The 288,358-nt window shown below is 36.0% G+C and overlaps 17 protein-coding genes and 1 long non-coding RNA gene across 27 annotated transcripts in view; 12 read left to right on the top strand and 6 right to left on the bottom strand.

Moving 5' to 3' along the window:
- LOC135688391 (uncharacterized) overlaps nucleotides 1-5,398 on the top strand; it is an 11,930-nt gene extending 6,532 nt beyond the window's left edge. The window contains exons 2-3 of the mRNA XM_065205233.2: nucleotides 1,603-2,031; nucleotides 3,131-5,398. Coding sequence (XP_065061305.1) covers nucleotides 1,641-2,031; nucleotides 3,131-3,807 — 1,068 coding nt within the window. The 5' untranslated portion in view covers nucleotides 1,603-1,640 and the 3' untranslated portion in view covers nucleotides 3,808-5,398. The remainder of the gene's footprint in view (nucleotides 1-1,602; nucleotides 2,032-3,130) is intronic.
- Nucleotides 5,399-5,541: 143 nt separating this feature from the next.
- Nucleotides 5,542-28,721, top strand: LOC135688385 (uncharacterized). The gene is made up of 9 exons (XM_065205220.2): nucleotides 5,542-6,784; nucleotides 9,390-9,503; nucleotides 10,682-10,937; nucleotides 12,156-12,304; nucleotides 18,118-18,388; nucleotides 19,116-19,279; nucleotides 20,949-21,302; nucleotides 21,707-21,994; nucleotides 26,250-28,721. Exons 2-9 carry the CDS (start codon nucleotides 9,410-9,412, stop codon nucleotides 26,564-26,566), a joined length of 1,893 nt encoding a protein of 630 aa, XP_065061292.2. The 5' UTR covers nucleotides 5,542-6,784; nucleotides 9,390-9,409; the 3' UTR covers nucleotides 26,567-28,721.
- Nucleotides 28,722-28,942: 221 nt separating this feature from the next.
- Nucleotides 28,943-39,916, top strand: LOC135687786 (sorting nexin-6). Its single transcript, XM_065204442.2, has 16 exons — nucleotides 28,943-29,082; nucleotides 29,889-29,942; nucleotides 31,779-31,883; nucleotides 32,613-32,723; nucleotides 33,264-33,330; nucleotides 34,009-34,063; nucleotides 34,282-34,405; nucleotides 35,203-35,301; nucleotides 35,410-35,465; nucleotides 35,612-35,737; nucleotides 36,130-36,169; nucleotides 36,828-37,010; nucleotides 37,377-37,440; nucleotides 38,387-38,436; nucleotides 38,878-38,913; nucleotides 39,335-39,916. The coding sequence occupies exons 1-16, from the start codon at nucleotides 29,077-29,079 to the stop codon at nucleotides 39,386-39,388; spliced, it is 1,230 nt and encodes a 409-aa protein (XP_065060514.1). The 5' UTR covers nucleotides 28,943-29,076; the 3' UTR covers nucleotides 39,389-39,916.
- A 4,064-nt stretch (nucleotides 39,917-43,980) lies between these two features.
- On the top strand, nucleotides 43,981-48,253 carry LOC135687779 (amino acid transporter heavy chain SLC3A1). Its single transcript, XM_065204431.2, has 3 exons — nucleotides 43,981-44,922; nucleotides 45,146-45,589; nucleotides 46,153-48,253. Exons 1-3 carry the CDS (start codon nucleotides 44,091-44,093, stop codon nucleotides 46,542-46,544), a joined length of 1,668 nt encoding a protein of 555 aa, XP_065060503.2. The 5' UTR covers nucleotides 43,981-44,090; the 3' UTR covers nucleotides 46,545-48,253.
- A 1,143-nt stretch (nucleotides 48,254-49,396) lies between these two features.
- On the top strand, nucleotides 49,397-60,658 carry LOC135690365 (transcription factor IIIB 90 kDa subunit). Of its 3 annotated transcripts, none has more exons than XM_065207903.2 (15): nucleotides 49,397-49,576; nucleotides 51,138-51,336; nucleotides 51,924-52,001; nucleotides 52,174-52,347; nucleotides 52,680-52,711; nucleotides 52,920-52,992; nucleotides 53,906-54,055; nucleotides 54,487-55,218; nucleotides 56,597-56,655; nucleotides 57,020-57,101; nucleotides 57,477-57,526; nucleotides 58,148-58,425; nucleotides 59,419-59,464; nucleotides 59,666-59,948; nucleotides 60,525-60,658. In XM_065207903.2, exons 2-15 carry the CDS (start codon nucleotides 51,156-51,158, stop codon nucleotides 60,569-60,571), a joined length of 2,265 nt encoding a protein of 754 aa, XP_065063975.2. In that variant the 5' UTR covers nucleotides 49,397-49,576; nucleotides 51,138-51,155; the 3' UTR covers nucleotides 60,572-60,658. The 3 variants fall into 3 exon arrangements, with proteins under 3 accessions (XP_065063975.2, XP_065063983.2, XP_065063967.2); XM_065207911.2 differs by having other exon boundaries at nucleotides 49,400-49,532; XM_065207895.2 differs by having other exon boundaries at nucleotides 49,401-49,556.
- Nucleotides 60,659-81,381: 20,723 nt separating this feature from the next.
- LOC135686325 (E3 ubiquitin-protein ligase FANCL) lies at nucleotides 81,382-121,625 on the bottom strand. Of its 5 annotated transcripts, none has more exons than XM_089110503.1 (17): nucleotides 121,520-121,625; nucleotides 120,245-120,370; nucleotides 119,034-119,092; nucleotides 118,348-118,408; nucleotides 117,518-117,574; nucleotides 116,616-116,725; nucleotides 114,892-114,939; nucleotides 113,874-113,922; nucleotides 113,397-113,465; nucleotides 112,121-112,159; nucleotides 111,398-111,512; nucleotides 110,769-110,852; nucleotides 109,735-109,780; nucleotides 108,499-108,580; nucleotides 83,345-83,461; nucleotides 82,725-82,796; nucleotides 81,382-82,265 (listed from the first exon to the last, which is right to left on the bottom strand). In XM_089110503.1, exons 2-17 carry the CDS (start codon nucleotides 120,323-120,325, stop codon nucleotides 82,230-82,232), a joined length of 1,125 nt encoding a protein of 374 aa, XP_088966629.1. In that variant the 5' UTR covers nucleotides 120,326-120,370; nucleotides 121,520-121,625; the 3' UTR covers nucleotides 81,382-82,229. The 5 variants fall into 5 exon arrangements, with proteins under 5 accessions (XP_088966629.1, XP_088966628.1, XP_088966627.1 ...); XM_089110502.1 differs by having other exon boundaries at nucleotides 120,245-120,375; nucleotides 121,519-121,577; XM_089110501.1 differs by having other exon boundaries at nucleotides 120,245-120,375; nucleotides 121,406-121,576.
- Nucleotides 100,524-107,881, top strand: LOC148959253 (uncharacterized). Its single transcript, XM_089110500.1, has 2 exons — nucleotides 100,524-104,352; nucleotides 105,308-107,881. The coding sequence occupies exon 1, from the start codon at nucleotides 103,094-103,096 to the stop codon at nucleotides 104,294-104,296; it is 1,203 nt and encodes a 400-aa protein (XP_088966626.1). The 5' UTR covers nucleotides 100,524-103,093; the 3' UTR covers nucleotides 104,297-104,352; nucleotides 105,308-107,881.
- Nucleotides 121,626-123,174: 1,549 nt separating the features above from the next.
- LOC135686311 (uncharacterized) lies at nucleotides 123,175-136,665 on the top strand. The gene is made up of 8 exons (XM_065202524.2): nucleotides 123,175-123,568; nucleotides 124,191-124,414; nucleotides 126,834-130,797; nucleotides 131,091-131,497; nucleotides 132,484-133,056; nucleotides 133,493-133,780; nucleotides 134,112-134,924; nucleotides 135,794-136,665. Exons 2-8 carry the CDS (start codon nucleotides 124,204-124,206, stop codon nucleotides 135,823-135,825), a joined length of 6,288 nt encoding a protein of 2,095 aa, XP_065058596.2. The 5' UTR covers nucleotides 123,175-123,568; nucleotides 124,191-124,203; the 3' UTR covers nucleotides 135,826-136,665.
- A 708-nt stretch (nucleotides 136,666-137,373) lies between these two features.
- LOC135686352 (carnosine N-methyltransferase 2) lies at nucleotides 137,374-138,486 on the top strand. Its single transcript, XM_065202570.2, has one exon. It carries the CDS (start codon nucleotides 137,451-137,453, stop codon nucleotides 138,345-138,347), a length of 897 nt encoding a protein of 298 aa, XP_065058642.1. The 5' UTR covers nucleotides 137,374-137,450; the 3' UTR covers nucleotides 138,348-138,486.
- Nucleotides 138,487-148,929: 10,443 nt separating this feature from the next.
- Nucleotides 148,930-176,964, bottom strand: LOC135684845 (splicing factor 3B subunit 2). The gene is made up of 23 exons (XM_065200533.2): nucleotides 176,901-176,964; nucleotides 172,491-172,594; nucleotides 164,561-164,641; nucleotides 162,652-162,777; nucleotides 161,602-161,658; nucleotides 161,193-161,252; nucleotides 160,595-160,669; nucleotides 159,834-159,908; nucleotides 158,277-158,336; nucleotides 157,679-157,729; nucleotides 157,268-157,309; nucleotides 156,753-156,791; nucleotides 156,223-156,284; nucleotides 155,788-155,836; nucleotides 154,472-154,561; nucleotides 153,550-153,657; nucleotides 153,169-153,354; nucleotides 152,635-152,687; nucleotides 151,473-151,677; nucleotides 150,803-150,817; nucleotides 150,090-150,166; nucleotides 149,588-149,672; nucleotides 148,930-149,101 (listed from the first exon to the last, which is right to left on the bottom strand). Exons 1-23 carry the CDS (start codon nucleotides 176,923-176,925, stop codon nucleotides 149,039-149,041), a joined length of 1,788 nt encoding a protein of 595 aa, XP_065056605.2. The 5' UTR covers nucleotides 176,926-176,964; the 3' UTR covers nucleotides 148,930-149,038.
- On the top strand, nucleotides 172,590-180,850 carry LOC135684908 (uncharacterized). Its single transcript, XM_065200611.2, has 6 exons — nucleotides 172,590-177,090; nucleotides 177,335-177,449; nucleotides 177,572-177,820; nucleotides 178,261-178,391; nucleotides 178,529-178,673; nucleotides 179,062-180,850. The coding sequence occupies exons 1-6, from the start codon at nucleotides 177,064-177,066 to the stop codon at nucleotides 179,244-179,246; spliced, it is 852 nt and encodes a 283-aa protein (XP_065056683.2). The 5' UTR covers nucleotides 172,590-177,063; the 3' UTR covers nucleotides 179,247-180,850.
- LOC135684809 (calpain-9) lies at nucleotides 180,626-193,403 on the bottom strand. Its single transcript, XM_065200469.2, has 19 exons — nucleotides 193,299-193,403; nucleotides 192,735-193,142; nucleotides 190,482-190,804; nucleotides 189,794-190,046; nucleotides 188,977-189,077; nucleotides 188,136-188,213; nucleotides 187,423-187,611; nucleotides 186,974-187,109; nucleotides 186,341-186,567; nucleotides 185,719-185,761; nucleotides 185,278-185,346; nucleotides 184,591-184,648; nucleotides 184,331-184,370; nucleotides 183,388-183,409; nucleotides 182,972-183,040; nucleotides 182,322-182,400; nucleotides 181,965-182,081; nucleotides 181,556-181,599; nucleotides 180,626-181,007 (listed from the first exon to the last, which is right to left on the bottom strand). The coding sequence occupies exons 2-19, from the start codon at nucleotides 193,140-193,142 to the stop codon at nucleotides 180,981-180,983; spliced, it is 2,283 nt and encodes a 760-aa protein (XP_065056541.2). The 5' UTR covers nucleotides 193,299-193,403; the 3' UTR covers nucleotides 180,626-180,980.
- Nucleotides 193,404-196,619: 3,216 nt separating this feature from the next.
- Nucleotides 196,620-212,064, bottom strand: LOC135684815 (calpain-B). 4 transcript variants are annotated; one of them, XM_065200491.2, is made up of 20 exons: nucleotides 211,924-212,064; nucleotides 210,872-211,157; nucleotides 209,993-210,315; nucleotides 207,136-207,385; nucleotides 206,564-206,652; nucleotides 206,223-206,300; nucleotides 205,253-205,441; nucleotides 204,713-204,848; nucleotides 204,112-204,338; nucleotides 203,447-203,489; nucleotides 202,604-202,654; nucleotides 201,848-201,916; nucleotides 201,600-201,657; nucleotides 200,962-201,001; nucleotides 200,294-200,315; nucleotides 199,811-199,879; nucleotides 199,212-199,290; nucleotides 198,204-198,320; nucleotides 197,727-197,770; nucleotides 196,620-197,206 (listed from the first exon to the last, which is right to left on the bottom strand). In XM_065200491.2, exons 2-20 carry the CDS (start codon nucleotides 211,154-211,156, stop codon nucleotides 197,180-197,182), a joined length of 2,196 nt encoding a protein of 731 aa, XP_065056563.2. In that variant the 5' UTR covers nucleotide 211,157; nucleotides 211,924-212,064; the 3' UTR covers nucleotides 196,620-197,179. The 4 variants fall into 4 exon arrangements, with proteins under 4 accessions (XP_065056563.2, XP_065056554.2, XP_065056572.2 ...); XM_065200482.2 differs by having other exon boundaries at nucleotides 211,882-212,030; XM_065200500.2 differs by lacking the exon at nucleotides 211,924-212,064 and adding an exon at nucleotides 211,795-211,920.
- LOC148959252 (uncharacterized) lies at nucleotides 210,249-211,158 on the top strand. The gene is made up of 2 exons (XR_016144149.1): nucleotides 210,249-210,384; nucleotides 210,501-211,158. It is a non-coding gene; the product is annotated as an uncharacterized LOC148959252 (long non-coding RNA).
- Nucleotides 212,065-222,615: 10,551 nt separating the features above from the next.
- Nucleotides 222,616-229,685, bottom strand: LOC135689398 (calcineurin subunit B type 1). Its single transcript, XM_065206603.2, has 6 exons — nucleotides 229,530-229,685; nucleotides 227,863-227,902; nucleotides 226,472-226,648; nucleotides 225,925-225,984; nucleotides 224,602-224,786; nucleotides 222,616-223,547 (listed from the first exon to the last, which is right to left on the bottom strand). Exons 1-6 carry the CDS (start codon nucleotides 229,530-229,532, stop codon nucleotides 223,500-223,502), a joined length of 513 nt encoding a protein of 170 aa, XP_065062675.1. The 5' UTR covers nucleotides 229,533-229,685; the 3' UTR covers nucleotides 222,616-223,499.
- A 2,262-nt stretch (nucleotides 229,686-231,947) lies between these two features.
- LOC135689390 (uncharacterized) lies at nucleotides 231,948-237,015 on the top strand. Its single transcript, XM_065206592.2, has 3 exons — nucleotides 231,948-233,659; nucleotides 233,787-233,948; nucleotides 235,543-237,015. The coding sequence occupies exons 1-3, from the start codon at nucleotides 232,024-232,026 to the stop codon at nucleotides 236,454-236,456; spliced, it is 2,712 nt and encodes a 903-aa protein (XP_065062664.2). The 5' UTR covers nucleotides 231,948-232,023; the 3' UTR covers nucleotides 236,457-237,015.
- Nucleotides 237,016-242,349: 5,334 nt separating this feature from the next.
- On the top strand, nucleotides 242,350-282,214 carry LOC135684893 (abscission/NoCut checkpoint regulator). The gene is made up of 11 exons (XM_065200591.2): nucleotides 242,350-242,505; nucleotides 243,060-243,223; nucleotides 243,770-243,918; nucleotides 250,235-250,317; nucleotides 250,581-250,749; nucleotides 251,254-251,330; nucleotides 254,449-254,497; nucleotides 254,777-254,820; nucleotides 256,045-256,214; nucleotides 265,220-265,290; nucleotides 281,969-282,214. The coding sequence occupies exons 1-10, from the start codon at nucleotides 242,455-242,457 to the stop codon at nucleotides 265,287-265,289; spliced, it is 1,026 nt and encodes a 341-aa protein (XP_065056663.2). The 5' UTR covers nucleotides 242,350-242,454; the 3' UTR covers nucleotide 265,290; nucleotides 281,969-282,214.
- Nucleotides 267,583-269,863, bottom strand: LOC135684884 (rhodopsin-like). The gene has a single exon (XM_065200578.2). It carries the CDS (start codon nucleotides 268,991-268,993, stop codon nucleotides 267,935-267,937), a length of 1,059 nt encoding a protein of 352 aa, XP_065056650.2. The 5' UTR covers nucleotides 268,994-269,863; the 3' UTR covers nucleotides 267,583-267,934.
- Nucleotides 282,215-288,358: the final 6,144 nt, after the last annotated feature.

Here is a 288,358-nt window from a genome sequence, read left to right as displayed (position 1 = left end):
TTCCTCTCCAGTGATCCACCTGTAAAGGAAAAAACCGTATATGTACCCTGTGGCCCATAAGTTAAAAGGATTCAAAATAAAATGTTTTCCTTTTTCCCTTGTCAACAAAACAAAGTTACTGTAGGTATGAGGTCATACTGTGTGGTTCCAAATCTTGTTTTTATTTCAAGTTGCATACTTCTATGTTATTCATGTCATAATTCTGTTTTATGAGTGATGATAAGAGGGGACAAACCATGATGCATGTTTGTGATTTGGCTGTATTTAATCTGTAACTGAATACCATGTCCTTTAGTTATCCCCCAGGGGGGGGGGGGGTGCTTATGAATATTTGTAGTTATTGGATCAGGGATAATTTGTTAGGGTGGGAGTTAGAGGAATCATCTGACTGACAAAACAAATTTTCTAAGTTTACTTTGAGAAATGAAACATTCTGCAAGTTAATGTTGAGCAGAAACTTGTGAAAATGATGAGTTAATATTAGTTTATCATTTTTCTGTTGAATATCTGCTTTCCCATGGACATAGATAATTAATTGTAGAAATTGACCCTTTTTAATGGTTTGCACCACCATGGCAGCTTTTATGAAGATGAGTCAATTCATGGACTTATAGTGCACATCAATAGTTCAATAGAAAAACTTTAATAGGGTTTATTCCAAATTGTTGATGACTTTGATTTTCCCAGGGCTGGCTCAAGATTTGAAATTAAATCTTGATTTTGTTGAAATGAAAAGTATTCATGTTATTGGCAGCATGTTTATGATATATAAATGCTCTTTTATTCTCAAAATTCTTAAATATTTTGTTCTAAATATTTATTATGCTTCAATCACAAAGTTAACACACCCAAAGTTTATTGGGGGTTCAAGGCATGTCCATTGCCAAAAATTTAATTTGATGATAATCATACATTGAATGAATCAAGAAAAACAATGACGACAGTTATGGGGGGGGGGCTAAGTGAAACTCTCCCCCTTCTTCCAATTTTTATGTTATTTGATATTTTGGTCAAGGACATTGGAATGCAGCCTCGTTTTGAAAGGCACTTGAAACTTCTTTGTTGAAAATGGATTAAGAACATTTTGATTGCTTTTGGAAGGGTTTGAAATACAGGTCTGCAATAGATGTCTTAAAATGAGCCAGAACTTCCGGACCATTCTAAAGAAGGGATAAGCCCTTTGGCATTAATCAATACCATTTTATCACACTATTGTTATTGTGACTTAAGTTTCGTAGAGGGGGTGGACGTAACTCAGATGAAAGGGTGTTTCATACTTGGGCATGGCTTTCCATGCTCGCAAAAAAGTTAGCTACTGTAAAGGCAAAGTAGGCCTTAAACATGTTATTTTTTATGTTTGAAGTATATTTGAAGCTCTCTGCCCTGATTTGAGAGAAATATCTAAATAAGTGCGAATAAAGATTTTGGTGCTGCTGAAAAAGCGCTACAATTTCCGACAGGATCTTGTTAGTTGGCTTTAAAGCCCCTAGCCCCCACGCGATTCCCCTATATCACTACGAACGGCTAATTAGCTGTAGCTTGGATTAACTGACATTTGCAGAGGAATAATTCTATCACTTACTTTAATCTTTCGTTTTTTAGGTATCTTAGTTAAAACGGTGAAAGATAAAAACCGAAAAATGCCGTTGACTGTGGAAGAGCAGGAAAAGGCATTTTGCTGGGAGGCAGACCCGCTTTACTTCAATTTCCACAATGAAATTCCCGGTAAGGTACGAATGCATACAAGAAAAATGGAGTGGAAAGACTGGATTAAAATTGACAAAACATATCCTGCACAAATGAAACTTCGAGGGGAGCTTCTTGAGTCCACTAGAGACACTGTTTTTGTCACCAATCACGAGGAATCTACAAAGCTTGCCAAACAGGAATTGCTGGAGAAAATTATTGATTATTTGCCCTCGCGCTTTCCAGACAAATTTGAGAAAAGAGATGGTGGGATTTACAACAAGATTCTTGATGAAACTGTTTCAGCAGATTGTAATGATTCTATCGATCCTCTTATTCGTGCTGGTATGTAGTTTTCTATCCTTAACATATCCCTTCATAATCATGAAAATAATCACGCAATATAAATAATGGAGAACTTTCATTTCCATTGGAATCAAAAACTACACTTACAAATCTGGGTTTACAAGATGAAATTAAATAACAAACGTAATTCACATATAGTTGTGTATGTATTTAAAAGGGGGGTATAGTTCAAGGTCAGTCCATGTTTTGAATTTACAACAAAAGATGGGTACGAATGGATATTGTAGAAAACTTGGAAATGAGATAGGAAAGGAGAGCGACATATTTCAAGGAATGAGCAGCATGAGTCACTGAAGATGCCAAGAGAGCTAATGGAGAGGTTTACAAATATGACAGATGACATCTGAGACAAAACGAGCATATTTTAAACGTTTCATTTCTGCATTGCAGTTAAGGTTGGTTTCAGATCCTATCGTTAGTTCCCAAACATAAAATGTATTCCTTGTTCTGCAAAAGTAGATCTGGGCGAGGAGAAGCCAGGAACATCGGCAAATGGAGATGATCCCTCTATTGCTTGCAAGGAGATGACAAGGCAATAAAGCGCAGAATTATGCCATCAGGTATAACAACCTTGTTCAAGATAGACTTTGCAGCCTGCAGCGAAATGGAGTTAAATTTCAGGAAGAAGGCAGAATTCGCAATCAGATACTTAATCAGAGGCTCCAAATGTTTAAATTTTTGCGAGTAGGGAGAATATTGTTAAGGTATGTGATGGTAAAATTGAAGATGTTAGTAGGTAGGTTGCTCTGCACAATAGACCAGAGACCATTTGAGAGATGCGTCCAACAGAAATGAAAGAATAGCGCCCTGGGATGGTAATCTGTGTGCCAATCGGTCTTTACTGTCTGATTTCACTAATAATGATAATCATCATACCTTCATAATCAATGCCAACTTCAACGCCAGTCGTGAGCACAATTTTTTGGTAGATTTTTTTTACCGTAGACCAATATGACTGTATTGCTGGAAATAGTAAAGACTTTGCTGTAAGTACAGTTGGTCTTTGTGGATTTCATTTGTTTAATTTCTATCTGTTATTATCAAATCTTATACATATGACACCTTGATTTAATTTTAGGCAGACTAACCCAAGAGGACTGGGTGATACTTGAATGGGATGAAGATTTAGACAGCTATAAGCTAACTGCAGGCATTGTTTACTTTCCGATGAGGTGGTCCTTGAATGATAAGTGGAACAAAGGTATGCCAGGCATTCATAAGCCAGTCAAAGGTTTCATGAAACACTTATTAAAAAATGTCCAAAGTTTATTCAAGGCAATGACCCCGGCTGCCCCAGTATGGCGGGCAAACTGGGCTGTGTTCAATGATGTTGCCGGACCATTGGATCTATACACACCGACTGGTCACCGTGATCGTAACAAGACTAATCAAGTCACTGTATATGAAGGCGAGGCTACTGGAAAGAAGCTGATGTATCGTGCTGAATACCAAACACTTGTAAAGCTCCCAAAAAGCAAAGCAATTGTTTTCAGCATTCGTACTTATCAAAGATATTTGTCCGATTTTAGAGACTACCCAGTGCGTGATGCAGTGGCTTTGATACAAGCAATCGAAACTCTAGACCAAGATTTTTATGTTTACAAGGGCACCGAATTTTGGAAAGATGCCGCCATCAAGTATCTCAAATTAGTTAAAAAGGAGAAGGAAGGGAAAAATTGGTCACCATATTTCCTGGCTGGTGCTGCGATTGTTTGCGGGGTAGCCCTTGGTGTAGCTTTTAAACGTTCCAGATAAATGCCTTCTTCTATTTGGACTTTAATGAAATTTACTTGGGGGCTTATTAAGCTTTGATACTAAAAACATATTTTCTATATAATAAACGTATTTTAGAAATAAATTTGAATTATAATGGTTACTGAACTGGTCTTCAGATATTGATTGTTGAATAGATTATTTTGTACGTAATAAGTCATTTTATAGAATCTTGGTACAACTGTGAATGGTTCAGTCGTCAATAACAACAACTCAACTCAACGTATCTCAGTTTCGTTTCACCAACTCTCGTCACTGTTCCATCAATGAAAACGCTCAATTAATGTAGCCCAGTGATTTGATCTCTCACCAACGATCTCCTTTTTACTGTACCGTTAAAAAACCAATATATACCAATGCTTGCAGAAGCTGTTCAAAACGCTCCACTTTTCTTCACATTGATTGCGTTACAATACAGCTTTTTTTAATTTATTGCCATCCAAAGAATCCTCTGAAAAACGTCTAGATTGTACTTTCAGTGCTTCCTCTGTTAAGTGTTAACTTGAGTATGTGACGTCAACACTATCTGGTTACGCTTAAGCCTTTGCAAATCTCTATAATATGGGTAGAAATGCACCTAAATCTTCCCCATCATTAACTGCGAGCATCCGTGTAACTTTCGTTTTTAGAGCCCCCGTAGCTCAGGTATATCAAAATTTGACTTGCTGTCTTCCTTCTTTTATAATATCAGCTTAATCTCCATTCTTCTACAAACTCTCTTGCCTTAAGTTGACGCTCTATTAGCTTTTGAAATATTTACCATTCCTCTTTCTTGTTCTACTTTTTCTTATTTTCTTTAACAGCTCTCTCAGCAGCCTAGACACTCTTATTTCCTAATAAACTCTGCTAGGCTTTCAAATGTTGCCCCTACCTTTACCAAATTATCCAGATCTATGTCTCCATTCTACTACTAACTACTCTCCTGAAATGAAGCTTCAAGTCTGAACACAAATGAACACCCACTAAACAAACCATCCAAGGTCACCTCAACAACTTTGATTATCTTTCTGCTAAAGAGATGTCTATAGACAAGTTAAGGGCATCCCGAGGTTCAGGAGTAATTGGCACCCCAAGTTTCCCCTGTCCCAAATCAGATCATTATGCCCTAAGTTAAAATCCCTTAAAATGTATTCATTGGGAAGTATACCATTGTAGTCTTTTATGTTGAATGCCAACATGTAAAATGTATTAGGGCTACTCGAGCCATCTTAACAGAGTGCATTCCTTATTGGAGTTTGAGCAGTTTTCATAGTTGAGAAAATATTCACCGAGTTAATAACACTTTGTTCTCTATATCTTGATGCTTTTATTTGATTGTTAATATCGCGAATACTTGTTGATTTTTAAATGATTGATAAAGCGTTTAGCTTCATGTTACGTTTGTTGAATTATGTATTAAGAATCATGTGTCTTTATAACTATGTACCTTTGTAGTTGTAATTAATTTCGTAATAATTAGTCCAACTTAATGTATTCTTTGTTGTAAAAGTGTATTAGCCATGTATTAGATATAGAGTCGCGAGGACCATCTCGGCCTACATGCTAACGAAATAAAAATAAAGAAAATAGAAAATAAAGTTTCATGTCTGATACTTTATCTATCTGCCTGACTACAATTTGATTTAGTAGCTTAAAAGATAGAGACAAAATTCTATCTGGCCTACCCTATAGAAAAAAGTTTGCCCTTACATATTCAAGCAATTTTTTGGTGGTACAAAACTTGAAAATGACTTTGAAGAAAGCAAACATTTGAGTAAACTAAAGCTTTCGTCTGACATTTCTTAGAGTTAAAAACGTCAGAACATAGATCGAAAACTCTACGCTAGGAAATATATATACCCAGTGGTGGATCGAAAAAGGCCAATCAGAAACGCGAGCACATGACTGCTGAGGTTAACCAATCAGTGCCTCTTGGCTATTGAGAATGTTACCAATGGAGTCCTAAGGTGAAAACGAATTCCTTTTGTCTACACAATAGCGGTTTTTTCTTGCTGATGTAGATAGATTCCTAAACTGCTTGATGAAACGATGATCGGGCTTTACCAATAATCCGGAACATGTCGCCATTATAGTTTTTAGCACAATCTGAGTTTTCCAGTAAATGCTGCCCGATAGCAGAATCGCAGGTTTTAGTTGTAATTTTAGATTTGCAAGACCGAGGTGGCTGTTCTCTATGGGGATGAATTTTGTTTCTGATATTAGACGGAACATATTGTTTTATTCTATCCTCCAATTTTTGACTGCCGTAAACAAACGTAATGTTTGACTGATTGACTGTGATAAATGAGTCAATAACATCATCATCATCACTATCTTAAATCAATCAATAAACGCAGAGCGTGTCATGGCACAAAAAGTTCTCGCACATATGTAAAAGAGTAACATATGTTCCTCGCTTTGATTCACAGAGCAAGTTGTTGCGTTGGTCTAAACCTCCAAATCTTAGAGCCACAGCCCGAGAATACCAATTGCTAAATCTGTACGCTTCACGTAGAATTCCAAGGTCTTGAAGCCGCAAACCTATAATATGCATCCATTTACTATAGCAGCAATCGGCCCATCATGCATTGCAGGATAAATTCCTTCTTCTTGGCTACACGCTTTTCTGGTAACCAGGGCAGACAAATTATGTTGTTTGCAGATTGGGTAAAACTATACAACTTTTTAACAATTTGGAGTTATGACTTATGAATAGGTTGAATCTTTATTGCATTCAGAAATATCTACCAAAGCTACCGAATGTATCCCTCAATCAAAGCCAATGCAAATACGGTAACCCTGAATATAAAACACTGATTTATCAACAAAGTGGCAAATGAATACTGCAAGGCAGGTAATGATAGAGGCATTACTTTAGCTACTGGCCATAGTCGATTGACATGGGATAGTTTAATTAGATGTCAAGGATTTCAATACTGTTAATGGTCATAGCAGTCTCGCTCTAACCAAATGCAGTAAGGTACGTATCGTTTTTATCTATGTTAATTCCATACTGGTTTTTGATGGTCAAATGTCTTTACTTTTAAGTTCTGGTATTATTTCTGCTACGGCTTTGGATTGTGTGCCAGCAGTGCCAAAAAGTAAGCCCAAATTGGGCCTGATACTGCAATTCAGCCTCCGGACGTTTCTCGTCTGTTTTCATCTGGGACTTATTCAGGAAAGGGACTAATGCTGCAGCATCAAACGCTTCCACCTTGATCCGGTCTCGTCTTCCACCTTCGTAATCACGAACAATTACTGTCGGAAAGTGGTTCGCTCTGTTACTTATGCACTCTGTCACTCAACATTCGTCAGATAAGCAAATTAGTTTCAAAAAATCTGAAAAGTCGCTTTCTCTGCGCGTGTGATTCAAAACGTCGTTCTTGCATTACTAGGAACCTCTTATGCCGTTTTCGCGACGTTTGCACCTTAAGAGCCGAAAAAATTGATTTCATTTACTTAGGTACCTTACAGACGCAATAAATGAAAGAAATCGTTTTCTTAGAAGCACCGCTCATTAACAAAACTCATAAGTTCTCAAATGATCAAGTTATTTTGAGGTGCTCCACTAAAATATAGGAAAGTTTCAAGTAACAACACACCCTGGATTTCACCCTTAATCAAAAAATTAATGAGAGGGCGTGACCAGGCAAAGAAAAGAGCCGAAAAATATCACAATTTATGGCCTAGGTATAAGAAACTAAGGAATAAGGTAACAAATGAGCTACGAAACAGTGTGCAAGATTACTATCAACGTTTAAAAGAAGAAGACTAAGGTAATCCAAAGACGATGTGGAAACGATAAATAAAATGTTAAACAAATTTAAAACTTCTGATCCTTTAAATTCAGAATTGGGAAGAGCAATTCAAAACCGTAAAGCGAAAGATAAAAAACGGTTTAGGGGCGATATTTAAACTCAAAAACATCATTTCCTAGAAACAATTGGCAACTGTTTATCGAGCATTAATTGAAAGCCATCTTAGATATTGCAGCGTCATTTGGGGAAGTCTGTCAAAAATGGAATCCCTACAGAGGTTGCAAAACAGGGCACGCAGACTGATTGAATGTGCAAAGCACAAAGATGGCTGGGTATGTGATTGGTTCAATCTACAAAATCTAACAAAATATGACAGGCTAATTACTACAAGCAAAGTAAACAACGGACTCTGCCCAGAGAACCTCAAAAATAAATTCGAATTTTTCAAAATATAACACAAGAAAAATTGATGATTTCGAAATTCCTCTGCTTCGTCTTGAATACAGCAAAAAGTCTTTTGGATACCAGGGAGCAAGTACATGGAACGAGATCCCAAAACAACTACGAGATTCTGCCTCATTGAGCTCCTTTAAAGTAAGATTAAAAGAGTTCTTGAGGTAGAGCGACGCAAACACGACCCCTTGGAAGAGCAGCTTTAGTTACTTTTTTTAGTTAATTTGTCAAATAGCTGATAAGGTATTGTGTTTAAATAAGAGTGAAAAGGTAAATAAAATAATCCAGTATTTGCTTCAGCTTCATCCCAATTTGTTGAAATCCCCCCAAATTACGAGTCAGAACAAACTTTAGCATTGGCATTGGCATTCTCTGGTTTGGCTTTCTCCTGGCGTTCGCATACAAGAACAAGGATAACAACTTGAGCCAGTGATTGATAAAACCCTCCTCGTATAAGCCTCATCTAAAAATTTCCTAAATTGATCAGCCTCCAGGTGCCTAGTTAGAGAAAAGAATTTGTGGTATTCTTGAAAGAGAACTGGTGGTATTCTGAATAGCAAAATACCCTCCATGTTCTGGTCGTGCAACTTGGTGAAAGCGAATCAACAAATCAGCGAACCGGCGAACGCGACCAGTCGCTCAGTAGTTCAACTGAGTTGAATTATTCAGCGAATGGTCGCCCACTCGCAGCGAACGAAGAAGCTCAGTTTGCGCATGCTCCAATGTCCATTCGCTCAATCGCGCGACCAGAGCGAATCAAGTGGAAACCGGCCTTTAAATCTTTAATTCTAAACTACTAATTTGAGTCTGCAAAGATTATTTCAATTTTATTCAAATTATTTCAATAATTTTATTCAAAAAGAACATTTTTCTTGTCACTCGTAAGTCACTTCAAAGTCACTTGTAAGGGACCCACAGGGAAGTATCCTGGTTGCACGCCTAACCTATGAAATATAGTAATAAAACCATTTTGATATATGTATATTGTTGCCGTTGTTAGCGTATTCAAATGTCTGCGTTTTCGTTGTTTACACTGGAAACGGAGCGTATTCAATACGCACTTTATTCAAAAGTGTCCGTTTTCATTTGCGCATTCATATGACTCCTTTTTCGTAGCAGAGCAATGTGAACGCAAGGCAAAAACGGATTAGTTTGACTCCGTTTTATGAAAACAGAGTAGTGTCAACGGGCTCTTAGTTTGCCTTTTTATTATACGATTATTTTAGTCGTATTCAGTAAACCACGTTCGCTAGTTACAAATTATCAATGTGTTAGAGAGGTCTGTAATCGTAGATTAACAAAATCGAACATGGAAAGTTTTCATCAGATTTTCAGAATTACTGATGATCAAATCTTTCATGGTAACTCCTCTAGGTTATATTGGAATCACAACAATGGGCTGTTTCCAGTTCATATGGCTTTTTATGGCATTCAAGTGCAGTGTATTTCGCCTGGCTGCTTCTCAAGTCAACAAAAATCAAAATTCGCGTAAGTGAACTTTCTATTTTTCACTTTATATTATTGTTAAATCTGATGGTCACGGTACTGAACTTAACTTTTGCTAGAGATCAAGGGCATTCAAATCTTAAAAGTCTAATGAATTTGCCATTCGAATTTGTTGGTTTTAGATATTAGATATAGAGACATCTACCAAGCTGACCTTATGGCCTCTTTAAATGAGCAAATTTATCCCACCTTGCCGCCAATAAGCTGGTAAGTGGGATGAAGTTGTCGCATGTTTGCATACAAATTCTATCCTTCTAGCTTATGGCTCCTTTTTTCCCACCTCCCAGCTTTCCCCTGATACTGCAACACGTAATTTGTTGTTATTGCATTCGAACGCATGCGCAAAGATAAGAATTTTATCCTATCTCCCAACCCACCTGTGTGTTCTACATGGGATAATTTCATCCAAAGCCATGGGATCATACAGAATGAGCGCAGGATCTCATTTTACCCGGATAAAGCGTTTCTCATAAAATAAATGTAAGGTAGAAATTATTAATTTCACTTGGATCTCACCTCCCAGCCAGGGTAGCCAGATTGGCTTTTGCAGGCCAAATTTTCCAATTTTGGCTCTTTTCAGAAACAAATTGCCTTGCAAATTTGTTGTTGGCCTATTTCTTAAAGTTGGTCGTTTTGGGCTTTTTCAGCAGAAATTTTGTGGACAGTCCTTCGTTTTGTATAAACTTTAACACCCTAAGTAATAAGCAAATTTTTAATTGAAATAGCAATGCTGCACAATTTTGAACCAAATGTCAAACGTAACAACCTGACTTAACGATTAGCAAAGAAATGTTTCTGGAGGCGCATGCGTGAAGATATTACGCTTGTGCAGTATATTTTTTGGATTTTTAGCCCTTTTTATGACCAATTTTGGGTTTCTTTTGTAAACCCGATCTGGCAACCATGCTCCTAGCCCAAAAGCTAGAAGCTGGATCATTTTGCTCATACAATCAAACTTGCGTTAGGCAGTGGGCTAATCATTTTATTAACAAAGCTGCGAAGAAATACTGTGATGCATCCTTTGTTATGTTTATGAAGCCCTTCAATAACATTGGATGAATCTCCGTATGATTTCCCTGCCTCTCGTAATATAGCTGCTTTACTAAGAAAATCACCATTCTCTTCTACGATAACATCTTAAATTCTCTTGCTTTATTCAGCTTTGATACAAACTGGTCCCGGTGCAGTTAAATATTTGAGATCTGGTACATCTTCACAATACCTGTACAGAGTTTCAAATACTGACTTCTTCGACTACAAAAAAAGTGATGAACCTTCACACAACCAAGTTGAAATATTGGCATACTTTTTGCCGAAGGATACTGGCCAACACGTATTCACTGGAACTTTTTCAAAATCTTCTTCTTTTAGCATTTATGCTAACCATACAACCAAGGCATCAACTACCAGCACAAGGTAAATTTTACCTTAGACTTAGCAATCGGGGAGGGCTAGTCGTAGGCCATGTGAAAATCATGGGGCCCATGAATATCATTTTTATAATAGGTATTTTGTTAGTAAGGTCTGTCGGGCTAAGATGGGTAAGATTTAGACTATTTTAAAATTATACAAAGAGTATATTTTTCAAAATTGGCACACAGTACATCAAAGGTTTTTTGGTTTATATATTTAATTGTTAAAAAAATCAGATATTATAGCCTAGCCTTCAACTGCTAAGGGCTAAGACGAGAGACAGTCTTGTTTACAAGATATTTTTCATTTGAGTCTTTCTGGCAAACATGAAAAACATTTTCAAACCGTGCATGACACCAAATGTGGCTAGAATTTTTTCAATTTCGTTACCAAACAATTTTCCACAATGATTCATGTCCCACTTTTTTCATTGTCATTTTTTTGTAGATGTTGATATTGAAATTGCAGATTCACCAATTTCTGCACCAATTTTTGCCTAGATATGAAGTAAAGTGACAAGAAGTCGAACATAAAGACACTCTTTTACTTGATTAGCTTTAAGTAAGATTTGTCTGATAAGGTCCATCTCAGTTTTTCATAGTGCCCGAAATGCCCCCGTTAGGGCACTACATATGGTAGGTAATTTTTGAGGCCATGGTAAGTAAGTACACTCATTTTATCAGGGTGGTAAGTTCTACACTTGGGTACTGTAGTAGGGTAGGTCCCAGGCCCCCTGGGCAACGCGTAGACACCATGTAAACACGTGTGTGAATAGAGATGAGTTTGCTTGCTGTATGAAGTCTCATGTCTTGCCTTGGCATTCCACCTCAATGTACGTAAATATTATAGGTACAGTACCTAAATAAAAGAGTCGATGATCGACCACTCTCCGACTGTTGGATTCGACTCCTTTCAGGGGCTTTGTCTGGTGCCCAAGAGTATAATGAATAAGCTCTTGTAATTTTGATTAACTTTAATGCCAGCATTGTAAGAACTATTCTTTACAATTCTATCTGTGGAACGAGTCATGGAGACTTCTGGCGTATGTCGGGTTTTCGTACACGGAGATGGTAATATATATGAATCAACGACTTCATGATAATTAGAGGTTTGGCAAGGATGACAGTTTAATAAATATTTTCTGCAACCATTCATTTTTAAAAAACCAAGCAGGCTGGTTTTCCAACGGGAAGTTGAATATGATGAAATGTTTTTTCCTAGCCCATCGCTGTCGCTGTATCTACGAGCAGATTTTCGGTACAAAATCGAAATGTTGCTCCCCAGCACAAATTTTGCCCGAATTGGTGTGACATTTCCCAATGGTTCAATATGTGACCCCATTGACAATAGAAGCCTTCACCGCAATATTGGTAAGTCATTAGATTTTTTAAAGACTTTTGCTTATCTCCGAAAAGAACAAAGATATCGTGTACATATATTATGCATTTGTATTTGTAATACTCGATTCCTATCAATGAATGAATGAATGAATGAACGAATGAATGAATGAAAGAATGAATGAATGAATGAATGAATGAATGAATGAGCGAATGAACGAATGAACGAATGAATGAATCAATCAATCAATCAATCAATCAATCAATCAATCAATCAATCAATCAATCAATCAATCAATCAATCAATCAATCAATCAATCAATCAATCAATCAATCAATCAATCAATCAATCAATCAATCAATCAATCAATCAATCAATCAATCAATCAATCAATCAATCAATCAATCAATCAATGACCTTCACTGCATAAATTCTTGGAAACGCATCCAGATCCTTAAAGCCGTAAGGGTTGCCAATTTACACGAAAAAATGCAAAACGCATCTTATGCTGAAGACGCAAAATTAATTGCCAAATCCGTAGGCCGCGTCTAGAAGTAGGGTCGAGGCCTTGGACCCGCAAATCTATGATAGGACCCTTTGAAGAGTTATCGATAAATAATTAATCGATAAATAATTAATCGTGTTGTAAAATGTTGCTAACGATTCACAGGACCTTTTAAAAGCAGATGATGGCCACTAAATGGTGCGACGTAAATCGGTTAATTAAATCTTTCCTTCTTTTCTTTCGATGAAATCGTCCCGGCAGCTACATAACTTGCATGCTAACAACGGCATAATCAGGGCCTAAAATAAGAAATTTTTACAGATCCACATTTTCTATAAAAATTGGGCATGGTACTTTGCTGGGATTGTCATCATGGGGGTGGCAAAGATAGAAACTGCCATCATAGTGCAAATAGCGTGTCCTAATTGGGCAAATTCTTAAAATGAATGAAGTATAAGTAGCAAAAGCTGATTCTTTACATTATATTTGGGTTAATAAGAAAATTAGCTACATATAGCGATGTCTTAATATGTGAGCAGGGGCGAAACTACTGGGGGGTATGGGGGGGGGGTGCTGCACCCCCCAAATCTTCAAAAAAGCAGATTTTGTCGGGCAAATTTATGGCTGCCAGTGTATCTGTCGGGCAAATCTGGAAATTTTCTTTAGGTCGCACTTTTATTGCTACTTTTTGCCCTAGGTTGGTTTTTTAATTCATGGTCTTTTCCCCCATCTTTTTTTCAATCTCCTCCCAGTTGGGAAAACAAAACAGAAACGAGGCAAGGAACAGCAACATATATACATTTCTGTCTTTCGTCCGTCCACCGATCAGCGCTTTCGTCTGGAGCTCAACGCGCACATGTTTAGCTTCGCCTCGAGATGAAGTCTGAAGTATTGATCGACAGCAAAAGTATAGACGGAAAGTAAAGTGTGTTTGATGCGAGAAGGAAATGAACACTGTGTATACCCCTCCCCCCTACTTTTTGCAAAACAAGTGAGCTTTTTTCAAAATCTTTTGTTGTGATTTCTAAATTTTCCATCATGCCTCGGAGCTTGGAGACAGTTAGAAGCATCATGAATCAAAGCATGAAGGATATACCATCTCGGAATACGTTGTTGAGAAAACCAATCAATATTTTCTTTTCCAAATGTATGAAACTTTCATTTATGAAATCATACATTTCACAACAATATATCCAAAAGGAGATATGCCCCAAAATTCTCTTAAGGTTTTACACTTACTGTTTGAAAGTATTGCACCCTTCGCTAGAAAATGGTCATACAGACGCCAAAGTTTTTTAACTAAAAAAATTTGAATAACCATAACAAGTAACAGAAAGTTTTAATCAGTTCAAGCGGGAAATAATATAAAATTTATCAAGAAATTTTAGTTAAGATATGAATTGCAAAAATCTTTCGAGTTTATTCTATTTCTGAACAATATCCATGATTACGAAAACATGAAAATTGAGCTTTGATGATAGGTATACCTGTAAAATACCTCCAATAAAAAACTTTTATTTGCTTGAGGGATTTTGTTATGGTGAATTTAGATATACGTACTTTGTGCTTGGGTGTTTAAAAATATTGAAATTCTTCTGGAGCAACCGAAAATTGAAAATGAAACTCAGAGAATGCAACTGAAGCTCTTTTTTGTTGAAACATTGTAATCTGCGTAGCTGTTTCTAAATTCCGAAATCTCCAAGCTGTTTTTTGGTGTTCCACTTTGATAAAATTGAGACCCTACTTCAATCTCTTTTTTGAATTGCTTTCTTAATAGCTAGGTGATTTAGAAAGTGAAGACTTTTTCCTTTTATAGAAAAGACAGGCCTTACAAATGCTTGCTTTTCGGAAACAAATGTTTATAGCCAACAACAGAAAAACTAGAGGTATATTTTTTGACTTAAAACAAACAGCCTGAGTCTAAAGACCATCTCTCGGGCTTCCCGATGATTTCAACCCTTGAGGCGATGTGCTCTAAAAATGAAGTTCATGTAGGACACGCCCTTTCATCAAGCATGCCACGCCCTTTCGTCGGGCAACTAAGCTTCATACCCCCCTAATGAAAATAGTGAAGTTTCGCCCCTGTACGTGAGCAAAAAGTTAGCGAAAAGAAACTCTTTTACATGGTTTGTTCGGATCTCTGTCAAAGTTATTTTTTTCCTTTCACCATCAAAAACTCCCTTAAATCAGCCTTGCTTCCCAGACTTTGGTATTTTTTGGTTTTTTGAAACCATATCCTTGCAGCTTTTCTCGGAACTCGAAACTTGGAGATCTATTTGATAAGTTTTCTGGAGCTATGCTGCTTTCCCCACCTGCTTCTATTTTGTTGTAGGTGGGAATCAGCCTCTCTGCATCGACAGAATTAGGGATTGCTGCGATGTCCGGGACAAAAGCTGGGTGAAACTTTCTAAAGTCTTGTTTACTTATGGAAAGTTTTTAACTGCATTCAGCCCATCAAATTCTTTGCCATCAAATCTGTTCTTCAAAAAGCTTTGATACTTTGAACGAAAACCTCGTTACAGATGGCAAATAAACTTTTCTCTCACCGATGTACAAATTGTGCTTGTTTCTTCTTATTCTCTTTTCGCCCAGTTCGAAAGCATGATCTTTACCCCCATCTTGTTTGTAATGCAGAAACCACGCACCAGATTTCAATTTTGGAATTATGCCAAATTCGTCAAAAGATTGTGCTAGATTTGCAAAAATTATGCTAGATTTCAAATCAAGGCAACCCTACTCGAGAAAGAGGCTAATGCATGCTCAGAATATCAAAAGTGGCCAGAGTTGCAATTTGGCCTTTTTGACAACCCAGTGTACTCATTCTTCATAAACAAAAAGGCAATTTAGATCTATGGTTTGATGGCCAAATTTCTCCATTTTGGCAGTTTCTCAAAACCCCTTGGCCGTCATAAATTGATTTGGCCGAAGAAGCAAAATTTGGCTGAATTCTGGCAGCATGTTGCAAAAAACAACGAAAATGCAAAGGAAACAAAAATGTTTGCACAGATAATATTCAAAAAAATTTAAAATAATTTCAAAATTGCAAATGATGAATGATGAAACAAAGCAAAAGATAACAGACAGTTTAGATCAAAACAAGTGAAAACTTTTGTAACCTACAAAGCAAATTTTGATTACGGTATCACTCCCAATAATTAGCAAAAATTTAGCTTTTTTGTATACTGCGTTTAGCTGGCTGCATTTGGCTGCAAACGACAAAATATGTGGCTGCCAACCATTCAAAACAACTGGCAATATCCTGAAGGTGGAGGTGGAAAGTCACAATTTACTCCCAAAATGAAACCACAGATGCTGGTGTAAAGTGTTTGCATTAGGTAACGATAGACAATGGATCAATGGAAACAATGTTTCTTTTAAATAATATCAGAATTATGCCAGAGTTATGCTAGATTTCAAATTATGCTAGATTTTATGCTAAATGACGATTTTTGGCCAATATCATGTTAATATTACGCTAGATCAGGTCACACTTGCACCAGCCCACAAGGGAGTGGCTGGAACGGGACTAGCAGGCTTGCCCCTAAATTTTTTACGGCCACGCCCTTTGAAACACCGGAAACCACTCCTTTCAGAAAGTATTTGCTTTTTTCTGTCCCTATTCATGAACATAACGATTTCGAGAAGATTTCAATTAACATAAAAATACAAAACCGAGTTAGATAAAATACAAATTTATGACAAAGGATAAAGCACCATCAAAAAGAACAAAAACGTGTTCCCAGCAGAACTGCTACTAATGCGTTCGTTAGAGAAAACTTTCAAAACATTTTCTAACCTATTATTGCAAAAAGGTTGAGGAGGACTTTAGTCCCTTTTATGCAACATTCCCAATTGAATGTTCCTCCTAGCTACCACCGGGAGGCTTATAATCGTTCAGCTGCTGCAGCCTTGAGAGCAATCTTTCCAATGCTTCTCCAATTCAAAACACCTTTGTTGAAATGGTTTATAACTTTTTTAAATCTACTGAAAGATATCACATAAAATCCCAAAGTACATTACGGGCAGGAAATCATAATCTTGGTCTTGGTCTTAAGGCTCAGTGTCTTTTTTGAAGCAAGTCATAAAAGCAAACTAAATTGAGATGATGTCTTGAAGTTAAAGCTGTATACACAGTCCATCTTACTTCAAAATTGCACACAACAATATCCTAAAGAGCAATTGATTTTTCTCCTCATGTACTGAAGCTTCGAGCTCTGAAGTTTCTCAATCCTTCTTTATTATCCATTGCTTTTTTTCTTATCGCAATTTTCTTATAAAAAATGAGTGCAATTCATAAGGCTGGGATTGGGCATTCATGGCGAATTGGAAAAATATTCCCATTTCTTTCTTAGACGTTTCAATTGGTATTTTATGCTGCACTTTTAAGAACATGCATTATTTACAAATCCACACTTTCTACAATTATCCTAATACACGTGATAGAAAAATGCGGAACGAGCAAGGAAAGTTACAGATAAACAAGAGTGATTAGGTAAGGAAAATCAAACGAATGGACTAGAGAGAAAGGTCTAAAATTAGCAGTATTACAGTGTGAACAGGGCCTAAATGCTCAACATAGCATTTTTGAAGGAAATCTGCTGGGGGAGGACAATTAAACAATTGGAAATGAAGTTGCTCCTCAACTTAGTTTGTTAAAATTAGCAGTATTACAGTGTGAACAGGGCCTAAATGCTCAACATAGCATTTTTGAAGGAAATCTGCTGGGGGAGGAAAATTAAACAATTGGAAATGAAGTTGCTCCTCAACTTAGTTTGCTAAAAAAGACTGCCGGACGGGTAAGGTTAAATGGCAGTCTCTAAAGGAAAAGATTAACTCTTGCTCATGAAAATATGATGCCCTCCATACGGCTCGAGCCCTCCATACCCCCACAATTTCCGCATCTGTTCGTAGTTTAGATTTGCCCGCACAGTAGTATGAATGCCTTAGGTTTGATCTTGATAAAAAAGAGAAAATTGTATCGCTTGGATCTCGTGTCGAGTGAGTCGAATTAGTGCATTATGCCGTTATAACATCTTCTGCTTAGCCATTTTTAAAAGGGCTAGTAAATTTAAAGGCTGGGCCGTCGAGAGGAGGGCCGGGACAAATTGCCCTGGAGTCTTGAGGTCTAAGGGGTCACTAAAAGCATGTTTACTCTTCTTAAATAATGAATTCCACTTTGAGAATGGGATTAATCAAACATAACGAATATATGCCTTAAATGAATTAAAACGTTTAAAAGAAATAAAATATTTATTGCACTAAGAGACACGATGATAACCAAAGGCTTTTTAGTTGTGTAGAAGACTTGTTAGGGGTTGTAAGTTGTTTCTCTTTTTTCAGATTTGTATGACAGAAATTTCCTTCTACGACATGATTACGATCGGGCAGGGGTCGATCAAAACGTTAGCTCGTTTTTTGACAACTTCATAAGCACAATGCCTTTTGAACCTCTGGATTACTTCTACACAAATTATATATCGAGTGGAGAAAGCGACAAAGCCACTCTTTACAGTGGATTGGTCATTCCACCATACACGAGCAACTATAGTTTTGAACTCTCGTGTCAAGTATCCTGCAAATTCCAACTCTCATTGGGAGCAGAGAGTGTTTTGTAAGTATTGCATTTAAGACCGACCATTGACCAGCATCCTTTGCGATCGTTTGTTGATGTTATTCCACACGTTGTGACCCAGTGTTTCAAGCAGCGTGCCGCAGTCTATCTATAACTTTTTCTTTTCGAGGCTTGCTTAGCGTTTAATGCAGGGACCACCGAACATATCACAAATTGAAGCGGAGAGGGGGGGGGGGGGCACAAAATTTTTTTGGGGAAAGGGCTAAGCAAAGTAAAAACCAAAAGCAGGATTAATAATTATGTGGGTAGAGGCACTATGTCCCGACGCATTTCACTGCCCATTTAAATTCCTATTGGTTAGACGATACAATAGACCTATTGTTACGGAGCCAATCGACTAATATTCAATTCTTTCTCGAATTCAAACACTGTTGCTGTTTAAACACTATTCTCGAAGTCAGAACGGTTGATTGACGGGACATAGTGCCTTTTAGTGCCATTTGTACTTGTTATATAAGAGGAGGAAGTGTTATATCTACGTTTCTTCGGGGGGGGGGGGGGGGGGGTTAGCTTTAGAGGAGTGTTGTCTTTTCTTATCTAGACAACTTGTAGGCTTTTCGATAAACGACCTCTTCTCTAGTTTGTTTTTTTCAATTGGAAATAATCCCCAGTTTATTCCATTTTGGGATTTGGATTTATCGGCACTCGATTTGTACGCAAATGTAATTTGAAGTCATTTTTAGAAGAAAATTGCCTTTTTTCACAGGCTTCTTACCGGAAATGGAGTCACGCCCGTGGGAGTATTGGACAGATCCTCGTTTTGCATCCGGGTATGGCTTATTGGCGCTGGATCATTAAAAATTAACCGATACGACAAATATGAGCAATTCATTTCAACAGTCACTTTCAGTTCAAACGTATTACCTTCAGGTGTGTATGTCAAATGATTGGTTTGAAGCATTTTCATTTATTCATTTCATTTCATTTTTAAATATTTATACAGATTTACAGATTTCAGTAATAAAAAAATAACTGTTTTACAAATCGACCTGTGCAAAAACAGAAAAGCCTTAATTAAAAAGAATTACAATGTACAATAAGTTAAAATCAAAAAGAGCATAACAGAACTAAATATAGAAATAAAATGTACCTCTCATATGGATTTTTTAAATGTAGCAAGGGACGGTGCCAATTTAGTCAAAATGTGTCCTGAACATCTAAATCGTCCTTGCATAGAAATTTGCAAAAGTACCTTAAAAACAGGCTGATATTACGCGTAGAATCATCAACGAAAAACGGAATATTGCTTCAATTCGGTTCTATTTCAGATATGATGTTTCAATTTCTGGCCTTTTGCCATTGTGCAGGTACATGTTTAAACAAAAGCCTGTGCTGTGGAAAATTTTTGAAAATTACATCACAATTTAATTCTCGGAAAACTTTGCACAAATTGAAACGTAGTTTGTGGTATACAGTAAAAACCCGTGTATAAGAACCTGGTTTTTTCAATTAGCCTAAACAGGTTTTTATCTGTCACTTAGATATCTCTGAAATGTGATTTAAAATAAAAGGTCTACATGTGGAAAACTTGGAAGAAAAATTAAAATTAGAATTTTGTACTCTGCAAATGCTGAATATTAAAAGAATTTATTAAATTGATGGAAACAATAGACACAGTATTGTACCTTGGCTTCAAAGAAAAATTGTTTTGCCAACTTAGTTGTAGGAAGGGGGCGTGGCTGAATCAGGATTGAAGATGACCTCTTTTACCACTGTTCCTTAATGTTACGATAAAAAATTAACACAAGATTTTTGTATAAGCGCGACATTTTTGTAAATAAGCCCAAAAATAATCTTCCTAGAAATATAAATATTCTCTAAACCAGAGTGCCCTTATCAACGCCACGGCAAAAAAATATTTTAAAAATCTCAAAACCCGTGTACAAACAAAAATTATGGCTTAAAACCTTCTAAATGCATACGGTAAGCTGACAAAATATATGTTACCTTCCTAAATTAAATAGATTTTCTAAAATTTTTGGTTTCGTTTGCCAGCTTCGGATTTTCCCATTCTGAGCCCTTATGCGGAATCGTCTTTGTGCCCTTTTACCGCATGAGTGATTTTGCCTCACTTGAGAACAATAGAGTTAGACATCTAGCGACTTCGTCGCTTATATATCATTGGACATATGCCTAATAACTCAATACGAGGTTATCATAAGCAATTATCATAAGGTGCGCATAGGAATTAGGACATAAAGCAAGGATATAGTTACAAATTTGCTCGTTATATTGCAGTGAAATGTAGCAGCGGATTTCTTTGATGAATAGCGACCGATTTGTCATTATCTAGATGGTTCTTTTAAACTCTAGGTGCTGTTTGAAACGCTATTGGAAATGCCTTTTTGTAAACGTATATTGATAAGTTCATTCGTGAACCGTTTTGTACACTTTAGACAGTCCAACAATTGCTTGTGACAACTTTCTAGCATCAAAGATGACGCCAAACTACATTTTCTGCTATTAAAATTTTTGGAAAAATTTCTTGTTCTGCGAAATTTGTTATGATGAAGTTGACAAATTTTGTTTTAAATTTCAGCTCAGACAAGCTACACAATTCTTACTCCACAACTTGCAGTGCACAATGCAACAGCTTTGAGTGTTTCACTTTCATCTGGGACAAGACTCAGTCACGCTGACAGATGGACTCCTATAACAAATTACGAAATTCTTTGCTTCGATGATACAAGGACCGTATTGATAGAGACGTTCCACATTGCTACTTCGCTCACACAAAATAGACTTTTGGTTGGTCTTAATAACTATACCTATTACGAATGTTTTGCTAATCATTTTGGAACTATCAACGGCATTACTCGTGATAGTGATCCTGCAATAAAACGGAATTACAGTTTCCAATCAAGCTATTCTCGATATCGAACGGGAGAGAATGGTAAGGATGGTTTTTTAATGCAATTTTACGATATTGGTAATATCATAGTACCATTTAATTATCCCGTGTGTCATGTGCATGTCATGTCATGTCATGTCATGTCATTTGTCACGTCATTTCATGTCATGTCATGTCATGTCATGTCATGTCATGTCATGTCATGTCATGTCATGTCATGTCATGTCATGTCATGTCATGTCATGTCATGTCATGTCATGTCATGTCATGTCATGTCATGTCATGTCATGTCATGTCATGTCATGTCATGTCATGTCATGTCATGTCATGTCATGTCATGTCATGTCATGTCTTAAGTCACTATATCACAATGTTTCATATTAGTAGCAACTATTATCATATGAAACCATATTATGTCATGACATAACAATTTTCTTATTAATTAGTTCCTAGTGCAGAGCCACGGAACCTCAGAGGTGAGCGCCCAGGGCTTGGACAAATCAGAATAGAATGGGACGCCATACCCGTGGAAAACCACGAAGGTAGTCTGACCTACAAGATTTATTATCGCAAGAAATCAGACTCGCCAGACTGGACTTCAACTACCCGGACATATTTGTACCACACTTTCCGCAGCCTTGAATTGGAGTTTTACCAGTTCAAGGTTTGTGGTATTACAGGAGCAGGCGAAGGGCCATGTAGCCAAGTGATTGAAATGCGACCTTTGGCTAGAAGTGAGCTACCCTATATTGGTTCTAATTACTCATTATGTTTTCATTGGTCAAAAGCTTTTACATGTGAAGTACAAATACGCTATGTTTAATTGATAAAACGTTTTCGATTAGGAATGAATTCAAATCACGGACATTCATAGTTGTTGACAATATTTTCTTTTGCTGAAGCCACTGACAACTGTTTAAATCAAGCTCAATGTTACATTTGTCACCGACCGCTTTCCCAGTACCACATATGATCCATGTGACCACGGTCCTTAGGCTCCTTTCCGTGTGTCTAAGAGAAAGCAAGTTACTGCTAACCAATTTGATACTGCGAGATCCCCCATGACATCAAAAATGTAGCAATTATGTTTTGAGATCATTTCGAGTTGCGCACTTTTAGTCCAGTCATTCGGTTGTTTGACCTGGAATAAATTGTAACAGAAATGGTTTCAAGTGTTTTGAGTTCCTTTTTCTACCGAAAACAACATATCAAAAACTTACCACAAAGGGTTGAGGCAATTTCCCAGAATACCACTGCTCATTTTGAGAGGTAAACCCCAAAAGCTTCCCTAAATTTTCATAAATATTGAAAAATCTAATATTTGCACACTACAGTGCTACAGTTATAATTTTGCAATTTTAATGAAAAAATACTTTCTATATAGGAAAGGTGCTTTAAAAATAATTTTAGAGAAATTTTTATTGTAATTTGATCCAAAATGGTTGCCTTAAATCCAAGATGGCTGCAGTTGTTTGGGAAAAATGGGTCTTAAATGTTTCTTTATGCAGTCAAACACAGGTCTAGCACTTCTGATGAGTTTTTACATGCATTAGATACAAGAAAAGTCACTGAGGCTTATTATTCTTGAAAGCTTCAGAAGATGCTGTATATCACCAAGCTTGTAGTGCAAACTTTCGTACTGGAAAAGGTATTCCAAAACTGTATAAGGATGGCACACAGTCGAGACCAAGCTTAAAAAGAGGCCGACCTTCAGATTAAAATCGGGAATCAGCATTCGTATTTGTTGCAGAATACTTGAAAGACAATGATGATGAACAAATCACGGTCAATGACCACTTGCTATTAATGCAAAATCATCTTAGCCACTCCTCAAGTCACGCATTCACTTCAAAGTGGCTAAGAAATCGTTTCGTTGAACATTTTAAGGAAGAGATAGTTTTCACCGAGATCAACGGAAAACAAAATGTTGTAACTTTCAGATCAAAAGCCAGAAAGATTCTTCATGACTTTTACAAAAGTTCTAAGTCAGATGACGAAGAAGCTGAAAAATCCCGTATCATCGTAACTGCTGCCAACCTTTTGAGAAACGAAATTAAGGAATCTGACTGTTCATCAGGATTCTAACCATCGACGGAAGATATAGAATCACGCACACGCTGTAATGAATTTCTCCCTCCATCATTGAGACTACTTCTTGAAAAAATGTTTATTGCTAAAATCAGTGGTATTCGAGTTGCCTCTATTAGACAGGCAATAATGCAAGCAGTGAGGCCCAAAGCAATAATTGCTCCCCTACAGATTGGTCTTGGGGTGCAATTGCATAGACAATTTGGCTCAAGGTTCTTGATTGACTCCTTGTACAATCATGGTTTCTGCTCTTCTTATACAGAAGTTCAAAAATTTGAAAGAAGTGCTGCTTTTCATCAAGGAACCGAAATCCTAGGACTTGATAATGAGTCTTTTATTCAATTTGCTGCTGATAATGTTGACCATAACATTAGAACAATTGATGGGCTGAATGCTTTTCACGGAATGGGAATAATTGCTGCTGTTACACCACGGGTAAATGCCACCAAACTAGTACCTAAGGTAAACATAAAGTCAACAGATATCATCCAAATAGCCAGTATCGAGACACATATATTTCGTAAGAACAGGAAACTACCTTTCTAAAATATGGAAATTTGCAGCAGTTTTTTGCTAATGATACAGAAGAAAGTTTTGACATTCTTTGGAAATGTGCATGGTTGCTGAAACCCCTTCGACCGTTATGGAATGGTTCCATGCAAATGGTACATAAAGGTGAGCATACTGGGCAATCGTCAGTCATTTTCATGCCAATAATTGATATGAAATCTAGTGACGAATCATGCATTCTATCAACAATGCATTTTGTCGCAGATCAGGCCAAGCGTTACAAGTCGTCTCCAATACTAACGTTTGATCAGCCGTTGTACTGGCAAGGCATTGACATTCAACGGAATGAGGACGATGAAAGCCCTTTGAAAGAAATAGTTTTCCGGCTTGGTGGTCTTCACACCTCGATGAGTTTCCTAGGATCCATTGGACATCTAATGACATCTTCAGGACTGCAAACAATTTTTGAGTGTGTCTACGCTGAGAACACTGTGCCACATATGATGAGTGGGAAAGGAATCTCAAGGGCAGTGCGAGGTCATCCTTTGGTTATTGCTTCGCTGCATGCAATAATGATGTCCGAAATCTATGAATGTCCTGTAATAACAGATAATGAAGTGGAAATCGATAATTCATCAGAGCTGTTTTGTCTTGAAGATAATTTGGATTTGACTCAGATTTCCAATTTACTTGACAGTACAATCGCAGGAGAACTAACTGCAGATGATCTAGATGGAAAAGAGGTTTTCCGAAACATTCTTGAAAGAATGGAAACCTACAAGAGCAATTTGTCTTCTTCTAGGACTGCTAATCTTTGGTTCCAGTGCATGGAAATGGTAGAAATACTGTGCAAATTTATTAAGGAGCCAAAAGCAAGAGCCAGAGGTCCAACAAAGTTTTGGGACATTAAGTATTCGAAATCGAAGCTAGGACCAGCATTATGTGAGGCCATTTTATTTATCCATGTCTTATTAGGTTGCGATACCACTTTGCACTTTTTTTCAATTGGCAAAGGTGTAGCGCTGCAGAAGTTCAAAAAAGAAGAACGATTCCAATTCCATAGTGAGACGTTTAGCAGACCATCATCGACAAGAGAAGAGATCATTGCAGCAGGAGAGGAATCGTTGCTTATTGTTTATGGTGGAAAAGGATGCACGACACTCGACAAGCTTCGTCTCACAAGGTTCTGTGAAATAATTGCCACAAGTATGAAAATGGTATCACCAGAAAGCTTACCTCCAACATGAGCAGCCACGTCATTCCATTCCATGCGTGTCTATTACCAAGTTCAAGTCTGGCAAGGAAGAGACGATCTCAACCCAGAAGAATGGGGCTGGGTAGCCAAAAAAGGGAAACTCTTTCCACATTATACCTCGAAGCCTCCTGCACCACCTAGTTTGCTAAAGCTTTTCAGGTGCAATTGCAAGAAAGAGTGTAGGAATTCCAGGTGTACATGTTACAAGAATGGACTTAAGTGCTCAGGCATGTGTGGTGAATGTCGAGGAGTTTCATGTATGAACTGCCAAGATCCTGGGGAAATTGACACTGATTTGCAAATCGATAATATTGTTTAAAATTGCTGTTTAATATGCTGATTTTTTGAGTGACGTTCAACTTCTACTTGAAATGTACTCCTTTACCAAATTTGGTCTTGACCAAATAAAAGTTGGATTATTCAAGTCTTATGACACACAAAATAGGCGTCATAGAAGTCATGTCTATGTCATAGAAGTCACTTATGTGACGTCATAGAAGTAAAAAGTAAGTGACGTCATCAATTGTTGCATAAATTTAAGGATAATTTGACACGTAATATATAAATGGAACGTTTTAAGTTACTCGGACTCGAAACGCAATTGTTGTGGTCAATTTATTAAATCTTCCCTAAAATACTTTTCGGCAAAATTTTGCGGCTAAGGTGAAAAAACACCCAAAGTTTAATACCAGTTTCTGAAAATTTGCCTCATCCTATTGTAGTAAGTTTTTAGTATGTTGTTCTTGACTGTTTGGAGATGCGAAAAAGAGTAAAATGAATTCTGTTGCAATTTATTCCAGGTTGACCAAATTTATGACATAGATTGACTGGACTATTTATCCTTGTGGAAAATGGCCCTTAAAAAGCTTCTATCACTAAGATAAAATAAGAGAAATAGTTTAGTCAAACTAAGAATTTACGGACATTTTGTTTGTTCATACCATGTCATTCTGAACATGCCATGCCTCTTTTAATCCTTGAGCAATGCAAAATACGATATCAAAAATAATTTGTGATCTAAGTATTCATGACGCTAAAAATTGTCCACGCTTTTCATCAAACTGAAGTTTGAAAAAAGTTTTCTGAACGTTTTAGGTTCTGGACGAAGTGTTAATTCATGATATCTTCTATTGCAGTCAACCAAATCGAAAGAGAAAGAAATTCTTTTTCCTTTGAAACTAACATGCTTCTGACAAACAAAGCTCTTGTTGGTCACGTCCTTGCGAAGTATAGTGTCAGATCTGTGGAGGAGTGCTTCAGGAAATGCTCCACCTGTCTCAACTCTGGTGTTTGCAAGTGCGCATCTTTCAACGTGGAACATATTCGCATTGGTTACACTAGTGTTTGTGAGCTCAACGCTGCATCTTCTGAATCAAGGCCAAAAGATCTGCTGGAGAGAGTTGGATATCAACACTTTCGAGTGTCACTGGTTTCTGTGCAAGATGCCGTTTAAGGTCCAATAGTTGGCCCGCGTAACCTGTTGAACATAACGTTTTAGGACACGCCAAGAAGGATTTGTCGTTTGCTATCAGAATATTGTGTCAACAATGAAAATTGGTTGCCTGCTAATAGAACCTCTTCTTTTCAATCAGAAGTCAATGTTTTCCAACCATCTATTTCTGAAAAAAATCATGTCCGCATCTTTGTAATCCAAAATTGTCTATGTTTTATTCAAAAAATGTTTGTTTTATAAACTATTGAACTTAAAATTTGAAGAAATTCGTACAGAAAACAGCATTTTCTGATAACAAATAGCATATTGTAATAGCAATCAACAAATTATGATTATTATTGCCACTTTTAACTTCTAACAGGACATAAGCGGTGCACTCTGAGACCGCAAGCATTTCTAGAATGTAAATATCGGGTTTTAAAGTTGCATCATATTTGGTGCTTTTGACTTCTAACTTTACATAAATGGTGCACTAAGGGACTGCAAACGGTCTTAAAATTGCAATGTTCGGGTTTTGAACCTGCGTTGAATTATAGCTGATGCGTAGAACTTCTAGCAGGAAATAAACGGTGCACTAAAGGACCGCAAACTGTTCGAAAATGTAATGTTCGGGTTTTGAACTAGCATTGAATAATAGCTGGTGCTTTTAATTTTAGCATTATAGATCGAGACGTGCTCCAGAATATTTCAGTTACGAAACAGTGTTGTTGCTGGCCAGATTCACTGTATATTGAATGAAAATAGACCAAAAACATACCCTAAAACCAGGAATAAAAATTGCTGAAAGCAAGACACTTTTGCATGCATTCATTGAATCAGGCAAAAAAGGACAGTGGCATTTTTGCCAGCCAGTCGAGCGTGCTTTCGTTGTAAACTTCATTATTTAGTTATAGTGATAGGTAAAAATTCCCAACCCATCTCTATCTTAATTCTATCTACGACTGGTCCACCCCTCTTTCCGCACTAAGTTTGGTTTGATGCTAAGAGACTAGATTAAACGGGTGCTATTAGAAATATGATCATAAAACGAAATATTATATATCAGTGAGCTTTGATGATTATATTATATCAATTCACCTTTAAGAAGTAGCATAGAGTGAATCTTATTGGTTGTGTGGTAATTGAGACTGGGTTCCGGATGACTAGTAGTATAAATGATAAGATATATCACATTCAAGGCACGCGAATCAAATGTCTTTTGAGTTTTTTGTGTCCTAAGCTACGCCTTTCATTCATACTACCACTCTAGTTATGCAGTCCATTAATTCCATCATGCAGTTTTAGCAAACAAGCATCAAATCCAACGACGTCAGAATCAAAAGATGTTGAGCATCAGATCCAAACCCTCGGACCATTCCCTCTGCCAGCTTCATGGGGGTTGCCTGTTTTCTTCTTTAGGTTTTCTTTCTTGCCAATTATTTTCTGTTTGCCACCTTTTCAAGTTCCGAACGCTCAATGGCGGCGCCAGCCAATACGCTCTAGGGGGGACAAAACAAAAGATTTTAGGCCACGCCCTTTTCAGCACCAGAAAACGCCCTTTTACTAACAAGGAACGCCATTTTCACCTGAAGGGAACGCCCATGACTCACTTTTCGCTATATAAAGGCAGTTTCAAAATCATGGGATTACACCACAAAAAGTACGTTGCCAAAACAATACCCCTCCCCCAATATTTTCTCATCGGATTTAGACGAAATACAAAATTGATCCTGCCGAGAACTGGGGGGACGTGTCCTTCCAGTCCCCCCGTGGCGCCGCTACTGCGAACGCTCTTGACGTCAATGATCAAATCAGTCAGCGTCATTAATCATCTTGGAACTTGCTGTCACCTTTTTTAATAAATAAAGAACTACTAGATTGCATTTTTGGCAGGAATCTTTCCTTTAAGGGGGGGGGGAGGCTTTAAGTTCTTGACATTTGCCTTTCGCAATTTGCAAAGAGATTCATATCAATTTCTGGCTATAGTGCCTTATTCATGACGACATTTTACAAAGCTTGTAAAACAATTCCTAATGCAGAAAGTTAGCCAGTGTTCAAGATGACTATAGAAATCGTAATAAAATGACAGTTACGAAAGAATATGAAGAAGCTTTAATTATTGTAATGCCCCTTTACTGAACCCATGCCCTTTCCACCTTGCTCCTTGGTCGTTCCGGCCTCCCTGGGTCCAATATGCATATGGGATTTACACGAGCCTAGAGGAGAGGAGCTTGTTAATTTTTGTTTTGAAAATCTTTAAATAAACCTATAGATAAAGTGGTGAGTAAAATAATTTGAACAACGTAGAAAATATCTCAGCCGCCTACCTCCTAACAAGGGATTCGGACTTTCATGTGATTCGGAACGATCCTGGTCAGGGCGGTGTTAGATTTGCAAACCGCACTGACTGCTTCATCACGGACTAGGCAAAAGCAAGCATCTAAAGGCCGTGGTGTGCAAAAGGAAGGCAGGGAGAGCAGAGGGTGATTGCTCATTTCGGTTGATTGCTGCATCAAGGAAAAGATTCAAAGATGATGGTATGTATTTGATTAATGCTCAAAACGAAAGCAATCCCATGGTTATGTACTGTTATATTACCTTCTGCTTGTAATGATCTCGAGATTCGCAAAACGAATAGGCCTAAGGCCACAGCTAGCTAAGGCAATACAAGAATTGGTCAATTAAAATAACTGCGCACACCGAGGGTTGTTATCAATGCGACCTTCAGATGATATGAGAATAGCCTTGCTCCTCTGACTACCTATTATAGAAAATTTTCAAAGGTTTAACCACCTCGTTTCTGCATTTATATACATAAACAAATTTGAATGTTGGAGCCCATTGCAAATGGTTTACTACATTGTCAAGTCTGTAGTTGCATCATTCATGATGCACGATTCATATTTGGTTTGACGTTAGTTTGGTTTAAGTGTATAGTACGAGGTCTCTGCAAGTAGAATCAACATTGTTTTAGGTATTGAAAAACTGCTTTTTAAACTTTCAGATATTAAAAATTCATATATTTTGAATTCATATATTAAACTTTGAATGTGAAAAACCTCATCTTTTAAAATATCTAGAAATTTTATCATAGATTAAAAGATCATTTTCTGGAAAATTTTTTGGTCATGCTTAGCATAGCCTGTATGACCTCTAGCTTCGCCACTGGCTGAAGAAGATTTCCAATATGCTTATATTTAATGATCTAGCCATTCACTGTTATTCTATTATATTTGAAACTTGGCTTTACTTACGGATTACTAAGTCAAACAAACAAAGGTTGTTTTTAAGAATTTGTTGATTTGTCTGTTTAACTCATTTGGAATTTGTTTGATTGTTATAGGAAGAAGATGATGGCCAAAATATTCTTAATGAACAAGAAGAGGCACCATCCAAGGTACTGTTAAGACTTGTTTCAGAAATAATGGTCATTTCGTTATTTGATATCTGCACCAGGGCCCCAAAAATCAACCACGAGGCAAATTGGACACTGTGCTCAGGATCCCTTGTGTTAGAGGGGCCCCAAACTTTCTTGAATAGTCAGATTTCTTTAGAAAGGATATATAACACATGATCAAAATCCAATTTTTGGGCAAAGATCTGTCACTTCAAGCCCATCTGCAGCCATTATTACATTAATTCATCAATTCAGAACAATCACACGCCAGTTCTTCTACTATGTCTGGAAAATATACTTGCATGCAGGCAAGAATTAAAGCAATTAAGAAATGAGTGTCCTACCGCCCATGTACCACTCATTGTGTCAACTTGTTTGATAACACACTGCTGAATGCTTCCTGCCCAAAGTTATTGCATTCTACTTTTCACTGGTAGAGAAAGTTTATACTTCTTCTCAGCTTGCACATATGGTTGGCAAATTCAAAAAAGTTAGCAAAGAACCAGTTTGATTTCTAGAAAGGAAAGTGAATGTGAAAGAAAAGAAATGTGCAAACATGACTTTCAAAGAACAAGACTTTTGTTGAATTCTTATTGGAACTTATTATTGTTTCTGACCTTGCTATATAGAGTGGCGTAGGTATAATGATCTTCTCTACACAACAATGCCAAAAGCATAAAAAGCGCTCATTGCCTCTGCAAAGAGACAATTCAAACAGTTTTCTTATTTGATATCAATTATCATTTATGTTAAGGTTATGGTAGACGTTTTTTAAATGAAAACATCCATTTTTGGATTTCTTCACCTTCTTTAGCAGAAATTTCGAGGCACACAATGATACCATGTTTGAAACTATCAGAAGCTTTGAAAATGGAAAAAAGTCCCATGTAAATGAAGGTTTCCATAGTTTCTTTATCAAAGACCCCTTGGAAAATTACCCTTACAAATCAGAAAAATTTGTAATATGATATTTTCATCTTGTTAGCAACAAAAATTCTCTTCCCAGGCTGTAGGTTGTCCACCCCGGGTTTAGACTGTCATCAAGGGTTTCATATTTTGGGCACAAGAAGGACAACCAATGCTAAAAACTCTCTGTTATAATTGTGGCATACTAACATAGTTCAGTTCAGCATATACTAACAAAAATATTTAGGGAATATAAAATAAATTGCATGTACAGATTCAAATGTTTCATGACAGGCAGTGTAATTCCTTAATGCATTAGCAATTTGTATTTAATGCTCAAATTTGGCAAAAGAAATAAGTTTCAGTAGCCACCTGTTCATTCGGAAAGACAGTGGTGTATGCAATATCCCACTCTAGCATATCTCACTGGAATCTGTTCCATTGAAAAAAAAACAGATAAGACAAACTGAGTGATAATCGTTTAGTTTAGATTTAATAAATCCATTTCTTTGTGAAAAACCCTTCTCTTGTCAGCTTAATTTTGAGTGGAATAGAGAAAATGGAATCTTAGAAGTAAATGGAAGAGACTGGCTATTTTAAACATCAGGTGTTAAATTGTAAGGAACAAGCAAAATTCTTAGTGATGTTCTAATATTAGTTTAGAACATTATAATTTCACGAGATTAAAGTTCTCAAGCTCTCTACTGTAGCCATCTGTAACAAAACTATCTTTTTTAGCTTGCTAAATGTTTGGCTTCTTTCTCTACATCCCAATTTGCTATTGGCACATTTGACTGACTTCCTCCAAAAATTAAATCAGTTTATTTCTTAATTTCAAAATGTTTAATTTTTGGATAAAATTTATCTTCAGTAATTGTTAAACATTTTCCTTGTAACATTTTGTTGTAACTCTTCATTGTTTTGAAACAGGAGAGGTCCACAACTGTTGATCTCACAACTGACAGCTCACTACTTGTTGATATATCAGATGCCCTAAGTGAAAAAGACAAAGTGAAATTTACAGTGCATACAAAGGTTTGGTTTAATACACTCTCTTGCAAATTTGCAAATTGTTATATCCACTCACTTAGTATCTATCTGGAGTAGCTTTTTGGTTATCAGCCATATCAAAATTAAAAGACAAAATAATACCCTTCCAGCCTTGCTTTGCCCAGTTTTTGAAAGAAATATAGTGTTTATATTAAATGATGCATTGTGTAAAACTTAGGTCCAGAAAAAACAGGGAAATGGTGACATGCTTTAACCAAATAAACTCAAGTTTATGGGAAATTAGATAATTTTGCCAAAAATAGCAAAGAAAAAAGAACAGTATTGCCACCTCTCATAAGCTGTCAAGTGTCAACTGTAGTGTTTGTTACAATAATTTTTTTCCACCTACCATTATTGCTCTGCCAAGTGGCACTGACTTTTTCAGACATGATAGTAAATGGAGGGTTATTGTCCATGCCCCAGACACCTGGACAAGGCCAAGGGGGCAGTTAATCCCAAGTATTTTGGATTACAATGGTCGCTTGTTTTAAAACAATGGACAAATGTGATGTCATCTTATCAAAGAAAATGATAGGCTTGCCCCAATATTTGGCTAAGTATCTGCCACTGCTCTTAATAGATAGATGATAAAAGTTTCTGTTATGTACATGTTATTTTTGCAAACATCATGTTACAAGTGAAACAAGGGTACTGTTCTTATTCAAAGTAAGTATTTGATTGCATGTTTTTAGTAACAATAAAACTATTTTTCAGACAACTCTCCCTGATTTTCAATCTTCCGAGTTCTCTGTGGTGAGAGAGCATGAAGAATTTGTGTGGTTACATGATCGATATGTTGAAAATGAAGAGTATGCAGGAATCATTGTAAGTACATTTTTGTCACAGTATTGTAAGTCAAACCAGTTATTAGCAGTATAGGTTTCTCTTGAATTATAAATATTTTGTGACTATGTTTTCTAAAAATGTTCTCTAATCAAACCCTTTGAACCACAAGTAAAATGTTTATTTTCACTGTATCAGAATAAAGCACATTGTCATTTTCTGTTGTACTTCAATGCTAAATGTTTCTCTTCAACATTCTGTACCATTAGCAGAATAATGTGTTTTGAATTTGAAGGCCTAAGCAAAGCTAATAAATGATGTTTTGTAAGCAACCCTGACTTCTTAATGAGGTTTACTAAACTACAATAACAGGTTAAGTAATATTATATTGATGAAGGTAATTGATGACACTTAGTATATTGAATAGCAAAGTAAATTTAAATACATTTCCATTGCAAATACATAATATCTTTTTTTTCTATGAATTTATGATTGTGTGTTTATATTTACTTCATATCTATTCTAATGTGCTTACATTTGATGTTGGATAGATTTTGGCTTTAATACATAACAAATTTTTAGATTCCACCTACACCTCCAAAACCTGATTTTGATGCTAGCAGGGAGAAACTTCAAAAACTAAGTGAGGGTATGTAGTCAGTTCTTTTGCATGCCTGTCTTACGTGAATATTAAGGGTTTTAAAGCAAAGAAAGTCAAAACAACTATTTTGGCCATTGTGAAGATCTCCAGAGCTGGCTTTAGAAGTTACCAATAATTTCATAGACCTGTTTTGCTGAGTGGAAAGATCTTTGTTCTGATGCAGTAATTCAGAGTACAGTATTTACAATTTGTAGTAAGCACCCTTGTGGAACATATTTCTTCCTGTTGGTCTTAACCTAGTGAATATTTATATATATATATATATATATATATATATATATATATATATATATATATATATATATAAATATATAGTCTATAGACTGGTTTTCAACAAATTTTTCTTATCTTAAAGACTGTTTATTTAATAGACAGGCTAACCTTGTCCCAGTTACTTTCCTCATTCATTCTTAAAAGGTTGGAAGTATTTTCACCCCCTTATTTTTATTCTTGTCAAAACCATTTTCAAATGTACGTTTTTCATTGTGCATGTTTGATACAGAACAGTTGTTAAATATTATCTCTACAGTTTCAAGTAGGTAGTGCTCTGTCTGTGGCACATCCAGCGCTTAGCATTAGTATTTATCAATTAAAGTCAACATTAGTCTTCATTTGCTCATGATTTTTCTCATTAGTTATTCATTGATATCCACCCTTTATTGCCAGGTGAGAACACTATGACTAAGGAAGAATTTCAGAAGATGAAAGCGGAACTAGAGGCGTAATTGTCTTTAAACTCTACATTTGTTAAGTCGTTTCAATAAATTCATTGGTTATGTAGAAGACATGTATGCACTTCTGTGTATCATCTCAGTTTTTGGAGCTATGCAAATGAATTGCATATTTTGCGGAGGTTGCCCCTCCAAGATAGACTGTAAGTCAATTCAATTGTATTTTGATTGAAAGCCTCGTTTTTTGACGTTGCAAATTTGCTTCCAGGGAATACCTAGCCACGTTCAAGAAAACTGTAGCCATGCACGAAGTCTTTCTTTGTCGACTTGCGGCCCATCCAATTTTACGCAATGACCAGAACTTTAAAGTTTTCTTGGAGTATAAGGAAGATGTAAGTTTTTGAGTTTGTAGCATCTTTTGAACGCTTTACCATTTGTTAGCCATTGTAGTATCTTGTAGCAGGTAAAAAAAATATTAGTGATGGGAGTCAAACTCGCAGAATGGGCCCAAACGATAACATGATTTGAGTCACCAGCCAAAGAGAGTGAGCTTTTTTTTTGGAACTATACACAACTGTTATAAACTGATTTTTAATTTCGTTAGACAAACCACAATATTACTTTTGATAGAAACTAAATAGCAATAAAGTCTTCAAAAGTCTCTTTGATCATTTCCAGAGCTAGTTTTGGCCCGTTGCCCTTGAGTTTGACCACCCTGGTCAATAGGTTGTCTTTAGAAATGAACTGGCTGATAAAGAAACTTGAAGGGATTCCTACAAAGTTAATAAATTCCCAAAACAAAACACGATCCCTAGGTAGAGCAGCAACATCTTTATTTTATATATATTAAAAAAGTACTTGTTATAGAAGTAGTTTATTTATATTTGTATTATAGCTGATAGGGAATTCGTGTATAAAGGTTTCAAAATGAAAAATAAAATGAAAATGTCATTTCCATCATTTGATTCAAGAGTTAACCGTCCATCACCAAATAAGATGATTTAATTGGGTTGGTGGGTTAATAACAACAAGCTGTATGATCGATTCTCCCTAGGCAGCAATTAAGTCTCTATTAATTTACATTGCATGATGAATCAAGTTGCTCAAGTCATCAACCATAGCCTGTATTTGTTTTGGGTTGTCTTTTCAGCTCGAATCTTCATTTATAATCATGAATTTATGATTGCAGTTGTGCGTGAAAAGCAGAGGTGCGAAAGACTTCCTGAAAGGGTTTGCAAAAGGTATTGTTAAAGGTGTTGACGAGAAAGTCTTGCTTGCTGGTCAAAAAGTAAGTGAACTTGAGTTTTAGTTCTGTATACAATTCTCAACTTTGACAACATGCCTATTAAAGATTGGCCATGGTACTCTTCTCATTTAGCGTATCGTTTTGTTTTAGGATCACGATGAGTTTTTCGAAAACGAGAAAAAGAGCCAGCTTGATTATTACACTAAGTAGGTATCTTTAATGTCACAAATGAATATTAATATGACTTATTATACATTTGCATTTACATATCTGCATTCCTGCTAATTCCCTCCTCCCCATTCACCTCGATCCCTTATGTCAAGCTATGATATCTGCTTGGATTGTATTTTAGGGTAAAAGATGCAGCTTTAAAGAGTGATAAATTATTTGTGAGTGAAAAGAAATTGGCTGATATCCTAATCAAAATGTCAACTTCGATCGGAGCAATGGGAACTAGCGAGTCTACTGACTTAGACAGGTAATGTTTTATTTGTTCAGTAAAAAACAAAACCAGCACGTGACCCTGAATTTAACCATGATGTTCGCGGCGGTTTTAGCAGTGCAAAATGTTGTAACAATCAGTAGGCTAGCCCGGCAATGGAAATGAAAGGATTGCTGTTATCTGCTGACACTGCCTTTTAAGGCTTTTTTGGCAGCCGACCTTCTGCTATGAAGATATAGTTCAGATATAGAATATAATTTTGGGTATAAATTCCGTTCACTTTTAGTCATTATCTGTCATTTATACTCTTAAAATATGTCAGACATAGAGTATTTTGGTTTGCTATGTTTCTCTATTCCCCGCTCTATAAATTGTTTTAATTTGATTTTTCTTGGAAAAAGGGACAAATAGTTTTATTTTATTGGCAGAATCTTCAACAAGACTAGTGAAATTATGGAGAAGCTGAGGGTGAGTTATCATAAGTGATTTTATTAGAAACACGTTGCCAAATGGCATCTTGCCGGGTTCTTGTTAAGTGGTCAGTCAAGCCAGATATTTCAGATTCTGGGAAGTTTTCCTTTATGTCTAACTATGATTTTCAAAACCACTTTACCAGATTAGTAAGGCATCTTTTTTCGTAATGTTTTTTGCAAAAGCACCCGAAGTATATATAAAGGCAACAGAATAAAGTGGATCTCCCCCATTTTTTATCGCTTGTTTAAAATGCTGCAGGAACGAAACCGAGTGTCTCGAATGTTTTCATTTAAAAATGCGTTTTGTTAATTTTGGTGCAAAAATGGTTACCAAAAAGTTCCGTGTAAATTTTCTGATTTCACTGAACCTTAAGGGCTATTTAACTACATACTCATCTTTTTAAATTTCAAAAGATGTGGTTCTCAGCGGAACACGTCCGTTTAGCCCCATTTTGTATCAGAATTTTTGAAAATTTTTTTATCCATATTGTCAAAATTCAATTCTGGAATGCGGATGCAAGGGCCTTTTGACGATGAAAGTCTAAGTCCCCCCTCTATATAACATAATCTAACTTTTCTAGATTCTATTTCTAAATGACATTGCATCTAACTGGATCAAAGATGATTTTTATGCTGAATTTTTATTTCCTTAGAAAATCGAGAACAGAAAAGCGTCAGATACCGATTTAAAGCTGTCGGATTTACTACGGTATCACATGCGGGACACTGAGGCTGCAAAAGATTTGCTGTATCGACGCATGCGCTGCCTACATAATCTGGAAAACGCTAATAAAAACCTTGACAAAGCAAGAGCTAAAAACAAAGGCGTCGCAGAGGTATAATCGCAGTAGTCTTGCCATTTTAATCACTAAATTTTTATGGTTTAAATATTTGGTGATATTTATAGGATCTCTTTTAAGATCTAGAGAGGGTCATATAAAGTTGTTGATCTTGACACAGCCGAGAGTAATGCGAAGTCCATATATTCATATTGGGGTTCTGCCAGATGTTTTTTTTACAAAAATGCACTAAAAATATGCTTATAGGTTTTCTGTATTGAACTTACAATGCTTTCTAGATTTAAGCCATTTCCTCGATCTAGCCTCTAGTGTGTGCGTCATTGGATAAACAATTGCAAGTCGTTGCTATTAAGGAAATTACTAATTTTTCAAGACGTGTATATCATTTCTATCTGAAAATAGGCAGAGAAAGCAAAGGAGCAGGCAACAGAGAAGTTTGATGCGATTTCCGAAGTTGCGAAGCATGGTAAGCCGGAGTTCATTTTGCCTTTGTAGTAACGGCTAATAACATCAGCTAAAAGCATTGTTTTTTCTCTGTAGAGGATACATTTAAGCAATGAGAATGGTTTGGTAAATGTTAAGTCGCATCAGCTGTTTTTTCAGCTAAGGCTTTGCACTAATCATTAATCAACACTAATTCACTGGCTAATTCCAAAAATTTGCGGAAATGATCTTTGAAAAATCAAAGGGTGTGAGAGTTCTTGTACAGCACCAAACTTGTATTCCTTTTTTTTCTTATCAGGATGTCTTGTATATTAATTTTCGTTTATATTTGTTATTTAATTGTATGTTGATTAGCTTAGGTTTTTAGACAGGGCACATTGTAAATCAGTCATTATCTGTTCATTACTGAATGTATTACCTTGTATAAATAATTAAAAATCAAAAAAATCAAATCAAGTTAATTATAAAAATACATGTTGGTATGAATGGTGTATTAGTATGTGAGAATGATCTGAACTCAGTTGGAAAGATCTGTCAGATTTGCTTTATGCGTTTCTTGCAATTTTCATGGTTTGTATTTTTCGTTAGATTTATGAAAATATCTTTGCTATATTCATTGAACTTGTTGCCAGATTAATGGGAATGTTTTTGCTAGGTTCATGGTTGTTTATTTGCAAGATTCATATCATATTTGTTTTCTAGCCTATTGATGGAAGTTTTTTGCCAGAGTTGAGGTTATAATTTTTCCTAATGGTAAACTTTTGAGCCAAACATATGGCTCGTGGTTTTTTGCCAGATTCCTGGTAAATTTTTTTATCATGGTTTAGAGGTTTCGTCTGATTTTTTGTAAATGCTTTTGGTAGACTCGTGGTCCATGGTTTCTTCCAGACTCGTGTGTAAGTTTTTAAAAAAACAAATTCAAAGATTGCTTGTTGTGCAAATTTTTCCATCTATTTATCCTTTTTCAGAACTTACAGATTTAAGAAAGAATAAGGTCCAAGCCTTTAAAAAGAACTTGGTGAGTCTGTTTATCGTATCCTTAGTTTATTTGTCAATGTTTTGTCAAAGAAAATCAGCCATGATTCTTATAGCCATTCTTAAGCAGGAAGCTTGCCGGTGACCTAACTAGCTATAAGTTCTACAAACAATCTTTTTAAACTTTTCTAATTCGTAATAGGTCTATGCTTTGAGGGATTCATAGGCTTCGCTTGATAATCATTGGGACCGGGCCAGTGACCCTTGGATATCCCGACAAAAAGATTAGCAGACAGAGACCGGTCTCCTTAAGTCTAATGTTTCCCAATTTGATGCGACTGCCTTGATACTAAAACGCAGCAAAATATAGTAAATGACAAGAAATCTTCTCCATAAAACGATCAGATATAAAGTATTTTCACCATGCACTGCTAGATGCTTTTCCATTGTATATATTTACATTCATGCTAACTATTTCTTGAAGGTTGAACTTTCAGAGCTACAGTTGAAACACTCTAAGGTATGTCTACAGCATTATACGATCTTTGGCAAGGTTTTCCGTGTAAGCTTTTAGTAGGCAATCTTATATAGAGATGGCCCAATGTTTTATAACATTTTATCTGGCAGTGTATTTTTTCGATTCAAAGAAGGTCGCATAGAATAGTTGCTGTTGGCAGTGGAGATTGTGTTCGAAAAAGTTCCATGGAAAATCCAGATTCTGAACCTGTTGAATAATTTAATTTTCAAGTGCGAATATTAATATATATACTATTGTTGAAATCGAAACGTTTTATTAATATTTTGCGCATGACTCGAAATCTTTTTAATAGCCATATTTTGACTTCATATCACAGGTCTTCCATCGATTAGGCATCTATGGTTTATCGTATCAAGATATTCCAGTACCGTGCGATGGTTTGACATTTATTTTCTTGTTTCAGGCTGAAGTACAGCTTCTTAAGAACACAATTGCTGCGCTGAAGGAAGGACAGTAACATTTAGATTATTAGATCCAATATTTTTATATAACTATGATTTGCCCACCTAATATTATTATCAATTACGTTTTAAGATAATCTGAAATAACATTTTGATATTTCCAGCATGTCAAGGATACAAACATCTTGTCTGCTGATGCATTGTGATTGGTAGGGAAGGTTTTGTATCATGCCCTAACCCCACATGTTTTCTCTAGCTGTTCAAGAACTGTAAAAAGCCGGGATTTTTCATTCATGTAAGACAACAATCTCCCATGGAGTTCTTTTTAAACGGAGCGTCTAATTGAATTGTTGTATCCATGTACTATTGGAAGATGACATCCTTTGTTGAAATAACCCTGTTTCCCCGCTGTCGTATTACTTAGCTTGGAGGTGCCTCCGATATGAATTTCAGATGAAATACTATTATTAATTGCTTTGGTTTTCAGCCTCTGTTGTAATTGTCAATGGCAAGTTGTCAAGTAATTTCATTCAATAATTGCATTTGTTAGTTTGTGTATACAAAAATCGTAGCTGCGCAGACAACTTTTGCCTTGTTTTTGCTTTTTTCCTTACAAATCAGAAATTGATTTAAAGCAAAAAAATAATTTACTTTGGTGTATTACTAAAAACTCCAAATTCAGGTATAGACCATTCCCACTAGGTATTGATACCAGCGTTCTCACTGAGGTGGCTTGTTTAATGGATTTCATTAAGATTTTACACTAACTGCAGGGTTTAAGCAAGCAGCGTTAATGTACAGTAGGAGTGCTATTTCTTGTAAACCCAAATAATGTTTTTGTACACGTCATTTTATCAATCTACTTCCTCCCTTAGTCAAAAGCAGCAAGATCAAAATGGTAACACAACATACCGTAGATCCTTTTTAAAGCGTTTTTGAATTTAGGAAATTAGTTACTGACGTATTGGATCTTTGCCCGAAACGGAAAGGGAAACTAATTAGTACTTTAAAAACAGTTGATTTTTAATTTATCCAACATGGTTGTAAATATGGTATTTTGTAGGGTCTTTAAGAAATGCACAAAGAAAATTGCCCTGCTAGGAGTTTCATACTGTCAGCTATAAAAACATGTAATTACTGTTACACGATTTCCTGGCTCTATTCTACAAACTTCACAAGTTGATCAAAACACCATACACCAGTTTATTGTCGAAGAAACTAATAGCTTCTAAAGACTATTAGAAACGGAGGTATATTGTATTCTTCATATTGTTATCGTATGATTCTGATAAGCAACATATTTGAAAGGAAAACAATAAATGGAAAAGGAGTAGAAGCGTTGTGACTTTGAATTTCATGGGGTTTACCACAGTCGTTAGAGAAAAGTATGTCCCAGTTGACCTTGATAATTTACGGCTTAGATAGTGGTACATATCATATATCATAAGTGCCTGTTTATTTGGTCAAACTCTGCATGATATAAAAGCAGAATCTTGATCAAATATCTGAATCACAGTGAATGATTTACACAGGCCAAACTTGAAACATTTTATCAGAGTTTCTTTGTGTGGGCTCACTTCTACCCGTAGCTCCCCCCTTTCTTCGATATCCTTTAGGAAGAGAAGCCTGTATATCCCGAAAGAACTGCTAATTCTCACAAATGTCTTTCTTGGGGTTTTCGGAACAAACTGTAACGCTGGATAAATGAAAAACTTATTGGAAACCCCAAAACATAACATAATAACGACGTGAAAAAGAGACATCAATTTTATGTCATTACAATAATTATCTGTTTACTAGGATGAGCACTTTAAAGAATGCAAAGAATACTTTCCCTTCAACCTCCAGTGTTCTTTGGTCCCAGCAAAGACCTTTCTTGGGCAGATTATTCGACAAACTACTTAGAAGTCATCTTTGTTTCTTTGATGGTTAGGATCATTGTAAGACTTTGAACCAATCTGGCAGATAAGGAGTAAATATGTTTGACTTTCATTGAAGCCACAGTCACTTTTGTTTTAAATGAGAGTGTTTCGATTTGCACCCAAACGTTATTGGTTGCCTGTTTGATAAAGATAATGAGATTGTTACATTCGTAACCCTACCCATTGCCTTCCATAGAAAGGTTCAAAAAGTAGAATAGAAAGCCGTAGTTTAAGAATCTGAAAACACACACTGGGCACCAATGAAAACCCTGTTGAAACACCCTCAACATTTCGCTGAACAACGCCCAACACTTTCAAAGCATTGAGCAAATTCTCTGAGTATTTCTACTGAACAAAGCCGGGTAGTTTTTCAAATCCTATCAACATCTAACTGAACAGTGACTTTCAGCGATGTTCCGTGAAATGGTAAAGCGTTGAAACAAAGCTTTATCAAAGATTTATACAGTGGGGAGGAAAACTTGGGAGACAAATATCTCAGGTAAAAGCATCTTCTATGGAAATGCAAATTACAAGTCCCGCCTGGGCATGCTTTTGACATATTTAAGTCACAAAGACGTCTCATAGAAACAACAAACTACAAAACTTCTAGAAACTACAAAACTTTTCTAGAAACTACAAAATTTCAAAATGGTGACTACTCATACAGTATACCAGTTTGTCAAATCAAAAGAGAAGCGAAGATGTTTTTACGAGCATTTGCACGTACCAGTATTATATATTTCTGTACCTGAGCAAATAAAACTTGCTGCTTATACGCCATTCCAGTTCAAAAATTTTTATTTGAGGAAAATATTATGCGGTATGATTGTTCTTGAGTGCATTCCAGTGAAAGGAGGAAAGATTATAGATTCAGTAACTGTTTGAAATTGAGTTGATCTTACTTTGATAATTTGTTTAAATAAGGATTAGTTTCACATTTCAGCATGCAAAGGGACCTTTTAACCATGCGTTCGGTGTACCAATTGTAGGTAAAATCAACATATGACCCTTCCATATAGGTTTGATCACTAAGGATATCGACAAATCTTGAGCATTAACCTATTTGACGAAAATAAGCCACTCACAAATTCTCTTTAGCAATGCAAATAGAGCTGCATCATAAAAGTGGTTTTTGTAACCATGTCAAAGAAGTTTCCGTCATTTATGTCTCAAGCCTGTAAGCTAGCGAATGTGAAAATAGCACTAGCAGATTTTTTTGGGAGGAGGGGGAGGCAGGGCCGTCGAGAAGCAGCTCGGGCCCAGGGGTGATTCACAAAACAGGGCCCCCATAAGAATATATGAAATATATTCCTACGAATAGTTGTGTGTTGTACAAAATAATAGGTCACATCGGCTTTGAAATTACAGTTGCCCACTTGCAGAATATGTAGGCATCCCCCCATCTTTCTGGAACGTTTGAGTCGTGTTGAGCGGCAGTTCTACTCAATCCCCCATCTGAGCGGTAGTCAATTCGGTTGTTCATTGGTTGTCAACAAAATTTGTATGCATCCCCCAGGTTGGCAGTGATTTCTTTTGATTTGATTGGTTTAAGGCTGAAATACACGATCAGTTTTTACTGATCAGTTTCAACTTCACAGATTTTTTCGTCAGTTTTGACTGACCGATCTACCCGTTTACACGATCAGTCAAAACTGATGACCTAGCATTATTTTCCTTCATTTTCACGATGAACAGCGACACGGAAGGTGCTGTTGTGGCATTAGTTTAAGCTGTAGTTTCACAACGAAAAAAGAAAGATTCAAAGCGGAAGAAAAAATCGTCATTGGTTGACCATGGCTTAGTTAGGTGCCTATGATAGTTTATTGAATGAGCTTCACTTTGAAAAAGGAGGAACTTCTTCAAACTTCTGTTTTTTGCATCGCGATCTTTGTATGAGCTGGGTGTAACATCCCACAAACTTGGTTTTTCCTCCCAAATGCTAAAAAATCTTATTGCTCAATGCACTTCTTTTCGAAAGGCAAAAGGTAATAATAGATTTCTCCGCATGAAGTTGCATATGACGCAATAATTGATAAGAGTATAAAGAAGGGATTAACGCCTGCATCATTTTCAAAGGATGGTTGACATTCAGTTTTGACTGTAAAGTTGAACATGTCCAACTTTAAAAAGCAGTGGCAGTTTTAACTGATTGCCGAAAAAACCATCAGTTTTTAGCCGTTTACACGATCAGTTTTCCTGCCATCAGTGAAAACTTACAGTTTAAACTGATCGTGTATTTCAGTGCAGCTCGAATCCGCTCTACACCGACTCAACCCCCCTAGCTAGCAAGCCATGATTTAACAACCCCCCATGCTAGCCTTTTATTTGCAAACATGTGGCTCGGCCAATTGGCCGCAATTTCCATAGCGATAAGGATTAAAAAATATTTCTGTCTCTGTGGAAATTTCAGGCATGTTTCTAGGAAGAAATGCTTGGTTTGCAGCGCGATCAAAAAATTTTCAATTTTCAACTATGGTTTAATTAAAGTAGTAGGATAAACATGAAATTGATCCTTATTTCTATAATTTTTTGAATAATCTGACTACCGCTCGAGCGGTAATGGCGGTAGTCTGGATCCGCCACTGATATTAAAAACGTCCCCTTCTATTAAAGCAAACACCTCCTTCTAATTCACACCGCACTAAATTCTTTAAAATTCATTCAAACCTTTGATTGGACATTGGACTTATCTTTTAGGTGCAGGGTTATAGTCGCTCCTCGTTGATGGCTTCACGTGACAGTCCTTTAAGACTTTCGCTGACGTTGTGCTTGCTTTAGGTGAAGTTGGTCTAGGAAGAAGTTTGTTAACGGTAGACGACCTGTGCATTAAAACACAATGTCTGCAAAACTAAATAGTGATGGCAAAGCAGAACTGGAGCTCAAAAGCCCTTTAAGGGATGATTTGAAAGCACCTTCTAACGAAGAAGTAGCAGCTTGTCGGCCATGTCGGCTTGCTATTGTTGTCATATTCACTCTCGTTCTCGTAGCCATGCTTGTAGCCGCGATCGTAGTGATTGCAACGAGCAAAAGATGTGGAAAACCATTGCAGAGAACAGAGTTCTGGAAAACGGAGACCTTTTATCAGATTCATGTGCCATCCTTCCAAGATACAAGTGATGATGGGAAGGGAGACCTTAAAGGAATTGTAACGCGGTTAGCCTATTTGGAATCAATAGGAGTCAAAGTATTGGTTCTATCAGGGCTGGTTTCAGATAAAGAATTTCAAAATTTCGCAAAGGATGAAGACAAAAATGAGTTTGGAAACCTCGTTAGTAAGGCAAAAGAGCGTGGCATTAGCATAGTTCTTGAAATGGATCCAACCTACACAAGTTCAAGTAGTCCCTGGTTCCAAGGAAGCGCAGCATCAAAAGACAACGCGTATAGATCGTGGTACCATTGGAGTAAGACAACTAACAACTGGCAGAGCATGTCTGGCGGAGTAGCCTGGCAGATGCACACGAGCACAAACTTTTCGTACTACTTTTATGTAGACAAGGACAAACCTGCACTCAACTACAACACCAGTTCAGTGAAAGATGAGTTCAAGAAAGCCTTGATTGCCTGGATGGACAGGGGTGCTAAAGGATTTAAACTTAACAACTTCCAAAGGCTTGTTGTTGATGGCCGGTACAGTGATAATCCGTCTTCTCAATTTGTTAACGATAAAGGTATACCCTGTTAGTTATAACTATTCTTTGGGTTTTACCAACAATATTAATATTTGTTTTTCTTTAAAGCATTTTCAATGCATAGACGCACCAATTAAGTGAAAAATATTTCAAAAACTGGAAATCTCAGTATCAAGTTTTCTGTCAAGACCACAGATCACACTCATTTCCTGTTGTGTCCACACAACATTTCTTTACTTCATTTGTTCTTGTTCTTCCCTAGATTTGAAGGCAACGCACAATGTCCTCAAAGAGTTTCACAAAGTGGTGGCTACAAGAGGGGGCTTTTTGATGGGTGCTCTTGAGGAAATAGCTGACAGTAAAAATACACGAGTTTACTATGGAAATGAAAAAGAGAAAGAACTTGATCTGGTTTTGAACAGTCATTTCACTGGTACTTTCTCAGGTAACCCAGGAGTGTTTGTTAACAAAACTTTATCAGATTACCTTCAGGCTGTTCCTAGTTTCAGCTGGCCAGGTTGGATTTTCGACGGACCAGAGTTCAAGCAAAGGCTTGGTCAGAGGTTTACTCAAAAGGAGCTTGTATGGCTTAATAATGTGCTGCAGCTTACATTGCCAGGAACCCCTGTCTTCTATTATGGTGATGAACTAGGCTTGAAAGATGTAATTACAGAGGCAATGGCATGGGACAATACTGATAATGGAGGTATGAGATTCTGACTCTGATTACAATCTTAAGGTTCTGGGATACTTTGTATATATACGATACTCTATTTGCGATATTCTGTATCTGATGCTTTGTGTGGCTCATGTGTCTGGTAAATGATGAAACATAAGGGCTTCTGTCTTTGAAACTCTTCCATACATTGTTTCTAGCTACCATATCTATTCGATTATAAGCTGCCCTTGTTTATAAGGAGCATCCACAAAACCATGCAGTGGTTTGAAATGATAAGCAAACAACTCAATGAAAACCTGATTGTGTACTCAAACAAAAAAATAGCAAATAGAACTTCAACTGACAGCAATATTTTGTGTGTCTGACTATTGTGTGTTCTATATATACAAGCAGCTTTTATTGATGCGTTCTGGTGGTTTCAAGATGCATATATATGCAGTGGTTTCAAGCTAGAGCGCCTCTCCTTGCAAGACCTTATAAGTAAGTGGATTTTATGATGTCAGTTAGACACAGTGCCAAGAATTTGAATGATTATTTTCTATTTAAAATAAGTTTTAGCTGGATGTCCTAATAAATAACATTTTTTGTAGGTTTTTCCAAAAAAAATCCATGGTATTCTAATACTAAAGTGAAGCAGGTCACCAATGTGGAAGAACAGAAGAAAAAGAATGAGACATATACTATTTTCAAGCAAGTGAATGAATTAAGATTGAAGGAACGTTCTCTACAAAGCCTGAATGTAAAAGTATGGTATGCCACTGGTTCTGTTATCATTTTTCAACGGTATCTAGAAGGTCAGAAAAGCTTTGTAGTTGCCTTGAACTTCGGGAATAAGCAGGAGTCAGCAAGCCTATCCAACCCTGGTGTAAATAAAGGCATCATTCGTATTGATACAAGGTTTGAAATCATTAGCAGAGAACTGAACTTCAATCAAATAAACTTGAAACCTTTCCAAGGACTTATTTTGGAAGTACTGAATTGATTTTTTTCTAATAGTTGCGTCTTCTGTGCAATCTTATGAGCATTTTTTGCTAGAGCTTGGAGAACAAGGGCACCTAACAGTTTTCTTACGATCTCTGTTAGCTTTCTAATAATATCTACAATTTTCCTTTTTATGCTATGTTAATAAGATCTTATACTTGCAAGCACTTAAACCTTCAAGTACTTTTGGAAGAAGCAGTTATAAACTTAAGAAAAAGCAAAGAGTTATATACTGGAGCAAGAACAAGCCAGCCATTAAATTTGTAAAGGGGCTAGAAGAGAATCATTTCAGAAGAATCCATGATTAGATCTGATATATATATCCTGATGTTGGGCAAAACCTTTCAACTGCAGACTGTTTGAGGAGTCAGTTGTTTTCCTTAACTATTGATATATAGCCCTTATATGATTGTCAGGCCATCTGTTAACATAGTTTTGTTAAATCCTTGTTAAAATTCCCTCACACATTGCCAAACAATAAAGTCAGATTGAAACCCATCTACAATTTTAGCTTCTGTGAATTTGCTTTACATTATACACCTATCTTGGTTTTAAAAGAATTTGCAATCAAAAAATGCATTTCTGCTATAAATAACTTGATATTGTATAGTTTAAGTTGCCAGGTGTTGTCAAGTAAAATGTTTTTAAGCTAATTTGCTTGAAGACTTGTTTTGAGTTTACTCACAAGTTATTGTGACGGGACATGTCTCTTCTTCTTAAGTCGAAATATAACTTGTAGCAGTGTTGATTCATTAGTTTCATTTCATTGCTTTTGGCATCTAATTATACTATTGATTTTTTAATTCCATTTTTATTGACTATTGTTGAATAATGCTTAGCCCTGTATCAACTCAGTAGATTATGTTACAGACTAGTTCATGTTCAATACTTTATCATTGTAGTTTTCTTTTTGTACAACAGATAGTTTCATTTAAACCTGGGGGCTGATTCCTTAAATCCCTTATGAAGAGGTCAAGATATTTAGGATGTCTATATTATCCTATATCCTATATCTTGAGTTGAGAGTTTTTTACTGGTCCCCATTGATTTGGCTTTCATGAAGCTGTCCGTAGTTTTGAAACAGTTTGAAGTCTTGCAAGTTTGTTATCTCTGCAGATTAAAGGAAAGTTTTTTAAAAAGCTGTTGAAAGAGTTGGTTGACATACATAAGAAGTAGAAAAGAAAAATTTCTGGTGTATCAACTTTGCTTAAATGTGTATTAGAGATGTAGGAGCATGGGGGAGCACAAAGAGCACTGTTAAGCAAGGAGAGAATGCACCTTCTATGTTGAATTTCTACTGTCACTGCCCCCTTTTGCCAAAACTTTGTTTTTAATGCTGACCGTAACAAATGCCCTTCCGAAAGAAGTGTCACTGCTATTTTTAAACGTTTCCTATGACCTCGAAGTAGATCGATGGAAAGATGCAATAAGATGTATTGTATTAAGTTATAATGTAGCCATCGAAGCACACAGTGTTGTTCCTTATCTTTTAATCTTATAATTAGAAAACGATCACAAATCACTGCAAATATTCTTCCTGAGCGTAGCAAAAACTATTGTTTGATACTTGTCATGTGTACAATCAAGGGGTTGATTTGTAAAGTATAGTCATTAAATTATGAAGTATTGTAATCAAGATGTCCTTAATTTCTCTTATTTTGTATTATTTTCATCAAGATGGTAACGTCTTAGAAAATATGATGTGTTAAAGATTGGAAGTTTCTTTTCAATGTTATATCCTTCATTTTGCTGTAAGGTCCTTTTAATAACACATATAGGGTAGTTTTTAAAGACATGTTACAATGAGTTTGGTTCTCATCATTATGAGTTTGTAGGACTTTAATGAAAGGGAATTGTATTTTGCTTCGTTATGTCTTCAATCGTTATATTTCAGTACCCTAGGAGGAACATTCGCATAAAAAACTCGAGATGGCACGAAAAATCAGAAACATAACGTATCATAAAACCAAGATGGTTCTTTTAGCTATAAACTTCTAGAGTCTATCTAAAGAGGTGTTAGAATAAAGGCGGACATTTGAAAATATTCAGGCGTTTTCAGTTCCATGCAAGTATAGGAGAGTTCCGCTTGACCCTCTTGTGAAGTAATTAATCCTTCGTATTTCTGTAATTTGCAATTAAAGCCTTCCCTCACACCCTCCGGTTATAGTAATGGAACCGTCCTTAATTAAAGCGCTTTGTGCTACGTTGTCGATTTTCTTGGTCGGAGAAAGGTTGTCCATTTTCTGGACTCTGCTTGCAACTGATATCACGGCCGTCGGAACGAAATTCATATTGGAACCAGCGGTGGCGCCAGAAATCTTCCGACAGAGGGGCTGGAGATTCCTACAGGGGGGGGGGCTAAAATGACTAAAATAAGCAGTTTTCGTACGTTATTTTGTCAAATTTGCTCCGATAATAACCTAAAATTTCCTCTGATGGGGGGCTAGATGCTTCTGACGGAGGGGCTGTAGCCCCCTAGCCCTCCCCTGGCGCCACCACCGATTGGAACGTCCTTTATGCTTTAATATTTTGAAAGCAAAACTAAAAAAACTCTTTATCATTGGTCATGGTCGTTAAAATGTCTATAACACTATCACAAAAATACAATCTTTTGACTACCCTCCTTCATCTAATTTTAGACTAATTTTCATATTCTTGGTTTCACTCATAAATGAAAATCATTTCAAAAGATTAAATCAAGATCAAATAATAACGATAACGAAAAATGTCAAGAAAATCACCCTAGAACCCTCAGCTAAGCCTCTTTCTATCCTTTCAGCCCCTTCCCCCGTGGAAAAAAGTCTGCCTCTGCGAGTTGAATGACGAAACTTTAACCATAAATGTTTGAGAGTTTTACTCCGTCGGTCCCGTGTGTTCTTGTGTACGGATTGATTAAAGATGGTAGAGGGGATGGGAAGGATAGACAAACTACGCCTGCAACAATTGACCAAGAAACAGTAATCATTTTGGTTTAGGAGTAAACAAGGAGGCTGCTACTACATTATTTGATTTGGTAATAGGCTACTGCCTTATGTAAGATTTTAATAAAAATTCTTTAATTCGGTCCCACGGTATGCATTGCCTTGGCCTAGCCTTGTCTAGGTTCGGCCGGGCACAGCACAAGTGCTGGTCAATGATGATTCAACGGTGCGAAGGAATTACGTATAGCTCGATTCCTAAAGCATGAGCTATTATTTAAAAGGCCAAGTTTATTTAGGGAGTATTTTTTATTAAGCCCAAATAGAGAATATATATTGCTCCCCTTTTCCAAACAATGAAAAAATACAAGTTTAACTGGGCTCTGTCATGTCAGAGTCCAAATGATTCTCCGGGAATAATTTTGCAAATAATTTTTCAGGCCTGATACTAAATTCCACAAGGTTACGTCGTCCAAATATCCGCATCCATTTCAAAGAGGCTAACTGAATTTTCAGCATGAGGCGTGAACTTCTCAGCCGGTCTGCAGAGTATGGCACTTTTCGACGAGATCTCCGGTGTGCACGAGCAAAAAGCCTTTGTACCGGTGTGCACCACCAAAAATGTCTGGTGTGCTGGTGTGCACCGACTATTTTCCTCTGTTGTGCTTAAAATTTGTGAATTTACATTTCACCGTAAAAATGCGTGTGAAGTATACTGTTGAAGATAGCGCAAGTTTTTATTTGTATATTTGTCAAGTAAGATTCATGATATCTCAAATTGTTCATACACAACTGTGCTTGTTTATATCAGCTGACATTTTCTATGGGACCACACCATGCCACACCCATCTTAGTTCCCACACCCAAAAATACCCGGTGTGCAACAGGTTTTGCACAAAAATATCTCCGGTGTGCACATGCCATACTCTGCAGACTGGCTTCTCAGCAGTGTTGATGGGCTATTGTGACCCCATGGATTGGTAAACCTTTCAAATAAAGATTCACTTGAAATCCTTCTGTATGGTCACGAAAAGTTGCCTTTTGATTCCAATACAAACATTCTTAAGGCAACCTTTAGATACATTTGTGCCTCAGAGCGATTTGGATAAGTTGTTGTTGAAAACCTCCTCAGTTGTGTTTTATGTGGTTTTTTGCTGCTTTATGTAATCGTTATCTGTGTATTATGTAAGCTTTAATATTTAGATATTAATTAGTGTTATGTTGTTATGTACTAAATGTTATGGTCGCATGGCTGCTATGTATTTCCATGCTCCCTGTGGCATCATCTTGAAACCTTCGTATGTCCTTGTAACTCTTATTCGAATATAAAAAAGGGGCTAATTGCAGTTTCAAATGTTCGTGGCTACCCATAAAAAACATTGAAACTTGAAACCGTTTAAAGACATTTGTTACTGTTATTTTCAAAACAAGTACTCTGAGTAGATTGAAGTTTTGATTAGTGGCCATTTCACTTCTAACCCATTCCCACTTGCCCCCTAAAACAGATTTAATTTACATCACAGTAGTTTTCAATAATTCATGCACTATTTCCCATCCTTCGAGGTGGTGCAATACTTTTTTGAGTGGAGTGTACCTAATTTGCAGTAAAAATACTTGTAGCATTAATAGTATATGTTACCAAATAATGATTTAAGTCCATAACCTTGCCACTTTAGGTTCAAAAGAAACTGAATATGCCATCAGTGTGCAAAAGATGTGGATCCTCTGATATTGACACTGATCCAGCTAGAGGGGATGCAGTTTGTACCAAATGTGGATCTGTTGTTGATGAGCATTTGATTGTATCAGAAGTTGAGTTTGAGGAAAACAGTGCTGGTGGTGCCAATGTTATTGGCCAGTTTGTTTCAGCAGAAGGTATTGTTTTCTATACATGATTGCAATCCCACAGTTACAGCATTAAAGATTTTTGCAGTTGCTGTTTCTGCTGATTTGCAAACGATTTCTGAGATCCTTTTCTCCAGTGCTATTGATTTTATCTATTTAAAATATTTCCCCTTTCTTCCTTGTTGGCATTTTCTATATGGGAAATATTCAATTATATATTGAGTGATGTCAGGAAGGAGAGCATTGCTAATCAAACTCTTCTGAAATATATAAAATGCATTTAACAGTTTATATTTTTTCGATATTTGAATATAGATATATGAACAATTTTTTGAGTATACTACTGAAGTAATGCAAAAAATTTGTCTCTAAAAGAGCATCATCTCAAGAATTTTTCAGAAGGCCATTCAGATTATGTGCGCTTATAGTTAACCCTCTATTTAGTACTCTTCTCATTTCTAACTGTTCCCTTTATTTGATACCCCATTTTATTTAAGAGGATTGCAAGAGACAAGCTTCTTTTTACTAGCCAATGAGCACCCTTGAGATTTCTGACACTGATAAAATTTGATGACACAATAGTGAAAGTTTATATGACTTACTTTCCCCTTTTTCAGGCAATACATCTTTGTCTCTTGGTCAAAACTTCAAGCACAGTCTTGGCAGGGACTCAAGGCAGCAGATTTTTAATAATGGTGAGAGAGTTAGGATATTTAGCAGGAATTTTCTAACAGATGTTTGGTTCATTTCATATGTGGGTAGATAGATATTGAGGATTATAAATTGCAAAAACTACTTTTTCAGAAATCTTAAATGATTTGAATTATATAAAATTTCTTTTTTATTTCCTTCTTTCTTCAATTCTAGGAAGACAAATGATAAACAGTCTTGGTAGTCAGCTGTCTCTCAGCAAACATTGTCTAGAAACAGCTTTCATGTTTTACAAACTAGCTGTTAACAGGAGACTAACACAAGGCAGGAGAACAATTCATGTTGTTGGTGCATGTCTTTACCTTGTTTGCAGGACAGAGAAAACTCCACGTATCCTTATCAAGACAACTCAAATGTATCCCTCTAATGTATTACGCATAGATTCTCTTTAAATTTCCACATTCCTTTGAAAATATTTGTTTAGCAAAGTTGTTATAAGGTGCAAGCTGTTCATAATTCAATGAACAATATTCAGTTGTAATTAAGCTTAAAAGCTTGCCATTATTTTTTGTTATATATTATTTTAGATAATAGCTATATATATAAAATATCTATGTATTGATAAATATTTATCTATATTTATGTGTTGATTTTTTCTTGATATGTAGATATTTTGTTTATTAAACATTTCACAGAAGTCTCTTATTCTTAACAGCATTAAGATCTGCTAATCGACATTAGTGATGTTACACAGGTGAGAAAAATTGCTTATATCATATGACTGAATCTTACTTGCATCATTATGTCAGCTGTTTGATAAACAAATTAAACACACATTTAAGCTCTGAGGGATGAATCTCTTACAATACTTATAATCATTAAACCCTAACACTTTGATATGACTGTTTCATTAATGATTCGGTTGGATTTTTGTGTGAATACATTTATATTTCTATCTTTAGACTGACGTGTTCACTCTTGGCCGCACATTCCTTGCATTATCAAGGGAACTTTGCATTGATGTACCAACGACTGGTAATGCGGAACATTTCATGAAAAATTGTCAAAAGTATTTTCTGCCACCTTTGACACAGATCATTGCTAAATGTTTTATTAAAAGCTGATGTAAACATCGAATTAAAAGGAGGCTGATCCCATTTCCTCGTTTCCAGAATGACGTTCCTGAATGGCCTTCTCTGCTACCCAACTTCAATACGACACAAAAACGAAATTCTTACACATATACAAGACCATTTAACACTCCTTAGAGTATAAATCTATAAAAAGTGAACATTAACTGACATCACGTTACGGTTCAGGAAAAACCTGACTGGAGACAGGGCCAGGGATGCCTACACCTGTCCCTGTCTACTCCTCTGGAGGGGCAGAAGGGGCAAAGATAAGAGTAGATTCTCCTGCCTCAACCTTGTGCAGGCGTCCCTGGAAAGGACACGTAATAGGGTTTCTTTTTTACTAATCCGTGACCGCTCAGCCCTAACATAGTTTAAGTTTTTTGATTCGCAAATCATCGTTTTTTGTTTCGATATACACCGGTTACACTTTATTATATATATATCCTTGCTTATAAACGTTTAAAAAAGTGCAATATACGACAATTTTTTTTAAATACAGATAATAACTGTTAGTGCCGCAATCGTGTGTCATGCGAATTTTCTAGCCGGTTTTTTTTGTATTTTTATACAGTATGATAGAAAATGCTCGGTTTTTATTCTGTTGTTTTAACTAATAGTTGCAATATAAGAACTTGCCTTTCTGCTTAAAAGTTTTTAATAGTTGGTTGGAAGTTTGTTTGAACAGCATGTTATCTCGTGCGCTGACCCGCCTATTTAGAAAGCTGAAGCAACGTTAAACATTGCTTTAGCTCTAAGTGGCTAGGCGTTACTGTCAATATTATTGATGGGGATTCTTGTATGTTGATTTTTTTTAGATCCAAGTCTCTATATTCACCGATTCGCTCATCAACTTAAATTTGCTGAAAAAGAGAACGAGGTTGCCACTACTGCACTGAGGCTGGTCTCCAGAATGAAAAGAGACTGGATGAGCACGGGAAGGAGGCCATCCGGTCTTTGTGGTGCAGGTATGTTCATAGGATGTAATGCGCCACGGATTTAATGTACTGGATGGATGGAATTTTATTATTTTTTAAGAGTTGCCAGAAAATGCTCCTACTCAATATTATTTAAAATGCCGAGAAATTGGTAGAGTATATGAAATGCTTTGCGTAAAGTAAAAGCTAGATGTCTAATAACTATCCTGGTTCAAATCAAGATGATCTAATACAAGATGATCTTTCAAATTATTGTTTTTTATGCAGGAACTGCTAAAGTTTCCAAGAAACATTTACTGTTCAAACAAGGCTATTTGTCATTGCATTTGTCCATTTAACTTTCAATGCCGCCAGAACAGTTACGTCAAATTGGTGCTAAAAATATATCTTAAAAAAGTTTTTTGATAAGAATAGTTTCAAGAATCGCATGTTTTTAATTTATCGATTTCTTTTCATGGCAGCCTTGATTGTCGCTGCGCGTCTTCATGGCTTTAATCGAACTATAAAAGATGTCGTTAAAGTCGTTAGATTAAGCCATTCCACAATTCTGCAAAGGCTGGCTGATTTCGGACGAACAGCGTCGAGTAAATTGACTGTTGATGAATTTAATAAGATTGATCTCGAAGAAGAGGCTGATCCACCCTCGTTTACAAGGGCGAGGCAGCGCGCCAAACAGGCTCAAATCTATGACGACAACATCAAATATGCATCGCCAGATCTACTGGCGCAACTTGCCACTACACAGGAACGCGTCGAGGAGGTCCTAGCTAAGCGTAAAATTATCGAAGATGATATCGCAAACAGAGAGACGGTTCTTCCAACGCCTGAAATACGTCGCAAAATGCTCAAGTCACGTTTACCTATACACGCGCTGCATTTGAAACAGAATACATCAGCCAGTGAAAGTACTAGCTATGGAAATACGGTTGATCCAAAGCTTTCTAATGGTGTTCTCCCTGAATCTGAAAGTGAAAACAATGTAGGTAAGAATAATGAAACTGAAAACGACGAGACTCAATCTCATATCGAGGTAAAAGAAAAAGAGTTACTAGAGACTATAGCGTTGTTTAATGAAACGCAGAAGGAAGAAGATGACTCAAACGATGAAGAGGAAAATGAAAAGGTTGACAATGGTAGTTCCATATGCAAGCAAGATACCAAGGAAGAAGCTGATGGGGAGCAAAAGAAGGAAGGTATGCCTAAAAATGCTACCCTTTTCAAAATAAGAAAAAAAGCTTTTTCCACATTTTTAAATCTTTTGTACCTTAAAAAATATGCAGAAATCAATATTCTGGTTTTGCTGAAGGTTCTAAAATGATCATAGAGTATCGTAATGTTTTCTCTACTTCTTTCACGAAACGCAGCCTTATGAAAGTTGCGACGAAAATCGTGATCCAGGACCAGCAGTTGTTGAAAAACATGACGCTTGAAACGGAATATCATTCTTTGCAGCATCTGTTATTCCCATGGCTATCGTCGCATTTTTACCTCTTGAATTTTTAACGTCTATTCCATGTTTTACAGATTTTGCAATCATGGAATCAAACCTATATGATAGTTACTTCAAAGACTATATTACTGAATTAAGCAATTCCTACAGTTTTGCGATCAAGTTACTAACCAGTTCCTATTACAAACATCATTCTTAAATCCATTCAAAGTAGCCAGCTCACAATTAGAATTTGTTACTTTACCAGATTTTACCAGTTTGTGTCAGGGAAATGCCTTACCTTCACGCATCATCCAAGACTGTAATTGACTCGAAATATTTAAATAGATATGTATAACACCTTTCCTTTTAATTTCACAGTTATGAAAAAAACTAACTGAAGTCCTTGCTTTTTTTTCTATCGTGCTCCAGGTTTTTAAAGCTTTCCGATTAAAAGCTCTATTGATAGTCCCTTTCAAGGTCAATTATTTTTTTCTTGGTTGTTAGGTCATTAAGGCCTGTAAACGATCGTTTGATAACATTGGCGACAGTATAAGTAACAATGGAGTTCCAAGATCGCAAGCGCAAAAATTCTTATTACAGAAGTTTTTCAAGCTTGAGTGTTTTAAAAGGTCAAATGTACATATTCCAGATTTGCTTGTAGTCAGTGTTGAAACATTTCTAGATTCATTATTGAATGATCCCCCTTTCTTTAGAGATGGCAGAAAATTCTAGCTTGACGATTGTCAAGTTGATGACGTGGTTCCAGTCTTAATCATTCCTTTTCCATTGATGTTTTGAATTTCGATGTTAAGTTGATGTCATTTGCTTCTTGTTACATTAAATTCAAGGATTTCGATAGTCTGGAATATGATCATCAAAGATGAATCAATGGCCTCGGGGGAAATTTGAAATAGGGACCTACCGGCAAGTCTACTCAATCATCTAAAAATGAAAAATTTCGGGAGTCCACAAGATGGTCGTTTTCGTGCTTCTTGAGAAGTTGTTGCACTCTTAACCCCTTCTTCTATACGCCTGCCTGTCTCTGATATGTTTTTTTGGCCGTTAACCTTAGAAATTCGAAGCAAATTCTTCACGTTTGATTCGTTATAGTCAGTAACTAATGCTGTTATTTTCCACAGAAGAAGAACCTAATTGGGAACTAGATCTGGAAGGTCTTGATGATAGTGAGCTTGACGAAGTAAGTATACAGCTGTACTTACAATTTAGACGTTCCACGTTAGGCGCCATTTACCTTTATTAGCTGTAATCATGTTGAAATCAAAGAACGAGATATCATTTATTTTTGGGTATCCCTGATAGGAGTTATAACAAAGCCACAAAGAGAATCGTAGCTTGCCAAAAATGTTCAAAGTGTATCGTTTTCATTCTTTCAGTATCTTTCATCAGGTGTTATTCCTTTACGACTTATTTCTTTATTGTCTAGATGATCAGGAAGGGAATATGATCTGCTTAATTTTCATCTACATGACTTGATTTATTGATCTTTTCTATTTTCATCGAGCAATTTTTTTTATAAATATTGATCTCTTCGTTTTTCATAGTGTTTGTTAGGTGAAAACGAAGTGGAGATACGAACCAAAATTTGGATGGAGGAAAACGGAGAATTCATGGAAAAACTGCGAGGTATTTTAATGCATAAGATCTTTCAGTGAAAGTATTTACTGTGGTTTCTAGAATATCTTTCCTTGAAACGATGTGTTCATTCCATAACTTTTAAAATGTACATTTAATGCTGTTAAAGCAAATCAAACTTAGTTAAAATATAGGCAGGCCAAAATCAGGTGATGTGATAGTGAACGTGAACTTTGTAATTTAAGCCATCTTCCACCAACCCCCCCCCTCCCCCTCTGGTCCATTTTAGTGTTCTTAGAATGCCTCGCATCGTTCAATGGGATGATGATTATAGTGAACAATTCAACTGCAATTGTATTTCATTCTTGCCAGTATTATTCGAGTCATCTGTTTCACTGCATCACAATGTAAGTTCTTTATTTGCAGAAAAAGAAGAAAAGGCAGCACTTGAGCTGGAAGCGAAATTGAAAACTGAGGTGAGCATTTTACCTTATACCTTTCTTGGTCTTCGACGGTCTTTCCAGTCTTGCATTGTATCCTAACACTCTTGTTTGTCTTAAGCTTATGATTAAAGGTCGCAAAAGTCTCCTAAATTAAATGAATGATAGACATATTGAATGCTTCAGTCGTTACAGAGCTGCCAACCCTCAAAGTTTGCAAGGGGAATCTCAGTTGATCATAATTTTATGCAAAAGATCTGACCGATTACTTCTGGACCTATTGGTCCCTTCAGAAAGGTCGTAAAATCTCAAAGACTGATTGATTAAAATCTTTCCTAAACATGATTAGTAATAATAAGGGAAACTGGAACTATTGTTGGAAAATTTAATCATCCTTGTTTAAGTGGCAAAACGTATAACAAATAGCTTTCTTTCTTAATTCTCTAAAAAGGAATCTTGCCTCCTTTTTTAAGGTGAAGATCACTGACTCATACAGGTGCTTTGATTTCTGCTCGTAGAAGAAACTGTTATACGATCCACCATTTATAGTAGGCATAATCCTAGATACACCGTTTATTACCAAGCTTTTCAAAAATGACCCACTTACTAAATTCATAACCAGAATTCGGTAAGTTGAAGCGTTTGTATTTTGCACAGGGTACCAGGAAGAAGAGACCAAAAAAGAAGAAGAACAAATTAGCTGCCGACACTGCAGATGAAGCGATCAAAACGATGTTGGCAGAGCGAAAGTTGTCTTCGAAAATCAACTACGATGTGTTACGTGACTTGGCCGCGGAAGGTGGCGTCGATATTGCGAACGCAACTAAGACAGAACCGAAGCTTGAAGGCGACGAAGCGAAAACCGAAGTTTTAACAACAGTTTATGAATCTGGACCTGTAGAAAAGAAGTTAAAGTTCCGTGCTGGTTTCAAGAGGTAATGAATTGTTTTCCAAATATTTACTTAACGTCATCGACATTAGGCTAGAGTACTGGATCGTGACAAAACTGCATTGAGGCACCAAAACTGCATAGATTACGCAGTGGCGTAACAGAGGCATCTTTGACCTCTAGGACTTCTATCTACAAATTGAAACGGGACTTCTATCTACAAATTGCAAGAAGATTCGACCAAAAGACATATAGAATAATATAGAGTAAAGTTAGATGCGAAATGATAATTTTTATCGTTACCTAAGGGAAGCTAAGTTTTGAAAGCAACCTGAACTTGAGCGAAGTATTTAAAACATGGATATGAAAATATATTGGCGCCCCTTTGACTGGGGGCCTTTTTTTAACGAAAGAAGGTGCACCCACAGTTCGTCTTCAAATTAAGTAAAACCTGTAGTTTCCACACTAGGAAAGCAGACAGAGGGCACTGATCCTTGTGTTGGCTGTCAAGTGTCTTTCCTCCCTTATTTTTCAATTTTGTTTAATAAGCAAATAAGCTGAGTTTGAAAAACAATGTTTATTTATGTTTGCCTTCAATTTCACACTTTTTCAAAGGGAATAATCATTTATTTGTTAATAAAGTGTTCAGCTTGAGACCGAAAATTCAGATTCAGATGTTTAAAATGTTTACCCTTCAAGTCAAATTTGAAATTTAACAGATTTTAGAAATACACCTAGAGGTTTTAAACAAATAAATTTTCAAGCTTGTAGTCGAACGGAGTGACTCGTCACTGCCTGTCAAATGAGCCCTTTATAGTTGAGAACTCCAATTGATAAAATGTACATGTTATACTATTTGGAAGTTTATGCTCTTTTGTGTGACAGTTTTCATTATGAACTGTTAAATCAGTTTGCAGATGAGCGCAAATAATGGAGATTATATTATATTTGCTAAGCAGCATATCCAGTATATATTCTGCTGTCTTTTGTACATTTCTGCATCGCTTCGATTCTTCATTTCCTTTATTTTGCGTTACAGGCAACCAAGCATCCAGAACATTGACGTATTAACAAAAAGGATAAAAGTAAGATTATTGAAATACTTCTGTTTGATAGTTTCATCTTTTCGGAAAAAGTATTTTTTTTAAAAGCTCGAGTTGTTTCTCGCGTAAAGAGCTTTCGTATGCCTATGCAGCCCTAAAATAGCTCAAAGCATTGCGTGATAGTGCAGACATTTTAAGCGCGTATTCCAATAACCTAAATTGAGCGTTGAACCTCATTCGCAGACCGAGGCTATGTCATCTACACCAAACAGTGCTGCTGTTTCATCGGTCAAAAAGGAATCTGAGTTTAAACCAACGCCACTTGCCAAAAAACAAGAAGAGATTAAGGATCAAGTACGAAAGGAAGAGGTTAAAACCGATGCTGTCTTGAAATCAGCAATTGTGGAAGAAGGCCCAGTCATGGCAGGAGGTGAAGAGCTCGATAACGAGGTTGAATCAGATGAAGAAGCTGACGAGCAGCATATCAGTGTATCCCAGCTTTTTGGGCGTGGCAATGTGGATGATGGTAAGATAAGCACCTTTGTTTTTGTGAATATCCTTGAAATTGCTGTTTCACCTCTTTTTGACCAAACGGGGGTAAGGTATGGGCGTGGATGGATATGGAGTTGTTCTCAGATCAGAGCTGTTGATTCACGACAGGCCTGTCAGGTAAGTACGCACGGGGAGACTTTAATGACACCGCCTGCACAGATCTGAGTTGCAAAGGATGAAAGTTAGTCTCAGAAAAAGTATATTTTCGAGTTTTCGCTTAATGTGGGTTTGAAGTTCGTGAAAATCTCGCTCGTGTGTACGGAAATAATATGTTAAATGGGCTTCTTGCTTATTTGGCATACATTCCCGGTTGTAGAATAATGTGAAGGATGAATCCTTGATATATAAAATTGCATCGAAAGTTGAAATAACTAAATTACTTAAAAAATTGATGAAATATGGATGCCAATGATTTAAAGTGATTATGAATAAAACCAACACTTTTCCTGTTAAGCTGGGGGTCATCCTAGCGCTAATTGCACTTTGTCTCTTGAAGACTGGTGTTTCTCTTTTTATTGTAAATTGCATTTGCTACAAACTTGATTTTTAGGCTTTGCCGATGATGGTTATGAAAGATTTGATGAAGAATATTTCTGAAAGGATTTGATGTATGTATTTTGTACAGTGGCACATAGAATGTTGTATTTATGCTCAAAAAATCATATAGCGAATTGTTGCACACCATATTCGTTTGTTTCTTATAAGTATTTACTGGTTTCGTGAAAAAAGATTTCTACAAATATCTTAGTGAAGGAATATATACATTTATAAATTTTTGACAGGCACAATTTATATTTCAATAGTGTTGTAGCTTTATTGTTATTGTACTTCAGCATTTTTACTACTAATTTTTTGCCTCTTTGAAACAGGGTTTTAATATCAACTAACATTGCATAATTTATACCAATTGTAAATTTACACCAATTGCATAATTTACAATGACAGTTTCTGCAGAGGCAGCCTTTTCTCAATAAAAATATTGACCGGCTAGCGAAAATCGAATTTCTATTAAAATATTTTTTTTATAGTTTTTTAAAAATTCTATACTTCATTAGCTTGCGGCCAAATTAGTGGAAAATTATGACTTTCCTTTTACTGCCAAAGGTAAAAAATGTACAGCAACAAATGGAGATCTATCATTCTAATAGTCGGGGCGCTACGGGTTCGAAATTTGGTGTACACTGGAAAAATCTGCGGGCAATTCAATTTCTTGATAAATGCATTCCTTGCTAGTTAGTGATCGATTTTTACCGGTTGGAAATTGTGATATTACTTTTGCACTGAATCCAAGTTTTTTTTATTCTACGATCTCCGGTCCGACGGCCATTGTGTGTTTGGAATTTTCGTGCGAAATCGAGGTCTTTTCGCTACTTCCTTATTTAAACAGCCGGAGGTTGTAGCAATATTATGTATAAAAAGTTGTCAAAATATTAGCGTAAAAAGAACAACCTATAGAAAACAAGTTTACAATACCGTTCTTTTGCTTTAATTGGCTAAATTGATACGAAGTTGCGTAAAGTTGAGAAAACAATCGCTTGTGGAACATATCCAACTCCCCCGGTTGAGTTCGTCTTTTATGTCCATAAGGAAAAATTTGTCTTTCAGGCTGACATGGGAACTCATTTAATTAAGCATTCTGGAATTTGTTGTCAAATAAAACTTTTATTTATGTGGAGGAATTTTGAAATGTTTTATTTCTCTGATGTTGGGGGGGGGGAGGGGGAGGGGGGATGTTGAGCTTCTGGTATTAAAACGGCCAAAAACTATATAACTCGGCCAATAATCAGTAAGGGTAAAAAAACGCTAACATTGTTTGTCTACGCAAATATAAAATAGCACTTGAATACCTGTTGATGACCATCAATTCGATATTATAGAGCTTAACAAAACTAGACTTAACGAAAGTGGCTGTGACAATTATAGAAGTGACAGGGACACTTTTAGAGGCGGAGGAGATACCTATGTCTATGTCAGAAGCACTCTATCACATCAACAAAGAGCGAAAACTAAAAATATTAGAGGTCGCGGCTACACTAAGGGCTTTTAATTCCTCTGTTGGTATCGTCCCTAGCACATTAGCAACACCTAGCACAGATACATGTAGGTTTGAATCTCTCTTTAGTATCATAAATAAAATTGATACTGAGGGCAAAAACATCAAACTTGCTGGAGACACCTACTGTGATCCCAAAAACCTAGAAACAGAAACACTAAGAAGCTAAAATTGATCTACCTACTCTGAATTTCAATTTAGAACAAATCACAGTACATACTAGGATTGCAATCCTGATTCAACCCCACCCCACCTCCTTATTTATGACCCCTTTATCCCCTGCCTCACATCCCACTGCCATCAAGCCTCTATGATCTATATATAGCTTTTCTAAAAGATTCTAGAAGAACTTCCCATTTAAAAGATCCTCTGATAACGTTAGGAACGCGGAAGTAATATCAGTTGAGAAGATTAATCCGTGGCATATCTCTCGAGAACTCATATGCCCCCATCCCCAGAATATGGTAAATCCCCAAAATTTGCCTTTAAGATACATTTTCTGCATATATTTCAACAAATAATTCAAATAGGGCTTGTTTGAAGCAATTGGGAAATTAGAACGTTTTTGAGACTCATCAGGACCTGCTTGAGAAGTCTGACACAAAAAACAAAATGGCACCCTCAAATGGAAATAGCCCTCAGACAATGGCTGGCAATCTTTTTTGTTGGATAACCCACTTAACTAATTTGAAAGTGCCAACCGTTGAAATTCTCATCAATAAGGTATTAAGTATGTTGCAAACCTAATAGTAAATTGCCCGCAAAAATTTCCAGTGTGAAACCCCGTAGCGCCCTAACTATAAAGCAAAAAACTATGAAAATTTTGCTTTTATTGGCCCTCTTTTTTTCGCAAAAATTGTACGCATATAGCTTCCGAAAATTTGTCATTTTTCACTAAAATTTTTCTGCCATTCAGAAGTTCCCATTTACTGCAAAAGTTCAGCAATATGCAGATCCTTATCGAAAAGACTGCATTTTTAAAGCAAAAAAAAATTTTTTAATAGAGTCGAGAGCTGATTTAAACGTATTTATGCTTCATTTAGAGTTGATTAAGGCAAGTTTTGGATAAAAAAATTCTTGGTCAAAAAACGCGTATTTTGGTAAGGCTATAGCCTTGTCTTCTTTACTGAAAATCCTTATCAAAAAATCTGCATTTTAAAAGAAAAAACCTACTTCAATAGAGTCGAGAGCTCATATATACGTATTTATGCTTCATTTAGAGTTGATTGAGGCAGGTTTTGGATCAAAAAATTCTTGGTCTAAAATCTGGTATTTTGGTAATGCTATAGCCTTGCCTTTTTTACTGAAAATCCTTATCGAGAAGACTGCATTTTTAAAGCAAAAGAACACCTTCAATAGAGTCGAGAGCTGATTTAAACGTATTTATGCTTGATTTAGGATTGATTAAGGCAAGTTTTGGATAAAAAAATTCTTGGTCAAAAATCGCGTATTTTGGTAAGGCTATAGCCTTGCCTTTTTTACTGAAAATCCTGATCGAAATGACTGCATTTTTAAAGCAAAAAACTCCTTCAATATAGTTGAGAGCTGATTTAAACGTATTTATGCTTCATTTAGAGTTGATTGAGGCAGGTTTTGGATCAAAAAATTCTTGGTTTAAAATCTGGTATTTTGGTAATACTATAGCCTTGCCTTTTTTACTTAAAATCCTGATCGAAATGACTTCATTTTTAAAGCACAAAAACTCCTTCAATAGAGTCGAGAGCTGATTTGAACGTATTTATGCTTCATTTAAAGTTGATTGAGGCAGGTTTTGGATAAAAAAATTCTTGGTCAAAAATCCAGTATTTTGGTAAGGCTATAGCCTTGCCTTTTTACTGAAAATCCTAATCGAAAAGCCTGCATTTTTAAAGCAAAAAAACTCCTTCAATAGAGTCAAGAGCTAATTTAAACGTATTTATTCTTCATTTAGAGTTGATTGAGGCAAGTTTTGGATAAAAAAATTCTTGGTGAAAAATCGGGCATTTTGGTAAGGCTATAGCCTTGCCTTTTTTACTGAAAATCCTTATCAAGAACACATAATTTTTTAGGCAAGATATCTCATTCAATAGAGTCAAGAGCTAATTTAAACGTATTTATGCTTGATTAAGGATTAATTAAGGCAAGTTTTGGATAAAAAAATTCTTGGTCAGAAATCGCGTATTTTGGTAAGGCTATAGCCTTGCCTTTTTTACTGAAAATCCTTGTCGAAAAGAGTGCATTTTTAAGCAAAAGAACTCCTTCAATAGAGTCGAGAGCTAATTTAAAGGTATTTGTGCTTCATTTAGGGTTAATTGAAGCAAGTTTTGGATAAAAAAATTCTTGGTTAAAAATCGCGTATTTTGTCAAGGCTATAGCCTTGCCTTTTTTATTGAAAATCCTGATTGAAATGACTGCATTTTTAAAGCAAAAGAACTCCTTAAATAGAGTCGAGAGCTAATTTAAAGTATTTATGCTTTATTTAGGATTGATTGAGGCAAGTTTTGGATAAAAAAATTCTTGGTCAAAAAGCGCCTATTTTCGTAAGGCTATAGCCTTGCCTTTTTACTGAAAATCCTTGTCGAAAAGAGTGCATTTTTCAGCAAAAGAACTCCTTCAAAGAGTCGAGAGCTAATTTAAACGTATTTATGCTTCATTTAGGGTTGATTGAGGCAGGTTTTGGATAAAAAAATTCTTGGTCAAAAATCGCGTATTTTGGTAAGGCTATAGCCTTGCCTTTTTACGGAAATTCCTTATCAAAAAGCCTGCATTTTTAAAGCAAAAAAACTCCTTCGTTAGTGTCGAGAGCTGATTTAAACGAATTATGCTTCATTTAGAGTTGATTGAGGCAGGTTTTGGATAAAAAATTTTTTGTTCGAAAATCCCTTATTTTGGTAAGGCTATAGCCTTGCCTTTTTTACTGAAAATCATTGTCGAAAAGAGTGCATTTTTAAGCAAAAGAACTCCTTCAATAGAGTCGAGAGCTAATTTATACGTATTTATGCTTCATTTAGGGTTGACTGAGACAGGTTTTGGATAAAAAAATTCTTGGTCAAAAATCGCGTATTTTGGTAAGGCTATAGCCTTACCTTTTTTACTGAACATCCTTGTCGAAAAGAGTGCATTTTTAAGGAAAAGAACTCCTTCAATAGAGTCGAGAGCTAATTTATACGTATTTATGCTTCATTTAGGGTTGACTGAGACAGGTTTTGGATAAAAAAATTCTTGGTAAAAAATCGCGTATTTTGGTAAGGCTATAGCCTTGCCTTTTTTACTGAAAATCCTTGTCGAAAAGAGTGCATTTTTAAGCAAAAGAACTCCTTCAATAGACTCAAGAGCTAATTTAAACGTATTTATGCTTCATTTAGGGTTGATTGAGCCAGGTTTTGCATAAAAAAATTCTTGGTCAAAAATCGCGTATTTTGGTAACGCTATAGCCTTGCCTTTTTACTGAAAATCCTTGTCGAAAAGAGTGCATTTTTAAGCAAAAGAGCTCCTTCAATAGAGTCAAGAGCTGATTTAAACGTATTTATGCTTCATTTAGAGTTAATTGAAGCAAGTTTTGGATAAAAAAATTCTTGGTCAAAAATCGCGTATTTTGGTAAGGCTATAGCCTTGCCTTTTTACTGAAAATCCTTGTCGAAAAGAGTGCATTTTTAAGCAAAAGAGCTCCTTCAATAGAGTCAAGAGCTAATTTAAACGTATTTATGCTTCATTTAGGGTTGATTGAGGCAGGTTTTGGATAAAAAAATTCTTGGTAAAAAGTCGCGTATTTTGGTAAGGCTATAGCCTTGCCTTTTTACTGAAATTCCTTTTCAAAAAGCCTGCATATTTAAAGCAAAAAAACTCCTTCAATAGAGTCGAGAGCTGATTTAAACGTATTTATGCTTCATTTAGGTTTGATTGAGGCAGGTTTTGGATAAAAAAATTCTTGGTCAAAAATCGCGTATTTTGGTAAGGCTATAGCCTTGCCTTTTTACTGAAATTCCTTATCAAAAAGCCTGCATTTTTAAAGCAAAAAAACTCCTTCGTTAGTGTCGAGAGCTGATTCAAACGAATTATGCTTCATTTAGAGTTGATTGAGGCAGGTTTTGGATAAAAAAATTCTTGGTCGAAAACCCCTTATTTTGGTAAGGCTATATATAGCCTTGCCTTTTTTACTGAAAATCCTTGTCGAAAAGAGTGCATTTTTAAGCAACAGAACTCCTTCAATAGACTCAAGAGCTAATTTAAACGTATTTATGCTTCATTTAGGGTTGATTGAGCCAGGTTTTGCATAAAAAAATTCTTGGTCTAAAATAGCGTATTTTGGTAAGGCTATAGCCCTGCCTTTTTACTGAAAATCCTTGTCGAAAAGAGTGCATTTTTAAGCAAAAGAGCTCCTTCAATAGAGTCAAGAGCTAATTTAAACGTATTTATGCTTCATTTAGGGTTGATTGAGGCAGGTTTTGGATAAAAAAATTCTTGGTAAAAAGTCGCGTATTTTGGTAAGGCTATAGCCTTGCCTTTTTTACTGAAAATCCTTGTCGAAAAGAGTGCATTTTTAAGCAAAAGAACTCCTTCAATAGAGTCGAGAGCTAATTTAAACGTATTTATCTTTCATTTAGGGTTGACTGAGACAGGTTTTGGATAAAAAAATTCTTGGTAAAAAATCGCGTATTTTGGTAAGTTTATAGCCTTGCCTTTTTTCCTGAAAATCCTTGTCGAAAAGAGTGCATTTTTAAGCAAAAGAACTCCTTCAATAGACTCAAGAGCTAATTTAAACGTATTTATGCTTCATTTAGGGTTGATTGAGCCAGGTTTTGCATAAAAAAATTCTTGGTAAAAAATCGCGTATTTTGGTAAGTTCATAGCCTTGCCTTTTTTCCTGAAAATCCTTGTCGAAAAGAGTGCATTTTTAAAGCAAAAGAACACTTTCAATCGAGTCGAGAGCTAATTTAAACGTATTTATGCTTCATTTAAGGTTGATTGAGGCAGATTTTGGATAAAAAAATTCTTGGTTAAAAATCGGGCATTTTGGTAAGGCTATAGCCTTGCCTTTTTGCTGAAATTCCTAATCGAAAAGCCTGCATTTTTAAAGCAAAAAAACTCCTTCAATAGAGTCAAGAGCTAATTTAAACGTATTTATGCTTCATTTAGAGTTGATTGAGGCAGGTTTTGGATAAAAAAATTCTTGGTCAAAAATCGGGCATTTTGGTAAGGCTATAGCCTTGCCTTTTTTACTGAAAATCCTTGTCAATAATAGTGCATTTTTAAGCAAAAGAAGTCCTTCATCAGAGTCGTGAGCTTATTTAAACGTATCTATGCTTCATTTAGAGTTGATTGAGGCAGGTTTTGGATAAAAAAATTCTTGGTCAAAAATCGCGTATTTTGGTAAGGCTATAGCCTTGCCTTTTTTACTGAAAATCCTCATTGAAATAACTGCTTTCTTAAAGCTAAAAAACTCCTTCAATAGAGTCGAGAGCTGATTTAATTGTATTTATGCTTCATTCAGAGTTGATTGAGGCAGATTTTGGATAAAAAAATTCTTGGTCAAAAATCGGGCATTTTGGTAAGGCTATAGCCTTGCCTTTTTTACTGAAAATCCTTATCAAGAACACATAATTTTTTAGGCAAGATATCTCATTCAATAGAGTCAAGAGTTAAACGTATTTATGCTTGATTAAGGATTAATTAAGGCAAATTTTGGATAAAAAATTCTTGGTCAGAAATCGCGTATTTTGGTAAGGCTATAGCCTTGCCTTTTTTACTGAAAATCCTTATCGAAAAGAGTGCATTTTTAAGCAAAAGAACTCCTTCAATAGAGTCGAGAGCTAATTTAAACGTATTTATGCTTCATTTAGGGTTAATTGAAGCAAGTTTTGGATAAAAAAATTCTTGGTCAAAAATCGGGCATTTTGGTCAGGCTGAAAGAACTCCTTCATCAGAGTCGAGAGCTAATTTAAACGTATTTATGCTTCATTTAGAGTTGATTGAGGCAGGTTTTGGATAAAAAAATTCTCGGTCAAAAAGCGCCTATTTTCGTAAGGCTATAACCTTGCCTTTTTTCCTGAAAATCCTTGTCGAAAATAGTGCATTTTTAAAGCAAAAGAACACTTTCAATCGAGTCGAGAGCTAATTTAAACGTATTTATGCTTCATTTAGGGTTGATTGAGGCAGATTTTGGATAAAAAAATTCTTGGTTAAAAATCGGGCATTTTGGTAAGGCTATAGCCTTGCCTTTTTCCTGAAATTCCTAATCGAAAAGCCTGCATTTTTAAAGCAAAAAAACTCCTTCAATAGAGTCAAGAGCTAATTTAAACGTATTTATTCTTCATTTAGAGTTGATCGAGGCATGTTTTGGATAAAAAAATTCTTGGTCAAAAATCGGGCATTTTGGTAAGGCTATAGCCTTGCCTTTTTTACTGAAAATCCTTATCAAGAACACATAATTTTTTAGGCAAGATATCTCATTAAATAGAGTCAAGAGCTAATTTAAACGTATTTATGCTTTATTTAGGGTTGATTGAGGCAGGTTTTGGATAAGAAAATTCTTGGTCAAAAATCGGGCATTTTGGTAAGGCTATAGCCTTGCCTTTTTTACTGAAAATCCTTGTCAAAAATAGTGCATTTTTAAGCAAAAGAACTCCTTCATCAGAGTCGTGAGCTAATTTAAACGTATTTATGTTTCATTTAGAGTTGATTGAGGCAGATTTCGGATAAAAAAATTCTTGGTCAAAAATCGCGTATTTTGGTAATGCCATAGCCTTGCCTTTTTTACTGAAAATCCTGATTGAAATGACTGCTTTCTTAAAGCAAAAAAACTCCTTCAATAGAGTCGAGAGCTGATTTAATTGTATTTATGCTTCATTCAGAGTTGATTGAGGCAGATTTTGGATAAAAAAATTCTTGGTCAAAAATCGGGCATTTTGGTAAGGCTATAGCCTTGCCTTTTTTACTGAAAATCCTTATCAAGAACACATAATTTTTTAGGCAAGATATCTCATTCAATAGAGTCAAGAGTTAAACGTATTTATGCTTGATTAAGGATTAATTAAGGCAAATTTTGGATAAAAAATTCTTGGTCAGAAATCGCGTATTTTGGTAAGGCTATAGCCTTGCCTTTTTTACTGAAAATCCTTATCGAAAAGAGTGCATTTTTAAGCAAAAGAACTCCTTCAATAGAGTCGAGAGCTAATTTAAACGTATTTATGCTTCATTTAGGGTTAATTGAAGCAAGTTTTGGATAAAAAAATTCTTGGTCAAAAATCGGGCATTTTGGTCAGGCTGAAAGAACTCCTTCATCAGAGTCGAGAGCTAATTTAAACGTATTTATGCTTCATTTAGAGTTGATTGAGGCAGGTTTTGGATAAAAAAATTCTCGGTCAAAAAGCGCCTATTTTCGTAAGGCTATAACCTTGCCTTTTTTCCTGAAAATCCTTGTCGAAAATAGTGCATTTTTAAAGCAAAAGAACACTTTCAATCGAGTCGAGAGCTAATTTAAACGTATTTATGCTTCATTTAGGGTTGATTGAGGCAGATTTTGGATAAAAAAATTCTTGGTTAAAAATCGGGCATTTTGGTAAGGCTATAGCCTTGCCTTTTTCCTGAAATTCCTAATCGAAAAGCCTGCATTTTTAAAGCAAAAAAACTCCTTCAATAGAGTCAAGAGCTAATTTAAACGTATTTATTCTTCATTTAGAGTTGATTGAGGCATGTTTTGGATAAAAAAATTCTTGGTCAAAAATCGGGCATTTTGGTAAGGCTATAGCCTTGCCTTTTTTACTGAAAATCCTTATCAAGAACACATAATTTTTTAGGCAAGATATCTCATTAAATAGAGTCAAGAGCTAATTTAAACGTATTTATGCTTTATTTAGGGTTGATTGAGGCAGGTTTTGGATAAGAAAATTCTTGGTCAAAAATCGGGCATTTTGGTAAGGCTATAGCCTTGCCTTTTTTACTGAAAATCCTTGTCAAAAATAGTGCATTTTTAAGCAAAAGAACTCCTTCATCAGAGTCGTGAGCTAATTTAAACGTATTTATGCTTCATTTAGAGTTGATTGAGGCAGATTTCGGATAAAAAAATTCTTGGTCAAAAATCGCGTATTTTGGTAATGCCATAGCCTTGCCTTTTTTACTGAAAATCCTGATTGAAATGACTGCTTTCTTAAAGCAAAAAAACTCCTTCAATAGAGTCGAGAGCTGATTTAATTGTATTTATGCTTCATTCAGAGTTGATTGAGGCAGATTTTGGATAAAAAAATTCTTGATCAAAAATCGGGCATTTTGGTAAGGCTATAGCCTTGCCTTTTTACTGAAATTCCTAATCGAAAAGCCTGCATTTTTAAAGCAAAAAACTCCTTCAATAGAGTCAAGAGCTAATTTAAACGTATTTATTCTTCATTTAGAGTTGATTGAGGCAAGTTTTGGATAAAAAAATTCTTGGTCAAAAAACGGGCATTTTGGTAAGGCTATAGCCTTGCCTTTTTACTGAAATTCCTAATCGAAAAGCCTGCATTTTTAAAGCAAAAAAACTCCTTCAATAGAGTCAAGAGCTAATTTAAACGTATTTATGCTTCATTTAGAGTTGATTGAGGCAGGTTTTGGATAAAAAAATTCTTGGTCAAAAATCGGGCATTTTGGTAAGGCTATAGCCTTGCCTTTTTTACTGAAAATCCTTGTCAATAATAGTGCATTTTTAAGCAAAAGAAGTCCTTCATCAGAGTCGTGAGCTAATTTAAACGTATCTATGCTTCATTTAGAGTTGATTGAGGCAGGTTTTGGATAAGAAAATTCTTGGTCAAAAATCGGGCATTTTGGTAAGGCTATAGCCTTGCCTTTTTTACTGAAAATCCTTGTCAAAAATAGTGCATTTTTAAGCAAAAGAACTCCTTCATCAGAGTCGTGAGCTAATTTAAACGTATTTATGCTTCATTTAGAGTTGATTGAGGCAGATTTCGGATAAAAAAATTCTTGGTCAAAAATCGCGTATTTTGGTAATGCCATAGCCTTGCCTTTTTTACTGAAAATCCTGATTGAAATGACTGCTTTCTTAAAGCAAAAAAACTCCTTCAATAGAGTCGAGAGCTGATTTAATTGTATTTATGCTTCATTCAGAGTTGATTGAGGCAGATTTTGGATAAAAAAATTCTTGATCAAAAATCGGGCATTTTGGTAAGGCTATAGCCTTGCCTTTTTACTGAAATTCCTAATCGAAAAGCCTGCATTTTTAAAGCAAAAAACTCCTTCAATAGAGTCAAGAGCTAATTTAAACGTATTTATTCTTCATTTAGAGTTGATTGAGGCAAGTTTTGGATAAAAAAATTCTTGGTCAAAAATCGGGCATTTTGGTAAGGCTATAGCCTTGCCTTTTTACTGAAATTCCTAATCGAAAAGCCTGCATTTTTAAAGCAAAAAAACTCCTTCAATAGAGTCAAGAGCTAATTTAAACGTATTTATGCTTCATTTAGAGTTGATTGAGGCAGGTTTTGGATAAAAAAATTCTTGGTCAAAAATCGGGCATTTTGGTAAGGCTATAGCCTTGCCTTTTTTACTGAAAATCCTTGTCAATAATAGTGCATTTTTAAGCAAAAGAAGTCCTTCATCAGAGTCGTGAGCTAATTTAAACGTATCTATGCTTCATTTAGAGTTGATTGAGGCAGGTTTTGGATAAAAAAATTCTTGGTCAAAAATCGCGTATTTTGGTAAGGCTATAGCCTTGCCTTTTTTACCGAAAATCCTCATTGAAATAACTGCTTTCTTAAAGCTAAAAAACTCCTTCAATAGAGTCGAGAGCTGATTCAATTGTATTTATGCTTCATTCAGAGTTGATTGAGGCAGATTTTGGATAAAAAAATTCTTGGTCAAAAATCGGGCATTTTGGTAAGGCTATAGCCTTGCCTTTTTTACTGAAAATCCTTATCAAGAACACATAATTTTTTAGGCAAGATATCTCATTCAATAGAGTCAAGAGCTAATTTAAACGTATTTATGCTTGATTAAGGATTAATTAAGGCAAATTTTGGATAAAAAATTCTTGGTCAGAAATCGCGTATTTTGGTAAGGCTATAGCCTTGCCTTTTTTACTGAAAATCCTTGTCGAAAAGAGTGCATTTTTAAGCAAAAGAACTCCTTCAATAGAGTCGAGAGCTAATTTAAACGTATTTATGCTTCATTTAGGGTTAATTGAAGCAAGTTTTGGATAAAAAAATTCTTTGTTAAAAATCGCGTATTTTGGTAAGGCTATAGCCTTGCCTTTTTTATTGAAAATCCTGATTGAAATGACTGCATTTTTAAAGCAAAAGAACTCCTTAAATAGAGTCGAGAGCTAATTTAAACGTATTTATGCTTCATTTAGGGTTGATTGAGGCAGATTTTGGATAAAAAAATTCTTGGTCAATAATCGGGCATTTTGGTAAGGCTATAGCCTTGCCTTTTTGCTGAAATTCCTAATCGAAAAGCCTGCATTTTTAAAGCAAAAAAACTCCTTCAATAGAGTCAAGAGCTAATTTAAACGTATTTATGCTTCATTTAGAGTTGATTGAGGCAGGTTTTGGATAAAAAAATTCTTGGTCAAAAATCGGGCATTTTGGTAAGGCTATAGCCTTGCCTTTTTTACTGAAAATCCTTGTCAATAATAGTGCATTTTTAAAGCAAAAAAACTCCTTCAATAGAGTCGAGAGCTAATTTAAACGTATTTATGCTTCATTTAGGGTTAATTGAAGCAAGTTTTGGATAAAAAAATTCTTGGTCAAAAATCGGGCATTTTGGTCAGGCTGAAAGAACTCCTTCATCAGAGTCGAGAGCTAATTTAAACGTATTTATGCTTCATTTAGAGTTGATTGAGGCAGGTTTTGGATAAAAAAATTCTCGGTCAAAAAGCGCCTATTTTCGTAAGGCTATAACCTTGCCTTTTTTCCTGAAAATCCTTGTCGAAAATAGTGCATTTTTAAAGCAAAAGAACACTTTCAATCGAGTCGAGAGCTAATTTAAACGTATTTATGCTTCATTTAGGGTTGATTGAGGCAGATTTTGGATAAAAAAATTCTTGGTTAAAAATCGGGCATTTTGGTAAGGCTATAGCCTTGCCTTTTTCCTGAAATTCCTAATCGAAAAGCCTGCATTTTTAAAGCAAAAAAACTCCTTCAATAGAGTCAAGAGCTAATTTAAACGTATTTATTCTTCATTTAGAGTTGATTGAGGCAAGTTTTGGATAAAAACATTCTTGGTCAAAAATCGGGCATTTTGGTAAGGCTATAGCCTTGCCTTTTTTACTGAAAATCCTTGTCAATAATAGTGCATTTTTAAGCAAAAGAACTCCTTCATCAGAGTCGTGAGCTAATTTAAACGTATTTATGCTTCATTTAGAGTTGATTGAGGCAGGTTTTGGATAAAAAAATTCTCGGTCAAAAAGCGCCTATTTTTGTAAGGCTATAACCTTGCCTTTTTTCCTGAAAATCCTTGTCGAAAATAGTGCATTTTTAAAGCAAAAGAACACTTTCAATCGAGTCGAGAGCTAATTTAAACGTATTTATGCTTCATTTAGGGTTGATTGAGGCAGATTTTGGATAAAAAAATTCTTGAACAAAAATCGGGCATTTTGGTAAGGCTATAGCCTTGCCTTTTTACTGAAATTCCTAATCGAAAAGCCTGCATCTTTAAAGCAAAAAACTCCTTCAATAGAGTCAAGAGCTAATTTAAACGTATTTATTCTTCATTTAGAGTTGATTGAGGCAAGTTTTGGATAAAAAAATTCTTGGTCAAAAATCGGGCATTTTGGTAAGGCTATAGCCTTGCCTTTTTTACTGAAAATCCTTGTCGAAAATAGTGCATTTTTAAGCAAAACAACTCTTTCAATCGAGTCGAGAGCTAAATTAAACGTATTTATGCTTCATTTAGGGTTGATTGTGGCAGATTTTGGATAAAAAAATTCTTGGTCAAAAATCTGGCATTTTCGTAAGGCTATAGCCTTGCCTTTTTACTGAAAATCCTTGTCGAAAATAGTGCATTTTTAAAGCAAAAGAACTCCTTCAATCGAGTCGAGAGCTAATTTAAACGTATTTATGCTTTATTTAGGGTTGATTGAGGCAGGTTTTGGATAAAAAAATTCTTGGTCAAAAATCGGGCATTTTGGTAAGGCTATAGCCTTGCCTTTTTTACTGAAAATCCTTGTCAAAAATAGTGCATTTTTAAGCAAAAGAACTCCTTCATCAGAGTCGTGAGCTAATTTAAACGTATTTTTGCTTCATTTAGAGTTGATTGAGGCAGATTTTGGATAAAAAAATTCTTGGTGAAAAATCGCGTATTTTGGTAAGGCTATAGCCTTGCCTTTTTTACTGAAAATCCTGATTGAAATGACTGCTTTCTTAAAGCAAAAAAACTCCTTCAATAGAGTCGAGAGCTGATTTAATTGTATTTATGCTTCATTCAGAGTTGATTGAGGCAGATTTTGGATAAAAAAATTCTTGGTCAAAAATCTGGCATTTTCGTAAGGCTATAGACTTGCCTTTTTACTGAAAATCCTTGTCGAAAATAGTGCATTTTTAAGCAAAACAACTCCTTCAATAGAGTCGAGAGCTAATTTAAACGTATTTATGCTTCATTTAGGGTTGATTGAGGCAAGTTTTGGATAAAAAAATTCTTGGTCAAAAATCGCGTATTTTGGTAAGGCTATAGCCTTGCCTTTTTACTGAAATTCCTTATCGAAACGCCTGCATGTTTAAAGCAAAAGAACTCTTTCAATCGAGTCGAGAGCTAAATTAAACGTATTTATGCTTCATTTAGGGTTGATTGAGGCAGATTTTGGATAAAAAAATTCTTGGTCAAAAATCTGGCATTTTCGTAAGGCTATAGCCTTGCCTTTTTACTGAAAATCCTTGTCGAAAATAGTGCATTTTTAAGCAAAACAACTCCTTCAATCGAGTCGAGAGCTAATTTAAACGTATTTATGCTTTATTTAGGGTTGATTGAGGCAGGTTTTGGATAAAAAAATTCTTGGTCAAAAATCGGGCATTTTGGTAAGGCTATAGCCTTGCCTTTTTTACTGAAAATCCTTGTCAAAAATAGTGCATTTTTAAGCAAAAGAACTCCTTCATCAGAGTCGTGAGCTAATTTAAACGTATTTATGCTTCATTTAGAGTTGATTGAGGCAGATTTTGGATAAAAAAATTCTTGGTCAAAAATCGCGTATTTTGGTAATGCTATAGCCTTGCCTTTTTTACTGAACATCCTTGTCAAAAATAGTGCATTTTTAAGCAAAAGAACTCCTTCATCAGAGTCGTGAGCTAATTTAAACGTATTTATGCTTCATTTAGAGTTGATTGAGGCAGATTTCTGATAAAAATATTCTTGGTCAAAAATCGCGTATTTTGGTAATGCTATAGCCTTGCCTTTTTTACTGAAAATCCTGATTGAAATGACTGCTTTCTTAAAGCAAAAAAACTCCTTCGTTAGTGTCGAGAGCTGATTTAATTGTATTTATGCTTCATTCAGAGTTGATTGAGGCAGATTTTGGATAAAAAAATTCTTGGTCAAAAATCGCGTATTTTGGTAATGCTATAGCCTTGCCTTTTTTACTGAAAATCCTGATTGAAATGACTGCTTTCTTAAAGCAAAAAAACTCCTTCAATAGAGTCGAGAGCTAATTTAAACGTATTTATGCTTTATTTAGGGTTGATTGAGGCAGGTTTTGGATAAAAAAATTCTTGGTCAAAAATCGCGTATTTTGGTAATGCTATAGCCTTGCCTTTTTTACTGAACATCCTTGTCAAAAATAGTGCATTTTTAAGCAAAAGAACTCCTTCATCAGAGTCGTGAGCTAATTTAAACGTATTTATGCTTCATTTAGAGTTGATTGAGGCAGATTTCTGATAAAAAAATTCTTGGTCAAAAATCGCGTATTTTGGTAATGCTATAGCCTTGCCTTTTTTGCTGAAAATCCTGATTGAAATGACTGCTTTCTTAAAGCAAAAAAACTCCTTCGTTAGTGTCGAGAGCTGATTTAATTGTATTTATGCTTCATTCAGAGTTGATTGAGGCAGATTTTGGATAAAAAAATTCTTGGTCAAAAATCGCGTATTTTGGTAATGCTATAGCCTTGCCTTTTTTACTGAAAATCCTGATTGAAATGACTGCTTTCTTAAAGCAAAAAAACTCCTTCAATAGAGTCGAGAGCTAATTTAAACGTATTTATGCTTTATTTAGGGTTGATTGAGGCAGGTTTTGGATAAAAAAATTCTTGGTCAAAAATCGCGTATTTTGGTAATGCTATAGCCTTGCCTTTTTTACTGAAAATCCTTGTCAAAAATAGTGCATTTTTAAGCAAAAGAATTCCTTCATCAGAGTCGTGAGCTAATTTAAACGTATTTATGCTTCATTTAGAGTTGATTGAGGCAGATTTTGGATAAAAAAATTCTTGGTCAAAAATCGCGTATTTTGGTAATGCTATAGCCTTGCCTTTTTTACTGAAAATCCTTGTCAAAAATAGTGCATTTTTAAGCAAAAGAACTCCTTCATCAGAGTCGTGAGCTAATTTAAACGTATTTATGCTTCATTTAGAGTTGATTGAGGCAGATTTCTGATAAAAAAATTCTTGGTCAAAAATCGCGTATTTTGGTAATGCTATAGCCTTGCCTTTTTTACTGAAAATCCTGATTGAAATGACTGCTTTCTTAAAGCAAAAAAACTCCTTCGTTAGTGTCGAGAGCTGATTTAATTGTATTTATGCTTCATTCAGAGTTGATTGAGGCAGATTTTGGATAAAAAAATTCTTGGTCAAAAATCGCGTATTTTGGTAATGCTATAGCCTTGCCTTTTTTACTGAAAATCCTGATTGAAATGACTGCTTTCTTAAAGCAAAAAAACTCCTTCAATAGAGTCGAGAGCTGATTTAATTGTATTTATGCTTCATTCAGAGTTGATTGAGGCAGATTTTGGATAAAAAAATTCTTGGTCAAAAATCGCGTATTTTGGTAATGCTATAGCCTTGCCTTTTTTACTGAAAATCCTGATTGAAATGACTGCTTTCTTAAAGCAAAAAAAACTCCTTCAATAGAGTCGAGAGCTGATTTAATTGTATTTATGCTTCATTCAGAGTTGATTGAGGCAGATTTTGGATAAAAAAATTCTTGATCAAAAATCGGGCATTTTGGTAAGGCTATAGCCTAGCCTTTTTACTGAAATTCCTAATCGTAAAGCCTGCATTTTTAAAGCAAAAAAACTCCTTCAATAGAGTCAAGAGCTAATTTAAACGTATTTATTCTTCATTTAGAGTTGATTGAGGCAAGTTTTGGATAAAAAAATTCTCGGTCAAAAAGCGCCTATTTTCGTAAGGCTATAACCTTGCCTTTTTTACTGAAAATCCTTGTCGAAAATAGTGCATTTTTAAAGCAAAAGAACTCTTTCAATCGAGTCGAGAGCTAATTTAAACGTATTTATGCTTCAATTAGGGTTAATTGAAGCAAGTTTTGGATAAAAATATTCTTGGTCAAAAATCGGGCATTTTGGTAAGGCTATAGCCTTGCCTTTTTTACTGAAAATCCTTGTCGAAAATAGTGCATTTTTAAGCAAAACAACTCCTTCAATAGAGTCGTGAGCTAATTTAAACGTATTTATGCTTCATTTAGAGTTAATTGAAGCAAGTTTTGGATAAAAATATTCTTGGTTAAAAATCGCGTATTTTGGTAAGGCTATAGCCTTGCCTTTTTTACTGAAAATCCTTATCAAAAAGACTTCATTTTTTAGGAAAAAATCTTATTCAATAGAGTCCAGAGCTGACTTCAACGTATTTATGCTTCATTTAGAGTTAATTGAAGCAAGATTTGGATAAAAAAATTATTGGTTAAAAATCGCGTATTTTGGTAAGGTTATAGCCTTGCCTTTTTTACTGAAAATCCTTATCGAAAAGACTTCATTTTTTAGGAAAAAATCTTATTCAATAGAGTCCAGAGCTGACTTAAACGTATTTATGCTTCATTTAGAGTTAATTGAAGCAAGATTTGGATAAAAAAATTCTTGGTTAAAAATCGCGTTTTTTGGTAAGGCTATAGCCTTGCCTTTTTTACTGAAAATCCTTATCGAAAAGACTTCATTTTTTAGGAAAAAATCTTATTCAATAGAGTCCAGAGCTGACTTAAACGTATTTATGCTTCATTTAGAGTTAATTGAAGCAAGTTTTGGATAAAAAAATTCTTGGTTAAAAATCGCGTATTTTGGTAAGGCTATAGCCTTGCCTTTTTTACTGAAAATCCTTATCGAAAAGACTCCATTTTTTAGGAAAAAATCTTATTCAATAGAGTCCAGAGCTGACTTAAACGATTTATGCTTCATTTAGAGTTGATTGAGGCAAGTTTTTGATTCTTGGAAAAAATTCTTGGTCAAAAATCGCGTATTTTGGTAATGCTATAGCCTTGCCTTTTTTACTGAAAATCCTGATTGAAATGACTGCTTTTTTAAAGCAAAAAAACTCCTTCGTTAGTGTCGAGAGCTGATTTAATTGTATTTATGCTTCATTCAGAGTTGATTGAGGCAGATTTTGGATAAAAAAATTCTTGGTCAAAAATCGCGTATTTTGGTAATGCTATAGCCTTGCCTTTTTTACTGAAAATCCTGATTGAAATGACTGCTTTCTTAAAGCAAAAAAACTCCTTCAATAGAGTCGAGAGCTGATTTAATTGTATTTATGCTTCATTCAGAGTTGATTGAGGCAGATTTTGGATAAAAAAATTCTTGGTCAAAAATCGCGTATTTTGGTAATGCTATAGCCTTGCCTTTTTTACTGAAAATCCTGATTGAAATGACTGCTTTCTTAAAGCAAAAAAAAACTCCTTCAATAGAGTCGAGAGCTGATTTAATTGTATTGATGCTTCATTCAGAGTTGATTGAGGCAGATTTTGGATAAAAAAATTCTTGATCAAAAATCGGGCATTTTGGTAAGGCTATAGCCTTGCCTTTTTACTGAAATTCCTAATCGAAAAGCCTGCATTTTTAAAGCAAAAAAACTCCTTCAATAGAGTCGAGAGCTGATTTAATTGTATTGATGCTTCATTCAGAGTTGATTGAGGCAAGTTTTGGATAAAAAAATTCTTGGTCAAAAATCGGGCATTTTGGTAAGGCTATAGCCTTGCCTTTTTTACTGAAAATCCTTGTCGAAAATAGTGCATTTTTAAGCAAAACAACTCCTTCAATAGAGTCGTGAGCTAATTTAAACGTATTTATGCTTCATTTAGAGTTAATTGAAGCAAGTTTTGGATAAAAATATTCTTGGTTAAAAATCGCGTATTTTGGTAAGGCTATAGCCTTGCCTTTTTTACTGAAAATCCTTATCAAAAAGACTTCATTTTTTAGGAAAAAATCTTATTCAATAGAGTCCAGAGCTGACTTAAACGTATTTATGCTTCATTTAGAGTTAATTGAAGCAAGATTTGGATAAAAAAATTCTTGGTTAAAAATCGCGTTTTTTGGTAAGGCTATAGCCTTGCCTTTTTTACTGAAAATCCTTATCGAAAAGACTTCATTTTTTAGGAAAAAATCTTATTCAATAGAGTCCAGAGCTGACTTAAACGTATTTATGCTTCATTTAGAGTTAATTGAAGCAAGTTTTGGATAAAAAAATTCTTGGTTAAAAATCGCGTATTTTGGTAAGGCTATAGCCTTGCCTTTTTTACTGAAAATCCTTATCGAAAAGACTCCATTTTTTAGGAAATAATCTTATTCAATAGAGTCCAGAGCTGACTTAAACGATTTATGCTTCATTTAGAGTTGATTGAGGCAAGTTTTTGATTCTTGGAAAAAATTCTTGGTCAAAAATCGCGTATTTTGGTAATGCTATAGCCTTGCCTTTTTTACTGAAAATCCTGATTGAAATGACTGCTTTTTTAAAGCAAAAAAACTCCTTCGTTAGTGTCGAGAGCTGATTTAATTGTATTTATGCTTCATTCAGAGTTGATTGAGGCAGATTTTGGATAAAAAAATTCTTGGTCAAAAATCGCGTATTTTGGTAATGCTATAGCCTTGCCTTTTTTACTGAAAATCCTGATTGAAATGACTGCTTTCTTAAAGCAAAAAAACTCCTTCAATAGAGTCGAGAGCTGATTTAATTGTATTTATGCTTCATTCAGAGTTGATTGAGGCAGATTTTGGATAAAAAAATTCTTGGTCAAAAATCGCGTATTTTGGTAATGCTATAGCCTTGCCTTTTTTACTGAAAATCCTGATTGAAATGACTGCTTTCTTAAAGCAAAAAAAAACTCCTTCAATAGAGTCGAGAGCTGATTTAATTGTATTGATGCTTCATTCAGAGTTGATTGAGGCAGATTTTGGATAAAAAAATTCTTGATCAAAAATCGGGCATTTTGGTAAGGCTATAGCCTTGCCTTTTTACTGAAATTCCTAATCGAAAAGCCTGCATTTTTAAAGCAAAAAAACTCCTTCAATAGAGTCGAGAGCTGATTTAATTGTATTGATGCTTCATTCAGAGTTGATTGAGGCAAGTTTTGGATAAAAAAATTCTTGGTCAAAAATCGGGCATTTTGGTAAGGCTATAGCCTTGCCTTTTTTACTGAAAATCCTTGTCGAAAATAGTGCATTTTTAAGCAAAACAACTCCTTCAATAGAGTCGTGAGCTAATTTAAACGTATTTATGCTTCATTTAGAGTTAATTGAAGCAAGTTTTGGATAAAAATATTCTTGGTTAAAAATCGCGTATTTTGGTAAGGCTATAGCCTTGCCTTTTTTACTGAAAATCCTTATCAAAAAGACTTCATTTTTTAGGAAAAAATCTTATTCAATAGAGTCCAGAGCTGACTTAAACGTATTTATGCTTCATTTAGAGTTAATTGAAGCAAGATTTGGATAAAAAAATTCTTGGTTAAAAATCGCGTTTTTTGGTAAGGCTATAGCCTTGCCTTTTTTACTGAAAATCCTTATCGAAAAGACTTCATTTTTTAGGAAAAAATCTTATTCAATAGAGTCCAGAGCTGACTTAAACGTATTTATGCTTCATTTAGAGTTAATTGAAGCAAGTTTTGGATAAAAAAATTCTTGGTTAAAAATCGCGTATTTTGGTAAGGCTATAGCCTTGCCTTTTTTACTGAAAATCCTTATCGAAAAGACTCCATTTTTTAGGAAATAATCTTATTCAATAGAGTCCAGAGCTGACTTAAACGATTTATGCTTCATTTAGAGTTGATTGAGGCAAGTTTTTGATTCTTGGAAAAAATTCTTGGTCAAAAATCGCGTATTTTGGTAAGGCCTTGCCTTTTTACTGAAATCCTTATCGAAAACACTGCATTTTTAAAGAAAAAAACTCCTTCGATAGAGTCAAGATAAGATTAACACGTTTTTATGCCTCATTTAGAGTGTATTGAGGAAAGTTTTGGATAAAAATTTTTTTTGTCAAATACCGCGTATTTTGGTAAGGCTATATCGTTGCCTTTTTAACGAATATCCTTATCAAGAACACTGCATTTTTAGAGCAGAAAAACTCTGTTTATAGAGTCGAGAGCTGATTCAAACGTATTCATGCTTTTTTTAGAGTTGTTTGAGGCAAGTTTTGGATGAAAAAATTATTCATTAAAAACCTGGTACCTTTGTAAGGCTTGGAAAATTGATGAAATTTGCAATATTTTTTTTGTCAATAATAACTTCCCTTTAACCGTCGATGGTCAGAAATATGCAACAGCAACTGGAAAGCTGTTATGGTGATGGCAGAAAGGAATAAAAATGATGTTTTCATCCGACCTTCTTGTGGTAAGAAATTTAAGCCTAGAGGCTTGAAGAATTGATCATTTGGAGTATTGCAAAACTGAATTTTTTGCTGTAAAGTCTCTTGGAAATACATCTCACGCACAGGAAGAAAAGGGTTTAGTTCTTGAGCTTTTAAAACTCCCTTCACTTATTTCATCCACCCTTTTTTTCGTTCTTGGCAGATAGAAGTAGTTAAGTTTTCTGTTGTTGAGCATGGGTTCCCTGAAGAGCGGAAAGATTTCGTCATGAAATTGGGCGCATTTACTCGGGCCTTCTTTTCATGTCCCAACTGGAAAGAGTCCGTAACTGCAAAAATTCAGAAAGTTTGGCCAAACAAATTTTCTGTTTTTTCTGGGTTTTAAATTAAAAATGCAATGCTTTTCTATTCCATTCAAAATACTAACAAACTGTTTTGAAATTCGTAAAGATACCTGATGTTTGCGTAGAAAATATGGTTTTCCAGAAACTAAAACAGTTATCCAATACGTGGTGCCTCTTGAATTATTTCGATTTCTTTGACATCTTTACTGTCATTGGCTAAAACAAACAAAAATTCAGCATGAAAAGGTTAATCTTAACAGAGGGGAACTGAGTCAGTGTTGGCCGTATAGATAATTAGATAAACCGAAAATGTTTTGATTAAAGAATAGCTATCGTGAAGGCCTTTTAAAAGAATAGTTTTCTTAATAGGTTCTAATACACTGAAAGGTTCCTAGCATATATTAATTGTTGGCACAGTCACTTGCTCTAAGGAAAAACGCTTTTGAGTGACGCCTCTAAAGGCTGGTGTCTTAATTTATAAATTTCAAAGATTGGATCTTGCAATATTTATATAAGGCTTGCAGTATTTACTATATTAAAAAATTCACAGCGCCTTCAACAAGTCGCATGGTAGGCCAGTTACTTCAGCAACTAGGTATAAAAAGTCAATAACTTGTGCAACGGACAGTGAAACAGAAAATGGTTGATTTTTGCCTGAAGAACTTCCAGACTTACCGTAGAACAGTAAGGGCATTCACCAAACATAACATTGAAACTTTGTCGAAAGTTTGGCAAGGAACGGAACCACTAGGTGAAAGAGAATCGTGAAAAGAAGTGTTATTTTAGTTTACATGCTGTGACTATATGTAGAAAAACACATCTTCAAATAAAAAAACTTTCTCAACAAGATCTAATCATGCAAATACGAAGATAAAAAACTTCTAAAAAAACTTGCAATTTGCATATAAGATTTGAATGCATAATTAGAAAATGTTGCAATACTTTTATGAAAGCTTCATTGGAAGTTATCAGAATAGGTTACAAGTTTATTAGAGGAAAATTATATCAGTAAATCATTCTACAAAGGTTTACTTTAGAGAAGAACCATGCTTTGCTGCAGCAGCAAAAAGGGTTGTATTTTGTATAATCAAAGTCTTATGACCATCTATGATACCTTGGAATTTGCTGATCGCGGCATATTTTATAAAAAAAGGCTGTAAACCAGTGTTATGTAGATTGAAATTAAAAAAACACTCCAATCAACAAACTTTGAACGTCAAAATAGGCAAACGTGACCGCAGGAGAGCATGAATGCAAGTTTCAATTAAGAGAAATACCGAAAGAAGTTGAGCTACCTCGATGAGACACGCGGAATGGAACAGCTGCCCACAGCGGGAATCATCGCATGCCACTTCTGGTACTTCGTCATTCAGTCGATACGCGTAGCAAATACTGCAGTGCATGCTGAAATCCTAAAAAACAAGTATGATTTTACAGGTCCTTCGTTTGCTGTAGGGGCTCCCAATTCATGCAAGATAAACGAAGTTTCTTTTAAAACAAGCGTTTACAAGTCACTCTTACGAGACTCTCTGTTTGACGTACTTCTCTTGGATAGCTCTACTTGTTTACGTACACCACTGACAACAGAAATACTTCAATAAATCTATTAAATATTGATCAATAAATATGGATGATCTACTAAAACAAAATAAAAAGTACAATATGCACCATTCCAGGTTCACCACTGTTGATTTTACCAAGCTCTTTCATATCCTAGCTCACCTTATTCACAGTAAAACGTATTCATATAATCGGGCAGAAAACGTATGTTTACGCCAGTACAATGTTTTCATATTTCCATTAGTTAGCACCAGTGTTTTGCTTCTGTTGGGTTGTGATCTGTACGTTCAGCAAAACGAGTACTCATCCACAGGTTGGTTACACGATATAACTTCAGCTTCGCTTTAAAAAAATATTTTTCTTGCATTGAACTGAGCACGCTTCACAAGTCGGGTATTTGTATTTCAATTTTTGTAAAAGGAAGGCAATAACTTGTCGGCAGGATTCCAAATGCTTCGAGGAAAGTTTCCTTTTACCGTTTTATTTCATTGTTAGAGAACAGTTCTTGGGCAAACATTGTCAAATCTTGAAGACTAATTCCTACCTTAAATAAAAAATGGGCTAAAATTGTAAGCCTTTATTCATGATGAAAAACATCGGATGTGTAATATACTTAATGTCACAAACGCTCATGCCAAACAGATTTTCTCCAACCAAGCGGCGTACTTTGACTTTTCTGATTAGAGGACTGTAAGATCATGAAAAATTTTACGAATCAGCTAACAATTTTTTTCGACCAACTTTTGATTTTGCGAACCAGCTGAAGATTTTAGGGACAACTCATAAAAAACTTGGGGACGGGTGACGTCCCAACATATTCTCTTAAGATACGCCTCTTTGCTTTACTCAGTTTTAGATTCACCACACAGAAGCTATAATAACAAGAATGACATTTTAAGACCGATATTTATCGCCTAAGACTATTTAAGGCCGACAGAGCCGGTTCCAATCGACATTACTTTTCGCAGATAGATTCCAAATAAATATGTTTGGTAACAGCATGTACAAATTCGCAAATTCGATTTAGGAAACAGGATTTGGACGGAGGGAGATTTTATCTCATCTGGGTGTACCACCTCAAAAACAAGATTTGAAGTTGGAGATTTCTGACAAAATACAGCTTAACTGCGGTCTCACAATGATTGAATATATCAGCTACTTTTAATCATTCTAAGCCAGGAAAAGGTAACATTAACGTTTACAGCAGTAATTGAACTTTTGATGGAGCGAACGAAGCTGCCACCACTTGACAAAAGATTCAAACATAATTTACCAGCGGGCAAGGAGGATAGTTGTAAATGACCTTTACCTAGATGTTAGTTTCTCGAGAGCTTTTGCAGTGTCTTTTCGAATGTTAACTGAAATATGTATAAAATCAAATGAAAAATGAACGATTAAAGTGTTGATCAGGCGCGTTAGCTTGTTTTTTGAGATACTTCATTGACACCTTATGGTTTTGTATTTGTATTTGTTGCTACCTAGCATCTGAAGGTAGTTTTTAGGACACTGAGAAGCTATGCTTATCAAGCAGTGTCCTGGTCCTTCCTCTCGATGTGACCACACCTCGTGATTACTACGCCTGGAATAACAGAGAGCTGGCGACTTTCCCCTCTCTGGGAGAAAGTTTGGTCATGCCAGGGACTCGAACCACGGACCCTTAGGTCTGTAGTCAGCGCCTCTAACAACTGAGCCATCCGCGCACCTAAATTACTTCTCCCACCTTATGGTGAAAAAGACGTAAAGCGGTAGTGCAATACAATTGCGTTAAGGCAATAACATTTACAGTAGAAAAAGAAACAGGTGGATAGAATTTTATTTATAAACCTAGCACAGAAGAAATTAATTTTCAAGGGCCTAGAGATCTGTTTGTTCATATAGTGGAAAAGGTGGTCAGAATGGGGTAAAATGGATGGAATGGGTAAAGCTGAAATAAGCATAAATAATTCTATACTTGAGTAAAGGTTTAACATCTAAAAAAATTCTTAATAAACGAAAATACATATAAAAAATATATCCATAGGTTATTTGATGATAATTTGCATGCTAGAAATGAATTGCAACCAAATCAGTAGATTTTCTCTTTTCGTGATACAAGGTAATATCTATTCCGCATTACACTTAAACACAGTTTTTGTTGTCAAGAATCAGACTGACGGAAAATGTTTAAGTTACAGCTGGCATCAAGTAACAGCGAACAAAGCTCCAGTATAACTATATTTCGCTTTAATTGGGAAACTCTCTATCGCTGATGCTGAGTATTATAATTGCAAAGTTCGGCGGATTCTTTGAGCGATTTAATTACGAGTTCAAAACAGGATTATTCTTATTGATGTTTGGCAAATGTTCACACTGTAGGCACCTGTCATGATCAAGGAAAATGGATTTGCTTGTTGCCTGCAAACAGTCTAAGATTTGCTGTCCAATGAATCCGACAAAAAGACATTTACCTCACTATCTAACATCTTTAGCCTGTAGAGAACAAAATGTAGAGAACAAGTTTATGTACCCCCTTTTCTCCAAAATATGATTGTTTGAAAGGCCTTGAACCTAAACTGTCTGATACAATCTCAACAGGTGAATATTAAGCTTTTACAATATTTCATTTAAACAACGCTGCAAGAGAGATAAAAGGGGTTTCATTGGAGCGAAATGTTTGTGTAGTATGCGTAACTTTTTTGCAGATCTTGTCGCATCATATGGAGGTGAAGGCGTTCAAAAAGATGTTTTAAGACAGTCCCAGGAGCTGGTTCCTGTTCTACGAGGTATTGAGTCAATAATAAAGGATTTTCTCTACAAATGAGTTTTGCGTGTGAGAAAAACCAACGATGCACAAGAGGCACAGTCGATGCATGACACTCCCTAAAACGAAGACGAAAGCAATAAAGATAAATGGAAAATTAGGTGTAGATCGGCAGATGGGCACTCTAGGGTACACACCATGCTGCCTAGTTGAACGTGGTTACAGCTGCAACTTAAAAGTGATCACGAGCTCAGAAACCGCGGAAAGACGAATATTTACCTTATAATATGATCAAATCGGTGAACGAGATTTGGAGACAGTCATTAAAATGTCGTGATCGTAAAGTTATTTGAATCTTAAAACGCTTGATTATCTTTGCTTTCTTAAATAACTATCATCTAGTACGCAATTATTGCGTTATTGGGCTTCTGTTTTGCCCAGAAATTATACTGATTGGCACCGTGGGGGACCTAAATCAGGAGTTGCATACGCAAGAAGAAATTTCATCTCAAACCATATTTGATGACACTCTTGCCCGTTTAGTGCAAAAATATGTCCGGCGTACGTATCATAAAATGTACACAGTAGAATGTTTGAAATATTTATGTGGCTTTCCTATGGGAAAATGAATACTGGCTTCCAAATTGCAAAAATGCACATGGCTTCTAGATGACAGAAATTCTTCCGGGCTGTAAATATATATGCGGCTTGATAACTGCAAACTCCATTTGGCTTGCGGATTATAAAATGCATCCGTAACATAATGCATATATGCATCAAACCTATTTATGCAAAATATGTAGCCGGCATATTAGTTTCAAATAATGAATCTGCACTACTCTTGTGACTTCAAGGCTTTTATTAAACATCGTCATATTCCTTAGCAATGCTAAAAATCAGCAATCTTTTTATTTGGCGACTGAACTTTTATCAAAAGCAATGAAATATGAACAGTGACCTAAATTCTAAAATAAGAAAAAACTTTGGCGCTTTGAAAACATTTATGAAACAGCCACAAAAAGAGATCTTTACCAGCTTCTTTTCCAATCTTCACTTAGTTGAAACCGTTCACCCGTTTACATGAGAGCTAATCGGATTTGGTTCCGTATAACAGGTTTTTCTTGGCGATCCCGTTCGATATGATTTCTATTTGGAAAGGTTTAGATGGGTAAACACAAGGCAGGTTGGTGCAATCATGGTGCAATCGCAGGATGATTCACAAAACCGATTCACAATGATTCACATGATTCACAATGACACGCAAAATCACGCCTGATCATTTTACTAAGACCTACGTTGGTTCTCAGTCAAAAGTAACAGGCAACAAATTCAAAATAATACATAGTCCACGGCATCTATACATAAATCCCGAAAAAATGCGGACGGTAAATCCCCAAATATATAAGTTCTGACATTTAAGTTTCAGACAAAAAAATTTCGGACCAAAAAATTGCGAATTTCGGACAAAAATTTCGGACAAAATAAAGTAGGCTCTACAAACTGGGCAATTCTCAGATGTAATTCAAAACAAAGAAGAAAATGAAAAAGAGAATTTGGAGGAAGCCTGGGCGCGAATCATGCTTCATGATGAGCATACTGACGACAAGAATTAAAGGACAATCATGTTGTATTCGAATTTGATGACTGAACACTGCACCTTGCACGCATTTTTAACTGATAGCTATCAACATCAAATATATTAACATTTTATTTCTATTTCTATTTTCTATCTACCTATGCTGCTGTTGCAGTCTCGCATCCTTCTTATACATTATCAACATTGCCTGTTTTATAAATCATATTGCGATTTTGGGGAAATATTCTTCTCAAAGATTCTATATAGTTTAAAATTTTCGGGCGTTAAAATTTTCCGACGGTAAAAATTTCAGACGGTAAAGTTTTCGGACCGTGTATTTGTACGAAAGTTTTGCTGTCCCAAACTTTTGTGGATTTATGTATGTCTTTAAGCGAGGGCTTAAATAATACAACACCAGTTCAGATAAAGAGAACTGTACAATGTTTAACAAAAAGGGCAAAATTCAACTAATATGGGCGTAGTTTAACTGTTAATCATAGAACTTCTCACTGCAGTAAATACCATAATCGACTAAACTTTAAATGTGTCAACTTCAATACCTTCAAGATATTGCTTAATCAGCCTACGTCACAGACAAAATTGAATATCGAAGATACATTAATTGGTCTGTGACGTAGGCTATTATCTTATGGCAGGTTCAATGATTTTCTGAATACTTTTGGCTGTATGCATATTTTGGCCTCATCAGAAATGAATAATTTGTAACAAAACAATGAGGTGAATAAAATAACAAATCAATTTGTGATCCCCTACCGAATACCCAAGCTCATCCTCCATCAAATCAACAAAACAACCCCAATACACATATACCCTTTTAAAAAATCCAATAAAATCCTATTTCCTATGTGTATCTCCATTCACTTTTTCAAGTTAACTCAAAAAAACAACCATCTATCATATCCCAAACCTTAATCACTAGAAGTATACTTAGAGTCAGGTCGCGGACAAATTCGTTTCCAGTTGCACTTGTTCAAACTGAATTGTTGTTTCTCGTTTCCAGCAGCGAAAAATTCCATCTAAAAACTTCTGAATCTTCAACCAGTGGGAATCGCAACCCACGCGATGGCTGAGATTTTAAAAACTTCAACACTTTTCACAGCTTGTTATTCAAAATGAGAACTTAAGTAATCGAGGTCATCAACTTTTGATAAAACGTTAAAAACAATCTACATTAGGCAGGGACATAATAAGGGTTCATATTGATTATTCTAGTTTCCTAATCTTATCAATGTGGCAAATCTCAGCAGTCCTTGCTTCTTAATTTCAATGTCATAATATAAACATCCTGGAACTCTATAAACAAATTTTGATGCTGTGAAGTTTTATTTCCTATTTTTGTATTACATTATATCATTATCAGTGGGAGCTTCAAACTACTGATCTTTTATGATGTAGTGAGAACAAGTCTCAATTTTGGGAGTTTATTGGATTTAACCTAAAAACGTTTTGGAAAAAATAAAAAACGATTTGATTAGGTTATTGGTGCAAGTATTAGCGAGTTAACGTGTTACTCTCAGACAAACACGCAGTAACTTCGTTAATAGATATTGGAAACAAATGCGATCTTAAAGCAAATGACTACAAACAATTGTGGCTGATACTCTTAGCAAAAAAGTAGAAAGTCTAATGATACATATTCTTATACATTAGATTGTATACGAATTGTTCCACATTAATGAAAAATCAAATCCTCTTCTATAGTGTGCTGGAGGGTTCAGTCGCCCTTGTAAACGTCAGCGCTAAAGCTTATACAAACTCATCAGTCTTTTGACTCGTTGTCACTACTGTCAAGGTCCCTTTTCTGAGGTCTGTCCACCCATTCCCGATGCTTTACAAGAGGCCCTATCAACGCGTTTTAAGGAGTCTGAAGGATTTTACAAAACATTTTCCGGCGGTTTAGTCGCGATTTGTACTAGTTTTGCTCCCTGTTGAAATTCTAGGACAAGACTCTAAAGGTCAATCCTTAGATCAGAATATTTTCTTCAAAAGGTATCTGGAAAGCACATAAGAACACTGAAGATAGCTAAAAACCATTGGTCATCTATTCAATAATACAAATTTCCCCGTGCAGACTGCAGTTATTATCTCAAAGAGATCTTCTAAAATATCTACTATTATGGCAGATGTACAGAGTGTGTCAGAAAGAAAGATGAACCATTAATATGATAATGGCTCATTGCGTAAATACGGAACTCAAAAATTACATTTCCCAGAAGCTGAGTTTGTATTTGTTGGACATAAACTAAACAATTTTTCTATTATGGTCTAACCTTTTTTGATCTAAAGACGAGATATCATATATATTTGCTGTTTAAAAATGTCTTAGGTTACACCATTTCTGACACACCCTGTGTGCAGGAAACCTCAATATGCTATGACTACTATTTTGATTACAGCGAGAGTCCAGAAACGAATCTATCCTTTCTATGACCAATGACCTAAACTTTCAAAACTTCGCAATAAAAGTGAGGCGTGGCCTAAATGAGGCCTTTCAAAACTGCTGTTTGGATGATTGAACTTCCCCAACGTCGTAGATGGTGAGTGTTAGCTACATCGTAGCCATTAAAATTGAACGGGTGGGAAGGAAACCTCCATAGGGAATGCAGGGCAAGGCACCGGGTACAAAGTCTTCTTTCTTCTCATAAGATCAGGGCTGATATCGCTCAACTCTGAAGGAGCTATGTCTAAAGATGTTATTGAGCCTCGGGGTGCACTTCCCAGTTCATCTTCGGTGTCAGAAAGGGCGAGAGAATTGGTGCTAGGACATTTTGCATCTAAATCATCTGGGTAATGCACCAAAACAACTTCCTGTGTCTTCTTTAAAACAAGATAAGTGCTGTTTTTCAAATCTAATGGTTCCACGTAATCGTTGTTTGACGCGTCAGCTAGCAAGGTGAGCTTTTCAGCAAACTTTACCAGCTCGTTCGTTTGAAGTTTATTGAGTCGCGAGCGATCCTTGTTGTCACCATTTGAGGACTTGCAGCTTTCCTTTACTTGGATGAATCTGTGAGATCTCAAGGTGATACTTGATTTTCTTACTGACTTATTACCAATACTTGTCGATAAAGCGTGCCGATCAACATTCACTTCAGAGGTTGGAAAGTTTTTACAGCCATCGTTACAATGGCAGTAGCTCCCAATTGTATCCACTTGGACGCCACGATCAACAGTCGGTTGTTTCGTTAAAGGCAACAGAGATTCTGACGAACCTTCTTTGGAAAAACTGAAGCGAAAATGGCTGTCGCATGAAAACTGCTGATCGTCCGTTCTCGATAATTGCGAGGAACTGCAAAATGTCGAAGTATGATTCCATCGGGAAGTTTTCATCTGGCTAGAAGCTCCATTCCTCTTTGTTGAAATTGAAATTTGATTCCCAAGAACAACTAAGCCGCTTTTTGGCAACTGTCGCTCGACAGAGCTCCTCTTCCAACCGAGCCACGGCATGTTTCGTAAAATGTGCGAATGTGTGCCCCTTTGATTGACAATACTTGCAAGCAGGTGATACACAAGTATACAATTAGCGCTTGACTGTCAACGTGCACCTGCCAAACAAAGGCGGGAAGACGAGAACCGTTGACATTCTTCAAGTAGAAAAGGCAGGTCAACTTATATCAGCTGTGGATATTAACAGTTTCTCCTGCGCAGTATCAACTCTCCAAGCGAAGGGTGAGTACACACCATGCTCACTTGAATGTAGTAGCCCTAGTGTTCTCATTTCGGGTTGTAGGGGGTGCGACACCCCCCCCCCCCAATATTTCTGTCTCCTTCGGTAAATTTGATTACATTCGGTAAAAACCATTTTTTGGTAGTCAGCAGTAACAAATTAACGCCAAGATTTTACTTTATTTATCTTCTTATCAGTAGCGTAGCGGTGGGGGGGGGCAAGGGGAGCGGCCGCTCAGAAAGTCGGTGTCTGAGAAAAGTATTTCAGGCAATATATTTCAGACAATATTAAAACGTTTTTAAAGACTGCAAACGACTGTAAGAAATATTTTGAAATGTATTTCAAGCTAATCTGAAGGGCGTCGTGGCAAAAATTTTCTGCTCGCTTCGCTCGCACAGGGACCCTCCTTCATAACTCTACAGAATGTTCAACAATTCATCGAATTTGCAAAATTAGTGATCATTTTTTATTCATATCAACAAACAAAAACATTTAATGGGAAGGTGGGATCTCGTACACATGGATAGCAGATTTGAAAATACGTAACACGTGGTCTTGCGTTGTCTTGCTTAGCAAGAAAAGAGCATTCATTAAAATTCGTCGTGTGAATGTGATTCGAAAAGAAACCTTGCAAACTTTGTGCGTGGGTTGAAAACGGCCATCGAAATCAAGTTTTGGTCGCCATATCTCAATAAAGTGACAACATAGTGAGAATTACTTTATAATGAGAATCGCGGAGATTCGAAATATTTCAACCTGGCAGGGTTATGTGGACCCTGGGACATCAAAACTGTACAACATTTCCAAGTAAAAACGGTTTCTCCCCTTTTCAAGGATGACATGAAAAATTCTTCGCGATGTTCTAAAGGGAGTTCTATCAGAGAAAGCTTCTGATGAAAAGGCTATCTCTTAAACCGTTTTTCGACGACTGCCACAACAAACACGCCAGATAGTTGATAGGGTCTCAACTTTCTGGAGCTCACAGCGGACGCAAAATCAAGACCACTTTATTTTAACTACGCATGCTCGGATTTGGGCGCTACGCCCGAGCGCACAAGAAATGTCAAATGGAAATCGGCCTTTATGCAGCTTGCGTCGCGGCTTGGGCGCAGCTTGCAGACTGAAATCTCAAGCAGCTTGCATTTTGGATGTTACGGCAACACCTTCAAGGAACAGGTGAAGGGAGATTCATTGGTTGCAGGTTCGCAGAAGTTGCTCGGGATATATTCTGTGGCGACAGAAAAAACAACTGCGCCTAAAGATTGCTACGTTTTGAATAAATTTCGCACGTTAACTGCTCTCTCCATCTGCCCGGACAAACCAGGATGAATCCGACGAGTTTTGAATGGAAAAACCGCTTCCAAAAACATATTGAATGAAAAGAAACGGAGTCTACAGCTTATTAGCAGTAATTTAACACCAAGATTGTTTGTCACTCACTGTCCTAATTTCATGCCAAATTCTCTGTTACAAAGCTATGCAGCAATATGCAAGTGCAGCTGGTTTCGTCAGGCTTGATTTTTCAAAATCTGCTGGCAATTTTGATTTTACTGAAAAATTATCCCCGAAAGGCAGTACCCGCCTTGCCTGGCACCGTGATCTCACCGAGGCAAAACGTGCCGCGTAACAAAGACGTGGTTGGTAGTCCTCTTGTGGTTCTTTCAAAGTAATAAGGCATACAAAACAAAAATTGTTCACAAATAGGCAACCCACCCCCCTTTTTCATGCACTCACTCAAGGACCATCAATGATTTCTGATAAGTGATTTCAAGGTTTTGCGCGTGCTGCTTGAATGTTGGGACGGGCGTTGCGTAATCAGTGGAAGACCTGTATTCGTTTTTCTCCCCAATATGCAGCTCTACTTGATAGTTAGCTCTTATATGAATAAATTTAATTTAAGTGTCAATTTGATAATATCCTTGACCTTAAAATATTGCTGGCTAACAATATTGGCTCTCCACAAACAGGCAGTGACGGGAAACCACCTTCTCTGTGGTATTTAAAAATCATCTAATGCTGTTATTGTTATAACATTATAGCAAATGATATCATCATTTGTCCCTTGTTACTTTCTTCTGAACTATGCATTTGCAAATTGCAACGTTCAGGATATTTTCGTTGACTCGGGAAGCCTTGCCAGATATGTATCTTCAAAAAGAACCTTTGAAAGGGTCGTAAAAGGTATTCACGAAATCTTGCAAGAGTGCTGAGCATCGAAACTGATGCAATTTTAGAGTTGCTGAAGAAAGATGGCCGGGCACGAAATACATCAATAGTTTCGAATTTCAAGCAAAACAAGCGTGACGTTAAAGCTAGAAGTTCGAGATTCAACCATAAAGCTTGTGTCGCACTTGTTTGTTTCATTATATAAAGTCTTTAAATGAAGAAGAGACGCAGTAGCAAAGACTTGGAGATTTTTTCTCGTCTTTTCCCGAATTCACACATTGTTTTTCATGAAAATGATCTAAGAATAGGTTTGGGCTTAGGAAATGAACTTTGCAGTAAATGAACTGCCTTATTCAATTCTGAAATTGCTCTTTGTAAATCTGAATTAGTGTTTTTTCGAATAATGTTACAACTAACATTAAAATAAATCATATACATGAACATATAGATAAAAATATAAAAATAGATATAAATAAAAATATAAACATGAATAAAAATATTCATATACAAATACATATACATATATATACATATACAGGAACAAATCATTCTTAAGAACACTGAGTCTAAGAAAAATTTATGTTATTCTTATAAAAAATCAGCGCAAAATGAACAAAAGCACATCGAGTTGGCAGCTTTCGCTGCTATACCCATTCCAAAACACACAGCTGCGAAAAAGTCCATTTTTTTACCACCCGAAAAGCGGTTCCAAGGGAATTAAAGTGGCCAATTTTGTTCGGCTTATCTTGCAGTTATTGTCACAAAAACCGTCGCAAAAACTCCTAAAAGCTAGCAAATTCACAGTCTTTAAATCCCCTTTCAGGTCATTGTACAACTTTTCAATGGAGAGATGGACAGCTGAAGACGCTAAAAAACCAAATCCACGAGGAAAAATGGATTTTTAGAGCAACACAATCATAACCTGACACAAACAGACATTACAAACGATAAGAAGTATTCTTAAGTTAGTTTTTATCCTAGCACGAGGTTAAAGTAAAGGCTTGAGCAAGAAAATGATATTTTACCATTGCTATAAAACAACGTTATAATTCAGTTAAGCCCCTCCTCCCGAATATGCTCTCTCTCGAGTAAACTCCCTTATCAAACATTACGTTTTGATCAAGCCTCCAAAAATCAGGTAAAAGGCCAACCTATTTGCTACCAGTAAATCTAATTTTTAGCTTCTTATGATTGAATTTATTAGCTCTTTGTTCAACTCATTTCTCAGTTTATGAAGACGTTTCTGGATTCCTTTAACGATATAATTTCTTGGCACTTCTAATCCAACATCTAGTCAACGTTGTCCAGTGGGTGAAAATAGATTTCCACAGTTCTCCTTACTCTCCAAAAACTTGGACACAAGAAACGATAATTTCATGGGTAACTGTCCAATAAGAGTTTCTTTTTCCTTGATGTATTTGTAAATTCCAATTCCTGAATTTCGTGCTTCAAATAAGCCCCCCCCCCCCCCCCCCTATCTCGAATACGATTCGTCTGACAAATAAGCCCCACTTTCCGAAATGGAGTTCGAAATAAGCCCCCCCCCCAGGCATCATCAAGTTGTTACGGTAGTTCATTCGTGAAATCAGATATACTTTTGTAATGATTTTGACTAGACACGACACTAAAGCAACTTGTCCTTCCCTTCTTCATGCGAATCGTTTTTGCTTATCGGCTGCCTCAACGGCCTTAAATCTAGGGTCCGTCTGTATTAGGTCGATATCGTCCTCTATTCCCTTGTTCAAAAAATGTATCATTTTCAGAAACCGCACCAAAATCTGAACGAATGTGTTCTACTTGTGACGTCACGACAACTTGGCGACGGAAGAAAAATTTACATCTTTTCAAAAGTGTATAGCTTTGAGCGACAATACACTCTTTTTTATAAGAACGATATCAGAAGAACGCAAGCCTCAAAACTGGTCAAAAGCTACTGTTAAATGCAATTTTAAACAATTTTTTTTCTCAAAAACGAGGATTTTTAGCATTTTTCGGTGAGTATTCAAATTTGTCGGCAAATGAAGGTTGCCTCACTCACTTTGTTGGCCTGAACACGTCCGTAGAGAGAAAAAGCCAACAATCGCATTGCTTAAACCCTATCAATTTAAGAACAAATTAAGAACAATCCAGCCTCAGATTTTCAAAAAAACACTCAGCCTGAACTTAAATTTACTGATTCTTATAAAAAAAGAGTGTAATCAGCCAGAGGGCGAAGGTAAAAACAGATATTGCATACTGTTTCAGCTAAAAACTTTCCGGAGAAATTCATTCCATAATCATTTTTAGCACAGTGAACCAAATGTTTGTGGTCTTTCAACCATCTTTAACGTAGATAGCAAACTACAAAGACACTAGGAACAGGAAAAAAGATTAAAAAAGCAACTTGGTACGAAAATGCATATGAAGCAGGTGATAGAACAGAAATTTGCACGCGACTAACAATCTTTTCTGACGTCACGAGAAGATTTCGAAGAATTAAAAACAAGCCTTTAAAGTGATTGGCTAATAGAGGTTGCGATGACAACCGTAATGTTTCAAAGAAAAAAAACCTTAGAACATCAAGGCCATCCCAGTAGGACGCGCGTATATGCAGCTGAAGATGTTGAATTAACATCAAAACTAGTATAGAATGGGCTTGTGTTTACATTTAACCTGCTCTAACCAGGCTAATATTTGTGCAGATATTTGCATTAAATAATCGGAAAACGAGCAAGAGAGCTAAAACGTTGACACTTTTAGCAGGTCGGTAGTTCATCAGATTTTTAAAATGATGAAAATGCTGGATAGAAACAATTTTCTATACGGCATTTTTGTATGGGCTGATTACATTGGTCACTCATCAGTGACAATTTATGTAACAGAGCTTCATTAGCATATAGGTTTTTGAAATAGCGTCTAAGGCAAATGCCTGAAAAACAAACGATGGCTGATTGTTTAGCATTAAATCATAGTAACAATCTGGTTTGAAACATAACCAGAGTCACTTGTTGCTGCATTCTCTCCGTGCTCAAGATGCCCACGATATATACCAATCGAAAAAGGATGTAGAAAACTACCGAAAGAGATATATGAAAGGAAAACAGGGGAGTAATTACCGTTCGGTATGGGGGGGGGGGGGGGGGATTTAACACACCTCCAACCTTTGGAACTCTTTGAACTACTGGGGAATTTGAGAGTTATCGGAAGTTCTAAAAGACTTATCCCGAAGATTTTCGCAATTTAGAAAATAGGCAACCGAACCGTGACCAGGGCTTCAAGTGATAATGCGCACGTGCAATGACCCCGAAACGGGGGATAGTGCATGTCTGGAAGACGGGCTTGATTCATCTCCCGAACTAGGTAGAACAACAACAAAATTGTATAAAGTCGTAAATAACTAAAGAATAAAGAAAACAAATGAACATTATTAAAGATAAAGATGGTGTCCTAGCAAACAACAAAGATATTAGTAGCTTAACACTAGAAGGAATACTATAGCGAACTATATCAGTACAAAGCAGATGATGATACATCAATTCTAACAGATAAGTATGAAGAAGAAGACAACGACGAATGCGAAATTTTGAAGACAAAAGTAGAACACACTATAAGACAAATGAATAAAAGAAGTCACCTGGGCTAAATAGAATAAGCAAAATTAATCAAAGAAGGCGGAGAATCGATGGAGGATGTTCTGTGTTTTTTATGCAATGGCACCTTGAAGTCTGGCAAATGGCCATCACAGTGGGCAAAGTCTGTACTGATTCCCATACCAAAGAAGAAAAGTAGCAAAAATTGCAAGGAATAGAGAACAATAAGTCTTATCAGCCATGCAAGCAAAGTCTTTTCAACAATAATCTTTAACTGGATCAGACCTAAAATCGAAGCCATCCTTAAGGCCAATCTCCATTAGGTGACATTTTCGCCTTTGCGCTGACGAAAAGCAAAAACTACATGGCGCACAATCTCTAGCTTACAATAGATTTGCGTGCCAAATAGAAAGCAGAATTTCAAGATGTCGGATGAGAACACAAATATTATGATTTTGCTTCATTTGTTGAAGCGTAAGAAACCAAGAAACCAAAAAGCAAATACACTCCCCTCGCGAAAGTACCCGGACAATTCGAAGATCGATTGCGCTTACAGACAAGAACAAATTTAGGCTGGCGAAAACGACTTTTTAACTTAGTGATAATTATTTAATTATTTTCAATACATTATGTCTATCTCGTACGTATTTGTTTTGTAAATTCATCACAGCTGCGTTCATCACAACGCATGACAATAAACTATAAATCAAGGCATCTAACAGAGATGCTACAACTTTTCTGTACTCCATGTTTGTTTGTACTAGCAGTGAGGAACTGGAACCCAGAAAATGACGTCGCGTATTCGAAAATTTTCGGATACAAGCGTCCACACGTATTCGCATTCGTATCGGATCAAAAAGTTTCCACTTTGGAGACCGTTTTCAAAAATTTCCGGATACGGCCATCAAAAGTTTAATTGTTTGTAAAAATTTAATGCGATTTTGAGTAATGATGCAAACCATTTTTGATGCAAATTTGGTTAGGGCGGAATGTTTGGCCGTTGGTGTCGCCGGGGGCCTATTGTGTCGCCGGGAGCCTAAAATATTAAATCAATGTGATAGGTTTTCTTCTTCATGGATGCAGGGGTGACAATGCCTGAAGTAAAAACAGTGAACCGAGTTATACACAATGTAGCAGACGATTAAGGCAAATGCATGCGCTCTGTTATGTGGGCCGTCTACTTTCGTCATTAAAATTTGAATTTGCATCAAAAGAGCTATCTTTCCTGAACATTAGCATTAGCAAAGTGGATGCAAAAAGACTGGAATGAAAAACAGTGAACACAGTTGAACACCTTGTCAAAGTCGTTAAGGCAAATGCATGCGCTCTGTTATGTGGGCCGTCTACTTTCATCATAAGAATTTGAAATTGCATCAAAAGAGTTATCTTTCCTGAACATTAGCATTAGCAAAGTGGATGCAAATAGCCTGGAATAAAAAAACAGTGAACACAGTTGAACCCCTTGCAAAAGTCGTTAAGGCAAATGCATGTGTTCTGTTCTATGGGCCGTCTACTTTCTTCATAAGACTTTGAATTTGCATCAAAAGAGTTATCTTTCCTGAACATTAGCATTAGCAACATGGATGCAAATAGCCTGGAATGAAAAACAGTGAACACAGTTGAACACCTTGTCAAAGTCGTTAGGGCAAATGCATGTGCTCTGTTCTGTGGGCCGTCTACTTTCGTCATAAGAATTTGAATATGCATCAAAAGAGTTATCTTTCCTGAACATTAGCATTAGCAACATGGATGCAAATGGCCTGGAATGAAAAACAGTGAACACAGTTGAACACCTTGTCAAAGTCGTTAAGGCAAATGCATGTGCTCTGTTCTGTGGGCCGTCTACTTTCGTCATAAGAATTTGAATATGCATCAAAAGAGTTATCTTTCCTGAACATTAGCATTAGCAACATGGATGCAAATGGCCTGGAATGAAAAACAGTGAACACAGTTGAACACCTTGTCAAAGTCGTTAAAGCAAATGCATGTGCTCTGTTCTGTGGGCCGTCTACTTTCGTCATAAGAATTTGAATATGCATCAAAAGAGTTATCTTTCCTGAACATTAGCATTAGCAACATGGATGCAAATAGCCTGGAGTGGACAGTGAATACAGTTGAACACCTTGTGAAAAACATAAAGGCAAATACATGTGCTCTGTTCCCTGCCCATCGCAAGTAATATCGCTTTTGGGAAATAAAACTGTCATTCATGAAACTTTAACCGATAGAAAACATTACAAGTTCCGGAAATATGGAACTTGATTACCAAAACTTTTTGGGGAAAATACAAAAATATGACATAAATTATTTTCCATAAATATAACAGAAGCAACTGCAACAGCCAGAACTGTCTGGATCCGCCCCTGCAGCAATCAACGAGAAATGAAGGAAAAATGACTGCTATCAGGCGTGGTTTTCAGTCAGATCATTTGGGCAACAAAAACAGCAATTATTGTTTCAGTGACCCCGGCATCATAACGAGGCCTTGATTTTTGCTACATCGCAGGGTACCTAGAAAAACTTGTTGTTGTTTTGTTAATGTTCTCGAGCGTGTGTTTGCAGATTTTCGAATGTGTTCATGAAATGTTTGTAAAAGTGTGAAAGAGACATTCTAAATATTTCATTTTCCAATATTTCCAATAACCTATGCGGATAGACGTGTTCAAAGATTCTATTATTTATTTTTAAATAACTTTTATGATTAATGTTACACTTTTTGATTGATTTGATTTTTTCATTAATGTTATTAATTTGTGGTTAAAGTATGATTATTCTCGAGAGCGTATTTGATCTTAAGCAGCGATATGCCCCTCGTTTTTGACCGCTAAAAATTTTTCAGACATATTATTTTTCAAATTTTTTGCATATCTTAAAGCGGCAGTCTTTGTGCATCCAATAATACTAGTAATTCAATTATATCTTTTTATATAAAACATTATTTCTAGACACTGCTCAGAAGTCAATTCTTTTGTTTCGGTCGCTACCATCTTGAGGAAAAGCCCTCACAGAGTTTGCTTACATATCGATAAGATTATTTTTTCGACGAATAGATAGATTAAAGGCCAAAAAAACTTCAAGAAAAAATTCTAGGAAATTGATAAAAAGGTTGTCATGAAAACTGACTTTGAAATTCATAAACATATTTCTCTAACAACAGATTCGCAACTGAATTCGAAACTGTCCGGATACTTTCATGAGGGGAGTGTAAAAGGTTTTGGGTACGTAACTTTTACCAAGAGCTAGGAGCTTACAGAAATCTGGTCATAGATCTACAATTATATGACCACCAACTATTTTTTACCTTTTGTCGTATGCAAAGTCTGAGCGATTGTTGTCTTTGGTGGTTCCATATTTAGTGAAGGAATAGAAGTTTCGCCAACTAACAAGTGCTAAAGAGAGACTATGTGTGAATCTTTCCTTATTTATGGTGAATAGCGTGTATCAGTTGGCATGAGCTATAGGATTAGCCCCAAAACTATTCGTAGTATTATAAAAGAAACATGTAACGTGCTTGTAACAAGAAATTTTATTATTTCCTCATCCAATACGAGCTGCTTTTGGACTCAGACATTTTGCTATAGGCAAATAGGACGTCAAATTCGCCGGCGACAGCACAGGAAACGAAAAAATTTAGAAACGCATGCACATAACCTTTCGCTGGCGAAAAAGCGAAAAAATGTCGCCTAATAGAGATTGGCTTTTAGTGAAGCACAAGCAGGATTCAAGAAAGACCGCAGCACAGTGGAACAGATTTTAAATCCTAGACTTATGCGTAAAAACCACCGCAACCATCAAAATAAAGTCTTTCATAATTTCATTGACTTCATAAAAGCATTTGACCGAGTTTTGCATGAAGGCATATGGCATACTATGAAAAGGTACACAACCATGACCAAACTTGTCCACTAACAATACAAACGCGCCAAAAGAACTTTACTCATTGGCGAGACATACAGTGACTGGTTCACAAGCATTGTAGGAGTGAGGCAAGGCTGCATTCTATCTCCTGTCCTGCTCAACCGTTTCCTGGCAAGGATTATGTTCGATGCACTAGAAAATTACGACACAGGAATATGGTGCAGTGGACTGACAGTTAACAACCTCCGTTTTTCTGACGTCATCGACTTGATTGCTAAGATTGCGAAAGAACTTGAAGAAATAACATCCAGGCTCGACCCAGCAGAAGGTACATTTGGAATGGGGATAAGTACAGAGAAGAGTAAAGTTATGGTTACAGGGAAAACATCACTGAAAAGATCTCAATCAAGGCGAAAGATGATATCTTGGAGCAAGTAAAAGAATACTTAGGGGTGGCCATCACAGAGAACATGACGAGCAAAACTGAAGTCAAAAGAAGAACTGGGGCAGCAACGAGTTTCTTAGCAAAGATGGATAAGATCTGGAAAGCGAGGAAACTAAAGTTAAAAATCAAGACAAGGCTGATGAAAGCAATGGTGACGAGCATTCTGTTGTATCGATATGAAAGCTGGACCGCGACGGAAAAGATAAGGAAACGCATTGATGCCTTTGAAATGAAATGAGAGCGTCGGAGGCTCGGCATAACCTGGAAAGATCGCAGAAGCAATGAATATATGCTGCCGCAGATAGCTGAGATAAGTGATGGGAAAAAGCCGGAGAGATTGAGGGAAGTTGCTATGAGAAAGATGCAACCGTTCTTTGGCCACCAAGTGGGGAGAGATGCATTGACAAAGCTTTTTATGCAATGGAATTGCGAAGGAAATAGACAACAATTAAGGCCGATGCGGGTTTGGCAGGATGACATCATCGAATGGACCGGAGTGGCAAGACTGAAGCACTAATGCGCGCTTTATCTAGCATTGACATTATTTGAAACAATTTGAGTAAGCACACATTTTCCAAGACGTATTTATGAAATATTTGTATCTCCAACATTTCAAAATTCAAATCTCTCTTCGGACACAAAAAGAAGAAAGTCAGTCTGTTAAAGGCTTTCAGTGAGAAGTGAGCGTTTAAAAACTACAAGTTGGTAGCAATTTTACGCACTTATCATTAACAGCAGAATTAATTAATTTCATTCGACATTTAGTATCTAACATATGAAAAGCATCATCCTTTTGCCTAAATAATATCCTGACAAACATAACTTTGCAGAGGGCTTGAAGAACAACTTAAAGAGTCAAGAGAAGCTCTAAGAATAACAGCCTTTTTACAAAGAATAATTTGATTGTAGTATCGTCATTTTTCATCGATCGAAAAAGCAAAGGTGGCCGATCCTGTGGGAACAGTTACTTGAAGAAAAGCCGACACACTGCATATGTAGAGGCTTCGATTTGAAAACGCTGCTAAGGTGATGTGGCAATCAACTAACAGCTAATAATCTATGCAGATGTCTATCCTAATACGAGCTAATGAAGAAGCCAGGCCGAGCGATCACTTATAACAAATATTAACTTGCTGATGGAGCAGTAGAACGGAGTTCATCGTAAGAAGAAATGAAGTGTGGATAAAGCAGTGAAAGGATAATACTCCTATTTGGATGTGAATTGGATTCCAAAGTAGTGCACTTTCAATAACTTTATATTAGGCAAATCAGAAACATTCCTATACCCAATAACTGCGGATTTCTGTAGTGAGATCTTTTCAGGCTGGAGTTGAAGGAATGCTTAGAGTCATCTTATTTGGATCTCAGTTCAGGAAGAGGTTTCTGTTCCACATTATTCAATCAAGTCTTCACTCTCTCGTTAAAGACAGATATTATACTACAACATGGATACTCCAAATATGAGTGGATGTTCAACGCCATCGTACACAGTCTTATCCCAAAAAACGTTTTCCTTGAAAGAAAGTCGGGCAAGCAATTATTCGACTAGCTCCTGTGTAAGTAACGGATTTCCAAGCAGGAGGTGCATAAAAGCTTGGCTTTATTACGGCAGAAATTACGAAAATAAGAAGAAGTTGCAAGACACCAGAAACAATTTAATTGAAGATCGATTGTTGTCCGAAAGAGCCTTGCACAACAGAACCGTTCAGTCTTGTCTACAAAGCAGTGATCAAGAGAGCGATACTACGTTAAGCCCCTTAGGTCATCATATAAGAAAGGCATATACCAGGACAGCATTGCTAAGAGATCAAGATAAGAACAGAGATCTGAAAAAACACAGTGTCTCAATTGAAGAATTTGATACCACACAGATAGCTGTCAGAGGAAGGAAAATTGTGCTTAATCCTTGGACTTCAAAGAACAAGATCAACCTGAAGATAAAAGACAATCAAACAGCACTTGAGTCTCAAAAACAGGCAAAGCGACATCAAGTGGAAATGATCAAAAAAAGCTATTCGGATTTGTCTATCAGTAGTGTTGAGAAGAGCCCACAGAAACATGAGGTAAATAATGTTACTCAGCGCAAAACTACACCTGAAGCTGAACGTGACAAAGAGAAAACAGGGTCTAGACCTAATTCTGGGCCACCAACAGTGATAAAAGGAGACGTCACGGGTAAAGTAAGAACCACGACAGAAAAAATAAGTTTAAGAAGGGGGCATCCCGTTGAAATTCGACTGCCTTCTCCAAATGAAGAAATCAATGACACTGACGGTGTAACAGAGTATATGCATAGTGACGAAGTAACAGAAATATTTTCCCATGCGGAAGATAGATTTGCATTAGGCGCAAATTCAGAAAAGAGGACATATATTGTTAATAAAAATTCACTCTTTAGCAGCTCAAAGCAAAATTGCTTTCAGATCGTGTTTCCTGACGAGGTTAACAAGTTAGAAAGTCCAAGAGCAACAAACTCGAACCCTTACATCCCAGGATGGTTGTCACCTGTCCCGTTTTCTACTGTCGACTTGTCTCTGGTGTACTATACGCCAGAACACAGCCCACTCACATCCCCAACACCACATATGGATCACGTTACCCGCAGAAGAAGCGAATTCTTCAAAAGAGAACAAAACGAAGATTTTTGACGCATATAGGGCTGTTGCTTGAACTTTTGGCAAGAGCTTGAGCATAAACCTTGGATGTAAGCGAACCAAGTTTGAAATTTTATGTTTAAAACATCAATGTGTTGATTATGAACATCTCATGTCGTCTAAGTAATTTTAGAATTAAATCTCAAAGGGGATCAATGTGTTGCGAAATAACACACATTTTAAACAGACGGTTGAAGAAGCATGTGTATAAATTAAATTCTGTCAGGTTTGAAACACTGGAAAGCGGGGAGATATTTCATGAGCTTGGCGATTTTCAGAACTTGATGACAGCTGTAAACAACCAACAAAGCAACGGGCAGCCAACCAAAATATGACCCAAATTATATTTTTTATCAATTAGAAAGTTGGAAGCTAAACAGATAACACTAAACTTTACATCCTAGTTAAAAATTCTTACTGATGAAATGATCTTTTCCTAGAAATGACATGGTAACAAGGATTCCCTAAAAAGGAGTAATGAAGGCTGTCTCTAAGTATTCAAACAGTTTGCAGAGAGATAACATCATTGCTAATTGTTGCATTTTAGAATTTTGTAGTTGAATATGAAACATAGAGTATGGATAAACAATGTAAACGTTCATAAACATTTAACCATAAACAGCTAAATTTTCAGTAGCCTTCGCATATTGAGGTTTTTAGGGTGATTATTCACTCTGCCGATGTCTAAATTAGGCACATGGCTAGAGCGCTTCAAAATGCTCAACCTCGCTTATTGTGGATGGGGAATGTGTTCCTTCTAAGACATCCGGTTAAGTTGTTGCTTATCTTTTTGTCATTTAGATTATAGTTGATATTAATGTAAGTGCTGTCGTGGTTGGAGCTCGATGACATCATGTCTTTTCCAGCAGACACAGAATATCTATATGTAGTTAATTTTGAGTTGTTTTTATTTGTGATATATAAAAAAAATAAAAAATAGGCATTCTCTGTAGGGGAATCATATGCTTTCATCGTCATCGCTGATGTTTTGTGTGATATCGACAGGCGTTGTTTACATTTAGCAATTGCTGGAACCTGTTTTGAAAATCAGTACGAGGTGGGTTCATGTGATCAGCCCGAGGTCCACCAATAGTATTTAGAACTACTGTCGTGGCTCAGCGTATTTGGTGTATTTGGTATTACTCGTTACGTTGGAACACAACGGCAAACAATACCGGTTTACAACAAAGTGGCGCTTGAGGCGATAACGCATATTTTATCATGGGGCATCTAGCATTTTGATATAAAATAGCAACATTGTTTTTCGGGAAAAGCGACAGTTGCATCATTGGGGAAAAGATATGAAGAATAAAGAAACAATTTTCAGGAAGTTGGATATTCAAGAAAACTTTTGGAGACACTGAGAGCAATACCATGTTGGTTTACTGAGTGCAACAGATTGGAATCATTCGGTAACAAAGATGAATAACAATTCTAAAATTTGTCGAAGTGCTCGCTATTAAAGCTGAAATGAACAACTGAATATCATTTAAGTGAAGAAAGGGCAATACGCTAATGTAAAACAGTTGATATTGACAAATTAGAACTTAAGGAAAATGTGTATTTCCTTAAAATGTGTATCACATGGAAGAAATTCTCAGTAAAAAAGAGACATGGTGTCTAGAACACTGGTCAAAGCCAGAACGGGTGTAATGGTGAAAATGATGAGTTGCTTTTGCAGGGATTTGAATATTTATTTAGAAAACGTTTTGCCAATTAATAATCCTTGATTTTCATAGTATATATGTAAGTAGATTGCAAAAATAATTGTTTACATCTGCCACCATCTTCGAAAGCCTGGGTATTGAAGGAACTTCACAAAAACGAGATTGTAAGATTGTCATAGATCAAAGTGAGAATCAAATAAGAATCTTTAGGGCCTGTTTACATGAAGTAGGCTAGCCCACTTAAGTGGGCTGGTCAACTCGAGTGGGATCCGTGCTTTCTATACATTGTTTTCTTCTCTGTATTTGCGTTTACATGGAGAGTGGGCCAGCCCGCTCAGGTGAGATCTGCGAGAAGAACAGATGGGATCCGCGTCAGCTGTGCTGGAAATTATCCACGTGAAGGCAATCAGATGGGCTAGCCCACTCACTGAAAGTCGATGCACCTGCGTAGAGGAAGTTGGCGCCAAACTAAACCAAATCATAATGTCGTATGTATCGAAAGGAACAGTTCGATAGATCGAAAACAGAATCAGAATTCCGTCTTAAGTGGAATCACAGAATCTAACTTAATTGGGCTAGCCCACTTCAGGTAAACAGGCCCTTAGAGGAGAAGCTCGAAAGAATGTAAGCCTAAAACGACAGTGCGAATCAAGATGAACTAAAGATTAGGTTTATCAGGTCTAAGATAGCTCGAGAAAGTGGAACCGCAGTTTACAAATGGTTTAAAAGTAGTTACAAGTCTTATGAATATACATGTATTCATATAGTTATCAAGTGATCATCTAAATAAATTCCACTCACTGATAAGTGTCTCGAAGCAAGATATAAACCAGATTAATACAGGAAATTGCTTATACAAAAACTCTTTGACAATCATCGTGGAATAATACAGCACCACAACTGTACTGAGAAGACTCCTTCTCATGACCACATGGTCGATAATAGACGAATCCTTTTTAAAGTTCAAGACTCATGAATACGCAGTGTAATCTTAAAAAATCACGTGATTAGCTCTTAATTGATTAAAATGTTTGTAGCAGTAGGTTGACGATTTTATTCATAAGTTGATACGTCAGCTCAGCCAAATACTGCTATCACGGGGTTCTGCTTCATATTTTATTCAGAGGGGAATATTGCATTGGGAGCCTCATTTCAGTTGAAAAATAGAGGATGTGAGAGATAAACGAGACTAGGCCAGCTCGAAGACGCCTTCCTTAATCAGACTTGTTTTTTTACACTATTTACTAGCCATGAGAATCTGCTTGACCCTTCTCAATGATAGAAAGACTCATCTACAGGATTATCCAGCCAAAGACAAGAAATTCTGTTTTTCTTGCATAATTCATAAGAGATTCGAAACGCATGTTAAATTTCCCATAGAGCGCTGTTCTCTAGAGTTCAGCTTTACAAGAACAGCTTTTAAGAAACACCGAGGGCAATCAATTGCTGTTGTACGGCAGAAAAGCAAAAATGAGCAAACAGTGACATGGTACCGGATGCGAAAGATCACAGCTCGTGAGAACTCTGAAGGAATGCGAAAAATTGCCATATTGGCCGACTAACGAGCCAAGGCAAAAAGACTTAGAAAATAATATCCTCTTTTATTTCTTATAACAATATAAACAATATAACAAAGCTATTAGTAAAAGAAAACGATATAAAATAACATTAGAAATGAAACATAACAGATACACGTATTTTTTTATGAGAAACTAAGGTTCGGTGCTGGTAGGCAGTTTCTTAAATTTTCTGGCCATTTTGCTATCAGAAGTTTCTTACATGTTTCTTAAATTTCTTAGGTAATGAATTTTTTAAACGTGCTTCCAAGGTAAAGTAAATAGTTAACTCACATTAAGAGAAAAACTAACAAAGTGACCAAGTCAAAACAAATTTTTAAATGGAACTTCTTTAGTGTGCCATTTACTGAGAATGAATGCAAACTGCATTTCAAGTGTAGTGTTGCAATATACAGTGATGTTCAATGTCAAGACTGTTTCGAGTGTCAACTCAGAAATTTAAAACTGCAGATTATAAAAGTTTCTTAGCTTTTTTCAATTTGGGTAGGGTTGTTTCTTAACTTTCGAAAATTGTGCCTAACGTTTTTTATAACCTGCTTCTCATAAATGGGTGTTATGTAATATAACATATGATGTAGTCTAACATAATTCTAACTTAGCATTAGCTATAACGTTCACAAGAACAAAGTTTTGAAATTACAATAACAAGGTGCGAGGATCGCTCAGTTGTTAGAGGCGCTTACTACAGACCCAAGGGTACATGGTTCGAGTCCCTGGCATGACAAAACTCTCACCCAGAGTGGGGAGAGTCGTCAGCTTTCTGTAATTCCAAGCGTAGGAATCACGAGGTGTGGTCACATCCAGAGGAAGGACCAGGACACTGCTCGATAAGCATAGCTTCTCAGTGTCCTAAAAATTACCTTCGGATGCTAGGTAGCAACAAATACAAATACAAATACAGATAAGAAACTATATATTGTAGCTTAAATGAAATAAACCAATTTTCTCTTACCTCCGTTTTTTTATCCAGTGGAGCTGGTAAATCTATCTCTAGAATATCCTTGATGTTGCAAAGGACTGTTTTTTCAACATCCCTGTTAAGGAGAAGAGAGAGCGTCTATAAAGAAGCTGCTCAGGGCTTATGAATACGTTGTAGGTATTCAAACCAGTACATAGATTTCAATATAAAAAAAACACACCATATCTAGATAAATAACAACACCAAGATAAATTAGACGACAAACAAATGTTTTTGTCTTTGAAAATAACTATTCACTAAATGGTGAAGATTTCCATCTGAGATCACTCAAAATTAACCAATGTTCGTATAATGTTTAGATAGATAGTACGATTTACCGAAAAATATCACGATGTTAAATCTTCTAGAGAATGAGATGGTTCGCTCTCTAGCACTGCATGTTAAGCATTCCAATTTCTTATGACATTAAAACAAATTGAAAATCACACCATGAACAACGATGGTGACAAAACGTGACTAAATATCCCAAAAAACATTCTACTAAACATTTCTCTAAACATTTGTTTAATCAAGACGGATGACGTTGAGAGATGGTACAAAATGTGACTAAACAATTCAATAAAAATTCCACTGAACATATCTCTAAACGTTTGTTCAATCAAGTTGTGTGAAATATAGTGATAGTGAAAAAATTTGATTTAACTTCTCACTGAACTTCAAAAAAACTTCTTAATTGTGCAGGGGTAGGGGAACTTGGCGGGAAATTTGCTTTCTGCTTGTTTTGTTGTAAAAAGTAAGTAATGAAGAAAGATACGAATCATAGAATCTTGCCCCAGATCTTTTAGCGATGTAACTGACTGAAAAAACCTCCAATAAAGGCGAATGGACTCAAAGGGAAAAAAAGATGGCAGAGAAAGGATTTTTAGTATTCTGGAGAAACATGGCGAACGGGAAATAATGTGGGTGCCTCACGAAGACTTTCTAGAGCTTTTGAGTCACCTATAGACAAGATAACCTATTGATTTCTAAAAGATACCGTGCCTGCACTAGCACAACAAACGTTAAATTGGTGCCAAAACGACTGAACCAATGCTAAACATAACCAAACAACGCTAAACTTTTCGACCTGCTTCGAAAAGTTTCAAACTTTGCTCAACAATACTCAACACCACTAAACAACACTAAGCAAAGGTTGAATGAATTGTTTAGTGAAATATCAAGTGCAATCTTGAGTGGTTTGATGAATGCAAGAATGAAAAAAGGCCTTACCATAGAGCGATATCGTGGTTCCATTTGCTACGAAGAGGACCAACGACTAGAAGGAATATAATCTGTTCTTAATTATATTTGAAGATTCTTTGTCATTTGTGTTAAACATAGCCACAGAATAGGGTAACTTTATTTTCTCTTGATACACTTTGCCATGACATCGCCTGTTACAATATTCGGTGATCCCTCGTTGGAAATTGACATAATCATAGGTTTAACTGGTCTGATTCAAGTTTTCACTCTAGGTTTAAAAATATTCCAAGACATATGCATGCCCGTTCTAAGTGAAAGCATGCACCAAAATGTTCAGGCTTCATCTGCTGTACAAGAGTTACCCTTCTGTCTAATTCCTTTTCTTTGAATACAATCATTGCAAAAGTACTTATAAATTCCAGCAATTTGCGTGGCATTTCATATCTTTCATTTCTTTCCCGAAAAAATTACTACTTCCGGCACCTTTACCTTAGAAAAATGTTGATAGTCTAGACAAATATCATAAAGGAAACTCAAAAAAGGTACTTCTCAATTCCCTAACCTGTTTTATAGTAAACCAACATTGTTTCGTGGGGTGAAGGGGAGGCTGAATTTGACATTGCAAACCGACGTCAGTGTTTCAAGACTTTGGCAGGCATTCAGTGGCGTAGCGATGGGGAGGCAAGAGGACGCGGATGCCCCCTCAATGACAAAAATCTCTTTGAAAAAGGGCGTATTCTGGCGTTAAAAAGAGCATGGATCCCCAATTTTCTCTGGCTCAAATTGCCTTTGCCCCCAGACCAAAGTTATATGTTTTTTGCGACTTTCGATGTCATAGCGGCAACTTGACTATACCCAATTGTCTTTTTCGAGCGTATTATGTTATATCCTTGAAAGCAATTGCAAAAGTAACAAAACATTTTAGAATAAATGGTGCAAGCAACTGAGAGTTGAAAATGTCCAAGCATGTTCGATGGCATGATATCAAGTTAAAAATAAAATTACTTCAACTATATTTTAGCATTCATCTAAATACCAAATTAATTAAAAAATACGCATACCTTGATCTGGACCTAAAAACCGACACACCGGCAACGATCTTGGCTGTGAAGGGGCAATCGTAACCAGTAACGAAGCTTTGCTCCCTAAAATTTAGTGAAGAAGCACATGTAAGGTCAATTCCAGAAGGTAAAAAGTGTAACATGTGTTACTTTAATATAATTGTATCACCTACCAAATCTGAAAAAAACACAAACTTAAGCCCTACGTTTTTCAATAGCAAGGTAAAAAGGAGGGATAAAAAGATATTGTTTTAATGAATGCAGAACTCAAAAATTAATGCCATCCCACTAGTACTGGGGGCATTTATTGGACAAAACTTATTTTCTATTGTCGGGGAAGCTTTATTTATTGCCGAAAGAAAATCAGTCGAATTTGCACAATTCCTGGTTAAGTAATTAGATTTTTTTGGAGAATAAATGAATTTCAAACCAATTTATGGGAGAAATATTTATAGAAGCAAACAAGTTTTTATAAAAATTGTCTAGATTAAATGAATATATCATTTCAAAAAAGAGGAATATGCAAGTAGTAAGAAAGGTGGAGAGGTCTGTGATTCGACGGGTTAGGTAAATACTCCATGGATGGCTAACAAAACATAAAAGGTAGACATAAAATCATTCGTTAATACCAAGGGCGACTCTGCGAAAACAGCATGACCACGACTGGGTCTCTGGCTCAAGCACCCAACAATTCTCGTCAAATTCTCCAAGCATGTCCCAAAAATCTTGGTGTTTTTCCAGTTCCTACGAATGTAACCGCAATCAATAATCATGAATATCGGGTTGAGCACATAATACTGCGGGAGATAATGGAGAGCTAAATGAATAGAAAATGGAAATAAATTGATATGAATACATAAAAGTTATAGTAAACATCAGTGGCTGTGTTAAGGGGGGTCCAGGGGAGCCATGGTGCCAGGCCCCACGCTTATGGTAGCCAAAAAAGGCCCCACACCTAAGAAAAAAAGAACAAGTGCCACGCAGATTTTTTGGCGCCAGGCCCCGGAGTCCCTGAAACCGACACTGGTAAACATATGAGATATACATGAAATACATCATCGGTTATCCATAAATTTAAAAGTAGAGCTCGACAGCAGCATTATAGTTTAGGGGGGTTATTTCAAACATCCATTTTCATGGGAAAAGTGATAGGAAGACGAATGGAAGAAAGAAAGCAGAATGGAGATAGAGAAAGAGCAATTCAGAAACAACGAGTTTGTTTCAGTTTAAGAGAAGAGAGCAAAGGAGATAGTGGATATGACTATTGAGACCACTGTGCAAAGCACATTAATAGCAGAAGAATACCATTATCCAATTCATAATAATTTATAGTTTGACACTACATAAATTACCTGAACGAACTGTTGGTGTACATAACAGATACCGCCATCCTGGTAGAGATAAGGATTATTTTCATAATAATTGTGAAATCCAAGATTGAAGAATCCAAGACGGATTAAAATAAAGACATCTTGGTTATCTCCATCAATGACGGCTTGAAACAGCTCTCGCACTTTTACAGAAACGAGTTCCATTTGTATACCAAAGATTGTATACAGAGGTGGATGCCTAACTTTTCAGAATGAAATAAAATAAAAAGAATAACAACTCGCCAATTGCAGTGATGATGACAAGGTATTTTAGGTTCATAACAACTCGAAGTTGAAAGCGAGTTAAATAGGTACAGGGCATTTCCAAGTTGGCTGATTCCATCATTAACAAGGCATTTCCTACTGGTTATAACATATAGGGGACAAAAAATGAAACAAATTGAGGTACATGAACAAAGAAAGGAATAATGAAGAGAGGAAAAGCCTTTATTCTCTGATATGATTATTTGGCTTATTTCATAAACAGAACTTCATGTTGCTACCCAACCCATACCTGCATCACAAAGAATTTTCGAGCCAGACCCGTCTTTATGGTCAACGTTCCAAATATAAAATAAAAAAAACCTCTAAATGTAGAATTGTTTTATGCCAGAATATCAGAACTACAGCAAAAGGCGGATCAGTTTTCTTTGCATTTGCGACCTTTTTTGTATTCATTAAGAAGCTTCGATTTCTACTTGAAAGAAATCATTTTTCTCTATATTCAAAATCTAAGGAATACTGATACATCGGGTGTTTCTGAACTGACCGGAGCAACAGATGCCTCCGGATAGTATGCAACTGCTCAAACTGTTGCAATATTCGTGGAAATTCAGTTAGCCCAGAAGATATATTTTGCGCCTACTGATTTAAAGTGTTGCATGTGCTGTTCGAACCACTTTTCTAAATTTTAAGTTGTCCCTTGGTTTGGCAGTCCCTTAGCCAAAAGAAACACGAAACAAGTTCATAAGAATATTTTCACTGTTAAGAAGGGTTATATAGCAAATCTTATAGTACTGCACTTGCTTAGACTGAGAAAAAGCAAATATTTAAGAGCTTGATTGTTTGGTTTCCACAACTATAGTTGGAAACTAGGCCTATAAAATGGCACATTAATGTTGTCCTTGCCGTTCATTTTACTGCTTAAATCTGGATCGTTCAAAGAAGACTGGCATAAATGCTTCTAGAAGTAAATACTATGCTTCTTGTAGAAAATAATCAAAGTGTTCATTTCTACTGCTAAAAGACGCTGTAGTACCTTTGCTTTTATGATGGGACGAAAAGGAGCTGGGAGGTCAGTTTGGCAAAGCAGTGTTCTTGCACCATCCTAGAAGTTGAGATGCTAAAGTTCTTATTAATGAAGCAAAACATGTAGAAAATTAACCAGTGTGGTATCGTCTTTTCCAATGATTTGAGACCAATCTGATGTGTCGCTATTGCAATTTAGAACATTGAGGAAAATTATTTCAAACGAATGCTGCAACTTTATGCTCACGAATTTTACAATCTTGTTCGCTAAACGGAAAGCCTGTGTTACTTTTGCTCTTCATAATATCTTTTTTCAAACTCTCTCGTCAATCCTATAAAATGCATGTTTTTTTCTTTAACAAATTGATAAGTAAACCCAAAGTTCACTAAACTGGTATCCATTGCATGCAAAGCATGTAAAAGTACTAGCAAAATGTGGCTACAATATAAAGACTGGATCAAACTTATTGATAGAAGAAATAACTACCTGGGTGTGATACTGTATATTCAAAAGGTGCTCTCTCGAAGCAGCGTCTCTAGATTAGATGTCAAGCAATAATCACGGGTCTGAATTCACGGGTCTTTCAAATACGTAAAGTTTCCAGGTTTAGATTTGCATATAAGAGTAAGGATAGAGAAATCTCTATAGAGATTGGAAAAAATTGATAAATCTCTGAGATTAGATTATATGTAAGCAATACCATCTAACCTCCGAGATAAAATACAATTGCACATTCGTTACCAATTTCATACTCATACAATTAAATTATATACAGACAGCATTAGTCAGAAGATTGTGTTTAGCATAACAATATTTTGAATACTTGCAACTGCACGGTCGTTACAAATTTTTCAAACAAGAAGATCAGAAACGCATAAAATACAATAGAAAGACACGAGACAACTTTTGAAAATTGTAACTATGAAGCCAAAAAGTCGAAAACTCGAACAAAAAACAAATTTTGGAAAATTGTACTGGCAAATCTATATTTAAATTTCATCGTTTGTTTTTGAAGTGTTAAGAAAAGGCCTGCAAGACTTTAAAACGCTCATTGCGAAGTTCTCAATGAAAGAATAAGCAACGGGGCAACCGTCTGCTAAAACGTTGATTGAATGTCTCCGGCATAATATAAGAGCGCAAGAAACTTTATGTAGTCCTTTAAAGACTAACATCGACACAAAGATTTAGAAATATTCTATTTATTAGGCGACCAAAAACAGCGATCATGAAAAAGGTCCTTTGAACAAGACGGGACTAGAGGGATCTTCCTGTAGTACTTGTCATGAGGTGTTTCTAGAAATGTCACAGTCCTGCAGAGATTATTAGTCAAAATCTCTACAAAGCGATTATCTTAGCTATATGTTGACTTAAAAGTATTGATAAACACTTTTATTACAAATACAGAGTTGACTAAAAAAACAATACTACTATTTGAAAAAAATTCTTAAAAACAAACGATTTTGTTTGGCTGTTAAGAACATGAGACAAAATCCTTCAAACTTACTTAGCTATCAGTGTCATTGAACTGAAGCTGGCGTCAAGATGCAATAATCTAGAAGAAAATGTTTTTGAATAAGAAAAGGTAGTGAATAAAACGCATAACGCCTCGATGCATTGGTTGAATAATTCAGATTACGTAGAACGATTTTAGGGAGATAAAATTCTGAATCATTTGTTACATAACAAATATGTCTACCAAAAGTGTGACAACGTACAAATTTTCGCCCGTGGGTTGCTACTTGACTATGAGTGCGTGAAATTGCACTTAGCTGATACATAAGACAGTCGTTAATGAATGATTTCTTTATTTTCTTGTTCAAAGATCCATTGAAGTTTTTCTGAGTCAGTCTTATCTCCCCGGGACATTATAACCTCTCATCAAAGTTGGTTGACATAACTCCACATGATTGTAGCTGCCTGATCAGACTAAACTCACAACTTGCCTAAATAAAAATAAACGCGTAGAATCAAGCAGTCATAAATCCCACTTTATGCGAAACTTTTAGTGTTTTTAACCTGATTTTTCTATGGACTAATGTTAGGCATTATTATGATCGAGCATGGAGCCTATTGCACATTTCACACTTAAGATCCTATAGGATAGCGTATATTATTTATTGTGGTATCAAGAGAAATCGTTGAAATTAAAATCAAACTTGCTGGGTCAATAATGGTAAAGAAGAATGTCTACAATAACAACCGATAAATAGACGTCAACAACATTGGCCACAAAATGAAAACACGAAAAAGCTTCGTTCTTAAAATACTGGTAATCAAATTTTCTGGAAAGTCTCATTCTCATGAAAAATTAACGAAGAAAAGGAAGGGATTGGAGCACAACAACAAACGCTGAAGAAGGCAAAACAGCAGATTTAGGAGTTCGTTTCAACAATCATGTAGCAAGCAATAATTAAATTTTAAAAGCATATCATTCCAGGTGTATCTACTAAATCGTTTGTGTCTACGTAAGCAAACAAAAAGAGTGGAAAAAGCTTTCAGAGCAGAGAAGCTTTCAATGCGCAAACATTTGTAAGCAAAAAAATCTGTAGACAGGTGGCTTTATGTTGTGTTGGCTGTAATCATAGATTCAGTACTAAATTCCACCTCGTTTCGTGATGAAGTCAGATTTGAGTTTATAAGTTATCGTTCTTTAGAGTAAAGTAATATTTTTGAGAAATTTATTCCATGAAGTCAGCCAACAGAATCTTGAATGATGCAATGCAACTGATTAAAAGGAAACTGCAAATGTCATCATTGTAAAATGCCATATCGTCATCAACGTAAAAACATGAAGTATACTAAATGTTATCAGATCAACAAAGCTTCAGTTTGCATGTAGAGCGGCTTTAGAATAAGACCAGAGAGATTGAATTCTTAAAACAATGTGTTGGCAACATCATGGATTTCAGCATGGATTTCACATACTTATGCAATCTTTATCGTCTAGACTCACCACAAGAACAGCCATAACAAGCATATCTTAAAATATTCAAAGCATAGTTTCTTGTGTCAATAAATAAGTGCCAAACGAAGAATTCTTAACAGGAAAACATACCATGAAAATTTTGCTTTAGGGCAAACCATGCAGTCATCTCTATTTTTATCATTGAAAATCAGTTTACTGGCAAAATAATACCATATTAATTGCTATACTTAACCGCAGTGACTTAAAAGAAAATGATTTCTTGAAGCAATAGATATTTTCAAAATTTGCATAAGCTAACATACTTTTCCCAACCTAACTCTTCAATTTCCTTTATGACTGTGGAAAAATGACCTGGTTCTGATGTTGAGAAGTGCCGCTGCGTCCTTCGATCCCGGATTTTGACTAACTTACTCTGTAAATAGATGGAAAACTGTATTGTTGATTTGATGTAAGCCTAGTTGATATTAAGCAAAGCAGAGATGTACATTCAAAGCAATATATTGGTACAATCTCATGATAATCCCTAATGAAGAATAATGAAAAGGTCAAAAAATAAGCAAAAGGAAATTATTCAAGACAAAGTAAGAAATGAAGAACCCTTGATAATGTGAAATGTACCAAATGATGCATTGGCTGTGAGTTTCATCTTGAAAATTTACTGTGTTTACATCTTTAATTAAGTGAATTTTACAATATCCAATTTGTCATGGGTAGGAGGCACTAATTGGGTGGCCTTGACAGTCATGTGCTCCTATTTCTGACTGGCCTATTTCGATCAACAAATGGATATATTTCAAAGCTTAGAGCTTTCAATTTATGTCCTGTCAAATTACACCCTGATCTTAAATTTTGCTTTATTCACAGCCAATTTTAAAATCTTAACGAAAAAATTGTTTGAATATCCAATTTACATTTCAAAATAAACAGCGCCAAATCAAGATAAAAATTGTTTCTGTTAGACGAAAGATGTTCAGGTTAAAAGGTTGAAACTGATAAAAAGTTGGACAGTGCTCAGAAAATAGAGTTAGGTGTCTGAAAATTTCTAAATAATAAACTATATTTGCTAAACTAGGAATATGTGAAAAGTAAGAAGAGGGTAGAAAAATTACCAACCTAAGATTATATGTAGGATACGCAAAGATTGAAATCTAATGTAATAATACATGCTTTTTTTAGAATTTCAAATAATGATGTATCTACATACTGTTAAACTGTGGATCTCATGCATGAATTCATCAAGATCTTTGGAATTATGCAAACTCTGGAATACAAGTGGTCTATATTATGAAAACTTTAAAAAAATTCTAACAGGGAAGAAAACTGTTTAGGTACCTCATCTTCTAATTAAGCAGATGGAGCTTAATTCAAATCTATATATTTAAATTAAAATTGAAATAATGCATCTATAAAACATGAAATGATTGAATAACAAGCAACACTGAATAAACATAAAACCACACAATTCATTATTTCTGCTAGCTTTGAACATAACTTGAAGTACACTTTCAAATTTTCTTAGCTGATAAAATTCTTATATTAAGGCCTCCAAGCATGCTCCATTTTAAAGAAATATTGACCAAATTGCCTGTCCAGTGAGATAATATACCAAACCATGGTACATTTGAATAAAAGAGAACATTATTTTTACCACATCTCAACTACAATACACTACGACTACAAATTAAAAAATCACAGTATCCCATTTGATTACCCTTTGTGGGGGTATTTAGGTCTTTGACATTGGGGGCCAAACTTTGTTGACAAACATATAAAAATGACTATATTGAAAATAACGTACAGAGGTAATGCACAAACATGTACAAACCAACAAAGTCGTCAGAGAAAGGGTTAAAAAACAATGTGTGCACATTTTCAAACACATTATGATCTGCACAAGTTTTGATTTGGGGACTCTCTAAAACAGGAGGCCCAGGCCCCCCTGCCCCCTCTTGCTCTCCCCTGCTATTACTTTTGTAATTCATTGTCACAAATTGAAGGCACAAATTGATGGTTCATTCAGCTATTCAAACCAACCTGTTTAAGTGAATCTTCAAATCCTCTCAATAAGTTTTTCAACTCCCAGTCACAGTTGAAGCTAAAAATGAATGACATTTTTGGATACACTTTTATGCTTCATAACACTCCAGTTAATGAAATAAGTGTTTTAAATGAATTCAATTAAGAACGAACTAACAAAGAACATCACTAGAGATATCAGTGTAAAATTCCAGCAAAAATATAGGAACTTGAAGATATGTTAAAATATTCCTATGTTGAACTTGATGTTGCAACGCATTTTTATTAGTGCAGTCAAGTTTAAATTTGATCTGGCATGCATAAAAAGGGAGATAGTAAGACACATTGTTGCATGATCATTGCCATTATATTTGTTTAATGCGTGAATACCAAACTAGATATTTATACAAACATAGAAGGAGAGGATCCTCAAACATGTGATTGGTTACATTACTTTGGACACCACATGGGTTAAATTATATTGAGCCCCTAACAGCAAGAGTAGCTACAGCTAAATTTTAGATGTTGACAGTTAGATAACAAAAGTTTGTAAACATTTAAATTAGATCCAAACATTCTATCAAAGAGTGAGCACAGCACAAGCTACATTTTTGAATGTGATACCAGTTATTAGTGTATATCAGAATAATTTGTGTGCATCAAAGCTCTAGCATTAGTTCTATCCTACCAATAAAAAAAATTACCTAGCATCCTTGATGTCTGATACTGTGCTCAACTTTACTTCTATTTCAAATTCCTGACTCTAGAAAAGGAACAAAAACAAGAGATAAGGTAAATTAAATAGTATTAAAAAACAATTTAAGATGTAAGAAAAAAGATGACCTTTGCTTACAAACATGTTGGGTATTATTTAATGGAAATTCAACAGCATTTTAGATATCTAGTCTGAAACCTTTCAGAGAAAACTGCCTACGCATCAGTAGCAGGAGCTTAAAACTTTTGATGTATGAATATATTTTAGTTATGAAATTAATGTTCTAGAAGTGTGGTGAATGCTGGCAAGTGACGAGCTCTTAGAATATTAATTTCTTTGCACTTCTTTGCAGTAGAGGTTTAGCTATTGGCTCTCTTGCAGAATTTGTTTCCAATGCGGCTTTGACAAGATTGGTTGCAGCATGTCAGGCATACAACTGATTTCATGCATACTAATGACAGGCAACAAAAATTCCTACTTGACATTGGCAATCAAACAAGTCCCAGTCCAAGCCTCAACCTAGTAGCACTACAACCTTAGGTATTGAAGTTGACCAAAGCTCTCTGACAAGAATTGAATTAAATTAATGTTGGAATGGATCAATACCAAATTAAGTTAAAACATTGACCTTTTTGTTTCACTAAAAATCTTTTGGTTTTGTTTAGTTTAGGCTAATTATCCATTATCACTGCCTTGATCTTTGTCTAGATGTACCCTTAACATTTACAAGTGAATTTACTTAGGGATACCTTTTTCAATTTTGGTTCATTTGATTTAACTTTGTTATAAAAGAACAAGGGAAATATTTATCTGATTATCATTGTTACCACATTTATCTGTATCCTCAAACTTGATACTTTACAGTGAATAGTCAACAAACAAAAATATCCCTAACACCATACAATCCAATAAAAGTTTGCCTTTATCAAGAACTTATAAAAAATACCAAAATAAAATTGATATGTGGCAGCAGGGGTAGAGTTGGTTACAAGTAAAAGCCACAAGTAAGAGCCACTAAATTATAAAACAATACAAAGAACTCAGACAACCATCGAACTAAAAACAAGCCACTTTCTGTGACTCTTTTTTAGACAACCTATATTCTAGCACTATAAACTATACCAAAGCAAGCTTCACATCAAATATGTTTTAAGGTAAATATCATACAATAGATAAATATTTTGGAAAGGATGAATATACCTTGGCAAAAAGAATTCCTTTCAGAAGAGTTTTTTCTAGGTTCTGTGGAATTAGAATCCACCCTTTGTTGATTGAGTCCATTAGATTTTCCTGATTTATATTCCAGGTGTTTGTGTCAGAAGGCTTCTAGCACAGAATTGAAAAGATTTAAGAAAATTTCTTGAATTTATTTATGTAAAACACATAAACAGTGCACACGAATTGGGACTTCAATATACGATTCAGGACATGCATTAAGTATCATGATATTATTTGGACCTTAAACAGCAATTGAAGGTGAGTTCTTTTCATATGTCCAACAGCAAACATACTTAGCTTTGAACTACCTACTGTGTGTAGTTTTCCTTTTTTGTAAAAATAATTGTTGTTTGTGGTTCAAGTATTAAATATAAATGTAGTAGTTAATTATTGCTGTGACTGATATGTTTTGAGTTTTTTGAGTTTGAGTTTATAAGAAAATGACTCAAATATTTGTAAAGCTGAAAGAAATACTTAAAAGAAAACACTGTTCATATTATAACTTTAAAGCATGACTTAAAAACTCTATATTTTACTTACACTAAAATTTTTGCATAGGCTTAAAGCTTATAGCAAAATTCAGAGAGAGCAAGGGTAAAAGGAAAGGCTGTGGGTAACTATCCATCTATCATTAAAGAAAGATGATCCAGCATTCCTTCTCACCACAAGCATAGCCTTGCATTATGATGTAATTGAAAGAAAAATCCCCTTATCCAATGATCTTTACCACAGCAGACCTTAAACCAACTATAACATAATTAACTGCTGTGTGTTAATGAGATACATGCTAAGGTTTGTACTGAAAATTCTGTCTTGATAGAGTCTATCTGATTTATTCTTCAGACTGTTTATACTTCAAACTGCATTTACCATCCTCACCTCAGGCAATCTTTTCGCACAACAACAATGAATCAAATACCATACAGAAGACATATTAGCATTAAAATTACTGGAAGATAGTTATAGCCAGGCCCTAGGCCGAGAAATGTTATTTCAATTTTTTTTTCAAGTTCGCAATTATTTTTTCGATTTTCAGCTAGAGCCATAAAACGTTTCAGCTAGAGTTTTAAAATATACGAAAGTATGATTCACATCATCAGCATAACAGCATCAAGACTTGTTTAACAGTCAGGTAGAAACTTACGAAAATGTGTTGCTACTTCCATAATGATTTCGGCAGCTTCTTCTTTCCATTCAAATAGATTACAGATCCAAATAAGATAACGCAAATTAACGAAGACCACGTTTTATACTTACTGGACCTTTGAGAGAGCACTAGGCCATAACCATTTTCGCGGCATCTAGAAGTGAGGCCAACCACAGGGAGCCAACGTACCAAATTCAGCCTGTGAACGACTTTGTACAAGAAATGAATTAATTTTACCAATAATTAATATCTTGTACAAAGTCGTTATTTCATTGCATCAATTTTTGTTCAATACTCGACGTACTACACGCACAACTCCACTTTATCAATTCCGCATGCGTTAGCGCGGCATGGGCGTCTTCGCCATATTTTTCTAATATTCTGAGGTTCTATTGCATAAAAGTTATTTTTATCCATTTAAGTGATGGTGATTGTAACAACTCCAGGAATTTTGTTAACTCAAAAAGAATGCAAGAAATCATTTGCATGAATGCATTCCTACAAAAAGAATTTAGAGTAATCAGTCAACTAGGCTTTTCCTCGTTCCTCATACTTATTTTAATTTTAAGATGGATTGGAGGATGGATTGATAATTATATGAAACTTGAAGCTTTTTAAATGATTCGATGCGGAATTTTTTTACATTCCTTGGCTCGTTATAATTAGCTTTTCAGTTTTCTAAAATGTATTGTGTCTGATCTGTTTCAATGTATTAGTGTATAGTGTATTATGATAACGGATAGCTAAAACATAATATGAACTGAACTGAATAAGTTTCACGAATCGTATTCCTCAAACTTTTCAAGTGCCTTGACGGGGCGATGTTGTTTCTTTTGCCTTCATCACCCAAGTTACATTTAAACAAAGTGCACTTTTTGAACAACAAAATTGAAAACAATCCTTTTGTGGTACAGAATTTAGAAATGGCTTTGAAAAATGCAATGAGTAGAAACATGTTACTTTAGCTTTTTATCTGATACTCTTCAAGGTATAAAACGTCAGAACATAGATCGAAAACTTTTCTTTAGGAAATGTATATACCCTGTCGTGGATCTAAATAGACCAATCAGAAACGCGAGCACATGACTGTTGAAGATGCCAAATCAGTTCAGCTTGCCTATTGAAAATGCTACAAATGGAGTCCTAAGGTGAAAACGAACTCCTTCTGTCTACATAATAGTGACTTTTTCACGTTTATGTAGATAGATTTTAAAACAAATAATTTATATTTGCTTTTTTTAACGCCATTTTTACAATTTTTAATGATCAAACACCTTGGCAAAATGCTATACCCTCGTGCCTCCAAACTCCAGTCGCTTGCTAACTTCTATTTTCAATTTTTGACTGTGCATCAAGCACGGGCAACTTGTAGTGCTATCATTAGAATATGCTTGTTGAAATATCCCTTATAGCCAGTGTTTGGTTTCTACAATTTTGTTATCTTGGCTACTAAAATACATCGCTCCAACTTTGAATGAGGAAGTTGGGGAGGGAGGAGGGGGCAGGGTAGAGGTTAGACGATACTATCACAATGCAACTGGGCAATTGTTTAAGGGGTTTGTCTCAAATTTGCTGTCCAAGATTTTTGAATTGGCTTTGATTTCATTCTAGAAACTATTGACTAGTCTCAACCAAAGCTAAGCTTCATTTCACGGTGTCGCCATTTCTCTTGGGATCTCTCTGGCTGCTTCTCCATCATAAGAATCATTTACTTCACATCGATAAATAAATTTTGTTGTCCATTTTTTAAAAATGTTCAGGTAAAATAATCATAATCGAAGGAGTGCCATGAAAATCTCAACTTTCGATTCAGATGATGCAAATTAACCTTAAAAACTCTTTGGTAAACATGATCGTTGCAGTAAACAGATTTGCGTCATACTTTGCTTTTGGAACAATTTATTTGAATAGGTGTGCGTTTTTGGTGAAGGCAGGGAATTTGCGAACACGGTTTTAAGGCCTCTGTGCGGTGGCACGGTTTCTTGCTTCTCTGGGGAAAATAAGCTGTTGGAATAAAAAAGCAGCATTTCACTTTTGTTTAATCTTTCAGTTGCCTTTGCGCTGAAGTTAGTTGTGTTTATTACTTATCTTCGTTGAGTTTCTTGCAGGGCTGCAGTAAGCCCAATTCCTCTGGTTTATAACTGCATGGGACAATTCTGGTAAGTGCATATGTAAAATTAGTTAGGCAATTATATAGCTAAAGTATAATAATTTGCTACCACGTGAATTTGATCATGATAAATCTGAATAACACGCTTATTATCTGAAGCGTACTTATCTAAATAAGCGAATATGGTAAACCTGCACGGTAGAGCCAATTTACCAAGTTCTGCAATGATTGACATGCTTTAAGTTTATGACATAAGCAAAGCTGTTTTCGTTGTGCAATACATGTTGGCCAAGATATAGTTGATTTTTATAGAGCGTCTTATGTGGCTGGATGTGGCATTTTTGAGGGATAAATTTCGGTATGGCACTTTGGGATGTAAAACTAACCTTCACACGAATTGCAAAACAGGACATGAGGATGTCACTAGTCTTTGGAATCTTGAAAATATTTTGAGAAAAATTTTGCCATTCTGGGCAGATGTGGAAAAAGCAGCCTGTTTGTAAGGGTGGTAAATGCTAGATACAGGGGTCTTTATAGGTTTGTTAAGGCCATGTAGCAACTTTTTTATCTTAAAGTTGAATGAACAGGGTCGCATAGAAAATTAACACCTTGTTGTTTCAGAGTTTATTATTGCGATTAAGCTAACATTGAATTTTCAATCTTTTTTGCAGAAGCTAAAAAGCAATGGTGAATAAAGTCTTCCCTGCTGGCGTTGCCTTCTTGTGTGCGCTACTAGTTCTTCAAATTGACTACAGCCACTCCAGTGAAGATCTGATTTCATCATTGGGGCATGAGTTTGATTTAGCAGCGCTGAAACTGTTGCAAAGCTATGATGACGAAGGGAAAAGGCAAAGTTCTAAAGATCGGATTTCTGTCATGAATGAAGGAGGAGATAGTAAGTTACCCATAACTGATTTATGTACAGATAGCAATTGTATGGAAATATTTTTACTTGGCGAATGCTTACAATTCTCAATGTGTTTTTATTATTTGGTTTTTATAGATGCTAGTGAAAAATCTTAACATAAAAGGATTATCCAAAATGGGCAACCAAGAAATATCAAGAACAAGCTGCTTATGCTTTTTCTACATAAGAATTTTCAAAACCTGCATATCAATAATCCTTATTGCTATATCTTTGTAGCACACGATATCTATTTTTATCGTTTTATCGGTATTTCACTTTTGTCTTGAACATGCTTATCTTAAACAAACAGTAGCCTTTAATCTATTGAATATTTAAAATTTATTAGATGATTTAAAATCTGTTTCCTCGTGGGCCTTGAAAAAACATAATTAGCATTTCTTGTAAACAAATTTGACATGCTACAAAGTTACCTATTTGCATAAGAACCAAAGTTTTTGTCATACGCTGCAGCATTCGTCTCTCAGGATAGCAAATTTTATGCGTTGCTAGGTGAACAACACCTCACGCAGCATTTGTCCGCGTATTTAAAAAGAAACTGGGACCAAATCGAACCACTTACCAAACATGCTTTGCGGGCAACATATATAGCAAGAAGATGTAGCGTCGAAATTGTTGCATTGAATATTTTTTATTTTTTATGATCTTTTCATATGACCCATAAGTGCAACGTTTCTGTCGGGCTAGTTTTGTAGAGAATGGAAAAGTTTACTAAGCTTAAAATAGCTTCTTTTTTAAGAAAAACAAGGCCTCTCTGCATATCTACAATCTAATGACGACTTAAAATTTCTGTGTTTTCTGTCAGCTCAAAAAAGTTGATAAATGTTTTGCAAAAGCTTTTATCTCGAAAACCTGTCCTTAACCAAGTAGGAAGGTTTGGACATAATATATGGAAGCTTACCAACGAGCACATGATAAAAAGGTCATGAATTCTTGATTGATCTCAAATAAACATATTGATCGACCGCCTTTACCTAAACAACATAAGAAAAAAGTAAATACTTTCTATCAGATTAGTTATCCAGTGCCACCGCTCAGCTGCTGCCACAACAGCAAATTGAGGTTGCCAAATCAGTTCCGCTTGCCTATTGAAAAATTTACCAATGGAGTCCTAAGGTTGACAATATACATGTTTGCAAACAATCTTTTGATGGTACAAAAATTAAAAATGGCTTTGAAAAAAGCAAACACTTGAGTTTTCTGAGTACCACTCAAAAAAGTTCCGTTATCTATGAGTTTACGTGCCTGTGTGATTCTGGCTACGTAGGACGCATTACCCAAAGATTGGATGATAGAATAAGACAGCATGTCCCTTCCAGCATTAGAAATGGAACTCTTCCCCAGAGAGAACAGACTCCTCGGTCTTGCAGATCAAAAACAACTAGTAAAACATGCGATTCCGCTATCGGTCACTATCTACTGGAAAACCCAGATTATGCAAAAACTATAATGGCGACATGTTTCGGATTATTGGCAAAGCCCGATCGTCGTTCCATCTAGCAGTTTTGGAACCTATCTACATAAACACAAAAAACCGCTTTTTTGGAGACAGAAGGAGTTAATTTTCACCTTAGGTATCCATTAGTAACATCTTCAATACTCAAATCTCTACAGTCATGTGCTCGCGTTTCTGATTGGCTTATTTCGATCCTAAACAGGGTATATATATTTCCTAGCGTAGATTTTTCGGTCTATGTTCTGAAATTTTAAACTCTGAAGAGTGTCAAAGCTTCAGTATACTCAAATGTTTGCTTTTTCAAAGCCATAAACATGTTTCTTTATCCCACAAATCTTATTTCACATAGAGGATTTATTTGTTAATTACAAAAATAACTGTTAGAAGGAAACATCAGTAGCATGTCCTATTGTTAGTAGCTATGATATTCTACTGAGCATCTCAGTAAAAGGTTTTGAGCTGCAGAAAGTTTACAAACTCCACCATGATATATAACCAAACAATTATGGTGTAATAATAAAAATTTTTGTTAGACGTATGCCTTAATCTACCACGGTTTTCTAAAGCTTTTTGCAATATAGAACAAAAACCTTTTCCAATAGTCCTAGAAAGAGCCTGTGATAAAAATAGTTTATGGATATAAAGTGAAAAATTGTATTACCTGTCCCTCTCAAAGCAAAGTTTATTGAAAAGCCTATGACTTAAACTATGCAAAATTGTCACTGTAATTGAGTTTGGATGTCTGAAACTGTTGCAAGTATTTGTTTCAAGGGAAAGAAGGAGCAATAACTGAAAAGTGCAATGTTATAGGTCACTGTAGGAAACTTTTGCAAGCAGTATTACATCTTGTCGTAAAGATTCTGTTAGTTCTTTCTCTTGTGCTAGTCCTCCTTCTACCGCTAGTGGCTAAAACTAATGAAATTAATTTTACAGCCTTGGTGTTCCAAAAAATCCACCCTGTGCAAAGGTTAAACACAAGCTACACCAGGGACATTAAACATATGAAGATAAAAGTTAATTCGACCACAGATTTGCACCTTCTGGCAGTCGCAAACCATTTAAACCCAAACAAGCGATTGAATTCCACGGTAGACATATATAAATTTGATGAAAATAGGAAAACTTTTGTGCTTATTCAGAAGATATATCAATCGGGACCTTATCAGCTTGACTATTTTAATGTTTCTTCAAATAATGGAACGGTGAAGAACATACTTGTTATTGCCAGTAACTCAAAGGGTAGCACGGAGACGAACAACAACCCTCACGTTTCTGTTTATGAAATTGTACTGACCGGAAACACGATAACCTTTAAGCGATTTCAGAAGTTCGATTTAGTCAGTGTGGATGCGCTTACGTCGTTTGAGAGGAAAAATACAACCTACCTGGTGATGGGCCTAAGCCTGAAGCCTGCAATGATAACTGATTACCCTGGTAGCGTTGTGATTCTCTCATACAACAAACAGAAGCACTTTTTCCAGTACCATTCAACTATTCAGTCAAACATTGTTAGTGATATTGAAGTAATGACGATTGGTAAGGTGACCCTAATGGCAATTGGTTATTACAAAGATAAGGACAACAATTTGAATCTAAATGCAACAGTCTACAAGTTTAGCGACACAAAAAGACAATTTGAGTTTTACCAAACGATACCAACCAAAGGTGTTCGCGACATCGAATCATTTAGTATTTTGAACACATACTTTCTTGTAGTAGCTGCTGAGTTTTGCAACAAAGAGACAAAAGAATGTGCTCAGCTGCCATCGAGTGTATATAGGTTAGTTGGTAGTAAATTTCAGTTGTCCCATGATGTTGAACCAAAAGGCCCGGTTAAATGGACTAGCATCGATCTAGCTGAGTGTCAGAATACAAGGCTTCTGGTATATGCTGATCGCAGTGACGCTGTCGATCAGGTTGGGTTTTATATATATAGAGAAGGTCATAGAAAGTTTGAAAAGTTGCAACTTTCGCTGTATCAGTCATACCCACAGGATTTTAGGCCTAAACCAAATGTTTTAGCTTTGTTCACAATAGAAAAAGATTTGTTTTTGGTTATTGGAACTGATAACAAAAATGCCAGTCACACGTTGTATCGAATTGAATATAAAGTGACCCCTAATGAAAATGCTTGGGAACATGTGGCAGCAGCCCTCTCCTCCGACCTTTCAAATCTACAACAAAATTTGACTGTTCTTGAAGAATCAATTAAACAGCTAGAGATTGAAGTAAGCAATGTCATGAAAATGCATCTCATCCAGAATGTTACAGGTACCAAAATATTTGCAAAGAATGTAAGTTACGATCTGGTAAACATTGAAGAACTGCATTTGTCTGATGGTAGCATCCTGTTCTCTAGAAATGATAGTTTATTTAAGGCAGACGATACAAAGTATACATTTGAAAACTTGACGCAATTAGAAATTAGAAATGATGAGATCAAAACCATGACATCTGAAAGAAATATTAGCCTATCAGAAGCTCCAAAAATCTATGAAGAAACAAGCCTTAACGTTATCTTGAATTTCTCACATGTAAATTTGAATAGCTCCAGCGGATCGTTTGGAAATATTGACGTTCCTGACTGCAAAATCAACAACATAAACGTATGTAACTTAAAGAAAGATACAATAACAAACAGAGGGACTGACACAATAGCAGGCACTAAAAGATTTGCAGCCGATACCGTAATGCTAAATCATCTGCAGCTGAACGAAACCTTAAATGGTGTCAAAGTTTCTCGAGACTTAATGGACACCAAGCTAGATCAAACTTTGCATGCTAACACAACCTTTAGCAAAGTAGCCTTTCTAAAATCGCTGAATGTCTCAGGAAAGTTAAATGGCATTGATGTCAGCGAAGTATTGAGACTAAAAAAATCCGAAGTTGTTTCAGGCATCAAAACCTTTTCTTCAAATTTGGAACTTGGAAAGGCCAACATCAGGCAAAAGATTGATGGTGTCAATTTCGATAAGTTTGCACTGAATACAATGATGTTACACAAAGAACAAAATGTAACAGGAAGAAAACTCTTTAGAAAAGCTATAAATGCGATAGGGGACATTCAAGTAAAGAACCTGACAAACGACCATGACTTAGATAAATGGAGCGCTGGCTTGGTAGAGATCAATGCTGCTCTTTCTACATTTAACAGAAATATCAGTTTTCTAGATGAAGTCAGTGTTGAAGGCAATGTCACTTTAGATGGAGCTTTCAATGGTCTTAAGTACCCAGACGATGTTTTCCTGGTTTCTGGGAAGCAGTTCATTAACGGAACAAAAACATTCTTGGCCAACATGTCAACAACAGGGAACCTAATTGCGACTGGCCTTGTCGACAATGTTAATTTGAGCGATACTGTTTCACTGCGCGATGATGGTCGCATTACAGGTCGGATGACATTCCTGAAAATTCTGAAAGTTTCAAGCCATATAGCAGTTTCTGAGAATACGTTGGTAGATGATGTCGATCTCTCTCAACTACAAAATAATGCTGTCTCCATCAAAGAAAAGCACAATATTACTGGCAATGTGACCTTTACTTCAAATTTACAAGCATTTGATTGCTTAACTGTAAGAGGACAAATAGACCACGTTGCAGTGAATTTCTACAGCGATCTATTCGCTAGATCAGTTTTAAAAACAGGAGCTCAAAGCATCATTGGAGAAAACACCATTATGAGCAATGTTGTTGTCAAAAAGAATCTCTCAGTTAATGGACAGATAAATGGGTATGATTTTCCAGATTCGTTTCTCAATAACTTTGGAAACCAACAAATTGGTGTTTTGTTCAACCTTAGTGATGTTTTGCAGAAAAAGAACATTCAAATTGGCGGCCTAGTCAGCAGTTTCAACATGAGTGAACTTGGAAACGTCGTAACAAATATCAAAGATGACAAGCCTGTGTATGGTAAAAAGATCTTCAATGAAGATTTGCAAGTTAAGAAAAGCTTAAATTTTTGCTGCACTGTAAACAATTTCAAACTCTCCAACCTGCTCACTAAGCATACCAACCAAGTTGCCTATGGACCAAAAAGTTTCAACGAAATGCGTGTTTTGAAAGAATTAGAAACAACTGATGTTCTAGTGGAAAGCACAATCGATGGGGTAGATTTGCTAAATTTTTCAGAGATAGCGTGGGTTGATCAGCCAAATAGACGCATCGATACATGGGTGCACTTCGAAAATGCTACTGTAAGTAATGGCTTACAGACAGAAGAAGTAAATGGTATCGTCTTGGAGAATCTAACTGGTGATATTGTTACTTTGAGCACTAATCAATCGGTACCCAGTGAGAAAAAAATCAAAGATATTCATGTAAGATCAGATGTCCTTGCTAATTCAGAAATAAATAATATTGATGTATCACAGCTTTCTGAAAACATATTGAGGGTAAATGAAGATGCAAGGCTTAATGGAACAGTACGATTTGGAAGTATTGAGGCAGCAAGACTAGAGGTCAATGGGTTTATACATAACAGCAATATTTCCCAGATAGTAGAAAGTACTGTAATGACTACTGGAGATACAGTTTTATCAGGAGAAAAGACTATTTCTGGAGACGCACGATTGAGGAGAAGCATGCTTGCAAGTACAGTCAACGAAATGATTCCCACAAAAGACTGGGTGCTTAAAGGTGGAATTCAAGTCATTTCAGGTAAGAAGACTTTTTCAGGTACGACGAAGATAGAGGGAGATGCAACAGTGGCAGAAGCAGTTAACAGTGTTGATATTGCGACATTAGAAAAGGAAGCTGTCTCGAAAACAAAAACAGGGAGCATTGGAGGGTTAAAAGTTTTGGCAAAAGATACTCAGAGCAAAAATGATGTTTCCATTCAAGCCAATATTGATGGAATTGATTTGTCCAAACTGGATAATTCCACTGCAAAGCTGAACAGGTATGTTAGTCACTTTTGCAGTGATTCAAAGGAGAGTTTGGCTTACTTTTCTCATTTTTAATTGTTACAATCGATACTATGTTTGTTAACCCATTCCTTCAAGCTTACTTCCATATCAGCCTTATTACTGTTTTAGATACTGTTTGTTAGAACAGCAAGTTTATGATTTACTGTCAGGCACTCTGAAGATAAACTACCCACTGATTTTTCCTAGTCTCCTATTTTTAATGCCTGAAAAATTTGCTGCAATTGTTTTGGAGGATGTGATTGAGTCATTATCATCCTTTTTTAAGTGATGCTGTTTTGGAGGGCAACAGAACATTTTCAGATTCAGTTGAGTTCAAAGCAAATTTTACTGTCCGTGGTTTGGTGAATGGAAAAGACATAACGACGATAAAGAACGATGCAGTCTTGATCTCTGGCATCCAACGCGTGACAGGGAATGTGTCTTTTGAGCAGGGCCTATTGCTGATGAAAAATTTAACGGTAGGTGGGAACATAAGTTCGTCGGGCATTATCAACGGAGTACAGATTGCGGATCTTGAGAAGATGGTGGTGACGAATGACAACGATCAGATTATTTCAGGGAATAAAAATTTTACTAAAACAACAGTTCTGAAGCAGAGTGTAGACGCTGTACGACTGAATACTTACGAAAGGGATGAGTTTGTTACCATTAGTGGAAATCAGTCAATTGAAGGTACGAGTCACAATTTCATATTTCTTTGCTTTCAATATTACAGTGAACTCTAATCAGCAACACAGATCAACTTTGGTTCGTATATTGTCTTTAAGAATATTCTGCCCAGAAAGTATTTTTTATTCCAATGATGAGCTAGATAGAAAGAGGACAATTATGACTGTAAATCTCTAAATCTAATTTCGATATTCTTATTGTAAGAATTAATTTAATAGATTGAGACTTGGAAACAGCAGCTTGTTGATTATCTTGATAATCAGTTAAACAATTCTTGCTAAAAATCAGTTAATTAGACATATCCGGTATTCGAGTTTGACTAATCAGGTGCTTGACAAATCCATTGAAAGACATTATTTTATTAGATTACATAGACGTTTCGACTCTATTTAGAGTCATCTTCAGTATATATTAAAGGCAATCTGTCTCGTTGTGGATTGGTTAACGAGAACAATAGCTGGAACAATGGCCTAAACACGATTCCAGCGCTCCGCCATATTTTTTACAATGCGATGAATTAAAGGGGGACTGGAAACCATAAAAAAATCCCTTTGTTCTTATAACCAATCAACGTCGTGACAGATTGCCTTTAAAGGGTGAAAAAACAACTATAAATACATCGGTTAAACAAAGGGGATCTTAAACCGTGTAATAAAGCAGCACGCTAAAGGAGCAATCAGGATGCGAGAGAAGTCACAAGGAATGGTAAACAATCTAAAGAGATAAACAAGCAATAAAGGCACTTCAGTCTTCTAGGATTTTTAATTCTTTAACGGCATCGTCACTGCTGCAAGATAGAGCGATCGAGTAATAGACCCAAGAAGTGTCCCTCCCTTTCTTTTCAGAAACAGGAATAAAATCCCTATTTTGGCTCAGAGGAGGGGCTCTTCTTGACAACATGTGTCTCCTCCACTTTTGAAATGCTTCCTGCGTCTTAGATTCCAAAGTCATACACGGTCTCACGATTATCATTGACTAAATTTTTTCAGGTAAGAAGACGTTTGCTCAAACAGAGGCCATCGGCAATGTTTTAGTTTCCAAGCTTGCAGATGGCAAAAAACTTTCCCAGCTTGCAGCGGACACCTTGTTAGCAACCGAGAGTCAAAATATCATCGGCCAAAAGTTTTTTACAAATGCTGTGCTTTTAAAATCAAATTTATTGACAGAAGGCCATATTGACTCAAAGTTAATCGAGCCGAACACTTTGCTGACCTTGAATTCTGATCAGAGAATCAATGGCACGACGAGGTTTTTAAATTCACTTAATACACAAACAGACTTAGGATTGCAAGGGAGATTTTCAGGTATCAACCTTACTGCATTAGAAGAGAGAAGAATGAGACTGAACGAGACCCAGATTGTTTTCGCCAGCTTGCTTGGATCTACTTTCAGAGTTAAAGAAGAAATCGATATTAGCAATAACATAAATGGGATTGATTTCAGTGATTGGAAGAGTTCTCTCGACACATTCAGTGGAAATTCGACAGCATATCAAAATCATCAGGAAGCAATTGCTAAAACTAGATGCCCTTACCTGAGTCATGTTGAGGATATTACAAAAAGTGAGACTTTATGCAACTTGTCATTTTTTTTATAGAAGACATATTATTGAAACTTTTATTATAAATTGAAACTTCGCCTATCCTTCAACTTACATGCTACATTTAAACTGAACTTTCTGAAAGATCGTTCACTTACAAAGTTCTGTATCTAGCATTTTTAACTAGATATTAACCAAAAATTGGCACATACCTAGATTTTGACCAAAACTGTGATCTACGCAAATATTGGAACATGGTGATGAACACATGGAAATTTTGGGAATCTAATGTCGCTGTATAATTAAAGATAGTTCTTGCGAAATCATTACTAACTAGTTGGGTATAAAAACCTGGTTATTTAGATAGCGTTATCTACCTTGGTCAAAGTCTCTGACCAGCAAAGCTATCCCCTTTCACCATAATCTTTTGTGGTCTCATCACACCATTTTTCTTACAGGTAGCCCATTTTACATCGACTACTTCGACCATTTTCAAGATTTTGACAATTACATTTACCACATGGAGCCATTTTTGGTTGGAAATGACAACTTCATTGCGACTGTCAGGTCATCAGACTCCTCAAAAGTATGTTATTCGAGCGAGATAATGATTTTTAATCGCATTCAGAAGAAATTTGTGACTTTCCAATATTTGGCGGAGGCAATTGATTCAAAATTCAGATACTTCCGTATCAGAAACGAAATCTACTTGCTTTTGGAGAGTGGCCCTCAAGGATGCAATCAAGGTAAGGTTTAATATACTTCTTTGTCAGGGTCAGCTTTCACTCAATCAAAAATTTAATTATTTGATTACCTACTTCTAGTATGAGATGATGGTATGCATAAGGGTATCCTGAAGCCACATTGCCCCAGCTCTTATCCCAATGCCTGAGAAAACCGGCGACTCTATCTCGACTCTCTTCCTTTACTTCAAAATCAGATAATCAAGTGCCACACACCTCAGTGCAAAGATAAACCACAAATGTACCCGTGGGTTCCATCAACAGCTATCTAAACACACTGAATTGATATTTAGATATTTTCCTTACTGAATGGGTTTTTGTTATTTCGATACAGGGAAGAGTGTACTGTACAAATGGAACAACACAATCAGATCGTTTGAAGAGCGCCAGACCTTTCCGATGAGCTGTGTCACGAGCACAAGTGTTTTCCAGGACCGTAGGAACACAACATGGATTGCAATAGCAACAGCAGTTCATAAAACATTTTTATCCAATGTGACTTTATGGAAACGAGAGTCAAATGGTTCGATCTTTTCGTTTGCTCGGGAATTGCCAGGCATGATGCCATCTTCTACAGAGGCTTTTCAGATCGGAAATGACACTTTCTTGGCCATTGCAATGTCCTTTGATTCAGCACTTTCAACAACAAGCACTCTTTCAGTCATCTATAAGTTGAATTCGAATTCAAAATGGGAACTTCTTCAGAAGATACCTACAACTAGAGCGTCTGATGTTACAAGCTTTACGGATACAGAACATCATTTTGTTGCTTTCTCCAATGAGCAGGACAAGAATACTCTATCGACCTTAACACAGCAAGTTGAAGTCTTGCGATATCTTCCATCTAGAGGACAGTTCGTTTTGGACCATTCCTTTGGATCATCCTTTCCGATGGGAATTGAGACACTCTCTCTGGATAACGTTAACTATTTGGTCGTTGTTATGAAGAAAAGTGGTGTCAACATTTACAGGTTCAGACTGCACTTCTCCTACCAGCTGACAACTTTTATTCCGCAAAATACTGTTACCCACGTGTCCTCGTTCATGCTCGATGGCAAACTGATGCTGGCTATTAGCAGCAAAATACCGTTAAATTCTGCAGATAATGGAAAATCTAAGCCAAGGCTCTTGAAAGCTGCTTTATCAGGTAAATATTTTTTTCTTTGTAAAAAAACAAAGGTCGATGTTGAGTACTCCATTTTCTTGAGGTTCTGGATATTTCAATATTCGTCGTCTCTTATGAGTTTCTTAATTATGATGTCATGAATGATGTTATAGAATGTTTGTGACCTTTTATATCACGTCAAGAGATTCGTTCTGATGCTGTATTTAGATGTGTGAAGTATATTTTTATCTCTTGTGTTTTAAGTTGTAGGCCAATAGGGCAATCATGTTCTTGGTTTTTATAAAATTTCGTTGTTCTCAGTTTTATCACGATTTAATAGTTTTTTAATTTTTTTGCTTCGAGTACTGAAGTTTGTTAATTTTTGCTGAGTGTCCAGTGCTCGTTTCTTATAGCCAGTTTCTTAAAAGAAAATTAGTGTAACTTGAAATGGTACATCAGCAATTTTGAAAACAATGAAAAGTGTCCAATCCGAGCCATAATTGTTGATGGTGATAAAACGTAAGACAAGTATGACTTCAATTGAAATCCTGCTTATATTTTAATATCTAAGTCACTGCTTACTTTAATTTTGGTACTTGAAATGATCATAAAATTCTTACAATATTGGGAACCGGGATAGCTTATAGGAAAACATCTCTGGTCCTAAAACGTTTTGATGGCTATGGTCAGTGAGTCACCATTGAGAATGAAAGATTGTTTTACGTCAAATTTAATACTTCACTAACCTCATTATAATCATAAACGTGATATGCATGATTATCAACATCGTTCTTTTCCCGATCTGAAACCATAAGTAGAAATAAGATACTCAATTGACATGTTTTCCACAGTTAAAGCATTAGATGTCATCTAACAAAGTCAGTGTTTTTGACTTCTTTTCTCTATTTTAGGTATTCAGCCGTCATCTTTCCCCGCCTGCTAGAAATGGGGCACCACCTGCCTGAATATATGCTGTTTACTTTACTGATATATAAAATTCTACAATTATACAAGATATAGAGATACGCATATATATTTATATGGACAGTAAAAGCTACAGAATATAATTATGCTGCATATTATTTAGCTGATATTTAATATGAATAATAGATATATTTACAATGTATTATATATTGAAACTAATGCTATATAGAAATTATTTGCTACAAAGAATGCTGCTAATGATAATTACGAAAATTTGTAAATCATATTACATTATTGCTGGAAATTTAATTAATATTGCATACATAAATGAAGTTATAAATCGGAGGTTTAATTGAGTTATGAAAACAAATGGAATTATTTCTGAATATTTTTTCAAATAGTCTTTCATGCATGAAAGGAACGAGATTATATTTGTGAAATGGAAGAACTTCATCCAGACCATATCTATATATGCAAGTGTATTATTTGACCTTACACATGTAGGGCTCTACAAGAATAATTAAGAAACAGGCAAATATATTTGAGGTTTTCCACAGAGTCAGAAACATCTCGATCTTTCTTCGAAACAAGAGGGCCCTTGTCGATGAACAATATCCTCAGAAAAACAGGCTCTTTTTTTCGTCGATCTTCCTCTTAATTTGTGACATTTATGTTTTATTGATTCTCGATTTCCATTATTAACCTAAATTGTAGAAACACAAAAACTATTATCGACTTCTTCTTAAAAAATACACTAGTGTATGGAAAAATTCAAAGGACAGGCTAGCTTTTGTAGTTTGACATTGAATTTGGAATTTCGAAAAATTGCAGATTATTTGCAGGCCAGAAAAACTGTTAACGCTGTTGCCCCATCACGTTGTTGCACTCATAATAACAGACTCCATTTCAGCAATAATGATGAACAATTCGAGATTTACGGTATGTACTTCGAAACGTTAAGTTGAGTGATGCAGAATAATTACCTGACAAAACATTGCCACAAGACGATCCAGAAATGCGTTTGATTAGATCTGCGTTATGCGTTATGCTTTTGTTTTAAAATGTACTAAGTTATACCATATAATTCCATAATCAGCCGAGAAAACAAAGGTTAGGCAATGCGGTCGATGGTTGAGAGGAATGCCCTGCCTATATGGATTTTTACTCTGCTCTGGAAATTTTTGTATGGGCCCAGAGTTGCAGATTCGAGTAGAATTCATTCATTTTTGCAAAATAAACGTGATCGATTCATCTCTTCTACGCAGCATAAAAACTATAATTGGCAATATTGGAAAACCTTACTTCTGGGAAATTATGGTCGTGCCGGGCACGACCTATGGTTTCGCCACTTCATAATGAATAGCAGTGTTTCTTTCTGGTATCTGTTTTGTTTTCCTGGTTTTCACAGCAAAAGCTAAAGATGAGAAAATTTTTCTAGGGAAAACTCGCTAAAATACGCATGCATCATAAAGCTTGATATCAATACGCAATTTTGATTTTCTCGAATAGATCATTCAACCTAGGACAGTTGATTGTCATCGCTAACCCCCCTGATCGCTTTGTAACGGCACTACAAAAGGATAGCCAACGCTCGACGTGGCTCCTAGTAAACTTTGTGATCATAACTGCTCAAGTATCGGAGAGATGGCCTCAGAAAATGAAAAGCTGACTGGGAACTATGTTTCTGACGATAATAACTACACAAACACCTATGACGTTTACCGAAGGGGACTTTTGCAGCAGCAGAAGGTCTGGGTAAACGAACAAGTTGTCCCTCTGTTAGTTGAACGCCATGGAGGGCCTGATGCAGAAATTACAGTTTTGTCAGTAGGTTCTGGGGAGGGGGACATAGATATCATACTCCTGAACGTTTTAATTGAAGAGTTCGAGAAGAAGGGCATAGATAATTACTCGCTTCAGTATACAGTAGTGGAAAGGAACCCTGTTTTTGTGGAGCGGTTTCGCAAAACCGTGGAACAGAAAGGTGATGTATTCGCAAAAATAAAGTTTACATTCATGGTGTCCACATTGGAAGAGTGTGCAAGGACAATCTTTGGAAAGAAATTCGATTTCATTCATATAATTCATACCCTTTATTACATGGATGCAGAAAAACTGATGAGACTGTGTGTTGATAAACATTTGAATAAAAGGGGTATTTTATTAGCTGTTGTCCAGTCTGAGGAAAGTCTTTATGCAAAGAACTGGCGGTTGTTTTCACAAAAATTCAAGCACTCCGTCGGGGATTTCAATTTGCTTTGTGAGAAAGAAATGAAAGAAATTGCTGAAAAGATCGGTCTAAAGTTTTCGATTCTTAAAGGCAAACGGGTGATTGATGTTACAGATATTGCTTCAGGTGATGTCCCCAACGCAGCTGGTTACAAATTGCTCGACTTCTTTTTCCATTCAAAAAACCTAAGAGAAATTTTGCAGGGGGACGAGCTACGGGAAATCGTTGAATTCTTCAAGGCCAATACGAGTGTTGTTGATGGGAGGAATATTGCACTTGCGGATGAAACGCTTTTGTTTTTATATAATTAAAAACAGCTTCTTTGTATAGCACGTACCTTGAGGAATGAAATCACTGGCATTGTGCGACTAATCAATAAAGCTAAGTTTTATTTATGAGAACAATAAAGCTAAGTTTTATTTATGAGAACAATTAAGCTAATGAAATTAATTCATCTTGTCTTGTTTTTTTTTTAATTCTTAACTGGCTGATCACTTTGTCTCCACTTCGCTTTTATTATGAACAAGAGAAAAGCAATGCGTTTTTTGGAAATGGGTCGACAAAACAGAACAGATTTTATTAGCTGCTCAAACTTGCAATTAGAAAAGAAAAAATTGCTCTTTAGCTGTCTTAGACCCCGTTTACACTGTCCCGTGCAAGTTTGGAACCGTGACAGTGGAACCGAGACGATTTTGCTTTGCTATCCGGAACAGTTTTTGACCCTGCTTTTCAAGCGAACGAATTTCGTACCGTCACGGTTCCGTTTTTGAACGGGACAGTGTAAACACCTCTATCCGGGGCGATATTGTCCGCTCCATTTTAGCTCTCAATAAAAACTTCGGCGGCAAAATAAAAGCCTCGGTTGACTAAATACAGCTTCTTCTAAACATTGTACCGGTACAGTGTAAACGGAACGGCTAAACGGAACAATTTGGAACCGCGACAGTGTAAACATTTGCGAACCGTAACGGTACAAAATTGTCCCGGGACACACTGGACGCGTCGCGGCGCGGCGTCATCGAGCGTCGCGTCATGCACTTTTTCATGCTATTCACACACGGTGCGTCATCGAGCGGCGCGTTTTCTGTTTTCCAATACTGTTCACAGCAAACTTGCAAAATTCTCGACAAGTTGTACTGGATTCCTTGCATTGTAAAATCAAGCCGGACATTTAAGTTTGCTACAGAAACGGATAAAACGGTAATCTGAAGCTAATATATCAAAAACAGCATCTTAGCCTGAATCGTCATCATGGCATCGAGGTATTCTAGGTATTTCAATTAGTCTCGTGCGGTTTCTTCGACATTTCGGTTCGAGAGGTTGGCCAATGTTTTGACAGGAAGACGATTCTCTTCAAGCATTCATTAGAGAACTGAAATATTTATTGATATTAAAGATTTTGAAGGTCTTACTACAATTAGCAAAATGTTTGGCTTTACGGATTCATGGGGTTTCCTTTCCTGCCAAAATTCGAGGGAAAATTAAACACCTTATTTTTATCAACACTCCCCAAAATTTCCATGTATTAAATCCCTCGGAAGTAAACCTTTGGAAGGTATTGAAAGCTTAACGGGGAGTGATTGAAATATTTTTTTACCAAAACGGAACATATAGTGACTCAACATCATTGTTGAATTGAATCGACGAGGCAACTTTATATCATCGAAGAGACTCTAAACACGAATAATACTGTTACTTATCATGAACTAATATAAATGCGATTTGTTTTGGTTACTTTCAGAATTTAGCCCCCCGATGCTTTAATCAGAGAGACTCATCAAAGTATATTCTACCGTACAAGCAATACAGTTTTATAATGGCCTATTTCAGAAACTCCTTGTTTACGTTTCTGGCTGTCATTATTCTCTAGGTTTTCTATTGTTCTGAAGCGTCACCGAGCGTCAAAGTTAAATTCATTTAACTTTGACGCTCGGTGACGCGTGGCTGAAAAAACGCGCTGCGTGCGCATAGCTGCCGAAAATGCTAACCATATTTGGTCAGCGTCATGACGCGCCGCGCCGTGGCGCGTCCAGTGTGAATTCAGCCATTTTGTAGTATGTGGTAAAAAAATTCCAATGGAGCTAATCTTTGAATCTAACGTCAGTGTTCCAGACTGATGACCCCTTGGACCAATATGACCCGAGAGTCGTAATCGGTCCACACTCATACCGGTCCAGGGGGGGTCATATTGATCTGGGCAAGAAGAATGAATTTGAGGCTTTAATAAACACACCGAAGGCGCTTTTTTGATTCTGGCAGGCCTACAGTTGCTGGTTTGAATTTTTCAAATCCAAATTCCACTAATCTAAATGTGTAAAAGCTTGTTTGACTTTCAAAATATGTTTTGGACTAAGCCAAGAATTTGGCTTATTTTAGATTTATCTGGATAATTCTCCAAATTGGCTGAATATTTGAATTTTTTTAAGCAGGTGTTTCGTTTGTTATTCCTCTGTTTTAATTGCCTCTAAAGGAGCACCTTTTTGTCGATCCTTTGAGACCTTTGGGTCTTCTTTGTAAAAAAAAGAAAGCGAGGTGCCAAAAGAAATTCAATCCAATGGTGTTCTTTGTTGCAGTTTGAATCGCTTTTGATAGTGACAGAAGAGCAATTAAACATTTGTGCATATCGCCAAAGACATAAGACTTGAAAGGCCTTACAATTTTTCATAACAAAACTATATTTTTAATAAGCATTATAGTTGCCATTTTGCATTCTAGCTTGTATTTGTTTGTCGTCCGTGAAGCAGCTCTGCTGCCGTGGTCTCTTCATTTCATTGAAATTTGTTCAGCTTCTGTCATGGCCTGCGCGCGCTGCAAAAATACATTGAAATTGTGTCAATCAACAATAGACAGAAACAATGCCAAACTGCAAGGAGCAATCCAACGTAAAATAATGTGATATGATAAGCTAAAAGTTTCAAAAGATTGCCTTATTCGCCCGGAAAGGCCGGCAGGGTTTTCGCTTGCCATTTCTTAAGACAAATTGCAATCGAATGTACTTTTGCGTCTACTCCGGCGCTCTTCCGCCTGTTATCCACATGAGCTGCCTTCAAAGGAGTCCGTCACTGAGTCAGCGACAAGGAAGTCTAGGGCAGCCTTTTGGGCTTCTTCTAGTTATCTCTTCTTATTCCCTTTTAGAATGGTTTCCACAGAACTGTTGATATTTTCCTGCAAACTTTGCACAAACCTTTATTTTAGAAAATGTATCCTGAAAACCTTTGCCATTGGATTATAAAAAATAATTATCAAATAATTTGTTGAATTTATTTTTATGCGGGAAATATTTTGAGCTGACCTCTGTTAGTAGGGGCTATTACTAAAACGCCGATTCTTCGCCCAATATTTTGAATAAATTGCGCATCTTATGCTTCAAAGACAGGTCCATTGTGCATGCTTTCTTTTTACAGAGGTATAATTACGATATATCCTAACAATTTTTTGCTAGTGCTTACTGATTAACAAAAGCACTAAAAGTTATTATGAAGATACTTCTCATGATCACTTTTGTCATAAACTGTTTGCCGAGCATACATTTTATCAGGTATATTAATTCCCTTAACGAATTACTGTGATCTTCCTGTCTTGCAGAGTGAATGAATATAAAGTGTGCAGTGGGTCATGGCACCACCAAGCAATTTATGGTGTGTGTAATGGAAACAGTTTGAGGGGCAAACGGATAAATAAACAAAAAAATATTTTTAGATTTAGTAAGGTTTACCCCCTGACTTTTATAAACAGTATCTTACTCCTGATTGACATTTTCATAATAGATCAATATATGCTTGTATGTATGCTTTTTTATGTTTTCAGAGTGGAGTTGTGACTAGAGAACCTGCAGGAGAACGGATTTATCATCGTACGGAGGAAATTTACTTATTATTGTGTATATAGTTATAGTTGTTTTGGAAAATCGGAGCCTTGAACCTATACAATCGGATTTATTACTTTTCGAGCTATTCTCTTGGTGTGGGGCCTACCAGCGTTCCCCACCCCCAAGAAGTTATCTTGTGGGAATATATAACACACGTTTACGTTTTTATAGTTGAGGTGATCAAAATTTTCAGAGACAGCTTGAAAAAAGTGAACCTGGGGGCTGAGAATCACATTTAGTGACGTAGCAGGACCCACCATAATTGGGGCCGACGTGGAAGGAAATTTTTGAAATCATACCTTCTAAATAGCTATAGAAGCATCTCCCAGACCAAGTTTAACAAAATACTATACCGTTAAGGATAGACAAATCGACGTTCCTCATAAGATCACAGATTATTGTTTCTGGGAGAAATAGGGAAGGGGAAGAGTCTAGTGTAGCGACAGATGTTGGGGAAATGCTTAAACTCTATCAGACGTTGGAGAAAAAAAAGTGTTTTCTATTCGAGAGCAAGCGTTTTTTCCCCTGAAACCATATCGAATTCGAAAAAAATAAGGATGTATTTAAGAACATGTTCGGGCTCCAAATGAAAATTTTCTTAGAAAAATCGAGGCCGGGCAAAATTCGTTACATTATAACAATAAAGAGTTCAGTCATTGCTTCTCTCTATATTACAAGCAAAGGTACTTCTTACTTTTACGCAAATCAATCTTACTTCTTGCCCTCTTTGTCTTTTGGCCTTGTTCCGAGCTATAGTCAAAAGCAAAACTCATAATTTCCTTTTTTGTGTCTATGCTATTATCATGTCACTAAATGTGCAGTTAAAATTAAGGAGCTATTATGGAGGTCTTCGTGCCGCAATTCGACTAATAGAGGTTCAGAAATTAGGAACTTTAGGACCTAGGTTTTGAGTTAGGATTTTTATAGAAAGCGGTGTATGAAAATATGTGTAATATGGGTTTGTCGAGATTTATGTCGACTTAAACGATCCTTTTCTTCCATGTTTCTTGAGATTTTCAAGGGGTGACCGGTGGATAAGATATATTCGGGGCTAATCCCCTCCATGGACATCGTCACCGACTCGACACGCCATCTACAAGAGTCAACTTGCGCTTCACACCAGGACATAGTGGCTGGGGTATGTTGCAATAACACAGCAAAACTTAGTTTGGTTCTAACCCAGCTACCAGGGATTCCTTTCTTTAAAAGAAAATGACAATAATTTCTAAAAAATCGTTTTGCTCTAGATTTTTGGGGGGTTCCAGTCTCCCCCCGTCCCCCCGGGATTTACGGCCCTGCTGGCGTTTCTTTTTTTACTAATAATTTTACCCCCTCGTGTTTTTTTAAAATTGTTTCTTGTTTTTGTAATCGCATTTCTTGTATATAGTAGTGTCGTGGTAGTGTCTGCATAACATGTCTTGTGCCTGACGCTGGCGGCAATCTGTCATGATATCGAAATAATTCTAAAAGCTTATAATGTAAGAGGCTGATCAACTCCATAACAAAAATTTAAGAGACTTTCAAAATCAAAGTGAAGGGCTTTAAGCAGGGTTGTAAGAGGGGGCTCAAGGGGGGTCAGGGGGAGAGGCTGATCAACTCCATAACAAAAAAACTAAGAGACTTTCAAAATCAAAGTGAAGGGCTTTAAAAAGGGTTGTAAAAGAGGGGGCTTAAGGGGGCTCAGGGGGAGAGCCTCAGCCTTCTTCTACTTTTCGTAAGGAGGCTGCGCTCCTTTTTTTCCTGCATAATTCTGAAATACTATGGCTACTTTCTGCCAGGATAAAATCTTTGATGGAACAGGTATTACTTTTTGACAATTGCATACATGTGTGACCTCTATAGCCCTCTAGCTGATAACTGAAAACTCAATAAATACTGGCAAATATTACTATTTTAATTCTTCATTTTCAAGATTTTTGTTCTCAAGTAACGGGTAGACATTGGAAAATGATTTAACTCTAGAAAAAATGAACAGGTAATAAAAATGATATTGATGAGCCATGCAAACGAAACGAAAACAACTGAAACTTGCATTTTGTATACAATATAGAGAAAGCTCTATGCCCCCCTCTACATTTTTGGCTCTAAACTACTGTCCTTAGATAGTGATGAGAAATGCGATAACAATGTTAACTTTGAAGGTGAAAATGACGAGGACTGAGCTTTCACTGTCATCGAATACGAGAGCGAATCATTCCATGGAAATCATATTTTTTTTATCTGGAAATCAATAAAAACCCTTTGTTTTGGTGTAAGTTTGGTGTAAAATTGCTAGAGAAGATTATAGTTTTAACATATAACGCTAAAAGAAAGGGACAATCTTTCCTACAGACTCGGACTTTTTCCATTTCATTTCAAAAAAATTCACCCCTTTTATATAAAAGCTCATGAAACTTTGACCGAGGGGCAAATCACTCCAAGAAAATCTCGTACACCTTTTGTGAAAATCCTATTGTTTTATCTGAAAATCCCCAGAAATCCTTTTGTTTTAGGGAAATCTCGTACGCTATTTTCAAGAGTGAATTGCCCCTTGACTTTGACATCGGCAGAACAACACTTGGTTAAGAAATCGACAATATTTGCATGCTCTCTCAGTTCCGTGAGCAGTCTCACTTCTTTTATCGTCTCTTGTTCAAAGCCATCAAATTCTATAAGTTTAATTTTTACAGCTCTATATGTAGTGCACAAAACTTCCCCTGCTATCAGCCTTATCGTTGTCGCTTAATCTTAAACGGAACTTCGGTAGTTTAAATTTTGACGACATAACTTTCCATTCTCTTCGAATGCAAATGCGGTTTTCAGGGTCATGTTATATCAAACAGTCATCAAAGCCGTCTCAGAAAACATCAGACAGCAGATTGTTTGATCTATCTCGTTAATATAGTAGAGTAAAATACCAGGAATCCGTGACCAATTTTCCTAGACCTTGTTTTGAAGGTGTTTTCTAGTTCAAAAAAAATGTGCTGAACAAAATGGGCTTAGGGACCCTCTCAAAAATTTGAGCGTTTTTGGCCAGGGGGTACACTCTTTTTTTATAAGAATCAGTAAATTTAAGTTCAGGCTGACTGTTCTTATTTTTTTCGAAAATCTGAGGCTGGATTGTTCTTAATTCGTTCTTAAATTAAGAGGGTGTAAGCAGTGCTATTGCTAGCTTTCTCGCTCTAAGGAGGTGTTCAGGCCTCATTTGCCAACAAAGTGAGTGAGACAGCCTTAATTTGCTGACAAATTTGAATATTCACCGAAAAAGCACCCACACATCGCTAAAAATCGTTGTTCAAAATTGCATTTTGCAGAAGCTCAGCCTCAGCTTGTTCTTAATTTGTTCTTAACTTTTAACCAGTTTTGAGGCTCGTGTTCTTATAAAATTGTTCTTATAAAAAAAAGAGTGTAATGTCTGAAATTGGCCAAATATTCTCATGAAATCACCATAACAATCGATTTTACGCCGTAAAAAAAAACAAAATTGATATCAAATGAACCAGTCCACAGGTCAAAACTGACAAGGTAACATTCTCCAGTAAAAATACCCTCAAAATGACCTTTTTGGGCACAAATAACGGGGGTTTATACAAAGGCCGTAGCCAGGCGGGTGGAATAGGGGAGGCAAACTGCAAGCTGTGTTCAATGCAGGTGAAGATAAAAGTGAAGTTTTTGTAAGGGTTGGGGGGGGGGGGGGGGGTGCGGTGGCTAGAGTTAGTGGAAACAAAACTGACACTGATGATATCGCTGCAAGTTCTGACAAAATCATTTAAGTGCTTGGGAACAAAGGCCCTTCTTCGCTGAATGTTGCTGACAAAAAAATTATTCGATTTGGTGTCTATACTATAAAATTTTGTCCACAAAATTTCTTGTTCACATAACTTGCGACTTTGAAATGCCCTGACTACTGTGAAGTTTTTGCTTGGCAGGGAAAGTTTTTTTGAGCTTAATACATGAATAATAATAGATCCCCATAAGAATCTTTCCTTCCGCCAGCATTAACTTGAATCAAGTTGTCACGGCAATCCAATGACAACGAAAAAAACTCCATTGAAAATGTAGAGACAAATTCTCGGGAATGGCAAACTGTCCGGGGGGACAGAAACGCATAGCAAAACGACACTATGCAAAAGTGTCCCCTCTGTAAAACAATAGGGGGACACTTTTGCATAACAAAATATCATGCATAACTGGATGGCAAAAATTCAAGGGAAACGTAGAAAACTTTACTCAGATCTTATAAAGAGAGGAAATTACAGCTGAAGAGGTAGGACCATTGACATAGGAACATAGCATACAGTGGAATCCCGATACAATGAACCCCGGATATAACGAACTCCCGATATAACAAATTTCTTGTTCCCTTCAGAAATCGTTATATCGGGATTATACTGTATTTGTTATGTCAAACGAAATCAATAGGTAAAACCAATCTTTTGTTTCATATTCGTGTGAGACCATGCTATCCACTATCTAGGTCTTGGCTACCGTAAGCAGACGTATGGTCTTCTAATGCGATTCAAGGTGCACAAAAAGTTTATCCTGGGTATACATTCCACTGCAAAGTTCCCAATGGCAGAGCCAGAGAAAGAGTGGGTGGGACATCTTGGTATAATTGATTTTGTATTTCGTCGAATTCCGATGAGAACATTTTTGGAAGGGGTAATATTTTAGGAAATTATTATACTTGATTTTGTGTAGCCAAAAAATTAGTCTTGAGTGTATCCTACTGGTAAAATAGCTACTCTCTGGGGTTAAAAAGGCCTTTTTAGGACTGCAAAAAGGTGTGGAAATTTTCATTCCGTCCCCACCACACCTTAGTGTCTTGCCGCGCCACTGGAAGTTCCTTGTTTCATCTGCTATAAAAAGCATACCACCAGTTCCATAACACTCCCTTGTCATATACTTTAATCATGTCATATACTTTAAACGAATTAATTTTAGTTTCTGATCCATCATTCTCCAAGGCCTTTTTCGTTAAAAAAAGGAGAAAAGGTTGGATATTGTTTTAAAGTCTTAACCTGGGTGGTACAAGAACAACTATATGGTAGATTACAATATGATTATATATTAGCATTATTGTATTAATTCCTTACACTGGTTAATAACAGGGCCGCACTAGCATATTTAGTCCCAAGCATAGATGGGCCTCTCTATGAACTAACGTGAAAATGAAATCTAATGAAATTTGAATAATCATTGAATGCTGAATTTTTGTCTCTGTAGTTACAAAAAGGCATTTTATGAGTCGAATAAAAACATTTCATTATTATGTATATGAACAAAAAGAAGTTATTTCTCAAATTTTAATAGATAAATATATCTCCTCGATCATGCCTCCTCGATTTACTTGCGACACGAGGCGACATTCTGTGACTTATACAACTTTTCTCTTCAAATGAATATTCAAGGGCGGAAAGCTATTTCAAGGTTTTGATAGATTTGGAAATTGAAACTTTGGACTTGAATATTAATTTGTTTTTGTGTATTCATTTTTTATTCGCTTTTGGTTAAACTTCGATTTACTGCTAATACTCCGATTCTTTCTAAAGGGAAAAAAATTGAGTATCTTTCTTCAATTCTGAAATGAAGAAAAATTGGAAAAATTCGACGAGGGATATGTTAATTGATTACTGTGATTTCTTTTAAAGACAATCAACGAACATTAGTCTTGTTGTTCTGGAAAAAATCAAATCTCATTCAATTTGTATTTGAATTGACCTGTACCAAAATATATCATTGTATGGAATTTCTCCTAGCGAAGATAAGTTTCATTATGATCAGTTTTCAGTTGCCTATTTATAGGCGCGAAGGTGTCCAGCTTTATCATAGTTGATTCTTTGTAAGCATTAGCGAAAGAGTGTTTTCAACTTTTAACGTTGACAAATAATCCCATTTTACTCAGACTCTTTGAAATCAGAAGGAAGAATGTAATTCTTTGTCGGTCAACTTTTTACCCGAGTCAATTGAACATCCCCCCTCAAAAAATGATGGCGCCCCTGCCTTAAGGTTACGGTAAACGTTCTTGACACGATATTTGGCTAACGGAATCAGATTAAATGTAGAATCAACGCAACGAGATGGATTTACGATGCCAGAAGCAGTATTATCCTTATTAGTTATGACGTTTATACTATGTATCTTCCTTAATCAAATAACGAAAAGATTTTCTGTGAATTTAGATGAGTTGCATCTAAGAGCTTAACTGTAAAGGTTTCATAACGAGATTGTCATTGTGGAAAGAATTGCGGTGCAAAGCATTGTGGAGTATCTAAAAAGGTTTTCGCTCCTTTCAGTAAATAGGCGTCTCAGAACACAGGAGCAACACCTAAGTTAATAAAATTGATTAACAGCAACATTGATCTACTTTTGCCTGGAATCAAGACTCTGAATACCAAATGTGTTCCATGTCAGTTTTTGTTCTTCTAGCTTAGGTCTTAGCAGCGGCTTTTGACTGAGACCACGGGGTCGTGAAATTCTTCTACTCAAATGGTCTATCTATAAACTGCAACAACTCCAATAAACTGCAACCCTTTATATAGCCTGTAGAAAGTTCATGCCAAAGAATACGTGGCCCTTTTCGTCTGGGCCTCGACCATACTTAAGTTTCTCACCAACTCTCGTGTAAAATATTGTAATAAGATTTTGTGGACTTGTGACGAGCGTCACAATGAATAATTTTCTCATAAATAACACTGCAACAGATCGTGTTCAAAATGTCATAGATCCAGACACTTTGTAAACGGAATGTATCATTTTCGGAACTTTCGAATTAATAAATTTTGTTTCTTTCATTACAAATGCTTAATTAGGGCGTGGCCTGCAGCACGTCACACCCATATTATGTAGAATAGAATGAACTTGTTCAGTGCGCGCCACCACTGCTTTCAGACCGTTTCCTGCACGCCGCATGGAGAACCAATTAGTGAATAAGATAAAGGCAATGTGTTGCGATGTTTGTTGGTTAAAAGGATGCGATTATATTTTAGCGAGTTTTCAGTGAGTGATGAAGGCTAGCACAAGTCAACAAAAGAGTTAAACATATATGAAATCCTTAAAATTAAGCAGATTTCGTAATCAAATAATAATCTACATACAAAAAACCTTTTATTCTTTCCCACCTACATTGTTTCAATTACAAACAGCGGACAAGCATCAGAATTTGAATTCCTTGTACTTCTTTGCTGCCTTTCCACTGTCGGTTGGTTTCTTTCGTTTCTAAGAAAAGTGAGAGTATTTTTAGAGAAGCAAGCTAGAGCTGGAAAATAACGACAAAGCTCTTTTGCCAAAATACCACCAATTCAAAGTTAACGTTAGAATCTGTAGTTAAGGAAATAGGAAGCCGGTTACAAGGAGAGATGATTGTGTTGTTAGCTCTAAAATGTTTGACAATGCTTAGCTAAAAATGCGTTGCCAGGAATTTATGTGCGGAGGAAATCTAGGAGCAGGGTAGGGTAAAATAAGTATCAGGGGAAAACTAAGTGCACCAACAAGAGGTATGACAGTAGGGCCAAAAGGTTTGTAAGAATAGTTGTGAGATTATCAGAAAAATTGGTAAAAAAAACTGATATTGAAGAGCGAAGGCAGTAGGTAAAAAAAACCAAGAGAATAATGAAAAGCTAAAAAGAAGTAACAAAGAAAGAAACAAATAAAAAACAAGAGTAAACACATGGTTTATCAATAAGTGTAAAATATGGTCCATACCTTTTTAGCTGCATGTTCCGCAACCATATCACTGAGATCCTCCTTCTCTTTGATTTTCTCCCGCTCTTTTATAGTTTCGTCATATCTGTGAAAAAGGAATTTGATGTTGATTGAGAACCAAGTTTTTGAATGAATTATTACTGAAAGTCGAGGAACAAACAAAGGTTAGCAATCTACCAATGGCTATTACACCAGTATCTAATCAAACTGATCCTATCAATCTGTTCTACACCACTTACAGCAAATGTAAGCTAGTAGATGTGACAAAAAAGAATGAATTACAGCTTCAATAAGAAATACCAAATTTTGAGCCAGAATTGAAAAAAATGGCAAGTTCAAAAAATAAAAAAGAATTTGCCTCACTAATACTTAAGCAGACGCTTAACAATATGTTGAATATATGCACCTAACAACATGAATTAAAGTGACCTTTTATTCAATAGTAATACATTGATCTTACAGAAGTTTAAAAGCATGAAATTTTCAAAAGCAGATCGCTTACTTAGCCGACATTGCAGCTGGGTCGAGTTCCAGTTCGCTCGGATCCAAAGCAATTTCGACGCCTTCTCCCGGAGCAGTCTAACGCAAGAAAAGGAACTTTAGTTTTTAGCTAAAATACTGAGGCACTGAATCATGATAGACAGGCGTCCTCTGCAAGGAGTCATTTGCTTTCGATGTTATTACTGTAGTTATATGCAAAATTGTTTACAACAGACCGTTACAAAACCCATTTTAGAATAAGTACAAGGTAACTTCATGTGATCGGTTATAGGTCAACCAATAGTCTTACAGAACAAAAATCGTGACCTAGCGTATCTGATACAATCTCTTTTCATCAAGACGTCATTGAGTATACAACTTCCTTTTATGCCATTAGGTAAAGTTAGCTGACAAAATTGTCGCAAATCGTTTTCTCTACCCCTCTGTGACTACAAATTGCACATAGTTTTGATGTTTAACAGGCCATAACCCTTTATTAAACTTTTACAAGCACAGCAAAAAACAGCATCATCTATATATACATTTGAAACTATAAGGACTCGTCCTTCCCAAATGAAGCATTGAAAATTAAGGCTAGGGAATATATTTGATCAAAGGTTTCTGTTACGAGTTCGCCTGCATTCAAAAGAATCTCCAGGCTACGATGCATTACGAAACGCACACGACAGGTCAAGCTGAAATAGAAATCATTAAAACACATGTCACAATCATTACCTTTTTTCCTCCAGGCTGCAAAATAAAAAATAAATAAATTAGAGTTGGCCATCAACATTGGATAAAGCCCTCAACAGGTGCAAAAAGCATTTGACAAACAAATAAGTTAAAATATTTCAAAGGTTGTCTTTGAAATGAATAAGAGCTGGGTATCCTTAAAAATCATTCTGAAGGATTTGCACCAAAGCAGAAATATACAGCAATCTTGTTGCTTTTTGTTTCAATGGAACTATATTAATGATTTGACGTTGTCCAAATCCAAATCATTTAGGTGAATTTTTTTTAAAAAATAAAGGAAAATTCAAAATTATCTGTAACTCGGCAAACACATAGATAATGCTGCTTACTGCTGTTGAAAATGCATTACCAAAATTATTACTGCTATAGAAAATGCTATTAAAACCGGCCTCCATCCAAATTCAAATTGATAGCATATGTACAAGGCGACTAAAAGATGTAACCAATACTAAAAGATATGGTTGAGAATCACAACATCCCAGGGGCAGATCTTCTAAGCCTAATGACATAAATGGGGGTATAAAATTCTGTGCAGTAGGGCCTACCATTATCTTGCGACAAATAGCAAAAAGGCAGCCTTCTAAAATGAAAATTTAAAACTTTCCCACAGCTACGCAGGAACCTAAAAAACAAAATTACTACTGCATTTTACCAGATTTAAATCGTAAACATGAGCGGATCCCATCATTGCAGCACCAACATTTGCTTTCTTCTCGTGCAAAACTGTAAACAGGGACGGTGTTTCACTGCCTGCTTCCATTAGATCTTCGATTTCTTTTCGCTTTCTTAGTTCGATTATATCTGGCGTTTCTAGGCCAGCCGGTATCGATGATATGCCACTCGGTGTAATAAGACCACTAGAAGAAAGTGAAAATCAAATTCAATATCTTGATAAAGGACATGAAATATTAGACACCAGAGATGCCTAGAATACTTATGAAGATGGAAGTACAGGTCTTGAAAATAAAATGGAAAAGCTTGTAAATGACTTTCAGACACTTTCAGGTTTTAGAGGACAAAATATCAGGAAACTGTTCTGTCTTTCAGCTGTTGTAAGAATTTTCAAAGAAGTCTACAATTAAGGCGAGGAAAGGAAAAGCATCCAAATTTTCTAAATTTCATATCAGTTGAGCCCAAATGTTACATTTTGGCATTTTAACATGCTTGCATTGCTCTTTTTCCCCGATGAAAGTATGTTTATAACAATAAGGGGATTACACTAGAACCTATCATTTCAAAGTCACATAAGAGCTTATAGAAAAAAAAATCTTTCAGAAAGGCATATCCAACATGACAATTATCAAATATAGTTCAGCTAAGTCTCTGTTGGCAACCAAAAACCAACATTGTCGACGTTAACTGACCATGTTGATTTTCCTCTCCACAATGACACGCAAAGCTAGCAAAGAGAGCTGTGAGTGTGGTAAAGAGAGGAGAAGAGTAACAAAAAACAATTCCTCTCCTAAATAGAACAAAGAAGCTCATATAGGGCTTAAGAACAGCAACAATTTTTCGATCTCTTTATTGGAGAATTGATATCTAATTACTATTGCAGCGCTAGCATTGATAATTCTTTAAAGGTTTTGAAACAATTCCTTCCAAAAAATTGGTAAGGGCAATCTTCAGGCAATGGGCCGTTGCAGAAAAGTAATAGCTTCTGGCAAAATAACAGAGATCAGTCCTCCACTTCTTGTCCAGGGAAATATTAGTTAAAGAGCCTTCTGTTACAACTAAAAAAGACCAATATTCCTTTAATATCATCTGCAAACATTGATGCAATCAACATTATGAATGTACCACAATACGATACATACGCATCTCCTGGTGTTATTAGACCAGTATGGTCCTCTTCTTCCTCATCTTCCTCCTAAAAACAGCAAAATCATATCAACGAAAGTTCCTGCACCTCTAGTTTACAATTCGGCCCCAGACTGTAATTATAAATGCGATGTTGAAACCGCGAGGATGTGAACGCCAACCAAGTTAACGAATCTATCTTATGGCATTAAATGCAATGTCTGTCATCAAGATCTCATTTAAGGTGTATACACAGAATGGATGAGAATCATTTTGGACCATATATGTCTGCTTCCTAATAGGTTTTGACTCAAAATAAGCAAGGTCACAATGAAAAGGGGACTGAATAATGCTTAAATCTTCTAACGAGGTGAATCATACTTCACATTGTTTTGGAGATATGTTGACATATTTTTTTGCAACCAAGAACTCTACCAAGCATGGTTGAATTTCTTTCTTCACGGTTTTTCTTCATGCGTATTATAACATATACATATAAAATAAATCACAAAAAAACTCAATTCAATTAAACAAATAACAGAGGAACAAACCTCAGATTCTTCCGACTCCTCGTCCGATTCAAGTTCACCCCAAGGTGTCCGGTCTATTTCATCATCGTCGACAACAATTGGGACTTCTTGGGGCTGCGTTCCAAATACGTCACCATATAGCGGTTTACCGTGCTCATCGACAGGAGGTTTGCCCCATCCACCAGCGTGGTAACCAAACGAGGCTCCCTAAAACATGCAGTGGAAAATGTTTCATTGGGTTCCGTGAAAACAAAATAAATTAACTTTTTCAAACATTTGAATATGAAAAAGTTGTTTTTCATGGCTACATTATATTTCCGTACTATCTTCAGTATAACAATCAACTATGAGCCTTTCCTCTAACATAAAACATAAAACAAAGAAAATATAAAGTGACCATACCTCCGGGATTGCAGCATTGAGGCCAGGAATCTTCAAGTTTGGGTATGACGGCGGGGGTCCATAACGCTGCATGGCAATCAGCCACGGCGGTGGTATCAAATGCTTTCCCTGAATCATAAAAATTCGATCAACTCAGATCAATGGAAGTAAATTTACAATTAAAAGAAAATGAAGATTTAAATGCAAAGCTGATTTTCCCCTCGAATTCTCTTTATATACACAACAAATAGCTTGACAAGAACCAGGAAACACTCCCTCTATAAAAAGTAGTATGAATCCAAAAAGTTTCATTGCACAACCGAAGACTAATGATTGAAAAAATCCTCCTCAATCTTTCGTGTTGATAAATAAAAGCGGCCTAAATATTAGAAGAACAGGAATTCAGGACGATCTTGGCAAACAATATTTAATCTTAGCAAACAATATCATGAAGCAGCTGTAAAATGCAACGGTGGCAGCGCTGCACACTTGAGAATGAAGGAGCTGTTGAAGGAATTCACGAGTTTAATCAACTCAGAGGTAATAATATGCATAGCTAACCAACCTAATACAGCAGTGCTCTTTTATACGTTTATTGTAATAAACGTATCTACTGTAGAAACTTTTCTAGAAGTTTCTAGAAAAGTATCGTTTCAGAAGGTCCGAGAAAGCGGAAGAAACTATTTTGCAAAAAATTGTATTGGACTAGTACTACGAATATACTAGAATGATCTGAGAGAAAAAGTCAGAATGTCCCACAATATTTCGACAGTCAGGTAAGACTGTATATTTCCAACAAGAACTTAGTATCACCTTTCTTTGGGGGAGGGGGGGGGTTTGGAGGGATATACAGTTTTAAGTAAAATTGAAGGTTTCCTTCCCACTGCTCACGGCATCACGTAGCTTATTATTGCGTCATTAAAATCGACTGATTTGCACGTACCGGTCCAACGGGCATTCCGAGGGCGGTTCTTAATTCATCGGATAAATCTCCTGGTTTCTTTTCCTTCAGCTTCGTTTCAAATTCTTTTCCCTGTGAAACAGGCAAAGTAAAATCAGACTGGAATTATATTATACAAAGGTTTGTTATCGATAATAATATTTTTACTGATATTTTGGGATGGGCTTACTTTGATATCTAAAAATTCATAAGTGAACGAAACTATGCGCGGTTAGGCCAATCTAAAACAATTCTACAAAACAGCCCAATAACCTGGATTAAAAAAATTCAAAAGTATTGACAATTCAAGAGTAGCTAATATAGGAAACTCAATGATTTTAAAATCATTCATTTAAAATTATTTCTTATTGATAACCAGTACTTGAACAATTTTTTATTAATTTACAGATAAAAAGATTCGAGCAAACGTCAATGCAAACTTCAATAATGTAAGAAGAAACCTGCATGCATGATTAAGTTGGTTAAAAGGACAAACGATTTTTATTTATTTGATCAAGCAAGCTTCCATTTTCACGCGATCGATTTCCATATAAAGAGTCGCTGACCCTACGCTCAGTTCCTACCGAATATTCTGATAGATATAAAGAAAGGTCCTCTTGCCCACTGTCTCTAAACAGGCCCCATGCGAGCAGCCACTCTCTAAGTGACCTTTCCTTCGACAAATAAGCCTTTTTCCAAGCTCGACTTGACACACTACTTGAATACACATCAAGATTTGCCATTCTGGTAAACAACGTCCTTTTTAATCAACTGCTTGATCTTGCTACACTCAGAAGATATCGTGACTGCTAGCTACGTTTGTCTACCATAAATTAAGACCACCAGAATGAAGTCCTACAGGTTTTATAAAACCTTTGATTAATTCCCTCGCTGATTTCCTTTAAATGCCTCAGCTCTTTGTCCAGAGTTGACATTCCGTAGTGAACTTTGTCTTGGAGTCTTTGAATCTATTCCTCAATTCAGCATTATTATAGCTTCTTCGTGTTTAGTAAAGGCTTTAGTACCATGTCTTATCATTAAGACCTTTCAAGGTAACACAGAAAGATTTCTCGCTTCTCCAATTGGCATCAAACTGACGTAATAAACTCATATTCCGAAATATATTTATAACCATTGGAAACGAATCGTTTTGTCGAGGGATAATGCAACGTGTAAATTTGAAAGGATGTGAAGGCAAAAATAAGGTGGAGATTATCCGATCAAGGGCCTTATAACATTACACTCGGGTGTTCTAGAAATGGAATGAAATAAACTCACTTGATTAACGTCTTTGAAGAAGAAGAAAACAAAAAGCTTACCTCATAATAAAGATCGCCATGCATTGTCATCTTTGGTTTCGTTTGGTATCTAAACAAAGTGTATAAGTATCTTAACGTATTCGTAAAACATATAATAACAGCCTAAATTGAGAGTTTTCGGGTAACAAAATATTTTAATTTAAAGAAGTTCTTTCAAAAATCTTGCTTGGTAGCGAATAAAAGCGCAATTCTTGTCAAAATTTTGAAGCTCCAAGTAAAGTTGTAGAAACGATGATTATACAATCTATTGGCGAGTAAAAGAATCAAGCTACTGTGAAATATAAGAAAAGGAATAAAATCTGAATAGTTGCTGAAAACATCTAAAACACATAGGGAATACAAACACAAAAGGAATCATGTGCTGGATTAGAAAACGGTAACAAAGAGAGGGTTCACAAAATATATTAAACAGGTGTTCTAGAGATTCGAACTTACTTGAAGAAAGCATCATGCAACTTCTGATAATCAATATCAACTTTTCCAAGCTTTGGTCTGACCTTGAATACAACAATTGTAATAATCATATACCAAGCATGTTAACAAAAACTTCACACAAGATCACATTAACCAGATCCCAGATCTTTGTGCCCAGATCGAGACCAGCGCTCCATCCACTGTGCTTTAGGCGATTATGAATAAGGAGGCAGAAAATTACAAAATTTCAAGGCCCTATTTATGTTTTTTAAAAAAGTAAACGGCTGGTTTTAAGGAACTTGATTTGATAATGTCACAAGTGTGAAAGTTACATCATTGGAGATCTGTCACTTTATACTGCTAGGGACAAGGGGTTGCTGCTCTTGTAGTAAGTGGGTTTATGACCAACAACTAAACGAAAATTAGTTGGATTTCACATCTAAGAAAACTTATTCTGGTATAATAGCCAAAAGCGCGCAATGCGAAATCAGTCGCTACCCCCATTTCTCTATGCGATTAAAAATTAGTTCTTTTTCAAAATAGAACCATACCTTGGCTCTCTGTTTGGCTTTCATATTTTTTGCATCTTCCTATAAATAAAAATAAAGCTTTTAGCACGTGAAAGAAATTTGAGGTACAAATTAAACCAAGATGAAAATATAAGGTAGGCGATCTCATTATAAACGACATGACATAATCAGTTTTACATTTGCGAGAGGTTAATCGCACCTGTGAATCATAAAGATACAATAACAAATAACATGCATCCCTTATTATTTGGGTTTAACTAAGAACTGATTGTTTAAGTAAAAGAAAAAGTTTTAAAGTACAAAAAGAGTCGGCCAATCACAGATAAGTAAAACTTAATTGATTCAACAACCGGAAGATATGTATCATAAGATGCTACGAAGAAATTTTATAAAATCAGTTTAACTTGCTGCAAGATTAATAAGGAACATTTCGATTTGTATATGAAGTAATGAGCAATTTGGAAGATAGCGCTTCTCTCTAATGCATGAAAAACATTGCGTCTTCGTTTAAGGCAGAAAAGGCTAATAAGACCAACCTTTTCCTGCATCGCAGCTCTCATTTCCATAATGCCCGTGTTCTGCAAAAAAAGAGGCAGTTAAGGGTTCTGAATAGAGTCTTCATCAAAAGCTTTCAATTTTAAGGACAAGGAATTTTCAAAGGTTTGTCTAATGTCAAAAGATTTTTATACTCGTTGGTTTAACAAAATACTGGGCGAAATCAAAATTAGTATTAGCGCCAGTAAAACTAACAACATTAGTGTGTTAAATGTCTTCCAGCTTGGTGTACGTTAAGGAAACTCCAAGGATTAACATATTTGAAGTGCATATTTTACTGTTTTCACTTTCAAACTTTAGAAAAAATTGTGATATTTCAAACACCAATAACCAATGTTTAATGGGTCATAAGTTTGGTACTACAAATATCTTTGCAACATGTAATCACTTACCTTGATAAACTCTGGTAGTTCAAATGGAGGCTTAACAAAACCTCTTTTTCCCTGCAACAAGACACAAAGTATGAAAGATTGTTTTCCAAAAGACTGAATCCAAATAAACGAAAAACAAAGACGATAAAATTTTGTTGCAAAGACGATAAATAAACAGTTTCATCTGAGGTAAAAAAAAAGGATCTGAAAGAATCGATTCGTAGCCATAGACGAGACCCCTTTACCACGCCATAACAGCTCATAGCATTAAGTGCAATACCTCGTCTTTAAGAATTCAATTCTATGCAGTGTTTTCAGGCAAAAAATTGACTAAATTAAGGTAATCCAGGCTTATAAAAAGAAATAAGATACGACTTACACAAACAAAGTCAACATAAATGAGCTAGGCAAGATCAAAATCGAAGGAGATTCAGGAGAGAGGCAAGGAAACGGCACAACAAAATAAACTTTTGAAAAGTAGTCAAAATTCTGCTTTCCTAAATAACATCAGACCCGCCATAAACATGTTAGTATTGACCCGAAAGGAGGTCACTGAGCGATGTATCACACAAAATGAAAATAGTATGAAAAAATAATTCTTATTTAGAGGAAGTCCTACCTGAAGGTATTTTCTCTTAAAGCACCAGTGCCGTGGAACTGGGACAGTGTTCCTGTATGCCTGCAAAACAAACAATGGTCGAAATTTTCATTCAATAATGAAAGTTGCTTTCTCACATATTATGTGGAAACCAAAAAAAATATACACAAGACACTATGCCTGTTAAAAAATATTACAATTATTTCACAGTTGTCCCAGAGCAAAAGAAACAAATCATTGGGGACATTACAACGTTAACAAGCCTCTCGCAATTATTACTGAAACTTCCAAAATTATGGCAATCCTTACTACCAAATGATAACACTGTTTATTAATTAATACGAATTGAATAATTAATGCGATATTAATTGATAACTCATTTGAGGCCCTTGACTTACTCATGTTAAAATACTTCAGCGTTCAATTATACTTGCACAAATTCGCAGCGCGTTCAAAAGCAAATGCAATTAGATATTAATAAGTACAGTTTTTATTTATGGCCTAAGAGAAAGCATAGTGGTAGCTTACTTTGGTCTGCTGTAAAAATTGTCAAAAAACTAAATTTCAATTTTGATAATTGTTTCAAACTTATTCTGTCCTCAGCTATTTCATTTCTGGTCCCTAAATGGTATCGATTATATATAGATCTTTCTCAAATGACTTGATGTCATTTGATTGGTATCACTTTTCACACCTCTAAATGAATGTTATTAAAACGTAAGAGCCCCTCCCTTGGCTAAAGTTGATCTAGCCACGTATAGAGAGTTTGGAGAAAACTAAAAATTTCCTAAAATTCCTTATTAACAGCGGAATTCTCACAAACAGATCAGAAGCAAAACCTTTAACATAATTCTGCTGTGGGTCAAGGTTCAGGCATTGTGTGGGCAACTGAACGTCCGCGTCCGTCCAGGTCCAAGGAGTACAGTTATACCTTACTTTGATAACAATACTTTGATAACAATACTTTGATTCTCTCATACGATATTACAGTTACTATATGTTCTGTTGAATCAGACTAGCGATATTCCATCATTAAGAATAGCTCATCAATAACAGTGTGCTTCAAAGTTGCTTTCTCTTAGCCTTTCAGAGCTAATACAATGACAAATTGGTCTGCCTCTTCACACGTATAGAGAGTTTGGAGAAAACTAAAAATTATGAGTGTGGTAAAAAGAGGATCAACGACATCAGCTGTAACTGATACACTGCAATGACAATTTTAATAGCTAGTGCATGATCCTAAGATCGAAGCCGTGAGTTGCAAAATAGATGGTTGAATAGCCCTTGAAATAATTAGACTGAGAAAACGATTACAGATTCTTACCAAACGTTTGTAACTAATAAAGGCCTATACAATAAAACTCAACCTTATCTAACATCAAAACGTTTATATCTTTCTTTCTGAATTCTCATTTTTATGATTCAACATGATTAAAACTCCCTGGAACTTTATGCTCAATAAACCCTATCCTGACAATAGAAGCTACTTTCAGCAAGAAAACGTAGCTTAGATTTTGTCGTCTATCGCTTTTCTATTTTGTTGTATACTTGCTTTAAATCTAAAATCTGAAAACCAACCTTGAGGTAAACAAGAAGGCGGGGATCTTTGGCGTTGACGTCATGCATTTCGACAACATCAGGACGGTGGACTAGCTGTTGGATTAAATTCAGACCAAAATTAAAAATTCTAATAAAGATAACCGAATAGGAACGACAAAAACTTTGAAGAACAAGAATCAAACACCAAAACAACATTAACAAGTAAAGTGTCTGCAATGTTGCCAAAGAGAAAGAAAAGATGCTTTAATCACAAAATTCCCCCCCCCCCCCCTGCTTATGTTTTATGAAGCAAATCCTATTATAAGTAATTGAACGAGGTTTTTGTATTCCCTTTATAACTTGCAATAATAAGGTTGTAGCCACGTTACAGCTAGCGTACTTTTGTACAACAAGTTCAAGCTTTGGTTTGTAGTGAATGGATACATACTTGCTGAATGACTCCCCTAATTTTACTTGGTGGGTATAGGAATCATCATAATTATAATCTTAAGATAGTATGATCCAAAAACCAAAGGTGTCCTATTGACCTATGTAAATAGCAATTGCCAACCATCAAACGATTAGCAAACTTACATAAACAAATGAAAAAACTTAGATATATACAAATACTAGTAACTTGATCGATACAAAAAACAAGAAGAATCAAGTACAGAGAATGGTAGAAGTCCATGAATTCTGGTGAGGGGTGCTGAAAAATACCCGAGCGGCACCCGAGCGGCACCCGAGCGGCACCCGAGCGGCACCCGAGCGAAATGATGAGCTAAACATGATAAACTGACCTGCTTTAGTTGAGCAACTGTTAACCTGCTCTCCCTTTTAAGCTTCTTCTTCGATTTCTTTGGCTCATCATCACCCTTAAAGAAATAACGTGGTCGTGTAAATAGAATCCACATCAAAAGGAATGCAGAAGTTCTACACATATTCAAGCAGGTTGAACAGGGCAAACTCTGTGTTTACTTTTTCTTGTAATATATTCCGATAACATATCAACTGAATCAAGGATCAAAGACTTACGGCCCATGGGACAGCAAAGTTTAGTGTTAATGCAGCACGCGCATTTTACAAATTATAATATTCGTATCCATATTACGTCATTGATCATGCTAGTTTCTAGAGGCCCGGGCACACTAGCAAGTTAAACATTGATATGTGTATGCAGTCTACAAGCACAGCCTTGCGATACAAGATTCGGGTTGCACCGAGTTGATTTTATTTAAACGAATTCTTTAATTCCTTTTTTAGAACATTTATGCGGCCCAGCCCAACCCAGATCCATCTTCCAGCGGCCTAACGCAGACTCATCTTCCAGCGGCCTTCAAATAATTTGAGCCTGAGACCCAAAATACGGTCCAGAAAAAACTTTCAGATGTATCTTACCCTTTCAATTTCATCTTCTTCCAAAATTGGGTCCTTTTCTTCAATCCTCTTTACCGGTGCCTTCAAGTTTAAGTGTTAAACATGTTAGTATTTTGTTTCTATTGCTGCGACTATTAATGTGATTGATGATTAAAAACTTGAAATAGAAGGTGTACATGTAAAGATATAAGACAGGACAAAATTGAGGCAAGCTTCATCGGATTTTAAGAGACAATCAGATCACACATTAAAAATTGGGCTTTTAGCCTTCTGATGTGATGGATAGATAGATTCCTAATATTATAATGGGTATATTTCAAATTAGAAGGACAGCCCTGGCCACTAGCAGCGCAGGACTTTCGAAAGCAAAAATACTTGCAATCACAAAAAGGAGGTACATGGATAAGAGAATTAGAAGAAAGATAATTACCGCTTCTTCCTTCTTTATTTCTTGTTTGATATCTTTGGCTGAGACCGTGTCTGCAAGCTAGAATACAAAGAACGGGTACAAACATGAAGATCATTCCAGCTGAAGAATAATTACAAGTAAATAAGAAAAGAAATTGATCACCAAGGAAGTAAAACTGAATAAAATCAACTTTCAGTATTCTGATAAACCCAGAATCATAAAAGGAAACACTTGAGACACAAAATAATTAACGACCAATTGACCAATCATTTAGGTTTGGAGCTTTTATTAGGACCAATTGACCAATCAGAAACCGTTAGCCTTTCGCATAGTTGAAAGGTCAGTGAAACATATTTTTTCGGATGTACCAAGATCTTTTTAATCTAGACAGATTCGGAAACGGTGTAAAGAAAATATGACCCTTCTTGCCCAATGATTTCAAAAGTTTATCACAATCCGTGCTGGAACATTCTGTATTTTTTGAGCAAATGTTGACCCAAGGTCGAACGTTGACTTTCGATGAGGATAATCTGAGATGTGGCTGTGCTCTTCAAGAGAACATTTCCAAAACATCTGACCGTATGAACATGCTGTTGAAATTCATCTCAACTTGGTTAAGCATTATCTTTTAAGATAAATGGGAGCATGACATTGGCTTATTTCATTTTCACATTTTGTTTTTGCCAGTAATTCATGCTATTTTGACATCTGACGAAAAACTGCAATGAAATCAAAAGGGAGGGCTTTAAAGTTTTCTCACTATGGCTTGTACATTCAGGGTCTTGCCGAAAACCCGGATGTCAAATGCACCAACCAATCAGGACATAAAATCCGACATATTGTTAAAAGAAACAAAAAGTAAAACACGACAACGGGATGAACATTATGATACGAAAAGTTTTCTTCATATCTTCCCTACAGCGTTTGTTTGTCCCACGCATCCATCGTTACACATGTCCTCTTTTCAGCGTTCATGAAAAATTGCAACTAGAAATTCATTGCAGAAAAATGACACCTGTGCCATTAGCTAAGATTCATGCTATGAGGCCTACACTTTTAAAATATTCTAACCTTGAAGGCTTCAAAAATCTTTGCAAATGCGGCATAGTTTGGATCACCAACTGGAATCTGGACGTTCTCTGGGACGTATTCAATTTCTGGTCCATCGTCTACCATCACTGGTCTCTCAGACGCCCCCTAAGATGAAATAAATAAATCAAAGATACCTTGTTCCAAAGGAGTGACAAGTTGAACTATTCTAAATCTAAAACACTGTCAGTTCGCCTTCTAACAAAGCTCTATCCTCTTGAAATTAGAAGATACCATAAAACCCCCGAATTAGCCCAATGGCTTTATGGACACATTATCAGGGGGTGGGGAATTATTTTAAGAGTGTACGGGGCTTGTAAAAACTAAATATATCTAAATCTAAAAATAGCCATACAAATAGCTCATTTTTAAAGCTTAAAATTGACTACTTGAATCATATCTTTTAATCGGTCGTTATGGCAGAGCGGTAGAGTATAATAGTTTATTTTAAATATTCATCCCCCTTCTTATTTACCATACCCAATTAATATCATATGGTTAATAACCGTGACAGACGTGTCATGTGTTTACTTCTAAGTACGTGATCGGTCCAATTACATTATTCAGGAGGGGGGGGGGGCTTATTAGCAGTGGCGAAGCCGTGCCAGGCGTTCCCCGGCACGACCATAAATTTCAAAAGATAAGGTTTTCCGATAGTGCTTATAATAGTTTTTATTCTGCGTAGAAGAGAGGAATTGATCACGTTTATTTTGCAAAAATGGCTTTAAAATATTGCCAAGCATTGTGTACAGTTTATTTATTATTATCACTTCAGGCTTTACCTTAAATCAAGAAACTATTCTAGTGGTGAATTCCTTGGATGGGTTAACTTAACATTAGAGGCTACCCAATGTTATTCAACAAAACTGTCAAAACAGCAGGACACAAAGTTATTTATAAAGTTCATACTTTCTGGCACTCACTGTTAAGTGCTTTTTACCTGTGGCTAAATAAATTTCAATAGCGTGGTATTACTGAAAAAATTTGTCAAGCAGTTAAATCCTTTATGCATGTCTCAAACTTCTAAACCAATTTTCTTTCAATGCCAATTTTTACAAAATTCTTTGAATGAAATTCCCATTTTTATGTGTACGAAACAAATTTTGCTTGAATTCAATATACATTTTAAATTTGATTTTATAGGTGTATATGGTTTCTACTGTTAAAATAAACATTTTTATCTTAGAAACATAATATAATAAATCTTAGAAACATGTTTATGTGAATTAATTATTTTATCTAGTGCGTTAATATCTGGCTTAATAATGCCAAAAATAAAAAAGGTGCCTTGATCCCCAAACTCAATTTGGAAAGGCAATTAATTTTGAGTATAAGCAAGGTGCAAAGGAGACAAAGAAACAATTCCTATAAATTCCATTTCAATTCAATTGAATTTTGACAGATAAATATTGCAGTCTCATGCAACTACTGTCTGTGTTTTTTAAATCACTGATGCGGAGGTGCATTTTAACTGCGCAGTGGGCAATGGGCACGACCGTCAGTTGGAGTCCGGCTTTGCCACTGCTTATTAGCATTATACGCTTCTCACGTGTGAGCTAAATCGAGCGAGGCTTATGTGAAGAAGGAGGGGCTATTCCAGAATTTGCGGCAATCTCACTTATATAGTGTTGTCAAGCTGAAATAAATTGCAGAAAGTCAGAACTCTGTTTGGTTTTACGAAATATTGAGAGTGCATACCCAATATTGTACTCATATTTACATACTCAATATAAACATACTCACATTGAGAGTACTTATATCAAGATAAAATATATTCATGTGGCTTTTAATTTTAGGATGGAACATGAAAAATTCTTCTCCTTTGGATAAAGCCCTCTACCGACTGGCCAGAACAAGCCTCTGTAGATTGCATATGAATCATATCAAATACCTTTGTTTCTTGTTGAGTTCTAGTCTTCTTTTTCTTTTTCTTTTTCTTCTTTTTCTTTTTATCATCGGATTCTTTCGCTTCCTGTGAATTTCAACATAATCTCGTTTTAATTTTAATTCAAGGCAAAATTGTTGAAATACAAGAAAAGAAATCAAGTAGCTTCGCTCTATTTCAAAAAATGAACTTGCATTTAAAGGCAGAAACTGGATAGAAAATTTAGAAACATGCATATAAGAAAATTTAGGCCCTTTTAGGAAATTTAGAGTATCATGAAGATGTTTTTGCAGAAGTTTATACGTGAAATAACCTGGGTTGACAAAGCAAGCTTAAAAACACATATTCTAACGTGACCTAACTTGCATTGGTGAAAGGGAAATTATGACTCATCGTCCTTTCTTCCAATCTATACGATCAGTTTTTTCTTCTTTAGGTGAAAACGGACGTAAAAAAGGACCGTGTATTTCAGGCTTAAGTAAGGGGAAAAGATGAACTTTCTTTGTCCCACAATGTCATGCGTCTATGCTTTACACAATGCAATGCAAACATAGCAATGTGTGAATACAACAAACAGAACACCAGCAAAATGCGATTACAACTGAACAGAATAGAGAAAACTGGTTAATTCCTTCGCGGGCAGTGGCGGATCCAGACTACCGCCATTACCGCTCGAGCTGTAGTCAGATTATTCAAAAAATTATAGAAACAAGGATCATTTTCATGTTTATCCTACTACTTTAATTAAACCATAGTTAAAAATTGAAAATATTTGATCGCGCTGCAAACCAAGCATTCCTTCCTAGAAACATGCCTGAAATTTCCACAAAGACAGAAATACTTTTTAATCCCTATCACATGTTTGCAAATAAAAGGCTAGCATGGGGGGATGATGAAATCATGGCATGCTAGCTAGGGGGTTGAGTCGGCGGTGTAGAGCGGATTCGAGCTGCACTGAGCGGTAGTCAGCCTGCCTAAACCAATCAAATCATCAGAAATCACAGCCAACCTGGGGGGATGCATACAAATTTTGTTGACAACAAATGAACAACCGAATTGACTACCGCTCAGATGGGGGGTTGAGTTATACTGCCGCTCAACACGGCTCAAACGTTACAGAAAGAAGGGGGGGGATGCCTACATATTCTGCAAGTGGGCAAACTGTAACCTCAAAGACGATATGGATTTTGTACAATACACAAATATTGGTAGGAATATATTTTATAAGAATATTTAGACTCAAATATTCTAAAATTAAAGAAGGTATCAGGATTAAAAGTCAGGCCCACAAAGTGCGCCAAAAGTATGATTCTTTGTTTAACAAAAGTTGCTCTCTATAATTGCAAATCTTGTCTGGCTTTTTAAACTTATAATTTCCAACAGGTCTGATTTTCATAAGTAATGCAGGCACGTAAATACTAGGGGGGGTGTGGGGGGTGTGGCCTGGGATTGCACATGAATAAACGATGTTAATAATTCATAAATAGTCATAATAGTCCGAACAAATAAACAAAGACTGACTTCATTAAACCACAAGCAATTAGTTTTTAGTTATCGGTCCATTTAGAAAATATAATTACAAAAGATATGTGTAAACGTTCCAAGTCAATTAACCAACTGGCAAATACAAAAGATATTACCAGCAAAAAACGCTTTTACGAAACAAAAGAAAGTTTAAGAATAAAGAAAACACGACCTTGATTGATAACACGCATATTAATTACGTAAGTAAAGCGCGGGAACTCCCTGCACTCCGCGATATCTCTTCACTTAACTCAACCAAAAACAATTCGTTGGTTGACGGTGTTGGTCCAGATCGCCTTGGCCCCCTTCTCGTCCTAACCTACATTAACTACAAAAAATTTCGTCGTGACAAAATTTCGGACAAATATTTTGACGAAATCTTCTTCCATGAAATTCAAAATAAAGACGAAATTTGGTCACGACAAAATTTTTTGCATTTAAGACTTTGGAGAATTCGCATAGAAAAACTCTTACAGGAGGTTAGGAATAAAATTAATGTATCCTTTTTATCTTTCCAATGTCAACTACGTCCTTTTCCTCATTTACAAATCTCCTTAATTATCCTTACCATTGGCATCATAATCATCATCATCATTGTCGGTTCTTGAAATAACTTCGTTATCACCATTGTTCAATAAAAATAGTTCTCAGTTACGTAGCGAGAGGGAGGCAAGAGGAGCGGGTGCCCGCCCCCCTGGCAAAGAATATATTTGAAAACGGGCGTTTTCTGGCGTTCTAAATGGTGTGGACTCTATTTTCATTTGATCAACGCGCTTTTGCCCCCAACCCCATCTTACCGCCCTGGCTACCAATTCTTACTATCTTTTGACACTGGTTTCAAAAGATTCCATCCCTCAACCCAATTTTTGAACGCAACAGGAAGCAAACTTTCAAGACCAACATTTTCTGTTGGGGATGGTCTTATTTATGCTTTCCGAACCTTATACTTAAATTCACACTTTCACTTTTAATTGTCTTCTGTCTATAAACTGTCGAACTATTTAGACGTAGAGTAGAGACTCTTTGAATTCTGAAAGCATCTCTGTTGACCCCGCTTTTGCATAAACTGAGTAAATAACCGCTTTAATTTGGTTTTTCTGCCATGCTGCCTGGGATGCTCAAGCCCCTAAGTCTCCACGAAGTCGGTACCCATGAGAGTTAATATAAAGCAACCTGTATGGTTTTGCCTCTTAAGATCTTGGTAATATGTTGCTATTGTTGTGTTAAAAATCCACGACGAAATTCTGAAAAGTTGTCCGAAATTTTTTTCGACAAAGTTTATCCGCCGAAAATTTATCTGACGAAAATTTTGTTAATGTACATCGTTCATCTTCCCCAGGCGGTCCAAGGTTCCTCTATCAGATAATACCAGTCTGGGGCACCAGTGTTATGATATACTCGGCTGAATGAGGCTTTAAAAAACGATAGGCAAAAATTGAATAAATGGATGCAATGTAATAATCTTTTCTTTAATCTTTCAAAAAACTAGATACTAGATTAATATTCCCAATCCACCTGGTTTTTATCGGCGCCAGGAAGCCACTCGAATCCTCAAAATAAGTAGCAGATAATTCTAAAGCCAAGAAATTGAGAAATCAGAGTCAAATGTGAGCAAAATATACATTAAAAAAAACACATCGGAATAACTATGTAATAAAAATCAAAGTTAAAAATATTTGATACATTTCTCTTGTGTGATACCCATAGTAATTCTAAAAAAGTGCTTCACATATAAAAGAAGTCTTTTTCATATTTAAAGACTCATTGCTAACAATGAGCCATTGCGCTACGTAAGCATCCCATAATGCATTTTTAGACTGTCTAAAATCAATTACTGCCATTGTTTGGACCGTTGCCACGCTCGCAAAGGCCCATTGTTAGCAATGAGTATTTAATCACGCAGGTGGACATTCAATAGGGTTCAATGTGGTTCAATGGGGTTCAATGTGGTATTATACTTCGAAAGCCTACATTCGACGATTTCATTAACATTCTTGAAAAGCTGGATTTTTTAAAGGCACTATGTACCTGTGCATTTCGCTGGCCAATTAAATTTTTCTATTGATGAACTACACAATAGACGTAATGTCACGTATCCAATCGGCAACGTCGAAATACGTGATGAAATACATAAGGAAATACGTCGAAATACGTTATATGAAAACGGTTATCTTGAAAACATGGAATGTGGAATGCTGGATTGTTGGAATGTGAAATTTATATAACTATGTAACAAACAATTTTTTTTCTCCGGACAAAATACGTTAAAGTACGATGAATTAAGATGAAATATATTTGACGGTTTTCATATAACGTGAAAATCGTGGAACCTGAATTGCGATGAAATGCGTCGAAATACGTTATATGAAAATCAGCCTTTATTGTTAACCCTGAATTGTTCACTGCCGGGACATAAGTGCCTTTAAAAGTTCTTTTGGGAGATCAAATTACAAAAATTGGGTTTGAAATATTACTTGACAAACTGACGAATATTCCACAGTCTTAAAAACATTCTAGAATATTCTAGACTCTCTAATAAGTTTGTTAGTTTGTCTAAGCGGCATTAAAGTGAGAGTAAAAATTGAAATACGATGACGGGTCTTTGATAGCTTCCACATATTATGCTTTGCCTTTGATAGCTTCCACATCAGAAAATTTACTCCTTGTAATAGAATATTCAACGAAAACAAATACAACAGGCAGCAATGAAAATAAAAGCAACGAGAGTGACAGAGATGGCAACACTAAGATGATGTTGTCATAAAGATATCCCTTTATAGCCAGTATTTCAAATACCAACGCGAATACAAAAACTGCAAAGAAAACTGAAATGGCTTGGATCAACTTTATATCACCATCTTGGTAGTTGATAAAATCATCATCCTGACTTCTCGAAAGTCTATAGTACGAGAAACCATAAACAAAGACAAGTAACGCTAACATGAAATAGGCCGCAGAGTCAGGCCATATTTTGCACGCCTCAGTGGCTGCCGTAGCAACATCAACTGTACCGATACTTTGTTCCATGAACAGTCTACTTAAAGATTGGTATTTGTTCCAGCAAAAGACTAAGTTAATTCCTGTCACAACTGTAACTAACAAGTCTATAGCAAGTGTAGCTTTATTTTCAGTGTGACCGTAGTCATTTTCCTTCTCCAGAGTAATCCTCAGCAAAGTTAGTAAAACGATAAAACTCGCGATGATAAACAGCAAATGGGTATGGTTAGCCTTGGCTGTGAAGAACATCGAAACGCTGCTTTGTTCTTCATTGAGTCCAAATGATGAAAAAAATGATGGGAGGTCTTTCACGGTCGAAACAATGTCGGCCAATCCAATAGAGAAGACCAACAGCTTCAGTCGGTAAAACTTGGCTCTAGACTTCTTCCTAACCATAGTTACGCAACAGAATAGGTTTATCAGCGCCATTAAGGAATAAACACCACCATATAATCGAAACAAAGGTTTTACATCCATTACTGAAAACACAGTATTTGTCTTATAATTTTGTTCGTGTTGAGTCTTGATTCGGGCAAAGCATAGAATATTCTACGATTGAAGTTTGCAGACATAAATAGGGAATACAGGCACTGTCATGGACCGGGGGGTAGGCACGTGTGCATGTGATTATGAGCATTTCCAGGATGTCAGTCACTGAAATTAAATATTTACATAAATAAAACTTCGAAGGGGGTTTCCACTGATGTTGTTCTACCGAAAATTTTTCATTTACAATTATCACCCTTCCATTCTTTTATCAATATTTTTAATTTATCAACAGACGGTGAGTCTTTTAAAGTATCAGGCAGGCTGTTCCAGTTGATGCTACCCCTGAAAGCAAACGAACTGGTGCCGTAGGTTGTGGTTTTGGCTTTTGGCAGTTGTAATAGTGAACTGGTCATAGATTATAATTTAGTTCTTACGCTCGAATACATTCCACATAAAGGATGGATTTTCGAATGAAAGGCACTTAGATATTGAATAAATCATTGTCAAGATTAGGCCTTCCGTTTACTTGGGTGAAATGTTGAATGGTTTGACCAGGGCTTTACGATGTTTATTTCACATTACCGGATTAAGAGGAGTAAAAGAATGGATACTCTTGGGAAGAGATAAGTATACTCTTAGGAATAATTAGTACCGACATTTGTTCGTCATTCTTTATATTTTATACCAAATGATTATACTTCATCCTCGCGCGGTTTTCTTTGATTTATTAAAGCTATTGATTGTTTTGTTGTGAGAGAGAATAAGCGTAATAAATGATAATTAAATGATATTTCATCATAGTTTATTTAAAGCGGGGCTTTTGGTGCTTGTGCACAACCCGGCTTTATTTCTGCACTAATCTCCTGCACTATTGCGACATGTAATAGCATTTTGTATTTATCTTTGAACAACAAGATAAAATAATAGAACTATTATTTCATCTTGCTATTACTTACTAGAATAGAAACCGTATTTCCTCTAAAGAACGCCGCATCTATAACAAAATTCAACTTTTGTGTGCGGCGTTTACCAGAGGTTGGCGTTCATTAGAGGAAATACGGTGAAAGATTTCTAGGTTCGATGGCACGGGCAAACATCGTGTCACCTCGCCGAACCGCGTATCGATATGTCGAATATGAACAGTCAGGGCCGCCGAGAGGCGACCTGAGCCCTGGGGCAAAGTCCTGGTTGGGGCCCTAGAGTCGGATACACAAAATTTTCGAGACCACGCCCTTTTTGAAATGGGAAACGCCCATTATTTCCAAACGTTTGCGCACGTTATAGAATATGGTTAAAATATCATAAAATGTAATAAAAAGCATTAATTCTAAAGGTAAGCGATTTATATACGCTCTTTGACCACATCCTTTTAGCTGATTAAAGAGGACTTCAAAATGTCTTCCTTCAATTCTGACTGTTTTTTTTCTGGTGAGCCCCGCAAAATTAAAATTTAAAATGAAAGGAAACTCTTATTCTACGCACCTTTATTTAAAAAATCCCATGAAACTACGCTTTTCAGTTCTTTCGTCCTTCAAAAGTTAATTTTTCTTGCTTTTCAGTTGCAAACTGATCAATGATATTGTCGTTATCAATTTGTCTTGCTAGTTCGTGCTCGATCGAAAGCGTCGCGAGGCTTGAGTCATTGTTGAACGTAAGCGGTTCTTTATTAATGCTAGTTTGCTGAAAGGGGCCCCAAAAGTATAATATAGCTTTATGCAACGAGTCTAAATGCAAACATAACTCACTTGAACGGGCCATAGATTAAAACAAGATTATATGGGTTACCTAATTTTTTATCAGGGCTCCCTTCCAATAAGTACGATTTTGCGAAACTCAGGGAAACTCAGCTTAAAAGACGAATCCGTAAAATATGTGATCTAAGGTTTATTCAGCTTTTTTCGGGGCCCCAGACTCAATAAATAAAGCTGATAGGCTTTAAATTCAAACAAGACTCAGTGTACGGACCCAATGAAATTACTGCCATCATTTTCGACATTAACAAATATATCTTTGAATGCATTTTCAGTTTCTGAAAAAAAAAGACATTTCAAAAATATTTTCAGAATAATTTTGGGGCCCCTTTCAGGCCGAGGCCCTGGGGCAAACTGCCCCCCCCCCCTGCCGCCCATCTCTGTGCCACTGTGAACAGTAAACGGGTCGCAGACTAATCTTATTTTATTGCCTTCTCCGACATAGCCTGATATCCAGCCCATTATTCTAAAGGAATAATAACTTATTACTTTAGAACAATGGGCTGGTTATCAGGCTATCTCCGACACTACACTCTTTTTTTATAAGAACAATTTTATAAGAACACGAGCCTCAAAACTGGTCAAAAGTTAAGAACAAATTAAGAACAAGCTGAGGCTGAGCTTCGGCAAAATGCAATTTTTAACAACGTTTTTCTCAAAATCGAGCATTTTTAGCGATGTGTGGGTGCATTTTGGGTGAATATTCAAATTTGTCAGCAAATTAAGGCTGTCTCACTCACTTTGTTGGCAAATGTGGTCGAAACACCTCCTTAGAGCGAAAAAGCTAGCAATAGAACTGCTTACACCCTCTTAATTTAGGAACAAACTAAGAACAATCCAGCCTTAGATTTTCGAAAAAATTAAGAACAGTCAGCCTGAACTTAAATGAACAAGGATACAAAAGAAAAAGTGAGGACAATGTGGCATCAAAATAGATAGAGATTGGAAAGAAAGAAATTGATTAAGGAAATGAGGATCCCAGAAGGAGAAACAGATTATATGCCCTTGTTCAGGCCAATTTGAATGGAAGGGAGAGTATACTTCATTAATAATAAATCAGGTGCAGAGAGGAAGAAGTTTTAAAACATTCTCAAGGGTTCTTGGGTAGAACAACAATTTTAAACTGTACAGCCAATCTAAGTAGCACATAACAATAAAAATACATATGAACAAACTTCTTTTGTATCTTTTTCCATTATATCAGGTTCATTGGCCATTTCCTCTTCTTCATTTTCAGCCACATTCTCTGTTTGACCATCCTCTCTTTCCTCTTGGTTACCTATTATTAAACAATTTAAAGAATTAGCAGGATTACATGGGCTGAACCAAAGAGGGGGCTAGGGGCTTCAGCACCTTGTACAAATAGTCTTACTTTACTAGACAACCGCACTGGAATGATTTCATGTGCATCACAAAAAAAATCTTGAGTGATAGCTCTGTGAAACCCCTCAGGCTGAAATTCAATGTTATTTTATCCTTGAGTAATACAAAGCAGTTACTGCCTGAAATTGCAGTTGCATAAAAGAATCATGAAAAAAGTGTCAGATTTGTTTTGCTGAAATTAAACAAAGTTCACTTTCTCCTCTGCCAACTTCCAAAACATCTGTGCCCCAAAAATGAGTTTATTAGAAATTGGCATGCTTCATTTGTTCATTTGGTTTGACTCCCTGTAATTCTTTGAGTTTGTCGTTCTTTTTGTAGTACAGGTTTTTAATTTTAACATAACATATTAGCAGATGAAAAGAACAGTAGTTTTGAAACATTGTATTGATCTTGGTTCTTTTTGAAAGGGTTTCCTAAAATATTATTTTTGCTTAATAAGGAGTGGTTATTTATTACCAGCCTTAAAGGGCTGTGTCACAAGGGACATCCATCAGTTGAGCCAAAGTTGTTTGGGTGAAAAAGCCAGTGTTCAATAGCAAAACCTATATGGACTGGAGTAAAATAGTTTTTTGTATTTGTGCTGATCCTGCAAAGCTTTCGCGTTATCGTATGTTTCATGAAAGATATCAAATATTAAAGGTTCTTTCTTCAGTATTATCACCTTTTTTATAATGGAAAAGGTTAATTTTTACAGCTAGGATATAGCAACTTGTAGGGAGCTGTTAACAGAAATGGAGTGAAATGATACAGAAACCTACATTACAGATGTAAATTATGAGTGAAAAAGTTTGTTAAGTTTGCAGGACAATTTTGAAGTATATAATCATTTTGTGGTAAAGTTTCTAATTCTATCAAAATTAACAAAGAGAAACAAAAATGTGTGCCACTGAATGAAGCTTAATTTTCCTTGGCCTAGACCAATTGCTTTATGATTTAATATTGATAGTGGGTACAAAAATGGAAATCTAGAAATTATCCAATCCATGTTTGGTAAACACACTCAGAAAAACAACTTACTGAGCGTATAAGAGGACTATACACCATTATCCCACTGTGCAAGTTAGGCCAAAAACACATAATGTCCATGTTAATGATATAGAAGTATCACAGGTACGCTGTGAGGCAAATTTGTTTATTTCTGCCATTGTGAATAGTGGCAAAAAGGAACTTGCTCCATACTGAGCCCTTATAAATTTGGTAAAAGTAAGGATTGATTCCGTTCACTTCTCTTTCGAATATCGATGTGAAATTTGGTGAGTGGCCTTATGTTGCACTTAAATTTATGAATTGATGTTAATATTGGAAAAATAAGCCGTCGTTCGCAAATTTCCAAGCATTTACAGTTGCGGTGCTTGCTGTGGTGTTTTCTGTCTCATCGAAATTCCAGGAAATAATGATTGATCTGTTTTAAAACGGATCCAGCAACAATTTTTAGCCATTCAATGCATTATTTTCTTAACACATTTGTACAAAGATGTGATTTAGTTACTTTTTCTTTCTTTGTTTTTAGAAACTGCTATGAACTATCTAGGCCTAACTCTAGAGAAAGCCGAAAATAGGTCATAATTCAATGCTTGGATATTAATAACAGAATTTAAATATAGCAATTAATTTTTAATTTGATATAATTATTGATATTTTTAGACTATTGCAAAACAACACTTGATGCTTTGTTCAGCACAATGCATCCCTCCCCGCATCTTTAGGCCTATAAAATACCTCTGGGGTACATTTTCACGACAAAGATTACTAATTTAGCCTTGCTAAGAGGAAAGAAATTTGATTCATATCAAATTTCTTTTCTACAAACTCAATTTGATAATCTAAATATAAAACATTCGCACTTTCCTACTCCTGCTATATAAGGTTCTAACCGACAGACAGAAAAATTCAAGAATTATGTTTAAAATCGTCTATATTATTAGATAATAGACTCAAAAAGCTCTATCTAATTTATATGAAGATAAAAATTGCAAGCACATACTTTTTCAACTCATAAAAACACGACAGGCCACTGTCGTATTCCCCACTTAACTGTGTAAACTAAAAGAGTCATACTTTTTAAAATTATCTTTAAAAACCCTAAAAAATTGTTATGTGTTGTTGATTTATATCTTCTATAACTACCTGCATCAGAAAAGGCACTGAAATAGTTGTGAGCTACGAGAAACTCAGTCCTTAAAACAAGCAATTTTCCATACTGAACCCTATTGCAGCTCGCTTTTTGCCACTAATTAAAATGGCGGAAGTAAACAAATTTGCCTCATTCGGCAGTATGCAGCATGACCTGAGTTAGACATCTTGTGCCTTCGGCACTTCTATATCATTGGTTCACGTACTTGATTCCTTTACAAAACTGTGACATAGCCCCTTTAATTATATTTTGTTTGAAAGGTCCACTGGTCTTCAAACCACCTGAATACTTTTGTGATGGGATTGTGAATAAAATTTCCTCAGCCATGTGACACAATGCCTATTTTGCTTTAGCTTTTGCATTCTTTTATACGCACTCCTTTTCTTATTATTTATCTTTAGCATTAGCTGTTATATGTTATATGCTGTTAAATTTAAACCCAGGGGCAAGGGCCACAACGCATAAACATTTTTAGAGGGTCAGTCGGAGAATTTCATAGGTTACAAAAAACACGATAGAAATTTAAGATCAACAGCTTAATTGCCTTGTCAAGGCTTGCTCTTTTCAAAGATTCCTTTCAACCAAGAATTGGAATGCAAAAGGAGAGGTATATCAAGGGGTATCAGTTAGACTGTCTTAGTAAATTTTTATTCTCTCTTGGTGAAAATGATACTTAAAAATATCGAAAATATATCTTCTATTCTTTCAGGATAACAAATATCATTTTTGACAAATTTAGAACACAATAATACCATCTTTGGCAAATGATGGACCAAAATTTTTCAAACTGAACAAAAACCAACCACACTATTGTTTTATCCTCACATAAATTTACTCCCAATCTACAAGGCCCCTGCCAAATCCATACAAAGATATACAATTGATTATAGAGCTTTCAATAGGCAAAATCCAGCCTAAGAATGTATCTCATCGTATGTGGACTGCTTTTTTTCCTGCATAAGTGTTTTGTTTTGGGCACTTCATGTCTTCAAATTACAACTTTAAGCATGGGGTAACATTAGCATCTTGAAATATCGAATAATTGAGAAATGAATTGATTCCAGGACCAATCCACTGAAATAGAAAAGTTGTGGTTGTTAAAATTTTTCCTGGGCAAATGCCCCAGAGCCCCTTTTCCTACTGTCGCTTACGTGCATCAGATATTTTTCTGGTTCCAGCCCTGAAAACTATAAAATCTATCAAACTCATTCTGCTAATTATTAAAACTACACATAGAAATCCAAAAACTTTTTAGGTTTCACTTTTTTAGTTTAAATATAACTTGTTTCAGGCAACACTATTTTTAACTATATGTTGGAAAACTGACTGAGTTCTGTGCACAAAGGAACTCACTCTGGATCCACCTCTGCTTTGAATCAGCTTTGGTGCCTTAAAATTTTACTGCTTACTTTTTGGTCACCATTTTTTATTTATTCTCTAAAAAGTGTATGCTATGTTTCCGCTTACTTGGTTGAAAAAAATCAATCACCCTAACAAAAACTAGATTGCTGCTTTGAACATTATTTGAAAGCAACTTTTTCAGCTTGTGGCAGTCAGATAGCTCTGATGTTCTTTATTTTGGTGACCATAACAATCCCAATTCATAAACATTCTTTAAAACAACAAACTAGTTGACAGCCCATTTACACCAGATTTATGTGTACGCATTTCAATGCTTTAATTAAGTTATATGATGATCTTAAGAACAGTATGTAAGAGAGGAAAGCAAGGTCTTTCAACGTTTCAAACAAGGGTTGTCGTGAAAATTTTTCGTACCCAGAAAGAATTTGTGCTGCTCTACCTTTTCATTATGCATATGCATTAGACACAGAGACCTCTGAAAAAATCTTGTGTGTGCACATGTCACACTCTGCAGACAGACAGAGATGCAAAATAATGCAAAATGATATCGGTAAAACTCTTCAAATGTTTGGTTAGGCTTGAGAAAGCAAAGGAGTCATACGATTCACATGATTCTTAATCAAATTACCAGATCTTCTAATAAAATGGTTCTTCGTTCTGTGTTACTTTAGAAAAAACTTGTAGAATACGTAAAAAAGTGATTTACCTTTCAACGCAACCTCCACCGCCATCTTGAGAAATTGAGTTATGCGCACGCAGTACACCTCGAGTTCAAGAAGAGGCCTCGAGTATCAGCGAGAAGGCGCCAAATTTTAGACGGTTGGCAAGTTTGAAATCCTCTTGTTTATGACCACTTACGAAGACCGAGAATGTCATCTAAAGATTCAAATTGCACCGTAAGTATTGAATTTTTCGGAAATAAAGGATTCAAAATGCACTTATTTTATTATTTTCTATTTTATCGGAAAAAATTAGCCAGAAAGCCTACTCACCGTCAGGACAAACACCCAGAAACACTGTTCAAGTTAATGGGTACTTAGTGCAAGCCTTCCCTCAAAGATCAAATCGATATTCAATAAAATTCGTTTCATTACTCATTTCTGTACTTAGTGTAGTTTCTTTAAAAAAATTTCATTTCAGATGGAAGACTTGAAAATGGAATACAAAATGAAATATGAGCGGCTTGTTGATTTACATAAAGAAAGTATACAAGCATTTGCTGATATGGTCAATTCTGCAGGAATTCATAAGGAAGGTATATACATTTCATGATATATATTTAATGATCTAAGATATAATTGTGTTATTTGTTTGTGCTAGTGTGACTAATTATGCTATGAAGAAACCATTTTATTGAGTTATGATTTCTTTTTATAGCCTATTCAAACTATGTAAATGGATTGAAAAAGGTTGGCTTTGAAAAAGATATGAAGATATACAACCTTGAAGAAGAATTAAATGATGTAAAATTAAAAAATGCTGAATTGCAAAAAAGATGCCTGGAATTTGAGACCAGAAATTCAAATAGAACACAGTTGGAAACATCACTTCAAAAGTCATCGACTAAGACTATTAAGCAACCAGTTACTGAAACTCCAGTTACTTTATCAACAGTACCAAAAACAGGTAAGAATTAAAGCATAACATTTTCACTGGTTCATCAGCAATATAAAATTACCACACAGCCTAAAGTCTAGGTGAAATTTTGATAAGTTTGGCAACTATGTTTCAATATAGGGGAGAACATTTCGTTTTAGCTGTTTCACACACTTGTTAAATTACCAAAAGTTAGACAAGTCAAAAGTATTTTCATGAAGATTCTTCATGCTCCAGCTCTGATCACTCGGTAAATTAAAGACATTTTTGAATCCTTTGCAATGACGTTATTGTGAAGCAGAATTTTTGGAGGTGTTTCATTAGGTCTTTTCTGATTATATCAACCAAGTTTAGCAAAGTCAAAATTGATTTTTAAGGCCTATTCACTAAGCCATTCTATTGTTTTGATTTTACCTTGCTGTGCAATTTTGTCAAACAAAGAATGTATTTTGTCTCCAAATCACTTTCAGATAACCTAAGTCCACTGTTCTTACCGGAAACTCCAAAGAAAATATCAAGAGAAGCAAGACGTTCAATGATAGTTGAAGCAATTGACAAAGTTACTCCTAAAGATGATGATGATAAATATGAATTTCTTATGGTAGGTTTTTGAATTTGTTATTTCCTTTCATTTTTACAAGTGTTAACAATTAAGCATTCAAGATTCATTCAAATTATTTATTTCGTTTTGAATTTGATTAACATATTCATAATGTTATTTTTATTTTAACTTTTTAGGAAATTGTTCTTAAGCAGAAAGATTTGTTAGACTTCTATGCTACAATTTCTGGATTCATTGCTGAAAACTTGAATGGAAATTCAAATGATAGTCAATACGGAGTAGACATTTTCAAAATGAGACCTCAGAAATCTTCATTCAAAGGTATATAAATAATTCTGGCTTCTCGTTTTTGGTTTAATGTCTTTGACAGTTTTCAAGAATGCTCTTTTCCTTAAATTTCATATACTTGACTTCTTCTGACAAGACAAGGATCTCATTTCATCTATTCCCGTAATTTCTCAAAGGACTATGAAGCATTCTTTAAATACTCTTTACCTTAGCATTTCTCTTATACTACTTGCATTGCCATTGCCAAATTATTATCCAGAAGACACACAATTTTTTAGCTTTGTAGATTTTTTGACAGACAGTCTGTATACTTCAATAGTAGATCCTTCAAAGCCTACTCTGCTCCTTGGCTTATATAAACAGCTTTGGCATCTTGTAATTCTTAAAATAATTATTAATTAACAACAATGATCTTTTTAAGATATGGAGATGCAGTTTCTGGTTGACTATGATGGAGATGATATTGAATACCGGCCAATAAATGTCCCAAAAGAAGCCAAAAAGGCCATAAAGACAGTTGCGCCATACTTAGAAGAGACTTTGTACTTTCCATCAGAAGATGCCCCAAAGCTTCTAAAAACTCTATTGGATGTCATTGAAAGCTAATCATTTCTGCAATATCAAAGCTTTACTATAAATTAATAAATGTGTTGTATTTTAAGTTGAGACTTTACAATGAGGAATCCGCCATAATATTGAGAATCAGTTATCAGAAATGGTTAATGTATGATGGCCTCTTCCCAGTTGTAAAAACGTGATGCAAGATCAAGCAGCTTCTTACCTTGAAAACGTCTTGAAAACGTCTTTCAACCTTACTTTGTCATAAAACATTTGTTGTTTTAATTATCTTTCAGTATTGTTAGACACTGTATATACTTGTAGAGATCCTCTGAAATACATTATTTCTTGTATCAAATGGTCAAATATGTAAAAAGTTTCTTAATTCTTTATTCAGAAATTTTGACATTTGTTTACAGCAGTATTTTTTCCAAACCCAATAAAGTACCATTTAAGCAAGGATTTTTAACACTTCAAAGTACAAAATCTGAGCATTTTGCTACCAACAACTGAAGTGCTTTTGGTATCAACAAGTAATTATAGCCTTTGCTAATTGTAAAGGCAAGTGTAAAACAATTATCTTACAAAGAAAGACACTCATGTGTTTTTCATTGGCCACTAGATATCCTCTTGAATACAGCAAACAAGTGTTGCAATGTTCTGCAACCACCACAGCTGAATGAATGACAGTGACTAAAAAACCACTTTGTAGAGCTACTAGATCCAAACCTATGATCTGAATACATTGAACTGAACAATATTATTTCAATCAGTTACATGTGCATACCATCATTAACTTTAGAAGCTACTGTACAAACTCTAAAGGAATCATTTAACTACAAAGAAAAATTATCAAAACAATACACTTCTTTTTTAATGCTGTTATTTACCTTTTGTTATAGTGTGAACTTTTTGAAATACGTATTTGAATTATACTCATTATGCTTGGCTTTTCAGAATCAATTTTGAGATAATTCGTACCAAAAGCGGGGTTTTACACAGATAATGTAATCTCGTTTTGCATGTATGCCACATCTTTCCCGAGAGATTTTGGAGAGATTTTCAATTGCAGTTACAAAAATGTTACATGTGAAAGTTTTATTTGTTATTGGCAATGAAATGAAGTCAAGTGAACTTCGGCTGATCTCTTAAGATATCTTTAAGTGATGATATTATAGCATCTATTGTAAGAATTTCTTAATTTGGAAAAAACAGCAATCCATAAGCAAACTTAAAATTTCTCATCATCCACATTTCAATCCATTTTCTAACCTTCCTTTTATGTACCTTTAGGTATGAAACCAAAATTCAAGAATTCTAAAAATGTATTCTTTATGACGTCACGCTTAAGAATTCTAAAAAGTAACATAAAGCTGAAAATGACCATCTTTTTTACCTTGGAAGGTTTTTTTGGTGATGCCAATGTGTTTCCCTCTAGATAAAATACTTTCATTTATATCCATACTACTTTATCGCTACTTACATTAATGCTTTTGTTTAAGATTACGTTATAGGCGTATGATACTTACCAAGTTCCCCTAATCTCTTAAATATCTAATAATCAATAGATACAGGGACGATATATCGCTTATATAATACCTCTTGGATCGTTGTCGCTACATTGAGATAAAAGAGAATGACTTCTCTGGAAACAGCGATCCTTTTTTTAAAATCATACCCTGGTAGTGCTGGCAGTGAAGTTCAAGTTAATCTATACTGATATTTATACGTAGCAAAATTGTTAAATGTCAAGACTCTTTATCCATGCAACAAACTTCATACTCATGTGTATATGGCAAACTTGAGAAACTGCAAAAAAATCAACGTTTCTTAACGGGTGCTAGATTAGAGAGGAGCATTTATACTCTCAACGAAAAATAACACGTTGTTTTCTGAACTGGCGGGAATAGAGGTCTGTGCGATGCCCCAGCTCTGTAGATAGTCAAGGTTTCATGTTTTCATTTTCCCGATATTTTTTCTTAGTTGAAAAGTCAAAAGTAAAGCAGTCAATGCATATTAGCAAAAAAATTATTATAAATGGCGTTTAACATAAATAAAAAGGGCAACCCATTATTAAATAAGCAAGTCGCCATAAAAACCTTGAGAATAACCTTCTCCTGGCTAGCCTATGTCCCTGGTTAATATAAGATCATTATCTACATCACGGTAAAGCAGAAAAGGTCAGCATTAATAATATCAAGATAAAATTATTCTATCTTGATGATATTTAACTTTCCTCCATGTGAACATGCTTAACGGGGTTCACTTCTCTTTGATTGATTACTTTCTTATATGGACCGGTGTACTTCATGTATTACTAAAACGATCTTGTAATAAATAAGATTAAGTTAACTTACATCATCTTTTGAAAATGATTTTCCATCGAACCTTTTGAAGGCACCTAGAAAAAGAATCATCAAATTTTAGATGATGATGATGATGATCGTGATGGTGATGATGATGATGATCGTGGTGGTAATAATAATTATAATGGTGAGTGTATGAGAGGGAAGAAGTGTCATAAGGTTGATGTGAGCTTTGAGGATGCAAATCACCGAATTAAGTGGGATAAAAGGAACCAAATCATGGCAGGAAAATCGATAAACCTTGGAAAAGGGTACGAATACTGACTATAATAGACGGTTACAGTCTACTCTCACGGATGGAAAATATAATTGATGATGCTTTTTTACATTTCCAGAATTAATAGCTAGCTAGAATTCCACTAAATTCAGCAATGTTTATACTTTCGTTTATCAGCCTTACCGTAGACTGACTTGATACGGCAGCATATCTGCACAAAGTCGTCAAAGTTCACGCGACCTCTTTTGTTAGAGTAACGTCTCACAACGGACCCGAGAATGTCGGTTCCAAGGGTGTAGCCTACAAAGGAACAATAAGGTTCAAACCATCACAATGCTTATATTTTTCCAACCAAAGTGCTTTATACGTCCATCAAGAGCAAAGGTATCCACCCATACATCCGCAAAAAATATAAGACAATTCAGTTTTACACTGAGAGGATAGAACAGTATATGTTTACACTGGAAGGAAGGGCATCCCGTGTATACACTGAATGGAAGGAAGCAAATCCAAAAACTAAATACAATTGTAAATCTTTACCAAGCTTTGACAGCAAGTCTCTCAATTCATATGCATCCATATCTCCACTCTTATCTTTGTCGAATTCTTTAAATGAGTTCTAGAAAGAAAAGGGGAGTTTGACTCATTTTCTTCTGGATGATGTATTGGAGGATGCCTACAGCACTTAATAAATGCCCTTTGGTTGCAAGAAAAATGCTTAGAAATCGAAGCCTGCAGCCTCTAAAGGGTGGAAGTTACGTTTATTTACTTTAGTGGCGTTGTGTCTCTTTACAGTTGAACAACTCTTAAAATTCACCGGCTAGTTAGCCAAGTGAAAGGAAGCATGAAAATTCAAAACGTAACTATTAACTGATTGATTTCAAATACAAGACGAGAGTGATCAGAAAATAGTCTGATACGAAGATTAAGAAGAAAATGCCCATCCCCTTACGATTTTATTATGGTTTTAAGACACAAAATACGTTAATATGTGACCCATGAACAAATCAAGCGTATGATGACATTTTCCATTGCTTTAAGACCTGACCTTTTTTATTCACTGTTTTGAGACTCTCATCCTACCAATAAGACTTGTTTATAGTAGCGCAAATTACTGCTTATATCATGTCCAAAATAAATTGCTATTTCAAAGGACGTAAATCATTAACTCAACTCATCAAATTACTTACTCTCCAGCCAACCACCATTTTGAAAAGGTTTCTGAATTCACCTAAATCTACCTTTCCTGAATGATCCGACTTTAATCAAAGTGAAGGAGGAAACTATCACGAATGCAACGAAATAATATAATGAATACGATAAGAATAAGTGAAAACTTTCTTTTTAAAGGCTTTACATGTCAATAAAGATGGCAATCTTCCTAATTGTGAAAATGCATTCTTAATATTTCGACAATCTTTGAACAAAATTACCAAACTGCTCTCATTCAATATGAGTTCAAAAGAACACAGCTTCAAAGAAAATATTGTTTTAATTTGTAACTTTCTAGTCTTTAGCCTACTGAAATCATCAAATATTATATGAATTGAAAAGCTAATTAACAAACAGAAATTTAGTATATTTTTTGCTATTACTGCAAGGATACGTCAGCAAATATCAGCAAGCTCCTAGAAGTCGAATGAAACCGATCAAAAAGAAAGGTCAATGTATTTTCGAAGACATTTGTTAGAGCAAAGGAAAAACAATTTGATAGAGCAAAAATAAGAAGCAAATGTGTATATTTAATTGAAAAAGGTAATCACTGACAATCAAGAGCTATTTCATGCCTCAATACTACTTCTCAGTCATGAAAGGGGATTTAATAAACTCTGATCGAACTTATGAAGATTGCTTGGGGGCTAGGCCTAAGAGCACCAGCCTCTGCCGATGACTGTAAAAAGGCCTATGACTAGTTTAGCACAAACACAATTAGAACGTACTGCAAGTAAATATGCACAGCAGGATTGAAATTTTGGAGACAAGATTCTTCCTACTGTAGTTTTCTAAAATACCAAAGGCAAAAAGCCAGGAAGAAAATAAGTTCAGGAAGGAAATTGCTTCTTTTGCTGTCTTTCAAGTGTACAAAGTTGATAAAAATAGTAGCGTGAACCTTGGAGTAGCAACTTAAAACGGCCCTGTTCAAAACACCAAGTAGTGTAGCGTAGCACTTATAAACTTATAAACTTATAAACTTAATCACTATTCTGATTAACTATCTGTTTAACTAATTCTTGCATACTTGAAATCGTAAACAACTGCAATACCTAAATATTATCACAGAAGTAATCTAAATTATTTCTTCCACGACCTCCTTATCAAATGTTGTAAACTTTTATTCAGTTAAATGCCCGAACCTTTTCAAGAAGCAAAATGCATATCATGGCAAAACACTGCATCTCGTTCTACCCAAATGCCTCCTTGCAAAGAAAGTAGGCCTTCTTTATCAAATTATGTTCTTTTGTAGTAAGGATTTTTCGAATCTTTACACAGGCTTAAGAAAGAAGTTTAAATTTGTCAGCTTTTTAAAAAAAATAGAAGCACAAATATACCGCGAAGCTTCCAATCCAAACTCCTCCATGCTTCCATATTCTAAATAAAAAAGTGTGGCATATAAAACACCAAATCATACAAATTACACTTTTTAAATGCATACTAAACGGTTGCTTTGTTTCATTTTGGAACCATCACGCGGTAGGCATAACCAATAAATAACCAGGAAAAACAATTAAACTTGATTTTCTTCATATTCTACTCATATTTTACTTGGTGGATTCATGAGAAATCGAATGACAAGTAAACTCTGAAATACCTTCTTTAAAAACCAAGTTCATTGCTTGTCCTAATTCAAAAGCATCTAAAACTTCATCCTGTTGAAGGAAGACAATTAAATAATGACTCTTCGTTGAACCAAGTGCTGTAGGTACCCCTCCCTAAATCCTGCAAAGCAAAGGCCCTTCTTCCATTTATTCATCAAAAGGAATGATACCTTAAAACATATCAGGCACAGACTTTTTCTTCCACCGACAGAGCTAGCAACTCTGTACAGAAAGCAAAAGAAGTATTGCAATTGTATAAAGTATGCAGGCAGTTACTATTTGATTAACATTTTATGTAGTCACGCACTGATAATTTTGATGCTAAATGGTTGATCTAGAAAGAATTGGCACTTCACTTCAACTAAGGCATGGCATATATGCTATAATGATATTTGATCACAGGGACTTCTACCCTAAATTGAGAACACGAAATGTGATGATCAAATTTGCTTTGGCATAACAGAAAACGCTTGAAATCTCCACAATGAACTCGGGTCATTTACCTTGACCTAAAAATTCAATCACAATTTGCAAACAATACAAGGCAAAATCCATATATCTAACTGCCAGCATAAGTCATAAGTTAAAAAGCAATCACAAACTCGAAGCAGTGACGATTTACAAGTGATTGTTTGATTTTGCTAGACCGGTATGCTAAGGACTTGAACAAAGTCACTCACATTTCCTGAAACTCTTTCGAATACCTTTCTGAGCGTATCATCTATCCACTTTCCTTCATTCTTTGCTGGCTAAAGTAATGAGTGCAATAGAATAAGATTTTTGCTTAATCCTATGAGACAATATGATATTTCACAAATTTCACGCATGTCTTGCAATGGAAAATTATTCAATTCAAGAATAACATTATTACAGTATTTCTTTTAATCTATAAAATCCATAACTCAAATCCATAAAAATCGACTGGAATTCAATATCCGAAATTATCTTTATGAAAATGAGCTCGGCTTCAATTTTCAAAACGATCAGTCAGAAGATGAACTAACATTAGTTGTTTTATTGTTTCAAAGTTATCAAAATAAATATCTTCTCAAAATGAGTCAAATTTTTATTAAAGTTTAAAATGAAAACTGGGGTGAAAGAGATATTAAAATCACACTAACCACTGGTTGTCGTTTTTCAATCTTCGTTTGTGTATCCATTTTGCTAAAAAGTATACGTTGAGTACCTCTCAAATTTTAAATATTTCTTGATAAAAAAGCTCTGGAAATATGGAAAAATTTTCAGCTTTCTAATTTTTATCATATCTTATCTGTTTATAACAGAAGGTCATTTTTGCAAGCATTTTACATAAAGCTCTGGAAATATGGAAAAAGTTTCAGCTTTCTAATTTTTATCATATCTTATCTGTTTATAACAGAAGGCCATTTTTGCAAGCATTTTACATACTGCTCAAAATGCTTGTAAAATTGACTGTTCAGCATTCCTGGCATACAACGAGGTTCCACTAACAAACAGGATGTTTTCAGAAAACCTTCATGGCATTATGCCAAAGCACATGGTATTCAAACAGTTGCTGGTTGATTTGGTAAACAAATTATTTTTTGGGTCTGGTGGCTTAGGTACCAATTGTCAAAAACAGGCCTATTCACGGTGCGAATGGCCATTGAATTCTCAAATTTTGTCTTTAGTGTCTACATACATTTTAAGTATAGATAAGTAGGAAAAAAGAATGTCATGAACTTTAGATTGATCGCTGCTTTAAGGTAATCATAAGAATCATACCCTCCATCGTGTTTCTTTTCAGAGAAAAGCCTAAGCAGAAATTGGCCTTCTTCGTGAGGGTAGAACGTGCTTGGAACGATGACGTAATTGCCAGGGTCCAAGCTAAATCTCCCAACAATTTCACGAGCATTGATAAAAGAATCCGACTTTGCAACCATTTTGTTGTAAAGAAAGAAGTCTTTTCCCAAACGTCCATCCACCATATACTGTTTTGCGTCATCTTCGACCTGCATGAAAAGGGCTAGTTCTAATGTGTTTTTGGAATAGGCTAACAAACATGGCCTCCAACGATAAGATCCTTTTGTAGGCAATGTTCAAACTGACACAAGAAACTTAGGCCACATCCATGTACATTTTCAAAGGCTGTGTTTATATTTAGACAAAAACGAATAAAAAGCTTTGCATCAACATAGAGACGATGCGTTTTCAACTTATTGTTTTAACAAAAGATTCAACTTTGGAAGTCTTTCCAAATCTTTGGGTTTTCAGTCATATTGTTGTCTTTGTCATATAGACGGGAAGCGTGAATACAAAGAATTGATGCCATATTGATTTTAAAAGCATTCTTGAAAATTGCTTTATTCTGATCTGCCATGTAGCGCTTGATGTGGTCAAGGCAGTGCCGTGAGTTACCTTATAGATAGCAAAACCAATTGTAAGGTTATCCTTTCCAAGAAGTCGCAGCTTTCTTCTGCCTTTCTGAAGCAAACCAACAACAAGCTGACATTTATCTAATTCATCATCATCGTCTGGATCCTCCAGAGTGATTCTGTAAACAAAAAAGTACAGTTTTGTATGATCCGTTTATGTATAGTGACATGATAGAAAGAGGTTATATTTAGTTTGCTAATACTCGGTCAAAGCACAAACTGTAGCTACAGGTAGGACCAGAGGTAGGACTAGCCTTAGAGGATTATGAAGAAAAATTATGCGCACTAGCATTTGTATTGTCGAAAAATTCAACAAAGAAACAGAGATAACTCATTAGGCCTTCTTGACATTATGAAACAGCATTCTTTGGATGATTTTATAAGGCGTCGCCTTTGGTTTGTAAAATAGCTACTAAATATTGTTTAAGATACCTGAACTGCGGATTAGTGTGGAACGTATCCGGATAATTCCTGCAGCCTCCTGCACTAACATAGGCCTGCCATTCACCTTCGTGCAAAAGCATTTGCCATTGATGGCCATCCACATCACCGCAGTTATCCGGACTCAACATGCAGACTTCCAGCTTTGTGAAATTTTCAACGAAGTCTTGCATGGATATCCTGTGTAGGGAAAGATTTTGGCGCCTAATTATATTAGAACATGTGCTGAATATTGAAGCCTACATACAGTGTACATCTGCAAGACCAGTGCCATTTTCCGTTGTCTAAGGGTAAATTGCATAAAGCTTGGACCAAGGCCGGAACAAAAGCTTTGAAAGATTTTCAGAAACAGGCATTTGTCTGTAGTTGAGAAATGTTCACCCAAAAAATGGAAACTTTATATTCTCAATATCAAAAAAGACTGTAAGTGCCATGTTTACCACGCTGAGCTGCAGTCTCCAATGATAAAGGGTGAAATAATTAATAAAAGACTAACAGGAACAACAAGAAAAAGGTAGAACAAAAGATCTTTTGCTTTTAAAACATCAAAAACTACCAAATATGCTATAAATTCTTCCATCTATTGTATTGCCCTTCCTGGAGCGTTTACAACCTCCAAAATATATTTCTATCTATAAACGGGTTGTATATTATCAAAAGAAGAAGTAGGATTGGAATATCCGAGGAGACCAAAGTCAGCTTACCAGAATTCACCATCGTGATCAAATGTAAGACCAAGGCTTTTCTTTTCTTCTTGAGAAAGCAATTGCCATTCAGGAGAGCTGAAAGAATAAGGTTCAAGTAATCATTTTTAGCGGTATAAAATTTGAAATTGACTTCGAAACGCAAACATTTTATAACATACTAAGAGCTAAAATGACGACATATTTCAGACAACTGGCAGAGCCCGATCATCTTTTCCCCTAGCAGCTTTAAACGATCTACAGACAAACGAAAAAGCCGCTAATGTGTAGACAGAAGGAGTTCATTTTCTCTCTTTGACTTCAGTGGTGATTTCCTAAAGGCACACGGTACTGATTGGACAACTGTACCGGTCATGTGCTTGCGATTGGCCTAATTAGAGCCACAACTGGGTATATATTTCCCTCGTATCTTCCGTCATGTACTTTCGGACCCTTATTATGACATTTTATACTCTGAGGAGTGTCACACGAAAAAGCTTTTAGATGTTGTAAAAAGTTTACTTTTCCCGAAGCCTATTCAAACGTTCAAGTAAACGGAAAAAATTGTCAGTATGCAATAAAGTTGTTTTTTGTGACGTCAAAGGTTACGGCTTTTGTACTACGCAGTTAAGTTTAGAGGCCTCGTACTCTAAACGTTTGGACAATTCAACGATCAAAGAATCGATAGCATGGATTGGAGAATTACATCGTTCTTTAAAGTTCATAATTTAGGATACTTCGAATAACATAATCTAATGATATCAGTTGGTTACATATAATATCAGCGTAACCAAATAATAGTCGTGGTGGGAAATTATTTTGATATAATAGGCTAGGTTCAATAACCGAAAGAAAGATGTACCTGTCACTCCATGGCCCATTCCACTCTCTCTCGTTGCCCCATGGGTTCCTCACACGAATCAGATCAACTTCAATTGGACCACGGCGGCCACGAGCATTCACCTTCAGCAACAATCAATTTAGAACTAATGATACATTTTAGGGGGATTTTACATGAAACTTAATCATCTGCAATAACGGATCGAGCTATGACTTAAAAAAGTAAAGTTTTCTAAACAATCTGGACTTATGAAACAGATACCCTAAATTCAACAGTAATTGTAACACACATAGAGCCACGTAGATAAGAAAAAAGGTACATGGCCTTATATCTTATGCATAAGCCTTCCCAATATTGTGTTTAAACATGGGATTGTTGGGGTTTTGATGCAAAATGAAACCGGCGACAAATGTTTAGACACAACCAGGATAAGTTTGGTGGGCAATTAACGAAATACCTATTAAATGCATAAATTGTATATCAACTATCTCCTGTGCTTCAATGGCAGAATAGATTAAAATGGGCCATTTGTTCAAAATCAAGCACTCTAGGTAGGGAATCTAAAAACGTAAGGCCATTTATTGTGTAGCAGACACTTATGAGAACAAGTTTCCTCTTAGCATTTTTAGAACTAGCTAATGTTCAGGATGAATTAACCAAAATGTCTTAGAGACGATGTATTTGGTTTCTGCCTTATATTTCCCATAAAGGAAATCTCAAAGATGTTTAGTCTCCCATGCCAGATTACCTATACCATGGAAGAAGAAAGAAAAGATCTGAGGACTTACATTGATTTGAATACTTAACTTTCATTCATTATGAATTAATGCTTGCGTACCTTTGCCACGCTTGAAATGGTGTAGGCATGGCCTTTTACCAACCCATTGCTCATCTTAGCTTCGACCTCAGCTGCATTTTTCGCATCAATCGCTGAACACATCAGAGATTGGAATTTGGACGATTTCATCATCAACGAGAACAGATTCTTCGGGGCATTGCTGAGGGTTATAGATAAGCACATGCCACCAGTGAAGTCCTCTAATGCTTCGCTACTTTGACCACCTTTCAGGGCTTCGTACGAGCCATTAAGCCTTTGACGAAGATGAAGAAAACTGTTACTCAAAAAGTTGAAATGCAAGTAAGTATGACTTAAGAATACTACAGCAATCACGAAAGGAAGCTAATGTGCACCAATCAATGTGGACCAGCTGTCTGACTCGAAATTGTTCAACTTGATGATAATTTTTCGTCAACTTGATGACGATTCTTCTTTCCTTAATTGATTTTCATGGAAGAAGGTTGCATTCTTTCGTAAGATTCACATGTTAGGTTAAAGCATATTGATAACAAAGGTTAATGATCCCAACAGCAACATGTTTCTAAAGCCTTTTGCTAACTTTGCCCTGCTCTTCTCGTGTTCCATCTCATTTTCACCAACTAGGTTACAAGGAATATCCTAACGATCAAAAAGCTCTCCTAATTCAACGAACAACTTATGAATAACAGTAATATAATATCACATTTACTTAGCATATGCCTTTTCCAGTAATGCGGACCAGAATTCATTTGGCTTAGTCGAATGGGTAAACACGAGCTGATTATTGTAAGTTGGCAATAGATCGTCCACAACAACTTCCCGCCATTCGCCGTATTGCCAAAAACGAAATCGGAAGATCCCTTGATAATCATTCTCGAAAGACTGTTCACGTGGTATGATCTTGTCAAGCATTTGGTCGTGTTGCGTCAATGCTCCAATTGCAGCCAAAAACCAGCAATCTCCTAGCATGCCTTGCGCCACATCAAACCTGCTTGCACCGCCAACAAACATCTGAGGGTTATCAGTGAGTTCCTGAAAAACCATTCGCAAGATATATACAATATTTTCTTATATAAATTTGATAAGAAAGGTAGTCGTACCAAAGTATTCTTGAGCAAATTTTGACTACTCAACCAACACTACCTACAAAAGAGGCAGTGATTCAAGCCTTTTTGGTTTTCACTGGGACAATGACTGTGATTATGGATGGGACCATTGCATGATGACATAGACAACAGACAGCGTCAACTGACAAGAAAAAATACAACACATTTACCAAAAGAAAGATAATCCACCATATTAAAACTCCTTTCCCTCATACGTGGTAGGATGCCACAACAACGGGTTTATTGACTCGAAATGACGAGATAAGCATGTTTAACGAGATAAACAATTTGCAAACAATCTTTTGGAGGTACAAAACTTACAAATGGCTTTGAAAAAACTACGTTTTGAGTAATACTCAAGCTTTTTGCCTGACACTCTTCAAAATATAAAACGTCAGAACATAGATCAAAAACTCGACGTTAGGAAATATATATACTCAGTTGTGGATCGAAATAGGTCAATCAGAAAATGCGAGCACATGACTGTTGAGGATGCCCAATCAGTGGTGCTTGCCTATTGAGAATGTTACCAATGGAATCCGTAGGTGAAAACGAACTCCTTCTGTCTACACAGAAACGGTTTTTATGTTTGTATTGATTGATTCATTTCCTAGCTTAGAATTTTCGATCTATGTTCTGACGTTTAATACTCTGAAGAGTGTCAGACGAAAAGCTTAAGTATGACTCAAGATAAATAATTATGGTACTTGTAATGCCAAAAACGAAGAAAATAGGCAGAAAATATAGTAACTACATCAAGTCAAAAGCTACATCTTTTACCCGAAAGCTCCTTTCTTATTTTAAAGCGTATCTTGGGAAGCTGAAAATCAGGGGTGGTGATCAGAAAGCAACCATGATTGTCCCGGGCTGGAGGCCAAGGGAGTTTGAAAAAGAAGATATTAAAGTAACGTACCAAAACAAAGCACTTTTCACTATTTACTAAGAAATTTTTTCAAAATTTTAGGTCATTGGCCACTGGAAAATAAATTTCTCGTAATTTAAATTTCTTCGCATAATTTTCTCTACGTAATTTTCTCATTTGTTCACGTTACATTAAATAGATCAACTTGATCTTAGAAGTTTATCTACTTTTTAAATGTAAATTGCTTAAAAAGGGGGATAGCTGAAGCTATCAGTCGTCCAAATTTCACATAAGTCTACAAACCATGGCCTGAAGCTTGTAGCCTTTTCATGCGCTTCAACATACTATGTAAGTTGGTCATTTTTGGTTTGTCTTATATTTTTATGATATGCATTGTACATGGAGCTGGATAGAACCCTTAGTTCCCCCAATAAAGTCATAAGCAACACGATAAGGAACTCGCAATCAGAGGCGTCCCCAAAGGGGGGAAGTGCGGTACCCCCCTCCCCAACAATATGTCCGTTGGGACATTAAGGAGTTTTGCTGGGCAAAAGAAGTTATTTTCGTACTCACTCTGGAACCTTTTTGCAACAATTGTAAGGTATCAACTTTTCTGTTGTAGCTGAACTTTTAAAGTATGCCATTAAAGTATGAACTTTGAAACAGAAAGGCATAAAATCAGCATATAAGAGTATTCATCTTTTGACCACCCCCTTCAAAAAATGAGACACTCCCTTTTTTTTCGGCAAAAAGCACTTCTTTACCCCTCCAAAAAATATTTTTGGCTTCGCCCCTGCTCCCCATCAACAAACGATGGAGAAACTAAATATGAATGCTAGGCAAGCCAGAACGAAATTGCATTGACGCAAATTTAATTATTTAAAAGCAGAAAAATGTTGGAGCTTAACCAGATCAACCAAGGTACCCCTTCTTCTAACGAACAGTTCTATCTCTCCATTAAATACTTCAAACAGACAAAATGCAAAATAATCACCCCGGGCCTCTTCCACTCAAATTTCCGAGGTGAGGCTTGACTGAAAAACAAACTTCTATTATCAGCGGGAAACGCGGAATCTTCAAACAAGCGTCCGGATCGCCTGCAGTTGTCTTTCAGTTTGTTATAGTCCTGATCCTTAAAGCCCTTGGCTTTTTCCGCATTGCTAATTGCATCAAATATATCCTTGCCGGTTCCAGAGTAACTCGTTACTAGGCCATTGTTGTTAGATTTCCATTCTGAAGATGAGCCGGTTTTCGAAGAGTACGAGTCGTTGTAAGAGTAGCTGCTTCTGTAGTTGGAGCTAGGATCACCAGAATTACTTGAATACGATGTTCTGGACACCGATGTTCGTCTTACTCCCCCAGATGGAGTACTATAGTTTGAGTATTTGTAGTATGATGGCATCTGAAAATCATTGAATCGATTAGCAAATACTGAAGCTTACTTGAACTAAAGAAATGCAAGGGAATGTATTCCACAAAACTGTCTGCACAGAAGCAGATAAAGCAAAAACTCAAAAAGTATTCGGTTTATATTGAAATGTAAGTTCAGAAAACTCACCGCGTTTCTACTTGAAGCCCTTGGATGCTGCTGAAACTACCTCAGTGATGCAGGGGCTGGAAGTTCTACAGGTTGAAGTAGGGTACCTACGCATATAGAACTCAGTCAATCAGAGTCCATAAATAATTAATCAGAGTTTCAATTAATATATGAATTAGCAGTTTTCAAAGGATTTATGCGTTGCATTTGTAGCAAATAGATAGGGATATGGTATGGTTGCCGAATAGTCATGAATTAGAAATGTAGGCAGCTTATGCCAATGAAATTGTGTGACGGCCTTAACCAAACCAATGAAAGCAACCACAAGTGAAGTGAATTTGGATTTGAATACAAAATACAACGCGAGCATGGTGTTTGCATTGCAACTGACGTGATCTCCATACGTCAACTTTTTCTCAAAACCATCCGGATTGAACGTCACTTGAGAAAACCAGTAACTCATATTGTATGCTAACTAACATTTGTGTTAAAGATAAAAACGAATAGCATGATTGGGAAAGGGGACGTATCGGCATGACGTCTCTCTTGCCCTAGACGAGTGGCGTTAATTTGGGGATGTGGTCCAGCTAGTTGGCAATTTCGCACCAAGGCCAGCAACGAAATAGACAAGAACAAAACATTGAATGAGCAATTATTTGTATTTATTGCAGTATTTTGCAAATTCAGTACACCCCTTCAAAATTTTAGAAACTCATCTCTGCCTAGTCACAGAACTTTATTCTGTGGCCTATTGTCCTAAAAACTATCTTCGGATGCTAGGTAGTAAATACAATACAGTAAAATTGTTAGAACTCCTTTAGTGTGTGAACAAAACATAAATTCTAAAGACAATACTTTGACAGCAGACGGCTCCTAGACGAGTATCAAACGCTTTGTCGGAGCGCGACATTGGTGGCCAAATATTGGGTGGTGAGCCCAAAGTTTAAGGACAAGGCATGAAGTTGTTTATATGAACATGTCTGCATACAGGTGAAAAACCATTCCAGCCAGAAATGTTTATTGACTTCTCAAACGTGGTATGTGAATTAAGCAGGTCTTTGAACAGTCCGCAAATGACAACGAATCCCTAAAATAGAGACAGAGGTTAAGACTTCAACGATGGAGTCATTAATAGCGTTTTTGCTGAAAGATTAACCATCATTATCAAAGAAATAATTTCATTCAAAAGCATACAGGGAGGGACTTACCAGAAGAATATTGAGGAGGGGTAGTGTCGGAAGGCTGGTATAGAGGTCATTTGTTCAAGCGAAAGTGACACTCGGCGTTTTATAAAGAGAAATTATTTTCGATGCTGCAAAAGGGCTTGCAAATTTGTGGAATAGAAATATGTCAAATAGCCTTTTAGCACTGACTCTAGTCGAATGTCAATCAGTATTACATGACACTGGAATGCAAACAACGATAGGAGGAGTTTGAGACAGTCCTATCATTGCATTAGACCTACAAGTGAATGCACTTCAGTGGCATGAATCTAACGTGTTCATGTCATTACACGAGCTGCTATTGAGGTACAAAACTGATAACATAGAGATCGATTAGTCAGTACAATTTATCAAATGATAAAGTTGATAGTGGTGACACATATAAATCTGGGTTCTTCTATGAATTTAAACGACTAAATCACAGGCAATGGCTTTTAAGAAGGTGAATAAAGTAATCTTCAAATTCTAATTGCAAAAATGCTTACGTTGAATGGACGCAACCTCAACAGGTGGTCGTCTCGTCTTCGCTACTTTGGATAAACAACAGAATTTATACTACAGAGAGCTCAAAGTTAAGATTGCTATTTGAAAGAAGAGATATTGGCTAGGTTGTGCTAGAGGTTGAATGCCAGAAATAATTGTAGACAGGCACGAGCATCAAATACAATGCATCAATAAATGCAACAATACTGTACCAGCAAACAAATTGAAGCATAACAAAACACTGAATTCGTCTCAGAACGGTCTTAGATAGGTGACGAAACACTTTGTACCTCGTGGATATCCACAGCAAAAGATAGTGAGAATGGAAATGGTGTATCATATATCTTTTGTTTTAGAACCTTAGAACAGCGCAAAGGGTTTGAAATTCACAATTACATATGTAACAAGGCATTTCAGAGTAAATTTTTAAGGAAAGAGCCATTGAATATTATCTATAATTGACAATGAATAATTTGAAAAAAGCCTAAGATTGCCTTGTTAAGGCAAGTCAAAAAAACCAGCAGAAAATGCTACGCTGTAACTCCCTAGGCCTTAAATGTACCTGATCCAACTGTTAAAACGCAGTTAGGGTAAAATACAGCCGCGCGAATGGAATCTGTTTGCAGAAACATCAACGGGCATGCATAATATGCTTGTTTTAAGATTTCAGTTTTTTGTTGTAGCGACATAGGACGAGGAATCTTAAAATAGTTTAAGTAGCCCATTAGAAGCGCGTCGAATAAATTATATGCTGTCCTTGCGGTGCCGCAGTTATTGAAAACTTTGGCTAAATATAGAGCAGGAAGAGCCATCCTGCGTTGTTTGGAATCAATATCCCATCGTGATATAGAAGAATTAATTCCTTGGATGAATATGACGTGGAATCTTTGAATTATTGAAAAAATACACAGTTTGATGTCGTTTTCGCCGGGTCTCGATTTTATCATCGATAGAAATGAATGCCACAATTCTTAGAATCACCGATTAAATAAAAGTTTAAGCTTTTTGAGAGGCCAACATCTAGATATTAGCAAACCCAAACTGACCTTTTATTGCATTCAATGCTACCAAATGAATTGAAATAACCAGTGCAAAAAACGCCCGTTTCTCCTAAAACCGAATGCTTTGGTCATAAATTCACAAAAAAGTGCTTTCATCACTGAACTCAACCTTGCTCTAGATTGATATATAAATCTCAAGTTCTGTTCTATTATTTCTTCATACCAGTCTGTTTAGAAAATGAATAATCAGAGTTTGAATAAATTTGAAATGATGGTACTCAACTGTCAAATATTTTTAGCCAATCTTGAGACTAAAAGCTTCGTACCACAAAAGAAATGACTGAAAACGATGTACAGGAGATGCTTTTAAGATACTGAAAAACTGAAAAAAATTTCCTTCATCTAATAAAAAAGCCTTTAAGGTAGAAAGGTGTTTCATCGGCTTTAAAAAATAGAGTTTAATTTGTTCTTTGCTGGTTGCATATAAAACATATAATATTTGTTGTCTGGTTGCATTTCTTAATATTTTAAAAAAAAACTTGACTTAAGTGTCTAATAGACAGGGGTTTTGGAATTATTTTATCAATGAGGGGGTTGAAGACACCAAGACTGCTTTCAGACATTGAAAACAAAAATTCGAATTCAAGTCGACTTATCATATAAAGATGTTAAGCGAAACTACAAAATGATTGAATATGAGTTATATAAAGCAAAAAAAGAATTCACCCAAAAATGTCATGCTGACCTTTCAAACGGGTATTAAATAAATAGATATTGGACAGAGATGAGTGTATGGGGAAGTTTTGAGAAATAAAGCCGAAGTAATTGGATGCCAGTGGAAACTTAAACCTTTGATATATCCATAACGCATTAATCAAATCTGTATCGATCTTATATAAAAATTATTGTTATGTTTTATATAAAAGGACAAAAATCTTGAAGATAAGTTGTACAGGGAAATGAAATGTGCGGCAAAAACTCATTAAAAATTGTGATCTGGACACAACTAAATACCAAAATTAATGTTTATAAGGCATATTCAGATATGCTCAACCCGGGTCGATGTATTATTTCATTAGCTCACAATATCAAATTGAATTTTATTAAAGTTTTTGTGACTATTCTACTGAAATTATGGTTAGATACGGTAAGTTTAAAAAAGTAACTTGTCTTTGGGTTAGTCCATCAGAAAACCTTAAGTGTAGATGGCCGACATGATGTACTGGAAAAGAAAAAAAGAATAAGTAATTATGCGTAATAAGAATGGCTATAGGAGCAAAATGACTGCCAATATATTTGGAACATGGTCAAAAGGTAGTCCTGGGCGATGTGACAGAAAAACCATGGTTAGTTTAGCCTATAAACGAGGTAAGAGAACTAGCAAAATAGAATAAAAACTTTTGGAGTGGGGCATTAAAATGTATCAGCTTAAAATGCATTCAGATTTTGCCGGGACTGTAGAACTGGAGGAAAAAAGCATGAAAAACCTCTGAAATCGATATGTCCCAACAACAAGTTCATTTACTCATTTGGTACTTGAGATTGTCAGTTGAGATAGACCTCAAAACAGAGAGTATGCTCGCGCAAACCCGACCATGCTCGCGCATACCCGACCATCCCCTAGATTGTGGTGAAATATGCTAATGGTTAAAATGAATGTTCTGCAGACGGTCATTCGTATATACATTTCCAAATCACCACACAACCACCCCTCTCCGTGTATAAAACTGTTCATTACTTACGTCATCAAGTGAAAATGAACGCCCTTGGTAAGACAAGTAGGATTCTTTGAAGAAAAAACAGGTCATTGTTAAGTTCATTTAAAAAGAACAACATTAGATCGCCAACAAATTTTCAGTACTTAAAGAAAAAGTAATCAGATTTTACAAAGATTAGCTCTTGCCAAGCCTTAATTTTTCGCCTGCAATTTGAATTACTCGTTCTTTACTCAAGATTTAAAGTCAAGATTTCTTTACTTAAGATTAGATTACTTATATATACATAAATTGTCACATTGAGCGTGAAACTCGGAGTAGCAACTTAGAACTGGTTTGTTTTATACACCAAATACGGCTCTGCCTATAAGGCAACGAGCACTTTATGACTCAACAGTAAATTCTATTAAAAACTATTACATATAGATAATTTTCCAGCTCAACGGCATTAAAATCTAAAATTGGAAGTCTAAGTAATAGAATATGAATGGGTTAAAATCTTACCGAAGCATGAGCGAATACGACAGCAGATTTGCAAGAAATCATCGAATGAAATGTGACCCTTCTTGTTGGCATAGCGGAGAACAAGTGAGCTGAGTGCTGGGGTGCTTAGTTTAAAGCCTGCAAACAACAAAGGAGGGAATACCATTGATTGGGCGCTAGGGCAAAAGGGGACATTGCATAAAACTGCAGATAATGAAGGACAACATAAAAAAATACTTTTCAGGGTAAAAATGGCTAGTGGATTTTCAAAAACATGAAAAGACTGTATTCATTCAAAAGATCGAAGCTATGCTGCTGACTTGCACATCAAGGAGACAGAACAACGAGAAATCAATGCAAATCAACTGATCTTGAAGATTCACCATATACCAGAGTAATTTAATATATCCCTTCAAGACTTTTGGATACGTTCTCAACCAATTCTGGAAAATTACTACACTAAGACCACGTCATTTTGCTTATTGTTGCGAAACAACAACGGCTTTGGCTAATTTGGTCATTCCATTAAAGATCAGGTTCATCCTGTAAGACCGGTAAGAATTGTGGCGAGTAGAAACATCGAAAATAAGATTTTCTTGGCTTTTGGTCTCAATGAGAACCTAATGATGACGGAAACGACAAAAAACTACAGCAACAACAAATTCATAATTTTCAATATTAGAAAGGCACGATCGTATTATATTTTCAATTAGCAACCATGAGCTGCCTGATGGTTGCGAAAATCATGAAATATTTAACTATTAAACTTAAGCATGCATCGTTGCTTTAAAAATAAACTGTCATTCACAGTCTAGACTAACAACCTTCTGCAGAATCATATGTCCAGCTTGTATAGACTAGAACAAAAAGACCTGCTCAAAATTATCGACTGAATTAGATAGTGTGGTAATGGTTCCTATATGTTGCTAGGAATGGACTATCGAAACCAAAACAACGCTAGTAAAACATGTGGTATTGCCCTGACCAGGGACGTCACTATTTGCAAAAAGACTATTTTTTGTCACCTACCAAGTTTGGCAAGGGCGCCCCTGAGCTCAATAGCATCCATGTCACCACTTCCATCTTTGTCGTAATCTTTGAATGCAGTCTGTAAAAAACACACTATACAATTATCATCTGCAGTTGCTGGTCTGGAAAGGGGTATGGGGCAGAAGGGGCTAGTGCTCTCTTGTAATGAAATACGACAGCCGTCTACTGACTTTTCCTTTCAAAGGCATCAAAAGGTGACATCCAAGAATTTTTTCTATTTGCGAATCTTGAAAACGATGGATCGCTGATAACCCTTCTGCATATCTCGGCTTCTCAATAAAAAATGCACTATCATACAAAGTTGCACTTGCCATATAATCGAAGTAATAAAACGCAAGGACAACCAATCCAACAGATAAATATATCTGTTTACTACGAAAAATGCACAAAGTATCCTGAAGATAAATAGATCTAGCTAGACTGATACCAAATTTAAATATTTGCACTAACGACACAAGTTATTGCCTACAATTTACATGTCACTAAAAGTGGGACATTATGATTGCAATAGTTTGATTGCAATCATAACAAACCAAAATGAAAGTGATGATAACTATGCAATTTGGTCAAAGTATTACCTTCCACTTCATGATGGTGAACCATAAATCTTTAAATTCACCAAATACCAATTTTCCAGAACGGTCTTTCTGTTCCAACGTTAAGGGGGTGTTTACTTTAGTGAGATGAGGCAAAGTTTGAGAAAGATAAGAAAAGGTTGAGTTTCATTTACTCTTGACTAAGAAAAAACAGCATAAATAACATAAGCATAAAAGCTTTATTATGAGCCTAGGGGTTTCCTTGGAGTAAAGGGGGTGTGCTATGAGGAAATTATGGGGTACCAAAACGGAATGTGACACACCCAGTTGCAAATATTTTTTCACCAAGCAATGAGAAATGTTAGCAGGCAACGGCATGGGTCCTAACTCGGCAAATTGTTTTGCCAGTGAGCAAATTATTCTGTCAATTTCAAAATCAACAAAACATTACAAGGGTAGCTAAGAAAAGATTATTTCGAAGTACCCAACTTGTTTAGATTTGAATATGATATACAGAAAGGATACATCCATCATTGCAACCATGCTCCTGTAGATGGAAATTACAATGCATCAGTTATGCAGTAATACCGTGCAACATTTGTGATCCAAATAAGATGCACTTGAATACACGCTAGATTAACAAAGGTATGTACGGAACAAGGTCCCGTAATCGCTAAATCTTTTGATACAAATAATGTTATGGCATAAAACTTCGGTTTATTCATGGTCTCATCACTTTGTAGCAGTTTGCTTCTTGTACAGAAATGTTTCAGAATACTCTAATATATTTGACTACCTAAGCAAATGTAAAGGTCTTTTGTTGATCAACAAACCGTGCTAAAGACCTAAATAAGCAATGTAACTAGTGGAACCATAATTCTCAAGAAGCAGTGTTGCAGTGGGGGGGGGGGGGGGGGGTGAAGGGGTTGGTGCTCAGCCCTTAATCATGCTTTGAATTTTCATGAACGAGAAATTTCTGCTAGCCTTTTAGAGTCGGTGAATAGTTTTAGTGATTTGATATACACAACAGAGAATCTTTAAGACAAATGCAAGTATACAGGGTATGATAGTGGGTGTGGCCGTTGGGTGTGGTTCTACTAATAATCTTTCAATGGGCTAGACAAATATGGTTTGACTCATTGAGATCAACTTAAATGATCAAATGTATAGCTCCAAACGGAATAAAAGTATACCTGCAGGCTTCCAAACTGAAATCTCTAGTACCTTTGAATTCTAAAGACAGAAGTAACTTTTTAACATACGAATCATGATTATGAATATTAAAGCTCTTTTCAACAAATCGAAAAATTATATTAATGGTCATTGAGTATAAAACAGAATCGATAAAGTTTGGCTTACAAATTAGCAGCAGATCAACTTCGTGAGCACAATTTCCAACTTTTCAAGGTGATAAAATTTTGCACACTCATAGATCTTACAAATATACACGATTCTCTTCAACTTAAACAAAACAAGTGTTCTGTCTACTCAATTTCTATCCATTTCCAAATAATGAAAAGCCATTTCACTATGAACCAAACATTTCCAAACGAGCAATGATTTTTAGCAAAAGATTGCTTTGGCTGAATACATAGCGTAGGAGAAATCACTGGATGGGTACTGGGGATGATTCGATGTGCTGTTAAACGAGATCCCTGGCTGTCTGAAAAAACACGAATATTTTCTATACAATTACCACCAACTTCTGTTTAACCAGATTTGTTGATTGGCACCTCTGATGGAGTGTATATAATTTGTCAAATTTTGCATCGAATTGGCTCCGTAACTTCCGTCTTCGTTAGAATTAATACGAAAAACAAAATTTACAAACCTTTCTTAAAAACAGCAGTAATGACACCTTGGAGCTCGAATGAATCAATCTCACCGTCCTATAACAAATAGTATATCATGGAATATCACTACGGACAGCTTATCAAAAATATGTTACATGAATTTTCGGCCAATAGAAAATATATTTTGATTCAATTATTGCAACGCGAGGGATTGCAGCACAACGAGGCTATATGGACAGGGAATTTTGACACGCAAGTCTAAAAATGAAATGAAATTTAAACATACTTCGCCTGCAACTTTCTTGAAGAATTCCGACAACTTATTGTCTAGCGCATCATTCTCGTCCTGCGTAGGCTGTGAAATGAAAAACAAAGCAATCGTAGGTAAGATTCAATCTAATAATAAATAGGCCACACAAGACTACGCTACCGAGGATACATGAAATTTGTACGCTCCTTTCTACGCCCCCAAGAAGGGGATATTAATGTTACCATCGGCAGTAAAGGTATTCTATGGCAAACAGCCACAGGCATACACTGATGAAAAATAACAAAGCGTACAAATCAGTAAAATGTGGTAATTCCTTAAAAGAGAAGAAGCCCTCTGTTGAGCAACAACACAGAAAATTAATTGAATGACAAGACAACACCAGATGCATAAATGCTGGCATATTTAATCTTAGAATATTTCATCAGACAGAATTTGGAATTTATAGTGTATCTCTATAATTGAACTTTGAATTTAAAGTGTTTGAATATAAATCTCTAAATGCAAGCAAACGAATATAAAAAGTAGTCGTTAATTTATCTGGTTTTACGCTTAATAAAAAATAGCGTTGATTTTATATTTAGTAGAAAGTTTAGAAGGGCTTTTTAAATAAAGTCGACTGGACACCGATGTTTAATAATTTGCATAGGCATACGTTTATACTTTTGAAATATTTTATTCTTAAGGTTATCAGATATTAAATTTATAGGTTATCAGATATTATGTTTACTTTATTTTAATTGAATATCAAATTATGCTTGTTTAATGGTTTACCTCACCAAGACAATTAATTATTTCATGCATATCTGAATCATGACTTTCCTCCTGTTAAAGTAAAATCAAAGAATCTAAATTATCAAGCTGCTTTTTAAAATCAGAATAGCAATTATCAACGTCGAGTATTAAATGATTTTAAAAAGGAAAGTTTTGAGCGTTATGTTAACGTTTTATGGATGAAATCTACGATAACTGTTTAATCTAAGCACGAGTTAAGAGAAAAATTATCTCCATGTAAAAAGTTACTAGACATTATAAGTGTAGATTGATTAATTGAACCGACAAGAAACCTCTTTGAAAGAAAGAGCAGGTGGAAAATTAGAGAACAAGATTTGATTATTTACGAAACTATGTTTTTCGCTTGTTTCATCGTATCAAGCAACGGAGAATTTATACTTTAGACCCCTTAGATGTTGATAGCCCAAGTCTACACTCTAACCTAAACCCACAAAAAGGATAACGAAGGTAACCCGACTGGTGATAGGGTTTAAGTTAAGCTTAACGTCATCTCTAGTTACTGGTAGACATCACATTAGCGCTTAAATGCGATTAACGTAGTTGAAGATATTTATAATACGCTTTCTCGACACACAGCTTTAAGCATATCATTTCTAATTCACGAAATGTTGTCTCATCCCAACGTATTGAAAGAATAGCTTGTGACAGGGAAATAAACAAAAGCGTCAGAAAAAGCTATTAATCTAAGCATTACCGTAACCAGTCAAGTTTCAACGTAACAATGACTTATAATATTAGATTGTAATATAGCAATATAAGCTTAAGTATAGCGTTTGAAAGCTAATGATTTGCACAAATATTTCAGTAAAAGACAATATGTACCTTAGAAGGCCTGTACTCAATTGTTGTTTGAGTATCCAAGGTGCTAAAAGAGGGAAGCAGTTAAAATTTGTGCAAAAAAACTTTAAAAACAAGCGTTAAAAATTTATTTTGTTGAAAATAATAAAAGCCTGTGTGAAAATAAATGTCCACGATTCTTAAATGTCTTTTAATCGTAGTAGAAAACTGAACTTATGACAATGTAGGGTTTAAATGTCTTAAACGTACTGTCTATTACTGAAAATGTCACTTCGTATGCACCCTGCGCGAGCCCCCCCCCCCCCCCCCCTTCGTTAAGATCATGTCACTGAATTGAATTGCTGAATTATGTGCAAAGCTGTTCGACGATTCAATTCAACGATGTAATGAAAACATCAGTGGCTGCATCCGAGGTATTCGTACCAGGATTGTGATTTTTTTCTGTAATGCTTCTTGGCATGGAGTTCGTCATTATACTTACATATCCAGGTAATTTACAATAGCTTTGGGCCTTATGAGTGAGTCTCTATTCTTAATGTTATAAGTGAGAAAAATAAGATGGTATCGCACACATGAAGCTCATCAGATTATAAAAGGATACTCTACGTATATATATACTTAATTCTTCTTAGGCAAAAAGATTTATGGAAGACAAAAATAAACGACGAGAAACGCAAATAGCAACTTACTCAGCTGCAGCACCCTTTTCAGAAAACATTCTGATGAGGAAATCTCCTTCCTCTTGCGGCTTGAAAGTACTGGGAACGATAGCGTATTCCCCTGGGGGCAATGAAAAACGCCCCGTCACTTCCCTTGAGTTGATAAAGTTATCAGACCTTGCAGTTGACTTGTTATACAAGAAGAAATCTTTCCCCATTCTTCCATGGTCTGCATACTGGTCGGCATCATCACCAAGCTAAAAACAAACATCAAGTTTCCAAACTTTGCCATTTGAGAAATCTTCCTTCATTGCGTAAATTTAAGCCTCGGACTAGAATGCTTCGTAAGATTTATGAAAAAGAATAGCCTGATGGGTGAACACTCTCGAAAAGCAACAGATTTGTGGGTTGAATGTCTCCAAAATGTACAAAGGGGATAAAGAGTGTCGAAGGGCCAAGAGAATTTGTTGGTATGACATTGAAACAAAAAGACTTTTGCCTTTACTTTTAGCAGTTCTAATTGAAGTCAGTTTTTACATGGTTACCATAAGAGGCAGAGCTAATCATACGTTTTTCCTTGCCAATTCAATTATATACAGTTCCGTAAAAAGGGCAACAATAGAAAATTAACCTTGTAAATTGCAAAGCCAATGGTGAGATTCTGGGCTCCAAGCTTCTTGATCTTTCGTCGATTCTTCTGAATCACACCAATAACAAGAGTACAATTATCCTCTTCATCGTCCGAATCTGGGTCCTCTAATTTCACCCTTTCAAAAGACAAAACAGAACCGATTTAACAGGTAATTGTTTTGCATTGTAATATTTTGCAAAAATGATGGTTTAATCTTAAATAATCCTGACCTACTGCCACATTGTCCACGCGTAAATTAGGCCACTGTCCATATAACATTGAGGATTACATGTAAGTTTCGTTCATAGTCATTCTTTAACTTACCAGATGGATTCATCTTTAAACGGTCTTCGAATCTCCTTATATTTCATAATTTATCGGCTATTTACACCATTTTCATTAATCAATATATACATAATATTCCACTCGTTGACATTATCTGTATTGCATCTCGATTTCATTTATATATACTGATAACCATCAACTTTCCCTTACAAGTAACGCTAATCAATATGGAAAACAATGAGAACGTCGACCTACTTAAACTGAGGGTTGGCATGGAAAGAATCTGGAAAATTTCTGCATCCACCAGCAGAAACACCTTTCTGCCAAGATCCTTGGTAGACATTTGCTTCCCATGTTTTTCTGTCAACGTCACCAGCACTATCGGGACTTAACATGCATACTTCAAGTCTTGTGAACTCTGACGTGAAGTCATTATAAGCCATCCTGAAATCAGATGGAATTGACTTATAAGATTACAGATCAGGCTAAAATATTGTTGGAAACAGGCTCTGCTATTTTATCAAAATAAAATGTACTGTCCACTATTGTCTTAATAAATATTTTGGTAGTGTCAATACTGTGCAGTTATTGATATGAATACAGTGGCTCAAGTATAGCCATGATGCTACTATCATGGTACTGTGATGGAAATAAGATGGTATTATGGTATGAATATCAGACTTCTTTATCTATACAATAAAATTGAGCTGTTAAATGACTTCTAGTTTGTAATTTCACGCCTGTCAAACAAAAAAATCGAATTTCGTTTTAAAGGCGATAGAAAAAAGTTCAGCGAAAGGAAATGGAAAAAAAACATATTTCTGCTTATGGAGGTTTTGTGGCTTTGATATGACAACACATATTTGAACATCGGAAGATAACCTCGACAAACAATTGATTTTATCTGAGGGAATCCAGATTCAAATATTTATTCTCAAAGAAAAATACCAAATATGTTCAGTCCCTTTGTGGTGAAAAGACAAATTAACTGGGTGAATGAAGAAGAGGCTGTTCGCTGACCGTCTATAATAATGGATGTCTTGATGAATACAATCAAAGAGTGAACAAATAATAAGTTGTGTTCAGCTGTTCCTCAACTGACAGCGTATTCTTTTGGCTCTAGCTGATCGAGTTTTCAGAGGTCATCTTTTACGCGCACTAACAGACGGTTCGTTACTTCTAGTTTAACTCAAAGTACATCGTTAACGATGAAATGTACACATACCAAAACTCGCCATCGTCATCAAAAGTTATTCCCAAGTTGCGCTTCTCGCCCTCACTGAGCAAGCCCCATTCTCGAGATCTGCAAAAGAAAATATGTCAATAAAAATTCTAAACCTCGAAAGGAAATTTCTGAAGTGAAATGTTAAAAGTTGGCCTCTAAATCTGGGGATAATTCAACAGAAAAAGTCTTGAAAACAAATTTCTTAGCTTGCAGAAACGAAAATTATTTGTTATTACTTGGTCAATATTTGGTTAATTTTACTTTCCGCATCCACTTCTTAGCCAGTGCTGTCACGTTCAACAAAGTTTAACAAAAGCACAAAAAACTACCATCATACTAACCCATCGCTCCATGCCCCTTTCCATTCTCTCTCATTACCCCATGGGTTGCGAATCCTGACCAACGTGACAGGATTTCCTTTCAAGTTTATCTGTTGGCAAAGATAACAAGGAAGATGTTACCTCGTAAATTAAAATCCCCCCCCTCTCCCCCGAATTGATTTCGTATTAGTAGTTCTTTCATTTGTGCTTCAAAAACATGCATTCAACATTGAATAGGGGGAGGGGAAAATTTTTTTTCAAAGGAAAGATAAAACATTAAACTTTCCTTTAATAGTCTAAGCTAATGCCCGGGGTTGCAGGGAACAACACGACATTTATTCTTTCCTAAGCCCACAATATGCGCGAAAATTTCTATATCAACATCATATTTTGGAAAATCCATGAGTTAAGCTTCCATGATATCTAAATAATTTAGATCGGTAACAGAAACTAATACATAAATAATCATTAGTGAAAAACAACTTGAGATACGTTAAAAGAAGACATTTTATGAGCACTTATCTAACTGTATGTTATCAAATACTCATTAACTGATATGAAGCAAAAACAGAATAATTAACATGCGCACAAACCTTTTTCACTCCAGTGATTGAATATGCGTGACCTTTTATCAAACCATTTTCTAGCTTGGCCTCAATCTCGTTGGGCTTGGCTTCAATGGAACAGCACATCAACGACTGCCTCGCAACAGACTTCAGTAAAATTCCTTCAAGCTTTGGCTGTGCCTTACGCAAATCAAATGTCTCAGTGACCCCACCAGTGAAATCTTCCATTGCCTCACTTGTCTGACCTCCTTTTAATGCTTCATAGCTTCCATTCAATCTGTTAACATATATTTATTGGGTAAGGTAACAGATATGACTTATACCATTAAACAAGGAATCAACTTAATGTAGCAACACCTCAGAGAAATCTTCACAATTGGTTTAGGGGTTCCTGAAACAATTACTCTTTATAAGTACTTCTGCAAATTTTAGCAGATTACGGTTGCTAAAACCATGAATTATTTTAAATTGCATATAATTGGAAAGATCATTTTTTTATGAAAAACCTTGAATGCATTTGTGTATCAAGAGCTAGGCACTGATCGTTAATTAACTGAATAAAAATAATATGCGTAGCTATATCTGGAAAAAGATTGCTCTAGTAGACAAACCGAAGAAAAGATAGTGCCTTGTTGAACAAGCAAGCTTTGAAACGAAATGAAAAGCAACTTTGAAAACCTGAAAACAAGACTGTACCCACAAAAAAAAACAAGAAATTGGTACAAGTATATACGATAACAAAGAAAAAATTAAAGTCAATTTCAGAAAGCAAGCAATCATTCTGAAATGAACTATTCAAGAGAAACTGCTATTACTCTACTACCTAAGAAAGGACAAAACGCAAGTTCTGTTGAGTGGAAAGCTAGCAATACAAAGGTGCCATAACACGAAAGAGATTAAATATCATCCGACATAAAAACAGTAACTTTCAAAACATTGTATTGCATTCAAGGATGTTTATGTCTCAATGTCTAAAAATATTAGTTTCAAAAGCAAAGTATTCCAAATAACCTGAACAATTATAAAAGAAAACATAATGTGATCTTTGCAAACAAAATATGTGCACAAAACATTTCACAGTGCTTGCAGACTCGCAGGTGATGGTTGACTTAAAAGAATTAATTTGTGGGTTACCCAAATAACCAATGCTTTGTTTTAGCTTTGTTTTCAATGTTTCAAAGCTTCACCTTTATGCTTCGTTTTCAATGACTTGTTCTTAATTTCGAACGATGGAGAATTTTGCTTATCAGGTTCATGGGAAAATTCATTTAATATTAAGAATACTATGGTATTTCATATGTTGCTTTTTGGAGGATTGGCAGTGTTGTTAATTTTAGGTTAAGTATGGTTTCTGATTTTCCCATGTACTGTTATTTACAATTCGTGCATTCCATACAATGTGTTGGCTTTTACAACCACCATTATAGGATTTTGGCAGTTAAGGCTGCCCTATCCAGTTACAAGCTTTGCAAATTGTTGATTACTATTATTCTTTATACATCTTTTTATTTTCTACTATGCTCCCTAACATGTTGTATCGATTCTTACTTCTCTTTAGGGCAACCAATCTTGGAGCTTGAAAAGCATTGTTAGTTGTTTGGTCAAGATTAAGAATGCTCTACAAATTGCATAAAATACTACTTTATGGCAAGAAAATGTTGTGACAAATGGATGAAAATGCTAAATTTGCTTACTTGGTTGAAGTGTATTGTTGCATTGGATGTTACGTTGTAGCTCAGTTATCTGTTGATTTATTTTTGCAATGTTGTATCCTCTTGTCAACAATTTATCACATAGTTTTTAACAAATACATTTGAAATCATTATCATTGAAGCAGATTCTTTTAATTTCTAGGGTTTGGCTGTAGGCTAAGTTATTGTTAGAGTGTCAGGGTATTTAGGGTGTCCAGAACTTTTATGGGAAAATTTTGCTGATAGATTGGCTTTTTTAAGGAGTGTAGCATGTATTGGGCTATCATAATCAAATTTTCATATTGTGATGCCAAGAAAGTTTTTAAAGTTATGGTTGATAAAGCACGGTTATTCGTAAACTCATTTGTTGAGCCCACCCCATTATGATGAAATGTAAGAAGTAACCAGCTTACATCAACTGAGTGATAATTTAAAAAAAAAAATTTCCAGACAAGAATTTTTTGTGCCTTACATAAATACTTCAGATTGCACTAAATATACAAGAAAAAGGCTTGACATGTAGTTTCTGTGTATTCAAATAACCAAAATAAAATGGACAAAAAAGTGCTTGGGTGTTATCTATTACTAGAAAGCACAAATGGATAACTGACACCAAGCTGATACAACAAAGGTATAAATATGTTTACAGCGCTTGTTCAAAGCATACTTCGTATGTATGCATGAAAATTTAATGAAGCTTTACTTAATTCTGATGACCAGACTGTTTTAATTTATTAACGCCACATCTTTTTAAATTTATTGATGTCAAAGAATTCAAACTATAACACAATGACTTTTTTAAAGGACATGTGTCGTGAACATGATTGTCTAGTGCAATACAATTAACTTTTTTGTTTAGTACAAAGCATTTGATCAAGTGTGAATTTTTATGGCAGTAAAAATTCAAAAAGAAGAAATAAAAATTCACGAAACAATGGAATTCCATTCAGAACACTTTTGTTTAATTAGCTAAATGTTAATGTGACATATGCCCTTTGATCAATTTTAGTTGTTGAAAAATATGGAGAATTTTCATATGATCCAATAATTTTTTTCTTTCTGCATGCTGACAGGTGTCAGGTACAAAGATACCCCATGGCAGTGACTGGGTGATTACCACAACAAGCTCCCCAGATGGGGGATATAATATAATGCATCAAATTTTCCTAATTATGAAAATAAACTCATCATACTTGGCATATGCCTTCTCTAGCAATGCAGACCACATTTCTCCTCTCTCTGCTGAATGCACAAACACAAGCTTGCCATTGTATGTGGGGAGAAGATCATCAATAACAACTTCTTCCCATCTCCCATACTGCCAAAATCTGAATCGGAATATTCCTGCATAGCCATCAGTAAAGCTCTGATCAGGAGGAACAACTTGGTATAGCAATGACTCATATTGTGTCAATGTAGCAATGGCAGCAAGCAACCAGCAATCACCAAGCATACCTTGAGAAATGTCAAATCTGCTGGCTCCACCAACAAACATCTCTGGGTTACTGACAATTTCCTGAAAGAAAGAAAGATGCATCACTACAATGACTCTCATTACTTCAAGGCAGCTGAAAAAGTTCCCTAAGTTAGTAAATTCCCTCTCAGATTGTAACCACAATAGGTCAAAATCCAGTAATTCCCCTGATGTCTATTCTCTTTAGTCTTGCTTTTGTAATTCACAACAAATTATTTTACCCATAGGTCAAAAAAGGTAGTGGTAGCACAAGCCAGGTGGGTCAGTCAGTGGAAACAAGGAGCAAAGCAGAGAGAAAAGTTTCTTAACATAAATCTAGTTTAACATACTGTGCTATTTTACATTTGTATCAAATATTATGAACTAAATATACAAAACAAGTTTTACTCGTTTTAGGAAGTTCTGGTTTCATCATATCTGGAAAAAGCTGTGAGCTATTTAACTATCCTCCATAGTACCCTTTGAGTCTACCATTGAAAACATGGTGTCCATGGTGTGCATAAAGTTTATTAACGAATGAGGCAATTATCATCTCTTTTTTTACCTTTATGACCTAAATTAGCTTTGAAATCAAGAAGAATATTGTATAGTTGCATACCTTTGGCCTCGTCCAGACAAATGGCCTTGGTGGTTTCTTTCCACTGAAAAAGAGCGATGATTCAATAGCCGGGAACTCTGGGTCCTCAAAAAGCACGCCATCTCTTAAACACTGGTTTTTGATATCTTGAAACTTCTGGCCTTTGTAAGGGGCGGCATCTGAAGGGGTTCTTGAGCCATCTATGGCATCTGAAGGTTTACCAAGATGATATCCGGACGTCTTTTTGCTCCCACCAGCAGAATAAACTTTTCTTGTACCACCCTGTTTTACCGTAAACGTAGCCATGCTGCAAAACAAAACGAGCAAACGTGTTGGCTAAACTGTCTACATGTGCCAGTACAAGGTTTTTTTGAAATGACATGTTGTGCCGAATGGCGAAGGTGAAGGATCCGGTTCGGATAATCCGATTAACCTCGTGTCATACACGTCAAGGAGTTTTTTTGACTACATCAACGGATCACAGGTCGCCTAGGGTCAGGGAACGCTCTCCTAGAAATATGACATCAAGCAAAACATGGTAGCTCTCCGGATTGTTCATGTCCGCCGTGCCGAATAGGGTTTAAAAACTTGCCACCAAGCAATCTTCTTTGGCTTACGTCGATTGTCAACAAATGGCAGGGGCACTTTGGCAGATCAGTTTTATCTCTTCAGTATAATCATAGAATAGAGATTCTCTATTCTGTGGTTCACTATTAAATGCTACTTGAGTTACGAAAGGTATGGAAATAATATCACAACACAATTGCAGACCAGTATCGTATCGTAAAAAATATATCATTCAGCCACTGAAAACATTCCGTGAACTGAGATACTGAGAACTTAATAGTTTCGTGAGCATTCAGCCAAGCTTGTTATACATTTCACAAATAATAGGACCTCTTGCAATGAGTTAGGCCGTTCTGTGCGAATTCTGAATGCCTAACCTGTCGAGGTCGCAAACGAGCAGCAGGACTTGACAGTGCAGCCCAGAAGAAATTAATTCATTCGAAGCTGTAAAAATGCCCTCCTACCTGTTGCTGATGAGAATATTTTCAAGGAAAAGACAAGTTTACCAGTTCTCACAGTGAGCACAATCTGTACACTCTACCAGTCAGCCGAGGTCAAGACAGCAATACGATGCCACAGAATCATTGGCACGCCCATTTGGAAAAAACAATGGCAACAATACTATCCCCCTGGAGACTGCATTCTTTACATATTACGATCGAATTGATTGGGAGATTGGAACGGAGGTGTGCTAGCATTCTTTCGATGTTAGAGGGTTTTGTTTACTTGAAATCTATTGCAAGATGCTAGTCGGTCATAATATGACCAAACATAACAATAACAAAAATCGCCACATCCGCTAAATTAATCCAGAAAAAGACCGAAAAAGGGGGACAGAGCCAAAAATCAAGATGGGCAAAAATTAAAGGATTCTGTAGGAAATTTACCCCCAGGAAAAATAACTCCCTTCTTACTCTCAAAAGCCATAAGAGACATTCTTTTTAACAATAAAATTGCAAACAAAATTTGATTAATTTCACCATTTTCTGGCAAGCATTCAAGTCACATGCAATAAAAATCCCCAGCTGGGATTTTCATTTTCTAAAGCCCCGATCAAACAGTTTTTCTATTTTTAAAATCATTCACGCCCGGTATTCGGGGGGACTGATTTTCAGGGGGCTGTGCAGAAAAGTTACAAATTAACGTTTAACTGGTTTTAAATGAAAGCGACTAATTACAATTACATATTTATATATCTATAATCATCTTAAAAGAAGATAAAGAGGTATCTTGATTGGCCTTGCGACGAAGCACATTCCTCCATACACTCTATAAAGTCTCCGAGACAAGAAAACCAGACATCATCCTTTTGCTGTTGATGTATATATGTAAATAACACAACAAGTATCACATTATAACAGTTGCAAAGCAAACAGTCTCAGTCAGTCTCTGCAGTCCCTCCTTCTGCCTTCCTCCTCCTCTTCCAACAACAACAACCCAAAATGGCGGACACAACACCACTTCCCCTTTTTTAGTAACGGACGTAGTCTTTGAACCTAGCAGGTAAACGAGTTTCCCTCCGAGGTCTTGTAGCCCTGTCCTCATTTGGATGTTGCGCAGTAACGCCAGCTGGGGCAATTACTGGCTCTTCTGTCATGTCTGGAACCGGATCTTGGTTGTTCGCGTTTTCTGTTTGATGGGCTTGGTTCTCTATCCAAATAGTATGGTCCTCGATTTTTCCTTGGCTAACTGCAGGCTTTACGTCATCACAGTGCCTTCTGAAACTTTTATTATCAGCCAAACTTTCTAGTAACAGGCCGCTACCTTCTGTGCACAGGACTTTATACAGCTCTGGCCCAAAGATGGGATCAAACTTGCACCGCTGCATGTTCCGTATGTACACAAGATCCCCTGGAGTGTAGATGGACTTCTTTCTATGGGTCGACCTGTTCATTTGGTCCTCTCGAGACATACGTTGTGCTCTGTCTTGCATCTGAGCCTCGCGTATCTGTTGCTCAGTCAGTTGCCGTCGCGGAAAATCTTTTCGATACCCACTACGAAGCAAGAGATCTCCCGGTGGTACTCCCGTTGCAGGATGAGGCGTCGCCCGATATGTTGCTAGGACTTCCTTAATAGCTGTATGTTTATCCTTTTTATTGAAATGGGCCGCCTTTAACGCTTTTCCGAGAGGACGCATAAATGTTTCTGCAGGGTTTGCTTGTGGGTGATACGGGAAGGTTTTAACATGATCAATACCGCTGCCTTGGGAAAATTCAGCAAATGCTTTTGAATCAAATGGTGGTCCATTGTCTGTGCGATGCATTTCAGGATAACCGAAATCTGTATAAATGTCATCCAATGCTTTAATGACAGGCTTAGCTGCGGTGTTTGGGACAAGCTTTGCTGCAGGAAATCGACTCATTTTATCCAGAACTACCAACACATGCTTACTGTCGGGCATAGGACCAAACAGATCAATGCTTACATCTTGCCATGCATGTTCCGGCGTTCTGTGAGATTGAATGGGTTCGTGCATTGTCTTGTTTGTAAATAGTTGACACTCTTTACAGGATGCCACTTTCTCTTCCACTTTTTGGTTCATTTTTGGGAACCAGAAATGACTGCGTAGGCGGCGTTTAAGGCTGTTCATTCCAGGGTGACCTCCCTGGTGGGCTTTTACAAGGGCAATGTCCCACAAACTCTCAGGAAGAATAATGCGTTCTCCTTTCATTATCAGTTCCTCATCTGAGATGGTAAGTTCCGCAAAGATCTTTTTGAATGGAGCGAGATTACCCTTTGTCTTTGGTACATATCCCTTTCTAATGTATTTCTTCAACTCATGAAGTGTTTTGTCTTTATCTGTCTCATCGATGATTCGACTCATAGAAATGGACTCGGTGTATGGAGCATATTGAAGAAGCCAGACCGTTTTTTCTAGTTCACTGGTTTCTTTTTGTTGATCTCTGCTGATGCTACTAAATGGTGTTGCATGTCGGGAAAGGTAATCAGCTGGGTTAACTTTCCCTTCCTTCCAGATTACTCTATATTTCATGTCTTGATGACGCAGCTTTATCCGGTCTGTTCTGACCGACCCTTTTCTAGCATTAGAAAAAATGCTTACCAGGGGCTTATGATCTGTAACGACTTTGATCTCAGGACCTCCTGCAATAAAGTAGCGAAACCGACGCAATCCAAAGTCAATGGCTAGTGCTTCTAAGTCTAGCTGTGGGTATCTCTGCTCTACTGGGGTTGTGGCACGGCTGGCAAATGCTACTGGCTTTGCACTATCACTTGTCTCTCCTTGCATCAGAATTGCAGATAGTCCTGAAAGATGCGCATCCACAAAAATAAATGTATCCTCTTCAGGATTGAAATGGCGGAGAAGAGTGTCTTCTCTGAATGCAACTTTCAACCTGTCAAATTCTCTTTGGCACTCCTTATCCCAAGTGAAGCGACTGTGTTTCTTTGTTCGCATCCGAAGGTTCATTGTTTTGCTTGCTAAGTCTGGTATGAAGTCTTTATTTGACTGGATCATACAGAGGAAAGATTGTAGTTCATCCTTTGAACGTGGGCGTGAGGCATGTTGCAATGCCTTGACCTTTTCTGGGTCCGGTTTAATACCATCTTTGCAGACACGTAGTCCCCAGAATGGAATTTCCTCCTTATCAAACATGCATTTATCAGGATTCAAAGTCATTCCTGATTTTGCAATTACTTGAAGGACGCGATTTAATGCATGATCATGTTGTTTCTTTGTTTTGGCTGCTATGATGAGGTCATCATGGATAACATGTGCTTCTTGAATGGGCTGAAATAGCGGAAGAAGCGCCTTTGTCAACTCGCCAGAGGCTGGTTTTGTGCCCATAGTAAGTTTTCGATACCGCATCAGTCGGTCACCTGCATGAAACACTGTGATCTTCTTAGACTCTTCATCAAGCTCCAGTTGATGGAATGCAGACTTAAAATCAAGTTTAGAAAAATGTTGACACCTTGCAAGTTGTGTTTTAATGTCCTCTACTCTGGGAATTGGAATGTTTGTTGATTCAATTGCCCGGTTTGCTTGACGCATGTCAACAGTGACCCGAATACTACCATCATCTTTTGGGGCGAGCACTACATTTGAAATCCATGGTGCTGGTCCTATATGTTCTTCTATTATATTGTTCTCTTCCATGGTCTGTATCTCTTTCTCAAATCTCTTCCGTAAATGAAATGGAACAGGTCTGGCCGGTGCAGCTACTGGGGGAATATTTTCATTTATGTGAAACTTCACAAAATGGTCTTTTAATGTACCAATACCTGTAAATACCTCTGGATATTGCGAAATAATGCTTGCTTTAACGTCATCTCTGATTTCTGTGTTGCGCCGAATACTTGGCTGTTGGTTATCTGGAGTTGGGTTAAATGTTATGATTCCTAGCTCTTCTGAAACTCTTCCACTGAGCAAAGTTTCAAGATCCTGTTTGACCACGTATATGCATGCATTGGCAACTGATTCTCCATGCATGATTGTGCCTATATAGTAACCACAACATTTTACTGATTTTGATCCATATGGGCGTATTTTCATCTTCGTTTTTCCAAGGGGCAAAGCCAAAGCTTGAGCTTGTTTCCTAGACATTACGCAAATATCCGCCCCTGTGTCAGCAAATGCACTTACTCTTCGCTCTTTAATTATCACCTCAACTTGATAGCGTGATTTTTCTGATGTTTTGCGCATCTGCTGGCGAATACGCATGCGTCGTATTTTTGTAACATTCTTCATGAACCGTACACGGTTAATATTCTGGCTAGAACTTGAGTCACTTTCAGATGTGCATGTTTCAGTATCAGAGCTTTCATCCTTACTGCTACTGCTCTCTACCCGCCGAGTGCGAGGTTTAATCTTCTCTCTCTTCTTTTTACATATTGCCGAGCCTTTAAAATGTCCTGTTTTACCACAGTCAAAGCACTCACGATTTGCTGCTGGGCACTGCTTTCCTCCTTTACATACTCTCGATGAACAATTTGGGCAGTTGGAATATTTCTCTCGCAATTTTCCTTCATATTTTGATTTTGACCCTTTTCTGGAGTATTTTCCTGGTCTCTTTATTCTGGAGACAGGTGCTTCACTATTTTCATGGATTCTCTGTGCCCCTCTTGCTGCTGCCTCCAGTTGTCTCCCACCTTTAATCAGATTATCAAGGTCCCACTGGTTCTTTAGGGCATTTTTGCGAATTTCATTATTCGATGTTCCAATGATGATTTGGTCTCTGGTGAGGATATTCTTGACTGTACAAGTTTCACTGGTGCAAGAAAATTCACATGTTTTGGCTTCGTGCTTTACTCTTACTGTAAAAGAATCAAAACTTTCACTTTCCTTCTGAAACAACTTGTGAAACTCAAAATTGGCAAGTGTTTTGTTCCTACTGATATCATATCTTCCCTTTAGTGCTGCTGTCATCTCCATAAAAGTGATTTTACCCCTATCCTTTTCAGGAACAACTTCCTCAAAATCCCTTTGAAGGTTTCTTGAGGCAAACCTTCTTAAAAAAATTTTCCGTTTATCTTGCTCTACCCATGCTGCTTTCTCTGTGTTACTACCTTCCTTCGGTGGCTCTTTGGCTATTGCATCATATTCATAATGAAAAGAATCAATAAAGTCACAAAATGCTTCATAAACATTCCCTTGGTGATCTTCCGGGTCAAACTTGGTCATTGCATGCAATCCATAACTCGCCGCCATTTTGAATCGGCCTAGTTTTTCTACCTTTTACGCTGATTCCTGAATTGGCCTAGTTTTTTTTTTTTACCTCAGCTTTATCCTCGTCGCCATTATAAAGTCTCCGAGACAAGAAAACCAGACATCATCCTTTTGCTGTTGATGTATATATGTAAATAACACAACAAGTATCACATTATAACAGTTGCAAAGCAAACAGTCTCAGTCAGTCTCTGCAGTCCCTCCTTCTGCCTTCCTCCTCCTCTTCCAACAACAACAACCCAAAATGGCGGACACAACACACTCCAGAGCTAAACGATCCAAACGAATGGCCAAACATCGGCTAGACAGCAATTATATACTTTTATTTGACTAAAAATAATATTTGAAATGGGAATTATTTGATGAGGGGATGTACTTTCTATCGAATGAATGTGTCTTTAAGATATCCTAACTTGACATGTTTCTGAAAAATTTTCTATAGCAATATATGCTTTATTAGACTAGGCAATAGATTGATCCATAGTCAATAGAAGGGACATTTCCTTCTATTGACTATGATTAATCCACCCCAGACTTTAATGGTGTTGGCTATTGGGTGTGTGTGGGCACGTTCGCATATTATGTGATCAAAGATGGAGGGGGGGATATATCAAGGCCTCTGTTCGGGATGTTGCACTTGTACCTGCAGTTTTATCTCCAACAAAGAACATACATTTGATAAAATGACGTCATTTTTGGTTAGGTTGTTAGGTTGTTATTGTTGTTGTTTCAGTGCTATTTAGCTTATCGCTTTCTGTTGTTCTGTTGCTATTCTTGTATTTCCAAATTTGGCTAGTATTTCATTTATGAAGTTTTGTTGAATTTCAGCTTGCATTGATGCGTTCTTATAAATAAGCATGTAGTTGTTTTTCAGTTCTGTTTTATCGGCTCTAGATCGCAAATGTATATTTAACTATCTTCATTTATTTCTGTTCAGCAACAAATCACAGAGCATTGCAGCATGGCAAGAGAGAGCACCAGCAAATTTGCAGAGCCAAATCATGAATATGTTCATGAAAACCTGTGCAAATGTTTTAATGACATTCAATTTACTTTTCCCTCGTCTTCTCCGTTTGTTCGAAAAATAATTATATTCGCGTAGATAAAGTGCACAAAAATTATTGATAAAAACTAAAAAATTTCAGCCTAGGCTTTATCTTTATTTGTTGGATAATTTTAGGCTCGAGTGTTCTTCTTTAGAAAGTTGATTTTTCTACATCCATGCATTGAACTGTTTCTAGAACCATTAAATAATAGTCACTGCAGCTTCCTAGTCCAGCTCTAGCAGAGAAATGCAAAACACTCATACTCTATAAGAACCAGTAAATTGAAGTTCAGGCTGACTATTCTTAATTTTTAAGAAAATCTTAGGCTTCATTGTTCTCAATTTGTTCTTAAATTATTACGGTGTCAGCAGGGCAATTTCTAGCTAATTTGCTTCAGGGAGGTGTTCAGGTCTCGTTTGCCAACAAAGGGGTGAGATATCTTCATTTGCTGACAAGCTTGAAATTCACCGAAAAAGCACCACAAGATGGCGAAAAACTCCTTGCTTTTGTAACAGAACATTGTTAGAAACTAAATTTTACAGTAGCTCAGCCTCAGGTTATTCTTAATTTGTTCTTAACTTACCAATTTTGAGGCTCGTGATAATTGTTCTTATGAAAACAGTGTATGGCAAGGCCTTTTCGAAGCGTTTTTCTTTGGAATTCTTAATTTCATGGGAAATGTCTACTATCAAATAACCCGTTTCAGTGGCGTCGCCAGCCCTTATAACTGGGGTGGACAAAAATAACTTTCTCGACTACGCCCTTCAGACTCTCGAAAAACATTGGAAACGTTTGTTCGTACACTGTTTGGAACGAATGCTCAAGGTGATGTCCAAGCCCCATTTGCAAGTATAGGGGGGGGGATGTGGCTGCCAAGTTTGAGGCCTTGTTACACGGCTAGTGCTTTTCATCAGATATGTGTCAGACATATATACTGTTGAATATGATTCGTGTTTAGCTAAAAAATTAGTCGCAGTAAAACAGAAATAATATAATGATGTCTAAAATAATAATATCTTAAAGATGTCTCCGAATTTGTTTGCATATTTTTTTCCTTCCAGAAAAACAAATAAAAGAAGTAGAATAACAAAAATATTTACCAAAAAACACCTGCAACCTCGAAAGAGACCTTTGAATTCTATAAAACTGCAGAACCTAGCTGAAGAAAGAAGTGGTGATAATCACCTCGGACACGTAAATTCGTCTTGTGGCACGTAAAAACAAACACCCACCAGCGTTGTTTGGTGTGATATCAGGGTGGAAGCTTTGGGTAAAGTCAGAAACTTTGTATTCAAGGCATTAAAGGTATTGCAATTGACTTTCACACTATAGAATGTCACCGAATGAAGCGTCACACATAAACAAGATAAAGCAATCAAGGACTATTAATTATAGATAGCTATTAACAGCAATTTGAAATCACAAGCCTGTTGCTTATGAAGATGAAAGCTCCCGATCTGCAAACCTTTGTGACAGGATTGTGGCAAAAAGCGCCGATACTTGTCACGATTCAGTCGGGGCAGTGCGCCGGGGCCCTTGTTCAAAATTAGGGTGTCCTTTTTAACGATAGTGCATCATTCTAGGTAAGGCTTTCTCCCGTAAGGGTCCCAAAAGTCCTGACATTAAATATTAAAGTATTTAAAATTGCTTCCGTGTTGTTTTTGTTTAAAATGTCTTTTCGACGATCTTAAACCCAGGCTAGCAAAGTGGATCCGTCAAAACGACAAGGATTGATGGCTTAGTTACTGAATGACTTAGTTCTGCTAGGGTATTGAAAGTGATGTTGCTAAAAGGATCAACTTTAGTAAAGTTATCGACGCGTTGTAACTGTAAAGGTTTTAAAAATAAATTGGTAACAGTTTGAATACAATATATTGGATGTGGGCAAGATAAAATTTATTTTATCTGTGTTTTTAGGGAGGGAGAGGCTCAGAAGTTGACTGACTGTCAATTGCCACGTACCTTATATTTTGTCTTGATTTGTAAAACCGAATTTCTACCTATTTTGCATAAATAGAACCCAGGCACGAAGCCAGCACTGGAAAGGTAGGCGGGCAATAGGGGCGTAGCCAAACAGTTTTTCGGAGGGAGAAGTTTTTGCTCAACTGATTTCTCAAAAAAATCCTTACATTTACGCAAAAATTCCTTCAAAAATGGACGAAAAATTCCTTCCAATTTCTATTTTACCTAATTTATTTGAATTCATGCCCTTCGTCTGCTATATTCGCTTTCCCCTAACTGAGGAATTTGTTTCTAGAGTTGCCTTGAAGACACATGCTTGCTTTGATTAAGTTATTTTCTTTTGTCTAGTTTCGAATTTTTCCCTTGTCTAATTTCGAAACTTTTTCCTTATCTAGTTTCGAAATTTTTGAAATTTTCGAAACATTGAGGAATGGCGGGTAGCGACAACAGAGTTCTATTTTATATGTCTCTATTTTAATATTCCGAATTCTAAAATTTCAATTTGAATTACAGTGGAATCCCGATAGAACGTGCCCCGGATGTAATGAATTCTCGTTTTTACGAACCAAATTCTAGGTCCCCTCATCAAAATTACCCTCGAAATAACGAACTTTCCATAAATTTTTCATCTGTTATTTTTTTTTATTTATTTTCGGTGTATTTATCACTTTCTGTTAGGGGGAAATCATTTGTGTAATCGGCAAAACATGCCGATGATACATTTCAAGAAATGGCTCATACACTCAGAGCCTCATAGCACGAGATGAAAGTTTGATTGCACCATAAATTACTGCAAATGAGTACGTTGACACTAACGAATATTTTCTTACATATAAGACATTGGCAATGAGCGACGACAAAAATTTATTAAGAGACCAAGATGGAGAAGCAGAAGAGGGCAAACAAGAATGTGAAGAAATCGAAGACATCATCCAGGCAACAACTAAGAGTGAAGTGATACCAGCTTTGCCAATCTCTTGGTCCCAAATTAAAAAGGAACATTAAGATTTTCATTTTCAATGACCAGCCAGTTGAATTATTTGAATTTAGATTGTTTTTTAGTCAAATGTGCACAGAGGTCGGAGATAGCCTATACAAGCCCACCGCAGGTTTTTTAGGAGTGAACTGCTAAAGGACACAAAAAACGTTATCTCTCGGTTTAACGAACTCCCGATATAACAAACTATTTTCTTGTTCCCTTCAGAGTTCATTATATCGGGATTCCACTGCATGTACATTAGAAGAAGGAAGCGTTGATTCAAAGCAAAAGAAATGCAGATCACCAAAATTTTAGTGTAACCTATGCCTGAATCAAACGGAAGCCGAGTTTTTGTTTACTTAGAACAGCTTTTATCTGCAGTAGAGGTTCTAGTTTCCGTCAGCATGTTGTCCCTATTGGTGAAATGGTTAGAAAAAAATTTACGTTAGTTTATGTATTGTTTCTAGAACATTTTTGTTCTTGTCGTTAACCGGCAGCCTATCGGTATATAAACAGCGCTGAAATATTATTTATCTAACGATATAAAGTATTATTATGTGATGTTTGCAAATATTTAAACGAGACTATTGCTGCAAACTGCAAACTTTATACTTTCAAAATTTTCCTCATGAAACTTTCAAAGTACCTTTGTAGGCATTATCCAGGAAACATCTATGACATAGATCAAACTAATGAATCTACAGAATCCAAAAAGAATTACTTTGCAAGTCAATCTTATGATGGTGATGCAGATATTATCTTTTACATATAACCATATCATCAATTTTGCTGCCATTGAGATGGCTTATTTGCATATCTAATTAGCATTTTAACTTGCAAAAAGATTGATGACTCTTTTTTCAATCATTTATTTCAACTCTAGCGAAACAGAATTGTTTTATATCGTTTTATTCTGAAGTTATGACTAAAATCCTAAGATGAGCTAACCCAAGATACATCAATTTTGGGTCCATCAAATTTCCCCCAACTTGTATATGTTATATAAGCAATATTTTTTCAAAAAAGTGTCTCTTTGCTTGTATTTGGGCGAACTTTAAAATTCCTGCTGTTTTCAAGATCACCAAGCCCTGAACATTGTGGATATATTGTAACTAATAGGATGGTTAAAATACAGAATTATCATTTGACCTGCCTACTGTGATTATAGCTGAGTTCGAAATAATTGAGGGAAATTGAAAAAAACAACTTCCCAGAGTACTGTTGCAAAAATAGCCCCATTTTTCTAACCAAAATTAAAACATTTTCTCATTAAAGTATAATTTTCTTTGGTTTCAACACTGCCTGACAACAAGAGCATGTTGAAAGGCCCTTTTTGGTACATCACAGCTATCAAAAAAGTTATTATTTGAAATCATTTTACTTGTTATCTTATTTTATATAATTTAATAACTTGCGCAAACTAATTATGAAATGAATTCTATAGAACATGGTACATAAAGTCGGAAGTAAACCTAGATTGAGACCATTGGTAGTAAACGAAGAAAACAAGAAAAAGACACTGCATACATACATTTTGGAATAAGACAGTGATGCAAAATATACATATATGAATGAGCACATTGTTGTTGGTCGATAAAAAGCTTTTCAACAAAACCTTATGAAGCAATATATAAAATTTGGTAAGGCTGGCTAATTCACACCAACACATTACTCACAATTGTTACATGGCTACGGTTACTTTCATTGCAAGTTTTGCCATGGCAAAAAGGAGCATTGTATTATCCTTACATGAAATGTGCCACCATTGACAATAACAATATCTATGTAACAAGATGTAACTATGCAACAATAATAGAATATAGGGATGGAATGTTAAGGAGGATTTTATACTAAGCATTGACATATTTGTTTGTCTTGATTGATGATAAAAATAAGAAAAAATGATGAAAGCTAGCTTATTATAGGGGAATGTAACCAACTTTCTTTATAAAAGCCAAAGCCTAGAGATATAGAACATAAATTTATTATCCTAATCAATCATAAATATTGCTTAAACAAAGCCTTGAGCCAAAGTCTGTGAAAATATCAAATTTTCCAAATAATTTGATTTTTGTTAATAAGAAAGGATTTTCACAAGCCCAGGATTCACTAGCCTAGCCCAGCATACAACTCTACCACATAAATAAATACTGATACTTGAGATGCAAGAATTATGGATACAAAATAATTTTCTCATAGTGACGTTAAGGACAGTGATAAGTGAGGCATAATTTACTACTGTTGATGGCTCTACTGTTGAAGTTACAGAAATCCCTTTTAAGAACAGTACTCTATATTAGTGCTTCTTAAAAATCTCATTGGTTCTTTACAGCACATTAAATCAAATCGTTCTGCCAGATTCAAATAAACTATCGAAAAGCAAACAGGTTGCCAGATTTCAAGGCAAATAGGCTAAACATCTACCACCATTTTCTTATCAACATCCATGCTTGCAACCACCTAGAAATGAGAAGAATACAAATATCAAAACCTGCTTACACAATTTCTTGCATAACAAAATCCTAAAGCAAGCACTGTGTTACAAACTAAGCAGGATGCAATTAGCTTAAATTTGTATACATTGATATTTTTCAGCTTATTTTTCTAAATGACCATCTCAAATAGCAGGTATCATTTTTAGCTCTAGGAACATAAACAACTTATTGGAATTTTTTCAGAACCAAATCCAGGCTTGGCAACAAGTGCAAGAAAGCATTTTACCACTGTCCTTTGAAGGAATGGTAATTTTGAGCTTGTTAAAGGTACATACAACTTTCTTAGATCAAAAGGATCACGAATACATGACACTTTTTAGACTAAAATATAAATTTAAGACCTAGATGCAAAAAATCTTAGAAATAAAGGAATCCTAAACTGCATCCTTAGGATTGCAGAAAGCATTTTATTATGCTTAAAAAATTTGTAAAAACAAAGGTAATTTTTTCCCATTGACATCGTCAGTCAAGAACTGATATTTTTCTATTATAGTCTATGTGAAAAAGCTAACACTTTATGATTTTGTACAATTACAAGAACCCATAAAATCAAAATCTTGGGAAAGGAGAGGACTTTTAAGAAGGAAAAACCCTGTAAGCATGCTTAATTCAGGGAAAAAAGAAAAATTTCACTTCACAAGCACTGTAATTGACCAATGCTACAAATAATTAAAACAAATTCTATGATTCCCTGATGTTTTCAAATATGGATTACAATCTTTTTAAAATTAATGAACACAATGGTGAATCTCTGGTGATTCTTTGGCTTACCTCCCATGAAAAAGGCCCTTAATTAAAACAATAGATATCTTTACAGCAAATGAATGAGAATTGTCCAATAGAAAAAGTCTATAGAAAATTCTAAGCACAACTTGTTGATAAAAAGGTATTTATATGGCCCTTACAATTTTTAGGGTGAGTGCAAATATGAGCATGATGAATAACAAATGTTCATTATTAAAAGCGAATAAGTGTTGGAAAAATAATTCCTTACATTACATAGTTTATTGTCTACTTACATCACAGAATTCTTGAAAAGATATTTTACCATCACCATCTTTGTCAAATTGCAAAATAGTTTTATCAACAATCTGTTGCAGCTGAACTTCTTTTAAGTTATTCCCAACCATCATTTTGAGAACTTGAAATAATTCACCATTAGATATATACCCATCTTGATCAATGTCATAGATTTGAAATGCAACTGCAAGAAAAATGCAAAAGTTGACTACAGAATAATGATAATGGGTCAACCTTCTGTCAGAATTTTCTTTCTGCAAAATGGGTCTCTTTCTGTGAAGTGAAACCTCCAGCAGGTGAAAAATAGGTTGAAAACATAGACCATGTACTACAGAGCTAGCAAAAATAATTTGATAAATAAATGCAGTGTATGATATGGCTCTGCAATAGCTTGAACAATAAGTGGGGACCCACAGGGCTGTCGCTATGGGGACACAATAGGTATGACATCAGTGGAAGAATAAGATGAGGTCACATTTGCCAATTTTTTTGGAACAAATGACAATTGTCTTCCAAAATATTAGGGGAAAATGGCCCCCTTAGCTCCCCCTGGTGTCTGCCACTATGTGACATCCCCATTCAAAAAAGTATGTTTTAAAAATGCCTAGATATTTTGCAACCAAGGTATGTTTCTCCAACCAATGTTTAAACTTGTCAGCAATTAGAGGTTGGCTAACTCATCTTATTGTCTTTCGGGACCCAGACCTCACTACTGGGCACAAAAGCTAGTGAGGGCACATGGGACCCATTATTGGTAAAAGAAAAAAATTGACTAACTATACAATGGAAATGGTAAAAAATCAATAATGATACAATATAGAGAATAAAATACTACACACCTACTTTCTATGGCCCTTGTTCAATAAAATAACACCCAAAAACATGACAACAATAAGGTGACCAAAAATCTCAATGCCCTTATGTACATTGAAAAACAAGCTCAGTGTGATATAGGACATTTTATTCTTTAAATGCATTACTTCTCTCAAGTTCAAGACAATACTCAAAGCTTCACATGCAGTAGCTTAAAGCCAAGTGGATTAAATTATATTGAAATTATGCTAGTTTTTGTTTATAATCTTATTGTTTTGCAGGTTCTTGTTAGCATTACTGGACACACTGCTAAAATAAACAACGAAAAAAGACAAAATGAAATGACAACAGAGAGGATTAGCAACTAAATAGCAAAGAGCCTGAGGCAAAGCTAATCATAATCAAGAAGATTTAATCTTAGATTTTCTATATAACCAATTTAATTTTATCAAGGCTTTCTTTGAATCAGGTAAAACTGACTGACTACACAAGGAAGTCAATTAACTTACATCTTAGTTTTGAGTTCTTGTCACCTTTAACACTGAACTGGGAGATTCCTTCGATAAATTCTAAAATTGAAAGTTTATTCTCAAGAAAATCATATTACAAAATTGCAAAGTTTGTATTCAGCTTTCTATATGTACACAAAAAATAAATGCTCTTTGTCAAATTGAGTAAAACTTTATATACATTCATTTTGATATTTCAGATTTCAAGTGGACTCAATCTTGACACATCGATCCACAAACAGCTAATAAAAAGTCAATCATGCCAAATTAAAGCTGCAAAAAAAATGAAACAAATTTTTTGATAAGAACTTAATGGGACAAAGAACTATATTTCAAATAGGCTAGTATGGTTCTAGGAAACTAAGAGAAGTAGAGCAGATCAAATATAAAGCTGGAACTGTGGTTATTGCAAACATCACTTTAGACAAAACATTGAGAAAAATTGATGTGCTATGTGTCAGGTCTATCTGTAACTATGATTCTATCTGTAACTATCTGTAATTATAATTTGTATGTAGACAAAATTAAAATAAAATGACATCCAAACCTTTGAAGTCTATTTCTTTGTTGCCATCAGTATCAAAGATTTCTATCACCCTTTGCACAAGTGGATTCTGCTGTAATTCAGGAAGTGACATAAACTCTTCAACAGACAGTGTCCCTGAGCCATCTAAGTCAAGCTTTCTAAACCTTTTACCTAGTCTTCTAATTTCATCAGAGTCAACTGAAAAAGTATAGTGAGTACAACTAAATTGATGTCAAAAGAAAATTCAAAGATGCTTATCATATAATGTCATGAAAGGTGATAGTGTGGCTAAAGAGCTTCCTTGTTTGTCAATAAGTAGAGCAATGCTCTCTCATAAATTGCTGTTGTTATACAAGGTGACTGGAAGATTCCCTTAGAAAGCTTTAGCAACAGCCTAAATCCACTGTGGGTATAAAACTGGACCATTTCCTCTAGGGCCATCACTAAACACTTTCACTTAAAGGGGGGGGAGGGGGGTGCAAGTCACCAATTTGCCAACAATATAGGGCATGACCTATTATCTATCTATTTTTGGGTGTGGCATTTTGATGCAGTTTATTTTATTTATCAAAGTGTATGTTCTGGTCAGTCAATCATGGCTTTGATTTTGCGTTAATTTTTGAAACTTTTGGGGAGCATTTGTCCCTCCATGACACCCATAGCACTATTTGTACCTATTTTGAATTGCTGAAGGCTTTTGGGTGATACCTTTTTGGTCTTATCTTCATCTCATTCCTGGTGTTTCTATTGTTTTGGGAACTTTGAAAGGAAAACCCAGCAAAATTCTACTTTTTGAAACTCGGCCGATAAGAATTTTCTAGGGAATATAGCCTTGATTTCTTCTTCCCTCACACGTTAAATTAGTATTATTTTCTCGCCACCTCCAATGTTGCAGTCGTGGTTTTCAATGGTATAGGTGATGTGATCATTAGTAGCACACATTAATTCTCCTGAATAGTTGTGATAGAAGGGTGTGCAGCACTAGACCAAACTGTCTTTAGCTCAACTTCATTAAAGGTATTTAACTATTTAACTTGTGCAGGCATGTGTATTGACCAAAAACACCTCGAGAGTAATTACACAAATCTTTACATTTGGCCTCCAGGACTATGACTTATCCATTTAAAGGAACTATCTCCCCATACACTATGACAATTAAAATCCCCATTGGTTGGACTATACAATAGATTTATCAATACATATCCAATTGACAATGTAAAGAAAAATACTCAAAGGTCCCTCAGTCAGAAAGTATCAGCACAGCCTTTTCTTAACTCTGAAAGATCAACTGATGGGACACAGTGCCTCAATCTTTTAACACAATACTTTTCAGGATTTGTTGATGTGATTTGCATTTGATTAGGCTAAAAAAGCGTATGAACAAAATTGATGAAAAACAGTGTTTGACTTACAGTGTGTGACCATGTCAGCAGGAAGGGAATATTCATTACCCTGAAATTAAATGATCACAGTCAATACAAGTTTGAGACTAAATAAATTATGAAAGCCTAAAGGACAGTCAATAATTTGGAATATTATGCTTAAGCCAACAAAAGAATGTGCATTGATAGCCGACCACATACTAGACAGCAAGATGTTAATTATTGTGCTTGTGAAACTTAAAGCTTCTATTGTTCTCCTTTTTATGATCTTCCTTTATTCTTGTCTTCTTCCCTTTTCCATTGTTCATGTAGAAAACTACACAATTGTTTGTCCCCTTGCTTTGTGTGTTTATCCACAGTTTTATAATTCAGTAAGTAAACTTGCCAATATACATCAAGTACAATGCAAGTGCACTGAGCCAGTAAACTGTGTTCTTCCAAGTAAATATCATCATAGACTTGGCCATAACTTAGACCCCCTTGACAGGAGACAACTGGTTCCAAAAAGATTCACATCCACTTGAGTTCAATTCCTCCTGTTCAAACGAGGTTGCTTACAAAATAGTTCACTTACACATTCTGTTCATATGAGACCCGAACTTAACACTTTTTTGAGCCAGGTACCAGTTACTGAGAACAATCGATTCTGTGAATAGGAGCAGGAGTGGACACTACTAACTAAATCTTTCAAATTTACAGACAATATTATGTCTGAGGGCAATCCACTTTTGCAAACAGCATACAAGATTCCCGAAAAACAATTTTTCCCTTGATCATGTCAGAGCCAAATCAAAGCAAATATGTCTCATAAGAAGCATAGCATGAGATCAAAATGACCACATCTATTAGTTGAGTACACCTTTTTTAAACAAGGGAGAAGATAATTGCAATTCTTTGGCTGTTCTGTTTATTGTTTCTTTTCACATAGAATATCAAATTCAAGTTTGCACAGTGTCCAAATGATATCTAGTCTGGGTCTATAAAGGTGAGCAATTCAGCAAGTTACACTTCTAGAGTAGGGAGTGCTCAAAATTTAATTTGCAAAGGTTTCACAAAATTTGCATAGAGTTAGCTGGATGATCAATTTAACTAAAAATAGTTTAGAAAAGCTTAAAATTGTACTTAATTCGATTGTTTATAGAATTATTCATATTTTCATTCAAAACTCTGTAACACTGGCAACCAATTCGAGAAACAGGGCTTGTAAAAAAAACTTTAAAAATGATAAAAATAAAATATACTAAACCAATTAAAGGAGCATCTTTGTCAAAATACCAAGAAGCTGCCGTGACAATCCATTTCATTCTTTAAGCTAAGCTACATCTATTAACTTGGTAAATGTTTTCGACACGTTGAACGTTTATTTGTAATGGATCCTTGCTGTAGCTTTATGCTATAACCACTAACCTGTTTGGTTGAAATTTGGCAAGGTCTAAGCCAGGTATATTGCAAAACACCTTTACGCAGGATAAGGTTCAAAATTATGAATAATCCTTTAGTTATAGAATCTTCAAGATGCAGTTTGAACAAATAGAACTGCTGACGCTCAAACTTAGCATCATGCACAAGGTAGGCCCTTGGCCTGCTAAACCGTATTTTCTGTTTCCCACAGCTGTAAACTAAACACAAGGCCACAACGTCTACCGTTTCAGCAGGCGCTCTTAATTCTACCATAAACATGAGACAAAAATACTCACCATAATGGATTTTCGATGTTAAACAAAAACCGTTATCAAGTCAAAGATGTTGTGGTGTTTGATCTTGTATAATTCAACTCCAGCCGGTCAGCATCCAGTCTGCGCCCTTCTTGTTGTCTTCTCCTCAATGCTAACGTTGTAAATAATTCATGTTACGTGTCATATTACCCCAGATGGTTTCTGTGTTTGTCCTTGTATAAAAGTAGCAAAAACAATGAAAGTGTAAAATCACAAAGTATCTAACTTTGTTAAAAGACCATCCAAGAAGAATGAGATAAATAACTACCTGCAAATCATAAGGTAATCACTGGAAATGAAATCTTTGGGCTACAACTAAGAGAATCGCTATTGTAAAAGAAAATGACTTGAATGAATAGATTCTTATGATTTGCAGGTAGTTAAATATGAAAATTGAGATTTTTATGAAAATTAAATATAACGTAATGTTGACTTGCTATCCTGATTGCTGAAAAAGCTGTTTGATATTTCAGAAAAAAAGATTTCCAGGACCAGCAATTTAGTACTTGGGTACAATGACATTTAGATAACCACCAGGTTTTCTTTACTCATTTCTCTCGCGCTAACACGCGCATTTGATGCATAGGGTACATGTTAGACATAAATTGCGGAATCGCCGTAACCAGTCTCAAAAAAGTTTATTTCAACCGTAGGCGTAGGAGACATCGTCCTCAAACACTTCTCGACACGAACGATTTTGTATTTCGTCTAAATTCGATAAGAGAATATTTGGGTAGGAGTGATTTTTTTTCTGATGTGGTTCTGTGAAGTTGCCTTTACGTAACCTAACACAGTTATTTGCAACTGGTAAAATAAGCATTACCTGTTGTGAAAAGGGCGTTTTCGGACAGTAATAGGGCGTTGCCTTGCAACAAGACACATTGATATGAAGAGCGGCCCCCTTTACACAAAGATATTTCAGCACTTCACGGATATCAAAACAAATGATACCGAAAATGAGACTCTGATTTCTGTTAGTGGGAAGTGAAAAACAGTTGAGAAAATTCGAGGATACTATCCTTTTTTTATAAGAACCAGTAAATTTAAGTTCGGGCTGACTGTTCTTAATTTTTTTCGAAAATCTGAGGCTGGATTGCTCTTAATTTGTTCTTAAATCAAGAGGGTGTAAGCAGTGCTATTGCTAGCTTTTTCGCTCTAAGGAGGTGTTCAGGCCTCATTTGCCAACAAAGTGAGTGAGACAACCTTAATTTGCTGACAAATTTGAATATTCGCCAAAAAAGCACTCACGCATCGCTAAAAAGCCTCAATTTTGAGAAAAAACGTTGCTCAAAATTGCATTTTGCAAGAAGCTCAGCCTCAGCTTGTTCTTAATTTGTTCTTAACTTTTGACCAGTTTTGAGGCTCGTGTCCTTATAAAATTGTTCTTTTAAAAAAAAGAGTGTAGTTGTCAATGTTTTTGCAAGTAGATATGACTTTAATTTATAACGAAAGCAAACCAATGATACAGACTCTTTGATGTCAGTAGGAATACTATGCCTGGATTCAGCACCAGAAAAACGAACAGATCTTAAGCGGTATTGAAGAGCGTTTTTCTGAGTTAAGAAAATGTCATTCTTAGAAGCCTTTCGAGTATCATGTTGATGAATAGACTTGTTTGATTCAAAGTACGAGTGAAAGCAGACAGGCGAAATCTTATTGATACATTCATAGGAAAAGGATAGAAGTTTTAATTGAAACTATTCTAATTGAAATTTAATTGTCTTGTAAGTTTAATACTTTTAAGAGAAAATGGGAGAGTAAGGAGAACAAAAACTTTGAAAGCAATAGCTCTGATCACTCTTTTTTGCAATGAGAAAACTGGATGAATGTGAATGCCATAGGCAAAACCCCAAACTACAAGTCCATATTGGAGAAAAGAAGTGAACAAAGAGTTGTGGAGACATTATAACACAGCAACAGGAACGAAGTGTCTTATCTTAAAAAAACATGCCACACAAGTTCTAGCTAACTTCTTAGCAAGTTCACTTAAATGGTATTTCCAGCTAAGATTCTCATCAAGTAGAATAAAAAAGGAATATAACGTATTGAGCTTGTTTTATGAACTATTTTCCAATCTTTATGTTTATATTGTCTGTTAAGGGGCGTTAGTGTTACCTGAAAATTATAGAATTAATTTTCTCAGTAATTAAAGAAAGCTAGTTAGCATCAAGCCATTGTTTGACATTACCCAGTTCTTTATTGACAACTTCACCCAAATTTACCAAATTTATCAACTTCAAAATATATATTAGTGTCATCAGCAAAGAGACAAAAACAAGTTTTGGAGAATTCCAAGTCACTCCTGAGCCCCAAAACTGTTGGGGGCCAATTTAACTGTTGGGGGCCGATAAATTCTGCCATCTTCGAGAGACGCCCGGCGGCTTTAAAAAGTGACAACAACAACAACTGCACGAATCAGTACCACTTGTTCTCGCACGAAAGTGTTCTCGCTTCTTGACCGTCTGCTACTTGTTTTATGGCAGATGACGATGTTGAGAAGAGCAAAGAAGAATTGCCTGCATTTGCTGCAGCAGAAAGTCTATTTTCTTTTGAATTTGTTGTCGAGTCGGTCACAGATGTGTCGGTTGAGTGTCTTGCCCCAGCTGTTGGATTCAGACTTTTGGACTATCCAACCGTTATGATATATCATACACACCCAGAAAAGATAGAGAATTTGCGCAAATTGAGTGAAATCAGCGTTGGAAGCATAGATTCCGCGGCAGCTGGAAATAAGACTTTGTTTCCAAACTTAAGAGAAAAGGATGGAAGCTTTACTTTTAGGAAAGGGAAATCAACACTTTTCAGCATGGAGTTTGGGAAAGTCTGCAACTTGTTAATGAATGTTCCAGTTTATATTGTTCTGTTAGATGTATTTGCAGCAAAACCAAGAATGGTTGGTAGTTGCACCGTTTCTCTTCAGTCTGCAATTGAAGAAATAAAACAATCTATAAGAGCTGGTACAAACAATGCCCCAACACTCTCAAGCAAGGTATTCGCTTTCAAGATGTATAACCTTATGGGCACAGTCATTGGATGTGTTACTGGAAAATATACTCTTTATAGTTATGGTAGTTCGTTATCTAAGCATGTATTGAAAAGTAATTCATCAAGACCAGTTGAAATTTTTCTTGACAACAAATGGCAGGGTGATAATATTCCAAATGTTAAGCCACATATCACATCCCAAAAGTTGAAGAGCAATGAATTACTCAAGGAGATAAAGACTAGAGAGAATTCAACAGATACCAATGAACTTCAAACACACTATTCTGATTTACAAAAAAGAAAAAAGGAGAGTCACAAAGAAGCTAAGTTAAAATATATTCACAAAACAAAACCTAAAGAAATTAAGCTTCCAGACCATGACTTAGAAAAGGGTATTTTCTATCCCCCTCCCATGGTGTATTGCTCTGAATTTTCTGATGAATTACATGATATGGAAAGAACTCAGGATGTAGAGTTAGGTACAAATGTTTCAAACCCTAATTATCCAATCCAGAATAAAGCCATCCCACACTGGTTAAAAGAGACATATTCTACTTCTAAAGATCTGAAGGTAAAAGCTTTAGCTTCTAAAGTCCCTTATGAGCCAACTGAAGCCAAAGTTGGTTATGTTGAGTCTTCTTCAATCAAAAAAGAAAGTAATGCAAGTTTTGTGACTGATAAAAAAGGTAATCCTGAAGGAGAAATTGCTGTTTTATTAGAGTCGTTGGAGGATATGCCTCTTCTTCAAGGTCTTTTAAAGGAAATAGTAAAATTAAGTAAGAATTCAGAGAAGAAGCTTCTTGAAAACAGTATCAAGCATAAAAATGACACAAAAGTTGTTGATGCAGGTGATCGAAATGCCAATGAAAGTAAAGAACAAGATTTTAAGGGAAATGCAGTAAGTGGAAGCAAATCGAAAAAAAAATATCAAAACAAAGGATCTAAAAAGCTAAAATTTAGGATGACAAAAAGCCACCATCTACGTTGTGCTATGAATGTTAATAAAAACTCTGAATTGGTACCCACCAAAGATGAACAAGTACAGAGCAAATCCCGAAATGCTCAAAATACTAGCAAAAGGGCGAAGAAAGGAAATAAAGATGGAGAAAAGCATTTTCACACGAAAGGTTTGGAAACTTTCCTGTTAATTTTTAGGTTATACAAGATTGCATGTCAAGACAAAGCAGGGATTTGATATTTAAAATGGCCATTGTACATAATTGACATGAATTTCCAAATTTGTTCTTATTGTAGATTCTAAAGGCAAAAGAAATGAAGAAATGGAGATTAAGAGTCTGCAAGACATGAATTTGGAACAGACTAAGGAAACTGGTGATACTGCTGGGCATATTGATCATTTGAGTCTGAAATCAAAAAGCCCTGTCAGTCTTGAAATTCACTTGCCAAGTACTTTTGGTAAGCCAACAGTTTTGAAACAGTTCCTTTTATTGAGTCACATCTCATTGTAAACATTTACCTAAAAATTAGATCTTTCAAAATGCCTAGGTGACCTTTTGGGAATCATTGATTTTTTTACTTAAAGCTGAAATCTCTCAATTTACACATTTTTACACTACTGGGTTCTAGATTAAGAGATTATTGTATTTCTGGATGAGGTCTTTCGTTTTGCTATTAGGTAAAAACAAAACACTTGTAACACTTACTCTGTTGTAAACACAATTTTTACCACGATAACAAATAAGTACAAATATCATTTACAAACTGATGGTGTAGGAGATTAGCAGAATGAATGCACAAATCTTGATGTAAGCATGAAAATTTGTAAAAACATACAATTTGACATGCTGAAAAAAATGTGATCGAGACCCAGTCTGAGAAATGCCCTTTAGATCTATTTTTAGAATGATTCATTGTTACCAGACCCTTGAAATTATTATCTCTTTAACTTTGTTGAAAATTGAGTCAATGACATGAACATTTGTATAAATACTAATCATAACATGTTAATGTGATTTAGATTCACACCCATCGTCAGAATGCCCCAAAATGCGAAGTTGTAGGGATTAGTGTATTAGAGGTTTGGTAACGAGTACATGGACAAAAAATAGTATTTCAGGGCATCTTGATGATGGTTGTCAATCTAAGTCGCATTACCGTGTTGTGATTAGCATTTCTACTAATTTTCATGTCATTTATTTTGGTTTTCAACAAAGTTATAGCGATAATCAATTTAGGAGTCTGGGAACAATTAAGCATTCTAAAAATAGCATTTAGGGGTATTTCTCAGACTGGGTACCGCCCCCATCTTATTCAGCATATCAAACTGTGTAGTTGTGCAGATTTTCATGCTTTTATCACAATTTGGGCAATATTGTTGTTTCAGAGGCCTTGGCTACTACACCATGATGTCATTTTTCATCTCTAAGAATTGAAAAAAAAGTAAAAATTGATAGCGAATTGGCATGATAGGAAGCTCTTTGTAAAGTTTTTGTGACCTTGCCCATAAAACTTTTACCTGAATTGCACTTCACTTCTTTTAGATGAGTTATATATCTACAATGATGTGAGAATACCTGCTTGAGGTGTTGACATATGTCTGAAAATCTTAATTCAAAGAAATATAAATCTCTTTTGCTACAAGTATTGCTATTTTATGCATGTAGCTGTTTGGTAGTAAAACATACAATCCCTCCTATTTACCATACATGTTTTTTCTAATGACCACTTTTATAACATGCTCATTGTTGTCTTAAGTGCTATTGTTTAATAAGGGGTACAACCCAAAATTCCTCTTTGATATTCCTCCCATTATGATGAACAGATCTTGTGTCATTGCCTAATTTGATGAATAACAATTTGATAAAGATATTTATTATCAAAGGAAGACAAGTCATATCTACTCTGTTGAGAAAAAGAGGGACCATGACCGACTTATCAGTTCCCTCTATTTCATCAGAGAAAGCTTCATAATTACAATTAATGCTCAAAATTTTTTCATGATGTTCACTAAGCACTTTTCCTAAATAAGCTAATGCACTGTTGTTTGTAGGGTCAGAAGACATTAATCAGTCATCAAACGGTGATGGGAATAGCTCCGTTGCAGGCAGTCCTGTTCAATCAGGCATCTACTCGCTACCTAAACTGGAAAAAAGATGGATGGGTCTTGACGATCTTTCTCAAATGAAAAAGTCTGTCGATGATATAGGTAATGAACTTGCTAAAAGTGAGTCAGGTAACTCTTTCAAATCTTTGCCAAGTCGAATAGGATCGTACAAAGAGAGAGACAGCCAGAAGTCTGCTCGGAAATCACCATCGTTGTACTCAGATGCGTTTCATTCGGCAGAGGAGTCGCCTCACTCCAAAGATGATGACGCATCTCGAAATTATAGCAGAAACCACAAAGCCTCTGATTCAAGTGCATCAAGGACACATAGAAGTATAAAAAGTGCATCTTCACCTGGCTCTGGTAGTTCTTCGAATTCCATGACATCAAGTAGGAAGCCTAGGTCTCCAAATGAGAACAGTGCTCGGCAATCTAATAGCATCGATTTATCAAAGTCAAATAAAAGCATCAACAAAAGAAACACATCGGATCTAAGCAAACCTGTTATTTCGGCTCATTCACCAACCACTTCAAGAAGCCTAAGGACCAAACATAGGCAATCATACGATCCAAATGACGAGATTACCCAAAGCGTTGACATTTCAGATGTCTCTCTTCGTACAGATGACACGGGTAGGCAGAGTCCTTTTACGACAAAAGACAGTCAAGCGGACGGTATGTCAAGGAAATCTCACTCGAGTTTCATTGAGAATAAAGATGCTGAGGAGAGATATAGTGATGATTTCTTAACGAATTCTGGATCGTCAGGCTCATTAAAATCCGTTGATGACGAGGACTACAGAACAGCAACTCCAAATCATATCATTTTGTCACAAGCAAAGTTAGGGTATACCATGTAATGATAAGGGGAATTCGTCCCTTAATCATTCCACCTGTAATTTTCCACCTCTGGTTGTTTATGTGTACTATTTCTTCTTAGTAATGTTCTCTAAGTATTCGGCTCCTGGTCCCGAATTTCACTCAAGTTTGTAGGACAATCGTCTTGTTTCGTTTTGAAAATTGTTAATACTGCTTAAAGATACAATCTAGTTTTCTGTTTGTTAGAAAATTTCACCCTGCCATGTAGCTCATCTTTATAAAAGATAGCCTTTTCCCAATAAAAATCTCATCCAAGTTAGCTTTTTTAATAAAGTTTACATCCTTGTTATGATTATTGAGACTTTGACTGAGTTTTATTGGTTAGATGCTCTTTATTATTCAGTTAAGTTAATCTTCCTCAGTTCTCATAGCGTTATCTATAGATTACGTGGCTAATAGCGTTATCTATAGAAAGCTTAGTAGTAGTAAAGTTTTACAAAACGAGAACAATACCGTCTATTGCTTTACATATGCCTTTTTAGTTTGATAAAAGAAGATATTTTTATTCTTTCAATTCAAATGAGCTTGAATGACAAACAATATTGAAATTTTCTGCCTAACAATCTCACGCGGAAAGTAAAAATTCAATGCTTAAATTCGGAGAAAATTTCAGTGATACTGCCAACGACTTGAGAAAGACTCATTTTTCATTTCATATATTTTCTCAGCAATTTTCTTGCTAAACAGTGTGAAAAGAGATGGAATATGCTAAAATCTAGTCGAATCGAGTAAATTTGCTGAAGAGAATCAATTAAACTCCTTAGAGCTTTCGAGCCATCTGCCCTCGATGACGCTGTTGCTATCTATAAAGATTAAACGTACTTATTACTGAGTATATATACGTTATCGATCAAAGCAAAACTATATTTATGGATCATATAAAAAATTAAAAGTAGTAAATTGTCAAAAGACATAAATAATCGAAAGTGCTGGCACAAGAAAGAGTAGAAGATAGAAATGAAAGCAAAAATGTTGTGAGGTGTTGTCAACGGATCTTAGTTGTTGAACATTAATAGTTTTCATTTCAATTGAAAGCAAGTAATTTTGTTTGCAAATCCATATCAAGCCTAATTCTAATTTATTCTTGCATAAAGTTCTGGCTTATTGGGCAGAAGATGAACGAACAATGTTTTGTAGTATAGTTAGTACTTTTGATTGCTTTCATAACCTCTCCCAAATGATTGCACAATAACTTTATTAATTGTTGCTTAGCCACCTGTGTTCAAAAAGGGTAATAGTTATTTATGAAATTGACCGATGGTTTACAAGATAAAAGACTTCTTTGTGAAGATCATCTCTAAGGAAAAATGAACATTTCCTCTTCATAGAATATAAACATTTCCGTTTGATATCACTGTGACTTTCTTTCTTTAAAATATAGAGTCGATGTGGTAATTCTGGTATGATTTCTTCTTAAAATGTCGTCTAAGAAGAATTATCTTCCAAATGCCCCTTTTACTTAAGCCTGCCCCCGTTGCCCCTTGGTCGTTCCGGCATTCCTGAGTACTACGGAGTGACCCAGGAAAGAAGAGGAAAGATACAAGTTTAAAGTCGACGCTAATAATGGTTGATAATAGCCCCGTACTTTCTACTGCTTTTAGACAGAATCTTAAGTCCAGCTAAAAGCATCATATATCGCCATAATACATCTCACAAGAGTCAACAGTGATGTTACATAAAACATGTTTTAGGCCACCGTGCTTTACAATGTCTGCTGATATCACGTTGCTTTCAAAGTTGGATTTCCTGGTGACTTGCATCTGTGGAATTCAGTCTCTTCTAAGAACACAAAAGCTAATTGATTATCAAAAAGTAATATTTTTATTAAAATTGTCGGAGCACCTGCAACTAATTTCAACAGTTGGTCAAAGATTTTGCTCTAGTGACATACAAAAATGTTGCTATATTTTTCAATATTCCATGGTTTCAGTGTTGCAGGTGAAAACCTGATTGGGCGGCATCGTTAATAACATGAGGAGGTAGTTTCAATTAATTTTGAATGATTCTAGCTGTAAGGCTTCTAAAAATGGGTTTATAAGTAGATTTTGAACAATCTCTTTCGGTATTGACCTTTTGCGGTGCATTTGGTCTTTTCAGCTGGCAACAGAAACTGAGTGATCCTATTTGATGTCTGGCCTATTGCTTACAAAATTATACACATAACATCTATCCCATCGCTATCCAATATTTGGAAATAACATTCCTTGAACTTGATTTTTGCTATGATTCGAGCAATAGGGCTTCCAGCATAATTTAGGTTAAGCCTTTAAAGCATTTCAGGCTCCTCTCAACCGGGTGACAAATTCTATTTAAAGGAGAACTGACACGCAAAAATAAGTTTGGCTAAAACGGTAGTTTGTGACAAGCAAATTCCAGGATCGAAAAAATTTTTTAAATCACAGTTACCGTTTTTGAAATACAGGCGTTTTAAGTTGAGAAACGACAATTGTTCCGACAACTTGAGACTCGAGGCGAAAATCGTCACGAGTGGACGATCATCTTTGACGTCACAAGTGACATGTTCTCAGCACGTATTGTGTTTCTCTATAGAAACCTTTAACAAAATGCTGCGGACAAATGTTTATTTTGTGCATGTGAAAGGAGCTAATTTTGCATTTTTGACACATAATTGGCTTTTTCAATAGTTTGGGACTCTGAATCGGAGTTTTATTACACTGATTTCGAAACAAATGGAAAGTTTCAGCCGTCTGAGTTTTTGCTACCAACCAGCGATGCCGCTTGGGCAGACAGTCGTCCCATGGCTCAACAGTGACGATATTGTAAACAAAGAACAGACTGGAAGTACAAACTTATATGGAATTTCTATTAAAAATAATGCTATTGCTACAATCTAAATGAGATCAGGTATCGTAAAACTAGAATTTTATTTCAGATTGAGGCGTCTTTGGCCAGACTGCTTTGTCTGTATGGCCTAAATTGGCTAAAATGCCCATGATGCCCTAAACGGAACTGCAAGTTATTAATTGTTAATGTAACATTCTATGATTGTTTTTCAATGTTTTAAACGCGTTAACTGTATAGTGATATTGAATAGTAAAGGCGGGTTAAAAGTCGACTTGTGCGGATTTTATGCCATTTTCACCCGGCGTGAAGGGTTTCGGGAACTGATAAGTTACCTGGCAGTCGAAAGATCTGGATTTACGAAATAGGCTCTTAGCTCTTAGTCAAAGAACTTGATTTCTTAGTCGAAGAAAATGCTGTTTAGCTGTCATATGAATATCAACTGGCGCATTATATTCTTTTGCAAGCAATTTTGACTTGGGTGGGGGATGGGCTTTTTGCAAGACTAGATTATTCCCTAGTATCTCAACCTCTGTTAAAATACAATAATCAAGTTCAGTGAAATTATTATTTAGTCACACTCGCAGCTCCCATCAACCAAGGTTTTTTCTTGAATTCATATTTCTGCACCCAAAGCAGGTTGCAGGATCGCTTTTACCGCTGTCTCCACTAGATTTCGTTTGTCTTTTGGCTACTGCTTCAACCCCCTCCCCCCACCCCCCATGTTGCGATTTTTTTGTAATTGTAAAAATAAAAACTTTGAAGAAACGGTATCAGTTTTCAAACAAAGTCGACTCCTTTTTTCACAAGCTTAGAGGTTCTTTCAATGTTTCAAAGCATGCTGGTTCGAAGATATCATGGCATGAAAATAAATTTTATGTGGATATAAGCGTCTTAGCAGACATGAAGCTAGGATTTTCTAGCCTCTATATACTTATAAATGAAATGCCTGACAATTTTTTGTCTTTTCACCGCGGACTTTTTTCAATAAAACACGAAACTTCACTTGTACTTTCACCGTTGCGGTGAAAGCCTTTACAACGGCATTGTTAACATGTCACTTGTGACGTCAACCGAGAATTTTAACAACTCCTGGCGATAATCTTGTTTCCGCTTCGGGAAATTCCCGAGTCCTGGCTGTGACGTATTTGACGGATAAAAGTGCAAATATCAGAAAAACGGCGAATCTAAGAAGAAAACTTTTTCCAGATTTGAAGTCAGCGACAAATTTTGCATCGAATAAGCCAAAGTTATTTTTGCGTGTCAGTTCTCCTTTAATCCTAATAAGATTTCAGTGTTGCAAACACTCCCTAACACAGTGCAGGAGTTTCAACTTGCTCCAAATTGCTAGTTTTTCTATACAATTGTCTTAGATCATACTATTGGTAATGATAAACAAACTCACAAAAATCATATCCATATTGTTTTGCTCACTATTTGAATAGAATTTTTTTGATAGATTTGAAGAACAACTAGATCTTAGCTTAATACAGTACCTAAAATTTTGCCCTCCAATCTGAAAAGGCTCTAATTTATTGTTGGTAGGATGGAGAATGAAGCTTTTTCAGATTCTTAAGGTGGCTTATTTCATTCAAGGATTAAGAGACTATTTAGTTCATTCAGAGTCTTGCTAAAAAAATCAAGATGCTATATACTCTCGGAACAGTGGCGTCACAGCCTTATCATACGCCCCCCTCCCTCCCTGCAAAAAATATCCTGCGCAGGCAAAAAACTCTATAGAAAGCCCGTGACTCGTATCAGCACCTTCACAAATTTAAGAAAATCCATTTAGGCACAATTCTATCTTGATAATGTTTCTAAATAAATAGCATAAGAGTGAGATCGAGAGAATGTAACGTGTAACTTTTTAAGTGATCTTGAAATCAAGATTTTTAGGCTTAGTTAATCTTATTATATAAATTATTGGTTGCAACACTCTTTATTTTCGTTCGGCTACAACTCGTTTTGACTTTAATAGCCTTCATAGCGGAGCAACACCAAATTTTGAAAGTACTCAAGATCTTTGCGTCTTTTTGAAGAAACGGGCTTTTTGGGTAGTTGATAAATATCTTTTAATCCCTTTAAGCCTTCTCACTGATTTTGAAAGTTTTTTGTCATATATCTTAAATTTCTATTGAATGCTTATAATCCCTTTTGAATCCTTTTTGTAACTTGTTTATGATTTTTCCAGTATCGATGCACGAAACATTTATACGTTCTTCTCACATCAAAGATATCTCATAGAATGGGCCTGTCTAGAACAAAATAGACGCGACTTACATTGAAAATGGGGTACTTTTGTCACTCTACAACTATAACGGAAGACTAAAGTTAATAATCTAAATTCCTTCAATACACTCATTTTTTTAAAAAGAAACAAAGGTTGATGTTGAGTACTCCAGTTTCTTAATGTTCTGGAAATTTCAATACTCATTGTTTCTTAAGAGTTTCTTAGTTATGATGTCATGAATATTATATTTGGGGTTCCTTATAGTTAATTTTTCATGCTAGAAAGAAATTTTAGTTAATGTTAGGAACTATTACAGAAGATGTTCCTACTGTTATGAAATTGTGCTATGTTATGAAATGTTCGTGACCTTTTTATCACGTCAAGAGATTCTCTTCTGTTCTGATGCTATATTTAGATGTGGGAAGTATATTTTATCGCTTGTGTCTTAAGTTCTAAGCCAACACGGCAATTATGTTCTTGGATTTTACAAATCTTCGTTGTCCTCAGCTTCACCACGATTTAATAGTTTCTTAATCTTTTTGCTTCGAGTACTGAAGTTTCTTAAATTTTTCCGACTGTCCAGTACTTGTTTCTTATGGCCAGTTTCTTATAAAGAAATGAGTGTAGTTTCTTCAAATAGACAATAATTTAAAGCCCTCCTTTGATTGGATCATATAAAAGGGACCCCTCATAGGCTAACTACAATTGGTATGAGGGTCGACCACTGATCTCTATAAAAGTCTTTCATAGAAATCAGCGGGGTCGACACGGACACAAAACAGTAGCAAGGCAACTGTATGACGTCACAGAATATGAAGATATTTCGATCATTTCGATCCGTGATTTAATGCTGTTGCTGCTGTCAGGTTGTTATCGTTGCTGTTGTTGTCTAACGAAGTAGCAAGTGTATTGTAGGGGTTCTGCCGTGGGTTCTAAACTACCCTGTGATGTCATACTGCTTCGGTTGTGGCTCTAAGTTTGGCCTTTTCAAGAAAGAGGTGTGAACTATCTCTGTCTGTAATTGTAAATTTAGCTGTTTCATTTAAAGTACCACCTTCTTGACTCTTCCCTGTATTCCACCATATCTTTTTGAAGCCATTTTCTCAACTTTTTAGCTTCAAAAGATTTAAATACAGAAGTATTATAACTCTATAAGACATCAGAACTTATTCTGTAAACAGGTTCCCAAAAGGAAGTATGTATTTGCAGCCTTGGTATACTAGACACCAAAGAGTTCAGAGAGTGCTTATGAATATAGTCACTCTGTCATTTGTTTTGTTATTTTGTCTTTTGTACTCAATACTACAAGGTATATACTTTGCTTCAGCTGCAAGGATGGAATTTGGGAGGGCTAACCCCTCTCCGTCCAATGAAAGATAAAATATCATTTTATAAGCCTGGGATTAAAACGTTATTTTAACCCCATTCCCCCATATTGAAGACCAACCCACTCCCTGGAAAGTTCTTTGGAGCTACCACTTTCCAACTGCAGCTTAAGATTATAATCAAATTGTGATTATGTTAGTAAATTTGCCTGTCTATTTATTGCTAGCATTCATGCAAAAAATGTGGAAGACTCCATTGCAATAAATGCTTAACAAACAAATTGGTATTACCCTCCTCAAAAGCTGAACAAGAAGTGTGCAGAAGATGCTTTGATTCAGTCAGAAAAGATGTATCAGCCAAGAGCTTCAATGACAGCCAAGGCAAAGGAAGGTTTGTATGTATAATATTATCTGAAAATAGTGTTTTTGGTCATTCCATATTAAGACATCACATCTGCATGCAATATTATATTATGATACCTATTAGACGTATATCAATTTGTTGGCACAAGTTTAATGTGCTAGCGACTATCTAAAAAAATAATGACTTACTTGTGGGGACTTTTGAGGCTATAAAACAGAAGAAACTGAGAGAAACATAACATTCCAGTATACTTTTTATGTTTTTCACATTATGATTGGGCTGTTTGCAGATTCATTTGCTGAGAAGAATTCAAATGTGCTCTAAAGTTATACATTACAATTATTGATACTCCAGCCAAATAATTAAATGGTTGCTATTTTACTTAAAGGGGGCTGTGAATCTAACAGAATGGAATAAAACTATGTAAGGCCAAATTTTTAAAAGAACACCCAGATCTGGAGTTAGACTAGAATGGTAGGTTTTTTCAAATGTAGCAACAAATTGTAGCAATTGTAGCAAGCAATTGTAGAACTGAAAATTGTAGCCAATAAGCCTTATGTCTTCATCATATAGAGAGGTACAGGAACCACCTCCCCCTTACCCTGGAGGAGGGGCCACTGCAAGGAAGAATTGGGGCCAACCTGAAATCAGCCAAAGCAGGAATGACCCAGATTTTGAAATCCAGCAAAGGCTTGACAAACTAAAGGAGAAAGAGCAAGAAGGTATGAAATGATTTTATTTAAGCTTTAATTTATCATATAATTTCTGTTAAAACATATTGTCAATGCAAGTGCATTTGAACTGTAAGAAAAAGTCCATGATTGATTGTTGGATGAATGTTTATATATTTTAATGTTATCAGGCCTTGCACTAGGCAAAATGAAGGTGCTCCATAAAACAATTTTCTAAGAATCTCAAGATGCTCTATTTTACACTTCTTTGTAAAATTGCCATGTGTCAAATGTTTTGCCTCCAAACAAAAACAAAGCACATTGAAATATAATTGTGTTATTAAATAATATTACTTTCAAATTTTTTTTATACATGTATATTTTCTATGCATGGAAAATAATGTTTTGATTAAAAAAGGTATTCTTTTAGACATGGTCTTAAAAAGAACCGGATAAAAGGTCTAGTAATCTAAAGATTAGTGGTATAAACTCTTGTATAAATCTTAAAAAACAAAATATTTTGGTCAATTGAGAAGATTTGTTTGATTTTAATAAACATAAGTTTATTAAAATTTCGCTGTGGAGCAATATCGTTTTACAATTTCAGGCACTTGTTAAATTGCTCTCCATGGCTACTTTAGGTGCACTTTGTGCACTCGCGCTCAATCCAGCGCCTTTCTGGGAAAAGCCTGATTTGATAGTAATTTGAGGTATTTTTTACGATGCATTTAGTTTTTGAATTTTAGTTGTTTGAAACCCAGCATTTCGTTTGCTGTGTTTTATTTATGGGGCATATTTTTTGAGAAACTTATTTCAAAGTAAAGTATTTTCCCTTAAGTTCAACTTGAAAACGACATAATTTTCTCAATGAAGTAAACTGAAAAATCACAAAAAGGCTATTATCCTGTGGGGGCTTTCTTGAAATGATGCCCATGGGAGATATTATTGTGCAATTATGCCCATGGGAGCTTATTCAAGGGGGGAACTTATTTGCCAAAATAATTTTAGGTGGGGGCTTATTAGAGCATGGGGGCTTATTCAAGGCTTTTCCCTTGTTCATGGGACATGCAATGCATAATGGGAATTGTAGTCAAAGTGGATATCCTACTCTCTTGTTTTCTTCCTTGATTGCATGCTTTGCTGTTGAATATGGGTCTTGCCATCTCTGTATACAACCCGGTTTGCTTTAGATAGAGAAATGTCCAGATTCTGCTTTAAAGTCATGCTTTTGGCATCTTCCATAACTTGAGAATCCTTTTGTCAACAATAAAACCATCTTGCACAGTCTTTTGAACTTTGCTAAGGCCCATACCATACTTGTAATTCCTTAAAGCAAGCCATAGACTCCACCTTTCAGGAAAAATAGAATTGTCCACATTTGAACTACAGGATCCGTTTTTCACTTTCAAAAGCATTTTTGCTAGAACTCCCTCAATTCATTGTACGTCGCGTGAATAACCTAAGTTACCTAAAACTGAAAATCATATCTTGGCAAATACTGTGCCATTTTAACAAGGAGCTGTCACGGACATAAAATCGTTTGAATTTTATCATTCAAAATATATTTTTCTTTGCAGTCAAAAAATCGCCATCTCTTTGCTTTTGGGGAAACGTCAAGCTAGAATGAATCAAAACTTCAGAAGCATTTTTTGAACAAAATCAAACCATGCTCTTGAGCGTTATTATTGAAAAGTTTGTGAGAACGACAGTGCCAGCTGTTGTCTCTTACAAGCTATGCATAATTCATATGAATTTTTGTTTTAGGCCTTAATTTGATCGAACATATTTGTCGAGGTTTAAAGAAATTTCGAAACCTTCCTTTCTGTTTCTAAGCACTGTATATTTTTAGATTTTCTGTAGAAATACTTTGCCATTAAACCTTTGCTACTTTCCAATGCGTTGCTTCTTTGCACAGTTAGAAATCATAACAAAATGAAAACAAATATCACTACTGAGTTTAGGATTTCCGATTGCAGTAGCTATAGATAATATTGTTTTAACTACAGTCGTAGTAAAGTTAGTAAAGTCGGCATGCATCAGCTTTCGCTTGGCTTGTCATGGTTGTACTCAGCTTAAAAATGTGCTTGTTCAGATTTCTGTATAAAGAATCACGAAACTTGTCCATTCTTTGGGCATGCTACTTAAGAAATGCTTTTTTTGATCGACCGGGATGTTGTAAGATTTTGCTTATATTGCATCTTCAGCTTATCGAAAGAACTGAGGTGAACTGAGCGAGGTAGCGTATCGTGAATCTACTCTTTTCAAGATGAATCCAATTTTCTCTCAGACACATGGACAAATTCAGACTTCAAACGTTAGCATCTTATCAGATGATAGAATTATCGACTAGGTAAAATGCTTATATCAATTGAAAACAGCTCGGAAAAGAAAAAGTCAAAACGGAAGAATCAAATTTATTCTGACGAATTATAAACTTATTGGACATTGCGGTAATTGAATATTTTGGTCTCCTTCCTAGGATAGTACAAAAATATAATAAAAGGGTATGCGCGTCCAAATGTTGATATGAAGTTAAGGTCAGACCGCGCTGCATTATTTTCAATGAGATACGCCTCGGGGGATAAACTAAGCCATATTTTGGACGGGGACGTGCCATGTGATCCATATTTCTATACCCATAATTCCGCAAAGCAAATAAAAATTTTAAGGCACATAAAAATTCATCAAACAAATTTTGCATGTCCTTTGCCCCAAAATCTCAATATTACACACATTCCATACTTTTATTTCTAACTGGACATTTATTTTGTACCTTCAAACATGTTAAGGTGCCCCCGTTACCCCCCCCCCCCCCCGAGAGATATGCTCGAGCTGTTTGGTATTTTATATGTTTCGTGTAACGCTCGTGGTGTACTTCTTTTTATACTCATGTCAAGAGAGCAAGAAACTTCCAACTTGCAGGAAAAGCATTTCCAAACATTATTTCAAACAGCTTCTGTTCGCAAAGACTATCTGGCACTGAAAGAAGTTGATGCTTTTCCTGTCAGTTTCTGAACGGTGAATTCGGGACAATTTATGAAATAGCACTATTTTACCTTTTGATAAGTTTAAAATCCATAGTATTTTTGAGCTATTGTCAGGGCCATCGCAAGGCAGGCCTTGTTGGGGGGAGGGGGAGGGGGGATGTGGACTACGGATTTACCTAATTAAGAGATAATTTATCTGAAGTTCTTGAGTTGCTGCAGAAACTTCTGCAATATATTTTGTTAATCCAACTCTGTAACATGTAATTCGTAACTTCTATCTTACATACCTTCCAGTCCTATTGATCAGTAAATCGGGAGAAGCACATGATATAGTTACTGCCCGTGTCTTGCTGTCAATGAAAAGAAAATTTCAAGTTTTGATGCTCCCAGTTTGCTGCAAAAATGCATTCTTTGAAGTAAGATTTTGCTAATGCAAATCTTCTCTTAAATTATCCACTGGCTGAACGCTTTTTGATGGTTTTAATCGATTTTCTGGTGTCGTTGTTATGCATTTTATCTTATGAAACATAGTTGGGTGGGTTTTGCTTCAGTTTGTAACACAATCTCTGTGACATCTCCCTACCCCCTAGTTGCGACGCCCCTGACTGTTATAAATTGAATTTTAGCTGTTCATATATCAGGATCCTAATATTAAGACAAGATGAATCCCAAGGACGGATTTAAGCAACAATTATTGGAGGGCTGTTAGAAACTAATAGGATTTTGATGCCACACCTTTCAGATCACTGGAAAATGATGGAAACGCCCATTTTCAAAGTTCGGTTTTAAACTTTAAGGTAGAGAAAATAAGAAGATAAATAAAATGGCGTTATTTTGTTCTTACTGACTACCAAAAAAATGATTTTTACCGAATGAAAGCAAAATTTGCCGAAGGATAGGGAAATATTGAGGAAGGGGTTCTGCACACCCTACACCCTCACTAAGTTCGTCCCTGATGAATCCCCAGAAGAGTTTTTGCAGAAAATACAGCTAGAGTGAACTTGGATTAATTTGTTGCTTTAGAGCATTTCAACTCTATAGAGAAAAGACTTCAAATATCAGGGTCAGTTTGGTGATGAATAAGGAAACAGCCCCCTGCAATGTTATTTCCTAGTCACTATAGAAAACACAATTTCTGTCTTCTTATGTCCGATTGATCTATTTTAAAGGCAAACATTTTGGTAGGGTTATTCTTGCTCTTCTATTGGCTTTAAAATCATTATTGTTGTCTAAGTAGATGTATGAACAACGAGGAGAACAAGATCTAATATCAAGTCTGAAGACTACACGCATTTTTTTATAAGAAAGCAAACAAGGGCCTAACAAGACAAAGTTTTTCGCGGTTATGCTTCTAAAGTAATGATATTTGACAATGACAACATATTAATAACGACCCTGACTGAATTTCAAAGAGGTCAAATGCAAATTACTCGAGAATGATTTACCTTTTGTAGCATAAGATTGTTTATTATTCTGTATTCAATTAATGGTGTCTTTTGGGTACGGATAACTTGCTTCACAATGTGATGATTGCGACAAGGTATGAAAGTGATGTAGTGATAAGAACGAAGAATCCCAAAATGCAAAGTTTTTAGAGTAACACTGTAAAAGTAAAATTTGTTAAACGACCAAAGCCATGGCTAGTTAATTTCTTATAAACGGGTTTCACATTAAAAATGCGTTTTTTGTTTGAAATTAGAATTGTTCTTTGTGAAACTGTGCTCCATATTCTGAAATCTTTGTAAAGTTCTTTTGTTTTTGCACCCATTCGCCTTTTTGAGGTCTATCAAAAACCAGTGTTTTGACCAGGCTACTTATCAGTTTTTGACCCACTGAAAATGACACAAACTTTCATCGGCGATTTTCAAAGTGCAGATTTTCATCGGCGATAGTGTTTCTGATTTTCTGATTTATAGCACTCAGAATGAATTAGTTTATAGGGATTCTGGTTATTCAAGATTTTTTTTAGAAAAAGATTAACCTCGCAAGGAAAGAAAATTTTCCAGTTAACCTTCTTCCAAAGAAAAACCTTTTTTTGGATTCATGTAAGCATGCAACAAGGTGCCTTTACAATTTTAGTTCAAGAGCTTGACACAAGGACGCTCCGCTATATTTCTAGCAGAAGAGTTTCTTCTTGGTGCATCATCGCCCCTCAACAGGTTGTCATCCTCTAATGGCTATACGCTAATTTTTTCTTGTAATGATCCTGGATGATTTTTGTCGTTGGAACCGGTATTGATGAAAATTCTTGATTTTCAACAACGAAGAAGATCAAGCATGTTTTAGCTAAGAATCTGTCGTTTGTGACAAGATTTTTAAGCAATTTACGTCGCACAAAGCGCAGTTTTTCAACTCAGTAATAGATATCGCAGGCTTCACCTTTGAAAATTTGTGGTGGGTTTTAGGTGTACCATATCAATCTCTTTATCACACTCACGTTACAAAAAGGCTGTTTCTTTGGATATGTTTTGAGAATTCGTCATTTTCATTATCAGGGATTCCGGGTTCTCGTAAGCTTCAAAAATTGGGTGCATAAACCATGCTTTGCTCTTTAGAGCTTCAAGTAACCATCTTGCGGCTGGTAAAAGTGCTCTTGTAACGTTTGTCGATAATCTGCTGGCCCCTGTCGGGATGCAGGATGTCTCCTAAGCGAATTTTCCATTTTCAACAGGTTGTATTAACGGACAAAACAAAGTTTACTTTTAAACATAACATAACGTATCAGTGTCTTTTTTGTCAAAATTTCTCTTAGAGAAATTATCCAATTTACTTAAAAAATGTAGGGAATTACTTTGCATGAGCTAGCAAAATTCTTCATCGATCGATTTTATATCTTTTAATCCATTTTACTGAAAGTTTAAGTCCTTAAGTATAAACTGACCTTGGCTTTTTTTCGTATTCGTATTTTCTAAGCATTACGAGAGCTAACACGATATCAAAATTTCAGGTCATTATTCTTCTGTTTTTTAGATATTGTTCAGGTATCAATAAAAGAAACTATGGTAGTGGTCTTTTGATATTACAAATAAAGCTCACATTATATAACTAAAGATGCAATCTACACTTTTTTGTGCCAATTTTGTGCGCCAAATACAAGGTGACGATTTAACAACATTGCAAGTTAACACCATATGACGACAAAAACAATCGACAATATGAATAAAAAAGTGAGTAAAGGTGAACGGTTTTCTTACAGACATTTTATCGAAAGAATTTTCACCCCGCTTTGTTTGCCCCTGTAAGCTGAGCCCCGCTTTGTATTTCTAAACCTTGCTGAAAAGTAAGTGGTTAGGCCAAAGAGCAATGTATGCAAATTACTGTATTGCAAAATGTTCAATTTCAGATTGCCATTTAAAATTTGAATTTATTTTTCGTTCCAGAACATGTCAGCTCAGAGGGAAGCGTCAATGAGAAATTTGCCTCTCTAACTGGGCGGCATCCGACATCAGCCAAAAGCAGTGACGTAAGATGTGAAGGTTTTATTTAGTTCTCGATCTTTTTGTGACTCTGGAAAAATTGAATTGAGTTCTACTTCTCGTCAAGACAATTCTTTCATCGCAACGATACGTTTTTCCCTACTACGCAAGTGTCAACAAAAAATTTTGTAACGATCGTCTTAACAATCGTCTTGTATCAGCCAAGAGACCCTTTGAATAGTATCATTGAGAAGTCATAACTGCTTTTGATTCATTATACCTTCTGAAAAGAAATCTTCTCCTAAAATAGATTCTTACACCACGACCAAAGCTGACGGAGGAAGAAGAGGTCAAGAGGCTGATGGAAGGTGCAATGGCAGAGGCAAATCTAGAAGATTCACAACCTAAGGATGTAGCTGGAGAGACGGATATCAAAGGCTTAGAGAACAGGCTGTTGAAACTGAAGGGAATTGACCCAGGTAGCTCACGTGCTCTTCCGTTAGACTAATGGCGCTATCCTTTCCTTAACCCATCCCTAGAAAGTTTTTGTTTTTTAGTATTTCTGACAAGTATTTTAAGACCCTGTTAGACGGTCAGATTATTCATGAGACAATCATCAGATATTGTTGAATTAAACATATTTTTCATTCTCGTGACTTTCTGAAGCAAAGGGCGCAATAATTGCGCAGAAAACCTCTACCAAACAGGATCGGTATCCGATAGTTATCTGAAAAAGAATTCAGACCCTATTACAGGGCCTCTAGTCTTCTTGTAAAGTAATTGTTTGCAATGCAGATAGACTGTCTCTCCATACCTTGTGAGGGTGTTTGCAGTGGGAAGATTTGGATCTAGATAAAGTGTTTCAGCTTTTGTACGCAGGCTTCAACTCAAAGGTTGCTTATTTAGGCAGTACCAAGCAACGAGTAAACAATCTTGCAACATTACGTTTTGTATTCTGAAAATGTTTGTACATTTTTCTGAAGAATCTGTGAAGAAATCGCAAACTGAAGAAGACAGTTCAGAGGATGAAGTAGAAGCTACTGCGAAAGTTATTCAAAAGGTTCATCTTCTTCTTCTTCTTTTATTGCTACCAATTTTTCGGAAGAATCACAAGTTATAATCGTGTCATTTTTAAGAATATTTATTAACAAGATCTTGGAAAAATTAATTCTGAATGTTCTCGCTGTAAGATTATCCTGTATATAATAACGAAAGAACACCCCAACTCGAACTTCAAGACTCCATTTTGTATTCTCACGCATAACTTAACATAACAAACCGGGCGCATGAGCATAGGGGAAAAATGTACTTGCCATGCGCGCGATGAATCACAGGGGTTACAGCAAATGTCAACACTGCTCGCGCAACATTTCAGGACGAATATACCACATTGTTTTGAATGATTAAAGATTCGTCGATAGATCGACATATTCAAAACAAAGGCAGCACAAAAGTTGCATGGTTGTTCTAGCAACAAATGTAACTAGTTCTATTGCCATAACATAGATGAAACTTTAGAAAATAGGCATTAAGTGTGTCTCGATTAAAATTTCCATTAAAACTGATGCAAATTCCAATCTGGAAATGCATTTGCATACAAGTACATATTTTCACACACCACAAAAGAATAAAATAAAATACATAATTTAGATGCAATAAGCAGAAAAGGGCGAAAACACACCAACCATTAGAAAGTTGAGGGCATTTAGCTACCAAAGTTTGAAGAATCCAGGAAAATGTACACGTTTTCCCCATTAAGGATAGGAAATGATACGTCCAAAAGCTGTTTTGTTAGGCAATGAAAATCACTTGAAAATTGTCAAGCACTAGAGTGGTACAATCCTTGAACAAAAATTGCCAGAGAAGAGGTTCCGAAGAAGACATCTCCCTTGACCGAAGATAAATAAAAATGCGACTTGTGCTAAACACGTGCACTACACAAGAAACCATTCCAACAACCACTTAACAAAATCTTCAAAGTTTTCCATTTGACTTTAAATTGACTTTCCCAAAGAGGAAGCCACTCAATGCAATGCTTTTATAAAGTTAAAAATTAGTAATTGAGAAATAAAAGCCCAGAGTTTCAAATGCAAACCTTTGAATCAGTCTAAAAATTTAGATTAGCCAAGTAACTTTGTAATCGAAAAAAAATTATTTTAAAGAAATTGTCGCGAGAAAAACTGTAACCTACAGAAAAATCTAGCTTTTGCTACAAAACGAAACTATTGCCAAAGTAATTGCCAAACAACAAGGTTTTTGCTGGTTCTTATCATTTGTTGTGAATGTATTGCCTTTTCATGGAAAATGGAAGGAACTGACCGCTACTTTTGATTATTATGAATGTGACTTCGTGGTCGATAAGGAATATGAAAAGGCTGAATTGTCGCGAGAAAAAGGGTTACCTACAGACAAATCTAGATTTTGCTACAAAACGAAACTATTGCCAAAGTAATTGCCAAGCATCGAGGTTTTCGCTAGTTATTATCATTTCTTTTGATTGTATTGCCTATTCATGTAAAATGGAAGAAAGTTGCCATTAATTTTGAACATGAACGATCACGAAGTCACATTTATGACCAAAAGGCAACGGGAGGGAGTAACGGCAACTTCCCTCCTTTTTCCATGAATAGGCAATACAATCAAAAGAAATGACAATAACTAGCAAAAACCTCGATGCTTGGCAATTACTTTGGCAATAGTTTCGTTTTGTAGCAAAATCTAGATTTGTCTGTAGGTAACCCTTTTTCTCGCGACAATTCAACTCTTTCATATTCCTTATCGACCACGAAGTCACATTCATAATAATCAAAAGTAGCGGTGAGTTTCTTCCATTTTCCATGAAAAGGCAATACATTCACAACAAATGATAAGAACCAGCAAAAACCTTGTTGTTTGGCAATTACTTTGGCAATAGTTTCGTTTTGTAGCAAAATCTAGATTTTTCTGTAGGTAACCCTTTTTCTCGCGACAATTCAGCCTTTTCATATTCCTTATCGACCACGAAGTCACATTCATAATAATCAAAAGTAGCGGTCAGTTTCTTCCATTTTCCATGAAAAGGCAATACATTCACAACAAATGATAAGAACCAGCAAAAACCTTGTTGTTTGGCAATTACTTTGGCAATAGTTTCGTTTTGTAGCAAAATCTAGATTTGTCTGTAAGTTACCCTTTTATCGCGACAATGTTTCATCTCAATATTGTAATTTTATATAAATGTAGATATTTCGACATTTACCTGCAATTTTGTTTGTTGTTTTGAAATAATGATTAAAAGTTCTTTCTTGATATACCTTGATCAAGCATTTCTGTTTTATAAGTTTCATCCAATAATATGTCTACTAGATTTCCGAAAACAATTAACTTTTATACTTTGACTTTGAAGTTTTTACTGCATATGTTGAAGCCATGTGGAGTATTTGCGCCCGCGATTCCGTGCCGCCATGACCAGCGTCATGCATTTTTCCCCTATGCTGGGCGCATGTCCAACATAACATAAATACGAGGCTAATAACGTCACACTTGCTATTCGCCATAGAAGATTTCGATAGATAAGAACCCAGATAAGCTACCAGTAACTGAAAACGCCTCTTTTTTGGAATTGCAGCTAAGTCGCCGCCCAATAATCAGTCAAGGAAGCATAATCAGTCACCGAGATACTAGGAGAAAAGCGAATGATATTTCAAAGTTGAGATTATTAATTAATTAGTCAGTTAATTAATTAATGGCTTTGAGAACTTCAGGTAATCAAGAACAAGAAGAAAAAGCCTTGTCGATGTCATTACGCTTTGCTTTCCAGTTAATTAAGACAAATGAATTGAGTTTCTGTGAGGCAACCAAAGTGTATTCGCAAATCTGTCGCCAGACATTGCCCAGTATGCATCTATGTTAACTCAGCGCAATGTAATCTTGTGGCATCGAGCCAGCACGCTCTGATTAAGACTACGAGGAAAATTTTTCACCAAAATATCAATTGTTCCTTCCACTATTTAAAAACCTCCATTAATTTGCTAAGCCACTCACAGTATGTTTACCATTAAACCATTAGATACTTTATCATTAAACCACGGCATAGCAGCTTAGGTTATTAAAAGTACCAAATTTTCGGCCTAAATCAGAATCCACTTACATTTGTATAATTGCTTATTTGCTCATAACTTTAGCATTCTCTCCGACAGGCTCTCGCTGAAGCAAGAATTGATGAAAAAGTACACGCAGATGGCTATGGTAAAACTTTGGTTGAATGTTATATTCTTCGTAAAATAAAAATTGGCTGCAAATTCATGGCGGCAATTTGAAACCACTGGAAACATGCGGTGTTAATTTTCTTTAATTTTTCTAACCTCTCTTTGTTATTTCTCTTTGTTATTTTTCGATTTTAGAAAGAAGTAATATGACCCACCAGACGTTTTTACCATGTGTTGACATGCTTAAGTCATTCTTTCCAAATAATACTATATCCAGGTTAGATGAAATTTCTTAAACTTGCTTCTAATTTGTATGCAGGCAAGCTAGTTGGTGGGAATGAGAATTCAACTGAAAACGATTTGGTAAGATGAAGAGTTTTTCCTCGGTTTTCTTCGGTTTTATCTCGTTGTACGCATCTGTGTCTTCTTTTGCACTCAACTTTGTTATCAATGTGCAAAAAGTCTTTTCTTTTTCCCTCTCTTCATCCAATTCTTATTTCTATCCACTTCTTGTTTTTTAGGTCTTTTATGCTAACATACCACTAAACAAACAGAAAGCAAATTCCTATGCAAGATCCCCTACAACCCTTAAGCGTCCCATGCAGATCGTAGATCAGAAAGTTGAGTGAAGTTTAGTGAAAAATTTGGTCATGTTTTGCCATCCTCGCTAAACTTCGCTCAACTTCACAAAACAGAAGTTGAGTAAAATGTTTGGTGAAATGTTTAGTCGTTTTACCAGGGCTTAAAATGTTTTTTTGCGTTGAAAAATCTTTTTGATGCAAAACTTTTATCTGAGATGCAAAGATTGATGAAATCACCTAGTGCTGCGCGCTTCTGACTTTCCTTTTAAATTGTAAATAATTCATTGAAAGAAAGGAAATGTTTCACTACAGTTCCCTTTTAAGAGTTAGAGTGTTCTGAGGGTTTGCACCGCCGCTTTTCCTCTGCTTCTCAGCATGACTCTAGAAATATGCCGAAAAAATGGTCCATGTGATGGGTCGGCATCTGTCTGTCCACGTTTCTAGGATCAAAGCTCTCACGTTTTTGAAATTTTCTTGTAAACATCAACAAGCTGTCTACACAAAATAGAAAATACACTGCTATCGTAGCCATATAACGAGTCCTTCCTCACTTGTTTATATTTTTCTGGCTAATCTTGATAGAATTCATCACTTAATATTTTCTTTTTTTCCTTTCAATTGCGAAGTTTTTTTTGTAACAGAGCTTTTATTTTAAATGAACTTTGCATGCGTGATCTGTGCGGTGCCATTCAACAATCAACTGCGCCATTCCTTGATCCAAACGAAAAGAACAGAAAAAATCATAAATAAAAAATCTTATCATAAATCATAAGTCTTTCCTTAGAAACAGATACTGCTTATTCCAGTTGGTTTCAAATGCCTTGTGGAAGATTTTTTTATTTAATGCCAGGTATTTACAATATTAAGACCGTTTGTTAGGCTTTCATACAGCGTAGGAAGTGTTTTGCCCTCTGTTTTGCCACACATGGTAGGTGAGAGTAGTACTTTTATGTTCTGTAACTAGTAAAAGACCCCTGATCGGGTTTTTGTATGTTCCCCCTAACAGCAACTCCCTGCGGTGCCATGCCATGCAGTTTCCTGGAAACCTTCTTCAAAACACACAAATCCGGAAGAAGATGAAGATCAAGAGCTACCGTGGTGTTGCATTTGTAACAAAGACGCGTCACTTCGTTGCCATGGTTGTGATGATGACCTTTACTGCAAACGCTGCTATAGGTTTGTTAAACTTTTATTTGTAATGTTCAACTTTCAAATTTAACAATATCCTGCTTCTATGATATTATGCTTTCTAATGTCACGCAACCTGAACAGTACTAGATTTATAAATACAGCAGCAAACCATTACACTGACGCTCTCGTGAAAAGTAAATACAGTGCAATGAGAGTTTTTTTAATCTAAGGCTATGTTCCTCTATGTTCACATTGCTCCGTTTTCGTTTTTGTTCGTTTTCATATCGATCCATTTTACCTGTTCACACTGCTCCGGATACATTAAATAACAGTTGTTCAAATTGGCATTGTCTAAGCATCTTGCTGTGCTGTTGTTGTTGTTATCGGTGTACACACTGCGTTTTGCGTTTTCGAAAGTCTCCGTTTTCAAAAGTCTCCGTTTTCAAAAGTCTCCGTTTTCGAAAGTCTCCGTTTTCAAAAGTCTCCGTTTTCGAAAGTCTCCGTTTTCAAAAGTCTCCGCTTTCAAAGTGCGTTTTCAAAAGACTTCGTTTTCGCAGCGAAGCAGTGTGAACGCAAGGTTAAAACGGATACATTTTTATCCGTTTTCATCGGAATCCAGGTTCTGACATTAAACTCATTATCTTTGTCAAAGTGGAAAATCGAGAAATCTTTTTCAAGTTTGACAAAAGTAATCCGATTTCCGCTTGGAAATTCGAGCGCGCTGCAGTTCATGTGTGAAGTGGTAATTTGCTGTTAGGCTAATGCAATGTTGTTAAAAACAAAGAAAGATTTGACTTTGGGTATTATGCGGCACCAGAAAAATGCATTAATTGCTAATCATTTCCGGTTTCCAGAGCTCGTCCTGCTCTGGAGCAGGGCGATGGAACTTTCGAGGGATTAGTGAATTTGGTTTAGTGGCAATTTGGGTGGCCGCACTGGAAAACCAGCATTTGTTTACTAACAAGCTTAATCCCTTTCTCTATGAAGAATAGAGGTTTAGTGTGTCAGAAGTTCTTCCTGAAATCTTGTTCGATGCGTCTAGGGCCTAAGAAGGACTAAGAATTAGAAGGTTCAAAGAGCCATCGTTTTGTAGCATCATGTTCAAATTTTCACAGTTGCTTTAAATTTTCTCCACTGGCCTCTACACAAAATCTCATACGATATCAAAAGCCACATATCAAAACAGTGGGCCCATTGTTCCGCAGCCAGGTCCGAAACAGCCCCGTTGAAGGCACAAATTGCATCATCAGCACTGTCAAACTTGGTTCTGCGAATTTTTTTCTGTGAATTAAGTCACAAGGTGCCAAATTAGGTGAATATAGCGGGTGGGTCATGAACTGAATTGAATTTTTATTTCGCCAAACTTCTAGAACCTGTGGTATGCAGTGGTTAACATACCAATCCGCGTTCACTGTACAACGGTCTTTAAGTTGAGTGGTTGCGACATGACCTCTCTTTGAGAAAAATGACGCAAACATCTTTTTGCCGACTTTTCTGGATCGCCGAAACTTTTGCGGCGGTTTTTCACCTGAAAGGATCCAGATTGAGCATTGGCGCTTTGTCTCCAAGTCAAATTGGTAAATCCAACTTTTATCGCCTGGCACAATGTCATAAACCCGTTTCGAGTTCTCTTTATTAAACTTTTGCAGTAAAAACTGGCACCAATTGACGCGCTGCCCTTTTTGCTCATCTGACAAGCAATGTTGCACTCAGCGGGCAGCCATTTTCCGAACTTGCAGGTTTTCATGCAAAATTGTGTGCAATGCTGCTGATCCAATCTTTACGCTATCCTGCATCATATAATAAGTCATCCGACCATCTTGCCTTAACATCTTCTCCACAGCGGCAACTGTTTCTGGCACAACAGCGGTAGGGGGCCTCGCTAGGTGGGTCTCATCTTTAAGGCTCTCCCCCCTCTCTTAAATTCGGCAAACCATCGAAAAACTGTTGCCCTTGAAGGCACTCTTCTTATTTCAGATCCCTTTTAAAATCATAATAAATCATCGCGCGAAAATCACGTTTTTCAAGCTACATTTTTATAAAAATAAGAACATCTAAGGTGCTGAAATTCAAAGCCCTTTTCTAATTTTTTCCCGCTCTTGAAATTAACAAAAATTACAAAACATGGGTGAAATAGATGGTACAAGCTGTCAAAAAAATTTCAAACGCATATCTCAAGCGGTTACTGAATAGTATTACCGACTTCTCCACGACTTTCTTGGGTATGAATGCGTCAAACCTAGCTGAAAGCCAGCTTTCTGCTGCAACCTTCTTCGGTCAGAAATGCGTAAGTATTCCCGCTAACAAAACTGCCTCTATGCTTTTAGGCCTGTATAAGTTCAACATACTTTACTTCATGTTTGAGGATCCGTTGGTTGGCGATATCACATTAGTAGTTCAACTCAACATAAAAGAAAGCAATCGTGAAATATATCAAATCTAAAGTATTTGCTGATATCTTCTACGTCGCACAGTATGTAAAAATATGGGACACCAAACAAAGCAAAAGTTTAAATCGAATCTTCTCCTCATCACCATCCACTCTGTCACCAAATGCAGCGTTCTTAGGGTTCTTTTGAAAGCACAGGCCGATAGACACGAGCTTTGGCAGTTTTTAGAACTCAAGGCTGATTCGGCTAGTCCAATTTACAACTAACGTAAAGAATGCGAGATTGCCGAACCTAACACCAAAAACTAATTAAAACATTTCTGGTTTCAAATGTATTAACTGGCAACATTTATTACACTCGGTTAGACTTTCATGTTCTTACCAATGTGCAATAAGGTCAACCGAACTTAATGAAACTCGGCCATTTTCAACTCAATACAGGGTGAAACGTCTACGTAAATATCCTCTGAACTGGAAAATTTGATTTGCTAAAAATTGCGTTAACCATTAAACACAGGAAGCACGCTTTGATATTTTCTGTTTTAAATGGCCGATGTGCACGCAACTTAAAGAAATCGAAATATCACGCAAAACTAGAGTATTTTGTGTACCAAATATGTTCCTATATAAAACTTTTGGTAAACACGCCGCTATTATCAACACTTGATTTTCATTTTGGCTAAGAAGAGGTTTTTTAGCTGAACTACTTTCAAATGTAGATTTACCCAAGAAAGAGCTAGTTCATGCATTCATCGAGTTGATTTTCTTCTTAACTCGAAGGCCAAGCTTGTGTTCTACCAGCTCCATTGGGTTCCTCTGTATCTTAATGCCAAACACTGGTTAGCTTGTGTAACCCGCCCAATCCTTGTCCTTTGCGGTCCTTCGTTTTCACTTGTTCCTTCTCCGCTTTTCCCTTGTTAATAACTCGGGTGTTTTGAAGTCACTTTCTTTCAGTAGATAGAAAAGCAGCCGAATTATCATTACAGCTCATTGCGGCTACAATTTAAGATAAATCGTTTTTCGGATTCTATTTGATTTGTTTCAATTATGAGAAATAGTTGGATACAGTTTTTCGGCACTCTTCTATATTGTAGGACGATCTAGCTTGTGACTAGTGCTGAAACATTTCGCTGTTACAAAGTGGTTCTAGTTTGATGAATTTGCATAACATTTCCCTTTTAGCGTCCTTTTTAACCGTATCTCTCTCAGATGTCTTTGTTTTGAGCTTTTCTTGCTTTGGTTTCCTCTCATCGTCAATTAGAGATCTTTTACGGGTATTTTCTTATCCACAATGTTTTTAACCAAAAGCCGAAACTGTCCAAGTCCTTCATTCCCCACAAAATTCCCAACCCTCCTACTTTGTTAAGTTTTTAACCTAACCCATCATCATGAAATTTTATCATGGTTTTAAGATATGAGAAAACACAAGTTTTTAATATAACCCAACATCAAGTTTTTACATGTTGACAAAACTCTCTGTTAAATGATGCTAGAAATTTTCCTTAGTTTGTATTTTTTTCTGTGTCGTTTTTCTTATTCAAAAAAAACATGGCATGTTTAATTACAGAAAAATTTTAACTTTTTCATGATTTCACAATCTAACTATTTTTTTTATTTCTTGATGGAGGCTTTCAATTTGGCTAAAGGAAGGTGAACACTTTTCTGGCTATGGGCGAGTTACGAGGAAAGTTGGTCTAGTGTACTCAAGGATCTTTGCCATTTTCAATCGCAAAATATAATGTTACAGGCTTTCTTCAATCAAGGTGTTTTTAAGAAATAATTTTACTGTTTTACAGGTGGCATTTGACCGTATAAGCTTGAAAAATTCATTGGGCAGAGAATAAATTTTTTTAACAATTGTGGTTCTGTTTGTGTTTGTACTTGATTTGTATTTTAATCTTTGTATTTGTATTCGTTTTTGTATTCGTTTTCGTATTGGTATTCGTATTCGTATTTGTATTCGTATTCGTATTTGTATTCGTATTCGTTTTCGTATTCGTATTTGTATTCGTTTTTGTATTTGTATTCGTATTTGTATTCGTTTTCGTATTCGTATTTGTATTCGTTTTCGTATTCGTATTTGTTTTCGTATTCGTATTTGTATTCGTATTCGTATTTGTATTCGTATTTGTATTCGTATTTGTATTCGTTTTCTTATTTGTATTCGTATTTGTATTCGTTTTCGTATTCGTATTCGTATTTGTATTCGTATTCGTATTTGTATTCGTATTCGTATTTGTATTCGTATTCGTTTTCGTATTCGTATTTGTATTCGTTTTTGTATTTGTATTCGTATTTGTATTCGTTTTCGTATTCGTATTTGTATTCGTTTTCGTATTCGTATTTGTTTTCGTATTCGTATTTGTATTCGTATTCGTATTTGTATTCGTATTTGTATTCGTATTTGTATTCGTTTTCTTATTTGTATTCGTATTTGTATTCGTTTTCGTATTTGTATTTGTATTCGTATTCGTTTTCGTATTCGTATTTGTATTCGTTTTTGTATTTGTATTCGTATTTGTATTCGTTTTCGTATTCGTATTTGTATTCGTTTTTGTATTTGTATTCGTATTTGTATTCGTTTTCGTATTCGTATTTGTATTTGTATTCGTATTTGTATTCGTTTTCGTATTCGTATTTGTATTCGTATTTGTATTCGTATTTGTATTTGTATTCGTATTCGTATTTGTATTTGTATTCGTATTTGTATTCGTTTTCGTATTCGTATTTGTATTCGTATTTGTATTCGTATTTGTATTCGTATTTGTATTCGTATTTGTATTTGTATTCGTATTCGTATTTGTATTCGTATTCGTATTTGTATTTGTATTCGTATTCGTATTTGTATTCGTATTCGTATTTGTATTTGTATTCGTATTCGTATTCGTATTTGTATTCGTTTTCGTATTCGTATTTGTATTCGTATTTTATTCGTTTTCGTATTCGTTTTCGTATTTGTATTCGTTTTCGTATTCGTTTTCGTATTCGTTCCCGTATTTGTATTCGTATTTGTATTCGTATTTGTATTCGTATTTGTATTCGTATTTGTATTCGTTTTCGTATTCGTTTTCGTATTTGTATTCGTATTTGTATTCGTATTCGTATTTGTATTTGTATTCGTATTTGTATTCGTATTTGTATTCGTATTTGTATTCGTATTCGTATTTGTATTCGTATTTGTATTCGTATTTGTATTCGTTTTCTTATTTGTATTCGTATTTGTATTCGTTTTCGTATTTGTATTTGTATTCGTATTCGTTTTCGTATTCGTATTTGTATTCGTTTTTGTATTTGTATTCGTATTTGTATTCGTTTTCGTATTCGTATTTGTATTCGTTTTTGTATTTGTATTCGTATTTGTATTCGTTTTCGTATTCGTATTTGTATTTGTATTCGTATTTGTATTCGTTTTCGTATTCGTATTTGTATTCGTATTTGTATTCGTATTTGTATTTGTATTCGTATTCGTATTTGTATTTGTATTCGTATTTGTATTCGTTTTCGTATTCGTATTTGTATTCGTATTTGTATTCGTATTTGTATTCGTATTTGTATTCGTATTTGTATTTGTATTCGTATTCGTATTTGTATTCGTATTCGTATTTGTATTTGTATTCGTATTCGTATTTGTATTCGTATTCGTATTTGTATTTGTATTCGTATTCGTATTCGTATTTGTATTCGTTTTCGTATTCGTATTTGTATTCGTATTTTATTCGTTTTCGTATTCGTTTTCGTATTTGTATTCGTTTTCGTATTCGTTTTCGTATTCGTTCCCGTATTTGTATTCGTATTTGTATTCGTATTTGTATTCGTATTTGTATTCGTATTTGTATTCGTTTTCGTATTCGTTTTCGTATTTGTATTCGTATTTGTATTCGTATTCGTATTTGTATTTGTATTCGTATTTGTATTCGTATTTGTATTCGTATTTGTATTCGTTTTCGTATTCGTTTTCGTATTTGTATTCGTATTTGTATTCGTATTTGTATTCGTATTTGTATTCGTTTTCGTATTCGTATTCGTATTCGTTTTCGTATTTGTATTCGTTTTCGTATTCGTATTCGTATTTGTATTTGTATTCGTATTTGTATTCGTATTTGTATTCGTATTTGTATTCGTATTTGTATTCGTTTTCGTATTCGTATTCGTTTTCGTTTTCGTATTCGTATTCGTATTTGTATTCGTTTTTGAATTCGTTTTCGTATTTGTATTCGTATTTGTATTCATATTAGTATTTGCATTGGTATATATATTTCAATTATTACTTGTATTTGCTCTTTGTTTGTATTCTCATTTGAATTTTTATATATATTTATATTTTTCATTTGTATTTTTTATGTTCGTATTGGTATTTCTATATCTACTTTTTGGTCCTGAATTTTTTATGAAGTAATGCTGAAGTTATATGAAAGATTCAAAGGATTTTTGAAAACTCGCTAACTAACGACAACAAAATCGAATGGCAACCTGGCGTCTCTGAAGTGGCCCGGTGTGAATCTAGGTCTTCGTTTCGGAGAATGTATGCAAGTCGGCATTTAAATTCTTTTTAAAAATTAAGACTTTCTATTTGAAGGTGTTTGTGGTGCATTGGATGCAAAGAAGTTATCTAACTCTTTTTTAATCAACCTGTGGTTGTTAGTGGTATTGTAAACAAAGATGGGCCAAAATTAGAGAAAGAAACAGTGTTAAATCACATCCTTCACTTGGATATAAACTATGATGCGTTTTCACCCTTGGAAGTTGATGTTGTCTCTGTGAATATTTGGATTTTCACTCTTTTCTCTTTTTTATAAGAACAATTTTATAAGAACAAGAGCCTCAAAATTGGTCAAAACTTGCGAACAAATTAAGAACGAACTGAGGCTGAGCTGCAACTATGCAATTCAATTTTGAGCAATGTTTTATCTCAAAAACGAAGATTACTAGCCATGTGTATGTGCTTCCAAGGTGAATATTCAAGCTAGTCCGGCAAATAAAGGATGCCTCACTCACTTTGATGACAAATGAGACCTGAACAGCTCCCTAGAGCGAAAACTCAAGCAATCGCACTGCTTACGCCCTATTAATTTAAGAACAAATTGAAAACAATCAAGCCTCAGATTTCAGAACAGTCAGCCTGAACTTAGATTTACTGGTTCATATAAAAAGGAAGAGTGTATGTCGAGAACCCAACTTCAAGTTTTTCTCTTCAGAAATGCATTCATTTTCGTTAAACAAAAGCTCCTATTATAGATTGAATGCGTTCGATATGAATATTCCTATCGTTTCTGCCATATGCGCTTACGTCCATTTCATTTTAGGGGAGACATTGACTAACAAATATCCGAAGCAACAGTTTCTGCCGCAATTGTTTAACCGAACAATGTTACAGAAAGTAGACAAAGAGGTTGTAAATCAAAAGTTCTCTCAATCAGCAATAATACGAATCTTTGAATCTAAATTGTACATTCCAATAAAACGATATCCACAATGTTTACAAAACCCTTCTACAACCGTGTCCAATTCTAGGTCCATAGACACGCTCGCGATCAAGTCAATAAACACAATAGTCAAATCGAACGGAAACGAAGAAAACAGTGCTCCTCATTTACTTCGAGTCCTCTGCAGAGTCTTCGAAAAACGATTTGAAATCTAAAAGAATCTATAATGACGACATGGTTCAGATAATTGGTTTGGTACATACAAACAAAAAGGCCGCTATTGTGTAGACAGAAGGAGTTGGTTTTCTCTCTTAGACTCTAGCGGTGAATTTTTTATAGGCACATGGTACTGATTGGCCAACTATACCGGTCATGTGATAGCGTTTTTCTGATTGGCCTATTTCGATCCACAACTGGCTATTGATTACCCATCTTGTGCTTTCGGACCCCTATTCTGACGTTTTATACTCTGAGGAGTGTCAGACAGAACAAGTTTTCAGTATGTTGTAAAATGTTTTTTTTAAAAGCAATCTTTCAAATTTTGTACCGCCAAAATATTGTCCTCAATAATGAAAACTTTTTTCATTATTTGTTGATGCCCAAAATCTCAAAAATCGCAATGACTGAATAATGATCAAATTGCTTCAAAGCAGAAAATAGAAGCCCGCGCCTTCGAAAAAATCGAAACCGCGGCTTCTTCTCGAGAAAATTCGGCAGGCCTGTAATCCACATTAAACCCACAGGTGTTTCATGTAAAGTAACTGAACAAAGGTGTTAGTTGCCGTTATTTGATTGTCTGTTCGTCAAGTTAGATATAAAGAATAGATTCTGATATTAACTTTCTTTTTTCTTCCAAATATATCCCAGTCATGTCACCTAATGTAACGTTGTGTGTTGTGTGTAGCATTTCAATGAATCCAATTCGAGGCTCAGGTCCGGGCGTTATTAAGGACCAAGGAACAAGTTTTTATAGTCAATGGATCGTTTCAAGTTGACAACCGGACTAAAGTTGACCCGAGATAATGCAAATTCTGGTTTTAAGGTCGCCATATGTTCAATGCGTCTCTGGACTCTTGTGATTATAAATAGTTCAGAATATTTGCTCTTTTTAAAGCTTTGTGCATTTTAACTGATAATGTAATAATTTAATCTTTGTCTGTGTTTTGCTACCCTAACCCCCTCTTACATTATAGTGTTTCATGTTCATATTGCTAAAATCAGTATTTTGCCTTTTTCAGGGAAGGCCACACGAGTTTTGACATGACAGATCATCAAACGTCACCTTTTAAAGCTCGAAAAAAGAGATAAGGTATTACACACTTTGCTCTAGCGTCGTCTATCAATGTCAAGGAATTGTTTGATGTTGTATTGACTAGTCATTTTCGTTAGGAACTCGAAGTTTTGAGCAGCGTCGTACTGTTACTTTTTTGAAAAGGTGCAGAAGACTTCACTCTGCCATGCACGCCAAAATAAGCTGAATAACTTCACTCTGCCACAAACAAGAAATAAGCTGAAATCAACTCTCAATGCGAGATGGGTTGATTCTGGCAGAACCCTAACAAACTGCAACTGAAGTTTATTCAGCTTCAACAGTGGTTCAATTGAACCTGTGGGTATTCCTAGTGATAACAATTGGACATGTCAAGCACTACCCACTCACCCTTCCCCCCCCCCACCACTATTTCTGCCACTTTTGTACGCCATTTTTCCATGCAAATTTATCATGAACGGCTTACAATAAGACCTAACTGGTTCATTACTGGCAGTTCTCCCCATTAAGAACCACTAAAAAGATAAGGTTCTGGCTTATTCTTGGTTGCAGCTATGCAAAAATGCCAAGTACAGAATTTCTAGGTAGCTGTCGAATTGAGGGGTTGCAGCTTTGTTCCTTATTATGTACATAATTTATTTGTCAATGCATAAATCATTTATTAATCAGTATTTCCACAAAGTTATGGTATAAACTAGAAATTTGCAAATGGAAAGCTTTCATTAAAATGCATTTTTATCAGGAAAAATCTTGATCTTTTACATTATTACATATCTGCAGCTAATTCGAATTAATGGCTGCTTGACTAAATACAAAATTAACAATTATCATACTATCGACAACACAACATTATAACTACTGAAATCTTACATTGCATGTTAAAAGGAAACTAAGATAGATTTCAGGTTTATCCAGCATCTTTGCCCAAGATTCCTTCATAATGCCATCAACAGAATTTTGCAGAGCATATATAACTTCATCGAAGATTAAAAATTGGTGCACTTGTAATGAATTTGAAAAAGCAAACATTTTATGGCATACTAAAGCTTTTCGTCTGACATTCTTTTGAGTGTTAAACGTCAGCAAATTGCTGAAATCAGTCAATCATGAGGTGTGTAAGGCAAAAATGCTTTGATATGTCAAAAAATGATTGCACTTTTCAAAGCAATTTTTAGATTGTAATATTTGCTAGTTTCTCGAATCCTAGCAAATTGAGCTGTCGTCATTTCTAAGACAACATTATTTTACCCCACTATAGCCCAAGGGAGTCCCTGGAATGACTGAATACCTTGTGACTGCAAATTACTTCTAAGACTAGCAATGTAGAATATATCATTCCTGGACTTGCAATGAATGGCAAATTGAACATATCTCCTACGTGGGCATGGTTGTCATTTGCATTCTGATCGCATGATAATCACGTTTCATTCACCTGTCGCAAAGCTCTTTTTTCTTGAAAACGTTTGCCGCATACAGTGATTAAATATTTCATGTTATGAATATAACGCAAAGAAATCTTTCTGTTTACTTCATCAATGGTGTTGGAATCATCTTAACCATGGGGCATTGTGGAAACATTGCCCACTGAAGATCTTCAATGGGAGTTTGTGATATCATGGCTACCCAAAAAACAATTTGGGTGCCATTCTTGTGAATTTTGTTGACGCAATTTTAAGGTTTACATAAATATATCGGTTAACAAAGAAAGGCAAATTGTACGGTCCTCAAGACAATGGGTAGGTTTTTGGGGATACCTGGCAGATTTCCTAACAACAGCTGGAATAGTTTGTGACATATTCTTATTATCATGCAATAAGAAGGGATAGAAAAGTAAGTGAAATGTCCATGTAGTTTGCGAATGCCGAGGACATTTAAATGCTAATCAAACTCAAATTTACACTGAAAATTATATTAACATTTAAAAGATTTTGGATACTCATAAGCCCATTATCATAACAATGGTACCATAAATTTACTCTGTCAAGTGATCAAGTTTCTTTTTTCCCTCGCTGATTTTCAGGACTGCAATTATATTTTTCGATTATATAATAATTTTGGAGCAGAAATGTAAGCTTTTGACAAATTCATTTAAAGTTATTTCACAAACAATTCTTAAGCTTCATATTCTTTTAAAAGAACTAGTTTTTCATTTGGGTACATGAAAGTCTCATTTATCGATGAATCCCTCAACTTTGTTGATGTCAACCAAAACATTCAACGAAGTGTGTTGCTTTTATTCATCAACTTCAGTGAATAGCTTCGGAACCAGCTGTCTTCGTCCATCATTATAGCTCATACTTGCACATCTAGCGAGAAGATCAACCCATGTAATAGTCTCTTGGCAGGTAACAACAACGGCACTTAAACCGACCACCGATTGTGAAGCTGGTTCGTGGTGGAGTTGAAAGCAAAACGAATGGCAACAGCTGTTCAACATCTGACGGTGTAGTGAATTCTCTCTGCTTCACCTCTTTTCATTGTTTCGTAGCTTATTCATTTTATCTTGAGTCAAAGTGTAAAAAACCGGAATAAGAGACTGAAGAAGTCACAATTAGCATTTAACAATGAGTGATAGCTCGACGAAAGTACTGCCTGTCCACGCGTTATTTCCGTGTGCATGTAAAGAGTTGATCCTCAGAATTATCAAGCTTCACCTTTTTTCTAGATGGTTTTCTATATCTTTTCATGCTTCCCCTACTGTAACAAATGGAACATCTAGCATTTCTTGGAAGTCTCCAACTTCATTGCTTCTATCTTGCCCTCTACTCTCTTTTCTGAGGCATCGGAACAAAGAGGATCTGAATTTTTTATCAAGAATAAAGTATATGACAGGATCATAAACAGAGTAAGATTTTGCAAAGTAAGATGGAATGCTGCAAATTAACAAATTGTCAAAAGGGGATCCTCTTGCTAGGCCAAACAGCGTTATGACTGCGTAGGGAAGCCAAGCCATGTTGAAGGAAAGTATCAGAGTGCACACGAGGAAGCACATCTGCTTTCGAAGTCTTTTGTCTTCTTCAATCAAGGCAGCATTTGCTCGGCGACCTATTGCGTTAGTGCGACTTGATCCAGTGTTTTTCGTCAGTCTGTGGACCTCTTTGAGGAAGCGTGCGTTACAGAAGACAATAGCGCACATTGGAGCAACATAGCCAATTAGCAATATAAATATACTGTAACTGATGCTATTGATTGTATTTGGAAAGATATCAACAGCACATGAAGTCCCTATACCTTCTATCTTGTATGAGGACCAGCCGAAAAATGGCATCGTTGCCACAATTATTGCCAGTACCCATGATAGAGCAATAGCCACGTTGAGGTTGCATGGGCGGAGCAACGTCTCGCTTCTGAAAGGGTAGACAACTGCTATGAATCTCTCTGTAGAAAGTAACAGCAAATGGTAGATGCTAGAGAGACCGGCAGAGAACGTCACAAACCCATAGAAGGCACATGCGTTTTGTCCCATGCTCCAACTGTTTGTAAGATTAGCATGGATTGTAAATGGGGTTGATATTGCCGTGCATAATGCGTCACTTACCATTAAGCTAAAAAGTATATGAGTCTGGGCGCTTGAACCCTTTATTTTCGTCATCAAGACAAAAGCTGCTGTTGCATTTAAAACAACCCCTAAGAATCCAACGATTATCATATACAGTGCTACAATTGTGTAGGTTTGATCTGATATTCCGTTCAGAGATAATGTCTCGTTGTTACCAGACTTAAGCATCCTAATCCGATACATACGCTTTCAAGACGATCTATGAGTTTCCTTTCAGACAACAATTTTGTATGCTGCTCTGTTTGCACCGCGAATGATTTTCATGAGTGTGCTACTATGTATCTTAAGACTCTGATTTATCATACCGATGTTATCACCGATGTTTATCACTGTCTGAATAGTTATGGCTGCTGCTTATCACTGAACATGTTCCAACGCTTTCATGTTAAAACAAAATAACCTGTTTAAATTGCGTAAAGTTGTTCAGAGTGTTTGAATTGTTTTTAAAACCATACCTGTTCCAAACAGCGAGTCAAGTCTAGCTTAGTCTTGAATTTTTCTTGAGCAGTTTTAAATTGTCTAAATACGAGTATCCAACGAAAAATACGAAGGTCCAACGAACCAAACAGCGCATTCAGAATTCTTGCAGTTTTCTTTCTATGCAAATTTCCGATCAGCTTCTATGCTGTTTTTAAAGCTGAAGATTAGTATGTCTTGCATGGACACAGATGAAGATGCATTTGATTATTCTGTTGCCAAGCTGTTTTTTAATGTGACGAATCCTCAGTTATCTTGCCGGGTGCCAACAAATTGCAAAAACATCTGCGTCTTGTTCGTTGGTGACGTAGCCTTGCTTTTCAACCAGTGCTGACTTCTGTACAAAAAAATATTACATATTCATATTGAGTGAATAATGGAAATCCTTAATCGTTGAAAGAAGCTTTTTCATGATTTTGCCGCGAGAGCTAGATAGTTCTGCAACTAATCAATAGGCCCTTTATGTTGCCACAGTATCATTGACTTTTCAAGCTCGTGTTCAGGAATTCAAAGCGTTTGTTCCTAAAACCTGCTAGCGTTTGCTCACACTTCTAGATTGATTATTCAATGATATGTTTAGTTCTATATGCCAGCTATACAACATATCATCGGCGTAAAAAGACATACATAGAAGTGTCCATTGTTGATATTAAAAAAGCGTATTAGATTTAGCGAGTTTTTTGACAAGCAACAGGTTTTTGTGTGAGCACAAATCCTAAAAATGGTAAACAAGTACAGCTAGAGTAAGAAATTCAAAAATTAAAGTTGTTTGGTAATTTTGAAAGTTTGCTAGTGTCGCGCGACTCAACGATCAATAGAAGGGATTTGAAATGTAATATAAACTGCCGTTATTCGTATAGTGTACTTTGAGAAGGAATAGCCCTCTTAAGCTAATAATACTACGCAGAATGTGGTAGAAGATTGTACATCGCTGATCATTTCACTCAAGTGCAAATTAAAGAACTTGTTGGCTACAGTTGATTCCATCGAGTCAAGTTATGCTTTACTTTTGCTACTGAGTGCAGTCGCTTAAAATCATCTTCTATTTGTATCTCATTCAAATTAAGCAGAACGTATCGGATCGGCAAATCATTGCAGTTTTTGTAGATAGTGAGGCAAAAACTGTCAAAATTGGTCTTATCTTAGCTATGAAGACATTTGTTGTTAGAATCCTGCGTGCTGATTAGCCACTCACTCTAATGCATGTATTCCTTAATGCTTTCTAGCCTCTTCGTGTAATTTTGCTTTTTCTTTGTTATTTTTTCTCATTTCGTTCCGTGGCTCATGACTATTTGCATGTCGTGATGTTAATCTTAACAATTTTTGAAGGCCAAAGTTTGGCAAGCCATCCCCAAAGAAGACTTAGCTCTTTCCCTTACGGTAATCACCCTTGCCTTTGCTTTTCAGTTCTCTTTCTTTGTTGAAATTCAACGTATCTACAATCACTGCCAAAATTATTTGGAGCAACCAACACTTTGCGCTGTGCTTTTCTGTTTTTTCATTTGTTTTCCCGAATGCTACTACTTTCGTCCCCCTTTCCCCCCAAAACAATGTTGAAAGTAAAAAATAATATCAAAAAAGCCACAAGAAAAATCATACTCCATAACCCCTTTCATTTCTCTATAGTAAATCAACATTGTTCCTAGGGGGAGAGGGAGATGGCTGAATTTGCCTTTGAAAACCTACGTTAGTGTTCCAAGACTTTTGGCAGTGATCGTAGCAGGTAATCATAAAACTGCGACGAAAATATTCTAATAATTTGTCTAATATTTTTCTGTATTAATTTCTTGTTGTCTAAAAAAGCGTTTGAACTACATTAAAAATAATTTTTGAGACATTTCTGAAGATAAAAGCAAAATAAAACATTACTGAGAATGTTACCAGAAACTAGAACAGATGTTCAGACACAGTTGGTTTACAAGAGCAGATGCAATGAACATCAGTACCAATTAAAATCCGTTATCAATCATTGACAAGTATGAATAAAAAACCCACCTGATTTTATCATACGGTTTTGAGACGACTAGCATATCTAATTGAACAGGGATTCAGAGTTGGAGAAAAGTATCGCTAATAAAGGGTATGCAGATAGAACTGAGGAGTATCAACTGAGGCAGCCTTTCCACTAACCCGGCTTAAAACAAAAGCGGGTTAAAAGTTACCCGTTTATACGTTGCATTCCCACTAACTCACTTTAAAAAGTGTCTCAAAGAGATGTTTAGAAAAGTGTCTCAAAGTGGATCGTAGCTTTTAAACGACTTGAACATTAGTGGGAACGTCAAAGCCGGATAACTTTTGATCATACCTCTATGCTTTTTATCCACTTACAACAACAACAACAGCAACAGCAACAGCAACATTTTACAAATATATTCAAGGCTTATTGCTGTAAATACTGATTTATCTCACAGCTCTCTGTGCTTTGATTTCTGTTTATAATTATCTAAATCTGATTTACCTGAAGAGAAGAGGGCTGAGAACACATTTTAAGCCTGGAAAAACTTTAACCCAGCTTAGCGGAAACGCTAAAAAACGGATTAAAACGAGTTTAAAGCAAACTAGCGTTTCCATTGACTCGCTTTGAAAACGAATGCATTTTAACCCGTTTTTGCTTTAACCCGGGCTAGTTGAAAGGCTGCCCTTGACACTAAGAGCACCAACGTGGGCATAGCATTTTGCATGGATTACAAATCATTGAACTCTCTTACTTCTCGGTACTTTTGAGGACCTTTGATCCTTTCATTTTTTATGACCTACTTACTTGAGATCTCCACGACGAAAGGTTTAATCTGGCCCTATCATTAATAAGCAAAAAGAATGGACAATGATTTTTTCCAGGAATATGTGATGACGTTAAAAACCAATTTGTAAATCTTTGAATTATTACGGCAGGTTCCAAGCTAACTGTTCGGCAAAACTTTAGATTGACACCAAGAATAAACACAGATATAGTTTTCTCAAACGTATATCATTGAACGACTTGTACCACTAAGCCTTTCCAAGAGCGGAGTGTACGTGCTCACAATACTAACTCTTACTCCAAGGTCTAATTATAATCTTTAATGTCTTCTACGGCGGAAAGCATGTTAAGATATCAATAGAAAGAGACGTGAGATGCGTTTACGTTGAGTTGTGTCACATAAGATGCGGCATGTTAAAATGTTAAAATAATAACAGAATGGAGGGTGTGAGGTGCTTAAGCGAGAGTGTCTCCTGAAAGCATCACGTTGCCTAGAAATGAATACGCAAGCGGGGTTACTGGACAAAAATAGTGCACAAACAAGAATGAATAAGGAAATGAATGGCGCAGAAGGAAATTTGGAAATGAGGCTCATGAAAATGAGGCAGCGCGAATAGCAGTATTACAAATTCCCTGTAGTTGTTTCAATTCGAGATGAAGTTCGTTAAACGAAATCTTTTCTGGAATGCTTGTGAGCCATACTTATATCTTATTTCTATCTGAAATATAACAATTATATTTTGCTTTATTTCATGTAGTTGTTTTTGAAAAATGTAGACCGACAGGGCTGCTGACAGCCATGCTAGGCCCTGTAGTCCAGGAGTAGGTCCAGTGTTTGGGCCTCTTCCAACTTAGAGCAATACGGATTTGAAATGCATTAAATTTTTTTTAGTAATTAAAGTAAGCATTGTTAAACTTTACCAGTACAGATATAATTTGATTTTCTAAATTTTACCATGTTTTTGAGAGTCTAATTTTAGATACAGACCGTTTAATTTCCAGCGTACCCCTCTTTGCTTACGGATCCCCAGAGGCAGAAACAACTTTTTCGGGTAGAGACAAATAAGCGCTTGCAAATAAAGACCGTAAAGGCTCCGAACAGTAATTTCATGTAACAGATAATATACACAATCAACAAAACACTTTAAAACATCAACAAAACAAACAGTATCTACAAAACTTGAATAGAAACATAGTCATTTGTCTCTTGTAAACGGAGTCACTATCTCATGTTTTGTCTGGACAGTACAACTAAAAAGTTTTATTAGGCTCTTTATCTTTCTTTTTGTAAAGTTTTTGCATGTCTGTAGCCTCCCATAATGTTTGCACAAACCACCCCTGTTGGATTGCCACAAGGCCTAAGTGGGTAAAGTGGGCTAGTTTCCGCAGGTGAGATCGTATTCGCAGGTGTTTACATGAGGACGCGATTTATCCCACTTTGGTGGGATGGCCTCTTATTTGAATATTGTAAATGAGGTTGTTTTAGTTTATGATGCCACAGTATTGAATATCAGTTCTGTTCTGTGTCGTTTTTCACTCATCCAATATGAGGCAGCAGGTCTTGGGTCAAACTCAGCAAGGGTTGGCATATTCATGTTTACATACAAATTGTGGACATATGTCTCGTTGGATAAGCTGCTGCGGTCAGCTGTTTTCAGATGGTTATAAAGTACGACGTCAGCAGAATGTGCAGTACAAGATGCTACTCTTGCATATACAGTGCACAAAGTGCTGAATCCCTTCATTCTAGAAACTCTACTCTACCGACCCTAACAATGAAAATGTTTTGTCTTTGACAAGATCAAATTACAATGTTTACAGCAATGCTGACGTTTACAATCAGATGTTTTGTGTTTGGTTCTTGGCATTTCTCTTTGTTTTAAGTTTTGATAAGAGAGTCTTTACGATGCTCATACGAAAATTACAATACATAAACTCTATGTCAAACTGACGAGGAAAATTCACATTTTGTGAACAAAGCAGGAATCTGGGATAACCGCAAATAGACATTTTAACAAATTCCAAAATTAAATACTGCACATTTTCGAAATCAGCACTGCACGTTTTTAAATTAAAGCTATAAGATAACAAAAGCTATAAATACAAGTATCAAAAATAGCAGATTTCCAGACCGTGGAAAACGGGCTGCAGTCACACCTCTTGACAAAGGCGAACCTGTTCGAACAGTAGAAAATTATTTCCGTCCAGTTGGTCGCTTAACATTCTTTCCAAGATATACGAAAAAAATAATAAAAGATCAATTTACTCCTTATCTCGATAAAACCCTATCTGCTTTTGTTGCTGCCTACAGGAAGGCTTACAGTACACAGCATATCTTAATTAAAATGCTTGAAGACTGGAAGGTCAAATTGGACAAGGATTACACTGTCGGAGCAGTACTGATGGATTTTTCAAAGACCTTTGACTGTATCCCGCATGACCTTCCTATTGCAAAACTTCATGCATATGGCTTTGATGAAAGCTCTCTGGTCCTTATTTACTCCTATTTAAAAAGGCGCAGTTCGAATAAATGATACACACGGTGATTTTCAATCTGTTTTATCAGGGGTACTGCAAGGATCAGTCCTTGGCCTTATTCTTTTCAATTTTTACATCAATTGCCTGTTTTATTTCATTAAAAAGGCTTCTTTTGTAAATTACGCAGATGACAACACATTTTTCAAAAAACCTGCCTCAATTAATTGACGTATTGGTAAAAGAAGCAAGCATTAAATCTTTCATTGGCTTTGATGAGAAAAAGTATTGGTCCAACGCTTTGTTCTCTAATATTAACTACTGCCCTTTAGTGTGGTTCTTCTCCTCGGCTAGATCTATGGAGAAGATCGAAAAAATACAGGAACGAGCCCTACGTGTTCTTTACGATGACCATGACTCATCTTATAGAGATCTGCTTTGCAAATTACAAAAATTCACAATGCATGTAAGTCGAAAAGGGACCTCTGTATTGAAATTTTCAAAACTGTAAAAAAGGTTAAATCCTGAATTCATGCAAAATATTTTCGAACTAAGAACCTCTGATCGATCCTCACGTCATCCACAAGGATTGCAGCACTACAGGCCCAGCCAAACCATTCGGTACAAACAGCCTCAGGTCTCTCGGACCACAAATTTGGAATGCCTTACCACAGGAAATAAAATGTGCAGAAAATCTGATCCAATTCAAAAGATTTATTAAAAGCTGGGACGGGACAACCTGTACATGCAACGTTTGCAAAACTTAACGATTTTATAGTAAATTTGTACTTAAAAACTATTAAAAAACTTTTGATTTAATATGTATTTTTTTTAAATAATCGAATTAGACAAGTTACGGTATTGTAGCTTGAAATTATATCTATCCGATTTAAAATAAGATTACAAACAAACAAATAAATACTACACAAAGTGTGTAATACTGCACAATAAATAGGCCCTGTCTAAAGTTATCTGAATTTCAAGGTGAAGCCTCTGAGTGTGGAAAAGCTCCGGGAAAACGGAACAGGCTATGTATAAAGTCTTTAAATTCGCCGATTTCACTTGAAACCAAATAACTGTGGGAAAACAAGTGTGATCCTTTGAGAAAAAAAACAGCTAGATAGATCTACATATCTGCATGTATGAATTTAAATTGAGAAGATGAATATTTCCGGCCAATTCGTAACTTCATTTCGGAAACATCTGCTGTAAATGAATAATTGTTTGAAAAAGTGATGAAATTTCCGGGTAATTTTCATCAGCGCTTAAAACTCTGCCTTTTACCCACAGCTTCATGAATATTTGTTTAAAAAAACACCTGAAAAAGGCGCATAATGCTGTAAAACCGATTACGCAAGGACGATTCTTATCACGTTTGTCTGTACAGGCCTCCTGAAATATGTACAGGCCTCCTGATTTAGCCTCTTTAATAGATGAACTTTTGGTGCTGTTGAGTAACACGACTGCTATGGAAACCATGTATCTATGGCATTTGGGAAGAAGTATTTTGAAAGGCAGAGCACAGAAAGACAACTGATATCCTATGGGGTGCAACAAGGATCCTACCTCAGTCACTTATTGATCATTTTGTCGACATCGAAAACGTGCAAGTTGTAAATAGAACAGAACATTCTATCAAGACTGGAATACTTTCTTCGACCACAATCGAGTTAAATCTTTCTTTAAAAGACGCCTTTATGAATATGCCTGTTATGTCTAACAATAATCCAAAATGATTTTTATAGAGCATTTTTCTCGTTAGCTGCTTAAAATTGTGCTTTCAAAAACCTAAAAATTGGAATGCATTTTCGGAGAGAAATTTCCATTAAATAAACTTGTTCGAAGATAATAAATTTAAAAAATTAAATGAACGTTTTTAATTGAAAATGATATGAGGCTTGTTGGCTTTTTCCTCAAGTGCACTTTTTTCAAAAGGAACTAGCTCGAGGCCTACTTTTTGTAGGTACTTATTTTTGGACCTCTTCTTATCGAAATATAATACTAAAAGTTTCTTAATAGTTCCATAATTTAACTGCACATTTGGTGCCATGAAAATTGCACATAATAAATTGAAATTCTGTATTTTTGTGGCCAGATTTGTGGCATCACCCGTGATATAGCGTATAAGATTACTTGTTTTGTGCTATCACCCGTGAGTTAACGTATAAGATTACTTGATTTGTGCTATCACCCGTGAGTTCAGCATATGTGATAGCTTGATTTATGGCATCACCCATGAGTCCAGCATATGTGATAACTTTATTTATGGCATCACCAGTGAGTTCAGTATACGTGATTACTTGATTTATGGCATCACCCGTGAGTTCAGCATATGTGATAGCTTGATTTATGGCATCACCCATGAGTTCAGCATATGTGATAACTTGATTTATGGCATCACCCATGAGTCCAGCATATGTGATAACTTGTTTTGTGGCATCACCAGTGAGTTCAGCATACGTGATTACTTGATTTATGGCATCACCAGTGAGTTCAGTATACGTGATAACTTGATTTATGGCATTACCCGTGAGTTCAGCATATGTGACAACTTGATTTATGGCATCACCAGTGAGTTCAGTATACGTGATTACTTGATTTATGGCATCACCCGTGAGTTCAGCATATGTGATAGCTTGATTTATGGCATCACCCATGAGTTCAGCATATGTGATAACTTGATTTATGGCATCACCCGTGAGTTCAGCATATGTGATAACTTGATTTATGGCATCACCTATGAGTCCAGCATACGTGATAACTTTATTTATGGCATCACCTATGAGTCCAGCATACGTGATAACTTTATTTATGGCATCACCAGTGAGTTCAGTATACGTGATTACTTGATTTATGGCATCACCAGTGAGTTCAGTATACGTGATAACTTGATTTATGGCATCACCTATGAGTCCAGCATACGTGATAACTTTATTTATGGCATCACCAGTGAGTTCAGTATACGTGATTACTTGATTTATGGCATCACCCGTGAGTTCAGCATATGTGATAGCTTGATTTATGGCATCACCCATGAGTTCAGCATATGTGATAACTTGATTTATGGCATCACCTATGAGTCCAGCATACGTGATAACTTTATTTATGGCATCACCAGTGAGTTCAGCATACGTGATTACTTGATTTATGGCATCACCAGTGAGTTCAGTATACGTGATTACTTGATTTATGGCATCACCAGTGAGTTCAGCATATGTGATAACTTGTTTTTTGGCATCACCAGTGAGTTCAGTATACGTGATAACTTGATTTATGGCATCACCAGTGAGTTCAGTATACGTGATTACTTGATTTATGGCATCACCAGTGAGTTCAGTATACGTGATTACTTGATTTATGGCATCACCAGTGAGTTCAGCATATGTGATAACTTGTTTTGTGGCATCACCAGTGAGTTCAGTATACGTGATTACTTGATTTATGGCATCACCAGTGAGTTCAGTATACGTGATAACTTGATTTATGGCATCACCAGTGAGTTCAGTATACGTGATAACTTGTTTTGTGGCATCACCAGTGAGTTCAGTATACGTGATAACTTGATTTATGGCATCACCAGTGAGTTCAGTATACGTGATAACTTGATTTATGGCATCACCTATGAGTCCAGCATACCTGATAACGTTATTTATGGCATCACCAGTGAGTTCAGTATACGTGATTACTTTATTTATGGCATCACCCGTGAGTTCAGTATACGTGATAACTTGATTTATGGCATCACCTATGAGTCCAGCATACCTGATAACTTTATTTATGGCATCACCAGTGAGTTCAGTATACGTGATTATTTGATTTATGGCATCACCCGTGAGTTCAGTATACGTGATTACTTGATTTATGGCATCACCAGTGAGTTCAGTATACGTGATTACTTGATTTATGGCATCACCAGTGAGTTCATTATACGTGATTACTTGATTTATGGCATCACCAGTGAGTTCAGCATATGTGATAACTTGTTTTGTGGCATCACCAGTGAGTTCAGTATACGTGATAACTTTATTTATGGCATCACCAGTGAGTTCAGTATACGTGATTATTTGATTTATGGCATCACCCGTGAGTTCAGTTTACGTGATTACTTGATTTATGGCATCACCAGTGAGTTCAGTATACGTGATAACTTTATTTATGGCATCACCAGTGAGTTCAGTATACGTGATAACTTTATTTATGGCATCACCAGTGAGTTCAGTATACGTGATAACTTTATTTATGGCATCACCAGTGAGTTCAGTATACGTGATTATTTGATTTATGGCATCACCCGTGAGTTCAGTTTACGTGATTACTTGATTTATGGCATCACCAGTGAGTTCAGCATACGTGATAACTTTATTTATGGCATCACCAGTGAGTTCAGTATACGTGATAACTTTATTTATGGCATCACCAGTGAGTCCAGCATATGTGATAACTTGTTTTGTGGCATCACCTATGAGTCCAGCATACGTGATAACTTTATTTATGGCATCACCAGTGAGTTCAGTATACGTGATTACTTGATTTATGGCATCACCAGTGAGTTCAGTATACGTGATTACTTGATTTATGGCATCACCAGTGAGTTCAGCATATGTGATAACTTGTTTTGTGGCATCACCAGTGAGTTCAGTATACGTGATAACTTTATTTATGGCATCACCAGTGAGTTCAGCATACGTGATTACTTGATTTATGGTATTACCCGTGAGTCCAGCATATGTGATAACTTGTTTTGTGGCATCACCTATGAGTCCAGCATACGTGATAACTTTATTTATGGCATCACCAGTGAGTTCAGTATACGTGATTACTTGATTTATGGCATTACCCATGAGTCCAGCATATGTGATAACTTGTTTTGTGGCATCACCAGTGAGTCCAGCATACGTGATAACTTTATTTATGGCATCACCAGTGAGTTCAGTATACGTGATAACTTTATTTATGGCATCACCAGTGAGTTCAGCATACGTGATTACTTGATTTATGGTATTACCCGTGAGTCCAGCATATGTGATAACTTGTTTTGTGGCATCACCTATGAGTCCAGCATACGTGATAACTTTATTTATGGCATCACCAGTGAGTTCAGTATACGTGATTACTTGATTTATGGCATTACCCATGAGTCCAGCATATGTGATAACTTGTTTTGTGGCATCACCAGTGAGTCCAGCATACGTGATAACTTTATTTATGGCATCACCAGTGAGTTCAGCATACGTGATTACTTGATTTATGGTATTACCCGTGAGTCCAGCATATGTGATAACTTGTTTTGTGGCATCACCTATGAGTCCAGCATACGTGATAACTTTATTTATGGCATCACCAGTGAGTTCAGTATACGTGATTACTTGATTTATGGCATTACCCATGAGTCCAGCATATGTGATAACTTGTTTTGTGGCATCACCAGTGAGTCCAGCATACGTGATAACTTTATTTATGGCATCACCAGTGAGTTCAGCATACGTGATAACTTTATTTATGGCATCACCCGTGAGTTCAGCGTATGAGATTACTTGATTTGTGGCATCACCCGTGAGTTGAGCTTATAAACTGCCCAGCCTTGCCATGCTTTACATTTGCTCAAGTTTTTTTCATTTCATTCAAAATGCTTGAAAGTGGGCGCCTTTTGCTGAAATCAAGGGAATGATATCGAATTGCTCAATCTGAATTTTTTTTCAAAGTTAAATCCTATCCAGGCAGGTTTTACGCCAGTTATTTCGGTGTCCAGTTCTCAGCACCAACTGGTCTAAGTTTGAGAGGTGCGCCATTCCACGGCAAGCTACCCTCCCGCTTGCGGATACGTAGTATAGGATATTTGTTCTTCACGGAGGTGCCGTTTATACAACTGGAAAACCCGGGTTCCGCCCCTGGAAAACGATATGAAAGTAGAAGGATTTCGCTCCGAATTCAAAGAGTAGCAAAGGAACAATTTACTTCTATTTTGATATGCAACGAAGTTGTTCTGTTTCAAGAATAGAACGTATTATGCCGTTTTCAAATCGTGCCGCTTTCCAAATTTTGTTTCTTTGATTAACTGAAGTTACAGTGTAAAGAGAGAGCCAAATCGGCTTGATTTTCAATTGAATCGGTACGGTATAAACGGATTCTAAATTCCGAAAAATGAAATGCCTACATCATACCATCATAGACCCTGAAAGTTGCATGTAGATGCGCTTGAACATACAGTGCGAATGAATCTTTGGATAACTTTGAAAACATAAGTCCACGCAACCGAATTTCCGAGTGAAAATGTAACACTTGACGTCCTGCCACGCCAATGCGTTCACACTAAATTTTTGCCGAAGAAATGCGCCAATGCCAAAGAAATCCTCCAAAATTTGTCGAAACTACCTCTGTTGTAGGCGTAACAGACTTTTGCCCAGCGTGGCTACTGGCTAAAATTCTGTGCTATGTTTCTTGTTAACATAGCTATGTTAGCAATGTTGGTCCTCTTGCAAACTCACTGCTTCCGGCTGTCCTATACAAAAATAAACAAGCTAACATTTCCTTAATTTGGAGGAGGGGCGTCCTTTCATTAATATTTGGACACGTAAGCCCCGCTCAGTCTGACACGACTGCTTTTCAGGGGGCCGCCCTAAAAAATCCTTTTATTTGGAGAAAACGTTACACTCGTATCTAAAATAGGACAAAATACCTTATTGATTATAATTAAATAGTAAGTTAAATTTTTAAAGTTTTTACTTAAAAGTCACAAGGGAGGGCGCCTGGTTGACATCAAATGCTCGGTTGTTCCAAGGCTTACATCCACGAAAGATATAGCCTTCTGCCCATTGTAAATTTTCCGTAAAGCCTGACAAATGAAAGACCAGTTTCCGTATTCATCAGATATCTCATAGTTCGAATTGAATTTTTGACAAGCAAGTTAGAAAGGTTCTCAGGTACCACACAATTTAGCGATTTGTAAATGATAGTGGCATTTTTTTACTTCTAATAAATCACTAACAGTTGGCCTTTTTAAACTGCGTGTAAGTGGGAAATCACTTGTATGATATTTGCTATTTGTCATAATTCTAGATGATCGAATCTGTAAGAACCCCCATACTGAAGCTTAGAGCCGTAAAAAGAGTGTTGAGGGCAATATTACCTAGTATATTTCAAAAACAATATTACACCATGAGAAACATTTGTGGTATGAGAGTACGGATACTATTAATATGTTCTTCCCAGGTGGTCTACATTCTCAGCTAGGGAGTTCCCTCTAAAAATTGCGGGTGATCAACAGTTTTACCAGTAATTTTCTCAACTTTTGTTTGGGAAACTATAACTACAGCCTGGGTTTTGAGAATGAAAGTTTATTACCTAGCAATCATTTCTTCAGTAAATTCAATTCACAATTTAAAGGTTGCTTTAGGTCTTCTATCCCCATAGAGGAGTAAAACAGTGCTAGTATCATCGGCGTACATGGTCAATCTACCTTTTTTCAGAGAAAGTGGAAGTCATTATCAAAAATCAGAAGCAAGAGAAGGCCAAGACAGGAGCCCAGGGGAACACCACACCTAATGTTTTCTGGTTTAGAACAAACACCATTAACTTTGCGTAGCTGCCTTCTTTTGGTAAGGTAGGAAGAGATCCAAGTGAGTTCTAATTTTTCTCGTCAACTTAGCAAGTAGAATGTCATGATATACAGTATCAAATGCCCTATTAAGATCAATAAATATGTTTGCAATGTATTTTCTTTTATCCATGTCAACAAGCTAGTCATCTGTGCTGGTAAGAAGGCAATTGACTACAGCATGAAAAGTTTGTTTTTGACAAAGGAATCGTAAATTTGGTTATCCAAGACAGTAGCTAGAACAAACAGAACTGTTATTGGTCAGTAGCAACTCTGGTTGTTTTCCAGCTATATGGGAAATACCCAATGGCAATCAAAAGATTAAAAATGCAGCATAGAGGTCCCAAAATAACCGGAAGTGCAATGTTTGGAAAATAGCACCAATACCACATCCCTTTGAGGCTTCGAATTTGCCATAAACTTTTGCTAAATAGTAGGGGCCAATAACTTGAAATTGAAATTAATTTTTTGTGGATGACCTTATAATCACTCTCTAGGAGAGTTTTTTCAGTTTCGGGAAATTTTTTAGTTCTCAGTTATTTGTAAAGAAGAAGATATTCATACCTTTTGCAATCCAAGTGTTATGAGAGACACGTTGCCAATCGATATTCAGAGACGTTTTATTGGTAATTTCTTTTTTAATTTATTGACAGTTTTCCAAGTGTTTCTGTTAGTCACCTTCCCAGGAAGCAACTTGGTTTCGCATATGTCTATAAGACTTTTCGCACCTAGGCCTATCCCTTATGTTGCACTTGAGTTTGAAGTCATTTGCCAACCAAGGACAAAACCTATCAGGGATACGCCTGTTACAGTACTAATACAGAAAATGATAGACCATTTGTTAACTACAACATCAATATCGTCGGTGTTCCGGGAGATGCCGTACCAGGCGAGCCCTAAAAGATCGTTTAGAAATGTGGCATGATCAAAATTATTCATTTGCCTAGTAGAAAAATCTTTATGCTGTTTTTCGAAAGCACCACGAAATTTCCGGATACAATAAACCTGGTAATGATCAATGGGCTAGGTTTGTGTATTCAAAACGTTATAATGCCAGACTTGTTAGCTGTAGGAATTTTTTATTTCCCATTCTGCAGTTTCCTCAAAATTTTCCTCACTTAGGCGCCATAACAATTTGCTGTATTTATTGATGCTTTATCTTTGTTATAATCTACTAATAATGTCGTGGATCTTGGAAATTATACATATTTTTATGGTGCAGTGATAACCAAAGTGATATAACTAGGACTTATTGTCTAGGCGGGCAAAGTTTACGCATCTTCCACAAACTTTGGTAGCTTGGGCATACCCAAGGATGGAAAGAAAGGGGGCAAGGGTGGTCAGATTCCTTAGGGCCTCAAAGTATAAGAAACCTAATAAAGCAATGAAATCGTAAAATGTTTGTGATATGTTTGTAAAATGGCTGAAAAATAGTAAAATGTTTTAAGTAAATACAAGATAATGACTGCAAAAAATATTTCTGAAATGTTGTTTAAGCTAATCCAAAGAGCGTGTTTGCCACAATTTTCTGCTGGCTTCTCTCGTAAGGAATGCCTGGCCCCCATAACCATAATAACCTCCCTGTTATAATAACCTTCCTGTAGCGTTGAACATACCTGATACAATATTAGCCAATACTAAATAATCAAAAAAATAATATGTTGAAGTCAAAACTACTTGCGAATCGTGTATCTTATTTCAATTTCGTAAAGTTTGGCCGAACTTTCCATCAATTTCTCCCAAACTAGAGTCATTTTCAAACTCATTTCCCACTGAGGAAAACAGTGAAATTGGGTAGAAAAATGAAAAAACGAAAAGATGAAAAGCAGAAAATACACTTCAACGATTAATTTACCACTTTTTTATTTTGTTGAAGAAGTTCCAATTATGTTGATGTTATGAATGACTTGTGAATAGGTCAGCCTTTTGTATCATCAGTTTATTTTCATAAGATAAGGTATGTTGGAAACTCCCAAACTGCACTTGAATAGAGGTTTTTCCTCCCTTGAGTTGAGGTAAAACTGTGCTTGCGTGGAAATGTCTTGCGAAATGATGTTGGGCGAAATGTTTGGTCGTTTGACCATTGTATTGGTTCATCCAACATCGTCGTTCGTTTTCGATGTTGGATTAAATTTGACTTAGGTAAAATATGTTGGCTGCCGACATCCAACAACTTCTATTGTTTTGGATTGTTGGATGAAATGTTGGATCGTTTGGCTACCTCAGCAATTGTTGGCTCTGCGCAAGCGCAGTTGGTTAAAGAGCGCCAACATCCAATCATCACATTGTTGTTAATTTCACGGGTTGGTTTCGTTCGTTTTAAAATTCACGTTTGCTTACTTTAATTATCAGTTAAACTTTAATCATGGACAACATAACGAAATAAAACGAACTTTGTGCGCAAGAAAAGGCATAAAGCGTCAATAAAAAGCCTGTGACACAGAGGAGGTGCAAGAAATTGCAGGGGGACGAATTAAAGCCGCGGCTTTGATGGGGATGCAACGCTCGTCCTGAAAGACCGCGATGACATAGAAAATATCTCCCTTCGCTTTCCTTTAAGAGAAGATATAAAGAGAAGGCGGTGACCGCCTTTCGTTTTATGGAACGAAATGTCGCGAACCTTCCTGTGCGGCCTTTAGCGCGACCTTCTACTCAGTCCTTTTATCGATCTGCACGAGAAAATGTTGGGTAAAATAATGGATCGTTTGACCACCAACCTTGGATCACTTTCCTACATAGAAGAAAAATGTTGGGTGAAAGTTGGATGAAATGTTGAATTCACACGACCCAGCAAATTACAATTATGTTGTCTATTTTGAATAATCATTATGAAATTTCAATAGAAGGTGTCAACACGGATTCAAATTTTTTGTACCTAGGCCCAGTGGTACTGTTCTTCACTTACCCAGCTTGTAAGCTCTTTCGTTTAACTCTGGCCTTGGCTTTTGTGGATAATTTTAAAAAACGAAGTCATTCATGGGTTCGCTGTTCAACCGTGTTTCAAAAAGCTGATACCAAATGTCGATGCTGGACAAAGGTCTCACCTGTTTGATATGTTCTCTTCATGATCTTCATCGATTAAGAAGAACAGAAGACACCGGTTTTCACAGGTTTTAAGAAAACAGTAGACACTGGATTCAAATTCTATTTCATCATCGACTCCGTCGCTACGGGGAAGTACGAGAGAAAGCTCGGTAGTTCATGCAAACTAATTGTTTGGTGCGTTCATGCCAATGGGTTGCACAATTTTGCAGCGCTGTTGGATCGCTTTCAACTCTGCGTTTCTCGTGCCAAATTGATGCTGGTTTACAAGTTTCTCACGATCGCCATCACTAGCTAACTATTTTTACTTTTTGCATTAACCTGTATTTTTTGTTATGGATACTGAAAATAGTAATTTCCCCTCTAATTATGATTCGGCCAAACCTGAAATGGAAAAAAGCCCCCACGTTACTGACAGCTCTCCAGTTTCAGCTAGTGGCAAAGAAGAAACCATGGTGGATATATTAAAACCCATGCAACTTCAAATGCAGTTGTCAAATAAGCTAGTACTAAGTTTAGTAAATGATAATACTGATAGTTCACGTAAAAGGAAAATATCTGTGTTACTGTTCAATTTGGGAAGTTAAATCTGTATTTGACTTTTTTCGCTTACAACAAAACATTGCTGATCTCCATCTGAAAGAGCTTTCGCATCGTCTTACTCATTTGCTGTGTTTATTAAGTGGGCAACGTTGTCAGACCATACAGTTTCTTAACATTCAACACATGGATGTTTCTGATACAGCTTATACGTTCCACATTACTCAAAAGTTAAAACATACTCGTCCTGGTGTCCATCAACAGCCTTTATGTTTTTTGAAATACAATCTGGAATCTCAACTTTGCAATTATGCACATTTATCCGAGTATCTGACTCGAACTTCCAATTCACGCGGAGAACACAACCAGCTGCTAATCAGTTTTGTACGACCTCACTCTCCCGTTTCAAGAGATACCATATAGCGCTGGTGCCGCACTATTCTCGCTGAGGCTGGTATTGACATTTGGAAGTTTAGTGCTCATAGTACTCGAGCTGCATCTACTTCTTGCCTTTTTCAAAGACATATTGATATTAAGGACATCATGATTGCCGCGGGATGGATGCAAGAATAGACTTTTCAGCGATATTATAACATTCCAGTTATTAGTACATTTAATTTTGGACACGCTTTGCTAAGTGCTGATATTCACGTTGGTAAGCCATATGTTTGTTTTAAATATAGGGTATTTTGGTCTCTCTTTACCACAATGGCTTAATGACAGCTCTAGATTCTCGTACTCCTCCGTAGCAACGGAGTCGACGATGAAATAGAATTTATCAATCAAACTTCGCTTACAGGTAAGTCTCGTTTGATTGGTAAATTCTGATCATAGCATACTGCAACCATAGATATTATCCCCTTGATCGCAATTAATTTGCTATATAGGCTGAAGATTTTTAAGAAGATTTTTTATTCGATCGTTGAAGAAAATTTTAGCGACCATGTTCCCAAAGAAAGTTACGACTTTTTTTCAGACTTTTGATGATCCTCACCCAATAGAATACAGTGAGTTTACAGACAACAAAGCTCAAGAATGCTAGTGAAAATCATAGTACTAAGAAACAGTGGGAATGCTAGTGAAATGCTTGCAAAGTTCCAAGGATCTGAAATGAAAATGCTCTTGCTCAAACATCATGCTTCCATTTATTTGGAAGTTTCTAGAAACTCATTTACAGGCTGGAACACAAATAATAGTTTTAGAGGTGTTTAGCGATAATAACGCCCTGTTTACACGAGAGGGAAATCAAACGGTTCCGTTTGGATCTGATCTGGATCCCTTACATGAATTCTTCTATTTGTACCCGATCCACTGTGGCTCTCGGGTAAACAGCCAGACCCAAACGGAACCGAGCCAAATTGAAATCGATGGTGAAAAATGCAAGTTTCTGAGTGATGAAGCAGAGCACTAAAACTTTGTTCTTTGTGTTCCATTTTTCATTAACTATTAAATAGATAAAGAAAATTCTGGCTTAGATTTTACCTTTTTGGTGTTTATCTTGGAATGAAGCTTCATCTCAACAATAAAGTGCTTTTATTTCATAAGCACTACATTTTGAATAAAATATTGTACGTTCTTGAAGCGTGGATAAATTCTTACCGGATCTAAAATAAACGCGTCAATTTTTGCATCAGCTTCAGGGTGCAGTATAAATTTAAGACCAGCTATGTTCTAAAAATGTACCCTCTGCTCGACAACAAAGCCAGCTTTGGTGTGTTTCTAGCAAGCTGACTAACAGAAATTTTTAAAGTTAATTTTTATAATAGTATACTGCTGACCGTTGTAAACTTAGTAACCATTAGAAAATCTTTAAGAACTGACGAAAAATACAGGGCCCATGCCACCACAGGGGCCGGGGTGGCCATGCCCCCCTCACTTTTTTCGAATAAAGTAGTTTTAAAGCTGCTGTAAACGGGGAAAGAAGCCTTGACCCACTACTTTAGCTAGTCTTGCCCCCACCCCACTTTCAAATTCATGGCGTGGGCCCTGAAACAGTGAAGCATCAATGTCGTCTGACCTATACCCAAAAAGCAGAGCGCAAAAAGCTTTTCATTTTGTCAAACAACTTGCTGCTCTAAAGTTTAATGATAGTGCAGTCGCTTAGCAGTTGAATTGTGCATTTTATAATACAAGCATAATGCTTGGTACATGGACACAATTCTTGCACAGCAGTGAGCACTGTCGATACGTGTTTGGTTTCATTTACAACCAGTTTCAGTTAACGGTTCTAAGAGAAACACATTTGCAAAATAGACATTGCCTATTATAATCAATCTAGGCCACGATTTTGATAATGGAACTATATGTTGTTGATGTCATATTTCTAGGAAATATGTAACGTGACCTGTTCGTTGCTTTAGTCTGTATGAATTCCTGAACAAATAAAACGGGGAATAAAGATTGATGTTATGTAACATGACATGGTGCAAGCTTGATGAAAACGTAGGCGTGTGTATCTTCGTAGAAATCTCTCTTTTTGGACGAAGTGCACTAAATACTGTGCTTTGCATGTTTTAAAGCTTGCGTTTTTACAAACTCCCTCGTTTCTCAATATTTACAATATACACCTAAATATTTCTGTCTCGTAAGGCCTTGAAGACATGTTATTCAAGAAAAGAATAGTCTTGAAAACGTCTGCGCTAGTTATCTAACAACCCTTAGTGTGGTAGTTGGCTGACAC

This window comes from Rhopilema esculentum, chromosome 10 (genome assembly GCF_057945365.1).
Source record: "Rhopilema esculentum isolate cy_ngs chromosome 10, ASM5794536v1, whole genome shotgun sequence".
NCBI lineage: Eukaryota > Metazoa > Cnidaria > Scyphozoa > Rhizostomeae > Rhizostomatidae > Rhopilema > Rhopilema esculentum.
The sequence above is the reverse complement of the archived record's forward strand: the minus strand, read 5'-3'. Positions and strand labels throughout refer to the sequence as shown.

What these genes read in the sequence shown, in the direction of transcription:
- LOC135684809 (XM_065200469.2), bottom strand. Translation starts at nt 193,142, where the DNA reads ATGCCATCATACTACAAATACTCAAACTATAGTACTCCATCTGGGGGA. An exon ending in TTGAGTGGAAGAGGCCCGGG is followed by an intron (nt 190,805 to 192,734) that starts GTGATTATTTTG and finishes ATGGTTTTTCAG; the next exon opens with GAACTCACTGATAACCCTCA. An exon ending in AGACTTGCTGTCAAAGCTTG is followed by an intron (nt 182,082 to 182,321) that starts GTAAAGATTTAC and finishes GTTCCTTTGTAG; the next exon opens with GCTACACCCTTGGAACCGAC.
- LOC135684908 (XM_065200611.2), top strand. Translation starts at nt 177,064, where the DNA reads ATGTCATCTAAAGATTCAAATTGCACC. An exon ending in CTAAAGATTCAAATTGCACC is followed by an intron (nt 177,091 to 177,334) that starts GTAAGTATTGAA and finishes ATTTCATTTCAG; the next exon opens with ATGGAAGACTTGAAAATGGA. An exon ending in TGCAGGAATTCATAAGGAAG is followed by an intron (nt 177,450 to 177,571) that starts GTATATACATTT and finishes TTCTTTTTATAG; the next exon opens with CCTATTCAAACTATGTAAAT.
- LOC135684815 (XM_065200491.2), bottom strand. Translation starts at nt 211,156, where the DNA reads ATGGCTACGTTTACGGTAAAACAGGGTGGTACAAGAAAAGTTTATTCT. An exon ending in CAATCACTGGAGTGAAAAAG is followed by an intron (nt 206,653 to 207,135) that starts GTTTGTGCGCAT and finishes CTTTGCCAACAG; the next exon opens with ATAAACTTGAAAGGAAATCC. An exon ending in TCACCATCATGAAGTGGAAG is followed by an intron (nt 199,291 to 199,810) that starts GTAATACTTTGA and finishes TGTTTTTTACAG; the next exon opens with ACTGCATTCAAAGATTACGA.
- LOC135688385 (XM_065205220.2), top strand. Translation starts at nt 9,410, where the DNA reads ATGGGCTGTTTCCAGTTCATATGGCTTTTTATGGCATTCAAGTGCAGT. An exon ending in AAGCCTTCACCGCAATATTG is followed by an intron (nt 12,305 to 18,117) that starts GTAAGTCATTAG and finishes CTCTTTTTTCAG; the next exon opens with ATTTGTATGACAGAAATTTC. An exon ending in TTCAAACGTATTACCTTCAG is followed by an intron (nt 19,280 to 20,948) that starts GTGTGTATGTCA and finishes TTTAAATTTCAG; the next exon opens with CTCAGACAAGCTACACAATT.
- LOC135687786 (XM_065204442.2), top strand. An exon ending in ACTTCAAAAACTAAGTGAGG is followed by an intron (nt 33,331 to 34,008) that starts GTATGTAGTCAG and finishes CTTTATTGCCAG; the next exon opens with GTGAGAACACTATGACTAAG. An exon ending in CAGCTTGATTATTACACTAA is followed by an intron (nt 35,466 to 35,611) that starts GTAGGTATCTTT and finishes ATTGTATTTTAG; the next exon opens with GGTAAAAGATGCAGCTTTAA.
- LOC135689398 (XM_065206603.2), bottom strand. An exon ending in TGCTGACATGGTCACACACT is followed by an intron (nt 226,649 to 227,862) that starts GTAAGTCAAACA and finishes ATACTTTTTCAG; the next exon opens with TTGACTCTGATGAAATTAGA. An exon ending in CTTTTCAAGAATTCTGTGAT is followed by an intron (nt 223,548 to 224,601) that starts GTAAGTAGACAA and finishes TCTCATTTCTAG; the next exon opens with GTGGTTGCAAGCATGGATGT.
- LOC135684884 (XM_065200578.2), bottom strand. Translation starts at nt 268,993, where the DNA reads ATGTATCGGATTAGGATGCTTAAGTCTGGTAACAACGAGACATTATCT.
- LOC135686325 (XM_089110503.1), bottom strand. Translation starts at nt 120,325, where the DNA reads ATGGACTCAATCAACAAAGGGTGGATTCTAATTCCACAGAACCTAGAA. An exon ending in CACTGGATAAAAAAACGGAG is followed by an intron (nt 83,462 to 108,498) that starts GTAAGAGAAAAT and finishes CTTGTTTTTTAG; the next exon opens with GATTTCAGCATGCACTGCAG. An exon ending in ATTCCGCGTGTCTCATCGAG is followed by an intron (nt 82,797 to 83,344) that starts GTAGCTCAACTT and finishes TCTTTCACCTAG; the next exon opens with TGGTTCCGTTCCTTGCCAAA.
- LOC135684845 (XM_065200533.2), bottom strand. Translation starts at nt 176,925, where the DNA reads ATGGCGGTGGAGGTTGCGTTGAAAG. An exon ending in GCCTTCTTGTTTACCTCAAG is followed by an intron (nt 158,337 to 159,833) that starts GTTGGTTTTCAG and finishes TTTGTTTTGCAG; the next exon opens with GCATACAGGAACACTGTCCC. An exon ending in AACTACCAGAGTTTATCAAG is followed by an intron (nt 157,310 to 157,678) that starts GTAAGTGATTAC and finishes CTTTTTTTGCAG; the next exon opens with AACACGGGCATTATGGAAAT.
- LOC135690365 (XM_065207903.2), top strand. Translation starts at nt 51,156, where the DNA reads ATGCCATCAGTGTGCAAAAGATGTGGATCCTCTGATATTGACACTGAT. An exon ending in ATGATAGTGAGCTTGACGAA is followed by an intron (nt 56,656 to 57,019) that starts GTAAGTATACAG and finishes CGTTTTTCATAG; the next exon opens with TGTTTGTTAGGTGAAAACGA. An exon ending in AAGCGAAATTGAAAACTGAG is followed by an intron (nt 57,527 to 58,147) that starts GTGAGCATTTTA and finishes TATTTTGCACAG; the next exon opens with GGTACCAGGAAGAAGAGACC.
- LOC135684893 (XM_065200591.2), top strand. Translation starts at nt 242,455, where the DNA reads ATGTCATACTGCTTCGGTTGTGGCTCTAAGTTTGGCCTTTTCAAGAAA. An exon ending in TTGGCCTTTTCAAGAAAGAG is followed by an intron (nt 242,506 to 243,059) that starts GTGTGAACTATC and finishes ATTTATTGCTAG; the next exon opens with CATTCATGCAAAAAATGTGG. An exon ending in CTGCGAAAGTTATTCAAAAG is followed by an intron (nt 251,331 to 254,448) that starts GTTCATCTTCTT and finishes TCTCTCCGACAG; the next exon opens with GCTCTCGCTGAAGCAAGAAT.
- LOC135687779 (XM_065204431.2), top strand. Translation starts at nt 44,091, where the DNA reads ATGTCTGCAAAACTAAATAGTGATGGCAAAGCAGAACTGGAGCTCAAA. An exon ending in TCAATTTGTTAACGATAAAG is followed by an intron (nt 44,923 to 45,145) that starts GTATACCCTGTT and finishes GTTCTTCCCTAG; the next exon opens with ATTTGAAGGCAACGCACAAT. An exon ending in GGACAATACTGATAATGGAG is followed by an intron (nt 45,590 to 46,152) that starts GTATGAGATTCT and finishes CATTTTTTGTAG; the next exon opens with GTTTTTCCAAAAAAAATCCA.
- LOC135686311 (XM_065202524.2), top strand. Translation starts at nt 124,204, where the DNA reads ATGGTGAATAAAGTCTTCCCTGCTGGCGTTGCCTTCTTGTGTGCGCTA. An exon ending in CATGAATGAAGGAGGAGATA is followed by an intron (nt 124,415 to 126,833) that starts GTAAGTTACCCA and finishes TTAATTTTACAG; the next exon opens with CCTTGGTGTTCCAAAAAATC. An exon ending in CCCTCAAGGATGCAATCAAG is followed by an intron (nt 133,781 to 134,111) that starts GTAAGGTTTAAT and finishes ATTTCGATACAG; the next exon opens with GGAAGAGTGTACTGTACAAA.
- LOC135689390 (XM_065206592.2), top strand. Translation starts at nt 232,024, where the DNA reads ATGGCAGATGACGATGTTGAGAAGAGCAAAGAAGAATTGCCTGCATTT. An exon ending in AAAGCATTTTCACACGAAAG is followed by an intron (nt 233,660 to 233,786) that starts GTTTGGAAACTT and finishes TTCTTATTGTAG; the next exon opens with ATTCTAAAGGCAAAAGAAAT. An exon ending in TCACTTGCCAAGTACTTTTG is followed by an intron (nt 233,949 to 235,542) that starts GTAAGCCAACAG and finishes TGTTGTTTGTAG; the next exon opens with GGTCAGAAGACATTAATCAG.
- LOC148959253 (XM_089110500.1), top strand. Translation starts at nt 103,094, where the DNA reads ATGGATACTCCAAATATGAGTGGATGTTCAACGCCATCGTACACAGTC.
- LOC135686352 (XM_065202570.2), top strand. Translation starts at nt 137,451, where the DNA reads ATGGCCTCAGAAAATGAAAAGCTGACTGGGAACTATGTTTCTGACGAT.